The sequence below is a fragment of the Coturnix japonica genome, unplaced genomic scaffold (genome assembly GCF_054131305.1).
Source record: "Coturnix japonica strain WE unplaced genomic scaffold, WE-NBRP24 Scf041, whole genome shotgun sequence".
Classification (NCBI taxonomy): Eukaryota; Metazoa; Chordata; class Aves; order Galliformes; family Phasianidae; genus Coturnix; species Coturnix japonica.
The window spans coordinates 551504-839861 of record NW_028188944.1 but is presented as its reverse complement, the minus strand read 5'-3'; the positions used below and the strand labels follow the sequence as shown (position 1 = coordinate 839861).

Here is a 288358-nt window from a genome sequence, read left to right as displayed (position 1 = left end):
TCTGTGTGTGAGTCCCTCATCTGAATCCTTGGTTTTTATTCCACAGGGACTGCACTACTCATACACAGTCTCTCAGTGATGCCCAAGATGCCTTGGGTGATCCTAGTTTTGTGCTAGTGCTTGTAAACTGTGACGGAAAATCTATGAGATAGACACCTCCTTCTGGAGCATCAGCTGAGGGCCAGAAGGGAGGTATTCTTGGCCATCCTAAATACCACCTCAGCCACGTGCTTAGGGCACCCATTGTGTCTTTTGCACCTGACCCCATGGAGTATGTAGTGATATTCAGCTTATCAAAAGGATGAGCTCAGAACAGAAGAGGCAGATCTTCCTCTCTGCTCCATCTGTGGCATAGTCTGGATTTCAAGGCATTGCAAAGCTATGGCACATCTACGTTCTTGCACTGATGACACTTTAGCATGCTCTGGGCTCGCATTTCAATGGCATCTAATAAATCTAGGGTCATACCTGTTGACAGGAAGCTGGCAAATGTTGTCTCATTGTAAGGAAGAGCAAGAAAGATGACACGGGCAACTATGGACCTGTCAGTCTCACTACAGTGCTTGGTAAAATTATGGAGAAAATGATGGTGGGAGTTATGGAAAAACAACTGAAGGACAGGTCACAGACAACACAAGATACAGAGGGGAAGGTCCTATTTAATTTCAGGTCTTTTTATGACACCTTTATCCATTGAGCTGAACAAGGGAAGGCAGTTGATGTAATCCTTGAGGATTTCAGTAGAGCTTTTGATACTATTTCTCCAGCACCCTTCTGGACAGAAATTCCTGCATACAGCTAGACAGAAACAGAACGTGGTGTGTTGTAATACAAGAAGAATTTTACAGAGCAGCAGCCATGGATTGAGATAAGGAGTTCACAGAGCAGCAGCTGCGGAGCAGGATAAACAGCATGAGAACAAAGGACATCTCTAGGAAAAGAATGAATGGCTCGTGGCTTTGAAGGGGGGTTATAGGGTTGTTATTGCAGTAGCTTTCCTCCAATTAGCGTGTGTGATTTTTGGACACCCTTGTCTGTCTCCTATAAAAGTCTGGCTTTCGGGCAATAAATTGATGCAGCTATATGTAACTATATTGGTGTTTCTCTGTTTGACCCAGCACGCTGACATTTTGCCTTTCAGGTTCACCAGCAGTGGTGGGTGAGCAGTTGGCCAGTAGTTCTGTCCCAAAGGATTATAGTCAGTGGGTTCCATTGGGCTGGTAGATGGTCACTGTCAGAGCTCCCCAGGGTTCCATTTTAGGGCCACTTTCCTTTCATGTTTATGCAGATGACTTGCATGCAGGACTAGAAGATGTTCTGAGCAAGTTTGCTGATGAGACCAGATGAGGAGGTGTTGTTGCCTCCACTTAGGGTGGAGAGGACTTGCAGAGAGATGTGGACAAGTCAGAGAAGTGGGTACCAGTTGGTACTAAGCACCAAGTGCATAAAGTATAACAAGAACAAGTGCCTGATTGTGCACCTGGGTATGGGCAACCCTGGACATAAACACTGTCTGTATATTGGACACATGAGAGACGTCTGACTGAAAAGGATTGGGGGTCCTGCTCAACATAAAATTTTAAGTGAGTCAGCAGTGTGCCCAGCCAGCCAAGAAGGCCAACAGTCCCCTAAAGTGCATCAAGCAATTTATTGCCAGCTGGGTGGGAGAAAGGTTTGTCCCTCTTTGCTCTGCATTGCTACTGCCTCACCTGGAGCACTGGGTGCACTTCTGGGCAATGCAGAACATAAAGAACATCAAACTATGGGAGAGTGTGCACAGGAGGGCACTGGAACTGAGAGATCTGAAGTTCAGAGTTTCACTGGGATTGACTGCTTGTTCAGACTGGGCCCTTCTCACACCCCACATCCTGTGATGAGACACAGGGCACATGTGGGATATGAACTTTAACAGCATCCTTGCACCACATGCAAATGCTTTTCCCAGTGCTTCAGTGTTCCACCACCCATTGCTTTCAACATAGTTTTCAACACCCCATTGTATCTTTTAATTTTACCAGAAGCTGGTGCATGGTAGGGGATATGATAAATCCACTCAATGCCATGAACTTTGGCCCAAGTATTTATTAAGGGAATTTTTGAAATGTGTCCCATTATGAGACTCAGTTCTTTCTGAGGTGTCATGTCTCTATAGGACTTGTTTCTAACAACCCAATATTGTGTTTCTGGCAGTAGCATGGGGTACTGCGTATGTTTCAAGCCACCCAGTGGTTGCTTCCACCATGGTAAGCACAAAACGCTTATCATTATGAGATCCTGGCAAGGTGACATCATTCACCTGTCACTCCTCCCCATATTTATACTTTTGCCTTGGCCTTCCCCCCAGAGAGGCTTCATATTCTTGGCTTGTTTAATTATGGCACATGATTCACAGTCATGAATAACCAGTGCAATAGCATCCATAGTTAAGTCCACCCCTCAGTCTCTAGCCCAATTATATGTTATGTCCATTCCTTGATGGCCTGAGGTCTCATGGAACCATCAAGCTTGAAATAATTCACTCTTGTTCTGCCAGTCCAAGTCTATTTGAGCCACCTCAATTCTGGCAGCTCGACCTACCTGATGGTTGTTTTGTTGTTCTGCAATAGCCCGACTCTTGGGCAAGTGTGCATCCACGTGACACACCTTTACAATCATATCTTTTTTTTGAGCAGTTATGTTTTTCTACAGTTCAGCAGCCCAAATAGGTTTACACCTCCGTTGCCAGTTATTTTGTTCCCACTGCTGTAACAACCCCCATAAGGCATTTGCCACCATCCATGAGTCAGTATAAAGATAAAGCATTGGCCACCTCTCCCGTTCAGCCACATCTAAGGTCAGCTGGACAGCTTTTACCTCTGCAAACTGACTTGATTCTCCTTTACCTTCAGTGGCCTCTGCGACCTGTCGTGTGGGGCTCCAAACAGCAGCTTTCCATCTCCGATGCTTCCCTACAATATGAAATGATCCATCAGTGAAAAGAGCATATTTCTTTTCATTTTCTGGTAGTTCGATGTATGGTGGGGCCGCTTTAGCACATGACACCTCTTCTCCTGGTGATGTTCCAAACTTTTTATCTTCAGTCCAGTTCATGATCACTTCTAAAATTCCTGGACGATTGAGGTTCCCCATCCGCGCTTGTTGTCTAATCAGTGCAATCCACTTGCTCCAGGTGGCATCGGTAGCATGATGGGTGGAGAGAACCTCCCCTTTCAACATCCGGTTCATCATTGACAGTCGAGGTGCCAGAAAGAGCTGCATTTCAGTACCAGCTACTTCGGAAGCAGCCCGAGCCCCCTCATACGCGGCTAAGATCTCCTTCTCAGTTGGAGTGTAGCACTCTTCAGACCCCTTGTACGCTCAGCTCCAGAATCCCAGGGGTCGGCCTTGGGTCCCTCCTGAGGCTCTTTGCCACAAACTCCAAGTGGGACCTTTCTCTCCAGCAGCAGTATAGAGGATGTTCTTTACATCCTGTCCAGTCCGTACTGGCCCCAGGTCCATGGCACAGGCTATCTCCTGTTTAATCTGTTCAAAAGCCTGCTGCTGCTCTGGGCCCTATGCAAAATCATTCTTCTTCTGCATCACCTGATAAAGGGGGCTTACAATGAGGCTGTAGTTTGGAATGTGCATCCTCCAAAAGCCCACTGCACCCAGGAAAGATTGTGTCTCTTTCTTGCTAGTTGGTGGAGACATGGCAGTGATTTTGTCAATCACTGTTGGGATGTGATGACATCCATCCTGCCACTTTATACCTAAGAACTGAATTTCCTGGGCAGGCCCTTTTACTTTGCTTCACTTAATAGCAAAACTGGCTCATAGAAGAATTTGAATTATTTGCTCTCCAGCACAGCAGCACTCAGTGGGGGTGTGACCTCATTCAGGCCACGGTAGTCTACTGTCAGCCTCCATTCTCCACTGGCTTTACGCACTGGCCATATGGAGCTGTTAAAAGGTGAGTGAGTTTTACTGATCACTCCCTGATTCTCCAACTGGCGAATCAAATCATGAATGGGGAGCAAGGAATCCCTGTTGGTGCGATACTGCCGTCTGTGCACTGTCTTTGTAGCAATCGGTACCTGCTGCTCTTTTATTTTTACTCGTAGCAGCCTCACAACAGACGGGTCCTCTGACAGGCCAGGCAAAACAGACAGCTGCTTAATGTTGTCCATATCTACAGCAGCGATTCCAAAGGCCCAGTGATACCCCTTAGTATCCTTGAAATGCCCTCTTCTGAGGTATCCTCAATACCAAGTATGAACGGAAACCCTGGACCACTCACATAGGATGTTTTTTCCAGTCTTTACCAGTGAGGCTTATTTCAGCCTCCAACACAGTCAATTCTTGAGAGATATCCAGAAATATGGATTGATTCTGTCCCTTCATGACTGGAGGGCATTAGGGTGCACTGTGCACCAGTATCCACCAGTGCCTTATATTTCTGTGGTTCTGATGTGCTAGGCCATCAAATCCACACAGTCCAATAAACTCTATTATCCCTTCCACTCCCTTGAATGAGGGCAGGGCCCCTCTATTGGTTACCTGTGATAACTGGAGCAGCCGTACTGGTGGTTGGACTGTTTTGTAGTTCCCTCACCCGTGCTCATAGTACAGGAGTAGGCTGGTCATGCCACTTCCTCGTGTCTTCTCTGTGGTCACGTAGGTAACACCACAAGGAAACACACAGTGCAATTTACTGTTGTTCCTTGCTCAATCTGGAAAGCGCTTGTGTCTAATAGCTGAGAATTTTAATGATACACATGAAGGCTTTATGGTCGTTAATTTCTTTACGATCTCTCGCCTTCAACTGAAGCAGCAGCTAGGCCAATTACCAAGTGACACCAAGGAGATGAAGTGGCAAAATGGCGATTTATTGAAACAGACACATCCTTATATAACCTACGCCTTTTTGTCTACACCCACTGTATTACACTAAGATTCTTCCAGAATATGGGGAAGGGCCTGTCACATCACAACAAGCTACCGTCCCAGCTGTCCCAACAGCGAAGCAACCAGGTAACAAGAGATTCATTCTGGTGCCGTGTGAACTCCTTTCTTACGCCTTCGATTTCAGTCATCTTCAGGGATCGACAAACAGTAACAGAGATTTCCTCCTCATCACTCTCTTCTTCATGACACTTTTCCTTTTTCCTTTCTCGGTACTTATCCAGACCTGTCACCTGGATCTTCTGTTGCCTCCTCCTCCACTTCTTTTTTCCGTTCTAGACGTGAGGACACCCATTTCCATTTCTTGCCTTCCACAAGGGCAACTGATATTGTTACTGGTGCCTCCTGTGACTGATCAAAATTGACTTGGGGATTTCCCTTTTTGGCTAGAACCTCAGCTCGGAAATTCTCTCTTTTCGGAACAGTGTTATATAGAGCACGGTAAGCACAAGCCAAGCCCCAAATAAGTCATACCCCCTTAGATCTATCTAGGCTGCGCCATCCCTGACTCAAATACTGGCTTAGTTTCTCGGGATCCCACAGGTGTTCAAGAGTTAAATCCCATGACATTGCGGGCCCCCATGTGTTGGCGAACCTGAAGGCAAAAGTCAGCGTTCTAGGACAAACAACCACACACCAATATAGTTAAATATAGCTGTGTCCATCTATTGCCTGAAGAGCCGTACTTTTATAGCAAACAAACAAGGGTGTTCAAAAATCACACGTACTAATTGGAAGAAAGCTTCTGCAATAAGAACCCTAAAACCCCGCTTCAAAGCCACGAGCCTTTCACTCTTTTGCTAGAGGTGTCCTTGGTTCTCATGCTGTTTATCCTGCTCTGCAGCTGCGGCTCTGTAAAGTGCTTATCTTGATCCATGGCTGCTGCTCTGTAAAATTCTTCTTGTATTACAACAGAATGGCAGTTCCCTGGGGTCTCCAGCACACCCCCAGCCAGCTGGCAAATGCCACTGAGGACCTTTAGGAAAGACATGCCCTGGGTAGTGACAATGTTCACTGGACAACTGTGAGCCCCACAATGGGTCTCATACCTGTGTGCCATCTTCTGAACACCAGTAGCACGGTGTAGATGCAAGGCCCAGACAGGCAAAATCAAAACATGCTTCTGGAAGGGGATGCTTTCTGAAGAATCCTTACACTAATGAGAGGACCACAAACATTCACTCAGCGAACTCCAAATCTCTGTGCCTTTGCAGGCCTAGGGTCTTGTTTGGTTCACAGAGACACTGTGGGTTGATTCTCAGCTCTGTACTGTAGCAAATGCGGTACAGATTCTGCATGACGGATGGGCAAGGAAGAAGAGAAAAGGCTGCTGCCATCCATGAGAGGGCACTGAGCTCTGCCTGGGGATGGCAGAGGAGCCAGCTGAGAACTGATGGAAAGGGCTCAGAGAGGAGAGCGGCAGATTCTGTTCCTTGCTTCCTGATCAGGAGGAACAAGAAGAGGGGACAGGCAGGAATCTGAGTTACATCTGGGATGGAATTGTTTTCTTCAGACTGTCTGCTGTGGTGCAGTGTTTTGGTTCTAGGAGAAAACCATTGATAACACTCTGATGTTTACAGCTGCTGCTAAGCAGTGTTGTACAGAGCCAAGGCCATGGTCAGTGGAGGGCACATGGAGCTGGGAGGGAACAGAGTGAGGACAGCTGATTGATAGTGGCCAAAGGGACGTTCTCTATCAGCTGACAGCAAGCAGAAATTGTATCGAAAGGGGTGGGAGTTCATCTCAGTCTCTTCACTGCTCAGGGCCCAGCTGAGCATCAGTCTGGTGGTGCTGAGCAAGTGCTTGTGCATCAGTTGTTACATACGATTCTATATCAACGGATATATAGTGATTACTATTACTCCTCTCCTTTTATCTCTCTTAGTAAACTGCTTTGTTACAACCCAGAAGTTGTACTCTTTTTCCCAGTTCTCATCCCCATCCCACTGGGAATGGGGCAGTGCACAAAGCACTGTGAGCTGCTGAGCCACATGTTGGGTTCAACAACCACAGTCATTTTGGTGCCTGATGTGAGGCTCCAAGGGTTGTGGTAACAGCACATCTGTCCAGAGTGGACAGGGCTTTGTGGGAGTTGGAGATGTGCAGGCCATGGTGCTGATAGTTTCCCTATTTGTGAAGCTTGCTGAGTCTTCTCATGAAGCTGCATTTCACAGCTCCTTGCTTGCTGCTTGTTTTCCCTGCTGCATCATTTGTCAACTCTGGATGCTGGATTAGGGTATTTATTTTGCTATGCTGTTTGACCTTGGTTTGTACCACGATAAAATTGGCAAAGTGAAGTTTTGTGCACATTCAGCTCTTTGGACATCTTTGGGTTTTGGAAGTAATATTGTTGGTATGATTAGGAATTACACATTTTACACTGTCGTCTCTGGGAGACCAGGGGTATTCAAGGAGAGACTGGATATTGTGTTGAGGGACATGGTTAAGTGGGAGCTATTGGTAATAGGTGAACGGTTGGATTGGATGATCTTTCAGGCCTTTTCCAGCCTTGGTGATTCTATGATTCTAGGATTGAGGTTAAACAATTATTCAGGAATATCAGTGAGAGATCTGCCCCAAGGTGAGAAGGCTCTGCATGGCAGGGGGTGTGGGACAGTCTGGGCAGCTGCCTGGAGTGGTGGGCACCCCCAGGGCTTTGGAACTTCATCTCCGAGCAACTGCAGGATCCTGAGAAACTGGTAGAATATTGGAGACAGGTCTGCTGTGGCACTGGTAATCCTAAAAAGGCCCAAATGACTGCAGTGTGCCAGGGCCTGGCCCACACCTACTGAGCTGTGTTCAACACTATTCAGCATCTTCAAGGGGAAGAGAGCTGGATCTGCTGACATTGCTGCAGCCTCTGCAACTCCTGGCACAGTCCCTGCAATAGCTCCAAGTTTTTGCTACACATCCTGCAGTTGCTCCAAGCTCTGGACAGATCCCACTGTCACTCCACCCCTCATAAGGAGCTCTGCGGTCACTTATGCTACAGGTCCTGTAGCTGTTCCAAGTATTGAGATAAGAAAATTAAGCAAACCACTGAGTGCTGCTGTAGAGACGACGGGACTGCTGTGAGACACACAAGACCTTCATGCCTGTAGAAATGAGAGGACTCGAATCCTCTGTGCACTGTATCAGTGTAAAGAGAGGAGGAATGAAAAGAACTAGTTGTGCTTCTATCTGTGGCTGTACCTTCCCCAAATCCAGACAAAGTTGGATAAGAGAAGAGCTAAGGAAAAGCGTATTTTGAATGCTATTTATTTATCTCTTAACCTATTCGGGGAATCTGGTTCCATGTTTACATGAGCTCTTGGAGTGAGAAAATGGATAGTAGGTGTGAAAGAAGTGAAACAAATTTTTATTTATAAGTTCAATAACATTTTTTTGCACGTTGCTATATCTCACATAATCAATCAATCAAAGATGCATAAAAGATGAAGAACCATCACTGGGAATCATGCGATGAAGATGTGCACTTTATTGAAGCGGGAATAGTGAGTATTGCAACACCTTCCTGAGAGCGTGCTTGATCTCCCTGTTCCTCATGCTGTAGATAATAGGGTTCAGTGTTGGAGGAACCACTGAGTACAGAAGTGCCACTGTCAGATCCAGGAGTGGGGAGGGAATGGAGGGGGGCTTCAGGTAGGCAAAAGCACCAGTGCTGAGAAACAGGGAGACCACGGCCAGGTGAGGGAGGCACGTGGAGAAGGCTTTGCGCCGTCCCCGCTCAGAGGGCATCCTCAGCACAGCCACGAAGATCTGCACATAGGACACAACTATGAAAACATAGCAGCCTACGTCTAAACTGATAGTAAAAATGAGAAACACAACTTCCCTGAGATTTGATTCTGAGCAGGAGAGCTTGAGGATCTGGGGAATTTCACAGAAAAACTGGTTGACAACATTGCCTTGGCAGAGAGGCAGTGAAAACGTACTGGCAGTGTGCAGCAGGGAATTGAGAACCCCAGTGCCCCAGGCAGCTGCTGCCATGGTGGCACAAGCTCTGCTGTCCATCAAGGTCCCGTAGTGCAGGGGCTTGCAGATGGCAACATAGCGGTCATAGGACATGATGGTGAGAAGGGAATACTCTGCTGACATGAAGAAGGTAAAGAAAAAGAGCTGTGCAGCACATCCTGTGTAGGAGATGGCCCTGTTGTCCCAGAGGGCGTTGGGCATGGCTTTGGGGAGAGTGGTGGAGATGCTGCCCAGGTCGAGGAGGGCCAGGTTGAGGAGGAAGAAGTACATGGGGGTGTGCAGGCGGCGGTCGCAGGCTACGGCTGTGCTGATGAGGCCGTTGCCCAGGAGGGCAGCCAGGTAGATGCCCAGGAAGAGCCAGAAGTGCAGGAGCTGCAGCTGCCGCGTGTCTGCCAACGGCAGCAGGAGGAACTCACTGATGGAGCTGCTGTTGGGCATCTGCTGTTGTTGGGCTTGGAGTCCTGCTCAGAGTGCAGAAGATAATGACAAGTCCAGACCATTCTCAGAGGCACTACTCCTGCTATACTATGAAATGTTTTAATTCTCTTACAACAGTGTACATTTAGCACCATTACTTGCATTTAATTTCATGTAGATCAGCATTCCTTAAGCAGAAGCAGCATATGGAGCTCTAACCTTCCTTTTATTTTCTTATGCCTTCTCCCTGGATATTTTCATCTGTTTCATGTCTCATATCTTTACCCCAAGTGCTCTTAGAGCCCCCTACCCGAGCTTCTGTGGCATTCAGTTTCAGTTAGAAAATGCTGCCTGTTTGTAGGATAAGTGAATTATTCATGCCTACAGAAAATGATGATAATTCCATCCTTCGAGAAAGGGGAGACTGAAAGCACATCATGTGTGAGTGTTCACAAAACAAGCAATTGATTGATGAAAAATTCTCAGAACTCTTATTGCCCCTTTTAGATTTCTGACTCCAAACCTCTTTGCCTCAGAACAGGAAATGGAAACCCCCTGCCTTGGCTCTCCTCTTGCAAAGTGCCCTCAGAAACATTCAGTTGTGCAGTGGAGCTGTGATCCCCTGCCCCAGGCAGCAGCTGTGGCAGCACAAACCCTGCCGGGGGCTCCTTACCCCACACGTCTCCCCGCAGCGCCCTGGGCAGCTCCCCGGGCAGGCTGAGTGCTGAGCCTGGCAGGCGGCAGAGTCCCATACCCGGCACACAGCCCCTGGGGCACAGCAGGGACCCTGCTCTGCAGGACAGCCCTGGGCACCCGTCTCAGCTGGAGAAGAAAGCTTTTTCCACAGTAAAGAAACATGCAGTGCCTGCAGTCAGATCTCCTATGGGATGTCCCAGTTATAGTTACCCCTTAATTAAAAGCAGCTCATGGTCAGCTGTGAGACTTACCTTGTCATGGTCTGTGAGCAATGCTCCTGCAGTGAGTTCACAGCCCGCTCACACCACACACATCCTGCAAGCTCTCTCCAATTTCTCTCCTCTCCTTCTGGCACCTGCAGGCTGTGCTGTGCACGAGATCTGCTCCTGGGCACAGCTGTCTCTCTGCAGCTCTGCCCACTTTTATGAGCTCCCTGTGTCCCAGGAACCTGGACAAGCAAGCAGCAGATTATGTCATTTTTATCCTTCCCACTCATTTCCCCTGACATGTCCCTGGGTCCTCATGGCCAACAGCTCCTGAAAGACAACAGCATCATGACTGTGCTTTGAAATCCACTCAATTAACCACCACATGTCCAGTGGTCAGTGACTGATTGGAGACATATGGGGAGTGCTCCCAGAGATCGTTTGATGAAACAATAAGGGCAACCAGACAAGGAAGGCGAGGTTTGGACTTTCCCTGTGCAGGGCAGTGATCCAGCTGAGGCAGCGCAGGAGTCTCATCCCTTGACAGAAATCCTGGAGCTGAAATGGGATTCGGCTCCCCACAGAACCACAGGAGCTGGGATTTCTCTGGTTCAGTTCAGAAGTGCACAAGGAGTTGCCTGCATGTGAGCTCCTGCTCTGAGTCCTCGGTCCTTCAGCTGGGAGGCAGCAGCTCACACACAGACACTGGGTGATGCCCAAGGTGCCTGGGCTGCTCCTGATGTTTGCAAGTGCTTGTAAACCGTGTGGGAAATCCCTGAGATAGACACCTCCTTCCTGGGCATCAGCTGAGGGCCAGAGAGGGGATAGCACCGGCTGTCCGGTGAATTCACTCACAGCTACAAGAGCAGCACAGGGCCTTCAGGAAAGCCATGCCCATGGTGTGTCCGTGCTGCTACGTCACCTCCAAGACCCACGATCGGTCTAATGTTTGTGTGCCACCTTCTGCACACTGATTCTATAGATGAGCTATCCAGTCAGGCAATGTCCAGTGATGCTTTTCAATTAGGATATTTACTTCTGTGCTTTTGCACTAATGCAAACACCAACACACAAGAAGCTAGAAATCTTGGTAGAGCTGCAGGCCTGAGCTCCTGTTTGGACCATGGGGACACAGTTTAATGGTTTCCACAACTGCACTGTAGCACAAGGGGGATACCGAGTCTTTAGGATGGATGGGCGAGGAGACAAAGAAGGGCGACTGCCCTCTGTGAGAGTGCACTGAGCTCTGCCTGGGGATGGAAGAGCAGACAGGTCAGAGCTAATGGAAATGGCAAACAGAGGAGACCATCAGTGTCTTTTCCTGTCTTCCTGATCAGGGAGAGTAAATGGAAGGTGCCCTCTGCAGACAGATGGGAATCTGATGTTGTCTGTCCCTTGTCCCATTTGGTGGCCTTTGTCACTCCATTATCTGCGGCAGGGACAGCACAGCAGGGCATGTGGCATCCAGCAGATCCATGGAGAGCACAGATGGCAGCTTCTTGACCAAGCAGTGGAGGAACCAAAGAGGAGAGGTGCTCTGCTGGATCTCATACTCTCCGGCATGGAAGGACTTGTGGGAACTGTGAAGGTGAAAGGGGCATCAGGCCATGTGCAAGATGCAAATGTATCTCTTTTAATTTATTTATTTATTTTGAGGCTGTAAGCTTAATAGTTGATCATAAATGTCAATAAAACTGAAACAAATAATTGAAGACAAAGATGGAAATCAATGAAAATGTGTTAACCCTTCTCAACATGAAAAATTCTCATGAGTCTTGTTCCATTTTAAGTTGTAAATATGAATCTTTGAGGTGATTTGATGTCTTTTTTTTTCTTTTAGTGAAACTACAATGTTTTCCAGAACTGTGTTCGCTGGACACAAATGCCTTCAGGTTCAGAGACACAGACAGCGGTGCCAGTGCCAATGCCCTGTGACTGTAGCCTGGTGCCCAGCACTACTCTTCCCTGCTGCCTATTTGATGTGCCTCATCCTCCAAGTTTTTTCAGCTCTCCTAAAGAAATGGCCATGGTTAAGGGCATGTTTTCAGCAGGCCATTTGGGCACACACTACTCCCACTGCCCTCCAGATTTCTCCATCCCTTGCTCTTTGTTCAGTCAGATACCTCCCAATTATCTGTCTGATTTCTGACTTTCAGGGGGATTACTGGAATTTGTTCCATCTCCCCAAAGTCTGATGGAATGTGTTGTCAACTCCTTCACTGTGATTTGATCTATCCCTTCCTATCTATTCTTTTTCTTTTTCTTCTTATACTTTTTCTTTTTCTCAATCACTGTCTCTTTTTTATTAAGGCACGAAGTCTGAAAGATGTTCATTAATGTCAGTAAAAGTGAAAAACAGAGTTGGAGACAAAGATATAAATCAATGAGAATGTGTTAACCCATCTCAATGTGTGAAATACTCACAAGTCCTGATCAGTTTTAAGTTGATACCTCTCAACTACCTGGCTGATCTATCCCAGGAAGATTACTGGAATTTGCTCCATCTCTCAGAGTCTGATGGCCTCTGTTGTCAACTACTTCACTGTGATTCAATCTATCCTATCCTACCTCAGAATAAATCATTTCTTTTAAAAATATTCCATATGAAAGACAAACTTCAATAGATGCCGCTTGAACATGGCATGCAGTTGATCACTGTGTTTTACTGTTCATTCAATTGCATCACCTTTCTTTCCATTTGCTGGCCAGATAAAAAAGAGAAATCTTTCCTTTTCCATGTGTAGCTGGTTCTCTGAGGAAAGCCAGTGGGAGTTGGTGCAAAGCAGTTTTAACACTGAGCGGATGAATGCAGAGGAGAAGAGTGATGTGAAGAAAAGTGATGCAAGTCCCATAGGTCCATTGTGAGCAGAAATTGGGTGGGGAGGTTGAGAAGGACCTTTGTCAACACAGTAACAGTACAGAACTCATTGGGACATCCTGGATTGGTATCAGTTGCACAGTGCTGCTTTAATGTCTTCTTTAAACCCAACTATAAATAAATAGACAATAAATTTATACTGGATTCTTTAAGCTCTCTCCAGATATCCCTCCTTTTTGCTGAACAAGTTCTGATAACCTGAAGAAGATAACAAGATGGCATAAGGCACAGGAGATTCTTTAGGTTATAATGGGCCCCAGGGTGCATGTGATGCTGAGTTCATCAGCCTCTAGTGCAGAGAGAAGTTTGCACAAAGTGCTCAACAAGACAAAGTCGGAAGTAACAGTGAAGTTTCTTGGAGTATTAATGGGCCCACTGAGGGCCATTACCAAGTAAGCTTCCCAAGGGACTTGTTAGAGAAGATAACTGGAAGCCATGACTACAGGCAGGCAAAGGCACTGGCATGCTAAGAAACCTCTCCTTTGCCTTACGAAGCAGACAGGTCAAGCCCTGATTGCAAGACCAGTGGTAGAGAGATCCTGTCTCTCATGTTGGCTCCTGGCATTTCCTGGGGCAATGGGTTGGAGGTCCGTATGATGTTAAATGAAAGACATGGGGACAGAAGATCCCAGGCTCTACATGTGGTGCAAGGACGCTGTGAGGTTCATGTCCCATATGAGACCTATGTTTCATTGCAGGATGTGAGAAGGGATGTGAGAAGGGCCCAGTCTGAACAAGCAGTCAATCCCTGTGAAACTCTGAACTTCAGATCTCTCAGTTCCAGTGCCCTCGTTTGCACATTCTCCCAGAGTTTGAAGTCCTTTATGTTCTGCGGTGCACAATCAGGCACTTGTTCTTGTTATACGTTATGCACTTGGTGCTTAGTACCAACTGGTACCCACTTCTCTGACTTGTCCACATCTCTCTGCAAGTCCTCTCCACCCTCAGTGGAGGCAACAGCACCTCCTCATCTGGTCTCATCAGCAAACTTGCTCAGAACGTCTTCTAGTCCTGCATGCAAGTCATCTGCATAAACATGAAAGGAAAGTGGCCCCAAAATGGAACCCTGGGGACCCCGACAGTGACCATCTACCAGCCTGATGGAAAAAACTGACTATAATCCTTTGGGACTGACCTACTGGCCAACTGCTCACCCACCACATTGTGTTTCTGTCTAGCCATATGCAGAACATTCTGTCCAGAAGGTTGTTGTGAGAAACAGTATCAAAATCTCCACTGAAATCCTCAAGGATTACATCAACTGGCTTCCCTTGGTCAACTAAACGGATAACTGTGTCACAGAATGAGCTTAAATTAAACAGGACCTTCGCCTCACAAACTTGTGTTGGCTGCAACCAATGACAGAATTGTCCTTCAGCTGTTTTTCCATAACTCCCACCATCATTTTCTCCATAATTTTACCAGGCTCTGGACTGACAGGTCCATAATTGCCCATGTCATCTTTCTTGCTCTTCCTTACAATGAGACAACATTTGCCAGCTTCCTGTCAGCTGGCATGACCCTAGACTTCTTTAGATGCAATTGAAATGACAGCCCAGAGCATACTAAGGCGTCATCATTGAAAGAAAGTAGATGTGCCATAGCTTTGCAATGTCTTGAACTCCAGAGTATGCCACAAATGGAGCAGAGGGGAAGATTTGCCTCTTCTGTAGTGAACTCATTCATTTGGTAAGCAGAATAACACTACCTGATACATGAGGACTGTGTCTCTGCTCTGCTCTGCTCAGCTCACAGGGCAGAGGTTCAGGGTGTTGCTCTCATGTCAGTGCAGGTAAACTCACTTTAACCTTTTTCCTCTGTAAATGCTTCCTGTATTTCTATGCTCAGATACACTTCCACATTCCCTCAAGTACACTTCCATATATCATTAACAATTACACTTTCTTATACCATCAAAACTGTTTGTCAAACAGTACAGTTCTTCAGTTCACATAAACTCCCTTAATACAGTCTGTATTCTTCAGTTATAAACACTGTGCCACAGAACCAGCACTGATTGAACCACCTCCCTCACACACTTCCTCGCAAGCAGTACATAGTATTACATAAATGGGTTGACACTCATTGGTCGGGTGGAATGTACACCTCTCCTCAGGACAATCTTACTAATCTACAGAGTACAAACTCCCGTCTTCTTACATACAAGCAGAAAGTACATATGAGTGGACAGACAACACAGTCTTTCACTTTGTCCGTGTCTGGCCATTTCCCTCACAGGAGGAAGGAAACATGGATCGGGACTCGGCACTCACCCTGCAGCTGTTCTGTGTCTCACTCACACCACACTCACTCTGACATTTAGATCAAAAACCATGGTTTATTCATACTACACAATGCTGACAACGTTTTCTAGCTGGAATCTTAATAACACTCATACTCTGGTCGACCAGTTGCAAACGTTAATGTTTTTCCCAGAGTCGGCTTGACACACGGTACCAAACACTTAAAGCAGATGATAATATTGAACATACAACCTATAACCCCCGTGATTACAACTTGGAGAACCCAGGCTACCATTTGACAGGCTATCCACTATATCCCATACCCGTAGGAGACACCAACCTAGGTCCCTCCTATTGTCAACTACCTGGGAGAGAGTATTTGTTCTTGTTTCCATTCATATGACATACAGTTCCCTTTCATAGGAACTCACCCAAGGAGTCTTCCTACCCCAGCTGGCAACCAAAGCCATGAGCTCACCTCCCTGGGAGCAGCACGTATGGCTGTAAACTGTGTAGGATGTCTCCTCAAGACATATGGGCTCCACTTACCATACACATACCTGGTCCACCTATGGGTGGTCCTTGTCTGTCCCTGCAGTGATCAGGTGAGGAAGGGAGTCCTTCAGAGAAATCTCAGGGTGCGCCAAAAGTGTCTCCCTCTCAGCTGGTCCTGCAGCGAACAGAGCTGGTCCCACCTGGGCCGCCAAATTGACTACAGGAATTGAACTCTATAACCTCTATAACTGATACAGTCTCCCATGACATACTTATACCAAAGCTGAGGAAGTATGGGATAGGTGATTGGACAGTGAAGTGGGTCGAGAACTGGCTGACTGGCAGAGTGCAGAGGGTTGTCGTTGGCGGTGCAGTGTTTGGCTGCAGGGCTGTAACTAGCGGCGTCCCCCAGGGGTCTGTGCTGGGTCCGGTCTTGTTCAACATCTTCATCAACGACCTTGATGAGGGGATAGTGACCACCCTCAGCAAGTTTGCTGATGACACGAAGTTGGGAGGATTGGCTGACACGCCTGAAGGCTGTGCTGCCATTCAGCGAGACCTGGACAGGCTGGAGAGCTGGGCAGTAAGACACCGGATGAGGTTTAACAAAAGCAAGTGTAGAGTCTTGCACCTGGGTAGAAATAATTGCATGCACCAGTACAGGCTGGGGGAAGAGCTGCTGGAGAGGAGCTCTGCTGAGAGGGATCTGGGCGTCCTGGTGGACGACAGATTGACCATGAGCCAGCAGTGTGCCCTTGTAGCCAAAAAAGCCAATGGCATCCTGGGGTGCATTAAAAAGAGCGTGTCCAGCAGGTCGAAGGAGGTGATCCTCCCCCTCTACTCTGCCCTGGTGAGGCCTCATCTGGAATATTGTGTCCAGTTCTGGGCTCCCCAGTACAAAAAAGACAGGGATCTCTTGGAAAGAGTCCAGTGGAGGACCACAAAGATGGTGAAGGGCCTGGAGCATCTCCCCTATGAGGAGAGACTTAGGGAACTGGGTCTGTTTAGCCTTGAGAAAAGAAGGCTGAGAGGGGACCTGATCCAGGTCTATAAATATTTGAGGTGTGGGGGGCAAAGAGGTGAGGCCAGACTCTTTTCAGCAGTGTGTGGAGGAGGGACAATGGGAAACAGACAGAAACTGCACCATAGGAAATTCTGCACTAATGTGTGCAATAACTTCTTTATGGTGAGAGTGACAGAGCACTGGAACAGGCTGCCTAGGGTGGTTGTGGAATCTCCTTCTCTGGAGATATTCAAGACCTGCCTGGATGCTGAGCTGTGCAACGTGGTGTAGGGAACCTGCTTTGGCAGGGGGACTGGACTCAGTGGTCTCTGGAGGTCCCTTCCAACCCCTACAATTCTGTGATTCTGTGAATATCATGGAGTTGTTTGGATGGGGAAAGACTACCCCTTTGAATGACCTTTTGTCAGGGCATGTCCTGGGATTCCTAGGATCCTCAAAATGCAGCACTGCTTCTGTCACTGAAAAATGGGGCCCTGTGTGGGACGGAGGGAGGGTCCATGAGTCCCTGGCCCACCTGACTGAGTATTTCCATGGTCTTAGCAAAGACATACTTACAACTTGAGAATGACAGTTAGCTGTGTTCATGGTGGCATGGCCACTTTTAATGGCCTTGAACTGTCTGAACATAACTGAAGAGGCTCAGGCTGATGCAAATCAGCTATTGAATGATAGTGTTGAAAAATTGGAAAGACAGGTGGCAGTTTTGATGGGAAAAAACCTAATTCAATCATTCTCCTATGGAAGATCAGTAACAACTGTCTGGAGGACCATGGGGGCCCTGTACAAGGGAATCTGTATAAAATGGACTCTGTAAATGAAGGCACTAAAAGGTCAGATTTTGAGGTTCCATTTGGACTAGATCTATTTGAGATCTGACTGATTGTAACCCAAAAATGAAAAAAAAAAAATAAAAAAAATGCAGGATAGGCTGGTGGGAGTGCCCTGACCAGTGTCCACCCCCCAAACCCTGCTGCCCATAATACAGCAGCTGAACTGATGGATATAGTACAGTGGTTTAGACAGAAACCAAGAGAGCATGCCAGCATAGCTGCTCTGGTTATGGGACATGGAGGCAGAAAGTGCTATGGTGAATGGACTGGAAATTTCAAAACTGACATCCATTATTACTAACCCTGCCCTCAGGCAAAGACTTTATGCTCTTGTCTGGAGGGCTTATCGCAATAAAGATTGGCGGATTTGCTGCGTAGACCGGTCAGAACTCAGATCTGCGTTGTGCTTCCTGCGGCACCAAACGCCCAACAGTGGCAGTTCCGCTTATTGGCCAGCAGGTGGCAGCAGAGACCACGGAAAGAACGTCTGCGGGACAGACCCTGGGGATCCGTTCTTTTGATTATAGGGGAAGAACACAAAGATGGAAGAGGAGGGAAGGGGGAAAAAAAAAAAGAAAAAAAAAAAGAAAAAACCACAGCAAACAAATAAAAACTTCTCCAAACGTAGCAAACGTGAATGTCTGTCAATAAATTAATGAGTAATTAAATTGATATCCCTTTCCCGCCCCCCCCCCCCCCCCCCCCCCCAACTTCTGAGATGAAAAAAAAACACTTCTTTTAGAAGAAAACAGAGTAGTAACAACTTCTGTACCTACATTCACCACTCTGAGATCCTGTCTGGGTCTCCCAAGGCTTGTAAATAACCACTGGGTCGGTTCTGATGTCGCGTGATTTGTTGTCAGTTCTCTCATGGTTCTCCGGTCAGTTCTCCGGTGCCAGGATCTGCCACAGGGCATTCTGACCACGGGCATCATGTTTCTACGCTGCCGCCTGCATTTAACAGGCAATGGGACTGCCCAGCATGTGCAAGGCAGCACCTCTTTCACACCACCAGAATGTTTAAGGCTGTTGGGATTGTTGTTAGCGTCCCATTAACACTGAGGCTAGAGATACCCTTAGGATTGACATTACTATTAGCATTACTTTGATGGTGCCCTATCTGGGTCATTTCCAGGGGATGTCAGGAGTAAGGCACAGTGTCAGGAGAAAAAGAACAGACTCTGTTACTTTATAAACGTGATAATAGAGAGAGTTCATTGGAAAAAATACAACTCTTAAATAATGCAAAGCATGCTTCTGATTGGATGCAGGCATCATCTGGGCTCTGATTAATATTACTCTTAAGGTAAAGATTATTGTTACCATAATGATTTTTTTTTTGGATTATGATCAGGGTTAAGGTTCCTTTTGCTACAAACTTCTAGCATCATTTTTGTTGTTGCATTTGGAGTTAGGGACGATTTTAGAATCAGGGTAAGGGTTAGGATTAGAGTTACATTGCTGGTTAATGCTGTTATCTTTACAGCTCCTGTGAGGGTTGGGGTCTGGGTCAGGTGTTTAAAAATGAAATGAAAAAAGAATTAAAAAAATATATTGAAAGCTTCAGATTTCCTTAATCTTTGTGGGAATCATATAATGTGCAACTCAGATCTACCTCTTCGTGCAGTGACTGCCTGTAAATTTGCTGGAGCCTAATATAATATGGCCTTGTGCTTTCCACTAACTCACCTTCATTTCATTTTCATTACATTTGCTTGGTAGTCAGATTTTGGTGTGTGGATATTTTAAAACAATCTAACTGACATTAGCAAAAAATTAAAAATAAAATTAAAAAAAATGCACAACAGCATCGTATCAATTTTTATAGATAAGATAAAGAAGAGCAGTTTCCCTTAGTTTTCTGTGCCTCTTTACTTTCTTACCCTCTCCCCTTGTGTGAGAAACTCTCAAAGTCAAAGATTTCTAGTTAGGCAAAGATGGCAGCGATAGCAGCAGTGCTTATTCATTATTGCAATACTGCGCGCACATCCCCTATTGGCAAGGGAGAAACTGCACACCAGTCAGTGAAATCAATTCTGTTCTGTGCCCTAAACCCACTGCAGGTGATGCTCTCATGGCTCTCATTGGTTGAGCATCTCAGGCTCACACACTCCTCGAGACTGTGGCTAGGATTCATTTCCATAGAAGGTCAATTACCAACCTCTTGTTTTTAGGTCTGCCTTGTACTTTTCTGCGGACAGAGAAGGGCAATGTTTCCAAAAGTCAGTACATTCATTCTGTCCTGTGCTGGGCTCTACCCACCCTGTATTTATCTTGTGCTTGTCTCAATTCTCCCCATGTCAGAATGCCCCCAGTCTGAACTTAATTCTGTTCAGCAACTTTCTTGGTGCAAAAACTACTTATACAGCTGTTTTACAAGAGGGTTATACATTCAGTTAGGGCCTACACTATGTACTGAAAATACTGGAAACTTCCACTGCAAAAACACAATCTACCTCTCCCATCTGTGCAGCCTTGCAGACCCAGAGCATGCCAGGTTATTTCTGCTTTCATAGCATTTGCATGCTGTAGGGTGAGCACAAGGTTCTGCTGCTTGATTCTTCTGCAAGAGCTGCCTACCGGCAAATGGTTGCAGGGATGGAGGATGTGACAGAAAGCATTTGTCTCCACAAGAGCAGAGTTACATTCAGTGCAGAGTGTGAGAGTCAGGTTGGTGTGGAAAAGCACTGACACGCTGGGGATGATGCAGTGCTCACATGTCTAACACTCACAGACATTACTGTCAGAAGGATGGTGCTGTGTTGTGCTTCTACCTTTGGCAGCCCCTGGAGAAATGCTATGGCACACAGAACACCTTTGTATTGCACTGACTGCTGCCATGCAGCATGGATTTAACACACCAAATCCAGAGGAGCATGACTGCATCTAACTGCCCTGAGAAAAACTACTGTAGCTGAAGAGATGAGGAGGCAGCTGCTCATCTGCAGAACAAGCAGTACTGCCAGACATTGGGCCAGGTGAGCACCTCCTGTTGCAGCGTGATGATGACAGGGCTGGAGATGATCTGCAAAGCCAGCTTAAAAGTGGGAGACGTGAGTCAACATGGCAGGAGGACAGAGGTGTTAGGGAGCAGCCAAGGCATCAAAGAGTATCAAAAGGCTTTGAAAAGTATCACAAAGTGACAGCCAGGAAGACTGGGATATATCATGAGCAGCAACCTGGATGCTAGAGATTATTTGCTCCCATACAAAATGGTAGAGATCTTGCTGCAGACATCCCAAAGCCAGGCAAAATGGGAACCCAGAGCTCTGCCTGCACGAACCCCACAGCCATAGCATTGCAAGCTGAGCTGCCTTGCTGTTTGTTGCATTCATCCCAATCCCTGTGATTGAAGACTCAGAATGCAGTCGAGGCGATGACTGAGCATGAGAGTGACTTTATTCAATAAAAGACAGGAGGGCTTGAGAGGTCAAGGGTGAAGATGGGACTCCTCTTGTCAAGATGAGAGTGGCTCAGAGCTGGTGCTGCTGCCTGGTGCCTGGGACTGGCAGCCTGACTCTAAGTCCCCATCTAAGATGCTCAGCTTCACCTCACTGATGCTGACCTGCTCCTGCATGGTGGTGCTGCTGCTGGGACACTCGGGCTGTGCTTGGGATGGGCAGCACTGCAAAGGCGCTGGGTCACAATCCAGGCAGGTGACTGCTGTGTCTGGCAGGCTCAGGTCAGGAGCTTCAGCAGAGCCAGGAGATATGAGAGCATGAACGTGGATGAGCCCCTTGTGTCCATCACTGTTACCATGTGGAAGGCTGTCATCCGAATTGCAGCGATTCATGCTTAATAAGAACTCTCCATTGATGGAAAGACACTGCTTGGTTTGGATCTTTGGGGTTGACAAGGGCTCGAATCACCTAGGAAGGCATAGAAACACAAGGGTTAGTTTCAAACATTTGCAAGTTGAATCATGAAAGGTTGTTGATACTTGGTAATAGAGTGGCGGCAGGAAGAAGCAAGTAGGCTTGAAGCAGCATAGCCACTGTCTTGAAAGTGATCCTCATTCAGGTCCAGCTCGTGTGTTGTTTCACTGTAATCTGCTTCTTTGGGTCTACCTAGTGGGCAGCAACACTCGAGCTGTTACTGATATCATTGAAAAGAACTGGAGACAATTGTTCTATTCCTAAGAGCTTCAAGGTGCCTAGAAGCACAAATAGAAACCAGCAGTATTTCATCACTTCACCAAAAGGAAGGTCAAACACCTGAGCTGTGAAGAGCAGTTACAGAACCTATGCATAAGATCACACCAGACATACTTTGTTCTAACAACAGTTATGGCACATAGTCCATTTCCTTCAATATTCCCAAAATGAAATGATGTGGAGCATTACAGGGAAAGAAACACTGCACACAGACACTATGACCCTGATTAGACTCAAGCAGCAGACTTAAAACAAGTCAGAGTTTTTGATTCCAGGATATTTCAGGACCTATCGTGTGAAATTCAGTTACACAACAGTGCCTAGGTGCCTGCGTTTCAAGCAACTTTCAGATCACAGCCATGTAAAATAAAAACAAATTCAGTGCAGAAATAGCAAGCCTGTACCTTAATACTCATGAGATTATCCATTTTTTACTGCATTCTGACTAAGTTCTAAAACTTGCTCATCCCAGTTCACTTCAGCAAGTTCCACCAGTTCAAGCAATGCAGTTCTGAGATCCGGTGTATGTTAGGCAGATAGAATTGAACAGTGCAGAAATAATCTCTGACAGCTTTAAGAGCTCTGTTCTGCTTACAAACTCTCAGTCCAAAACTATTCACAGTTTTAAGGAAATGAACACCTGAAGCAGTTGGATCATCTGCCATTTGCCGCATTCTGCTTCTTGGCATCATGATTAGCACAAAGGGTTTTCTGCTGTCCTGCAGAGATGGACAAAGTCCTGCTTACAAATGGACCAGGTTTCAGTGTACAGCAGAGTTTGTACCAGACTAACAAGCCACGTCATTCAATTCATGTGCTCAGGTTGTTATGCACTCCGAAAGGAAACAGAACTAACTGTTGGATTCTGAAGGCAATCTGTGGGGTCCTACATTACCTCCTGATTCTGGAAGAGGAAATTCTAATAGCAAATGCAGAACTTTGATCTTTGTAGACATGAGAAGAGCTGGCATTTAGGAACATTCATTTCAGGGAAATCAAATGATGTGTCTATATTTTTACTACAGATAGTATAGGGAGCAGCCAGTTGAAGAACCAGATACAAAAAAATCCAGCCCATTGGCAGGAAAATACTTCTCCTTAAATTCTGTATGCTATCATGGTACAGAATTAGGCTACAGTGCCACATAGGCCAACCAAGCGTAGAACCAAATCCACAAAATACTGGTAGACAAAGCAGCAAAAACAGGGACAATATTCAGCAGACTGTGCTGTGGCCTTTCTACCCACAGCTCAGCATGTTCTGCCATCCGAAAAGCAAGGCCTCTTGTCAAGCTCAGCTATTTCCCTTCTCAGTGTATTCTAGCACCACTGATACCCACTGGTATCCTCCTGTAGAGTGCCATCATATTGTCATCATCCAAAGGAAAAACCCACACAGCAGAGCATACAGCAGTACACCCATGCTCCAAATATCCGCCTGAAAAACAAAAAGACAAGCTTACAAACCTGAAGCACCTCAAATGGCTTCCTGACAGACTGGATTGTCTGCCCTTGCCAAAGCCCACATATAGCCCATGAAAAGCTGGCTCTTTCCCTCAGGAAATAAAACCTTATCGTCCCAGAGAAAGCATATAACCCTCATTCAATTGCCCTTTCACTCAGCTTAGAGCACTACTAAAACCAGCATCTTCACCTTAGCTCATCACACTGCTGCAGTTCCTTTTACAAGGATTTCACTGGCAAAAATGAAATCAAAGCCGTCACAAGGGATTTAGCACAGTTACGTGTTACTGGCTACGAGAGCTGTCAGCACAGTCACCTGTCTGGCTTTGCTGCTGTTCGGTTCTCTTTATGTAGAGGCACAACAAGGTTCAGACACAGTGCAGTTCTCACTTTGACTGTAAAGAAAAAGGAGGCTTGAAAAGCAGCGTGTGGAAAACAAAGAAACAAGAATTAGAACAACAGTGGGGCCATGGCACTTGTAGGAATTGCTCCGCCTTTAACAGCGATTCAAGAAGTACGAGGGCATCCCAAACCAGACCAGTTTGGACAGATTAACAACTGCAAGTAGTGGGTTCCAAAATTCCAGACATGAAATCAAAGCTGGAAAAACTCTTCACATTTTCATCTCTCAATTTTTAGTTCATTGTGCATTACAACGGAAACAATTCTTCACATACATCTTGGAAGCCAAAGACAAGTCTGACAAAACAGACTGCACAGAAATGATGGATAATTAACAGAGCAAATTGCTCTTTCAAACACTTAGTAATAGAAAGAGATCTCTGAAGTTGCTGTTCTGTAGAGCCCCAAAGCAGTCGCTTGAGGCAGTTCAGGATTAGCCTGAGACAAACCAGCCAGCTGTGTGAACTGAGACCAATTGCACTTTTCTAGTCTGTGGCCACTGACAGCTTCTGAGAGCTACCAAGCGATGCAACCTAGCAGAATTCAGAAGGGAAACCAAGAGAGCCTACCTGAGCTCCACTGCCTTTAAATGCTCTGTGGAGAGGGAAGGGAAAGAGGGGAAAACAAACACCGCTCTACATCCCTCTGAGCCAATAGACACTTTGCCCTGGATTAGCTCTGGTGCTGCATAAGCTGGGCTTCCACAGCATGTGTTCAGGCGGTAATCAAGGCCTGCCTGGAATAACACAAAAAATAGAGAGAAACGTTTGCTTTAACAGAGTTTATGTCTTCTGGTAATAACACTTGAGAAGCCTCAGAGGCTTCTTCTCCTGTGCATATTTTCATTCATCTTAGAGTTTGCTTTCATTCAATGTGACCTCTCTAGGCAAATATTGTCTAAGACCATGAGCATCACATAAATGTGCAGATCTCAAGCTGCTCACTTATCTAGTACCCTTCGCATGATGCTTTATTTTCCTCAGCTGATCATCTAGATTGTGTCTGTTGATTGTGCAACTACAGCCTGTTGATCTCGATTACCTGTGAGAGGCTCTAACTTTGGCCAGGAAAAATCATTTGAGGATAAGTAATTATCTGGGACTCAGTAAGTCTTCCCATGCTTTCATAACAGCAGAGATACACACACACACAAACTCGTGGAACCCCACTGCTTTGCACAATCCTGTGCACACTCACGTGTGTCATGCACTGATTTCCCAGCCAGTCCTCATAGGGTCTCTTACTTAGGACGGGAGTGTAGGGGAGCAGCCAGAAGCTGTTTGCATTCCCTGCTGTCTGCTGGGCAGCTTTGCTGGAGATGCTTGGGTTGCTTTGTTTTTCCTTGGGAGGTGGGAAGGAGCTTTGGGTTGGAGGCACATCCCGTGCCAGAGCATCCCAATGGCACGTGTGGGGCACTGATCTGCAGCAGATGAAGGGGAGGAGGTCCCAGCACAGCTCTGCACCATGCTCTGCCACACTGGGCAGCTTGTTCCTGGCTCAGCAGCGTCATCAGACAAGAAGCAGGGAAGGAAATCAAGGATGGGGGGTACCATCAAACGCAGTTAGTGCATGCCTGTGCAAGACAAACAGACCCAGAGCTTGCAGGTTGTTCCTGCTTTTGTAGCATTTGTGTGCTGTAGCTGAGCAAAAGGTTCTGCTGCTTGAATCTTCTTCTGCAAGAGCCACCTACCGGTAAATGTCTGCGGGGATGTAGTCGGTGTGCACGTCTGAAGCCATTTGAGAACCTAGTCGTTCTTGCTGCAGGACCCCTGTCTTCTGTTAAAAGCTGAACGGTCCCCAGAGCACCTGTTTCCATCAGCTACCACCATCCAAAGCAGCCAGCCTTCTTACAGTCACCTGGCCCAAACATCCCTTTTGCTCTACACTTGATTCCTGCAAGAGATGGGAGCTCGGCACGCACACCATCCTTCCAACACCCCATCCCTGCAGCAAGGGATCACAGCGCTGGCACAGCTGAAACAAAAAGGGTGTGCGAGTTTCCTGTTAGCACTCAGTGTGAACCAATCTACCACTGAGCAACACCGTGAGTCCCCACTCACCTCAGCACAGGTCAACCTGTAACCCCAACCTTCCCCTATCCATGTGCACACGCACACCCATTCACCACCCTGCCTGCTTTGCACACCCCCATGCACACTCTGCATCGTGTGCCCTCCTTTGCATTCACAGACGTGTGCAAACCATCCCTGGGAACACCTACGTGCCTACACCTTCCACAAACACCCCTTTGTGTGCACCTGTGTGCAACCCAACTCCTCAGCACACGCACGCGTTTGTGCCACCCTGTCCATGCACTCACCACGTGCCCTCCAGCAACCAAGGATTGCAGAGATGCTCCAGACTGTGCCAGAGATGGAATCTCAGAGTGCTGGGACATTATTGATCACTAAGGAAAACACTTGGAAGCATATTCAATCTGCAGAAGCTGTAATTACTGGGCACAGTTAGCTTTCCTATGGCTCAGCTGGAGGAGGCGGGTGCTCTCATACATCTGAGACACTCGCACAATGTTGGGATCATTCTGATGGAAACTATGTCTTCAGATATCATGGTTAAAACCATCCAAGATGATCATGCAGAGCCTTAGCTCTTGAGCAGCACTTCCTCCCCACCCTTCACTACTACAAGCAGCTCCAACAAACTTCTCAGAAGAAATCCAGGCCAGCACAGACCTGGCAGACCAGAACCAAGTGCAGCTTGTGGGACGGCAGTGCCCACTCCTTGCTTCTACCCTGCTCCAGCAGGTTAAGGAGTCTGAGCCTCACTGGCCTTTGACAACTCAAGACTTTCAGCACCTCATGCCAACATTTCTCACTAAGATACACCTAAGGCATTGAATTCTCTTCTCACTACCTCCTCCCAGTCCTCCCCTAGGAACAGAAACAATTCAGATTCTACAGCAAACTACAGCATCTGCACTGCAAGAGCACACTGAACCACCTGCAACAATGAAACATGGTTTTGGAGAGTGGGTATGAAAACACACCTTTAGACAGCTGTCTCCCTGTAGCCAAAAGGAAACCAAGAAGGAAAAGTCCAGCCTGAAACATGCCCATGCTACTAGCCCAGGTTTTTCACAGTCAATGCAGAATCCATCCTGTTCTTGAGGTAACAAACGACCAGTGAGTCTCCCGTTGCTCCACCCCTTCTCCTTCAAAGCCTGAAAAAGAAAGAATAAACAAGCAGAAGAAACCCAGACGTACCTTTCCACACACAGAGCAGAAAGTGGAACAGCAGTTGTCTCCTTCCTGAGACATGGTGGGGAGCATCCCAGAGGAAGCCCAAGTTCTTTGCTTCTCTCCACAGGGACTTCAAGCACTCTTGGCAAGAGCTGCTTTGGTTCTTTCTTCAATTGCTTCCATCACCAGAATCTCCTTTGGAAAAGGAACCCGAATGAAAGAATCAGCAAATGAAAAAGAATGAGCAATAGCCACTTTACCAGCTTTCTTCTGACACTCAATTTAGACTCTTGACTCGGGCAAGGTCTTAAAATCAACTGGTTACAAGAACTGTCCCAAAATATATCCAGCTTCTGTACAGCTGCCATTCTTTCTGACAGCGAGTGTAATCACAGAATCATAGAATGGCCCGGGTTGGAAGGGACCTCAAGGATCATGAAGATCAATCACCTCCCTGTCCCTGCTGGCCATCCCCTCTTCTGATGGAGCCCAGGGGACCATTTGCTCTCTGAGCTGCAAGAGCACGCTGATGGCTCACGTTCTGTTTTTCATCCACCAGGACCCCCAGGTCCTTCTCTGCGGGGCTTCTCTTAAGGACTGCTCCTCCCAGTCTGTAGAAATGCCTGGGATTCCTCCAGCCCAAGTGCAAAACCTTGCACTTTGCTGTGTTCAACCTCATTAGATTCACGTAGGCCAACCTCTCGGTTGAGCTCCCTCTGAATGGCATCCCTTCCTTCCACTGCGTCAGCCGCACCACTCAGCAAACAGCAGAAGGTGCACTCCATTGCATCATTGGTGTCTCTGATAACCATGTAAAAAAGCACTGGTCCCAAGACAGACTCCTGGATGACACCACTTGTTATCGGCCTCCACCTGGACATAGAACCATGAATCACCACCCTCTGTCTGTGGCCTTTCAACCAATCCCTTATCCACCAGGTGGTCCACCTGTCAAATCCACATCCCTCCAGTTTAGAGATAAGGATGTGGTGGAGGGCAATGTCAAAGATCTTGCTCAAGTCCAAGTCAATGACATCTGTTACCTTCCTTTTGTCTACAAATGCCGTCACTCCATCATAGAAGGCCACCAGAGTGGTTAGGCATGGCCTTCCCCTGCTAAAGCCACGCTGCCTGTCTTGGATCACATGCTCATTTCTTATGTGATCAAGCATGTCTTTGAGGCAGATCTGTTCTTCACCATCTACATCAGTTACACATTTGAATCAAATAATTGGTGTTCCTGTCACCAAGAAAACCTCTTTGTCTTCTACTCCTGCTGCACTTCTGTGCTTTCATCAGAAGCAAAGGAAGAGACCACCTCCTAGATCCAAATTTTAAGAAACCAACACCCAATAGGTGTCATCTGAAGTAAAATAGCAGAGAAATTAAGATGACTCTTCTGCATCCAGCTTGGATCACTCCCTCACTCAGGCACACCACCATCAGATCAAGGAGATGCTGCCTTCAGCTTAGAGACTGTATGGGAAATCACAGCTTGAACCTCTGATTAATCAGCTGAGGCAAGTATTGGGTCAGCTGCGGGAGCACAGGTGAGAGTAATCTAGCTGTGCTCCCAGAAGGGGTGGACCTCGACTCAACCTCCTCTGAGACCTCATTTAAAGGCTGACCACCACTGAGACAGCATGTCTTAGTGATTGCTCCCTAGTTGAGGCTGCCTCAGCTTTCTAGTCAAGGTATCGATATTGGTGAGTTTCCCTTTGCTAATAACCTTAGGCTATTTACCACCATCTTGGTTAATATCTTTTTATTAACCACCCTTACAGAGACCATAAGGGTTTGGGCTTCCAAACTCTCAGCAAGCATTTGGATCAGCCAGCTTCCTGCCGAGGAGCCCCCTGCATCACTGCTGCCTATTCTGGTACCGGACCCGCAGATGCTTCAGAGCTCATTAGCATGGACTTCCTTCCTCCCCTCAGCAGCTGCTCCTGCACTCACCTTCATTCCTACGCAGATACCGGCCGCTTCCAGCACCAGCTGACCTGCAAGACACAGAAAGGAAAGGTGGGAGTCATGCAAACGCACAAGCCCAAGGCTGTGTCACCACCACACATGGCAGCCTCGGGAAGTCAGCTGAAACTACAGCCTTTGTCAGAATGGAAACAGGCACCGTCAATTAAGTGTGACCTCTGAACTCATTGCCACCATCAGAAATAGGCACTGAAATCGCTCACTTCACTGCAGCTGGTTAACTCCAAATTCTTTTGCTTTTGGGAAAATGCGGACACGGAATTGAAGGACACCAGAAAAACGACATCTACTTCATTGTAGGTGGTTAAGCTTGGAAGCAGGACTTGAGCAAGAAATGCTTCTCAGCTCCTTGAAAGGCACTAATCCTGACCTCTGCCACAGGTGGCTGAGTGACACAAAAGTTGAGCTGCCCATTCAGAAGCACATGGAGCAGGCCATGGAGCGGTTACATACCAACACATGAACAGGCACTTTCCCATTGGAAGGGAAATCCCTTCTCCCTGCCATGCCATGCCCACACCGCTCCTCAGGGCTGCACTGACAGCACAGACAGAATTGAAACATCTTTTGTCATCATTGTGGTTTTTCACAGACCCAGACAATGAGATACTGGGTTGCTGTGTGGGTTCCCAGGCGGCACTGCCATTTCCAAGCCATTGCTTCCTAGGGGCACAGAAAGGAAAACGCCTGAACAAAATTTCACCCAGAGATTGCTATTTTACCATTCTTCCATGCAAAACAGGAGGACAGTACAGCGGATTTGTGCAGCTGCATCAACACCCTGGGTGCTAAAGGAATGCAAAGACAGAAATATCAAAACTACAAGGAGGGAAGCTATGTTTAGTAATATCTTTTCTCATTTACAACAGGCAGTTGGCACTACTAAAGGAAAATCCCAGGCCTCAGGTTCTGACAGTGCGACAATCTGGCACGGACTCAGATGTGAGTGATCCAAATGGTTTATTCCAGGTTCTAATACCACTTCTGTGAATTCACACGTTTTCTCTCTTAACTTTCCCACAGCCTTCACATGTCCACAGAACATCCCACAAACTCTCCTTTACGGCGCACGTAGGCACTCATCCCACCAGAGCCATCAGTCATTCCTAGCCATGTGCTTCTCCTCCAGTCACGGACAGTATCACACGGCCATAATGCATCTTAAATGACTTAGTTTTTCTGTTCTTTCTGGAGGTGTCCTTGGTTCCTAGCCTTACCTTCTCATGCCGTTCATCTTCCTCTGCAGCTCCTGCTCTGAAGAGTCTTCTTATGTTCCCACATGACAGGAAGAAAATGAAGACACAACCCCTGCCACCAAGGTCAGCTCTGCAGCACACGTTACCTGAGGAGCACTTGGCTACTCATGCAAACTGCACAGTGCCAGGAAGATTGTTACATGTTGCACTTCTTCTTCTCCTGGCTCAGAAATTAAATTTTCTACCTAGAAAATGGAAAACAAACAAACAAGCAAACAAAAAACAACAACAACAAAAAACACCTCACCTGACATAAAGGAGACATGATTGTTACTATGGAATTCCGGAGGGCAAGGTATTTGCCCTCTCTATGAAGAAGCTGACTGCAAAGGACTAAGAACAGCCACGATCACGTTGAGAACTTGCGGGTAAAATTCGGGACTGAACCAATAATGGGCTTCTGGAGGTGAGGGTCTGCTCCAGGCCGCCTGGTCAAGGGAGCCTGTTGATGGGCCCTGCTTACTGCAGCTACCAGAAGCACCGCGCTCACTGACTCTCAACTTGATGGGGGATTCCAGTCAGGCTGGGAAATCAGCATGGCTGGCTGCAAGCTGTCTGAGAGACTGCTGGACTGCACTGGGAATAACTTTGTGGGCCAAGCATTAAGCACACCAAGCAGAAGGGAAGGTATTGGACAGACCGACCAGAGGTCAAGCGTTGCTGGACCTGCTGCTCACCAACGCTGAGGAGATCATCAAAGGCGTCAAGGTTGGAGGCTGCCTGGGCTCCAGCGATCATGCCCTGGTTGAGTTTGTGATCTCAAGCGATGTGGGCCTGGCAAAGAGCAGGACCAGGATGCTCAACTTTAGAAGAGCAGACTTCAAGCTACTCAATGGAATGCTGGCCAAGATCCCCTGGCGCGCTGCCCTCAAAGATAAGGACGTTGAGGAGAGCTGGCTACTGTTCAAGGATGCCCTCCTGGCAGCACAAGAGGTCTCCATTCCCCTGATTAAGAAAGTGGGCAGGAGAGGTAGAAAACCGGCATGGCTCAGCAAGGACCTGCTAAGAGAACTGAGGGTGAAGGAAGGGGTGTACAAGCTCTGGAAACAAGGCTGTGTCACCCGGGAAGAATACAGGGATGCCGTCCGAACTTGCAGATGTGGGATCAGGAAAGCCAAGGCTCAGGCAGAACTGAACTTGGCGAGGGATGTGAAAAACAACAAGAAAACCTTCTACAGGTACATTGGCCAGAAGAGACAGGCCAAAATGGGCGTGCCTACTCTGGTAAATTTAAAAGGAGAAATGGCTTCAACAGATGAAGAGAAAGCTGAGGTGCTGAATGAGTTCTTCACCTCGGTCTTCACTGGTGGCCAGGATTCTAGTCTTTTTCACGTCCCTAAGTCTTGCACCCCCATACCTCCATGTGGGGACCAAGGAGGTAAATCCCTCCCCACTGTAAGGGTAGAGCAAGTCCGAGAGTGCCTCCTTAGACTGAATGAGTATAAGTCTATGGGGCCAGATGGCGTGCATCCCAGGGTCCTGAAGGAGCTGGCTGAGGTGGTTGCTGAGCCGCTCTCCATCATATTTGAGAAGTCGTGGCTGTCAGGTGAGGTCCCGGATGATTGGAGGAAGGGTCACGTCACTCCCATTTACAAGAAGGGGAGCAGGGACGACCCGGGTAACTACAGGCCAGTGAGTCTCACCTCTGTGCCTGGGAAGATTATGGAACAGATCCTCCTGGACAACATGCTTGATCGCATAAAGAACAAGCATGTGATCCGAGACAGCCAGCATGGCTTCACCAGGGGAAGGTCATGCTTAACTAATCTTGTGGCCTTCTATGATGGAGTGACGGCGTTGGTGGATGAAGGGAAGGCGACCGATGTCATTTACCTGGACCTGAGCAAGGCCTTTGACATGGTCCCCCATCACATCCTCATCTCCAAATTGGAGGGAGGTGGATTTGATGGGTGGACAACTAGATGGATAAGCAATTGGTTGAAAGGCCGCAGACAGAGGGTGGTGGTCAATGGCTCTATGTCCAGGTGGAGGCCGGTAACGAGCGGCGTCCCTCAAGGGTCTGTCTTGGGACCGGTGCTCTTTAACATCTTTATTAATGACATCGATGAGGGAATGGAGTGCACCCTCAGCAAGTTTGCTGATGACACCAAGCTGAGTGGTGCAGTCGATACGGTGGACGGAACAGATGCCATTCAGAGGGACCTTGACAGGCTGGAAAGCTGGGCTCAGGTGAACCTAATGAGGTTCAACACGGCAAAGTGCAAGGTTTTGCACTTGGGCCGGAAGAACCCCAGGCACCTGTACAGGCTGGGAGGAGTTGTCCTTGAGAGCAGCTCGGCTGAAAAAGACCTAGGGGTCCTGATAGATGAGAAACTTAACATGAGCCAGCAGTGCGCTCTGGCAGCCCGGAAAGCAAATGGGATCCTGGGCTCCATCAGGAGAGGGGTGGTCAGCAGGGACAGGGAGGTGATCGTCCCTCTCTACTCTGCTCTTGTGAGGCCCCATCTGGAGTACTGTGTCCAGGTGTGGAGCCCTCAGTACAAAAAAGATATGGAAATTTTGGAAAGGGTCCAGAGGAGGGCCACAAAGATGATCAGGGGGCTGGAGCACCTCCCCTATGAGGACAGGCTGAGGGAGTTGGGTTTGTTCAGCCTGGAGAAGAGAAGGTTGCGAGGTGACCTCATTGCAGCCTTTCAATACCTGAAGGGAACTTACTCCCAGGAGGGGAGTAAACTCTTCGAAAGGGCTGATAATAGCAGGACTAGGGGAAATGGTTTTAAGTTGAAGGAGGGAAGATTTAGGTTGGATGTTAGGGGAAAGTTCTTTACTAGAAGGGTGGTTAGGTCCTGGAACAGGCTGCCCAGTGAGGTTGTGGATGCCCCGTCCTTGGAGGTGTTCAAGACCAGGTTGGACAGGGCCCTGGGCAACCTGATCTAGTAAATGTGTATGTTTGGTGGCCCTGCTAGGCAGGGGGGTTGGAACTACATGATCCTTGAGGTCCCTTCCAACCCGGGTAATTCTGTGATTCTGTGATTCTGTGATTCTGTGAAGGGAAGCATTACTGGACATGCTGCACAGCAGGGGTTAAGACTGGAGGTGGTCAGGGCTGTAGTGACCATGCCCTCCTAGAGTTCCTCATCTCAAGGAATGCGGGCCTGGCAAAAAGCAAAGTCAGGACCCTGAGCTTCAGGAGAGTCAGCTGCAGGCTGTTCAAAGAATTCTTGGACGAGAGACACTGGAAAACTGTTCTTAGGGGCAAAGGGTTCAAACATCCCTTTGTGTGCACCTGTGTGCAGCCCAACTCCTCAGCACAGCCCTGTGCAAGCACACATTTGTGCCACCGCATCCACGCACTATCTATGTGCTCACACACACTCACACAACCACATCCCTTAGTGCAGCCCTGTGCGCACACACACTCACACATGTGTAACCCCTTCCTTTCACTCCCAAAGTGCACGCACACACCGGTACCACAATGTCCTTGTGCAGCTCCAACACTCTGCACACCCCTGTGCACGTACATATATGTGCATGCTCGTCCTTGCACACATACCCACAGACCTACACACACCTGAGCAACACCACTGGTTTGTACACTCATGGACACAAATGTGTGTACAACACCATCCATGCACAAATACACACACACACACACACATGGATCCCCACTGCTTTGCACAATGCTGTGCACACTCACGTGTGTCATGCACTGATTTCCCATCCAGTCCTCGAGGGGTCACTTACTTAGGACAGGAGTGCAGGGGAGCAGCCAGAAGCTGTTTGCATTCCCTGCTGTCTGCTGGGCAGCTTTGCTGGAGATGCTTGAGTTGCTTTGCTTTTCCTTGGGAGGTGGGAAGGAGCTTTGAATTTGAGGCACATCCCGTGCCAGAGCATCCCGATGGCACAAGGGGGATCAGGGCCCCTCTATTGGTTACCTCGGTGGCTTGCAGCAACTGGAACTTTTTGCCTATTGAGAAAGCTAAAAAGTGTGAGTTCCTCCTGACCCATATCAACAAAAATCTCAACCATAAAAAAGAGACGTCTTCGTATTCAAGCAAATGACAACAGTAAGACCATGCATGTTGTTTTGTTGTATTTCCTCTGTAATCATGGGGAGGATATGAAGAAGTGGTATAATTCATCCACTTCTGCACTTCAGGCACAAGTTCCTTAGAATTGGAAGAGACCCTTAAAGGCCATCTAGCCCAGCTCCCCTGCAATAAAAAGGGACATTCACAGCTAGATCAGGTTGCTCACAGCCTGGTCATTAGTCATCCCAGAGGCAAAACACACACTGAATGATCTCTCCTTCAGTCATAAATCCTTGGAGACAACAGCATTGACACTGCATGTTACTGAAGCAGTAAAAGAAATTGCTCCTGTAACTCTCCTTGTGTTAAGTAAAATGATGATAAAAAGCAATGGAATGCTTTGGCAGGACACCAAAACCATCCTCCTTCCTTGATATCTGCTGCAATGGAACCTTCCACTGGAAGAAAGCCTCTGATGACTTGTCACCCCAGAGAGGTCAGCTTTAGAAGCAGGACTGCTGCACAATAGAATGAACTGGAGCTCCTTAGCATCTCTTACATCCAGGAGGGGTGTGATCAGACCCACCTATCACCTTCAGGTGCGCTTTCTGACACCTTGTCTGACTTCACTGTCACTGTGCCAGCATCCTCAGGCTTAACCTGCTTCATTGTCAGTGTGCAGCAATTGCCAACGTTCTTGATGTCATTGTAATTGTTGGTGTAAAGGAGGTTGCCATTCAGGAACCATTCCACGTCCTCGTCATTATGGGACAGCTCGCAGGAGAAGACAGCAGAGCTCTCTTCTTCAATTTCTACATCCTGCAGGTGCTTCGTTACTTCTACATTGCGGGCTGTGGGGAAACAAGGTGAACTGTTACCACTGTTACTATAAATCATACTGGGATGTGGTAGAATGGTTGGACTAGATGATCTTTGTGTAATCATCTATGTGAAGATAATACATGTATAAAGTTAGCAGGAGAGAATGGCAGAAGTCAACCTCAAGAAGAGAAATCTGAGGTGAAATAGGACATGGAAGAGGCCACCCTCCCTGCTCATACCTTCAGCTGTCAGCGTGGCCTCAGTCTCTGCAATTCCTGCCTTGCACTTGTACACACCAGCATCATCGGGCTTCAGCTTCAGAATTCTGAGCTCTACTGAATGCTTATCCCTCTTGATCTTGTTCTTCTCAGAGGGCTCGATGGGTGTGCGGCCCTTGAACCATTTCACAACCTTTGGAGAAGGCCTGAAGTCACAGGACAGGATGACAGAATGACGTTCCAAAGCTGTCTTGTCCTCCAACTTCCTGGTGATTTCTATATGGTAATCTGCAAAGCAGGGGTGGAAGAGAAGAAAGGATGAGGACAATTGGAGGAAGAGGAAAGTCTCTTGCGTGTATTCCATTCCAATTAATGTCAAGTTCACAATGGTTCTTTGAACGACTCTAAAGATAAAACAAACGATTGTCTATAGGGAATGCCATTGACTACATTTCTATGAAGTAATACTGTACAGTATCTACCAAATGCAAGGTCCAGCTCTTGTTCTGTGCTTATTAAATTGCTCCCAATTGTTGAGGCTTTTATTCAAATAAGAGTGAGTTGAAATTATAACAAGTACTTTAGGATGTGAATGGATAATCTTACGCTGGGGACAACAGCAGATAAAAAGCCTGCAAGTTTCTTTCAGATGAAATCAATGACAAACCGCACCAAATTTAGGTGCTACCAAACTTAACCTTGTCTAGTTCAGAAATACAATTAATTTCACCTGATTTGACTTCTTTGCTATAGCCAAGGACAAAACCTCAGCTCTGTAAATCTGAATAGTAAGCACATCACAGCTATTCAAACACATCTTTTACTGAGATGCAGCTGTCTCATTTAGTGTCCAACAACTTTGAACTGGAAATGGAGCAGACCAAAGCAGAATCTAAACATGGCTTCTACAAGGACTGATCAAATGCGGCCACCGTCAAATTCAAAGTATCTGATACAGAAGGATCACACTCACTGTCAGACAAAACCTCTTTGGAGAGGTGAACTGACTGCCCTGTTCACCCCCACTTTGGAAATAACCGCACTCATTTCCTACCTGCTCCCAGCAGTGTGGGATGGTGGGATAGCATCACACTTCCCACACTAAGCATCCCACCATGTCACTTGTTCCACCTAAACCTCAGTCCCAAAACAAAAGGGGAACTCGCTTCTGAACCCTCTTCACTTCATTTCAGATGTCTTATATGCTTGATCTCCAACCCACCCCCCACTCAGGAGAAAGACCCCCCGCTTACACCCTACCATCTTGTTGCATTCTGATGTTGTCATCAGCCTTCAGCTTGTTGTCCTCTTTGTACCACTGGGTCTGAACCTCATCGTGTGAAATCTCACAGACAAAAGATGCACTCCCATATTCATTCACTTCCACATCTTCCAGTGCTTTAACAATCTTGATATCTCCAGCTGTGAAACAGTAGAGATATATTTGTCAGGGTATTTCCAGAACTGAGTGCAGCATCTTTTCCTTACACATATTTGCATAGAAAATAAGTAGGATTATGTTTTATTCTAAACCATCATCCATTCCTGAGTCATTTCTCTCTTCAACACAGTCAATGCATTATTGCCCTTGAACTTAAAGACAGACCTACTAGCTACAATGGAGCTCCCTGCAAACAGTTTTCATGGAAACCAGAATCTCATTTATTCTAAAACCTTTCAAGCAAAATTAAGGGTAGAAAAACAATAGAACTGACTGAATCTTTAAGGTCATTTAGTTCCAGTCCCCCTGCTATAGGCAGGGACACCTCCCTCCACACCAACTCTTCTCCTCAGGGTCAAGGCTTCTCTCAAATCATTCTCCTCTAAGCCTGTGCCTGTGCTTGGGATTGCCCTGACCCAGGTGCAGGGCCTTGTACTTGGCCACACTCAAGTTCATGAGGCTGCCAAGGGCCCACCTCTCCAGCCTGTCCAGGTCCCTCTGAGTAGCATCCCTTCCCTCTAGCACATCAACAGCACCGCTCAGCTTGGTGTCATCTGCAAACTTGCTGAGGCTGCATTTGATTCCACTCTCCATGTTGCCTACAAAAATGTTAAATAACACTGGTCCCAACACCACCCTCCACCTGGACACTGAGCTATTGACTGCAGCTCTCTGAGTGTGACCATCCAGACAGTTCCCTATCCTGCAACTGGTCCATCCATCAAAATCATTTTTCTCCAGTTTGGTGACCAGGATGTCATGCAGGACGGGATCAAATGCTCTGCACAAGTCCAAGTAGATGATGTCAGTTGCTCTCCCATTATCCACTGATGCTGTTACTCCATCATGAAAGGCCACCAAGTTTGTCAGACATGGCTTGACCTTGATGAAGCCATATTGGTTACCACCAATTACCTCATCTTTATTTTCCAAACTATGCCAAGGAGAACTAGACAGAACTCTACAGTGTTGTGTCACTACAAACCTGTCTGAACCATTGGCTTCTCTGCATGCTCATCACTAGTCTCTCCTTAGCTTGTGTGCCTACAAACAATGTATGGGGAATGTCAGCCACAAATCTTACCTAGGGGACATCTTTGCTTCAAAATCCTTTGAACATCACACAATCCCTTTTAACTCTCCAGGTCTGCATTTAGTTATGTCAGAATCAGGCCATATTTCTGTGCTGCTATATCCCTTTCCTTCTGAAGGGCCTGGATACAACTTGGATTAACCTCAGGAGAAGAGTTCCTGCATAGAATCATAGATTTACCCAGGTTGGAAAAGACATTGAAGATCATCAAGTCCAACCGCAGCCTAACCAGTACCCTAACTCTAAAAACCCTACACTAAATCATATCCCTGAGTACCACATCCAAAAGGCTCTTAAACACAACCAGGGATGGTGATTCAACCACCTTTCTGGGGAGCCTATTCCAGTACCTAAAATCTCTAGTATCTAAATCTCTCTAAAAGAGCACAGGTATTAATCTGACCAGAAAGGTTCCTGTTTGTTCATAAAATGAGCCTTTTCCGCTCCATCTTGCATAGGCCACTGGGCACAGGGTAGCTGGGAGACCACAGAAAAAGTGGTCCTGTGAGCAATAGGGAAACTACTGCCTAATCCAACTCCTCCAATCTCTGCGCTCTGCCAGCATGTCTAAATAGGGTGGCAGATACACACAGGAGATAAATATTTCCACTTCCCTCAGCCAACACTGCTCTGAATTTCTATGGGACACACAGTTAGATGAAAAGGCATTTGACAAAGAAGGAAATGAAAGAGTTTAATCTGCTGTGTCATTCTCTCGGTAGCCAGAATAACTAACCCTCGCCAGTGTTAGTTCAAAGAATAGGCAGATTTTATCTCCTGACATGAGCAGTAATTCAAAGAAGCTGGTATATGATCCAGTATCCTGCATATTCACTGCAGGCAGGAAAAGACATTATGAGATAAGGGAGATCTACACATCACTTGTTATGAACACCTCATAAAGATAAAACCACACACAAGAGGAGAGTTTAGGAAGAGGACCACTCTTGGACTACTTTCCAAGAGGCATCAATTAGTAACTCTCTTCGCTCATTTTTCACACTACTCCACAGTGTCCTCCTGAGCCCCCTTACTCCTGTTGCCAACTGCTGATGCAGGGAATCCTGAGGAACCAAGGATTCATAGTTGTTCCATCAGTAGTCCTTGGTCAGCTCTCCCTCCCTGCCCCTTCTGTTTTGATCCCACTAACCAAATTTTAGTTAGTCTGAAAAGAGGATGGAAACCTCCGCAGCAATTAGTTTCTAAATATCTTGCAATGGGCAGCTTGTAGGAGCCCCATCTCAATGCCCACAGCACAGGAGGCAGGACTGCTTAGCCCATGCACTAGTGCATTTACCAGCACAGATGTAAGCCCAGATCTATGCACACCAAATACAGGCTCTCAGTTTGCACAAGGAGGCATCCATGGAGCTGAAGTATTAGGCAGATATTGTGGTGGGGCAGCAGTTATTGAGACGCCAGACAGAAAGGACACAGATAACATGGCAACTCAGCTTTACCATTATGACTGATGATGGAACATCTAATTTCACTGCTCAAAAGAGAACTTCCATATAACTGGAAAGAATGAAATTCACAGGGGAAACCACACACAGACACACACAAAAGCAATACAAAGGAGATGAAGGATGGTTCACATACTAGTGATTCACTCTGAGACGCAAGCAAATGAAAGAGTATCCCCAACCATTTGCCTCCTGAAATGCTAAGTATATAAACTCATTGCTGTGATAACTCTGCCAGACGTGAGTCATACACTGTAAAACCTTATGGGGTCAATCAGTTTAACTTCATAAATTCATTACACCAACAAAAACACACCATCGTGTCCAGGCTGGTTCATTTCAGCTCTTCAAAGCTGTTGGTAAAACTGCCTGAGAGCTGAAATGCTTACCAGCAAAAGCTAAAACCTGTAAATCAAATGTAATAGGCTGGCTTTGTCTACTGTATAGAAATGATGCCTGAAAAAAAGAAAATAAAAAAGAACGTAAACCAGAACAAATGGAATGGCTACATAAAACAGCCAGTACTGAAACAGCAACCCAACCTGGTTGCAGAATGAGAGAGAAAATGAGAGTTCACCAAAGTCATGGGACAGGACACATGTTCATGTTCATGCTAACACTGAACCCAAGTGGCCACATGAGGACAGCATCTAGTAGGAAATCAGAAAAAAGCATCCTTTCATACGTCCCTTGGGAAGGTGGCATCTACCAGGGCACAGCAGACCCGTGTGTTCAGTAACAAGTCTGATGCTTCAGAGCCCAATGATGAGCTACAAACTGGGGTTTAACCAATGCAACACATGGAGGGAAAAATCTGTCTTGAGCATAAAGAAGAAAGAGAAAGGTATCCAAAAGGACTAACCAAGAAATGCCCAAACTGCCCATGAAGCATTTCTTCCCGTGGTGCAAAATACCACAAGAGGATTTATTTGCTCTTTCAGTTAAACATAAAATGAACCTTTAGGGTAGCTGATGTCTTGTCTTAGGCTGCTCAGCATGTGGATGTTCCCTGATCTTCATATTCACACTTGTGAATAATGAGACTTCTCTTATTTCCCTGGGAAGTAATGCCCACTTTTTTACTTTGACAGAGCTCCTTCCCATCCTAGAAGGGAAAATATCAAGTCAGATCTCCATTAGTCCTTCCATCTCTGCACTGAGCAAAGGGAGCCTTCAGATCTATGCTTAATTCACCCACTCCCCTAGAATTAATGGAACTGTGCTTACTGGAACATATGCTGAAGCTTAAGCACAGTGCAGTGTTTTCAACATGAAGGAATTGTCTCGCTCCAATTTGTAGGAGGGAGGCAAGGTTCTTTAATATGTGTATACCCGGCGTGAGATTAAGAAGCAACGGTTCAAATGTTGGTCCAACCAGTTTATTAACGTCCTAGGCGTTTTTAGGGAGACGGGGAAGGGAAGGTAGGCGATAGGGAAAGTAGGAAATATAAGCAAGGAGTCTTTGCAGAGAGCAAAAGAGATAGTCACCACCGTGGGTCCAGCGAGGTACACAGTAGGTTCGTTGATCTCAGGAACTCGTCTGATCACCGCGGGGGACGGGAGACAGCCAGGGAGCTCCGCAGCAAGCCGGTCCCGGGGGTTCTTCCGACGAAATTTTCCCCTCAGGGAATTCTCCGTCAGAGGTGTCTTCGGGAGTTTGTCTCCAAAGTCCCCAGTTTAGTGAGGGCCTTTTATCCCCCGTTTGGCGGGAATTTTCCTCTTCAAAGTCTGAGAATTGCAGCTCAGCATTTTTTTTGGGGTGGAAATACCAAACTTCTGAACAAACAGGCAAACACTTCTTGAAAGGTGATTTACAAAAAGCTTTTGTGATATTCCTGGCCACGGATGAGCCAGCAAGGAAGGAAGAGGGGGTCTCTGTTGCCGGACACAAGCGTTATCGCCTTCTGCAGTGGTCCGCTCCTTCGAGCAGCACCCCCAAGAAAGACTGCTCTTCCTGTTTCTGTTTACCCTTGCAATTGTAAGCAGAAACACTATGGCACATTGACGCCCACCAACCGCCCTCCAGGATACTGATCAGTTGTCAGTCAGAGTCTTATCATCAGGAAGGCCTCATGAAGCAAGCTTTGAGACAAAAAAAAAAAGGAAACCAGTTCTGTCTTTCACAGGAATGGCTATAGAACATGCATAAATTCTGGCTGACCTATGACAGCTTAAAGCACTGCGGAGGACTGTTAACAAGCCTGTTTGGACATCACCTTGAATAAATGACGTTATCCCCAAGTAAGGGAAGGAACAGCTGAGCACCAGGGAGGTACACAAAGTGCCAGAGCAAATTCTCACACTGTCAGGTGCAAAGAAAACTGAGATTTCACCCCAAAAACCCAGTTCACAACAAGGCTACAAAATCCCGGCTGAGAATTTCTGTGTTAGACTTGAAGCTCAAGACTGTACTGTAGTTCAACCAACAATATTTTGTGCAGCATGACCTAAAAAGTTCACAATAAAACCAAAACAAACTTCAATTTCAACTTGATAAATGAACTCAGGACATAATAACAAAGAGTGCTGATCTGGGCAAATAAAAGAGCATAAAGAAAAGAGAGCAGTGAAAAAGCTATCAAGGAAAAGCTCAGACTCGCATCCCTTGGAAGTGAAATTAAAGGCTCTCATTCATTTCCAGAGAAGTCAGAAAGGAAAATACCATTACATGCCATACCTTGAACCACTTGACGTCCATGTTGGGCCTGGACAGCTCACACTCAAATGTGACCTTGTCCTTCTCAATGACGCTACTGTCTGCCAATGGTTTGCTGATTTTCACAGGCAATTCTGAGAAGGAGAAAGAAGAATGTGGATTTAGTTGGGAACTTAGTTTTGTTCATAACCAGGTCCATGGGTGCTGTTAAATGGATCCTTCCAGATGGAAAAAACATTTCAGGTGGCCTCCTAGATTTTACCCCTTTTTGGGTTGCACGCAAGACTGAAAAAAAAATTACTTCTGCAAAGTTCTTCTTGTCATAAGGAAACAAATATTTGGGGAATGGCAGAACCAGGTAAAATTTTCCTTCACGTCAAGAAAGTATAAATTTCACTCTCATGCTCTTGGTGTGGTTTCTGCTATGATTATTTGGACTAATTAAGCTTCTCCCTGATGAAAGCCTACAAGTATATCACAAGAAGGACCAACTTACCCGTGACCTTTTATTTGTCTTACTCAAGCATCTCCTCCTGACCAAAACTGACAATAAAAGATTCAGCCAGACTGCAGGTTTGAGCAGCTGAGTTGTTTCTAGGATCTCCTGCAATCTCAAGCTTGGAACACACACTTGTCTTTTGACTAAGTGTCTCTTATAGTGCAGTAAAACAACAGGTTTTCACACGGCGATTCCTCATTTACCTTGATCTGAAATCATTCTCAAACCATGTGGGATCAGTCCAGGGAGAAGGGGAGGAGAGGGGAAGGGAAAGGGGAAGTCCACAGTCCTCTAAAATCAGGCTTCTTAGCCTAAAGCTCAACAGCAAATAGCAGTCCACTTCCCCACATTGCTAGACTCCGAGCATTTAAAGAACATCAGCTGACCTCATTATGAGCTCTAACATAGCCAAAGGAATTCATATATTCAAATATTCTCTTGAGTGATGAGAAATATGGAGCATAACTTCAGACTTCTGCTGTTAAACTCTCACTTCTATCATAAACCAGAGTAAGAGTTCAATGCTGTTTTAGATGGAGGACTCATATTTTAAATAACTCATCTCATTAAGGCTTGGATTCCCTACTACAATTAGTTAAATTCCAGTTTGGATCATGCTTCACCTTGGATCACTTAAAGCTTCAGCCACTTATTGGAACTAACTCAATTTGTCTACAGAGAAGCTGTTTTCTATAGCAACAATAAGCTGTGATTGCAACTGGATGTCGGGAGAGCACAAATCCCGCAGTTATCCTGTACCAACATCCTCTCCTTCCATCAGAACAGCAAGTTTTTAAACCAGACTCATGCAAGCTTGCATGACACACCTTGTGTAAAACTGTTGGCAGCCATCAGGACAGCCAGTTGCTTCCTGTATAGACACTGTTCCATCAGTTTTGGTTTTTTGTCTCGCTAGAACAACAGCCAGTGTCTGAAAACTCCCACAACTGAAGCAACCACGCTGATATACCGCAGTCACTGGAGGTGCTCAAGAGCCACGGGTATGTGGCACTGGGGACGTGGTTAGTAAGTCCAGTGAGGGTGGGCTGGGTTGGACTCAGCTATCTCAGTGGTCTTTTCCAGCCTTGGGTGCAACTTGTAAGAGGGAATGAAGCAGCAAACTGCCCAGCACTGAGCTGCATTCTTCTGACACATGGTATCAGTGAACTGCTGTATTTCCCTACCTTCTCTGGAGCTATTGATCTAACCTAACTGAAAAAGTAAGCCTGAACCTAGATATAAATCAGGATCATAGTCACCCATGGTTGCTTATATATTCAGAAAGACACTCCAGAGGGTAATTCAGCGCATCTAGAAATTAAAGTAGAAGTTCCTTAGTCAAAAATATTCCACAGCCAGATTTTCACCTCGCTACCACTACATTAAAAAGGAGAATCCAACTTGTGGTGTGGGTCATTGATGTTGTTCCGGGGGGAATTGTGGCTGTTCCATGCCCACAGGGTAGAAGACAGCCAGTCTTGCTCTAAGCCACATAAAAAGCTGCTTAGTGCTCCCAAAGCGAATGCTCACCAGTTGTTTCCAACTTGAAGGTCATCTTCTGGCCAGCAGCCTCGCAGATGTATTCTCCAGCATCTTTCTTCTCCAGCTGCTCCACAACCAGACGCCGTGTTTTGCCCACAGATTCCATTCTGAACTTTCTGGAGGAGGCAAGCAGTCTTCCATCCTTGTACCATTTTACTTCTGTTGGATCCTGTGCTACTTCACAGCTGAGGAAGGCACTTGCTGCCAGGGCAGCACTCACCTCTTTCTGCACCTGCTCCTGGTTTATAAACACAGGTTTTGGCTCTGAGGGAAGAAAAGAAAAAGTATTGACTGAGGGACCGAAATGAGACCAACTTGCAGGTTTGTATGTACAGGTTGGAACAGGTTTAGGTTACCACTTGTGCCCAAACTAATAGCCTTCACTAGAGAATATCAGCTCTTCTGTTGAAACAAAGTGTCAAATCTAGGCAAGAAAGAACCTAGGAACTGAAGGAACCAAGAGGGTCCTTGAACACCAGTCCCATGGTTGCAAGTCACTATGCAAACATATTGAACCCAAAAGAACATCTGTCCTGCAGGCAACCAAAACCTGAGTTCCTTTTACTTAAGACCCACTGTGAAACATCAAAACACATAAACATGTGATAGTCAAACCACTGGCTGCCTTTTCATGACCCAGAACAGTACTCCTGGCTTCCTGAACAGACTCCTCATGGCCTCTACCATTGCCACAACTGTGACTGTCAAAGGCACAAAGGAAATATGCTCACCAACGCAGTCCTTTGTTCTTTGTGTGTGATTTGCAGATATCTATCTTACTTTGAGCTCTGGCAATAGTCAGCTCTACCAGGTCTCTTACTGTGAGTAGCAGACTCACCTATCCAGATGCAGCCTCCAACATAAAGGCATAGTAAAAAGGCAGTGTACTACTAGGAGAAGTTCCTGCTTCTCCTGCCACGAAAGGCTGCACGTAGAACATGCACTCCAGCCTCACTGCACATACTTATCTTAGTCAAATGTTTAGGTGAACAAGAATTACAGTTTGGGATCTCAGGCACAGGAGAGATTTGAATAATATCTTGAATATTGCTTCCACTGTACATATATTACTAATTATTGCTCTACAGACAGACTGAAACAGGTCTTTGTGTCATACTGAAACCAAATACTTTCTACAAACCCAGGCAATCAAGTCTAGGGAAAAAACCTCAGCACAGACTACAGTGATCCAGGTGCAGTATAATAGAAACTAGATTTTACTTTACTGTTCTCTGCTGTATTTCATACAACACCTGTCTTACCTGTGACATGAATCTTGAAGGTGAGTTTCTGGCCAGCAGCCTCGCAGCTGTACTCCCCTGCATCTTTCTTCTCCACCTGGCTCACCACCAGCCGACGCTGTTTGCCCTCTGACTCTACCTTGAACTTCTTGCTCGAGGTGATCAGTTTCCCCTCCTTTTATCACTTGACCTCTGTGATAAAATGTTTGCTCATTAAGACCGGGATGTGGTAGCATTGTGGTGGAGTGCTTGTTCATTAGGACCGGGATATAATGGTGGAATATGGAGGCCACAAAGGTTGCAGAACACTCTAATTTTATGGGTAGATTGTGTACTCTGCGTAGTTACAGGCAAAGCGCGCCCCGATGGATACAAAGTTCCACGGAAGGACCAACCAAGGAACGACACACCAAGTCGCACGATCACAACCGACCAATTAAAGGACAATACGCTCGGGATGGACAATACAAAAGAAGTTGCAAGGGACGGGACGGCGCGGCAGTTGGAGGAACAATAATCCCCCTGTCGCCCAGCACTGAATTGCCTTTTAGTTTTACCCGCTACAATTAATAAAAGTTTATAATTGGAACATTATTGGCTCATTGCTTATAAATTGATGACAACCTCCATCTTCTCCTGGGCCACCTCGCAGCTCAGCGTGGCATTTTCTGTTGTTGCAGCCTTCACCACCTTCTGTACCTTCTCCTTGTTTGTAAATACAAATTCTGGCTCTGAAAAGAGAGAGATACATTAGTTTGGCCTCTTGAAAGAAGAGCAGGTTTTGGGGAAGGAGTCAGAAAAATGAATCAGTTCTCCCAGTCTGATGCCCCAAGAGAATGATGTGGAGAGAAGTTGTGCAATTTATGGATGCCCCATCCCTGAAAACATTCAAGTCTAGGCTGGATGGGTGTTAGAGCAACCTAGTCTCAAAGAATGTGTTCCTTTCCAGGACAGAGATTGGAACTGGATGATCCTCCAGGTCCCTTCCAACAAAAGGCATTCTGTGATGCTTCTTGTATGACTCTCATGACTCTTTCGTCCCCTAGCTGCCATTTACTTATGTCTTCAAAACATCAACTTATACAAAACATTCCTGTAGTATTCTCTCCCATGCTAAATGAGCCCTTCCAAGACTAAAACATGTTACATAGAGCACACCCCCTAGTGCTTGACACAAAGCCCCTGTTCTGAAACTTCCTGAGACGCAGCTGCATTGCAGAGTTGTTCTAGTGGTACAGGCACGTGGGAATGGAGAAGTGCAATCAGAACTTTCTTGTCTATGGCCTCATTCCCACAGCAAAAGGAAATTCCTGAAGATTTTAAAAGATGGAGCTGCCTCACAACTGTATTTAGAATAATTTGTTCAATTTCCTCATCAGAAATTAACCACCCCAAAGTTCAGCTCCAAAAATTTTAAGCATAGCAGGGAAAACTTACAAACTAATGACCGTTTTCTAAAACATTCTAGAATGAAAGGCCAAAATGTGTTCTCTCTCACCTGTGACATGAATCTTGAAGGTGAGTTTCTGGCCAGCAGCCTCGCAGCTGTACTCCCCTGCATCTTTCTTCTCTACCTGGATCACCACCAGCCGACACTGTTTGCCCTCTGACTCCACCTTGAACTTCTTGCTCGAGGTGATCAGTTTCCCCTCCTTGTACCACTTCACCTCCATCTTCTCCTGGGCCACCTCGCAGCTCAGCGTGGCATTTTGAGTCAGTGCAGCCTTCACCTCCTTTTGTACCTTGTCCTTGTTTGTAAACACGTCTTCTTTCTCTGCAGGGACATCACAACAGTCACACCATTTTGCTGTAGTCTGCTGCAGAGCTTACTCCAGTTCCCCATTTTCATTATACTTGCCCTTCACAGGGACCATCATGATGCCTCATTAAGACAGGAAAATACTTTCCCCTCTATTTTGCCTTGGGAAATGAATAGGCATATCATTTCATATCATATCATAAATCTAAACATTTCGCAGTCTGATAGCAGATTTGGACATGAGATTTAGAACACCTGCATGCACTGCTGAACCTCCTCCCTTCTCTTTGTTTCTTCTGATGTCTCTCTACATTTCCAGTAAATCAGAAGGGAATGGCCCTCTAGAACAGGTTGCCCAAGGAGACTGTGGATGCTCCATCCCTGCAGGCATTCAAGGCCAGGCTGGATGTGGTTCTGGGCAGCCTGGGCTGCTGGTTGGCAACCCTGCACATAGGAAGAAGGGGGTTGGAACTGGATGAGCACTGTGGGCCTTTGCAACCCAGGCCATTTATGAGTCTGATTAGTGGCATTTTCCACCTCATTGTGTCATTCAAATTTTGTAACCAGATCTCATCGAACACCTCCCCTTTTCTCACTCCTTGCATGCCTGGTGTGCTCTTGCACTGTAACCCTGCAGACACCAGCTGACTACAAGAGCTGCACAAGTTACCCTCCTTGCCTATTGTTTGTTGCAGTAATTCATTCCTGGATGGAAAAGCACATGTAGAAAAGTGTTGCTATGACACTAGATGACAAAGAAAGTCCTATAGCCAAAATGTTTTGCACCAGAGAGGCTGTAAGTTGATCCTCCAAATGCAAGACACACAAAATGAAGTGTTCCTTTATCTCTGGGATTCCAAGCATTTTCTCACCTCTGACTTTCACTTGGAATGTTGCTTTGTCATCTTTTGTTTCACAGCTGTAGCTCCCTTGGTCTTTCAGGGTCACATTTTTGACCATGAGCTTGCGGTGCGTCCCCTGGGAGATGATGGTTGTCCTCTGGTCCTGCTTCACCTCTATTTGATCTTTCTTCTATACGACAGCTCCGCTTGCAGCTGACACCTCACACACCAGCTCCAGGTCTTCAGAAGGACTGACTGATATTTCTGGAGTCGTTTTGGACTTGCTGACAAAATTAATGGCTTCATCTGAAGAAAAAAAGAGAAAGTGGTTTACATCCTGACTCAGGCTTATTCAGCACAGCATTAAGATACAGTTAGAACTGATTGTAATGTCTCTGCTCATTACATCTGGGGGATCAAGTTTCACCTCTGGAGGTACTCACATACAAACGTGTGCTTGATTCTCCTGTGTAAGGAAAGAGTAAGTTCTATGCAGACAGTTCTTATTTCTTCTAATCAATTCTGTATTCTGCACATTTCTTCTGAAGCTAAAATGAAGGCAGCTAAGTAACCTGTTTGCAATACATGAACAAACCAATTCAACACCTTGTCTCTAAGCTAACAAGCAGCGTTTGATGAGCACATCAGTATTTCATGCCCTTCATTCCATCCAGACTGTATTGGCAATAACTATGCTGGTATTAACAAGGATAGCAATTACAAGCAAAATGGTAGAAATACAGAAGATATAAGGAAAAGGGAACTCACCAGAGCTGAGGCGATCCTCCCTGGTGAGCGATCTCCAAGAGATGCTGCCTCAGTGAGGGTCAGCCCTTAAATGAGGTCTCAGAGGAGGTGGAGTCGAACTGCACCCCTCCAGGGAGCACAGCTACATAACTTTCACCTGTGCTCCCACAGCTGACCCCACACTTGCCTCAGCTGATCAATCAGTGGTTCACATTGTGATCTCCCATACACTCCACCCCTTCACAACGTGAACCAATGATTAGGTGAGTTCCCCTTATTACAGAGACCCAATCACGACGCTGATACAATCTCCCGTCGCATTAGATGTTGATATTATTCAAATGATGATGATTGGATGGGTGTTTATGATCTTCCATGGGCCAGTGCTTGATAGATGTTACCGGAGACAAATCATCTTGAAGTGCAGGTCCGTCTGCGTTTCATCAGTCCAGAGTAATGGTCCTAGAGGCTTAGAATCAATCTTAAGGGGAGTAATATAGATGTTTCAAGGGTACTAGGAGGGGAAGATCCGCCCTCCAGGGCAAGATACAGGCCGTATTCTTATCTTGGGTCAATACTTCTGCTTGTACTGGATTATGTCCCGGCCTCCGATACCATACCCTCTGGCCAGATATCTGTCGCTGTATAACTATATCTGGCACCAGAGGAGGAGTCTTGATCTGCCATAGGGACATAATAGGTGTTCCTTTAGCAATAAAGGCCAGAGTATTGACCACGATGTCAGTAGGCCATGTACCTATCACCGAGGGGGTGACTGAACCTCCCACCTCCAATAATCTCCCCCAAGGTGCAAGTAGGCCACACCATTTGGGTCCTACCTGCACCTTCCAAGGCCAATTTATCTTATGGATTCCCGGTTCTAAATTCTCAGGGGCAGGGAGCAGAAGATTATTTTCAGTACCAACCTGCGGTTTTACCTTATTATCGGTGCCTGTAATTTGGATCCTAAGAGGGGAGGCCCATATAGTTTGTAACATTTTCAGGGCACTGGGTCTGCCATCCCGAGGTCTTTCATTCAGGTCCCGCACGGTTTCATATAATCTTTTTGTCCACCCCTGCAGGGACTGAGAGTCTGTTTTCAGGGCAGCCTTAAGGATACCATTATAACGTTCAATAAGGCCTGCCCCTGTTGGGTTATATGGCAGGTGGAATCGCCATTCAATGTTGTTTTCTTCTGCCCAGCGCTGTATCATCGCTCCAGTGAAGTGAGTCCCTTGGTCACTCTCGATAACTTGAGGTGTCCCGTATGCAGACATCAGTTTAGTAAGTGCCTTAATTGTGTATGCTTGATTTGCCTTTGGTACAGGATAGGCTTGCAGCAGTCCACTTACAGTGTCAACGCAGGTCAGGGCATATCTCGCCCCCTCAGACCGAGGGAGGGGCCCAATGTAGTCGACCTGCCATCTCTGAAGAGGACTATATCCTCTAGCAATGTGGGATGTTGTTTCAGGCAACGGTCTCGGTCTCATCTTTGAGCAAGCATCGCAATCCTGACATGCTTGAACGATATCAGATAGTTGTACAGGCAGCCCCCATGCTTTAGCAGCTGCCCACATTATCTTCTGTCCAGCATGCCGTAGCTTCTGATGTAACCAACGGGCAATATTTTCAGATTGTGAATTCTCAATCCATCGGATTCGGGCCAGTGTGTCAGCTTCATCATTTCCTGGTGACTGCAAGGGTTGATGACCAGAGACATGGTAGACACATACTGTCCTGTGTTTGACCGTATTCCAAATGTCTACCCACATGTCTTTACCCCAAATCGGTCGGGCGCGGATAGTCCATTCCTGGGTAGCCCATTGCGTAATCCACAGAGTGAGCCCCCGGTACACAGCCCAACTATCTGTACAGATGTTCAGGACGCCGTCACCAGGTTCTTTAGTTATAACCATCCACACGGCTCGCAATTCTGCCCATTGGCTGCTTTGACCATCCCCCTCATCAAACCAGATGGTCTCAGTAGAGGGATGGTATGCTATTGCTCGCCACTTGCTCGGGTTGCCTCTGCTGGACCCATCCGTATACCAGGCATCTTCAGGAATAGGATATCTTCCTTCCTGAACGGGACTCTTCTCTGGTGGAGCAACCATCGGTTCTTTTGATGTATCACTGTGATACGTCACTGGGCCTAGGATCTTCTGTAGTTCTTCTTTAAGTGGAGATGAAGACAGACTGCTTCTCTGGCTTAGATAGGCGACCCATCGTGCCACCGTTTGTGCTTGGGCCACCCCCGTCTTAGGAAGGTGAGTCAAATCTCTCACCCACCCCTGGATTGGTAATGAAGTCTTAACTATGACCTCTGCTGTTTGCGTTATCGGCTCTACTGCTTGTAATGCCGAATAGGCAGCCAATAACTGTTTCTCAATCATGCTATATCGTTCTTCTGCTCCGTGCCAAACCTGAGACCAGAATCCAATGCGGGTTCGAACAGAACTCTGGCGTTGCCACAGGCCCCAGCCAAAACCATCTTGAGTAACATGAACATCTAGTTCAGCTGGGAGGGTCGGATCAAATATACCCAACGCCTGAGCTTGTTTAACTGCCAGTTTTGCCTGTTGGAAAGCATCCTGTTCTATCTTTCCCCAATTCCATGATTGACCCTTCTTTGTAAGCTTGTATAATGGCCTTAATAGCTGAGCTAAATGAGGTATAAAGGAGCGCCAATACCCCAATATACCCAAACATTCTTGCAATTGTTTTGATGTTGTAGGGACTGGAAACGCTTGGACTTTATCTACTACCGCACTGGGTAGTACTTTGGTTTTCCCGGACCAAATTACTCCCAGGAATTTTACAGATAGCCCCGGACCTTGCACCTTCTGTGGGTTTATAGCCCACCCTCTTTTCTGCAGGTAAGCTATCAACAAATCTGCTGCTTGTCTCACCGCCTCTAACGAATCGGATGTTAACAGGAGGTCATCAATATAATGATATAAATTGACATTATTTGGCTTTTCCCACTTAGCCAGATCACGTGCCACTAAATTATGACAAAAAGTGGGCGAATGTACGTACCCTTGGGGTAGGACCTGGAAAGTCCATTGCCTCCCTTCCCATGTAAATGCAAACTGATCTTGCGATTCTTCACTGATTGGAATACTGAAGAATGCATTCGCCAAATCCAAGACACAGTGATATGTTTTGATTTCCCTGCTTAGTGTGTCCATTAGGGAGGCAATATTGGGTACAGCCGCATGAACAGGTGGCGTGACCTTATTTAATTCCCTATAGTCTACTGTCATCCTCCATGTTCCATCCAGTTTTCGCACTGGCCATATTGGGGAGTTATATGGGCTATGTGCAGGCCTTATAATACCCACTCTTTCTAATTCCTGCACCGTCTTTGTTATTTCATCCTGCCCACCCGGGAGTCTGTACTGTTTCACATTAGTAATCCGGCGTGGCTTCGGCAAACAAATAGGCTCATGTTTTGCATGGCCTCTCAATATTGTCTGGATTGCCCGGATACTAATGCATCTCTGCCGCAATCGGAACTCTCCCACTGTTGTATGGAGAGCCAGACCCCACAGGATATCAATTCCTAATATATACTCTGGAATTGGGGCAATGGATACCTTGTACTCCCGTGGTGGAAGACGCCCGACCCCCAGTTTTACCCAGGTTTGGGTGACCGGAATGGTTTGTCCCCCAAAACCTCCAATCATCACTCTATTACCTTTAAATTTAGTTGGGTCTCCATATATTATAGATGTCTCTGCCCCGGTATCAACTAGGGCCATAACCTTCTGTATATTCTTTCGGGACCAGTATATCGTCAGTTCCACATAGGGCCTCCGGTCCCGTCTAGAGGCCCTAGGAGGACTGACATCCCTCGTCAAGCCATGAACTGAGCCAGATTCAAGTCTTTTACCTCCGATACCTCCGGTGTCATAACCCGAGGCACCTGAGGTGGCTTCTTTTTCCTATTTGGAACTATAAAATCTTCTAAATTCCATGTTGTTGTTGGTCGCCGCTCTATAAATCTTATCCCTGGCCTTTTGGGTTTATTCTGAAATTTTTGTTCATCCTTCAGTTGCTTCCACAACTGAAGGAGAACCTGATTGGGCTGCCCATCAATTTTTGAAAACTGAACGCCTGCCCGGAGCAGATCATTAAACATTTGTTTCCGGGATACCCTAACAGGTCCTGCCCGAGAAGTTCGCGGGGCCGATCTTCTGGCTCGCACTATTGGAAAAGCCTCGGCATCCTCAATCACCCTGATATTGCGCTTAGCTCGTAAACGCTCAGTTTCTCCGAGGTCTGCTACCAATTGGGCGGCTTGTTGGACTACTGCCTCTGCGGATACTACTGGATTAAGTATGGAAACCAAGGTTCCATACATATGAGAGGGTGCTTACTGTAAAATTAGGTCCCTCATTCCCGCAGAAAATTTAACCATATCAGGGCTATCGAATGTGTCTTCGTAGATAGCCTCTCTCATACCTAATTCGCGTATATAATTTTGAAGGTCTTCCATAGAAGACCACATCCCTGTGTTTACTGGCATGTCAGTTTTATTTGTCCACACCATGCGGCAAGCAGCCATTATCCATTCTACAATTGAATGGTTTTCTTCAGGGAACTGAGTCCCAGCATACAGTCTCTGCCGAAGGGCAGGATGTACTGTTATTGTGGCCAACTTAGATACTTCGGGGCCACTAACCAGTACACTATCTGCCCCTGAATCCCATAACCGTAATAACCAAGCCGGAACACTTTCCCTTGGCCTTTGCCTAAATCGTTGCACTAGGTCCATGAGTTCAGTAGGCGTATATGGACGGGCTGTTACATGTAAAACAGATTTGGCAGGGGGCCATTGATCAGGAGGCACTCCTGCTGGTCGATCTTGAATTTTCTTTGTTTTTTGAGTTATTACTGGACGGACTTCTAGCGAGTCCGTCTCAGATGGTTTTTCTAGATCAGATTTAGTGATCTTATTTTGATTCATTTCTTCAGGATCTTGATCGTCATTAAATGAAATGTATCTAATTTGAGGGTTGGAGGAAGAAAATGACAGTTTTTTTCCTGTCAATAGATTGATCTCACCCTCCAATTTTTCAATACGGGCCTTTAACAATTCATTTTCATGTGCAATGTTGTTTGATTTTATCTCTGCCCGATTTAAAGCATTTAATAATGGCCAGGCTGCCATAGATGCAGCCATTCGCTTTTCTTTTGTAATTAAGATATCTTTTTGTAGTCCTAGAAAGTAATCAGTTAGACAATAGGCGTCCATGTTATTTGGTACTCTTAAAGGGCCCCATTGTTCAATAATTGTTGCTAATTGGTAATATGGGGACGCCTCAAAACCTGGAATTTGTCCAGGAAGGCATGTCCCTAAGGGGGTGGTCTTCTCCCCCTTGTACCAATTAAAGATTTTCCACACAAAGGACATTTTTTTTTTTCCTTATATTTCTAGATGCCAAGTCAGTGGCTCCTGCCTGGCTTGCCAAATGTATTGGCAATAACTATGCTGGTATTAACAAGGATAGCAATTACAAGCAAAATGGTAGAAATACAGAAGATATAAGGAAAAGGGAACTCACCAGAGCTGAGGTGATCCTCCCTGGTGAGCAATCTCCAAGAGATGCTGCCTCAGTGAGGGTCAGCCCTTAAATGAGGTCTCAGAGGAGGTGGAGTCGAACTCCACCCCTCCAGGGAGCACAGCTACATAACTTTCACCTGTGCTCCCACAGCTGACCCCACACTTGCCTCAGCTGATCAATCAGTGGTTCACATTGTGATCTCCCATACACAGACAGAACCTGCCTGAGGAGCAAGCTGATGGCTGTCAGCTACAGGCAGACCTAGCTTTGTACTGCATTTCTTAGAGCAACAACTGTTGCTTTCAGTCACTGAATATACCAAGGCCAATTACTATGCCAGGAACATTTATGGCATCAGTGAACAAAAAATGCGTTAAAAATTGTAATAGACAGGAGCCATTTATTCTTTTATAACTAGGTGACCAAAGAACAACAGTCCTTCTAGAGTCAAGCTGTTAAGAACTAATAGCATCAATCAATATCACATAGATAGATTACTTCCCTGCCCTAAGACCATCTTGCGACCATTTGGTGCTCCTAATTAAGCCCTCTTGATGGCATTTTGTCTGAGCCATGCGACATTTTGTGATAGGAGTTACTGCTAGTGTTCCCTTAACCCTACACCAAAGTAGGAGGTATCCATTCTCAGGGAATCATGCAGGCTTCCTCTGTATTTGATGCTCAGAGACAGCCCCAGAACTTTTTAAATCTTAGCTTAGCTCTCATCCAATAATGTTCATCAAACAGTGCAACTTGTCCTTTGGGGATGCCTTTGTTCTGCATCAACCAGTTCCAACGGAGTCTTCTTGGCTTGTTTTAGATCAGTTTTTCAACAGATAAAGCCAGGGTCTTTGAATTACAAAGTGAAATTGCAGAATGCATGATTCTCAACCAAACAGAACAGCAGGTGGGATGCAGGGTGAATACCTGAACCAACACCACCTGCAAGCAATCCTTCAATATCTTAGGAATCTCTAGCCACCCCAAATCCAGTGTTGTGCTTGATCTATCATCTCTGCTGAGTTTTTAGCTAAGCTGATGGTGAGCATCACGGTGGTGATGGGTGAGCAGTCGGACTAGAGGGTCTTAATCAACCGTAAGGATCCTGTGATCAGAGGAACGTGAATGTGCTGTTAAAGGTCACAAGCGCTGCACTGCAGCATGAGCATACACAGCGAAAGGCTTTCAGTAGAGCTTCAGTTCATAAATGAGGACTGGGTTATGGAAAATAGGCTCAAGATATAAAACAGAAAACAGATCTTAACGCCAGGTTCTGTGAATGCAACCAGCTGAATTTCACAGATATTGAATTTCAATGACAATTTCTTGTGTTATTTTACCCTCCAGCTCCACCCTGAACAGGAACATGTCAGTGACAAGCATTACTCCTCCAGGCTTGACCTAACAGTGCTTTACTTGCACTATGAGCTAATGGCTGTGCTTACAGCACCTCAGGGAGACACCTCAGAGATCACAATGTCCTTCGGGTACAGCAGGAGACACTCAACTCTCCAAATGTGGAGTTTAATTTGTCCAAAGAGGAGACAGGATTCCCATGCTAATAACTTAGGACCATTTCAGTCATAGGTTTAAAGATGATGTAAGTGCTGAGGCAATACATGAACTAGATGAATGAAGCCCAGATGTCAGGGCTCAAGTCGTGACTCCAGCCCCAGCTGGAGCTAAGGCTGTCTTGAATTCATCACAACACAGTTACATTATTTGCTCATACTGTGGATTTGCATAGGGACAACAGGAAGGTCAGAATTGCTTCAATAGAGCTATGCAATCTTTGTCCTAAATACTGGAAACCCACAGCGTTGGACAAATAAAATGAATTAAGTCTGAAGTGCTTTACATGCATTGTGATCCTATGTTTGCCTCACAAACTTACCTGAGACTTTCCAATCAAAAATCAGAGTGTCATCTCCAATTGTGTAGATGTATGTTCCCTCGTCTTCTTTCGTTACAGCTGAAGCCACAAGCTTATGCAGTTTCCCTTTATCTTCCATTGTGAATTTCTTACTGGTCTTGATTTCTTTGCCATTTTTGTACCACTTCACCATGACATTGGCTTCAGAGGTCTCAGAAACAAATTCAGCTTGTTTTCCAGCAACGGCCCTGATTACTCCTCCACTTGTCTCTTTGATTACGAAGTTTGCCAGTGCTGAAACAAAATATGAAGACACAAAATACATACGATGGTAAAGAACTGCAGGGACATTGGTGACCATGAGGCATTCATTTATCATAAGATCAAACGTGCACGTTTAGTCCTAGTTCTAATTGCTAGATTCTAATTCAGAAGCTGGCAAATTGGCAGCTTTTATAAACCACGTGCCAGATTACCTTATCTCCACAAGTTGAAGGACGTACACTGGACAGGGGACAGAGCCAAAGGAAGAAGCCCAAGGCTTCAAGAAAATGTCTAAAATAGGAAAACTGAGGAAAGAATTGGAACAAGCAAACTAGAAGGAAATCAATGGAGGGGGTATCTATTACTGCACTGTAACCCCCTGGCAAACAAATCGAGCCTAAAAGATAGAGATATCACTTAGGACTGAAAAGAAAAAAGAAAAAAAAGAATTCCTTTATGGAAATTAATTGGAGTGCAAAAGTTAGATGATAAAACATGCCCTTATTAACACACAGTGGAATAATTGACTTCAAAGATTCAAAATCTCACCACTGTCTTAGCCAAAAGTTCAAGCCTAAGTCCACGGTCCTATTTTACTGAGGGTAATTGAGCTTGTTTTCCAACTTCTTGTTAACATATCATTTCAAAACAGCGCACACAACTGAGTTGGGTCTGTTGAGACAGCGCAGTCAGAGCTGCTAAAATCAAAGTCTGGATTATGCATGCATTTGTTCTGCAGTTCCAAGAACACGCATGTATAATACAAATTCAACAACGTTCTACAGAATGCCTGTATTTAGGAGCTCGAGAGCCAGCTGATGGACACTGGGATGACTGAGATCCTGTCAATACATTTAACTCCATCCTATCATACAGTCAAATTTCATTCATTTTTTCAGGAACTGTCTCTTATCATTGTAGTCCCGTCACCACTGCTGGATGTGAGCCCAACCACACAAAAGCAGCTGCTGGTTTTCACTGCAGATACTGCAGTAAGGAGAAACAGCCTCCAGACTGGACCAGCTGAGCGTGGCCCTACCAGGATTTGCTCCAAAGGTCTTATTACCAGTAGTGCTTCCCGATGAAATACATGGGGGTCCTCCTTTGATTCCAACCCCAACCCACCCCACCATGCCCCCTGATAACATCCATCAGGGCCACATCTCGACAGCTCCTGAACACCTCCAGGGATCCCACCACCTACCTGGGCAGCCTGTGCCAGTTAATTCTATGGGCAGACCTGCCAGTATGAAATATTATGCTAACATGACAAAGAGAGAGAAGAAAAGCAAAATTAAGACTAGCTGACAAGCCTTGGCAGGAAGTTCTGCTCTCCATCAATTTAGTCCCTGTGACTCTTCACAGGTGTTTTCTACATTTGGGATCACTGCTACAAAAAGAGATGTTGACATCATCTCTTGTGGCCACCCTGACTGAAGAGCAGGAAGGCTGGGATGCTCTTTTTCCTGTCTTTCCCTTGATTTCCTCTATATCTTAGGGACGAATCACAGGACAGAACACAGAAATCAAATGGCTCTACAAAGCAGATTGGCCAGTTCAAGTCAAAACAGCCACTGAAAACACCCCAGATGCTGTCTGACAACAGCTGGACTGTCGGGGAGTCAGGTGAATGCAGTCTGCTGGCCCTGGGCAGGAAGAGGACAGCTTTCACTGAAAGCTGATAGAGCATTTTATCCCCCTCACAGATGCACTGATAACTTGCAGCATCATCCATTGAGTCGTTGTGAATTTTCAGGGTGTGTTTCTTCCCCACAATTTGCAGTTCATAATTTTCACTGGCCTTGAGCTCCTTCCCATCCTTCATCCACTCCACAGTAGCGCCTGTGTCTGAAAGCTCAGCCTGCAGTTTGGCTTCCTCACGCAGCCAAGCGCAGATCTTTTCTACATCTTTGCTCTTCTTGGTAAATCTCACTGCAGCACCTGTCAGGAGCAAAGGCCTCGTTATTTCAATTTATATCAGGCTAACGTGGTCAATGTTTGCTGCAACATCTCTGAAAAAGTATCACCTTCTGTTCCTGCACTCATCATTGTGTCAGTGCTGAGCAATTCACGATATTTCATTTGGTCTTCTTGCTGGATTTACTAAGTAAAAATCAACCAAACATCTCCTTCTACTGATTAATAATGCTCTAAACATGCTTCTGCAGAGGTTTCCACCCAATGACAAACAGGTCCTCCCATCATGAATGTTTATTTGTTCTACTTTGTCATGCAAAGCTGATTGATAGAGATATTATTGGAATGATTGCTCCCCTACTTCTAAACTATTCCAGTGCAATCAGAAAGGCTGTCTGAACCTGCAGCTGAAAGTACTGCTCTATGGTCATGCAGTGGTAAACCTGGTGACTGAATGCACTGGCCAATAGCTGTGAACTGCAGACATTCATCAGCTGGCATGCTTGCACGTTGTTGTAAGGTCAATAGTAAACATGGCATCCCCTCCAGGTACAGCTTCACCAGTTGTTAGGGGGGATTTCACAGCCAGGACTGGGTCTGAGGAAGAACATGTATGTCTTAATGCTCTTTAGATGCAAGTCTGGTATCTCATTTAGAGATGGAAGATTAAATCATAGGGACATTTCTACTTCTCCCTTTGCATGAGTGCTAGAAGAAGCACTTCTGTGCTTAAGATCTGTTACAGAAAGTTCTGCCTCTTGCACATGTGAGATATCAAAAGATAAGGATATTCATGTCTCTGTCACAGAAACAACTCGTATCACTTTAGTGGTAGCTGGAGGTTGATAGGAGATAGGAGAACTAGGAATAAAGGAAAGCCTTTGGTGTGTTAATGCACTGCTATCCTTAAAGTCAAAGGAAGCATCTTTAGGGAACCAACACAGCTGCTCAGCACACACTGACCCATTTCCATTGGGGTTTTTGTGCTTACCAAGGTGCACGCTCCCTGGGAATTCCAGAGACGGGCTCTGTCCATGCGCATTGACTGCAGACACTCGGAACTGATCATCAGCCTCTTCAGACAGATTGCTCACCGTGAACTCTGGGACGGGGACATGAGACTCGTGGCACCTCACCCAGGTGAAGCCAGTTAGTTTCTTGCATTCCACAATGTAGCCATCGACTGGAATGGGGCGGTGCATCTTCAGAGGGGACCATGCCAGCTTCACTGAGGTTTCTGTTTTATTTTTCACCACGGGGTCAGTTGGGGGCTGGGTGGGAGGTTTTCTGGGAGCTGAACAGAAATAAATTTCAGAAATATTAGCATAAGGTCATGTAGGCTGGAAAAGACCTTCAAAAGACCTTCAAAATCAGCAGACTCAACTTTCAGCATGACCTACTGAGTCCCACCATTAACTACTGTGGTACCTGAGGACATACATGACAAGCTTATTCCTGCAGGTATTTACATAGTGAATATATTCACCCTCTGGTTGCTTTGGAACATTTTAGAGGTTAAAATCCCATCAGACTTTTTCACTGTGTGCAGCCACTGATACAGGCAGGAGGCTGGGAATTACCTGATGGGCTCTAGTTACAGACTACTGACACAGTAAAGGATTGATTTCATTTAATTTTGGCCATCAGAAAGTTTGGTGTCTGGTTTCAGTCACCCATCTGGACTCCAATTATAATCATATGGAGAACAGCACATTCAGGAGAACTCATCTCAATAAACCTGAATGAAATCACAGAATCATAGGATCATGGGAGGGCTTGGGTTGGAAGAAACCTTCAAGATCATTAAGTGCTAGATGCCAAAGGTCCCACTAACACAGTATTAAGCCAAAAGCTAGATGCTGGAATCAGATCTCCTGACCTTACCATCAGAAACTGAGATGTCATATTTTGCTCAGAGGTGCCTGCTTGTAGGAGGGACAGCTTCCGAGCTTTTTCTGCTCCAGGAACCAGCTCGAGCTTCAGAATTTAAACAGCAGTCAGAAATTAAACTGAGCTTTGTCACCTCCATCAAATAGAAGGAGTGGTTGGGTGGTACAGCTTTCCAAATCGCTTAGAAACTGTCACAACAATCAGATGCCTACCTTTTCTTTTTTAACTTGTTAATACATAGAGCTTAATAGCATCAGAATGCCCCAAGCACTTCAGACAACAGGACAGCTGTAAACCCTTCTTTAAGGATTCCTTTGTTTAACCACTGAGTAACTGTAATTCAGTGGTGCTGGTAGGAGAAGGGAAGTCCTAATCTTCCCAGATGGTGAACAGAGTTGATGTTCACATGCAGACTGGTGCTGCAGCAGAGCCAGAAACCACTCATTTGGGAAACACAGCACCAAGAAAATAATGGGAATAGCTTCATAAAATCAGGAGCTTCACTCAAATTTCATGTCAGATCTATAATTCTTCCTATTTTCAGGAAGAAATGATTTCCCTTTTTCTTGTAGTTTTATTTTCTTTTCCTTTCCAGCAAGCAGCTTTGTAGCTTACAAATTGTTTTCTAATCACCTCCTGGTGTGGACAAATCACACAGGTCTGACTCCATGTTTTACATAGTTAGCATATTATATTTGTTCCACTATGGAACTGTACAGTCATAGAATGGCCTGGGTTGAAAAGGATCCCAAAAATCATCCAGTTCCAACCCCCTGCTATGTGCAGGGACGCCATCCACCAGACCAGGCTGCCCAGAGCCACATCCAGCCTGGCCTTGAATGCCTGCAGGGATGGGGCATCCACAGCCTCCTTGGGCAACCTGTTCCAGTGCGTCACCACCCTCTGAGCGAAAAACATCTTCCTAAGATCCAACCTGATCCACAACCCCTACACACCCTCAGAGCCCCCTAGAGCCCCTAGTCCTCCTATTGCCCACCACAGCCCCATATGCCCACTAGAGTCCCCCTCAACTCTCTTTACAGGCCCTGCACAGCTCTATATAACAGTCTTATAGAACTACCTCTAGTAGAAGCAATCTCCACACAGAGATCCTTTCCCAGCACACTGCGCCACGGGGGGAGCAAAACGGGGGGGGGGCACATACACACACAGCGCCGGGGGGGCCCGTAACCGACCCCCACCCATCCTTTAAAGGGGTGGGGGGTCCGTTTTAATGGGGGGGGGGCGAGATCACCTTCACCCCCCACCCCCCCATCCCCACCCCATCCTTTAAAAGGGGGGTGTCCATTTTGGTGTTGGGGGGCACAGCGTAAGTCAGCGGCTTTGAGGGAGGGTGTTGGGGCTGTTTGGCCTTTGGGGGGGTTATTGTGTGCCCCACCCCCACCACCCCCACACACAATGGGGTGTTAATGTGGGGGGGGGGGGCTTAGATTAGTTGCGTTCCCTATAGCACTGCCCCCCCCCGTCATTAACCCCCCCGCTTTATCCTTACGGCTGAGCCCCCCCCCGACAGCGCCCCATTCATCTTGATGGGGGGGGGGGTTTGTCACACGACCCCGGCGCGGCTTACGGCACATCGTCGACCCCACCCCACCCCCCATAACCCCACCCGGGGGGGGAGGGGGCGATGTGGTGAGTGGGGGGGGGGTTCCGGAGGTGGGGGTGAGCAAAGCGCAATATGGGGGGGGGGGTCCTATAACTGGAGGGCAGCGGCTGCACAAAGAGCCCGCGGGGGTCGGAGAGCAGCACTTTGGCTGGGGGGGGTCCACGGGGTCCGGGGGTAATGCTGCCCCACCCCCTCCCCCACCCCCCACTGCCGACCCCCCCCCCGCGTTGCCCCCCCGCCCCAACGTCAGCTCCTGCGGCAGCTCCTCGTCGCTCTCCTCCTCCTCTTCCTTGTCTGGGGGGTCAATATGTGGGGGGGGGGGGTCCCATCGGGCAGCGGCAGCTCCGCCGGCTCCGATTGGCTGAGCCGCAGTGCGCGGGAGCAGCTGTTGTGTGCCGGTCGGTGGAGGGGAGGCTCTTCATGGAGCTGCCCCGCAGCCAACAACAGCCTGAATGAGATCCTGGAGTCCCAGACGCTGGAGGATGAGCTGGGAAAGAGCAGAGGCTCCCCACAGAAGGGCAAATCACGTCTGATAACGTGAGTGTGGAGCACAGCCAGCCCCTTCCTCACATGTGTGGGGCTTCCATGTTCCTCTGTGCCCATTGCAATGTGCCACCCCAATCCTGCTGCCCAGCCAGGAGTGGATGGGATGAGCAGGTTGGGATGCACAGAGCAGTGCTCAGACATTGCTGGGACATTTGTGCACTGCTGTTGAGCTTCCCTTTGTGCAGCAGGGGAGAGGATGGAGGTTTACAGGTGGATGGTTGTTATTTCTATGGCATTGCACAGGTGGTAGAACCATGTCCATTCCCAAACTTATTCCAGGGCATGCGGGAATTTGTGCAGTTGTAGTTCCTGAATTGTGCTATTTAAAACCCTCCTGTAAATGGGGATGTTTTGTAATGCCTGCTGGGGCTGCAGGCAGCATTGCCTTCCTCCTTAGGGGGCAGGTTTAATCACAAGCCTCCCTATTTCCTATCACAAACGTCCTACAAACCATGTCTGGGCATTGCTGTCTCGGCCTGGATCTCAGCTCCTGAGACTGTCAGATGTGAAGCAGCAGCAGCTGGGACAGGGCTGGCTCTGTGTGCCCTCTCTGGGTCTGTGGGCACAGAGTGGGGCAGAGGGATGACTGTGAGAGGGAGGAATTGCCCAGCCACAAGAAAGAGGAAATCAGCTGAAAAGGGGAGATTTGAGAAGCACTGAGGCTGTGGCTGCTTTGACAGTAAGAAGAAACCAAGCTGTCACTGTGCAGATGGGAACTCCAGTAGGAGAGCTGTGGTGGCTTTACAGATGGCAGACAGCAGCTGGAGTGTAGAGCCAAGGGTAGGGGGGGGATCTTCCTCTTAGCAATGCCATGCAAAGAATGATGCAGACTCCTGCAGGGTCGGCTTTGCTGTGTGACCCTGGGTGGAAGCAGCTGGAAGGTCTCAGCCCTTCTGCATTATCCCAGGAGCTGGGGCAGTGCTCGGTCTCATCCCACCTCTGCTAATAGCAAATGCAGAATCCCTTATCTGAGTGCCCTTTTCTCTCATGTAGAGTCACCAACCCTGGGAAGTTCACAAAAAGTTTGGGTGTTGTGTTGAGGGATGTGATTTAACTGGGAAGTATTGGTGATGGTTGGACTGGATGATCATAAGATCATCCAGATCATAAGATCTGAGATCATAAGATCATAAGATCATCCAGGTCTTTTCCAACCTTGAAAATTCTATGGAGTTGTAGCAGATTGTGGGGGTGTAGGTGTGGTATATATATGTACACAGATGGGAATATCCGTATGGAAAAGATAGATCCATGTGTGTTCTGGGCTGCACTGAAAAAGGGGTGGCCAGCAGGAGAGGGAGGTGATTGTCCACTCCTGCTCAGCTCTTGTGAGGCCATATTTGCAGCACTGTGTCCAGGCCTGGGAAGGATGTGGAGCTGTTGGGGGGGGTCCAGAGGAGGGCCACTGTGATGATCAGAGGGCTGGAGCAGCTCTCCTATGAGGAAAGGTGGAGGGATCTGGGCTTGTTTAGCCTGGAGAATGGAAGGCTGTGGGGAGACCTCATTGTGGCCTTTGAGTACTTGAAGGGAGCATATAAACAGGAGGGGGAATGGCTGTTTATGAGGGTGGATAATGATAGGACAAGGGGGAATGGTTTAAAACTGAGACTGGGGAGGTATAGGTTGGATCTTAGGTAGATGTTTTTTGCTCAGAGGGTGGTGACACACTGGAACAGGTTGCCCAAGGAGGCTGTGGATGCCCCATTCAAGGCCTGCAGGCATTCAAGGCCAGGTTGGATGGGCTCTGTCCATGAGCATTGACTGCAGACACTTGGAACTGATCATCACCCTCTGCAGACAGATTTACAGCCCCTGCACAGCTCTATATAACAGTCTTATAGAACTACCTCTAGTAGAAGCAATCTCCACACAGAGATCTTTTCCCAGCGCCCCTTTGTGACATCATAATGCCCCTTTGTGACATCATAACACCCTTTGTGACATCATAATGCACCTTTCTGATGCCATAATGCCCCTTTCTGACGTCATAATGACCCATTGTGATGTCTTAATGCCCCTTTGTGACGTCATAATGCCCTTTGTGATGTCATAATGCCATTTGAGACGTCATAAGGCTCCTTTGTTTTCATAATGCCTCTTTGTGACGTGATAATGCCTCTTTGTGACGTCATAATGCCCTTTGTGACATCTTAATTCCCCTTTGTGATGTCTTAATGCTCTTTTGTGATGTCACAATACCCCTTTGTGATGTCATAACACCCCTTTGTGACATCATAATGCCCCTTTCAGACGTCATAATGACCCTTTTTGACGTCATAATTCCCCTTTGTGATGTCATAATGCTTCTTTGTGGTGTCATAACGCCCTTTGTGACATCATAATGCCCTTTGAGACGTCATAATGCTCCTTTGTGATGTCATAATGCTCCTTTGTGATTCATAATGCCCTTTGTGATGTCATAATGCCCTTTCTGACGTCATAATGCCCCTTTGTGGTGTCATAATGCTTCTTTGTGAGGTATCTGTGGTGCCATTGATAATGAAGTGTGATGAACTGGAAGGCTTTCAGTAGAATTGCAGCCCTAACATAAACAATGACTTGAACTCTGGAATTCTGTGTAAAATCATTAGCTAGCTTGTGGTCCGGGTCTTCAAACCAAAGGCTGTGAGGTGCTGCTCTTGTTGACGCAGGCTGTGAAAGATGACTTGAGCTCTAAGAGTAATTTCCCTTCTGCTCTTTATATGAACATCAAATCCACAATTAGAATATTAAGAAGATAATATAAAATTTTGTGCTGCTGGACTGAGGACTTCCATTAGCTGTTAGCCATAGTTTGGAACTTGCAAAGCAATCATATTGGAGCCTTGCTGGGCAACCTGCTCCAGTGTCTCACCACACCCACAGTAAAGCATTTCTTCCTAATATCCAATCCTAATCTACCTTCTTCCCATGTAAAGCCATTTCCCCTCATTCTGTTGCTACCTGCCCTTATGAAAAGTCCCTCCCCAGCCTTCCCTGTAGGCCCTCTTCAGATACTGGAAGGCCACTCTAAGGTCTCCTTGGAGTCTTCTCCAGGCTGAAGAGCCCCATCTCTCTCAGCCTGTGCACATAGTAGAGGTGCTTTCAGCCCTCTCTGATCACCTTCATGGCCCTCCTCTGGACCTGCCTGAACATCTCCAAGTCCTTCTTGTGTTGAGGGCTCCAGAACTGCGTGCAGTGCTCCAGATGGGGTTTCAATGAGAGGAGTGTGGAGGGGCAGCACCACCTCCCTCGACCTGCTGGTCATGCTTCTGTGCTTTAAGCTTATGCTTTAAGGTCCTATATGCTTTAAGGTTTAGATAGTGCAGTCGCCTCACCTCTTCAGGTTTGTCTGTGAAGGTCCCTTCCAAGTGAACCGTGCTGATCCAGACAGTTCGGATTGCTCATTAAAGTGTTTTAGTAAGTTGGGCTGGTCCTACGAAGCAGTATGACTGCAGTAAGCAGTGTACATGGTGCGCTGTGAGTACTGCACACATTCCTCTTGGCAGCTTGTGGAACAGAAACTGTGCATTGTTTGGATTGTGTAAGTATTCCTGTTGGTCTCTTGTGATGCTTACCTTCTTAGAGCACCTTTCCTTGTTTGGCTCTACATATTTTGGTACCTTACTTGTTCTGTTTGGCTTAGCAGGGAAGGTCTTCTTCTGAAGCATCCTCAGTCTTGGTCTGGGCAGCATACTTAGAAATGACATGGACGTTACATGAGTGGGTGGTCAAAGGGGGGAAGAACTCACCTTTCTGATCTGTTTCCTTTTAGAACACAGTCCTGGAGAGTATTTGCTTTCCTTGTTTCCTGGAGACTTGGATTCTTAGATGGTTTTGACTGCAGCTATTTCTGATGTTAATTCCTTTTTCTGTACTTTAGTAGCCAAGTGCAAGTGGAGTGCTTTGGGAATTGTCTGAAGTTGCCAGGTTGCGTGTGATCACATATGTAACGTGGAGTTATGTGTGGTGCCAGTGATAATTAAGTGTGATGAACTTGAAGGCTTTCAGTACAATTTCAGCCCTAATGTAAACAGTGACTTGAACTCTGGAATTCTGTGTAAAATCATTAGCTAGCTTGTGGTCCAGGTCTTGAAACCAAAGGCTATGAGGTGCTGCTCTTGTTGACGCAGGCTGTGAAAGATGACTTGAGCTCTAAGAGTAATTTCCCTTCTGCTCTTTATATGAACGTCATATCAACAATTAGAATATTAAGAACATAATATAAAAGTTGTTGCTGCTGGCCTGTGGACTTCCATTAGCTGTTAGCCATAGTTTGGAACTTGCAAACCAATCTTATTTAGACTTTAGTGGTGAAATCTTCTGATGAAATCTTCCTTCTAATTCTGCAAAAGAATCTCGGTGGAACATTTCTGTCTGAAAAGGCTCTGGCATATGAAGATGTGCCAGACTGCAGCCATGTGCCAGATGCGTTTGGATCCATGGAATTTTCTGATGTAGCTTCAGTGTTTGAAGAATCTCCACTCGATCTAAATACTCAGAAAACAAAGCAGGTGTGTGAAGATGTACAGCTAGTTTCTTACAGAAAAAATACAGCTCTTAATCTAGAAATCTGCTTCTCATTGTATCTAGTGCTTACTCCATATTTAAGTATCTAGTGGACCTTGACCAAAGGAAGATAAAGATAGAGCAAAGAAGTATGTTAAGCATAAATTTTGTTGCCTTCTACCTGTAGGCCATGGTTGGTTTGACGTGATCCCTAACTCCAGTGTTTGGTTTGCACAGAAACAGCAAGCAAGGGAACAAGTAAAGGAGTCAGTGAGGATTTTAAAACACAATGGGAAGCGATAAGGCACAGTTAATAAGATTCTGGAGTTAGTCTGGAGGTAGGCAGAGGTTGAAAGGTACCGAAAGAAATTCAATCTTACTGTGTTGGACAACAAAATCCACTGTGATATTATTCAAATTTTTAACTAAACCAAGTGATAATTCATATTTATGTTTAGATAAGCTGGTGAAGGTTAATCCTCAATGGAGAATTGAGATGAACAAATAAAAAAATGGTGTTTGACAGTCTATAAGAAACGAACTTATTCTAGGAGAGAATCAGAGTTTTCAACTGTTTTGTTCAATAGCCAAATAATGTATGATATTTTTATAAGCATTGTGTCTGACCTTCTCAGCTGTTAGAATTTCTTTGACAGTAACTTCTCCGGCTGTGATCAGAAAACCTTTTGTTCCGTCTCTGGCACCATTCGAGGCATGATACTCAACTGGGTGATATGGAATTCACACTGTCAACTCCAGTGACAAGAAAAGTGGCATCTAAGAAGCGTGCAAACACAGAGAATGTTGATGCAGAGTCAGTGTTAAGAAATGAGCTGCCCTTTGCATTTCCTGCTCCAAAGGCCTTCTTTTCGAAGAGCCAGACAGAGAAGCAAGTAGAAGGCATATCTTTTTAGGCGCCTACTTCCAAAGGTATGTTGTATCTAACAAATGGAAACCTAGAACATGTGTAGCTTAGGAATTTTTTACTTTTAATATGAATGCAGTACTTGTAGGTCCTAAAATTCTGAAAGGTTTCAGTGTGGGGTTTATTTGGTCACAGCACATACAGCTGCCATCCTGTACATCTGACAGTGCACTGCAAGCGGTTTAACCATATATCAGGGCATGGTACACGTCTGTTAATGATAGAAGTTCTCACAGTTTCACAAGGAGCATGCCTTGAGATGCATTCAGATAATGAGATAAGTGCTGTGTTCCTAAAACTAGCATGTGTCTCCACTCTCCATCGAGATTTAGTAGATAATTTCTTTAACAATTATGATGAGAGTTTTGTTTTGTTTTTATTTTTTTCTGGGCTATTATTTTGAGTGAAAGAAAAGGGTATGCTTTTATTTAAGCGAGCTTTTGATTGCATCATGCTTCTAAATTAAATGTAACCTACTGAATTCCTCATGATAGCATACGAGTACTTGCGTGTAACTGTTCTCCCTAATAGAGGGAGAAGAGACTCAGTGAACCTGAACAGTGTTACCCAGGGTTGTGAGAACAGCTAAATGATTGTTGAGAACTGGTCAACTCGTGAGCCTGAGACCTGGGATCCTCCATCCTAGGGTGGAACTTTACTGGAGCACGTGGGTGCCACAGCAACAAAAGGACTGTGTACAATAGACTGAGAGTTTGCTGAGTTTCTTGGTTTACAGAAAGCACAACTAACTCAGCAGCAAGTGACGTATTTGGGATAGGAGATGACAGCTGGACTTTGAACCTTAAGGACTGCCAAGAAAGAAGCCATCTGCTCAACCCCTGAGCTGCAAACTGCCAAGGAACTCCATACGTTGCCAGGAATGACAGGAGGGTGCCGACCATGGATACACAGCTACGGACTGATGGTAAACTTGAAACAGCTTGAAGTGAGTAAGGGATATCCAGGGTGCACTGGTGCTCAATATTCAAGAAGCCCATCAATCTACACTGGGCCAAAGGATACCAGTTTTAATATCTCATGCAGTGTTTACTGTATTGGAGGCAAAAGGGGGACATTGGCTTTCACCCCACAGAATCACAGAATCACAGAATTACCCGGGTTGGAAGGGACCTCAAGGATCATGTAGTTCCAACCCCCCTGCCTAGCAGGGCCACCAAACATACGCCTTTACTAGATCAGGTTGCCCAGGGCCCCGTCCAACCTGGTCTTGAACACCTCCAAGGACGGGGCATCCACAACCTCACTGGGCAGCCTGTTCCAGGACCTAACCACCCTTCTAGTAAAGAACTTTCCCCTAACATCCAACCTAAATCTTCCCTCCTTCAACTTAAAACCATTTCCCCTAGTCCTGCTATTATCAGCCCTTTCGAAGAGTTTACTCCCCTCCTGGGAGTAAGTTCCCTTCAGGTACTGAAAGGCTGCAATGAGGTCACCCCGCAACCTTCTCTTCTCCAGGCTGAACAAACCCAACTCCCTCAGCCTGTCCTCATAGGGGAGGTGCTCCAGCCCCCTGATCATCTTCCTGTCCCTCCTCTGGACCCTTTCCAAAATCTCCATATCTTTTTTGTACTGAGGGCTCCACACCTGGACACAGTACTCCAGATGGGGCCTCACAAGAGCAGAGTAGAGAGGGACGATCACCTCCCTATCCCTGCTGACCACCCCTCTCCTGATGGAGCCCAGGATCCCATTTGCTTTCCGGGCTGCCAGAGCGCACTGCTGGCTCATGTTAAGTTTCTCATCTATCAGGACCCCTAGGTCTTTTTCAGCCGAGCTGCTCTCAAGGACAACTCCTCCCAGCCTGTACAGGTGCCTGGGGTTCTTCCGGCCCAAGTGCAAAACCTTGCACTTTGCTGTGTTGAACCTCATTAGGTTCACCCGAGCCCAGCTTTCCAGCCTGTCAAGGTCCCTCTGAATGGCATCTGTTCACCCCAAAGATTCCCGAAATACCAGGCCATCCTGGTAGAGCAGGGTGATATAGAAATAATTGTAACTACTATTGCCAACCCAGTATCTTTCCTTAGCGGAACTCCCCTGGTGGAGAACCAGGATGACATCACTGCTTTGAAACAACTGATGCTGCACATTACATCCAGTCGGTCGGAGCTGAAGGACAAACCCTTAGAAGATGCAGAAGACGCCTGGTTTACCAGCAGCTGCAGTTTTGTGAGACAAGGAGGCTGTAAGGCAGGACATGCAGTAACTGCTACTGAGCAGGGAATGGAAGCACAACCATCAGCCGTGGGGACTACCCCTCAGAAGGCTGAAATAACTGCCTTGACGAGAGCCTTAATGATATGGACAGATGCTAACTATGTGTTTGGGGTGTCACACGCTCATAGTACCATCTGAAAAGAGCAAGGATTGCTCACACACAAGGAAAAGAGCATGATGTAAATGTACCTATGTTGTAGGGCACAGTTCTCTATCCAGGCCCAAGTCTGTGTGGGTGTCTCCTCTATCCACAAAGCTGCTCACACTGCAGGAGGCACAGGCTGAGAGGAGAGGCCAGAGCAGCTCTCCCACTGTGACACGGAGCAGCAGGATACAAGTAAAGGAAGGCCCCGCAGCGGTACTGGGAAGGTTCCACACAGTCATCAATTTTTCATCTGAAAGGTAAAGAGGAATTCCCTTTTCTGCCCCTATCATCATTGGTCGGGTGAGTAGCAATGATGCCCGGTGTGCTTCCATCAATGGAGCAGAATAGGCGGAAGGCTGGGGTGCAGGCTGACCTCTGCTGAGGTGAGTGGGGGCTCAGGGTGTTGCTCAGTGGTAGATTTGTTCACACTGAGTTCTAACAGGAAACTTGCTCAACATCGAAGGCCTTGCAAAAGTCTGGCTGAGTGATGTCAGTTGCTTTTCCTTTCCCTACTGATGCTGTCACTCCACTGTAGAAGGCCACCAAAGCGACCAGGCTGCATGTCTCCGTTTCCGCTGTTTCTCCATTTCCTTCTTGTTGCTCCCTGTAACCAGCAGGTTCAGCCATGCTGCTTTCCTGCCTCCTCTGCTGTGTTTCGTGTGGTCGGGATGGAGCTCAGAGCTCCAGCTCTGAGAAAGGTTTTCTGAGAAAGTTACCATCTCTTTTCCATTCCTTTACCCCTAAAAACAGTTTTCCAGTGTCTCTCATGCAAGAATTCTTTGAACAGCCTGCAGCTGACTCTCCTGAAGCTCAGGGTCCTGACTTTGCTTTTTGCCAGGCACACATTCCTTGAGATGAGGAACTCTAGGAGGGCATGGTCACTACAGCCCTGACCACCTCCAGTCTTAACCCCTGCTGTTCAGCATGTCCAGTAATGCTTCCCTTCTGCTTGGTGTGCTTAATGCTTGGCCCACAAAGTTATTGTCAGTGCACTCCAGCAGGCTCTCAGACAGTTTGCAGCAACTGGGATTGGTGCTGGGTGGTTGCTGGGAGGTGTCTCAGCAGAAAAGCTGGGCTGGGGTGGGCGTGCTGTGTCAGTCCTCATCGCAGCTGGCAGAGAGAGTTAGAGGAGGGTGATGGGTGCTGCCTGCTCTCAATGCTGCTGCACTGAATTTGGGGCACAGCAGCACACTGGTGAGTGAGCTGGGAGGGAGACGGACTGCTGCTGTGCATGGCTAGGCCAGAGCTGGAGGATTGTCAAACACGTGAGTCATGCTGGTGCAGCCATTGCAGCTGCAGCAGGAGTAGAAGACAAAGAGGTTTTGTAGAGGACAGAGGGTGGTGATTCATGGTTTGATGTCCAGGTGGAGGCCGATAACAAGTGGTGTCATCCAGGAGTCTGTCTTGGGACCAGTGCTTCTTTACATGGTTATCAGAGACACCAATGATGCAATGGAGTGCACCTTCTGCTGTTTGCTGAGTGGTGCGGCTGACGCAGTGGAAGGAAGGGATGCCATTCAGAGGGAGCTCAACCGAGAGGTTGGCCTAGGTGAATTTAATGAGGTTCAACACAGCAAAGTGCAAGGTTTTGCACTTGGGCTGGAGGAATCCCAGGCATTTCTACAGACTGGGAGGAGCAGTCCTTAAGAGAAGCCCCGCAGAGAAGGACCTGGGGGTCCTGGTGGATGAAAAACAGAACGTGAGCCATCAGCGTGCTCTTGCAGCTCAGAGAGCAAATGGTCCCCTGGGCTCCATCAGAAGAGGGGATGGCCAGCAGGGACAGGGAGGTGATTGATCTTCATGATCCTTGAGGTCCCTTCCAACCCGGGCCATTCTATGATTCTGTGATTACACTCGCTGTCAGAAATAACGGCAGCTGTACAGATGTTGGATATATTTTGGGACAGTTCTTGTAACCAGCTGATTTTAAGACCTTGCCCGAGTCAAGAGTCTAAATTGAGTGTCAGAAGAAAGCTGGTAAAGTGGCTATTGCTCATTCTTTTTCATTTGCTGATTCTTTCATTCGGGTTCCTTTTCCAAAGGAGATTCTGGTGATGGAAGCAATTGAAGAAAGAACCAAAGCAGCTCTTGCCAAGAGTGCTTGAAGTCCCTGTGGAGAGAAGCAAAGAACTTGGGCTTCCTCTGGGATGCGCCCCACCATGTCTCAGGAAGGAGACAACTGCTGTTCCACTTTCTGCTTTGTGTGTGGAAAGGTACGTCTGGGTTTTCTTCTACTTGTTTTTCTTTCTTTTTCTGGCTTTGAAGGAGAAGGGGTGGAGCAAGGGGAGACCCACTGGTCATTTGTTAACTCAAGAGCAGGATGGATTCTGCATTGACTGTGAAAAACCTGGGCTAGTAGCATGGGCATATTTCAGGCTGGACTCTTCTTTTGCTGCTTGGTTTCCTTTTGGCTACAGGGAGACAGCTGTCTAAAGGTGTGTTTTCAAACCCACTCTCCAAAACCATGTTTCATTGTTGCAGGTGGTTCAGGGTGCTCTTGCAGGGTAGATGTGTTTGCTGTAGAATCTGAATGGTTTCTGTTCCTAGGGGAGGACTGGGAGGAGGTAGTGAGAAGAGAATTCAATGCCTGAGGTGTATCTTAGTGAGAAATGTTGGCATGAGGTGCTGAAAGTCTTGAGTTGTCAAAGGCCAGTGAGGCTCAGACTCCTTAACCTGCTGGAGCAGGGTGGAAGCAAGGAGTGGGCACTGCCGTCCCACAAACTGCACTTGGTTCTGGTCTGCCAGGTCTGTGCTGGCCTGGATTTCTTCTGAGAAGTTTGTTGGAGCTGCTTGGAGTAGTGAAGGGTGGGGAAGAAGTGCTGCTCCAGAGCTATGAGACGTGCAGCTCCTTCTGAAGTGCTCCTGAGAAGGACGGAGCGCATTTGCTGCAGCTTTCTCTGCAGATGTGCTCCTCACCTTGAAATCCTCGTGGTTTGTCCTCAGCTCCTGACCACGGCCTGTTCTCTGTTTTGCAGGCTGATAACATGCAGAAGCCGCAGCTGGTGCGTGCTATGTCATCTTTAAACGTACCAGCATTTGCGGCAGCCCATGTTATTAAGAGCCACGTCGCCCAGGGGCCAGATGAGCTCTCTCTGGAGGTAAGCAGTTCCAGGCGTTCCGTGTTGTCGTGCATAGAAGAGGCCAGTCCTTTCTGCTTTGTTTTCCTACCAGATTTGCTGAATCTGGGATTGATGTTTCAATCTCTTTCAGGTCGGAGATCTGGTGAGCATTGTTGATATGAGGACATATCAACAGGCTGAGCCCCTGGTGGAGAGGCAAGCGTGGCTTTGAGGTAGGCACACGTTTTTGACTAGAGAGCACAACTTCAGTAGAGTTGGGAATCTCAGCTTGGAGCTGCTCTGCCTGCACAGGATGGCTGCTGGATGCAAACAGTTGCCCTGTGTCACTGTCAGTGGACCTTCCCTTTGGCTCTGGGCTCGGGCTAATGCTCACCTGTCTTTTTGTTCTAATTACAGGTTGGGCTTTTCCCTGGTGAGTGCATGGAACTCATCAGCGGAAAAGTTCCCGATTCCCTCCTCAATTCATTGCCAAAGCCAGGTGCGTAATTTACATTTGACAATGCGAGTTAGTCAAATAGGGTCAGAACGTTACTTTCAGGGGGTTTGTTTATGCCCAAGTTCAGCAAGCTTAGAAAGAGAACTACAGTAATCTCCTTGGGCACCTCCAGGGATGGGGAAAATCCATTCTTGCGTGTCCTTGTTGGGAATGTTCTTCCCGTTGTTACATGCTCTGTCGAATGCATTGCGCTCAGCTTCGTCCAACCGAGCCAGGCCTGAAATGAACTGGTTTCTTTGTTTTGTTGCGCAGAGCCAAAGAAATGGGGCAAGCTCATCAACGGCCTTTGTTCCCTGGTGAAGGTCAGCCCTGGGAGAGCAAAGCAGCCTGAGCCTCCGACATTCTCCGGATCCATGTCCTTGCTTGACATCGTTGAGAGGTATTTAGCCTTCAGGACTTGAGGGCTGAGCTGTAGGAATGGAAGCATCCTCTGCTGTTTGAAACAGAGGGTGTTTCTAAGCTGTGTTTCAGCAGAAAGCAGGCAGTGCCCAGAACAGGCAACTTTTGGCCAGGGCTCGGTGCAGCTCTTCCATCACCCTGCACCACGTCTGACAGCATGCTCTGTTTTCTCTGCAGAATGAGTTCTCCCAGGAAGAGGGCAGAGTCAGCAGCTGGCAGTTGGTGTTCCTGCTTCTGCCTGGGCAAACCATCCCCTGTGGCCAAACACTAACTGCAGAGCAGTGCCAGGGAGCCCTCTGAAGCAGAAGTCTTGGTCCTGGCAGGTAAGGGTGCAAGTCCAGCTTACAAAACACTGCTTGTCAGCAACACAGCTAGAATTCATGCTTTCAGTGGGCTTGTACCTCCTTCTGGCATTCAAGCCCGTGCCTGACATCTTCAGTTGATCCCTGTCTTTCCCAAATGAGTCTCTTGTCAACACAAGAGCTGGACCTGCACGTGGATCACTTTCAAGACAGTGACACTGTTGCTAGAAGCCTATTTGCTTCTGCCCACCACCACTACATAGCCAAATGTCAAGAATCTCCATGGTTCATCTTGCGAACGTTCGACACTAACTGCTGTACATCTGCTCCTTCCTAGGTGACCCGAGCCCTTGTATATCCCCAAGACGCAGGGCATGTTACGATGACGCATCTTCCATCAATGAAGAGTTGTTACTAAGCACAGAATGCTGCAGTTCAGATGAAAGCCTTCCGTATAACATCAGCTATCAAGAGAAGAAGGTCATCATCGTTGAAGCCTTCATTCATCCCATCCCTACTGAAGCTGCTGACCTGAGCCCACCAGACACCTCAGGCACCAGCCTGGACTCAATGTCTCTGCAGTGCAGCCCAGCCCAAGCACAGCCTGAGTGCCCCGACAGCAGCACCACCATGCAGGCTCAGGTCAGCATCACCGAGGAGAAGCTGAGCATCTCGCAGGGGGGCACAGAATCAGGACACGAGTCCCAGGCTCCGGGCAACAGCACGGTCTCTGAGCAGCTCTCATGATTACAAGAGAGGATGAGTCCCATCTTTCCTCCAGACCTCACACCCCCTCCTTTCTCCTATTGAATAAAGGCACGCTCGTGCTCAATCAATGCCTTGACTGAATTCCAAGTTTTCATTCGCAGAGATTGGGATGAGTGCAAGAAACTGCAAGGCAGCTCAGCTTACAACACTCTGGCTGTGGGGTTTGTGCGGCCGAGCTCTGGGTGTGTTCCCATTTTGCCTGACTTTGGGATGCCTGCAGCGAGAGCTCTGCTGCCATCGTGTATGGCAGCAAATAGTCTCTAGCATCCTGGATGCTGCTCATGAAAACCCCAAGCTTCCTGGCTGTGGCTGTGATGCTTTTCAGGGCCTTTTGATGCTCTTTGATGCCGTGGCTGCTCCCTAACACCTCTGTCCTCCCGCCGTGTCCATTCCTGGCTCCCACCTGTGAGCTGTCCCTGCAGATCATCTCTAGCCCTGCCATCATCGCGCTGCAGCAGGAGGAGCTCGCCCTGACCAACATCAGGCAGTGCTGCCAGCCTCTCTCACTCTCTAGACCAAGTGTAACTACGCTGTCATGGAGACAAATGCTTTCTGTCACATCCTCCATCCCTGCAGACATTTACCGGTAGGTGGCTCTTGCAGAAGAAGATTCAAGCAGCAGAACCTTTTGCTCAGCTACAGCACACAAATGCTACAAAAGCAGGAATAACCCGCAAGCTCTGGGTCTGTTTGTCTTGCACAGGCATGCACTAACTGCGTTTGATGGTACCCCCCATCCTTGATTTCCTTCCCTGCTTCTTGTCTGATGACGCTGCTGAGCCAGGAACAAGCTGCCCAGTGTGGCAGAGCATGGTGCAGGGCTGTGCTGGGACCTCCTCCCCTTCATCTGCTGCAGATCAGTGCCACACACGTGCCATCGAGATGCTCTGGCACGGGATGTGCCTCCAACCCAAAGCTCCTTCCCACCTCCCAAGGAAAAGCAAAGCAACCCAAGCATCTCCAGCAAAGCTGCCCAGCAGACAGCAGGGAATGCAAACAGCTTCTGGCTGCTCCCCTGCACTCCTGTCCTAAGTAATAGACCCCATGAGGACTGGCTGGGAAATCAGTGCATGACACATGTGAGTGTGCACAGGATTGTGCAAAGCAGTGGGGTTCCATGAGTTTGTGTGTGTGTGTATCTCGGCTGTTATGAAAGCATGGGAAGACTGCCTTACTGAGTCCCAGATAATTACTTATCCTCAAATGATTTTTCCTGGCCAAATTTAAAGCCTCTTACAGGTAATCGAGACCAACAGGCTGTTGTTGCACAATCAACAGGCACAAACTAGATGAATAGCTGAGGAAAATAAAGCATCATGCCAAGGGTACTAGATAAGTGAGCAGCTTGAGATCTGCACATTTATGTGATACTCATGGTCTTAGACAATATTTGCTTAGTGAGGTCACATAGAATGAAAGTAAAATAGAAGAAGTGCAATTGGTCTCAGTTCACACAGCTGGCTGGTTTGTCTCAGGCTAATCCTGAACTGCCTCAAGCGACTGCTTTGGTGCTCTACAGAACAGCAACTTCAGAGATCTCTTTCTATTACTAAGTTTTTGAAAGAGCAATTTGCTCTGTTAATTATCCATCATTTTTGTGCAGTCTGTTTTGTGAGACTTGTCTTTAGCTTCCAAGTTGTATGTGAAGAATTGTTTCCGTTGTAATGCACAATGTACTAAAAATTGAGAGATGAAAATGTGAAGAGTTTTTCCAGCTTTGATTTCATGTCTGGAATTTTGGAACCCACTACTTGCAGTTGTTAATCTGTCCAAACTGGTCTGGTTTGGAATGCCCTCATCCTTCTTGAATCGCTGTTAAAGGCGGAGCAATTCCTACAAGTGCCATGGCCCCACTGTTGTTCTAATTCTTGTTTCTTTGTTTTCCACACGCTGCTTTTCAAGCCTCCTTTTTCTTTACAGTCAAAGTGAGAACTGCACTGTGAGGTGTCTGAACCTTGTTGTGCCTGTACATAAATAGAACAGCAGCAAAGCCAGACAGGTGACTGTGCTGACAGCTCTCGTAGCCAGTAACACGTAACTGTGCTAAATCCCTTGTGACGGCTTTGATTTCATTTTTGCCAGTGAAATCCTTGTAAAAGGAAGTGCAGCAGTGTGATGAGCTAAGGTGAAGATGCTGGTTTTAGTAGTGCTCTAAGCTGAGTGAAAGGGCAATTGAATGAGGGTTATATGCTTTCTCTGGGACGATAAGGCTCTTTTTCCTGAGGGAAAGAGCCAGCTTTTCATGGGCTATATGTGGGCTTTGGCAAGGGCAGACAATCCAGTCTGTCAGGAAGCCATTTGAGGTGCTTCAGGTTTGTAAGCTTGTCTTTTTGTTTTTCAGGCGGATATTTGGAGCATGGGTGTACTGCAGTATGCTCTGCTGTGTGGGTTTTCCCTTTGGATGATGACAATATGATGGCACTCTACAGGAGGATACCAGTGGGTATCAGTGGTGCTAGAATACACTGAGAAGGGAAATAGCTGAGCTTGACAAGAGGCCTTGCTTTTCGGATGGCAGAACATGCTGAGCTGTGAGTAGAAAGGCCTGTCTGCTGAATATTGTCCCTGTTTTTGCTGCTTTGTCTACCAGTATTTAGTGGAATTGGTTCTACGCTTGGTTGGCCTATGTGGCACTGTAGCCTAATTCTGTACCATGATAGCATACAGAATTTAAGGAGAAGTATTTTCTTGCCAATGGTCTGGATTTTTTGTATCTGGTTCTTCAACTGGCTGCTCCCTATACTATCTGTAGTAAAAATACAGACACATCATTTGATTTCCCTGAAATGAATGTTCCTAAATGCCAGCTCTTCTCATGTCTACAAAGATCAAAGTTCTGCATTTGCTATTAGAATTTCCTCTTCCAGAATCAGGAGGTAATGTAGGACCCCACAGATTGCCTTCAGAATCCAGCAGTTAGTTCTGTTTCCTTTCGGAGAGCATAACAACCTGAGCAAATGAATTGAATAACGTGGCTTATTAGTCTGGTACAAACTCTGCTGTACACTGAAACTTGGTCCATTTGTAAGCAGGACTTTTTCCATCTCTGCAGGACAGCAGAAAACCCTTTGTGCTAATCATGATGCCAAGAAGCAGAATGCGGCAGATGATCCAACTGCTTCAGGTGTTCATTTCCTTAAAACTGAGAATAGTTTTGGACTGAGAGTTTGTAAGCAGAACGGAGCTCTTAAAGCTGTCAGAGACTATTTCTGCACTGTTCAATTCTATCTGCACAACATACACAGGATCTCAGAACTGCGTTGCTTGAATTGGTGGAACTTGTTGAAGTGAACTGGGATGAGCAAGTTTTAGAACTTAGTCAGAATGCAGTAAAAAATGGATAATCTCATGAGTATTAAGGTACAGGCTTGCTATTTCTGCACTGAATTTGTTTTTATTTTACATGGCTGTGATCTGAAAGTTGCTTGAAACGCAGGCACCTAGGCACTGTTGTGTAACTGAATTTCACACGATAGGTCCTGAAATATCCTGGAATCAAAAACTCTGACTTGTTTTAAGTCTGCTGCTTGAGTCTAATCAGGGTCATAGTGTCTGTGTGCAGTGTTTCTTTCCCTGTAATGCTCCACATCATTTCATTTTGGGAATATTGAAGGAAATGGACTATGTGCCATAACTGTTGTTAGAACAAAGTATGTCTGGTGTGATCTTATGCATAGGTTCTGTAACTGCTCTTCACAGCTCAGGTGTTTGACCTTCCTTTTGGTGAAGTGATGAAATACTGCTGGTTTCTATTTGTGCTTCTAGGCACCTTGAAGCTCTTAGGAATAGAACAATTGTCTCCAGTTCTTTTCAATGATATCAGTAACAGCTCGAGTGTTGCTGCCCACTAGGTAGACCCAAAGAAGCAGATTACAGTGAAACAACACACGAGCTGGACCTGAATGAGGATCACTTTCAAGACAGTGGCTATGCTGCTTCAAGCCTACTTGCTTCTTCCTGCCGCCACTCTATTACCAAGTATCAACAACCTTTCATGATTCAACTTGCAAATGTTTGAAACTAACCCTTGTATTTCTATGCCTTCCTAGGTGATTCGAGCCCTTGTCAACCCCAAAGATCCAAACCAAGCAGTGTCTTTCCATCAATGGAGAGTTCTTATTAAGCATGAATCGCTGCAATTCGGATGACAGCCTTCCACATGGTAACAGTGATGGACACAAGGGGCTCATCCACGTTCATGCTCTCATATCTCCTGGCTCTGCTGAAGCTCCTGACCTGAGCCTGCCAGACACAGCAGTCACCTGCCTGGATTGTGACCCAGCGCCTTTGCAGTGCTGCCCATCCCAAGCACAGCCCGAGTGTCCCAGCAGCAGCACCACCATGCAGGAGCAGGGCAGCATCAGTGAGGTGAAGCTGAGCATCTTAGATGGGGACTTAGAGTCAGGCTGCCAGTCCCAGGCACCAGGCAGCAGCACCAGCTCTGAGCCACTCTCATCTTGACAAGAGGAGTCCCATCTTCACCCTTGACCTCTCAAGCCCTCCTGTCTTTTATTGAATAAAGTCACTCTCATGCTCAGTCATCGCCTCGACTGCATTCTGAGTCTTCAATCACAGGGATTGGGATGAATGCAACAAACAGCAAGGCAGCTCAGCTTGCAATGCTATGGCTGTGGGGTTCGTGCAGGCAGAGCTCTGGGTTCCCATTTTGCCTGGCTTTGGGATGTCTGCAGCAAGATCTCTACCATTTTGTATGGGAGCAAATAATCTCTAGCATCCAGGTTGCTGCTCATGATATATCCCAGTCTTCCTGGCTGTCACTTTGTGATACTTTTCAAAGCCTTTTGATACTCTTTGATGCCTTGGCTGCTCCCTAACACCTCTGTCCTCCTGCCATGTTGACTCACGTCTCCCACTTTTAAGCTGGCTTTGCAGATCATCTCCAGCCCTGTCATCATCACGCTGCAGCAGGAGGTGCTCACCTGGCCCAATGTCTGGCAGTACTGCTTGTTCTGCAGATGAGCAGCTGCCTCCTCATCTCTTCAGCTACAGTAGTTTTTCTCAGGGCAGTTAGATGCAGTCATGCTCCTCTGGATTTGGTGTGTTAATTCCATGCTGCATGGCAGCAGTCAGTGCAATACAAAGGTGTTCTGTGTGCCATAGCATTTCTCCAGGGGCTGCCAAAGGTAGAAGCACAACACAGCACCATCCTTCTGACAGTAATGTCTGTGAGTGTTAGACATGTGAGCACTGCATCATCCCCAGCGTGTCAGTGCTTTTCCACACCAACCTGACTCTCACACTCTGCACTGAATGTAACTCTGCTCTTGTGGAGACAAATTCTTTCTGTCACATCCTCCATCCCTGCAACCATTTGCCGGTAGGCAGCTCTTGCAGAAGAATCAAGCAGCAGAACCTTGTGCTCACCCTACAGCATGCAAATGCTATGAAAGCAGAAATAACCTGGCATGCTCTGGGTCTGCAAGGCTGCACAGATGGGAGAGGTAGATTGTGTTTTTGCAGTGGAAGTTTCCAGTATTTTCAGTACATAGTGTAGGCCCTAACTGAATGTATAACCCTCTTGTAAAACAGCTGTATAAGTAGTTTTTCCACCAAGAAAGTTGCTGAACAGAATTAAGTTCAGACTGGGGGCATTCTGACATGGGGAGAATTGAGACAAGCACAAGATAAATACAGGGTGGGTAGAGCCCAGCACAGGACAGAATGAATGTACTGACTTTTGGAAACATTGCCCTTCTCTGTCCGCAGAAAAGTACAAGGCAGACCTAAAAACAAGAGGTTGGTAATTGACCTTCTATGGAAATGAATCCTAGCCACAGTCTCGAGGAGTCTGTGAGCCTGAGATGCTCAACCAATGAGAGCCATGAGAGCATCACCTGCAGTGGGTTTAGGGCACAGAACAGAACTGATTTCACTGACTGGTGTGCAGTTTCTCCCTTGCCAATAGGGGATGTGCGCGCAGTATTGCAATAATGAATAAGCACTGCTGCTATCGCTGCCATCTTTGCCTAACTAGAAATCTTTGACTTTGAGAGTTTCTCACACAAGGGGAGAGGGTAAGAAAGTAAAGAGGCACAGAAAACTAAGGGAAACTGCTCTTCTTTATCTTATCTATAAAAATTGATACGATGCTGTTGTGCATTTTTTTTAATTTTATTTTTAATTTTTTGCTAATGTCAGTTAGATTGTTTTAAAATATCCACACACCAAAATCTGACTACCAAGCAAATGTAATGAAAATGAAATGAAGGTGAGTTAGTGGAAAGCACAAGGCCATATTATATTAGGCTCCAGCAAATTTACAGGCAGTCACTGCACGAAGAGGTAGATCTGAGTTGCACATTATATGATTCCCACAAAGATTAAGGAAATCTGAAGCTTTCAATATATTTTTTTAATTCTTTTTTCATTTCATTTTTAAACACCTGACCCAGACCCCAACCCTCACAGGAGCTGTAAAGATAACAGCATTAACCAGCAATGTAACTCTAATCCTAACCCTTACCCTGATTCTAAAATTGTCCCTAACTCCAAATGCAACAACAAAAATGATGCTAGAAGTTTGTAGCAAAAGGAACCTTAACCCTGATCATAATCCAAAAAAAAAAATCATTATGGTAACAATAATCTTTACCTTAAGAGTAATATTAATCAGAGCCCAGATGATGCCTGCATCCAATCAGAAGCATGCTTTGCATTATTTAAGAGTTGTATTTTTTCCAATGAACTCTCTCTATTATCACGTTTATAAAGTAACAGAGTCTGTTCTTTTTCTCCTGACACTGTGCCTTACTCCTGACATCCCCTGGAAATGACCCAGATAGGGCACCATCAAAGTAATGCTAATAGTAATGTCAATCCTAAGGGTATCTCTAGCCTCAGTGTTAATGGGACGCTAACAACAATCCCAACAGCCTTAAACATTCTGGTGGTGTGAAAGAGGTGCTGCCTTGCACATGCTGGGCAGTCCCATTGCCTGTTAAATGCAGGCGGCAGCGTAGAAACATGATGCCCGTGGTCAGAATGCCCTGTGGCAGATCCTGGCACCGGAGAACTGACCGGAGAACCATGAGAGAACTGACAACAAATCACGCGACATCAGAACCGACCCAGTGGTTATTTACAAGCCTTGGGAGACCCAGACAGGATCTCAGAGTGGTGAATGTAGGTACAGAAGTTGTTACTACTCTGTTTTCTTCTAAAAGAAGTGTTTTTTTTTCATCTCAGAAGTTGGGGGGGGGGGGGGGGGGGGGGGGGGGAAAGGGATATCAATTTAATTACTCATTAATTTATTGACAGACATTCACATTTGCTACGTTTGGAGAAGTTTTTATTTGTTTGCTGTGGTTTGATTTTTTTTTTTTCTTTTTTTTTTCCCCCTTCCCTCCTCTTCCATCTTTGTGTTCTTCCCCTATAATCAAAAGAACGGATCCCCAGGTTCTGTCCCGCAGACGTTCTTTCCGTGGTCTCTGCTGCCACCTGCTGGCCAATAAGCGGAACTGCCACTGTTGGGCGTTTGGTGCCGCAGGAAGCACAACGCAGATCTGAGTTCTGACCGGTCTACGCAGCAAATCCGCCAATCTTTATTGCGATAAGCCCTCCAGACAGGAGCATAAAGTCTTTGCCTGAGGGCAGGGTTAGTAATAATGGATGTCAGTTTTGAAATTTCCAGTCCATTCACCATAGCACTTTCTGCCTCCATGTCCCATAACCAGAGCAGCTATGCTGGCATGCTCTCTTGGTTTCTGTCTAAACCACTGTACTATATCCATCAGTTCAGCTGCTGTATTATGGGCAGCAGGGTTTGGGGGGTGGACACTGGTCAGGGCACTCCCACCAGCCTATCCTGCATTTTTTTTTTTTTTTTTTTTCATTTTTGGGTTACAATAAGTCAGATCTCAAATAGATCTAGTCCAAATGGAACCTCAAAATCTGACCTTTTAGTGCCTTCATTTACAGAGTCCATTTTATACAGATTCCCTTGTACAGGGCCCCCATGGTCCTCCAGACAGTTGTTACTGATCTTCCATAGGAGAATGATTTAATTAGGTTTTTTCCCATCAAAACTGCCACCTGTCTTTCCAATTTTTCAACACTATCATTCAATAGCTGATTTGCATCAGCCTGAGCCTCTTCAGTTATGTTCAGACAGTTCAAGGCCATTAAAAGTGGCCATGCCACCATGAACACAGCTAACTGTCATTCTCAAGTTGTAAGTATGTCTTTGCTAAGACCATGGAAATACTCAGTCAGGTGAGCCAGGGACTCATGGACCCTCCCTCCGTCCCACACAGGGCCCCATTTTTCAGTGACAGAAGCAGTGCTGCATTTTGAGGATCCTAGGAATCCCAGGACATGCCCTGACAAAAGGTCATTCAAAGGGGTAGTCTTTCCCCATCCAAACAACTCCATGATATTCACAGAATCACAGAATTGTAGGGGTTGGAAGGGACCTCCAGAGACCACTGAGTCCAGTCCCCCTGCCAAAGCAGGTTCCCTACACCACAAATGAGGTACGAAGAGGTAGATCTGAGTTGCACATTATATGATTCCCACAAAGATTAAGGAAATCTGAAGCTTTCAATATATTTTTTTAATTCTTTTTTCATTTCATTTTTTAAACACCTGACCCAGACCCCAACCCTCACAGGAGCTGTAAAGATAACAGCATTAACCTGCAATGTAACTCTAATCCTAACCCTTACCCTGATTCTACAGGGGACTGTCTGAAACGGACATCAATTCAATTACTCATTTATTTATTGACAGACATTCAAGTTTGCTACGTTTGGAGAAGTTTTTATTTGTTTGCTGTGGTTTGGTTTTTTCTTTTTTTCTTTTTTTTTTCCCCCTTCCCTCCTCTTCCATCTTTGTGTTCTTCCCCTATAATCAAAAGAGAACGGATCCCCAGGGTCTGTCCCGCAGACGTTCTTTCCGTGGTTTCTGCTGCCACCTGCTGGCCAATACACGGAACTGCCACTGTTGGGCGTTTGGTGCCACAGGAAGCACAACGCAGATCTGAGTTCTGACCGGTCTACGCAGCAAATCCGCCAATCTTTATTGTGATAAGCCCTCCACATGGCATTGCGCATGCACTCGAACACGCAACAGGCATAGATTTCTCTTAACTCCTTGAGGAGCAGGCAAGCAGAACAACTGAGCGCACCACTGCTTGTGATTGGGCCACCCCCATCATAGAGATGTGTGTTAGATCTTTTACCCACCCCTGGACTGGCCTTGTTGTTTAACGATAACCTCTGAAATCTGAGCTACTGGTTCTACCACCTGTAGTGTAGAATAGGTAGCCAATAAATGCTTTTCAACTGTGATGTATCTTTATTCTGCTCCATGCCAAACCTGTGGCCAAAACCTCATAGGGGTTCACAAAGAACTCCGGCTCTGCCAGAGCCCCCATCCAGACCCTTCTTGAGTTACATTCACATCTAGTTTGGCTGAAAAGGTTGGACTATAAATACTCAGTGCTTGGGCCTGTTTAACAGATATTTTTTCCTGATTATGCTGTCCATCGATCTTTTTAAACTGAACTCCTGCTCTAATCTGGTCTTTAAACATTTGTTGTCTCAAGACCCTAATGGGTCCAGACTGGATTACCTTAGGGGCTGGACGCCTAAGTCATGGCAGCAGATGGTTCTCTGCCTTTCTCAGACCTTTCCACCACCATTCAGAGCCTGCATCTGGCCGTAGGCACTCTTGTCTCCCCATCAATTGGGCAGCCTGTTGTATTACAGCACCTGAGGGCCACTGGGGGGTTCAGTATGGATAACATAGACCCATACTGATGTAAAGGTGATGGCTGTAGGATGAGATCCCTCGTTCCTGATGAAAAATTTATTGACTGGGCTCTCAAAATCATCTTCATAGATTGCCTCTTTCATGCCTAATTCTCTAATATAATTTTGTTAGTCCTCCATAGAGGACCACAGGCTGATATTTAATGGTATGTCATTCTTATTTGGCCATGTTATATGACACACAGCCATAAATCATTCACTGATCAAATGGCTATCCTCATTATGTTGGACAGAGCATACAGTCTTTGCCTGAGGGCAGGGTGAGTAGTAATGGATGTCAGTTTTGAAATTTCCAGTCCATTCACCACAGCGCTTTCTGCCTCCATGTCCCATAACCAGAGCAGCTATGCTGGCATGCTCTCTTGGTTTCTGTCTAAACCACTGTACTATATCAATCAGTTCAGCTGCTGTATTATGGGCAGCAGGGTTTGGGGGGTTGGATACTGGTCAGGGCACTCCCACCAGCCTATCCTGCATTTTTTTTTTTTTTTTTTTTTTCATTTTTGGGTTACAATCAGTCAGATCTCAAATAGATCTAGTCCAAATGGAACCTCAAAATCTGACCTTTTAGTGCCTTCATTTACAGAGTCCATTTTATACAGATTCCCTTGTACAGGGTCCCCATGGTCTTCCAGAGAGATGTTCCTGATCTTCCATAGGAGAATGATTGAATTAGGTTTTTTCCCCATCAAAACTGCCACCTGTCTTTCCAGTTTTTCAACACTATCATTCAATAGCTGATTTGCATCAGCCTGAGCCTCTTCAGTTATGTTCAGACAGTTCAAGGCCATTAAAAGTGGCCATGCCACCATGAACACAGCTAACTGTCATTCTCAAGTTGTAAGTATGTCTTTGCTAAGACCATGGAAATACTCAGTCAGGTGGGCCAGGGACTCATGGACCCTCCCTCCGTCCCACACAGGGCCCCATTTTTCAGTGACAGAAGCAGTGCTGCATTTTGAGGATCCTAGGAATCCCAGGACATGCCCTGACAAAAGGTCATTCAAAGGGGTAGTCTTTCCCCATCCAAACAACTCCATGATATTCACAGAATCACAGAATTGTAGGGGTTGGAAGGGACCTCCAGAGACCACTGAGTCCAGTCCCCCTGCCAAAGCAGGTTCCCTACACCACGTTGCACAGCTCAGCATCCAGGCAGGTCTTGAATATCTCCAGAGAAGGAGATTCCACAACCACCCTAGGCAGCCTGTTCCAGTGCTCTGTCACTCTCACCGTAAAGAAGTTATTGCACACATTAGTGCAGAACTTCCTATGGTGCAGTTTCTGTCTGTTTCCCCTTGTCCCGTCTCCACACACTGCTGAAAAGAGTCTGGCCTCAACACTTTGCCCCCCACACCTCAAATATTTATAGAACCTGGATCCTGTCCCCTCTCAGCCTTCTTTTCTCAAGGCTAAACAGACCCAGTTCCCTCAGTCTCTCCTCATTGGGGAGATGCTCCAGGCCCTTCACCATCTTAGTGGCCCTCTGCTGGACTCTTTCTAAGAGATCCCTGTCTTTTTTTTACTGGGGAGCCCAGAACTGGACACAATATTCCAGATGAGGCCTCACCAGGGCAGAGTAGAGGGGGAGGATCACCTCCTTCGACCTGCTGGACACGCTCTTTTTAATGCACCCCAGGATGCCATTGGCTTTTTTGGCTACAAGGGCACACTGCTGGCTCATGGTTAATCTGTCGTCCACCAGGATGCCCAGGTCCCTCTCAGCAGAGCTCCTCCCCAGCAGCTCTTCCCCCAGCCTGTACCGGTGCATGCAATTATTTCTCCCAAGGTGCAAGACTCTACACTTGCTTTTGTTAAACCTCATCCGGTTTCTTACTGCCCAGCTCTCCAGCCTGTCCAGGTCTCGCTGAATGGCAGCACAGCCTTCAGGTGTGTCAGCCAATCCTCCCAACTTCGTGTCATCAGCAAACTTGCTGAGGGTGGTCATTGATGAAGATGTTGAACAAGACCGGACTGAGCACAGACCCCTGGGGGATGCCGCTCGTTACAGGCCCTCAGCCAGACACTGCACCGCCAATGACAACACTCTGCACTCTGCCAGTCAGCCAATTCTCGACCCACTTCACTGTCCAATCACCTATTCCATACTTCCTCAGCTTTGTTATAAGTATGTCATGGGAGACTGTATCAGTTATAGAGGTTATAGAGTTCAATTCCTGTAGTCAATTTGGCGGCCCAGGTGGGACCAGCTCTGTTCGCTGCAGGACCAGCTGAGAGGGAGACACTTTTGGCGCACCCTGAGATTTCTCTGAAGGACTCCCTTCCTCACCTGATCACTGCAGGGACAGACAAGGACCACCCATAGGTGGACCAGGTATGTGTATGGTAAGTGGAGCCCATATGTCTTGAGGAGACATCCTACACAGTTTACAGCCATACGTGCTGCTCCCAGGGAGGTGAGCTCATGGCTTTGGTTGCCAGCTGGGGTAGGAAGACTCCTTGGGTGAGTTCCTATGAAAGGGAACTGTATGTCATATGAATGGAAACAAGAACAAGTACTCTCTCCCAGGTGGGTGACAATAGGAGGGACCTAGGTTGGTCTCTCCTACGGGTATGGGATATAGTGGATAGCCTGTCAAATGGTAGCCTGGGTTCTCCAAGTTGTAATCACGGGGGTTATAGGTTGTATGTTCAATATTATCATCTGCTTTAAGTGTTTGGTACCGTGTGTCAAGCCGACTCTGGGAAAAACATTAACGTTTGCAACTGGTCGACCAGAGTATGAGTGTTATTAAGATTCCAGCTAGAAAACGTTGTCAGCATTGTGTAGTATGAATAAACCATGGTTTTTGATCTAAATGTCAGAGTGAGTGTGGTGTGAGTGAGACACAGAACAGCTGCAGGGTGAGTGCCGAGTCCCGATCCATGTTTCCTTCCTCCTGTGAGGGAAATGGCCAGACACGGACAAAGTGAAAGACTGTGTTGTGTGTCCACTCATAAGTACTTTCTGCTTGTATGTAAGAAGACAGGAGTTTGTACTCTGTAGATTAGTAAGATTGTCCTGAGGAGCGGTGTACATTCCACCCGACCAATGAGTGTCAACCCATTTATGTAATACTATGTACTGCTTGCGAGGAAGTGTGTGAGGGAGGTGGTTCAATCAGTGCTGGTTCTGTGGCACAGTGTTTATAACTGAAGAATACAGACTATATTAAGGGAGTTTACGTGAACTGAAGAACTGTACGTTTTGACAAACTGTTTTGATGGTATAAGAAAGTGTAATTGTTAATGATATATGGAAGTGTACTTGAGGGAATGTGGAAGTGTATCTGAGCATAGAAATAGAGGAAGCATTTACAGAGGAAAAAGGATTAAAGTGAGTTTACCTGCATTGACATGAGAGCAACACCCTGCCAGACCGCTGCCCTGTGAGCTGAGCAGAGCAGAGCAGAGACACAGTCCCCATGTATCAGGTAGTGTTATTCTGCTTACCAAAAGAATGAGTTCACTACAGAAGAGGCAAATCTTCCCCTCTGCTCCATCTGTGGCATACTCTGGAGTTCAAGGCATTGCAAAGCTATGGCACATCTACTTTCTTTCAATGATGAAAACTTAGTGTGCTCTGGGCTCTCATTTCAATTGCATCTAAAGAAGTCTTGGGTCATGCCAGCTGACAGGAAGCTGGCAAATGTTGTCTCATTGTAAGGAAGAGCAAGAAAGATGACATGGGCAATTATGGACCTGTCAGTCCAGAGCCTGGTAAAATTATGGAGAAAATGATGGTGGGAGTTATGGAAAAACAGCTGAAGGACAATTCTGTCATTGGTCGCAGCCAACACAAGTTTGTGAGGCAAAGGTCCTGTTTAATTTAAGCTCATTTTGTGACACAGTTATCCGTTTAGTTGACCAAGGGAAGCCAGTTGATGTAATCCTTGAGGATTTCAGTGGAGATTTTGATACTGTTTCTCACAACAACCTTCTGGACAGAATGTTCTGCATATGGCTAGACAGAAACACAATGTGGTGGGTGAGCAGTTGGCCAGTAGGTCAGTCCCAAAGGATTATAGTCAGTTTTTTCCATCAGGCTGGTAGATGGTCACTGTCGGGGTCCCCAGGGTTCCATTTTGGGGCCACTTTCCTTTCATGTTTATGCAGATGACTTGCATGCAGGACTAGAAGACGTTCTGAGCAAGTTTGCTGATGAGACCAGATGAGGAGGTGCTGTTGCCTCCACTGAGGGTGGAGAGGACTTGCAGAGAGATGTGGACAAGTCAGAGAAGTGGGTACCAGTTGGTACTAAGCACCAAGTGCATAAAGTATAACAAGAACAAGTGCCTGATTGTGCACCTGGGTAGGGGCAATGCTGGACATACACACTGACTGGATATGGGACACTGGAGAGGATTCTGACTGGAAAGGGTTGGGGTGCTGGTCAGCATCACACTGAATGTGAGTCAGCAGTGTGCCAAGGCAGCCAGGAAAGACAACAGTCCCCTGGAGTGCATGAAGCAACTTATTGCCAGCTGGGTGAGGGAAAGGGTTGTCCCTCTGCTCTGCATTGCTACTGCCTCACTATGTTCTGGGCACCACAGAACATAAAGGACTTCAAACTCTGGGAGAATGTGCAAAGGAGGGCACTGAAACCGAGAGATCTGAAGTTCAGAGTTTCACAGGGATTGGCTGCTTGTTCAGACTGGGCCCTTCTCACATCCCTGCTCACATCCTGCAATGAAACATAGGTCTCATATGGGACATGAACCTCACAGCGTCCTTGCACCACATGTAGAGCCTGGGATCTTCTGTCCCCATGTCTTTCATTTAACATCATACAAAATTCCAACACATTGCCCCAGGAAATGCCCAGAGCCAACATGACATACAGGACCTCTCTACCACTGGTCTTGCAATCAGGGCTTGACCTGTCTGCTTTGTAAGGCAAAGGAGAGGTTTCTTAGCATGCCAGTGCCTTTGCCTGCCTGTAGTCATGGCTTCCAGTTATCTTCTCTAACAAGTCCCTTGGGAAGCTTACTTTGGTAATGTTCCTCAGCGGGCCCATTAATACTCCAAGAAACTTCACTGTTACTTCTGACTTTGTCTTGTTGAGCACTTTGTGCAAACTTCTCTCTGCACTAGAGGCTGATGAACTCAGCATCAAATGCACCCTGGGACCATTATAACCTAAAGAATCTCCTGTGCCTTATGCCATCTTGTTATCTTCTTCAGGTTATAAGAACTTGTTCAGCAAAAAGGAGGGATATCTGGAGAGAGCTTAAAGAATCCAGTATAAATTTATTGTCTATTTATTTATAGTTGGGTTTAAAGAAGACATTAAAGCAGCACTGTGCAACTGATACCAATCCAGGATGTCCCAATGAGTTCTGTACTGTTACTGTGTTGACAAAGGTCCTTCTCAACCTCCCCACCCAATTTCTGCTCACAATGGACCTATGGGACTTGCATCACTTTTCTTCACATCACTCTTCTCCTCTGCATTCATCCGCTCAGTGTTAAAACTGCTTTGCACCAACTCCCACTGGCTTTCCTCAGAGAACCAGCTACACATGGAAAAGGAAAGATTTCTCTTTTTTATCTGGCCAGCAAATGGAAAGAAAGGTGATGCAATTGAATGAACAGTAAAACACAGTGATCAACTGCATGCCATGTTCAAGCTGCATCTATTGAAGTTTGTCTTTCATATGGAATACTTTTAAAAGAAATGATTTATTCTGAGGTAGGATAGGATAGATTGAATCACAGTGAAGTAGTTGACAACAGAGGCCATCAGACTCTGGTAGATAGAGCAAATTCCAGTAATCTCCCTGGGATAGATCAGCCAGGTAGTTGAGAGGTATCAACTTAAAATTGATCAGGACTTGTGAGTATTTCACACATTGAGACGGGTTAACACATTCTCACTGATTCTCAGACTTTGGGGAGATGGAACAAATTCCAGTAATCCCCCTGAAAGTCAGAAATCAGACAGATAATTGGGAGGTATCTGACTGAACAAAGAGCAAGGGATGGAGAAATCTGGAGGGCAGTGGGAGTAGTTTGTGCCCAAATGGCCTGCTGAAAACATTCCCTTAACCATGGCCATTTCTTTAGGAGAGCTGAAAAAACTTGGAGGATGAGACACATCAAATAGGCAGCAGGGAAGAGTAGTGCTGGGCACCGGGCTATAGTCACAGGGCATTGGCACTGGCACCACTGTCTGTGTCTCTGAATCTGAAGACATTTGTGTCCAGCGAACACAGTTCTGGAAAACATTGTAGTTTCAGTAAAAGAAAAAAAAAGACATCCAATCACCTCAAAGATTCATATTTACAACTTAAAATGGAACAAGACTCATGAGAATTTTTCATGTTGAGAAGGGTTAACACAATTTCAATGATTTCCATCTTTGTCTTCAATTATTTGTTTCAGTTTTATTGACATTTATGATCAACTATTAAGCTTACAGCCTCAAAATAAATAAAAAGAGATACATTTGCATCTTGCACGTGGCCTGATGCCCCTTTCACCTTCGCAGTTCCCACAAGTCCTTCCATGCCGGAGAGTATGAGATCCAGCAGAGCACCTCTCCTCTTTGGTTCCTCCACTGCTTGGTCAAGAAGCTGCCATCTGTGCTCTCCAGGGATCTGCTGGATGCCACATGCCCTGCTGTGCTGTCCCTGCTGCAGATAATGGAGTGACAAAGGCCACCAAATGGGACAAGGGACAGACAACATCAGATTCCCATCTGTCTGCAGAGGGCACCTTCCATTTACTCTCCCTGATCAGGAAGACAGGAAAAGACACTGATGGTCTCCTCTGTTTGCCATTTCCATTAGCTCTGACCTGTCTGCTCTTCCATCCCCAGGCAGAGCTCAGTGCACTCTCACAGAGGGCATTCACCCTTCTTTATCTCCTCGCCCATCCATCCTAAAGACTCGGTATCCCCCTTGTGCTACAGTGCAGTTGTGGAAGCCATTAAACTGTGTCCCCATGGTCCAAACAGGAGCTCAGGCCTGGAGCTCTATCAGGATTTCTAGCTTCTTGTGTGTTGGTGTTTGCATTAGTGCAAAACCACAGAAGTAAACATCCTAATTGGAAAGCATCACTGGACATAGCCTGACTGGATAGCTAATCTATGGTATCAGTGTGCAGAAGGTGGCACACAAACATTAGACTGATCATGGGCCTTGGAGTTGACACAGCAACATGGTCACACCATGGGCATGGCTTTCCTGAAGGCCCTGTGCTGCTCTTGCAGCTGTGAGTGAATTCACCAGACAGCGAGTGCTATCCCCTCTCTGGCCCTCGGCTGATGCCCAGGAAGGAGCTGTCTATCTCAGGGATTTCCCACATGGTTTACAAGCACTGGCACACATCAGGAGCAGCCCAGGCACCTTGGGCATCACCCAGTGTCTGTGTGTGAGCAGCTGCCTCCCAGCTGAAGGTCCAAGGACTCAGAGCAGGAGCTCACATGCAGGCAACTCCTTGTGCTCTTCTGAACTGAACCAGAGGAATCCCAGCTCCTGTGGGTGTGTAGGGAGCTGAATCCCATTTCAGCTCCAGGATTTCTGTCAAGGGATGAGACTCCTGCACTGCCTCAGCTGGATCACTGCCCTGCACAGGGAAAGTCCAAACCTTGCCTTCCTTGTCTGGTTGCCCTTATTGTTTCATCAAACGATCTCTGGGAGCACTCCCCATATGTCTCCAATCAGTCACTGACCACTGGACATGTGGTGGTTAATTGAGCGAATTTCAAAGCACAGTCATGATGCTGTTGTCTTTCAGGAGCTGTTGGCCATGAGGACCCAGGGACATGTCAGGGGAGACAAGTCGGAAAGATAAAAATGACATAATCTGCTGCTTGCCTGTCCAGGCTCCTGGGACACAGGGAGCTCATAAAAGTGTGCAGGGCTGCAGAGAGACAGCTGTGCCCAGGAGCAGCTCTTGTGCACAGCACAGCCTGCAGGTGACAGAAGGAGAGGAGAGAAACTGAAGAGAGCTTGCAGGATGTGTGTGGTGTGAGCGGGCTGTGAGCTCACTGCAGGAGCATTGCTCACAGACCATGACAGGGTAAGTCTCACTGCAGACCATGAGCTGCTTTTCATAGAGGGTCAACTTAATTTGGGACATCCCATAGGAGATCTGGATGCAGGCACTGCATGTTTCTTTACTGTGGAAAAAGCCTTCTGCTCCAGCTGAGGGCTTCCATACTGCAGTATGAAATCACAGCCCTGAGGGCTGCATGTCCCAGCACGGCGGCAGGCTGTGCAGCCGGGGCTGCAGGCGGGTGCCCAGGGCTGTCCTGCAGAGCAGGGTCCCTGCTGTGCCCCAGGGGCTGTGTGCCGGGTATGGGACTCTGCCGCCTGCCAGGCTCAGCACTCAGCCTGCCCGGGGAGCTGCTCAGGGTGCTGCAGGGAGACGGGTGGGGGGAAGGAGCCCCCCGGCAGGGCTTGTGCTGCCACAGCTGCTGCCTGGGGCAGGGGATCACAACTCCACTGCACAACGGAATGTTTCTGAGGGCACTTTGCAAGAGGAGAGCCAAGGCAGGGGGTTTCCATTTCCTGTTCTGAGGCAAAGAGGTTTGGAGTCAGAAATCTAAAAGGGGCAATAAGAGTTCTGAGAATTTTTCATCAATCAATTGCTTGTTTTGTGAACACTCACACATGATGTGCTTTCAGTCTCCCCTTTCTCGAAGGATGGAATTATCTTCATTTTCTGTAGGCATGAATAATTCACTTATCCTACAAACAGGCAGCATTTTCTAACTGAAACTGAATGCCACAGAAGCTCGGGTAGGGGGCTCTAAGAGCACTTGGGGTAAAGATATGAGACATGAAACAGATGAAAATATCCAGGGAGAAGGCATAAGAAAATAAAAGGAAGGTTAGAGCTCCATATGCTGCTTCTGCTTAAGGAATGCTGAAATACATGAAATTAAATGCAAGTAATGGTGCTAAATGTACACTGTTGTAAGAGAATTAAAACATTTCATAGTATAGCAGGAGGAGTGCGTCTGAGAATGGTCTGGACTTGTCATTATCTTCTGCACTCTGAGCAGGACTCCAAGCCCAACAACAGCAGATGTCCAACAGCAGCTCCATCAGTGAGTTCCTCCTGCTGCCGTTGGCAGACACGCGGCAGCTGCAGCTCCTGCACTTCTGGCTCTTGCTGGGCATCTACCTGGCTGCCCTCCTGGGCAACGGCCTCATCAGCACAGCCGTAGCCTGCGACCGCCGCCTGCACACCCCCATGTACTTCTTCCTCCTCAACCTGGCCCTCCTCGACCTGGGCTGCATCTCCACCACTCTCCCCAAAGCCATGGCCAACGCCCTCTGGGACACCAGGGCCATCTCCTACACAGGATGTGCTGCACAGCTCTTTTTCTTTTCCTTCTTCCTCTCAGCAGAGTATTCCCTTCTCACCATCATGTCCTATGACCGCTACGTTGCCATCTGCAAGCCCCTGCACTACGGGACCTTGATGGACAGCAGAGCTTGTGCCACCATGGCAGCAGCTGCCTGGGGCACTAGGGTTCTCTATTCCCTGCTGCACACTGCCAGTACGTTTTCACTGCCTCTCTGCCAAGGCAATGTTGTCAACCAGTTTTTCTGTGAAATCCCACAGATCCTCAAGCTCTCCTGCTCTGGCTCCTACCTCATGGAATTTGTATTTCTCTTTTTTGGTGTCAGTTTAGGCTTTGGTTGCTTTGTTTTCATAGTTGTGTCCTATGTGCACATCTTCATGGCTGTGCTGAGGATGCCCTCTGAGCAGGGACGGCACAAAGCCTTCTCCATGTGCCTCCCTCACCTGGCTGTGGTCTCCCTGTTTCTCAGCACTGGTGCTTTTGCCTACCTGAAGCCCCCCTCCATTTCCTCCCCACTCCTGGATCTGACAGTGGCACTTCTGTATGCAGTGGTTCCTCCAACACTAAACCCTATTATCTACAGCATGAGGAACAGGGAGATCAAGCACGCTTTCAGGAAGGTGTTGCAATAAGCACTATTCCAGCTACAATAAAATGCACAACTTCCTCAATAGGATTCCCAGTGGTGGTTCTTTATGTTTTATGCATCTTTGTCTGTTTGATTATGTGAGATATAGGAATGTGCAAAAAAAAAATGTTATTGAACTTATAAATAAAAATGTATTTAAATTCTTTCCTACCTAATTTCCATTTTCTCACTCCAAGAACTCATGTAAACATGGAACCAGATTCCCTGAATATGTTATAAGATACCTAAAAAGCTTTCAAAATAGACTTACTTAGATTTTCTTTCTTCCTACTTTGCCTGGATTTGGGGAGGTACAGCCACAGACAGCAGCTCAACGTGCTCTTTTCATTCATGTGCTCTTACCAGTGCTGCAGTGCTCTTGAGTCCTCTCATTTGTGCAGTCCTGAAGGTCTTGTGTGTCTCACAACAGTCCTGTTGCCTCTGCAGCAGCAATCCAGGGCTGCAGTCAGTAGCCGGCAATATGAACAGGTCTGTCAGAGCTGGTCTCCTTGCTGGCACTGCCATAACAAGAGGGCCCCTTTAGAGCAGGACCAGAGAACTGGAGGGAGGCCTCTTCCAAAGCTGGTGTAAGGAATATACCTCAGGAGCTGCTCCCTGAGAAAACCTTGAGATCTTCAGGTGCTCTTCACTGTGTGACCAGATCAGATTGAATAGTCCCAAGGAGATCCGTAAGCATCTCAAGGCAGTGCTGTGGTTTAAGGTTTATGGGTTGAGACAAAGAGAAAAAGAAAAGGATAATAATTATGACAAATGTATTTATACATATATAATATATTTAGTGTATTTTCACACATATACAACATATGCAGTTGCAAACATATATGAACTAATCCCTATGCGCATCTGTCTGCAAGTCCAGGATTAGTTGCAGGGGTTTTAACAGCCACAGGGTTCACTGTAGGAGCTGAAGTGGCTGTTGGGCTGTTGCAGGAGTTGAAGTGACCTCAGAGTTCATTGCCAGAGCTGGAACCACCACAGGACCTGTGACTATGTTGGAGCAGCCACTGGGCTCATTGGAGGGGTTGGAGCCACCGCAGGGCTGTACTTCCTCCCTTGGGAGGAATTTGTACCATTTTCTTATTACCATACTTGGAACAGCTACAGGACCCGTAGCAGGAGTAACTGCAGAGCTCATTATGAGGGGTGGAGTGACAGAGGGATCTGCCCAGAGCTTGGAGCAACTGCAGGACGTGTAGCAAAACCTTGGAGCTGCTGCATGGTCTGTGCCAGGAGTTGCAGAGGCTGCAGCACTGTCAGCAGATCCAGCTCTCTGGATCTGGCACACTGCAGTCATTTGTGCCTCTTGGGGGTTACCAGTGCCACAGCAGACCTGCCCCCAATATTCTACCAGTTTATCAGGATCCTGCAGTTGCTCGGAGATGAAGTTCCAAAGCCCTGGGGGTGCCCACCACTCCAGGCAGCTGCCCAGACCGTCCCACACCCTCTGCCATGCAGAGCCTTCTCACCTTGGGGCAGATCTCTCAGTGATATTCCTGAATAATTGTTTAACCTCAATCATAGATTCATAGAATCACCAAGGTTGGAAAAGGCCTAAAAGATCATCCAGTCCAACCGTTCACCTATTACCTATAGCTCCCACTAAACCATGTCCCTCAACACAATATCCAGTACACCCCCGGACTCACAGAGGCGACAATGTAAATTGTGTAATTCCTAATCATATGGACAATATTACTTCCAAAACCCAAAGATGACCGCAGAGCTGAATGTGCACAAAACTTCACTTTGTCAGCTGCCAATTTTATCGTGGTACAAACTGAGGTCAAACAGCATAGCAAAATAAATACCCTAATGCAGCATCCAAGCACCAAGTAAGGAGCTGTGCAGTGAAGCTTCATGAGAAGACTCAACAAGCTCCACACATAGGGAGCACATCCACACATATCAGCACCATGGCCTGCACTTCTCCAGCTCCCACAAAGCCCTGTCCGCTCTGGACAGATGTGCTGCTATCTCAACCCTTGGAGCCTCACATCAGGCACCAAAATGACAGTGGTTGTTGAACCCAACATGTGGCTCAGCAGCTCACAGTGCTTTGTGCACTGCCCAATTCCCAGTGGGATGGGGATGAGAACTGGGAAAAAGAGTACAACTTCTGGGATGTAACAAAGCAGTTTACTAAGAGAGATAAAAGAAGTGGAGTAATAGTTATCACTATATATCCGTTGATATGGAATTGTATGTAACAACTGATGCACAAGCACTTGCTCAGCACCACCAGACTGATGCTCAGCTGGACCCTGGGCAGTGAAGAGACTGAGATGAACTCCCACCCCTTTCAATACAATTTCTGCTTGCTGTCAGCTGATAGAGAACGTCCCTTTGGCCACTATCAGTCAGCTGTCCTCACTCTGTTCCCTCCCAGCTCCATGTGCCCTCCACTGACCATGGCCTTGGCTCTGTACAACACTGCTTAGCAGCAGCTGTAAACATCAGAGTGTTATCAATGGTTTTCTCCTAGAACCAAAACACTGCACCACAGCAGACAGTCTGAAGAAAACAATTCCATTCCAGATGTAACTCAGATTCCTGCCTGTCCCCTCTTCTTGTTCTTCCTGATCAGGAAGCAAGGAACAGAATCTGCCGCTCTCCTCTCTGAGCCCTTTCCATCAGTTCTCAGCTGGCTCCTCTGCCATCCCCAGGCAGAGCTCAGTGCCCTCTCATGGATGGCAGCAGCCTTTTCTCTTCTTCCTTGCCCATCCGTCATGCAGAATCTGTACCCCATTTGCTACAGTACAGAGCTGAGAATCAACCCACCATGTCTCTGTGAACCAAACAAGACCCTAGGCCTGCAAAGGCACAGAGATTTGGAGTTCGCTGAGTGAATGTTTGTGGTCCTCTCATTAGTGTAACGACTCTTCAGAAAGGATCCCCTTCCAGAAGCATGTTTTGATTTTGCCTGGCTGGGCCTTGCATCTACACCGTGCTACTGGTGTTCAGAAGATGGCACACAGGTACGAGACCCATTGTGGGGCTCACAGTTGTCCAGTGAACATTGTCACTACCCAGGGCATGTCTTTCCTAAAGGTCCTCAGTGGCATTTGCCAGCTGGCTGGGGGTGTGCTGGAGACCCCAGGGAACTGCCATTCTGTTGTAATACAAGAAGAATTTTACAGAGCAGCAGCCATGGATCAAGATAAGCACTTTACAGAGCAGCAGCTGCAGAGCAGGATAAACAGCATGAGAACCAAGGACACCTCTAGCAAAAGAGTGAAAGGCTCGTGGCTTTGAAGCGGGGTTTTAGGGTTCTTATTGCAGAAGCTTTCTTCCAATTAGTACGTGTGATTTTTTAACACCCTTGTTTGTTTGCTATAAAAGTACGGCTCTTCAGGCAATAGATGGACATAGCTATATTTAACTATATTGGTGTGTGGTTGTTTGTCCTAGAACGCTGACTTTTGCCTTCAGGTTCGCCAACACATGGGGGCCCGCAATGTCATGGGATTTAACTCTTGAACACCTGTGGGATCCCGAGAAACTAAGCCAGTATTTGAGTCAGGGATGGCGCAGCCTAGATAGATCTAAGGGGGTATGACTTATTTGGGGCTTGGCTTGTGCTTACCGTGCTCTATATAACACTGTTCCGAAAAGAGAGAATTTCCGAGCTGAGGTTCTAGCCAAAAAGGGAAATCCCCAAGTCAATTTTGATCAGTCACAGGAGGCACCAGTAACAATATCAGTTGCCCTTGTGGAAGGCAAGAAATGGAAATGGGTGTCCTCACGTCTAGAACGGAAAAAAGAAGTGGAGGAGGAGGCAACAGAAGATCCAGGTGACAGGTCTGGATAAGTACCGAGAAAGGAAAAAGGAAAAGTGTCATGAAGAAGAGAGTGATGAGGAGGAAATCTCTGTTACTGTTTGTCGATCCCTGAAGATGACTGAAATCGAAGGCGTAAGAAAGGAGTTCACACGGCACCAGAATGAATCTCTTGTTACCTGGTTGCTTCGCTGTTGGGACAGCTGGGACGGTAGCTTGTTGTGATGTGACAGGCCCTTCCCCATATTCTGGAAGAATCTTAGTGTAATACAGTGGGTGTAGACAAAAAGGCGTAGGTTATATAAGGATGTGTCTGTTTCAATAAATCGCCATTTTGCCACTTCATCTCCTTGGTGTCACTTGGTAATTGGCCTAGCTGCTGCTTCAGTTGAAGGCGAGAGATCGTAAAGAAATTAACGACCATAAAGCCTTCATGTGTATCATTAAAATTCTCAGCTATTAGACACAAGCGCTTTCCAGATTGAGCAAGGAACAACAGTAAATTGCACTGTGTGTTTCCTTGTGGTGTTACCTACGTGACCACAGAGAAGACACGAGGAAGTGGCATGACCAGCCTACTCCTGTACTATGAGCACGGGTGAGGGAACTACAAAACAGTCCAACCACCAGTACGGCTGCTCCAGTTATCACAGGTAACCAATAGAGGGGCCCTGCCCTCATTCAAGGGAGTGGAAGGGATAATAGAGTTTATTGGACTGTGTGGATTTGATGGCCTAGCACATCAGAACCACAGAAATATAAGGCACTGGTGGATAATGGTGCACAGTGCACCCTAATGCCCTCCAGTCATGAAGGGACAGAATCAATCCATATTTCTGGATATCTCTCAAGAATTGACTGTGTTGGAGGCTGAAATAAGCCTCACTGGTAAAGACTGGAAAAAACATCCTATGTGAGTGGTCCAGGGTTTCCGTTCATACTTGGTATTGAGGATACCTCAGAAGAGGGCATTTCAAGGATACTAAGGGGTATCACTGGGCCTTTGGAATCACTGCTGTAGATATGGACAACATTAAGCAGCTGTCTGTTTTGCCTGGCCTGTCAGAGGACCCGTCTGTTGCGAGGCTGCTACGAGTAAAAATAAAAGAGCAGCAGGTACCGATTGCTACAAAGACAGTGCACAGACGGCAGTATCGCACCAACAGGGATTCCTTGCTCCCCATTCATGATTTGATTCGCCAGTTGGAGAATCAGGGAGTGATCAGTAAAACTCACTCACCTTTTAACAGCTCCATATGGCCAGTGCGTAAAGCCAGTGGAGAATGGAGGCTGACAGTAGACTACCGTGGCCTGAATGAGGTCACACCCCCACTGAGTGCTGCTGTGCTGGAGAGCAAATAATTCAAATTCTTCTATGAGCCAGTTTTGCTATTAAGTGAAGCAAAGTAAAAGGGCCTGCCCAGGAAATTCAGTTCTTAGGTATAAAGTGGCAGGATGGATGTCATCACATCCCAACAGTGATTGACAAAATCACTGCCATGTCTCCACCAACTAGCAAGAAAGAGACACAATCTTTCCTGGGTGCAGTGGGCTTTTGGAGGATGCACATTCCAAACTACAGCCTCATTGTAAGCCCCCTTTATCAGGTGATGCAGAAGAAGAATGATTTTGCATAGGGCCCAGAGCAGCAGCAGGCTTTTGAACAGATTAAACAGGAGATAGCCTGTGCCATGGACCTGGGGCCAGTACGGACTGGACAGGATGTAAAGAACATCCTCTATACTGCTGCTGGAGAGAAAGGTCCCACTTGGAGTTTGTGGCAAAGAGCCTCAGGAGGGACCCAAGGCCGACCCCTGGGATTCTGGAGCTGAGCGTACAAGGGGTCTGAAGAGTGCTACACTCCAACTGAGAAGGAGATCTTAGCCGCGCATGAGGGGGCTCGGGCTGCTTCCGAAGTAGCTGGTACTGAAATGCAGCTCTTTCTGGCACCTCGACTGTCAATGATGAACCGGATGTTGAAAGGGGAGGTTCTCTCCACCCATCATGCTACCGATGCCACCTGGAGCAAGTGGATTGCACTGATTAGACAACAAGCGCGGATGGGGAACCTCAATCGTCCAGGAATTTTAGAAGTGATCATGAACTGGACTGAAGATAAAAAGTTTGGAACATCACCAGGAGAAGAGGTGTCATGTGCTAAAGCGGCCCCACCATACATCGAACTACCAGAAAATGAAAAGAAATATGCTCTTTTCACTGATGGATCATTTCATATTGTAGGGAAGCATCGGAGATGGAAAGCTGCTGTTTGGAGCCCCACACGACAGGTCGCAGAGGCCACTGAAGGTAAAGGAGAATCAAGTCAGTTTGCAGAGGTAAAAGCTGTCCAGCTGACCTTAGATGTGGCTGAACGGGAGAGGTGGCCAATGCTTTATCTTTATACTGACTCATGGATGGTGGCAAATGCCTTATGGGGGTTGTTACAGCAGTGGGAACAAAATAACTGGCAACGGAGGTGTAAACCTATTTGGGCTGCTGAACTGTAGAAAAACATAACTGCTCAAAAAAAAGATATGATTGTAAAGGTGTGTCACGTGGATGCACACTTGCCCAAGAGTCGGGCTATTGCAGAACAACAAAACAACCATCAGGTAGGTCGAGCTGCCAGAATTGAGGTGGCTCAAATAGACTTGGACTGGCAGAATAAGAGTGAATTATTTCAAGCTTGATGGTTCCATGAGACCTCAGGCCATCAAGGAATGGACATAACATATAATTGGGCTAGAGACTGAGGGGTGGACTTAACTATGGATGCTATTGCACTGGTTATTCATGACTGTGAATCATGTGCCATAATTAAACAAGCCAAGAATATGAAGCCTCTCTGGGGGGAAGGCCAAGGCAAAAGTATAAATATGGGGAGGAGTGACAGGTGAATGATGTCACCTTGCCAGGATCTCATAATGATAAGCGTTTTGTGCTTACCATGGTGGAAGCAACCACTGGGTGGCTTGAAACATACGCAGTACCCCATGCTACTGCCAGAAACACAATATTGGGTTGTTAGAAACAAGTCCTATAGAGACATGACACCTCAGAAAGAACTGAGTCTCATAATGGGACACATTTCAAAAATTCCCTTAATAAATACTTGGGCCAAAGTTCATGGCATTGAGTGGATTTATCATATCCCCTACCATGCACCAGCTTCTGGTAAAATTAAAAGATACAATGGGGTGTTGAAAACTATGTTGAAAGCAATGGGTGGTGGAACACTGAAGCACTGGGAAAAGCATTTGCATGTGGTGCAAGGATGCTGTTAAAGTTCATATCCCACATGTGCCCTGTGTCTCATCACAGGATGTGGGGTGTGAGAAGGGCCCAGTCTGAACAAGCAGTCAATCCCAGTGAAACTCTGAACTTCAGATCTCTCAGTTCCAGTGCCCTCCTGTGCACACTCTCCCATAGTTTGATGTTCTTTATGTTCTGCATTGCCCAGAAGTGCACCCAGTGCTCCAGGTGAGGCAGTAGCAATGCAGAGCAAAGAGGGACAAACCTTTCTCCCACCCAGCTGGCAATAAATTGCTTGATGCACTTTAGGGGACTGTTGGCCTTCTTGGCTGGCTGGGCACACTGCTGACTCACTTAAAATTTTATGTTGAGCAGGACCCCCAATCCTTTTCAGTCAGACATCTCTCATGTGTCCAATATACAGACAGTGTTTATGTCCAGGGTTGCCCATACCCAGGTGCACAATCAGGCACTTGTTCTTGTTATACTTTATGCACTTGGTGCTTAGTACCAACTGGTACCCACTTCTCTGACTTGTCCACATCTCTCTGCAAGTCCTCTCCACCCTAAGTGGAGGCAACAACACCTCCTCATCTGGTCTCATCAGCAAACTTGCTCAGAACATCTTCTAGTCCTGCATGCAAGTCATCTGCATAAACATGAAAGGAAAGTGGCCCTAAAATGGAACCCTGGGGAGCTCTGACAGTGACCATCTACCAGCCCAATGGAACCCACTGACTATAATCCTTTGGGACAGAACTACTGGCCAACTGCTCACCCACCACTGCTGGTGAACCTGAAAGGCAAAATGTCAGCGTGCTGGGTCAAACAGAGAAACACCAATATAGTTACATATAGCTGCATCAATTTATTGCCCGAAAGCCAGACTTTTATAGGAGACAGACAAGGGTGTCCAAAAATCACACACGCTAATTGGAGGAAAGCTACTGCAATAACAACCCTGTAACCCCCCTTCAAAGCCACGAGCCATTCATTCTTTTCCTAGAGATGTCCTTTGTTCTCATGCTGTTTATCCTGCTCCGCAGCTGCTGCTCTGTGAACTCCTTATCTCAATCCATGGCTGCTGCTCTGTAAAATTCTTCTTGTATTACAACACACCACGTTCTGTTTCTGTCTAGCTGTATGCAGGAATTTCTGTCCAGAAGGGTGCTGGAGAAATAGTATCAAAAGCTCTACTGAAATCCTCAAGGATTACATCAACTGCCTTCCCTTGTTCAGCTCAATGGATAAAGGTGTCATAAAAAGACCTGAAATTAAATAGGACCTTCCCCTCTGTATCTTGTGTTGTCTGTGACCTGTCCTTCAGTTGTTTTTCCATAACTCCCACCATCATTTTCTCCATAATTTTACCAAGCACTGTAGTGAGACTGACAGGTCCATAGTTGCCCGTGTCATCTTTCTTGCTCTTCCTTACAATGAGACAACATTTGCCAGCTTCCTGTCAACAGGTATGACCCTAGATTTATTAGATGCCATTGAAATGCGAGCCCAGAGCATGCTAAAGTGTCATCAGTGCAAGAACGTAGATGTGCCATAGCTTTGCAATGCCTTGAAATCCAGACTATGCCACAGATGGAGCAGAGAGGAAGATCTGCCTCTTCTGTTCTGAGCTCATCCTTTTGATAAGCTGAATATCACTACATACTCCATGGGGTCAGGTGCAAAAGACACAATGGGTGCCCTAAGCACGTGGCTGAGGTGGTATTTAGGATGGCCAAGAATACCTCCCTTCTGGCCCTCAGCTGATGCTCCAGAAGGAGGTGTCTATCTCATAGATTTTCCGTCACAGTTTACAAGCACTAGCACAAAACTAGGATCACCCAAGGCATCTTGGGCATCACTGAGAGACTGTGTATGAGTAGTGCAGTCCCTGTGGAATAAAAACCAAGGATTCAGATGAGGGACTCACACACAGACATCTCACTGTGCACATCTGAACTCAGCTAGGTGAACTTGTAGCTCCTGTGGTTCTTTGAAAAACTGATCCCAATTCAGCCCCAGGGTTTCCATCTGAGGATGAGATGCCTAACGCTAGAATAAGGATGGGATGGTCTGTTGATAACAGGACAAATGGAAACGGATTTAAATTAAAAAGGGGAGACATAGGTTAGATGTGAGGAACCTATATTTTTACACAGCAACACTGGAAAAAGTTGCCCTCAGAGGCTGTGCATGCCCAATGGATGGGATCCTGGGTTTACTCTGGGTTTACCCTCACGTCAGTCCATGTTTCTACTCATACTTTTGTCTAGGTGAACTCTCACTTTACTCAAGGTTTTACTCACAGTTTACCATCAGGGAGTGTGATCGGGAGATGGGCTGGTGGAGTGACTTGCTGGCATCCCCGAGGGAAGGCTGCCAGGCAGATACCCCCAGAAAAGTGGTTGACTCCCTGCCCTGTCACAGTCAGACAGACCTGACTGATGAGAAGGGTTGGAAGAGAGTCCCAACTCAACATCACAGGAGCCCCCCCATGCCTGCCTAGCCCTCGACCCCTGATCCATCTAAGCAACAGGTTTGACACTCTGAAATCTGAAGGAGATAAGAATGGGGAGGCAATGGAGGATCTGCCTAGGAGGAAACCTAATGCAAGGCAGTCACTACCAAGCCTTGTGACTTCCTCTGCCATGAAAGAAAGAAGGGTGGCCGTGGTGGGTGACTCCCTTCTCAGAGGAATAGAGGGCCCCATTTGCAGACTGGACCCCAGTTGTCAGTAAGTCTGCTGCCTTCTTGGTTTCAGGTCAGGGACATAATGAGGAAACTCCCAATGCTGGTTAGGTCCACTGATTATTTTCCACTACTCATAGTTTAGGTGGGCAGTGATGAAATTTCTTAGATAAGACTACAAACTATAAAAAGAGATTTCAGGAATTTAGGCCATTTAGTTCACAAAGTGGGAGATCAAGTGATTTTTTGTTCTATACCTTCAGTGGCAGTGAGGGACACAGAGCAGGCTTGGAAAGCAAAGCAATGAACAATTGTCTCAGAGGTTGGTACTGAGCCAGAAACTTTGAGTTCTTTGATCACAGGACAGTTTACTTGGCCCATGGTCTGTTATCCATGAATGGAACCCAACTGTCTCAAAGGGGGAAGTGAATCCTAGCATAGACGGTAGCGGGGCTTATCGAAAGAGCTTTAAACTAGCTACGATGGGGGAGTGGACAAAACAGGGCTTACCAGAGATAAGCCTAGGGAAATGCTGTTTGAGCTGGGAGAGAGGCAGATGCCTCAGCTGAAGTGCGTCTACACCAACGCACGCAGCTTGGTCAACAAGCAAGAGGAGCTGGAAGCAACTGTGCATCTGACAAACCATGACCTAGTTGCTATTACCGACCCATGGTGGGACCACTGCCATGACTGGAGTGCTGTGATGGATGGTTACAAGCTCTTCAGAAGGGATAGAGGAGGAAGGAAGGGTGGTGGTGTGGCCCTTTATATTAAAGAGAGTTTTGATGTTGAAGAGCTTGGGCTTCAGAATGAAGTGCATGTTTGTAAGGATCGGGGGAAAGGCCTGTAAGTGTGACATCTTGCTAAAGGTTTCTTATAGACCGCCTAATTGATGGGTGAGGCATTCTATGAGCAGCTTACTGAAGTCGCAAGATTGCCAGCACTCATTTTCTTGGGAGACTACAACTTCTCTGATATATGCTGGGAATATAATAAATAGCAGAGGAATCAGTCCAAGAGGTTTATAGATTGCATGCAAGACAGCTTCCTTACACAGCTGGTATGAAGTCCTACCAGGGGTGGTTCCTTGCTAGACCTGCTCTTCACTAACAGTGAAGGACTGGTAGGAGTTGAGAAGGTTGAGGACTGTCTTGGGCAGAGTGGCCATGAAATGGTAGAATTCTCTATTCTTGGAGATGTCAGAAGGGTGACTAGCAAAACTACTATCCTGAACTTCTAGAGGGCGGACTTTGACCTGTTCAGGACACTTGTAGCACAGGTCCCTTGGGAGTCGCTCCTTATGGGTAAAGGGGTCCAGGAAGCCTGGACACTCCTCAAGATGGAAATCTTAAAGGCACGAGATCAGGCTGTCCCTGAATGCCATAAGGTGAGCCATAGGGGAAGAAGACCAGTGCAGATGAACTGGGAAAAACTATTGAGACTCAGGAAGAAAAAGAGAATCTCCGTCCTCTGGAAGAAGGGGCTGGGTACTTGGGGAGATTACAAGGAAGTTGCTAAGGCATGCAGGGAGGAAGTTAGGAAGGCACATTAATTCCCTGTCCCTTAATCCATGCCCAGAGCTTCTCAGCCATGTCACTGCCAACTGTAAGCTCCATGCAGAGTTCAAGTGGGACACAGAGGGCACAGCCTTCTGCTGGGTGGATGCAAGTGTTGGTGGAACCAGATGGGACAAAGCCCTCCCACCATGCCCTCCTGGGAAAATGGCCACCCCAAGAATGGCAGTCTGCCTCCTCCATGACCCCATCTGAAATGCTCCTGCACTGATTGATTATAGGGCTTTAAACCAGGTCCAAATGGGGAAGGGTGGGGAATTGGATGTGACAGAGAAGGGCTGAGGGATATTGTTGCTGTTGGAGATTGAATGGAAAGCCTCTGAGTTGTTCTATAGGATTGTGTGAGGATTCCTCAGAGAAAGTCTTGTTGCCAATACCCCGTCCTAAATCTTACTGTGTACCCTCTGGGGGTAACCCCAACCTACTGCTGCCCTAAAGTGCCTGTAGACCAGTGCGGGTAGCATGGGAAATAAACGGGACAAATCAAGAGAAAACCACAGAGCTTTTCCTTTCATGCAGGCTGCTGATTCTGAGCAAGGCCCTGAACATCAGTACCACAGTGTAGATGCAAGACCCAGACAGGCTAAATCAAAGCATGCTTCTGGAAGGGGATGCTTTCTGAAGAATCCTTACACTAATGAGAGGACCACAAACATTCACTCAGCGAACTCCAAATCTCTGTGCCTTTGCAGGCCTAGGGTCTTGTTTGGTTCACAGAGACACGGTGGGTTGATTCTCAGCTCTGTACTGTAGCAAATGGGGTACAGATTCTGCATGACGGATGGGCAAGGAAGAAGAGAAAAGGCTGCTGCCATCCATGAGAGGGCACTGAGCTCTGCCTGGGGATGGCAGAGGAGCCAGCTGAGAACTGATGGAAAGGGCTCAGAGAGGAGAGCGGCAGATTCTGTTCCTTGCTTCCTGATCAGGAGGAACAAGAAGAGGGGACAGGCAGGAATCTGAGTTACAGCTGGGATGGAATTGTTTTCTTCAGACTGTCTGCTGTGGTGCAGTGTTTTGGTTCTAGGAGAAAACCATTGATAACACTCTGATGTTTACAGCTGCTGCTAAGCAGTGTTGTACAGAGCCAAGGCCATGGTCAGTGGAGGGCACATGGAGCTGGGAGGGAACAGAGTGAGGACAGCTGACTGATAGTGGCCAAAGGGACGTTCTCTATCAGCTGACAGCAAGCAGAAATTGTATTGAAAGGGGTGGGAGTTCATCTCAGTCTCTTCACTGCTCAGGGCCCAGCTGAGCATCAGTCTGGTGGTGCTGAGCAAGTGCTTGTGCATCAGTTGTTACATACGATTCTATATCAACGGATATATAGTGATTACTATTACTCCTCTCCTTTTATCTCTCTTAGTAAACTGCTTTGTTACAACCCAGAAGTTGTACTCTTTTTCCCAGTTCTCATCCCCATCCCACTGGGAATGGGGCAGTGCACAAAGCACTGTGAGCTGCTGAGCCACATGTTGGGTTCAACAACCACAGTCATTTTGGTGCCTGATGTGAGGCTCCAAGGGTTGTGGTAACAGCACATCTGTCCAGAGTGGACAGGGCTTTGTGGGAGTTGGAGATGTGCAGGCCATGGTGCTGATAGTTTCCCTATTTGTGAAGCTTGCTGAGTCTTCTCATGAAGCTGCATTTCACAGCTCCTTGCTTGCTGCTTGTTTTCCCTGCTGCATCATTTGTCAACTCTGGATGCTGGATTAGGGTATTTATTTTGCTATGCTGTTTGACCTTGGTTTGTACCACGATAAAATTGGCAAAGTGAAGTTTTGTGCACATTCAGCTCTTTGGACATCTTTGGGTTTTGGAAGTAATATTGTTGGTATGATTAGGAATTACACATTTTACACTGTCGTCTCTGGGAGACCAGGGGTATTCAAGGAGAGACTGGATATTGTGTTGAGGGACATGGTTAAGTGGGAGCTATTGGTAATAGGTGAACGGTTGGATTGGGTGATCTTTCAGGCCTTTTCCAGCCTTGGTGATTCTATGATTCTAGGATTGAGGTTAAACAATTATTCAGGAATATCAGTGAGAGATCTGCCCCAAGGTGAGAAGGCTCTGCATGGCAGGGGGTGTGGGACAGTCTGGGCAGCTGCCTGGAGTGGTGGGCACCCCCAGGGCTTTGGAACTTCATCTCCGAGCAACTGCAGGATCCTGAGAAACTGGTAGAATATTGGAGACAGGTCTGCTGTGGCACTGGTAATCCTAAAAAGGCCCAAATGACTGCAGTGTGCCAGGGCCTGGCCCACACCTACTGAGCTGTGTTCAACACTATTCAGCATCTTCAAGGGGAAGAGAGCTGGATCTGCTGACATTGCTGCAGCCTCTGCAACTCCTGGCACAGTCCCTGCAATAGCTCCAAGTTTTTGCTACACATCCTGCAGTTGCTCCAAGCTCTGGACAGATCCCACTGTCACTCCACCCCTCATAAGGAGCTCCGCGGTCACTTATGCTACAGGTCCTGTAGCTGTTCCAAGTATTGAGATAAGAAAATTAAGCAAACCACTGAGTGCTGCTGTAGAGACGACGGGACTGCTGTGAGACACACAAGACCTTCAGGCCTGTAGAAATGAGAGGACTCGAATCCTCTGTGCACTGTATCAGTGTAAAGAGAGGAGGAATGAAAAGAACTAGTTGTGCTTCTATCTGTGGCTGTACCTTCCCCAAATCCAGACAAAGTTGGATAAGAGAAGAGCTAAGGAAAAGCGTATTTTGAATGCTATTTATTTATCTCTTAACCTATTCGGGGAATCTGGTTCCATGTTTACATGAGCTCTTGGAGTGAGAAAATGGATAGTAGGTGTGAAAGAAGTGAAACAAATTTTTATTTATAAGTTCAATAACATTTTTTTGCACGTTGCTATATCTCACATAATCAATCAATCAAAGATGCATAAAAGATGAAGAACCATCACTGGGAATCATGCGATGAAGATGTGCACTTTATTGAAGCGGGAATAGTGAGTATTGCAACACCTTCCTGAGAGCGTGCTTGATCTCCCTGTTCCTCATGCTGTAGATAATAGGGTTCAGTGTTGGAGGAACCACTGAGTACAGAAGTGCCACTGTCAGATCCAGGAGTGGGGAGGGAATGGAGGGGGGCTTCAGGTAGGCAAAAGCACCAGTGCTGAGAAACAGGGAGACCACGGCCAGGTGAGGGAGGCACGTGGAGAAGGCTTTGCGCCGTCCCCGCTCAGAGGGCATCCTCAGCACAGCCACGAAGATCTGCACATAGGACACAACTATGAAAACATAGCAGCCTACGTCTAAACTGATAGTAAAAATGAGAAACACAACTTCCCTGAGATTTGATTCTGAGCAGGAGAGCTTGAGGATCTGGGGAATTTCACAGAAAAACTGGTTGACAACATTGCCTTGGCAGAGAGGCAGTGAAAACGTACTGGCAGTGTGCAGCAGGGAATTGAGAACCCCAGTGCCCCAGGCAGCTGCTGCCATGGTGGCACAAGCTCTGCTGTCCATCAAGGTCCCGTAGTGCAGGGGCTTGCAGATGGCAACATAGCGGTCATAGGACATGATGGTGAGAAGGGAATACTCTGCTGACATGAAGAAGGTAAAGAAAAAGAGCTGTGCAGCACATCCTGTGTAGGAGATGGCCCTGTTGTCCCAGAGGGCGTTGGCCATGGCTTTGGGGAGAGTGGTGGAGATGCTGCCCAGGTCGAGGAGGGCCAGGTTGAGGAGGAAGAAGTACATGGGGGTGTGCAGGCGGCGGTCGCAGGCTACGGCTGTGCTGATGAGGCCGTTGCCCAGGAGGGCAGCCAGGTAGATGCCCAGCAAGAGCCAGAAGTGCAGGAGCTGCAGCTGCCGCGTGTCTGCCAACGGCAGCAGGAGGAACTCACTGATGGAGCTGCTGTTGGGCATCTGCTGTTGTTGGGCTTGGAGTCCTGCTCAGAGTGCAGAAGATAATGACAAGTCCAGACCATTCTCAGAGGCACTACTCCTGCTATACTATGAAATGTTTTAATTCTCTTACAACAGTGTACATTTAGCACCATTACTTGCATTTAATTTCATGTATTTCAGCATTCCTTAAGCAGAAGCAGCATATGGAGCTCTAACCTTCCTTTTATTTTCTTATGCCTTCTCCCTGGATATTTTCATCTGTTTCATGTCTCATATCTTTACCCCAAGTGCTCTTAGAGCCCCCTACCCGAGCTTCTGTGGCATTCAGTTTCAGTTAGAAAATGCTGCCTGTTTGTAGGATAAGTGAATTATTCATGCCTACAGAAAATGATGATAATTCCATCCTTCGAGAAAGGGGAGACTGAAAGCACATCATGTGTGAGTGTTCACAAAACAAGCAATTGATTGATGAAAAATTCTCAGAACTCTTATTGCCCCTTTTAGATTTCTGACTCCAAACCTCTTTGCCTCAGAACAGGAAATGGAAACCCCCTGCCTTGGCTCTCCTCTTGCAAAGTGCCCTCAGAAACATTCAGTTGTGCAGTGGAGCTGTGATCCCCTGCCCCAGGCAGCAGCTGTGGCAGCACAAACCCTGCCGGGGGCTCCTTACCCCACACGTCTCCCCGCAGCGCCCTGGGCAGCTCCCCGGGCAGGCTGAGTGCTGAGCCTGGCAGGCGGCAGAGTCCCATACCCGGCACACAGCCCCTGGGGCACAGCAGGGACCCTGCTCTGCAGGACAGCCCTGGGCACCCGTCTCAGCTGGAGCAGAAAGCTTTTTCCACAGTAAAGAAACATGCAGTGCCTGCAGTCAGATCTCCTATGGGATGTCCCAGTTATAGTTACCCCTTAATTAAAAGCAGCTCATGGTCAGCTGTGAGACTTACCTTGTCATGGTCTGTGAGCAATGCTCCTGCAGTGAGTTCACAGCCCGCTCACACCACACACATCCTGCAAGCTCTCTCCAATTTCTCTCCTCTCCTTCTGTCACCTGCAGGCTGTGCTGTGCACGAGATCTGCTCCTGGGCACAGCTGTCTCTCTGCAGCTCTGCCCACTTTTATGAGCTCCCTGTGTCCCAGGAACCTGGAAAAGCAAGCAGCAGATTATGTCATTTTTATCCTTCCCACTCATTTCCCCTGACATGTCCCTGGGTCCTCATGGCCAACAGCTCCTGAAAGACAACAGCATCATGACTGTGCTTTGAAATCCACTCAATTAACCACCACATGTCCAGTGGTCAGTGACTGATTGGAGACATATGGGGAGTGCTCCCAGAGATCGTTTGATGAAACAATAAGGGCAACCAGACAAGGAAGGCGAGGTTTGGACTTTCCCTGTGCAGGGCAGTGATCCAGCTGAGGCAGCGCAGGAGTCTCATCCCTTGACAGAAATCCTGGAGCTGAAATGGGATTCGGCTCCCCACAGAACCACAGGAGCTGGGATTTCTCTGGTTCAGTTCAGAAGTGCACAAGGAGTTGCCTGCATGTGAGCTCCTGCTCTGAGTCCTCGGTCCTTCAGCTGGGAGGCAGCAGCTCACACACAGACACTGGGTGATGCCCAAGGTGCCTGGGCTGCTCCTGATGTTTGCAAGTGCTTGTAAACCGTGTGGGAAATCCCTGTGATAGACACCTCCTTCCTGGGCATCAGCTGAGGGCCGGAGAGGGGATAGCACCGGCTGTCCGGTGAATTCACTCACAGCTACAAGAGCAGCACAGGGCCTTCAGGAAAGCCATGCCCATGGTGTGTCCGTGCTGCTACGTCACCTCCAAGACCCACGATCGGTCTAATGTTTGTGTGCCACCTTCTGCACACTGATTCTATAGATGAGCTATCCAGTCAGGCAATGTCCAGTGATGCTTTTCAATTAGGATATTTACTTCTGTGCTTTTGCACTAATGCAAACACCAACACACAAGAAGCTAGAAATCTTGGTAGAGCTGCAGGCCTGAGCTCCTGTTTGGACCATGGGGACACAGTTTAATGGTTTCCACAACTGCACTGTAGCACAAGGGGGATACCGAGTCTTTAGGATGGATGGGCGAGGAGACAAAGGGCGACTGCCCTCTGTGAGAGTGCACTGAGCTCTGCCTGGGGATGGAAGAGCAGACAGGTCAGAGCTAATGGAAATGGCAAACAGAGGAGACCATCAGTGTCTTTTCCTGTCTTCCTGATCAGGGAGAGTAAATGGAAGGTGCCCTCTGCAGACAGATGGGAATCTGATGTTGTCTGTCCCTTGTCCCATTTGGTGGCCTTTGTCACTCCATTATCTGCGGCAGGGACAGCACAGCAGGGCATGTGGCATCCAGCAGATCCATGGAGAGCACAGATGGCAGCTTCTTGACCAAGCAGTGGAGGAACCAAAGAGAAGAGGTGCTCTGCTGGATCTCATACTCTCCGGCATGGAAGGACTTGTGGGAACTGTGAAGGTGAAAGGGGCATCAGGCCATGTGCAAGATGCAAATGTATCTCTTTTAATTTATTTATTTATTTTGAGGCTGTAAGCTTAATAGTTGATCATAAATGTCAATAAAACTGAAACAAATAATTGAAGACAAAGATGGAAATCAATGAAAATGTGTTAACCCTTCTCAACATGAAAAATTCTCATGAGTCTTGTTCCATTTTAAGTTGTAAATATGAATCTTTGAGGTGATTTGATGTCTTTTTTTTTCTTTTAGTGAAACTACAATGTTTTCCAGAACTGTGTTCGCTGGACACAAATGCCTTCAGGTTCAGAGACACAGACAGCGGTGCCAGTGCCAATGCCTTGTGACTGTAGCCTGGTGCCCAGCACTACTCTTCCCTGCTGCCTATTTGATGTGCCTCATCCTCCAAGTTTTTTCAGCTCTCCTAAAGAAATGGCCATGGTTAAGGGCATGTTTTCAGCAGGCCATTTGGGCACACACTACTCCCACTGCCCTCCAGATTTCTCCATCCCTTGCTCTTTGTTCAGTCAGATACCTCCCAATTATCTGTCTGATTTCTGACTTTCAGGGGGATTACTGGAATTTGTTCCATCTCCCCAAAGTCTGATGGAATGTGTTGTCAACTCCTTCACTGTGATTTGATCTATCCCTTCCTATCTATTCTTTTTCTTTTTCTTCTTATACTTTTTCTTTTTCTCAATCACTGTCTCTTTTTTATTAAGGCACGAAGTCTGAAAGATGTTCATTAATGTCAGTAAAAGTGAAAAACAGAGTTGGAGACAAAGATATAAATCAATGAGAATGTGTTAACCCATCTCAATGTGTGAAATATTCACAAGTCCTGATCAGTTTTAAGTTGATACCTCTCAACTACCTGGCTGATCTATCCCAGGAAGATTACTGGAATTTGCTCCATCTCTCAGAGTCTGATGGCCTCTGTTGTCAACTACTTCACTGTGATTCAATCTATCCTATCCTACCTCAGAATAAATCATTTCTTTTAAAAATATTCCATATGAAAGACAAACTTCAATAGATGCCGCTTGAACATGGCATGCAGTTGATCACTGTGTTTTACTGTTCATTCAATTGCATCACCTTTCTTTCCATTTGCTGGCCAGATAAAAAAGAGAAATCTTTCCTTTTCCATGTGTAGCTGGTTCTCTGAGGAAAGCCAGTGGGAGTTGGTGCAAAGCAGTTTTAACACTGAGCGGATGAATGCAGAGGAGAAGAGTGATGTGAAGAAAAGTGATGCAAGTCCCATAGGTCCATTGTGAGCAGAAATTGGGTGGGGAGGTTGAGAAGGACCTTTGTCAACACAGTAACAGTACAGAACTCATTGGGACATCCTGGATTGGTATCAGTTGCACAGTGCTGCTTTAATGTCTTCTTTAAACCCAACTATAAATAAATAGACAATAAATTTATACTGGATTCTTTAAGCTCTCTCCAGATATCCCTCCTTTTTGCTGAACAAGTTCTTATAACCTGAAGAAGATAACAAGATGGCATAAGGCACAGGAGATTCTTTAGGTTATAATGGGCCCCAGGGTGCATTTGATGCTGAGTTCATCAGCCTCTAGTGCAGAGAGAAGTTTGCACAAAGTGCTCAACAAGACAAAGTCGGAAGTAACAGTGAAGTTTCTTGGAGTATTAATGGGCCCACTGAGGGCCATTACCAAGTAAGCTTCCCAAGGGACTTGTTAGAGAAGATAACTGGAAGCCATGACTACAGGCAGGCAAAGGCACTGGCATGCTAAGAAACCTCTCCTTTGCCTTACGAAGCAGACAGGTCAAGCCCTGATTGCAAGACCAGTGGTAGAGAGATCCTGTCTCTCATGTTGGCTCCTGGCATTTCCTGGGGCAATGGGTTGGAGGTCCGTATGATGTTAAATGAAAGACATGGGGACAGAAGATCCCAGGCTCTACATGTGGTGCAAGGAAGCTGTGAGGTTCATGTCCCATATGAGACCTATGTTTCATTGCAGGATGTGAGAAGGGATGTGAGAAGGGCCCAGTCTGAACAAGCAGTCAATCCCTGTGAAACTCTGAACTTCAGATCTCTCAGTTCCAGTGCCCTCGTTTGCACATTCTCCCAGAGTTTGAAGTCCTTTATGTTCTGCGGTGCACAATCAGGCACTTGTTCTTGTTATACGTTATGCACTTGGTGCTTAGTACCAACTGGTACCCACTTCTCTGACTTGTCCACATCTCTCTGCAATTCCTCTCCACCCTCAGTGGAGGCAACAGCACCTCCTCATCTGGTCTCATCAGCAAACTTGCTCAGAACGTCTTCTAGTCCTGCATGCAAGTCATCTGCATAAACATGAAAGGAAAGTGGCCCCAAAATGGAACCCTGGGGACCCCGACAGTGACCATCTACCAGCCTGATGGAAAAAACTGACTATAATCCTTTGGGTCTGACCTACTGGCCAACTGCTCACCCACCACATTGTGTTTCTGTCTAGCCATATGCAGAACATTCTGTCCAGAAGGTTGTTGTGAGAAACAGTATCAAAATCTCCACTGAAATCCTCAAGGATTACATCAACTGGCTTCCCTTGGTCAACTAAACGGATAACTGTGTCACAGAATGAGCTTAAATTAAACAGGACCTTCGCCTCACAAACTTGTGTTGGCTGCAACCAATGACAGAATTGTCCTTCAGCTGTTTTTCCATAACTCCCACCATCATTTTCTCCATAATTTTACCAGGCTCTGGACTGACAGGTCCATAATTGCCCATGTCATCTTTCTTGCTCTTCCTTACAATGAGACAACATTTGCCAGCTTCCTGTCAGCTGGCATGACCCTAGACTTCTTTAGATGCAATTGAAATGACAGCCCAGAGCATACTAAGGCATCATCATTGAAAGAAAGTAGATGTGCCATAGCTTTGCAATGTCTTGAACTCCAGAGTATGCCACAAATGGAGCAGAGGGGAAGATTTGCCTCTTCTGTAGTGAACTCATTCATTTGGTAAGCAGAATAACACTACCTGATACATGAGGACTGTGTCTCTGCTCTGCTCTGCTCAGCTCACAGGGCAGAGGTTCAGGGTGTTGCTCTCATGTCAGTGCAGGTAAACTCACTTTAACCTTTTTCCTCTGTAAATGCTTCCTGTATTTCTATGCTCAGATACACTTCCACATTCCCTCAAGTACACTTCCATATATCATTAACAATTACACTTTCTTATACCATCAAAACAGTTTGTCAAAACGTACAGTTCTTCAGTTCACATAAACTCCCTTAATACAGTCTGTATTCTTCAGTTATAAACACTGTGCCACAGAACCAGCACTGATTGAACCACCTCCCTCACACACTTCCTCGCAAGCAGTACATAGTATTACATAAATGGGTTGACACTCATTGGTCGGGTGGAATGTACACCTCTCCTCAGGACAATCTTACTAATCTACAGAGTACAAACTCCTGTCTTCTTACATACAAGCAGAAAGTACTTATGAGTGGACACACAACACAGTCTTTCACTTTGTCCGTGTCTGGCCATTTCCCTCACAGGAGGAAGGAAACATGGATCGGGACTCGGCACTCACCCTGCAGCTGTTCTGTGTCTCACTCACACCACACTCACTCTGACATTTAGATCAAAAACCATGGTTTATTCATACTACACAATGCTGACAACGTTTTCTAGCTGGAATCTTAATAACACTCATACTCTGGTCGACCAGTTGCAAACGTTAATGTTTTTCCCAGAGTCGGCTTGACACACGGTACCAAACACTTAAAGCAGATGATAATATTGAACATACAACCTATAACCCCCGTGATTACAACTTGGAGAACCCAGGCTACCATTTGACAGGCTATCCACTATATCCCATACCCGTAGGAGAGACCAACCTAGGTCCCTCCTATTGTCACCCACCTGGGAGAGAGTACTTGTTCTTGTTTCCATTCATATGACATACAGTTCCCTTTCATAGGAACTCACCCAAGGAGTCTTCCTACCCCAGCTGGCAACCAAAGCCATGAGCTCACCTCCCTGGGAGCAGCACGTATGGCTGTAAACTGTGTAGGATGTCTCCTCAAGACATATGGGCTCCACTTACCATACACATACCTGGTCCACCTATGGGTGGTCCTTGTCTGTCCCTGCAGTGATCAGGTGAGGAAGGGAGTCCTTCAGAGAAATCTCAGGGTGCGCCAAAAGGGTCTCCCTCTCAGCTGGTCCTGCAGCGAACAGAGCTGGTCCCACCTGGGCCGCCAAATTGACTACAGGAATTGAACTCTATAACCTCTATAACTGATACAGTCTCCCATGACATACTTATACCAAAGCTGAGGAAGTATGGGATAGGTGATTGGACAGTGAAGTGGGTCGAGAACTGGCTGACTGGCAGAGTGCAGAGGGTTGTCGTTGGCGGTGCAGTGTCTGGCTGCAGGGCTGTAACTAGCGGCGTCCCCCAGGGGTCTGTGCTGGGTCCGGTCTTGTTCAACATCTTCATCAACGACCTTGATGAGGGGATAGTGACCACCCTCAGCAAGTTTGCTGATGACACGAAGTTGGGAGGATTGGCTGACACGCCTGAAGGCTGTGCTGCCATTCAGCGAGACCTGGACAGGCTGGAGAGCTGGGCAGTAAGACACCGGATGAGGTTTAACAAAAGCAAGTGTAGAGTCTTGCACCTGGGTAGAAATAATTGCATGCACCAGTACAGGCTGGGGGAAGAGCTGCTGGAGAGGAGCTCTGCTGAGAGGGATCTGGGCGTCCTGGTGGACGACAGATTGACCATGAGCCAGCAGTGTGCCCTTGTAGCCAAAAAAGCCAATGGCATCCTGGGGTGCATTAAAAAGAGCGTGTCCAGCAGGTCGAAGGAGGTGATCCTCCCCCTCTACTCTGCCCTGGTGAGGCCTCATCTGGAATATTGTGTCCAGTTCTGGGCTCCCCAGTACAAAAAAGACAGGGATCTCTTGGAAAGAGTCCAGTGGAGGACCACAAAGATGGTGAAGGGCCTGGAGCATCTCCCCTATGAGGAGAGACTTAGGGAACTGGGTCTGTTTAGCCTTGAGAAAAGAAGGCTGAGAGGGGACCTGATCCAGGTCTATAAATATTTGATGTTGGGGGCAAAGTGTTGAGGCCAGACTCTTTTCAGCAGTGTATGGAGGAGGGACAATGGGAAACAGACAGAAACTGCACCATAGGAAATTCTGCACTAATGTGTGCAATAACTTCTTTATGGTGAGAGTGACAGAGCACTGGAACAGGCTGCCTAGGGTGGTTGTGGAATCTCCTTCTCTGGAGATATTCAAGACCTGCCTGGATGCTGAGCTGTGCAACGTGGTGTAGGGAACCTGCTTTGGCAGGGGGACTGGACTCAGTGGTCTCTGGAGGTCCCTTCCAACCCCTACAATTCTGTGATTCTGTGAATATCATGGAGTTGTTTGGATGGGGAAAGACTACCCCTTTGAATGACCTTTTGTCAGGGCATGTCCTGGGATTCCTAGGATCCTCAAAATGCAGCACTGCTTCTGTCACTGAAAAATGGGGCCCTGTGTGGGACGGAGGGAGGGTCCATGAGTCCCTGGCCCACCTGACTGAGTATTTCCATGGTCTTAGCAAAGACATACTTACAACTTGAGAATGACAGTTAGCTGTGTTCATGGTGGCATGGCCACTTTTAATGGCCTTGAACTGTCTGAACATAACTGAAGAGGCTCAGGCTGATGCAAATCAGCTATTGAATGATAGTGTTGAAAAATTGGAAAGACAGGTGGCAGTTTTGATGGGAAAAAACCTAATTCAATCATTCTCCTATGGAAGATCAGTAACAACTGTCTGGAAGACCATGGGGGCCCTGTACAAGGGAATCTGTATAAAATGGACTCTGTAAATGAAGGCACTAAAAGGTCAGATTTTGAGGTTCCATTTGGACTAGATCTATTTGAGATCTGACTGATTGTAACCCAAAAATGAAAAAAAAAAAAAAAAAAAAATGCAGGATAGGCTGGTGGGAGTGCCCTGACCAGTGTCCACCCCCCAAACTCTGCTGCCCATAATACAGCAGCTGAACTGATGGATATAGTACAGTGGTTTAGACAGAAACCAAGAGAGCATGCCAGCATAGCTGCTCTGGTTATGGGACATGGAGGCAGAAAGTGCTATGGTGAATGGACTGGAAATTTCAAAACTGACATCCATTACTACTAACCCTGCTTTCAGGCAAAGACTTTATGCTCTTGTCTGGAGGGCTTATCGCAATAAAGATTGGCGGATTTGCTGCGTAGACCGGTCAGAACTCAGATCTGCGTTGTGCTTCCTGCGGCACCAAACGCCCAACAGTGGCAGTTCCGCTTATTGGCCAGCAGGTGGCAGCAGAGACCACGGAAAGAACGTCTGCGGGACAGACCCTGGGGATCCGTTCTTTTGATTATAGGAGAAGAACACAAAGATGGAAGAGGAGGGAAGGGGGAAAAAAAAAAGAAAAAAAAAAAAATCAAACCACAGCAAACAAATAAAAACTTCTCCAAACGTAGCAAACGTGAATGTCTGTCAATAAATTAATGAGTAATTAAATTGATATCCCTTTCCCGCCCCCCCCCCCCCCACCCCCCCCAACTTCTGAGATGAAAAAATAACACTTCTTTTAGAAGAAAACAGAGTAGTAACAACTTCTGTACCTACATTCACCACTCTGAGATCCTGTCTGGGTCTCCCAAGGCTTGTAAATAACCACTGGGTCGGTTCTGATGTCGCGTGATTTGTTGTCAGTTCTCTCATGGTTCTCCGGTCAGTTCTCCGGTGCCAGGATCTGCCACAGGGCATTCTGACCACGGGCATCATGTTTCTACGCTGCCGCCTGCATTTAACAGGCAATGGGACTGCCCAGCATGTGCAAGGCAGCACCTCTTTCACACCACCAGAATGTTTAAGGCTGTTGGGATTGTTGTTAGCGTCCCATTAACACTGAGGCTAGAGATACCCTTAGGATTGACATTACTATTAGCATTACTTTGATGGTGCCCTATCTGGGTCATTTCCAGGGGATGTCAGGAGTAAGGCACAGTGTCAGGAGAAAAAGAACAGACTCTGTTACTTTATAAACGTGATAATAGAGAGAGTTCATTGGAAAAAATACAACTCTTAAATAATGCAAAGCATGCTTCTGATTGGATGCAGGCATCATCTGGGCTCTGATTAATATTACTCTTAAGGTAAAGATTATTGTTACCATAATGATTTTTTTTTTGGATTATGATCAGGGTTAAGGTTCCTTTTGCTACAAACTTCTAGCATCATTTTTGTTGTTGCATTTGGAGTTAGGGACGATTTTAGAATCAGGGTAAGGGTTAGGATTAGAGTTACATTGCTGGTTAATGCTGTTATCTTTACAGCTCCTGTGAGGGTTGGGGTCTGGGTCAGGTGTTTAAAAATGAAATGAAAAAAGAATTAAAAAAATATATTGAAAGCTTCAGATTTCCTTAATCTTTGTGGGAATCATATAATGTGCAACTCAGATCTACCTCTTCGTGCAGTGACTGCCTGTAAATTTGCTGGAGCCTAATATAATATGGCCTTGTGCTTTCCACTAACTCACCTTCATTTCATTTTCATTACATTTGCTTGGTAGTCAGATTTTGGTGTGTGGATATTTTAAAACAATCTAACTGACATTAGCAAAAAATTAAAAATAAAATTAAAAAAAATGCACAACAGCATCGTATCAATTTTTATAGACAAGACAAAGAAGAGCAGTTTCCCTTAGTTTTCTGTGCCTCTTTACTTTCTTACCCTCTCCCCTTGTGTGAGAAACTCTCAAAGTCAAAGATTTCTAGTTAGGCAAAGATGGCAGCGATAGCAGCAGTGCTTATTCATTATTGCAATACTGCGCGCACATCCCCTATTGGCAAGGGAGAAACTGCACACCAGTCAGTGAAATCAGTTCTGTTCTGTGCCCTAAACCCACTGCAGGTGATGCTCTCATGGCTCTCATTGGTTGAGCATCTCAGGCTCACAGACTCCTCGAGACTGTGGCTAGGATTCATTTCCATAGAAGGTCAATTACCAACCTCTTGTTTTTAGGTCTGCCTTGTACTTTTCTGCGGACAGAGAAGGGCAATGTTTCCAAAAGTCAGTACATTCATTCTGTCCTGTGCTGGGCTCTACCCACCCTGTATTTATCTTGTGCTTGTCTCAATTCTCCCCATGTCAGAATGCCCCCAGTCTGAACTTAATTCTGTTCAGCAACTTTCTTGGTGGAAAAACTACTTATACAGCTGTTTTACAAGAGGGTTATACATTCAGTTAGGGCCTACACTATGTACTGAAAATACTGGAAACTTCCACTGCAAAAACACAATCTACCTCTCCCATCTGTGCAGCCTTGCAGACCCAGAGCATGCCAGGTTATTTCTGCTTTCATAGCATTTGCATGCTGTAGGGTGAGCACAAGGTTCTGCTGCTTGATTCTTCTGCAAGAGCTGCCTACCGGCAAATGGTTGCAGGGATGGAGGATGTGACAGAAAGCATTTGTCTCCACAAGAGCAGAGTTACATTCAGTGCAGAGTGTGAGAGTCAGGTTGGTGTGGAAAAGCACTGACACGCTGGGGATGATGCAGTGCTCACATGTCTAACACTCACAGACATTACTGTCAGAAGGATGGTGCTGTGTTGTGCTTCTACCTTTGGCAGCCCCTGGAGAAATGCTATGGCACACAGAACACCTTTGTATTGCACTGACTGCTGCCATGCAGCATGGAATTAACACACCAAATCCAGAGGAGCATGACTGCATCTAACTGCCCTGAGAAAAACTACTGTAGCTGAAGAGATGAGGAGGCAGCTGCTCATCTGCAGAACAAGCAGTACTGCCAGACATTGGGCCAGGTGAGCACCTCCTGCTGCAGCGTGATGATGACAGGGCTGGAGATGATCTGCAAAGCCAGCTTAAAAGTGGGAGACGTGAGTCAACATGGCAGGAGGACAGAGGTGTTAGGGAGCAGCCAAGGCATCAAAGAGTATCAAAAGGCTTTGAAAAGTATCACAAAGTGACAGCCAGGAAGACTGGGATATATCATGAGCAGCAACCTGGATGCTAGAGATTATTTGCTCCCATACAAAATGGTAGAGATCTTGCTGCAGACATCCCAAAGCCAGGCAAAATGGGAACCCAGAGCTCTGCCTGCACGAACCCCACAGCCATAGCATTGCAAGCTGAGCTGCCTTGCTGTTTGTTGCATTCATCCCAATCCCTGTGATTGAAGACTCAGAATGCAGTCGAGGCGATGACTGAGCATGAGAGTGACTTTATTCAATAAAAGACAGGAGGGCTTGAGAGGTCAAGGGTGAAGATGGGACTCCTCTTGTCAAGATGAGAGTGGCTCAGAGCTGGTGCTGCTGCCTGGTGCCTGGGACTGGCAGCCTGACTCTAAGTCCCCATCTAAGATGCTCAGCTTCACCTCACTGATGCTGCCCTGCTCCTGCATGGTGGTGCTGCTGCTGGGACACTCGGGCTGTGCTTGGGATGGGCAGCACTGCAAAGGCGCTGGGTCACAATCCAGGCAGGTGACTGCTGTGTCTGGCAGGCTCAGGTCAGGAGCTTCAGCAGAGCCAGGAGATATGAGAGCATGAACGTGGATGAGCCCCTTGTGTCCATCACTGTTACCATGTGGAAGGCTGTCATCCGAATTGCAGCGATTCATGCTTAATAAGAACTCTCCATTGATGGAAAGACACTGCTTGGTTTGGATCTTTGGGGTTGACAAGGGCTCGAATCACCTAGGAAGGCATAGAAACACAAGGGTTAGTTTCAAACATTTGCAAGTTGAATCATGAAAGGTTGTTGATACTTGGTAATAGAGTGGCGGCAGGAAGAAGCAAGTAGGCTTGAAGCAGCATAGCCACTGTCTTGAAAGTGATCCTCATTCAGGTCCAGCTCGTGTGTTGTTTCACTGTAATCTGCTTCTTTGGGTCTACCTAGTGGGCAGCAACACTCGAGCTGTTACTGATATCATTGAAAAGAACTGGAGACAATTGTTCTATTCCTAAGAGCTTCAAGGTGCCTAGAAGCACAAATAGAAACCAGCAGTATTTCATCACTTCACCAAAAGGAAGGTCAAACACCTGAGCTGTGAAGAGCAGTTACAGAACCTATGCATAAGATCACACCAGACATACTTTGTTCTAACAACAGTTATGGCACATAGTCCATTTCCTTCAATATTCCCAAAATGAAATGATGTGGAGCATTACAGGGAAAGAAACACTGCACACAGACACTATGACCCTGATTAGACTCAAGCAGCAGACTTAAAACAAGTCAGAGTTTTTGATTCCAGGATATTTCAGGACCTATCGTGTGAAATTCAGTTACACAACAGTGCCTAGGTGCCTGCGTTTCAAGCAACTTTCAGATCACAGCCATGTAAAATAAAAACAAATTCAGTGCAGAAATAGCAAGCCTGTACCTTAATACTCATGAGATTATCCATTTTTTACTGCATTCTGACTAAGTTCTAAAACTTGCTCATCCCAGTTCACTTCAACAAGTTCCACCAGTTCAAGCAATGCAGTTCTGAGATCCTGTGTATGTTGTGCAGATAGAATTGAACAGTGCAGAAATAATCTCTGACAGCTTTAAGAGCTCTGTTCTGCTTACAAACTCTCAGTCCAAAACTATTCACAGTTTTAAGGAAATGAACACCTGAAGCAGTTGGATCATCTGCCATTTGCCGCATTCTGCTTCTTGGCATCATGATTAGCACAAAGGGTTTTCTGCTGTCCTGCAGAGATGGACAAAGTCCTGCTTACAAATGGACCAGGTTTCAGTGTACAGCAGAGTTTGTACCAGACTAACAAGCCACGTCATTCAATTCATGTGCTCAGGTTGTTATGCACTCCGAAAGGAAACAGAACTAACTGTTGGATTCTGAAGGCAATCTGTGGGGTCCTACATTACCTCCTGATTCTGGAAGAGGAAATTCTAATAGCAAATGCAGAACTTTGATCTTTGTAGACATGAGAAGAGCTGGCATTTAGGAACATTCATTTCAGGGAAATCAAATGATGTGTCTATATTTTTACTACAGATAGTATAGGGAGCAGCCAGTTGAAGAACCAGATACAAAAAAATCCAGCCCATTGGCAGGAAAATACTTCTCCTTAAATTCTGTATGCTATCATGGTACAGAATTAGGCTACAGTGCCACATAGGCCAACCAAGCGTAGAACCAAATCCACAAAATACTGGTAGACAAAGCAGCAAAAACAGGGACAATATTCAGCAGACTGTGCTGTGGCCTTTCTACCCACAGCTCAGCATGTTCTGCCATCCGAAAAGCAAGGCCTCTTGTCAAGCTCAGCTATTTCCCTTCTCAGTGTATTCTAGCACCACTGATACCCACTGGTATCCTCCTGTAGAGTGCCATCATATTGTCATCATCCAAAGGAAAAACCCACACAGCAGAGCATACAGCAGTACACCCATGCTCCAAATATCCGCCTGAAAAACAAAAAGACAAGCTTACAAACCTGAAGCACCTCAAATGGCTTCCTGACAGACTGGATTGTCTGCCCTTGCCAAAGCCCACATATAGCCCATGAAAAGCTGGCTCTTTCCCTCAGGAAATAAAACCTTATCGTCCCAGAGAAAGCATATAACCCTCATTCAATTGCCCTTTCACTCAGCTTAGAGCACTACTAAAACCAGCATCTTCACCTTAGCTCATCACACTGCTGCAGTTCCTTTTACAAGGATTTCACTGGCAAAAATGAAATCAAAGCCGTCACAAGGGATTTAGCACAGTTACGTGTTACTGGCTACGAGAGCTGTCAGCACAGTCACCTGTCTGGCTTTGCTGCTGTTCGGTTCTCTTTATGTAGAGGCACAACAAGGTTCAGACACAGTGCAGTTCTCACTTTGACTGTAAAGAAAAAAGAGGCTTGAAAAGCAGCGTGTGGAAAACAAAGAAACAAGAATTAGAACAACAGTGGGGCCATGGCACTTGTAGGAATTGCTCCGCCTTTAACAGCGATTCAAGAAGTACGAGGGCATTCCAAACCAGACCAGTTTGGACAGATTAACAACTGCAAGTAGTGGGTTCCAAAATTCCAGACATGAAATCAAAGCTGGAAAAACTCTTCACATTTTCATCTCTCAATTTTTAGTTCATTGTGCATTACAACGGAAACAATTCTTCACATACAACTTGGAAGCTAAAGACAAGTCTGACAAAACAGACTGCACAGAAATGATGGATAATTAACAGAGCAAATTGCTCTTTCAAACACTTAGTAATAGAAAGAGATCTCTGAAGTTGCTGTTCTGTAGAGCCCCAAAGCAGTCGCTTGAGGCAGTTCAGGATTAGCCTGAGACAAACCAGCCAGCTGTGTGAACTGAGACCAATTGCACTTTTCTAGTCTGTGGCCACTGACAGCTTCTGAGAGCTACCAAGCGATGCAACCTAGCAGAATTCAGAAGGGAAACCAAGAGAGCCTACCTGAGCTCCACTGCCTTTAAATGCTCTGTGGAGAGGGAAGGGAAAGAGGGGAAAACAAACACCGCTCTACATCCCTCTGAGCCAATAGACACTTTGCCCTGGATTAGCTCTGGTGCTGCATAAGCTGGGCTTCCACAGCATGTGTTCAGGCGGTAATCAAGGCCTGCCTGGAATAACACAAAAAATAGAGAGAAACGTTTGCTTTAACAGAGTTTATGTCTTCTGGTCATAACACTTGAGAAGCCTCAGAGGCTTCTTCTCCTGTGCATATTTTCATTCATCTTAGAGTTTGCTTTCATTCAATGTGACCTCTCTAGGCAAATATTGTCTAAGACCATGAGCATCACATAAATGTGCAGATCTCAAGCTGCTCACTTATCTAGTACCCTTCGCATGATGCTTTATTTTCCTCAGCTGATCATCTAGATTGTGTCTGTTGATTGTGCAACAACAGCCTGTTGATCTCGATTACCTGTGAGAGGCTCTAACTTTGGCCAGGAAAAATCATTTGAGGATAAGTAATTATCTGGGACTCAGTAAGTCTTCCCATGCTTTCATAACAGCAGAGATACACACACACACAAACTCGTGGAACCCCACTGCTTTGCACAATCCTGTGCACACTCACGTGTGTCATGCACTGATTTCCCAGCCAGTCCTCATAGGGTCTCTTACTTAGGACGGGAGTGTAGGGGAGCAGCCAGAAGCTGTTTGCATTCCCTGCTGTCTGCTGGGCAGCTTTGCTGGAGATGCTTGGGTTGCTTTGTTTTTCCTTGGGAGGTGGGAAGGAGCTTTGGGTTGGAGGCACATCCCGTGCCAGAGCATCCCAATGGCACGTGTGGGGCACTGATCTGCAGCAGATGAAGGGGAGGAGGTCCCAGCACAGCTCTGCACCATGCTCTGCCACACTGGGCAGCTTGTTCCTGGCTCAGCAGCGTCATCAGACAAGAAGCAGGGAAGGAAATCAAGGATGGGGGGTACCATCAAACGCAGTTAGTGCATGCCTGTGCAAGACAAACAGACCCAGAGCTTGCAGGTTGTTCCTGCTTTTGTAGCATTTGTGTGCTGTAGCTGAGCAAAAGGTTCTGCTGCTTGAATCTTCTTCTGCAAGAGCCACCTACCGGTAAATGTCTGCGGGGATGTAGTCGGTGTGCACGTCTGAAGCCATTTGAGAACCTAGTCGTTCTTGCTGCAGGACCCCTGTCTTCTGTTAAAAGCTGAACGGTCCCCAGAGCACCTGTTTCCATCAGCTACCACCATCCAAAGCAGCCAGCCTTCTTACAGTCACCTGGCCCAAACATCCCTTTTGCTCTACACTTGATTCCTGCAAGAGATGGGAGCTCGGCACGCACACCATCCTTCCAACACCCCATCCCTGCAGCAAGGGATCACAGCGCTGGCACAGCTGAAACAAAAAGGGTGTGCGAGTTTCCTGTTAGCACTCAGTGTGAACCAATCTACCACTGAGCAACACCGTGAGTCCCCACTCACCTCAGCACAGGTCAACCTGTAACCCCAACCTTCCCCTATCCATGTGCACACGCACACCCATTCACCACCCTGCCTGCTTTGCACACCCCCATGCACACTCTGCATCGTGTGCCCTCCTTTGCATTCACAGACGTGTGCAAACCATCCCTGGGAACACCTACGTGCCTACACCTTCCACAAACACCCCTTTGTGTGCACCTGTGTGCAACCCAACTCCTCAGCACACGCACGCGTTTGTGCCACCCTGTCCATGCACTCACCACGTGCCCTCCAGCAACCAAGGATTGCAGAGATGCTCCAGACTGTGCCAGAGATGGAATCTCAGAGTGCTGGGACATTATTGATCACTAAGGAAAACACTTGGAAGCATATTCAATCTGCAGAAGCTGTAATTACTGGGCACAGTTAGCTTTCCTATGGCTCAGCTGGAGGAGGCGGGTGCTCTCATACATCTGAGACACTCGCACAATGTTGGGATCATTCTGATGGAAACTATGTCTTCAGATATCATGGTTAAAACCATCCAAGATGATCATGCAGAGCCTTAGCTCTTGAGCAGCACTTCCTCCCCACCCTTCACTACTCCAAGCAGCTCCAACAAACTTCTCAGAAGAAATCCAGGCCAGCACAGACCTGGCAGACCAGAACCAAGTGCAGCTTGTGGGACGGCAGTGCCCACTCCTTGCTTCCACCCTGCTCCAGCAGGTTAAGGAGTCTGAGCCTCACTGGCCTTTGACAACTCAAGACTTTCAGCACCTCATGCCAACATTTCTCACTAAGATACACCTAAGGCATTGAATTCTCTTCTCACTACCTCCTCCCAGTCCTCCCCTAGGAACAGAAACAATTCAGATTCTACAGCAAACTACAGCATCTGCACTGCAAGAGCACACTGAACCACCTGCAACAATGAAACATGGTTTTGGAGAGTGGGTATGAAAACACACCTTTAGACAGCTGTCTCCCTGTAGCCAAAAGGAAACCAAGCAGCAAAAGAAGAGTCCAGCCTGAAATATGCCCATGCTACTAGCCCAGGTTTTTCACAGTCAATGCAGAATCCATCCTGCTCTTGAGTTAACAAATGACCAGTGGGTCTCCCCTTGCTCCACCCCTTCTCCTTCAAAGCCAGAAAAAGAAAGAAAAACAAGTAGAAGAAAACCCAGACGTACCTTTCCACACACAAAGCAGAAAGTGGAACAGCAGTTGTCTCCTTCCTGAGACATGGTGGGGCGCATCCCAGAGGAAGCCCAAGTTCTTTGCTTCTCTCCACAGGGACTTCAAGCACTCTTGGCAAGAGCTGCTTTGGTTCTTTCTTCAATTGCTTCCATCACCAGAATCTCCTTTGGAAAAGGAACCCGAATGAAAGAATCAGCAAATGAAAAAGAATGAGCAATAGCCACTTTACCAGCTTTCTTCTGACACTCAATTTAGACTCTTGACTCGGGCAAGGTCTTAAAATCAACTGGTTACAAGAACTGTCCCAAAATATATCCAGCTTCTGTACAGCTGCCATTCTTTCTGACAGCGAGTGTAATCACAGAATCATAGAATGGCCCGGGTTGGAAGGGACCTCAAGGATCATGAAGATCAATCACCTCCCTGTCCCTGCTGGCCATCCCCTCTTCTGATGGAGCCCAGGGGACCATTTGCTCTCTGAGCTGCAAGAGCACGCTGATGGCTCACGTTCTGTTTTTCATCCACCAGGACCCCCAGGTCCTTCTCTGCGGGGCTTCTCTTAAGGACTGCTCCTCCCAGTCTGTAGAAATGCCTGGGATTCCTCCAGCCCAAGTGCAAAACCTTGCACTTTGCTGTGTTCAACCTCATTAGATTCACGTAGGCCAACCTCTCGGTTGAGCTCCCTCTGAATGGCATCCCTTCCTTCCACTGCGTCAGCCGCACCACTCAGCAAACAGCAGAAGGTGCACTCCATTGCATCATTGGTGTCTCTGATAACCATGTAAAAAAGCACTGGTCCCAAGACAGACTCCTGGATGACACCACTTGTTATCGGCCTCCACCTGGACATAGAACCATGAATCACCACCCTCTGTCTGTGGCCTTTCAACCAATCCCTTATCCACCAGGTGGTCCACCTGTCAAATCCACATCCCTCCAGTTTAGAGATAAGGATGTGGTGGAGGGCAATGTCAAAGATCTTGCTCAAGTCCAGGTCAATGACATCTGTTACCTTCCTTTTGTCCACAAATGCCGTCACTCCATCATAGAAGGCCACCAGACTGGTTAGGCATGGCCTTCCCCTGCTAAAGCCACGCTGCCTGTCTTGGATCACATGCTCATTTCTTATGTGATCAAGCATGTCTTTGAGGCAGATCTGTTCTTCACCATCTACATCAGTTACACATTTGAATCAAATAATTGGTGCTCCTGTCACCAAGAAAACCTCTTTGTCTTCTACTCCTGCTGCACTTCTGTGCTTTCATCAGAAGCAAAGGAAGAGACCACCTCCTAGATCCAAATTTTAAGAAACCAACACCCAATAGGTGTCATCTGAAGTAAAATAGCAGAGAAATTAAGATGACTCTTCTGCATCCAGCTTGGATCACTCCCTCACTCAGGCACACCACCATCAGATCAAGGAGATGCTGCCTTCAGCTTAGAGACTGTATGGGAAATCACAGCTTGAACCTCTGATTAATCAGCTGAGGCAAGTATTGGGTCAGCTGCGGGAGCACACGTGAGAGTAATCTAGCTGTGCTCCCAGAAGGGGTGGACCTCGACTCAACCTCCTCTGAGACCTCATTTAAAGGCTGACCACCACTGAGACAGCATGTCTTAGTGATTGCTCCCTAGTTGAGGCTGCCTCAGCTTTCTAGTCAAGGTATCGATATTGGTGAGTTTCCCTTTGCTAATAACCTTAGGCTATTTACCACCATCTTGGTTAATATCTTTTTATTAACCACCCTTACAGAGACCATAAGGGTTTGGGCTTCCAAACTCTCAGCAAGCATTTGGATCAGCCAGCTTCCTGCCGAGGAGCCCCCTGCATCACTGCTGCCTATTCTGGTACCGGACCCGCAGATGCTTCAGAGCTCATTAGCATGGACTTCCTTCCTCCCCTCAGCAGCTGCTCCTGCACTCACCTTCATTCCTACTCAGATACCGGCCGCTTCCAGCACCAGCTGACCTGCAAGACACAGAAAGGAAAGGTGGGAGTCATGCAAACGCACAAGCCCAAGGCTGTGTCACCACCACACATGGCAGCCTCGGGAAGTCAGCTGAAACTACAGCCTTTGTCAGAATGGAAACAGGCACCGTCAATTAAGTGTGACCTCTGAACTCATTGCCACCATCAGAAATAGGCACTGAAATCGCTCACTTCACTGCAGCTGGTTAACTCCAAATTCTTTTGCTTTTGGGAAAATGCGGACACGGAATTGAAGGACACCAGAAAAACGACATCTACTTCATTGTAGGTGGTTAAGCTTGGAAGCAGGACTTGAGCAAGAAATGCTTCTCAGCTCCTTGAAAGGCACTAATCCTGACCTCTGCCACAGGTGGCTGAGTGACACAAAAGTTGAGCTGCCCATTCAGAAGCACATGGAGCAGGCCATGGAGCGGTTACATACCAACACATGAACAGGCACTTTCCCATTGGAAGGGAAATCCCTTCTCCCTGCCATGCCATGCCCACACCGCTCCTCAAGGCTGCACTGACAGCACAGACAGAATTGAAACATCTTTTGTCATCATTGTGGTTTTTCACAGACCCAGACAATGAGATACTGGGTTGCTGTGTGGGTTCCCAGGCGGCACTGCCATTTCCAAGCCATTGCTTCCTAGGGGCACAGAAAGGAAAACGCCTGAACAAAATTTCACCCAGAGATTGCTATTTTACCATTCTTCCATGCAAAACAGGAGGACAGTACAGCGGATTTGTGCAGCTGCATCAACACCCTGGGTGCTAAAGGAATGCAAAGACAGAAATATCAAAACTACAAGGAGGGAAGCTATGTTTAGTAATATCTTTTCTCATTTACAACAGGCAGTTGGCACTACTAAAGGAAAATCCCAGGCCTCAGGTTCTGACAGTGCGACAATCTGGCACGGACTCAGATGTGAGTGATCCAAATGGTTTATTCCAGGTTCTAATACCACTTCTGTGAATTCACACGTTTTCTCTCTTAACTTTCCCACAGCCTTCACATGTCCACAGAACATCCCACAAACTCTCCTTTACGGCGCACGTAGGCACTCATCCCACCAGAGCCATCAGTCATTCCTAGCCATGTGCTTCTCCTCCAGTCACGGACAGTATCACACGGCCATAATGCATCTTAAATGACTTAGTTTTTCTGTTCTTTCTGGAGGTGTCCTTGGTTCCTAGCCTTACCTTCTCATGCCGTTCATCTTCCTCTGCAGCTCCTGCTCTGAAGAGTCTTCTTATGTTCCCACATGACAGGAAGAAAATGAAGACACAACCCCTGCCACCAAGGTCAGCTCTGCAGCACACGTTACCTGAGGAGCACTTGGCTACTCATGCAAACTGCACAGTGCCAGGAAGATTGTTACATGTTGCACTTCTTCTTCTCCTGGCTCAGAAATTAAATTTTCTACCTAGAAAATGGAAAACAAACAAACAAGCAAACAAAAAACAACAACAACAAAAAACACCTCACCTGACATAAAGGAGACATGATTGTTACTATGGAATTCCGGAGGGCAAGGTATTTGCCCTCTCTATGAAGAAGCTGACTGCAAAGGACTAAGAACAGCCACGATCACGTTGAGAACTTGCGGGTAAAATTCGGGACTGAACCAATAATGGGCTTCTGGAGGTGAGGGTCTGCTCCAGGCCGCCTGGTCAAGTGTCATGGTTTTGTAATTTTGTAATTTTGCTATCAGTATTCCACATCATAACATCATGTCAAGTATGGATACTTCTGTTGAATGTGCAGTCCACAGAAGAAGACTACATATCCCAGAGAACAACAGGAGTAACAATAAGTCACGGGACCAGGACTCTATATAATCTCGTTCCCAGGCTGGAGTGCCCTCCTTCTTCTCTCGAACTTCTCGGAGAGTGGGAAGCGTTCCAGCCGTGTCGCCTAGAGTTCACAGTAGGCCTCTCGGTTTTCGGAGACTCTCTCTCTCTGTTTCGTTCGATTTTGTTAGCCTTAATTATATTATATTGTGTTATCTTGTATTTCGATATCATATTTAGTAAAATAAGTTTTTCCTCCTTAGATTGTCGCTGTTTTATCCCACTCCCCTTTTCCCCCTCCTTTCCGGGCCCCGGGGGGGGGGCGTGGGGTGGCTTCCCCTGTCACGGGCATAGGTAAATCTAAGTAACCCGTGACAGATTTTTTGGTGGAGAATGCGGGCATAGAGCTTTTTAGCTTTTAGAACAACTCTCTCTTTGCTCTTAAAGAGCTTCGTTACGGGAGTGTTCGGAGTGTTATCTTTCCGTAGCTGCTCACGGAGAACGTGACCTGGAAATACCAGACAAATTGTCAACATTAAGGGCTGCTGCACATTCTCAGCATTGCTATCTAACTTTTGTGTAGAAAACAAAGGGATTTCTTTCTCCCTTAGAGCAAAGCTAGCTAGCTCTGACTTTTACAGAGCCTGCCAGCTATGAATCCACTCTTCATCCCAGTTGCTCTGTTTAAGGGATTGAAAGCAATTATGATCTTCTTAAAGTATTGGTCAACTATTAACACCATAATTTGGTGTTGTGGAATTGTGCAGATATATAGCCTAATAAGGTGGATACTGATGGAGACACCTGCCTGGTACTTTTACGAGATGTGGTATGGTCAGAATTTTGGCATCTACACCTCAGATGCAATTGTGAATCTTACAAACACTTGCATCCCAGATGGAACAGGCAATTTTACAAATACTTGCATCCCAGATGGAACAGGCAATTTTACAAACACCACCATGTTTAATTCATTGTACAGGCTAAAAAAACCCTTTTTATTTAGGTTGTACTCTCAGATTTCCACACGCTTTTCAATAACTGAGATAGGGTTCATACTTGCATTCATGTTATCACTATCAATGCATGCATATATGTTCCTATGCATTCGTTCTATGCGGAAGTCTCCTCCAGAACCAGAGAATGATGACTGGCAGGGAATATGGAAAGGTTTAGGAAAAGTCTTAGAAGCATGGGGACCCGCAGTGTCATGGGATTTCACTCTTGAACACCTAAGGGACCCTAAGAAATTAAGTGAGTATTTGGGTCAGAGATCTAAGGAGGTAAACCTTATGTGGGGTTTGGCTTATGCATACCGTGCTTTGTATCATACTATTCTGGAGAGAGAGAGTTTCCGATCTGAGATTCAAGCCCAAGTTAATTCTGATCAGTCACAGGAGGCATCAGTAGCAATATCAGTTGCCCCTGTGGAAGGCAAGAAATGGAAACGGGTGTCCACGCGTCTAGAACGAAAAGAAGGAGAAGCACAGGGGGGGGCAGCAGAAGACCCAGGTGCCGGGCATGGAGCAGTACCGAAAAAAGCAAAGGCAAAAACCAAGAGGCATGAAGAAGAGACTGATGATGAGGAGGAAATCACCTATTGTCGACCTCTGAAGCTGACTGAAATCCAAGGCTCAAGAAAGGAGTTTACACGGCGTCAAGATGAAGGTATCCTTGCTTGGTTGCTTCGCTGCTGGGACAACGGGGCCAACAGCTTGTCTCTAGATGGTAATGAAGCTCGCCAACTAGGAAGCATTGCCCAAGATGCAGGTATCGACAGAGGGATTAGCAGATGTTCGGATGGAGCTGCTACTCTCTGGTTGCGGCTGTTAGAAGCCGTGAGAGAAAGGTACCCCTATAAGGATGCTTTGAAGCCTAAATTTGATAGTTGGAATACCGTCCAAAAAGGTATTCAGCGCCTGAGGGAATTGGCCATGGCGAAAATGTTGTACAGCCCTGATCCAAGCGAACTTGACCCTGAGAGAGTGAGGGCCGATCCTGACATGTGGCAGAAAATCACAAGTACAGCACCAGAGAGAATTGCACAGTCATTGGTATCAGGATCTAAAGGATTCGTGGACAGATGGCCCCGAGTTGTTGAGCTGATTATAATGCTTCAAACCATCGATCAGCAGCTCCCCCAACTGCATGCCGCAGTTTCTGCCATCTCACGGCTAGAAAACCGAGTAGATGAAATGTGCAAGAAATTGTTTCCATCAACTAATTGTAATGATCCCGTAATAGTATCAGAAACAACTGATGAAGGTCAATCCTCGTACGGGCCACCAGGTCTAATGAAGGATCTGATCAAACTAGTCCAGTCCTACTCCCCACCTGCATCATCAAAAGTCTCAGCTGTTAAACGCACACGCTTCCCAGCTCGAGCAAAGAACAACAGTACGATTGCACCGCGTGTTTCCATGTGGCGCTACCTACGTGACCGTGGAGAAGACATGAGGAAGTGGCATGATCAGCCCACGTCTGCACTACGAGCACGGGTGAAAGAACTACTAGACATACCAACCACCAGTGGAGTTGCTCCAGTCATCACAGGTAACCAATAGAGGGGCCCTGCCCTCAGTCAGGGGAGGGAAAGGGATAATAGAGTTTATTGGACTGTGTGGATTCGATGGCCTGGCACATCAGAACCACAGGAATATAAGGCGCTGGTGGATACCGGTGCACAGTGCACCCTAATGCCCTCCAGTCATGAAGGGACAGAATCAATCCATATTTCTGGAGTGACTGGGGGCTCTCAAGAATTGACTGTGCTGGAGGCTGAAATAAGCCTCACTGGCAAAGACTGGCAAAAACATCCTATTGTGACTGGCCCAGGGGCTCCATGTATACTGGGTATTGATTACCTCAGAAGGGGGCATTTCAAGGATCCTAAGGGGTATCGATGGGCCTTTGGGATAGCTGCTGTAGACATGGACAACATTAAGCAGCTGTCTGTTTTGCCTGGCCTGTCAGAGGACCTGTCTGTTGTGGGGCTGCTACGAGTAAAAGAGCAGCAGGTACCGATTGCTACAAAGACAGTGCACAGACGGCAGTATCGCACCAACAGGGATTCCTTGCTCCCCATTCATGATTTGATTCGCCAGTTGGAGAATCAGGGAGTGATCAGTAAAACTCACTCACCTTTTAACAGCCCCATATGGCCAGTGCGTAAAGCCAGTGGAGAATGGAGGCTGACAGTAGACTACCGTGGCCTGAATGAGGTCACACCCCCATTGAGCGCTGCTGTGCCGGACATGTTGGAACTCCAGTACGAGCTGGAGTCAAAAGCAGCCAAATGGTATGCCACCATTGACATTGCCAATGCCTTCTTTTCTATTCCTTTGGCCGCAGAATGCAAGCCACAGTTTGCCTTCACCTGGAGGGGCATTCAGTATACTTGGAACCGTTTGCCCCAGGGGTGGAAACACAGCCCAACCATTTGCCATGGGTTAGTTCAAACTGTACTGGAACAGGGTGGTGCTCCTGAACACCTGCAGTACATTGATGACATTGTTGTGTGGGGTGATACAGCAGAAGAAGTTTTCACAAAAGGAGAGCAGATAATCCGGATTCTTCTACAAGCTGGCTTTGCTATTAAGCGAAGCAAAGTAAAAGGACCTGCCCAGGAAATTCAGTTCTTAGGTATAAAGTGGCAGGATGGACGTCGTCACATCCCAGCAGATGTGATCGACAAAATCACTGCCATGTCTCCACCAACTAGCAAGAAAGAGACACAATCTTTCCTGGGTGCAGTGGGCTTTTGGAGGATGCACATTCCAAACTACAGCCTCATTGTAAGCCCCCTTTATCAGGTAACGCGGAAGAAGAATGATTTTGCATGGGGCCCTGAGCAGCAGCAGGCTTTTGAACAGATTAAACAAGAGATAGCCCGTGCTGTAGCCCTGGGGCCAGTACGGACTGGACAGGATGTAAAGAACATCCTCTATACTGCTGCTGGAGAGAAAGGCCCCACTTGGAGTTTGTGGCAAAGAGCCTCAGGAGAGACCCGAGGCCGACTCCTGGGATTCTGGAGTCGATCATATAAGGGGTCTGAAGAGTGCTACACTCCAACTGAGAAGGAGATCTTAGCCGCGTATGAGGGGGTTCGGGCTGCTTCCGAAGTAGTCGGGACTGAAACACAGCTCCTTTTGGCACCTCGACTGCCAGTGCTGAACTGGATGTTCAAAGGACAGGTTCCCTCCACCCATCATGCTACCGATGTCACCTGGAGCAAGTGGATTACGCTGATTACACAGCGAGCGCGAATGGGAAACCTCAATCGTCCAGGAATCCTAGAGGTAATCATGGACTGGCCTGAAGATAAAAAGTTTGGAACATCACCAGCAGAAGAGGTATCACGTGCTAAAGAGGCCCCACCATACAACGAATTACCAGAAAATGAAAAGAAATATGCCCTATTCACTGACGGATCATGTCGCATTGTAGGGAAGCATCGCAAATGGAAAGCTGCTGTGTGGAGCCCCACACGACAGGTTGCAGAGGCCACTGAAGGTAAGGGAGAATCAAGTCAGTTTGCAGAGGTAAAAGCTGTCCAGCTGGCCTTAGATGTTGCTGAACGGGAGAGGTGGCCAATGCTGTATCTTTATACTGACTCATGGATGGTGGCAAATGCCTTATGGGGGTGGTTACAGCGGTGGGAACAAAATAACTGGCAACGGAGGGGAAAATCTGTTTGGGCCGCTGAACTATGGAAGGACATTGCTTCCCGAACAAAGAATATGGTTGTAAAGGTGCGTCATGTGGATGCACATGTGCCCAAAAGTCGGGCTACTGAAGAACAACAAAACAACCATCAGGTAGATAAAGCTGCCAAAATTGAGGTGGCTCAAATTGACTTGGACTGGCAGAATAAGGGTGAATTATTTCTAGCTCGATGGGCTCATGAGACCTCAGGCCATCAAGGAAGAGACGCAACATATAAGTGGGCCAGAGACCGAGGGGTGGACTTAACCATGGACGCTATTGCGCAGATTATTCATGATTGTGAAACATGTGCCATAATTAAACAAGCCAGAAGGATGAAACCTCTCTGGGAGGAAGGGCGATGGCAAAAGTATAAATATGGGGAGGCGTGGCAGGTTGATTATATCACCTTGCCACGATCTCGCAGTGGTAAGTGTTATGTACTCACTATGGTAGAGGCAACCACTGGGTGGCTTGAAACATACGCAGTACCCCATGCAACTGCTCGAAACACCATATTAGGTCTTGAGAAACAAGTCTTGTGGCGACATGGCACCCCAGAAAGAATTGAATCTGATAATGGGACACATTTCAAAAATTCTCTTATAAATACTTGGGCCAAAGATCATGGCATTGAGTGGATTTATCATATTCCCTACCATGCACCAGCTTCTGGTAAAATTGAACGATATAATGGGTTGTTGAAAACTATGTTGAAAGCAATGGGTGGTGGAACATTTAAGCACTGGGAGAAGAATCTGGCAGAAGCCACTTGGTTGGTCAATACTAGAGGATCTGTCAATCGTGATGGTCCTAGTCAATCTAGCCCCCTACACACTGTAGAAGGAGATAAGGTCCCTGTTATACATGTAAAGAACATGTTGGGAAAAGCTGTTTGGGTCCTTCCAGCTTCTGGAAAGGGCAAACCTATCCGTGGAACTGTCTTTGCCCAGGGACCTGGGTGCACTTGGTGGGTAATGCAGAAGGATGGGGATGTTCAATGTGTGCCACAAGGGAATTTGATGCTGGGGGAGTGCAGTCAATAATTTTATGTATCTATATATATATATATATGTTTGCATGTGTAGTGTATTTTAGTTATTATAGTTGTACATTTAGTTATGTTACATGCAATTCTACTATTTAGCTATCACAATTTTACATACGTGTATATATATGTATATATATGTATATATTAACCATGATGTAATAATGTAGAATAAGGGGTGGAATGTCATGGTTTTGTAATTTTGTAATTTTGCTATCAGTATTCCACATCATAACATCATGTCAAGTATGGATACTTCTGTTGAATGTGCAGTCCACAGAAGAAGACTACATATCCCAGAGAACAACAGGAGTAACAATAAGTCACGGGACCAGGACTCTATATAATCTCGTTCCCAGGCTGGAGTGCCCTCCTTCTTCTCTCGAACTTCTCGGAGAGTGGGAAGCGTTCCAGCCGTGTCGCCTAGAGTTCACAGTAGGCCTCTCGGTTTTCGGAGACTCTCTCTCTCTGTTTCGTTCGATTTTGTTAGCCTTAATTATATTATATTGTGTTATCTTGTATTTCGATATCATATTTAGTAAAATAAGTTTTTCCTCCTTAGATTGTCGCTGTTTTATCCCACTCCCCTTTTCCCCCTCCTTTCCGGGCCCCGGGGGGGGGGCGTGGGGTGGCTTCCCCTGTCACGGGCATAGGTAAATCTAAGTAACCCGTGACATCAAGGGAGCCTGTTGATGGGCCCTGCTTACTGCAGCTACCAGAAGCACCGCGCTCACTGACTCTCAACTTGATGGGGGATTCCAGTCAGGCTGGGAAATCAGCATGGCTGGCTGCAAGCTGTCTGAGAGACTGCTGGACTGCACTGGGAATAACTTTGTGGGCCAAGCATTAAGCACACCAAGCAGAAGGGAAGGTATTGGACAGACCGACCAGAGGTCAAGCGTTGCTGGACCTGCTGCTCACCAACGCTGAGGAGATCATCAAAGGCGTCAAGGTTGGAGGCTGCCTGGGCTCCAGCGATCATGCCCTGGTTGAGTTTGTGATCTCAAGCGATGTGGGCCTGGCAAAGAGCAGGACCAGGATGCTCAACTTTAGAAGAGCAGACTTCAAGCTACTCAATGGAATGCTGGCCAAGATCCCCTGGCGCGCTGCCCTCAAAGATAAGGACGTTGAGGAGAGCTGGCTACTGTTCAAGGATGCCCTCCTGGCAGCACAAGAGGTCTCCATTCCCCTGATTAAGAAAGTGGGCAGGAGAGGTAGAAAACCGGCATGGCTCAGCAAGGACCTGCTAAGAGAACTGAGGGTGAAGGAAGGGGTGTACAAGCTCTGGAAACAAGGCTGTGTCACCCGGGAAGAATACAGGGATGCCGTCCGAACTTGCAGATGTGGGATCAGGAAAGCCAAGGCTCAGGCAGAACTGAACTTGGCGAGGGATGTGAAAAACAACAAGAAAACCTTCTGTCACGGAGTTCTCTCTAGAGCTCACTCCGGGACAGGGGCACAAAACCCGGGGCAGCAGGAACAAAAGCCCCCCCCCCCTTTTCTCTCACGGCACGGTACGGCAATGCGGCGCGGCCCGGCGCGGCCCGGCCACGTGCGTTTAGGGAGACGGGGAAGGGAAGGGAGATTGCAATTAGGTCTAACAAAAAATGAGGGAGAAAAAAGGTGATCTGAGAACGAATGGCAGTTTAATAACCTAATAACACTAAACAACAACAAGAGAGTTTCAACAAAGAGAATACCAAGTCCCAAATCTCACCGATGGAGCTGTGGAAGGCAGGAAGGTCTGACCACGTTGTCTCCTCGCAGGGAGCCGGTCCAGCAACGCCGTCCCCTTCCTCACTTCCCTTCCGGTGCCCCTCCCCACATGCTCATTAAGGCAGTTCACAGAAAAAAAAAAACTTGTCCCCTTTACTCCCATTATTAGCATGGTGTTCTGATGTGGAATACCAACACCAACCAAATTGCAAAACCATAACATTCCACCCCTTATTACACATCATCACATCATGCCTAACTTTTATCAACATATAAACAGAACAGTAGTTAACATGCATTACATATGTACATACAGATATATATATATATACACACATGGAATCACAGGCTGCACTCCCCCAGCATCAAATTTCCCTGTGGCACACACTGAACATCCCCATCCTTCTGCATCACCCACCAGGTACACCCAGGTCCCTGTGCAAAGACAGTTCCACGGAGGGGCCTCCCCTTTCCAGAGGCTGGAAGGACCTAAACCGCTTTTCCCAGCATATTCTTTACATGCACCACAGGAACCTTGTCTCCCTCCACGGTACGCAGGGAGTTGGACTGTGTAGGGCCGTCTCGGTTGGCTGATCCTCGGGTGTTTACCAGCCAGGTGGCTTCTGCTAGATGTTTCTCCCAGTTCTTAAATGTTCCACCACCCATCGCTTTCAGCGTGGTTTTCAGCAAACCATTGTGGTGCTCGATCTTACCAGCGGCTGGTGCGTGATAGGGGATGTAATAGATCCACTCTATGGCGACGCCCATCTTGCCATTTCACCCCTAGAAACTCGATTTCTTGGGCAGGGCCCTTCACTTTGTCTCGCTTAATAGCGAAACCAGCAGACAGGAGGATTTGGATTATCCGTTCTCCTTTTTTAAAAACCTCCGTCGCTGTATCACCCCACACAACGATATCATCTATATACTGCAGGTGCTCTGGAGCACCGCCCTGTTCCAGCGTGGCTTGGATCAGCCCATGGCAGATGGTCGGGCTGTGTTTCCACCCCTGGGGCAAACGATTCCAAGTGTACTGAACACCCCTCCAAGTAAAAGCGAACTGTGGCCTACACTCTGTGGCCAAAGGGACAGAGAAAAATGCATTGGCAATATCAATGGTGGCATACCATTTTGCCTCTTTCGATTCCAGTTCATACTGGAGTTCCAACATGTCTGGCACTGCAGCACTCAATGGGGGTGTGACCTCATTAAGGCCACGATAGTCCACTGTCAGCCTCCATTCTCCACTGGCTTTGCGCACTGGCCATATGGGGCTATTGAAGGGTGAATGGGTCTTACTAATTACTCCCTGACTTTCTAGTTGTTGAATGAGCTTATGGATAGGGAGCAAGGAATCCCTATTAGTACGGTACTGTCGTCTGTGTACTGTTCTCGTGGCAATTGGTACCCGTTGTTCTTCCACCCGCAGTAACCCCACAGCAGACGGGTCCTCTGATAGGCCAGGCAAATCAGACAGCTGCTTAATACTGTCTGTTTCTATAGCAGCTATTCCAAAAGCCCATCTGTATCCTTTGGGGTCCTTGAAATGTCCCCTTCTTAGGTAATCTATTCCAAGTATGCAAGGAGCCCCCTGGCCAGTCACTATACGATGTTTCTGCCAGTCTCTACCAGTGAGGCTTATCTCGGCCTCCAATACAGACAGTTCCTGCGAACCCCCAGTCACCCCATGTATATGTATCCGTTCTGTCCCTTCGAAACCTGAGGGTATCAGAGTGCACTGTGCACCGGTATCCACCAGTGCTTTATATTTTTGTGGTTCTGATGTGCCAGGCCACCGAATCCACACAGTCCAATACACTCTATTATCCCTCTCCCCCCCCTGGCTGAGGGCAGGGCCCCTCTATTGGTTGTCTGAGGCGGTAGAGGCAACCTCAGTAGTGGCTGACCTCTTTTGTAATTTTCTTACCCGTGCTCGCAGTACAAAGTTGGGTTCGTCATGCCACTTCTTCATATCCTCTCCATGGTCACGCAGGTAGTTCCACATGGCACCACGTGACATAGGCTCACTGCGGTCCTTCACTCGGGCAGGTGTGCGTTTGCGTCTGACAGCTGAGACTGCCACAGGTTCACTGTGGTTCCTTGCCGCAGACCAGCTCTTCTGCATGTTGTCCTGTCTTTTCTCCATTTGGTCCATTCTATCCACCATTTTACAGATGGCTGCGATGGTGGTACGGTGTGGCAGTAGTGAGTATTCGATATTTTGCAGTGAAAGGATGAGCTCAAAAATTTCAGGTCTCCTATCCAGCTCATCATACCTGTTAGAGTTCGTTAATAGTACACTGGAATACTTCACTGGTGCTGACCGTATGAGTTTCTTGCATATTTCCGGAGTACCGCTCACCTTTTCTGGGTCATGGTGATCCTCTGGGTCCCCAGGGACAAACGTGGGATCGAACAGCATTTCTGCCACAGCCATTTCTCTCAGGTACTGGATACCTTCCTCAGCTGTACTCCATTTTTCCAGTACAGGCTCCAAATCACTTTTGAGAAGACCGGTTGCCTTTACAGCTGATAGAATCCTCTCCCAGAGATTGGCGACTCCATCGAGACATCTGCTGATCCCTCTATCAATAGATGAGTCTCGAGCAATGTTTCCTAATTGACGAGCCTCATCGCAGCTTAGGGACATGCAGGAGGCCCCATTGTCCCAACACCGGAGCAGCCAAGTGACAAGGCGTTCACCTGGGAGTCGGGCAAACTCCTTTCTCGCACTTTGGATTTCAGTAATTTTCAGAGGTTTACGAGTAGAGGAAGCAGTGACTTTTCCCTCATCATCACTATCTTCTCCGCGTCTGTTAGTCTTCTGGGTTGCCTTTCTCGGTGGTTTTGGGGAGGGTCCCTCACCAGGATCTTCCTCTACTTCCTCCATCCGTTCCAGACGTGAGGGCACACGTTCCCATCTCTGGCCTTCCACTGGGGCGACTGACACTGATGCTGGTGCTTCCTGTGGTCGGCTGGGATTAACTTGTTGCCTTCCCCTTAGGGTTTGGATCTCATTCTCGAGACTCTCTATCTTTTTCATAAGCCATTCGATCTGAGATCCCCCTGATCTCCCACACTCACTCAGGGGTTCTATTAATTTCCCAAGGTCCCTCTGGTGTTCAGGGGTGAGATTACCTGATACTGGGGGTCCCGATGCTTCTGGCCCTTTTCCTGAGTCTCTCTGCACTATTCTTTGCAAGTCTCTCTGCAATTTATAGTAAACTACTACAATTAGAGAGACTAACAACACAGTATTCCAATTGACACCCCAGTCATACTTAAGGAATTCAGAGCATTCGTGAGCCAGTTCAAGCGCAGTGCCTGTGATGTTCGTTAGTCTGGAAAGGAGCCAGGCAGATATCTCTATCCCTGCCAGTCATCGGCTTAATAAATCTACCCCTACCCCCAACATCAATAAGTCCTTAAGCCAGGACCACAGGAACCTAGGGACTATCAGTCCTACATACAGGGCTGCTGAAAAAAACCACCTAATTACTGCCCAAAACATTGCCCTGAGCTCTGCCCGCATTCTCCACCAAAAATGTCACGGAGTTCTCTCTAGAGCTCACTCCGGGACAGGGGCACAAAACCCGGGGCAGCAGGAACAAAAGCCCCCCCCCCCCTTTTCTCTCACGGCACGGTACGGCAATGCGGCGCGGCCTGGCGCGGCCCGGCCACGTGCGTTTAGGGAGACGGGGAAGGGAAGGGAGATTGCAATTAGGTCTAACAAAAAATGAGGGAGAAAAAAGGTGATCTGAGAACGAATGGCAGTTTAATAACCTAATAACACTAAACAACAACAAGAGAGTTTCAACAAAGAGAATACCAAGTCCCAAATCTCACCGATGGAGCTGTGGAAGGCAGGAAGGTCTGACCACGTTGTCTCCTCGCAGGGAGCCGGTCCAGCAACGCCGTCCCCTTCCTCACTTCCCTTCCGGTGCCCCTCCCCACATGCTCATTAAGGCAGTTCACAGAAAAAAAAAACTTGTCCCCTTTACTCCCATTATTAGCATGGTGTTCTGATGTGGAATACCAACACCAACCAAATTGCAAAACCATAACACCTTCTACAGGTACATTGGCCAGAAGAGACAGGCCAAAATGGGCGTGCCTACTCTGGTAAATTTAAAAGGAGAAATGGCTTCAACAGATGAAGAGAAAGCTGAGGTGCTGAATGAGTTCTTCACCTCAGTCTTCACTGGTGGCCAGGATTCTAGTCTTTTTCACGTCCCTAAGTCTTGCACCCCCATACCTCCATGTGGGGACCAAGGAGGTAAATCCCTCCCCACTGTAAGGGTAGAGCAAGTCCGAGAGTGCCTCCTTAGACTGAATGAGTATAAGTCTATGGGGCCAGATGGCGTGCATCCCAGGGTCCTGAAGGAGCTGGCTGAGGTGGTTGCTGAGCCGCTCTCCATCATATTTGAGAAGTCGTGGCTGTCAGGTGAGGTCCCGGATGATTGGAGGAAGGGTCACGTCACTCCCATTTACAAGAAGGGGAGCAGGGACGACCCGGGTAACTACAGGCCGGTGAGTCTCACCTCTGTGCCTGGGAAGATTATGGAACAGATCCTCCTGGACAACATGCTTGATCGCATAAAGAACAAGCATGTGATCCGAGACAGCCAGCATGGCTTCACCAGGGGAAGGTCATGCTTAACTAATCTTGTGGCCTTCTATGATGGAGTGACGGCGTTGGTGGATGAAGGGAAGGCGACCGATGTCATTTACCTGGACCTGAGCAAGGCCTTTGACATGGTCCCCCATCACATCCTCATCTCCAAATTGGAGGGAGGTGGATTTGATGGGTGGACAACTAGATGGATAAGCAATTGGTTGAAAGGCCGCAGACAGAGGGTGATGGTCAATGGCTCTATGTCCAGGTGGAGGCCGGTAACGAGCGGCGTCCCTCAAGGGTCTGTCTTGGGACCGGTGCTCTTTAACATCTTTATTAATGACATCGATGAGGGAATGGAGTGCACCCTCAGCAAGTTTGCTGATGACACCAAGCTGAGTGGTGCAGTCAATACGGTGGAGGGAACAGATGCCATTCAGAGGGACCTTGACAGGCTGGAAAGCTGGGCTCGGGTGAACCTAATGAGGTTCAACACGGCAAAGTGCAAGGTTTTGCACTTGGGCCGGAAGAACCCCAGGCACCTGTACAGGCTGGGAGGAGTTGTCCTTGAGAGCAGCTCGGCTGAAAAAGACCTAGGGGTCCTGATAGATGAGAAACTTAACATGAGCCAGCAGTGCGCTCTGGCAGCCCGGAAAGCAAATGGGATCCTGGGCTCCATCAGGAGAGGGGTGGTCAGCAGGGATAGGGAGGTGATCGTCCCTCTCTACTCTGCTCTTGTGAGGCCCCATCTGGAGTACTGTGTCCAGGTGTGGAGCCCTCAGTACAAAAAAGATATGGAGATTTTGGAAAGGGTCCAGAGGAGGGCCACAAAGATGATCAGGGGGCTGGAGCACCTCCCCTATGAGGACAGGCTGAGGGAGTTGGGTTTGTTCAGCCTGGAGAAGAGAAGGTTGCGAGGTGACCTCATTGCAGCCTTTCAATACCTGAAGGGAACTTACTCCCAGGAGGGGAGTAAACTCTTCGAAAGGGCTGATAATAGCAGGACTAGGGGAAATGGTTTTAAGTTGAAGGAGGGAAGATTTAGGTTGGATGTTAGGGGAAAGTTCTTTACTAGAAGGGTGGTTAGGTCCTGGAACAGGCTGCCCAGTGAGGTTGTGGATGCCCCGTCCTTGGAGGTGTTCAAGACCAGGTTGGACAGGGCCCTGGGCAACCTGATCTAGTAAATGTGTATGTTTGGTGGCCCTGCTAGGCAGGGGGGTTGGAACTACATGATCCTTGAGGTCCCTTCCAACCCGGGTAATTCTGTGATTCTGTGAAGGGAAGCATTACTGGACATGCTGCACAGCAGGGGTTAAGACTGGAGGTGGTCAGGGCTGTAGTGACCATGCCCTCCTAGAGTTCCTCATCTCAAGGAATGCGGGCCTGGCAAAAAGCAAAGTCAGGACCCTGAGCTTCAGGAGAGTCAGCTGCAGGCTGTTCAAAGAATTCTTGGACGAGAGACACTGGAAAACTGTTCTTAGGGGCAAAGGGTTCAAACATCCCTTTGTGTGCACCTGTGTGCAGCCCAACTCCTCAGCACAGCCCTGTGCAAGCACACATTTGTGCCACCGCATCCACGCACTATCTATGTGCTCACACACACTCACACAACCACATCCCTTAGTGCAGCCCTGTGCGCACACACACTCACACATGTGTAACCCCTTCCTTTCACTCCCAAAGTGCACGCACACACCGGTACCACAATGTCCTTGTGCAGCTCCAACACTCTGCACACCCCTGTGCACGTACATATATGTGCATGCTCGTCCTTGCACACATACCCACAGACCTACACACACCTGAGCAACACCACTGGTTTGTACACTCATGGACACAAATGTGTGTACAACACCATCCATACACAAATACACACACACACACGGATCCCCACTGCTTTGCACAATGCTGTGCACACTCACGTGTGTCATGCACTGATTTCCCATCCAGTCCTCGAGGGGTCACTTACTTAGGACAGGAGTGCAGGGGAGCAGCCAGAAGCTGTTTGCATTCCCTGCTGTCTGCTGGGCAGCTTTGCTGGAGATGCTTGAGTTGCTTTGCTTTTCCTTGGGAGGTGGGAAGGAGCTTTGAATTTGAGGCACATCCCGTGCCAGAGCATCCCGATGGCACAAGGGGGATCAGGGCCCCTCTATTGGTTACCTCGGTGGCTTGCAGCAACTGGAACTTTTTGCCTATTGAGAAAGCTAAAAAGTGTGAGTTCCTCCTGACCCATATCAACAAAAATCTCAACCATAAAAAAGAGACGTCTTCGTATTCAAGCAAATGACAACAGTAAGACCATGCATGTTGTTTTGTTGTATTTCCTCTGTAATCATGGGGAGGATATGAAGAAGTGGTATAATTCATCCACTTCTGCACTTCAGGCACAAGTTCCTTAGAATTGGAAGAGACCCTTAAAGGCCATCTAGCCCAGCTCCCCTGCAATAAAAAGGGACATTCACAGCTAGATCAGGTTGCTCACAGCCTGGTCATTAGTCATCCCAGAGGCAAAACACACACTGAATGATCTCTCCTTCAGTCATAAATCCTTGGAGACAACAGCATTGACACTGCATGTTACTGAAGCAGTAAAAGAAATTGCTCCTGTAACTCTCCTTGTGTTAAGTAAAATGATGATAAAAAGCAATGGAATGCTTTGGCAGGACACCAAAACCATCCTCCTTCCTTGATATCTGCTGCAATGGAACCTTCCACTGGAAGAAAGCCTCTGATGACTTGTCACCCCAGAGAGGTCAGCTTTAGAAGCAGGACTGCTGCACAATAGAATGAACTGGAGCTCCTTAGCATCTCTTACATCCAGGAGGGGTGTGATCAGACCCACCTATCACCTTCAGGTGCGCTTTCTGACACCTTGTCTGACTTCACTGTCACTGTGCCAGCATCCTCAGGCTTAACCTGCTTCATTGTCAGTGTGCAGCAATTGCCAACGTTCTTGATGTCATTGTAATTGTTGGTGTAAAGGAGGTTGCCATTCAGGAACCATTCCATGTCCTCGTCATTATGGGACAGCTCGCAGGAGAAGACAGCAGAGCTCTCTTCTTCAATTTCTACATCCTGCAGGTGCTTCGTTACTTCTACATTGCGGGCTGTGGGGAAACAAGGTGAACTGTTACCACTGTTACTATAAATCATACTGGGATGTGGTAGAATGGTTGGACTAGATGATCTTTGTGTAATCATCTATGTGAAGATAATACATGTATAAAGTTAGCAGGAGAGAATGGCAGAAGTCAACCTCAAGAAGAGAAATCTGAGGTGAAATAGGACATGGAAGAGGCCACCCTCCCTCATACCTTCAGCTGTCAGCGTGGCCTCAGTCTCTGCAATTCCTGCCTTGCACTTGTACACACCAGCATCATCGGGCTTCAGCTTCAGAATTCTGAGCTCTACTGAATGCTTATCCCTCTTGATCTTGTACTTCTCAGAGGGCTCGATGGGTGTGTGGCCCTTGAACCATTTCACAACCTTTGGAGAAGGCCTGAAGTCACAGGACAGGATGACAGAATGACGTTCCAAAGCTGTCTTGTCCTCCAACTTCCTGGTGATTTCTATATGGTAATCTGCAAAGCAGGGGTGGAAGAGAAGAAAGGATGAGGACAATTGGAAGAAGAGGAAAGTCCCTTGCGTGTATTCCATTCCATTTAATTTCATGTTCACATTGGTTCTTTGAACGACTCTAAAGATAAAACAAACGATTGTCTATAGGGAATGCCATTGACTACATTTCTATGAAGTAATACTGTACAGTATCTACCAAATGCAAGGTCCAGCTCTTGTTTTGTGCTTATTAAAATGCTCCCAGTTGAGGCTTTTATTCAAATAAGAGTGAGTTGAAATTATAACAAGTACTTTAGGATGTGAATGGATAATCTTACGCTGGGGACAACAGCAGATAAAAAGCCTGCAAGTTTCTTTAGATGAAATCAATGACAAACCGCACCAAATTTAGGTGCTACCAAACTTAAACTTGTCTAGTTCAGAAATACAATTAATTTCACCTGATTTGACTTCTTTGCTATAGCCAAGGACAAAACCTCAGCTCTGTAAATCTGAATAGTAAGCACATCACAGCTATTCAAACACATCTTTTACTGAGATGCAGCTGTCTCATTTAGTGTCCAACGACTTTGAACTGGAAATGGAGCAGACCAAAGCAGAATCTAAACATGGCTTCTACAAGGACTGATCAAATGCGGCCACCGTCAAATTCAAAGTATCTGATACAGAAGGATCACACTCACAGTCAGACAAAACCTCTTTGGAGAGGTGAACTGACTGCCCTGTTCACCCCCACTTTGGAAATAACCGCACTCATTTCCTACCTGCTCCCAGCAGTGTGGGATGGTGGGATAGCATCACACTTCCCACACTAAGCATCCCACCATGTCACTTGTTCCACCTAAACCTCAGTCCCAAAACAAAAGGAGAACTCGCTTCTGAACCCTCTTCACTTCATTTCAGATGTCTTATATGCTTGATCTCCAACCCACCCCCCACTCAGGAGAAAGACCCCCCGCTTACACCCTACCATCTTGTTGCATTCTGATGTTGTCATCAGCCTTCAGCTTGTTGTCCTCTTTGTACCACTGGGTCTGAACCTCATCGTGTGAAATCTCACAGACAAAAGATGCACTCCCATATTCATTCACTTCCACATCTTCCAGTGCTTTAACAATCTTGATATCTCCAGCTGTGAAACAGTAGAGATATATTTGTCAGGGTATTTCCAGAACTGAGTGCAGCATCTTTTCCTTACACATATTTGCATAGAAAATAAGTAGGATTATGTTTTATTCTAAACCATCATCCATTCCTGAGTCATTTCTCTCTTCAACACAGTCAATGCATTATTGCCCTTGAACTTAAAGACAGACTTACTAGCTACAATGGAGCTCCCTGCAAACAGTTTTCATGGAAACCAGAATCTCATTTATTCTAAAACCTTTCAAGCAAAATTAAGGGTAGAAAAACAATAGAACTGACTGAATCTTTAAGGTCATTTAGTTCCAGTCCCCCTGCTATAGGCAGGGACACCTCCCTCCAGACCATCTCTTCTCCTCAGGGTCAAGGCTTCTCTCAAATCATTCTCCTCTAAGCCTGTGCCTGTGCTTGGGATTGCCCTGACCCAGGTGCAGGGCCTTGTACTTGGCCTCACTCAAGTTCATGAGGCTGCCAAGGGCCCACCTCTCCAGCCTGTCCAGGTCCCTCTGGGTAGCATCCCTTCCCTCTAGCACATCAACAGCACCGCTCAGCTTGGTGTCATCTGCAAACTTGCTGAGGGTTCATTTGATTCCACTCTCCATGTTGCCTACAAAAATGTTAAATAACACTGGTCCCAACACCACCCTCCACCTGGACACTCACCTACTCACTGCAACTCTCTGAGTGTGACCATCCAGACAGTTCCCTATCCTGCAACTGGTCCATCCATCAAAACCATTTTTCTCCAGTTTGGTGACCAGGATGTCATGCAGGACGGGATCAAATGCTCTGCACAAGTCCCAGTAGATGATGTCAGTTGCTCTCCCATTATCCACTGATGCTGTTACTCCATCATGAAAGGCCACAAAGTTTGTCAGGCATGGCTTGACTTTGAGGAAGCCATATTGGTTACCACCAATTACCTCATCTTTATTTTCCAAACTATGCCAAGGAGAAATAGACAGAACTCTACAATTTCGTGTCACTACAAACCTATCTGAACCATTGGCTTCTCTGCATGCTCATCACTAGTCTCTCCTTAGCTTGTGTGCCCACAAACAATGTATGGGGAATGTCAGCCACAAATCTTACCTAGGGGACATCTTTGCTTCAAAATCCCTTGAACATCACACAATCCCTTTTAACTCTCCAGGTCTGCATTTATTTATGTCAGAATCAGGCCATATTTCTGTGCTGCTATATCCCTTTCCTTCTGAAGGGCCTGGATACAACTTGGATTAACCTCAGGAGAAGAGTTCCTGCATAGAATCATAGATTTACCCAGGTTGGAAAAGACATTGAAGATCATCAAGTCCAATCGCAGCCTAACCAGTACCCTAACTCTAAAAACCCTACACTAAATCATATCCCTGAGTACCACATCCAAAAGGCTCTTAAACACAACCAGGGATGGCGATTCAAACACCTTTCTGGGGAGCCTATTCCAGTACCTAAAATCTCTAGTACCTAAATCTCTCTAAAAGAGCACAGGTATTAATCTGACCAGAAAGGTTCCTGTTTGTTCATAAAATGAGCCTTTTCTGCTCCATCTTGCATAGGCCACTGGGCACAGGGTAGCTGGGAAACCACAGAAAAATTGGTTCTGTGAGCAATAGGGAAACTACTGCCTAATCCAACTCCTCCAATCTCTGCGCTCTGCCAGCATGTCTAAATAGGGTGGCAGATACACACAGGAGATAAATATTTCCACTTCCCTCAGCCAACACTGCTCTGAATTTCTATGGGACACACAGTTAGATGAAAAGGCATTTGACAAAGAAGGAAATGAAAGAGTTTAATCTGCTGTGTCATTCCCTCGGTAGCCAGAATAACTAACCCTCGCCAGTGTTAGTTCAAAGAATAGGCAGATTTTATCTCCTGACATGAGCAGTAATTCAAAGAAGCTGGTATATGATCCAGTATCCTGCATATTCACTGCAGGCAGGAAAAGACATTATGAGATAAGGGAGATCTACACATCACTTGTTATGAACACCTCATAAAGATAAAACCACACACAAGAGGAGAGTTTAGGAAGAGGACCACTCTTGGACTACTTTCCAAGAGGCATCAATTAGTAACTCTCTTCGCTCATTTTTCACACTACTCCACAGTGTCCTCCTGAGCCCCCTTACTCCTGTTGCCAACTGCTGATGCAGGGAATCCTGAGGAACCAAGGATTCATAGTTGTTCCATCAGTAGTCCTTGGTCAGCTCTCCCTCCCTGCCCCTTCTGTTTTGATCCCACTAACCAAATTTTAGTTAGTCTGAAAAGAGAATGGAAACCTCTGCAGCAATTAGTTTCTAAATATCTTGCAATGGGCAGCTTGTAGGAGCCCCATCTCAATGCCCACAGCACAGGAGGCAGGACTGCTTAGCCCATGCACTAGTGCATTTACCAGCACAGATGTAAGCCCAGATCTATGCACACCAAATACAGGCTCTCAGTTTGCACAAGGAGGCATCCATGGAGCTGAAGTATTAGGCAGATATTGTGGTGGGGCAGCAGTTATTGAGACGCCAGACAGAAAGGACACAGATAACGTGGCAACTCAGCTTTACCATTATGACTGATGATGGAACATCTAATTTCACTGCTCAAAAGAGAACTTCCATATAACTGGAAAGAATGAAATTCACAGGGGAAACCACATACAGACACACACAAAAGCAATACAAAGGAGATGAAGGATGGTTCACATACTAGTGATTCACTCTGAGACGCAAGCAAATGAAAGAGTATCCCCAACCATTTGCCTCCTGAAATGCTAAGTATATAAACTCATTGCTGTGATAACTCTGCCAGACGTGAGTCATACACTGTAAAACCTTATGGGGTCAATCAGTTTAACTTCATAAATTCATTACACCAACAAAAACAGACCATCGTGTCCAGGCAGGTTCATTTCAGCTCTTCAAAGCTGTTGGTAAAACTGCCTGAGAGCTGAAATGCTTACCAGCAAAAGCTAAAAACTGTAAATCAAATGTAATAGGCTGGCTTTGTCTACTGTATAGAAATGATGCCTGAAAAAAAGAAAATAAAAAAGAACGTAAACCAGAACAAATGGAATGGCTACATAAAACAGCCAGTACTGAAACAGCAACCCAACCTGGTTGCAGAATGAGAGAGAAAATGAGAGTTCACCAAAGTCATGGGACAGAACACATGTTCATGTTCATGCTAACACTGAACCCAAGTGGCCACATGAGGACAGCATCTAGTAGGAAATCAGAAAAAAGCATCCTTTCATACGTCCCTTGGGAAGGTGGCATCTACCAGGGCACAGCAGACCCGTGTGTTCAGTAACAAGTCTGATGCTTCAGAGCCCAATGATGAGCTACAAACTGGGGTTTAACCAATGCAACACATGGAGGGAAAATCTGTCTTGAGCATAAAGAAGAAAGAGAAAGGTATCCAAAAGGACTAACCAAGAAATGCCCAAACTGCCCATGAAGCATTTCTTCCCGTGGTGCAAAATACCACAAGAGGATTTATTTGCTCTTTCAGTTAAACATAAAATGAACCTTTAGGGTAGCTGATGTCTTGTCTTAGGCTGCTCAGCATGTGGATGTTCCCTGATCTTCATATTCACACTTGTGAATAATGAGACTTCTCTTATTTCCCTGGGAAGTAATGCCCACTTTTTTACTTTGACAGAGCTCCTTCCCATCCTAGAAGGGAAAATATCAAGTCAGATCTCCATTAGTCCTTCCATCTCTGCACTGAGCAAAGGGAGCCTTCAGATCTATGCTTAATTCACCCACTCCCCTAGAATTAATGGAACTGTGCTTACTGGAACATATGCTGAAGCTTAAGCACAGTGCAGTGTTTTCAACATGAAGGAATGGCTATAGAACATGCATAAATTCTGGCTGACCTATGACAGCTTAAAGCACTGCGGAGGACTGTTAACAAGCCTGTTTGGACATCACCTTGAATAAATGACGTTATCCCCAAGTAAGGGAAGGAACAGCTGAGCACCAGGGAGGTACACAAAGTGCCAGAGCAAATTCTCACACTGTCAGGTGCAAAGAAAACTGAGATTTCACCCCAAAAACCCAGTTCACAACAAGGCTACAAAATCCCGGCTGAGAATTTCTGTGTTAGACTTGAAGCTCAAGACTGTACTGTAGTTCAACCAACAATATTTTGTGCAGCATGACCTAAAAAGTTCACAATAAAACCAAAACAAACTTCAATTTCAACTTGATAAATGAACTCAGGACATAATAACAAAGAGTGCTGATCTGGGCAAATAAAAGAGCATAAAGAAAAGAGAGCAGTGAAAAAGCTATCAAGGAAAAGCTCAGACTCGCATCCCTTGGAAGTGAAATTAAAGGCTCTCATTCATTTCCAGAGAAGTCAGAAAGGAAAATACCATTACATGCCATACCTTGAACCACTTGACGTCCATGTTGGGCCTGGACAGCTCACACTCAAATGTGACCTTGTCCTTCTCAATGACGCTACTGTCTGCCAATGGTTTGCTGATTTTCACAGGCAATTCTGAGAAGGAGAAAGAAGAATGTGGATTTAGTTGGGAACTTAGTTTTGTTCATAACCAGGTCCATGGGTGCTGTTAAATGGATTCTTCCAGATGGAAAAAACATTTCAGGTGGCCTCCTAGATTTTACCCCTTTTTGTGTTGCATGCAAGACTGAAAAATATAATTACTTCTGCAAAGTTCTTCTTGTCATAAGGAAACAAATATTTGGGGAATGGCAGAACCAGGTAAAATTTTCCTTCACGTCAAGAAAGTATAAATTTCACTCTCATGCTCTTGGTGTGGTTTCTGCTATGATTATTTGGACTAATTAAGCTTCTCCCTGATGAAAGCCTAGAAGTATATCACAAGAAGGACCAACTTACCCGTGACCTTTTATTTGTCTTACTCAAGCATCTCCTCCTGACCAAAACAGACAATAAAAGATTCAGCCAGACTACAGGTTTGAGCAGCTGAGTTGTTTCTAGGATCTCCTGCAATCTCAAGCTTGGAACACACACTTGTCTTTTGACTAAGTGTCTCTTATAGTGCAGTAAAACAACAGGTTTTCACACGGCGATTCCTCATTTACCTTGATCTGAAATCATTCTCAAACCATGTGGGATCAGTCCAGGGAGAAGGGGAGGAGAGGGGAAGGGAAAGGGGAAGTCCACAGTCCTCTAAAATCAGGCTTCTTAGCCTAAAGCTCAACAGCAAATAGCAGTCCACTTCCCCACACTGCTAGACTCCGAGCATTTAAAGAACATCAGCTGACCTCATTATGAGCTCTAACATAGCCAAAGGAATTCATATATTCAAATATTCTCTTGAGTGATGAGAAATATGGAGCATAACTTCAGACTTCTGCTGTTAAACTCTCACTTCTATCATAAACCAGAGTAAGAGTTCAATGCTGTTTTAGATGGAGGACTCATATTTTAAATAACTCATCTCATTAAGGCTTGGATTCCCTACTACAATTAGTTAAATTCCAGTTTGGATCATGCTTCACCTTGGATCACTTAGGGCTTCAGCCACTTATTGGAACTAACTCAATTTGTCTACAGAAAAGCTGTTTTCTATAGCAACAATAAGCTGTGATTGCAACTGGATGTCGGGAGAGCACAAATCCCGCAGTTATCCTGTACCAACATCCTCTCCTTCCATCAGAACAGCAAGGTTTTAAACCAGACTCATGCAAGCTTGCATGACACACCTTGTGTAAAACTGTTGGCAGCCATCAGGACAGCCAGTTGCTTCCTGTATAGACACTGTTCCATCAGTTTTGGTTTTTTGTCTCGCTAGAAAAACAGCCAGTGTCTGAAAACTCCCACAACTGAAGCAACCACGCTGATATACCGCAGTCACTGGAGGTGCTCAAGAGCCACGGGTATGTGGCACTGGGGACGTGGTTAGTAAGTCCAGTGAGGGTGGGCTGGGTTGGACTCAGCTATCTCAGTGGTCTTTTCCAGCCTTGGGTGCAACTTGTAAGAGGGAATGAAGCAGCAAACTGCCCAGCACTGAGCTGCATTCTTCTGACACAGTGAACTGCTGTATTTCCCTACCTTCTCTGGAGCTATTGATCTAACCTAACTGAAAAAGTAAGCCTGAACCTAGATATAAATCAGGATCATAGTCACCCATGGTTGCTTATATATTCAGAAAGACACTCCAGAGGGTAATTCAGCGCATCTAGAAATTAAAGTAGAAGTTCCTTAGTCAAAAATATTCCACAGCCAGATTTTCACCTCGCTACCACTACATTAAAAAGGAGAATCCAACTTGTGGTGTGGGTCATTGATGTTGTTCCAGGGGGAATTGTGGCTGTTCCATGCCCACAGGGTAGAAGACAGCCAGTCTTCCTCTAAGCCACATAAAAAGCTGCTTAGTGCTCCCAAAGCGAATGCTCACCAGTTGTTTCCAACTTGAAGGTCATCTTCTGGCCAGCAGCCTCGCAGATGTATTCTCCAGCATCTTTCTTCTCCAGCTGCTCCACAACCAGACGCCGTGTTTTGCCCACAGATTCCATTCTGAACTTTCTGGAGGAGGCAAGCAGTCTTCCATCCTTGTACCATTTTACTTCTGTTGGATCCTGTGCTACTTCACAGCTGAGGGAGGCACTTGCTGCCAGGGCAGCACTCACCTCTTTCTGCACCTGCTCCTGGTTTATAAACACAGGTTTTGGCTCTGAGGGAAGAAAAGAAAAAGTATTGACTGAGGGACCGAAATGAGACCAACTTGCAGGTTTGTATGTACAGGTTGGAACAGGTTTAGGTTACCACTTGTGCCCAAACTAATAGCCTTCACTAGAGAATATCAGCTCTTCTGTTGAAACAAAGTGTCAAATCTAGGCAAGAAAGAACCTAGGAACTGAAGGAACCAAGAGGGTCCTTGAACAGCAGTCCCATGGTTGCAAGTCACTATGCAAACATATTGAACCCAAAAGAACATCTGTCCTGCAGGCAACCAAAACCTGAGTTCCTTTTACTTAAGACCCACTGTGAAACATCAAAACACATAAACATGTGATAGTCAAACCACTGGCTGCCTTTTCATGACCCAGAACAGTACTCCTGGCTTCCTGAACAGACTCCTCATGGCCTCTACCATTGCCACAACTGTGACTGTCAAAGGCACAAAGGAAATATGCTCACCAACGCAGTCCTTTGTTCTTTGTGTGTGATTTGCAGATATCTATCTTACTTTGAGCTCTGGCAATAGTCAGCTCTACCAGGTCTCTTACTGTGAGTAGCAGACTCACCTATCCAGATGCAGCCTCCAACATAAAGGCATAGTAAAAAGGCAGTGTACTACTAGGAGAAGTTCCTGCTTCTCCTGCCATGAAAGGCTGCACGTAGAACATGCACTCCAGCCTCACTGCACATACTTATCTTAGTCAAATGTTTAGGTGAACAAGAATTACAGTTTGGGATCTCAGGCACAGGAGAGATTTGAATAATATCTTGAATATTGCTTCCACTGTACATATATTACTAATTATTGCTCTACAGACAGACTGAAACAGGTCTTTGTGTCATACTGAAACCAAATACTTTCTACAAACCCAGGCAATCAAGTCTAGGGAAAAAACCTCAGCACAGACTACAGTGATCCAGGTGCAGTATAATAGAAACTAGATTTTACTTTACTGTTCTCTGCTGTATTTCATACAACACCTGTCTTACCTGTGACATGAATCTTGAAGGTGAGTTTCTGGCCAGCAGCCTCGCAGCTGTACTCCCCTGCATCTTTCTTCTCCACCTGGCTCACCACCAGCCGACGCTGTTTGCCCTCTGACTCTACCTTGAACTTCTTGCTCGAGGTGATCAGTTTCCCCTCCTTTTATCACTTGACCTCTGTGATAAAATGTTTGCTCATTAAGACCGGGATGTGGTAGCATTGTGGTGGAGTGCTTGTTCATTAGGACCGGGATATGATGGTGGAATATGGAGGCCACAAGGGTTGCAGAACACTCTAATTTTATGGGTAGATTGTGTACTCTGCATAGTTACAGGCAAAGCGCGCCCCGATGGATACAAAGTTCCACGGAAGGACCAACCAAGGAACGACACACCAAGTCGCACGATCACAGCCGACCAATTAAAGGACAATACGCTCGGGATGGACAATACAAAAGAAGTTGCAAGGGACGGGACGGCGCGGCAGTTGGAGGAACAATAATCCCCCTGTCGCCCAGCACTGAATTGCCTTTTTGTTTTACCCGCTACAATTAATAAAAGTTTATAATTGGAACATTATTGGCTCATTGCTTATAAATTGATGACAACCTCCATCTTCTCCTGGGCCACCTCGCAGCTCAGCGTGGCATTTTCTGTTTTTGCAGCCTTCACCACCTTCTGTACCTTCTCCTTGTTTGTAAATACAAATTCTGGCTCTGAAAAGAGAGAGATACATTAGTTTGGCCTCTTGAAAGAAGAGCAGGTTTTGGGGAAGGAGTCAGAAAAATGAATCAGTTCTCCCAGTCTGATGCCCCAAGAGAATGATGTGGAGAGAAGTTGTGCAATTTATGGATGCCCCATCCCTGAAAACGTTCAAGTCTAGGCTGGATGGGTGTTAGAGCAACCTAGTCTCAAAGAATGTGTTCCTTTCCAGGACAGAGATTGGAACTGGATGATCCTCCAGGTCCCTTCCAACAAAAGGCATTCTGTGATGCTTCTTGTATGACTCTCATGACTCTTTCGTCCCCTAGCTGCCATTTACTTATGTCTTCAAAACATCAACTTATACAAAACATTCCTGTAGTATTCTCTCCCATGCTAAATGAGCCTTTCCAAGACAAAAACATGTTACATAGAGCACACCCCCTAGTGCTTGACACAAAGCCCCTGTTCTGAAACTTCCTGAGACGCAGCTGCATTGCAGATTTGTTCTAGTGGTACAGGCACGTGGGAATGGAGAAGTGCAATCAGAACTTTCTTGTCTATGGCCTCATTCCCACAGCAAAAGGAAATTCCTGAAGATTTTAAAAGATGGAGCTGCCTCACTGTCACGGTTTGAACTAAAAATCCACCTGCGTCCGTGACAGGGGGCCGTAGGCCCCGGAGGGGCCCTAGGCCGAAAGGAAAAAATTAATTAGGAAAAGAAAACAGCGGCAACGATCTAAGGAGGCACACTTATTTACTAAATACTATATCGAAATACAGGATAACACAATATAATACAATATAATTGAAATTGAGCTAACGAATCAAGCAAAATAGGAGAGAGAATGAGTCCCGTAACCGAGAGGCCTACTGTGAATCTAGGCGAACGGCTGAAGGCTCCCACACACTCCCCTGAACGCCAGAACTCGAAAGACGTCAGTCTGTTCTGCGACAGAGTTAATATAGAGTCCAGGTCCCGTGACCTATCGTGTTGTTCCCTGGGAGATGTAGTCTTCTTCTGATAAGTTGCAGATTCAGTAAAATTATTCATGCTTTATATGATGTTATGATGTGGAATACTGATAGCAAAAATTACAAAATTATTAAACCATGACATTCCACCCCTTATTCTACATCATTACATTATATTTATACATACATACACACTCATATGTATAATTGTGAATAATCAGCAACCTTATTTTTTCTCAACAATCTATATTTATTCCATACAAATCCCTAAGTTGAGAACAAAACTCTATAACCTAATTTACTATTTATTAATTTTGAGAAAATGGCAAAACTGCCAGAAAAAGGAAAACATGTCAGCGGTAGAGGGGAAAGGCAGCGCTGGTAGGGCGTCCCCCACATCAAGGTGCACTCATCCTTTCCCAGCCACCACAGCAGATTTCCTTCTGACTTATACTTCTTTCCATGTGTGCTCTACACATGCATGGCCAGTGCAGGATATAGAGTCCAGATGGAAAACTTGCTTACAGAATGCCTAATTAAGGTATATAGAGAAAAGTGTTTCCTTAACATTGATCCACTCTATCTTAAGTCCTATACCTAATTGAACTATTCTGTAACCAATTGAAATATTTTCTGAGACTCTACCTATATATCTACAGGAAAATCATTGGCTGCACTCCCCCAACATCAAATTCCCTTGTGGTACACATTGAACATTCCCATTTTTGTCCATCACCCACCATGTGCACCCAGGTCCCTGGGCAAAGACAGTACCCCGGAGAGGTTTGCCCTTTCCAGACGCTGGAAGGACCCAAACTGTTTTTCCCAACACACTCTTTATGTGTACTACAGGAACCTTATCTCCCTCCACGGTACGTAGGGAGCTGGATTGGTTAGGACCATTACGATTACTAGATCCTCGAGTGTTGACCAACCAGGTGGCTTCTGCTAAATGGTTCTCCCAATTTTTATACGTTCCGCCACCCATTGCTTTCAACATAGTTTTCAATAACCCATTGAATCGTTCAATCTTACCAGAAGCTGGTGCATGATAGGGAATATGGTAAATCCACTCAATGCCATGATTTTTGGCCCAAGTGGTTACAAGGGAATTTTTTAAAATGGGTCCCATTATCTGATTCAATTCTTTCCGGAGTGCCATGCCGCCACAGGATTTGCTTTTCCAACCCTAATATGGTGTTTCGGGCGGTAGCATGGGGTACTGCGTATGTTTCGAGCCACCCAGTGGTTGCCTCCACCATGGTGAGTACATAACGCTTACCATTGCGAGATCGTGGCAAGGTGATATAATCAACCTGCCATGCCTCTCCATATTTATACTTTTGCCATCGCCCTTCCCCCCAAATAGGTTTCATCCTCTTGGCTTGTTTAATTATGGCGCATGTTTCACAATCATGAATAACTTGAGCAATAGCGTCCATAGTTAAGTCCACCCCTCGGTCTCTGGCCCACTTATATGTTGCATCCCTTCCTTGATGACCTGAAGTCTCATGGGCCCACCGAGCTAGGAATAATTCACCCTTGTTCTGCCAGTCCAAGTCTATTTGAGCCACCTCAATTTTGGCAGCTCGATCAACCTGATGGTTATTTTTATGTTCTTCAGTAGCCTTACTTTTAGGCACATGAGCATCTACATGGCGCACCTTTACAACAATGTTCCTTATTCGGGCAGCAATGTCTTTCCACAGTTCAGCAGCCCAAACAGGTTTACCCTTTCGTTGCCAATTATCATTTTCCCACTGTTGCAACCACCCCCATAAGGCATTTGCCACCATCCATGAATCAGTATAAAGATGAAGCATTGGCCACCTCTCCCGTTCAGCCACATCTAAAGCCAGCTGAACAGCCTTTACCTCTGCGAATTGACTTGATTCTCCTTTACCTTCGGTGGCTTCTGCAACTTGTCGTGTGGGGCTCCATACAGCAGCTTTCCATCTGCGATGCTTCCCTACAATACGACATGATCCGTCTGTGAATAGGGCAAATTTCTTTTCGTTTTCTGGTAGCTCATTGTATGGTGGTGCCTCTTTAGCACGTGATACCTCTTCTGTAGGTGGTTTTTCAATTTTTTTACTCTCAGGCCAGTCCATGATCACTTCTAGAATTCCAGGACGGCTGAGTTTTCCCATTCGAGCTCGTTGAGTAATTAATGAAATCCACTTACTCCAAGTGGCATCAGTAGCATGATGGGTGGAGGGAACCTGTCCTTTAAACATCCAGTTTATTACTGGCAAGCGAGGTGCTAGAAGAAGCTGAACCTCTGTCCCAACTACTTCAGAAGCAGCCCGAACCCCCTCATACACGGCTAAGATCTCCTTCTCAGTCGGAGTGTAGCGCTCCTCAGACCCTTTATATGCTCGACTCCAAAATCCTAGGGGTCGGCCTCGGGTCTCTCCTGAGGCTCTTTGCCACAAACTCCAGGTGGGACCTTTCTCTCCAGCAGCAGTGTAGAGGATGTTCTTCACATCCTGTCCCGTCCGTACTGGCCCCAAGGCCACGGCACGGGCTATTTCTTGTTTTATCTGCTCAAAAGCCTGCTGCTGCTCAGGACCCCATGAGAAATTATTCTTCTTCCGTGTTACCTGATAGAGAGGGCTCACTATGTGGCTGTAGTTTGGGACATGCATTCTCCAAAAGCCCACTACTCCCAGAAAAGATTGGGTCTCTGTTTTATTTGTGGGCGGAGACATAGCAGTGATTTTGTCAATCACATCTGCTGGGATGTGACGACGTCCATCTTGCCATTTTATGCCTAAGAACTGGATTTCCTGGGCAGGCCCCTTCACCTTGCTGCGCTTAATGGCAAAACCAGCTTTCAAAAGAATTTGGATTATCTGTTTCCCTTTCTTGGAAACCTCTGCTGCTGTATGGCCCCACACTACAATGTCATCAATATACTGCAAGTGTTCAGGAGCATTACCCTGTTCCAAAACAGCTTGGATCAATCCATGGCAAATTGTTGGGCTGTGCTTCCACCCCTGGGGTAAACGGTTCCAGGTATACTGAATACCTCTCCAGGTAAAAGCAAACTGTGGCCTACATTTTGCAGCCAATGGGATGGAAAAGAAGGCATTAGCAATATCAATGGTGGCATACCACCTAGCTTCTTTTGACTCCAATTCATACTGGAGTTCTAGCATGTCTGGTACAGCAGCACTTAATGGAGGTGTGACTTCATTCAGGCCACGGTAATCTACCGTCAGCCTCCATTCCCCACTGGTTTTACGCACTGGCCATATGGGGCTGTTAAAAGGCAAGTGCGTTTTGCTAATCACTCCCTGATTTTCTAATTGGCGAATTAGCTTTTGAATGGGGAGCAATGAGTCCCTATTGGTGCGGTACTGCCGTCTGTGAACCACTTTGGTGGCAATTGGTACCTCTTGGTCTTTTACCTGGAGCAACCCCACAGCAGAAGGATCATCTGACAGACCAGGTAAAGTTGACAGCTGCTTAACACCATTTGTGTTTACAGCAGCTATCCCAAAGGCCCATCGATACCCCTTGGGATCCTTGAAATATCCCATCCTAAGGTAATCGATTCCCAGTATACATGGAGCCTCTGGACCAGTCACAATAGGGTGCATTCGCCAGTTTTTACCAGTGAGGCTTATTTCGGCCTCCAACATAGTCAATTCTTGGGAACCCCCAGTCACTCCATGGATATAAATTGGTTGTGTCCCTTGGTGACTTGAGGGCATTAGGGTGCATTGTGCACCAGTGTCCACCAAGGCTTTATATTTCTGTGGTTGAGATGTGCCAGGCCACTTAATCCACACAGTCCAGTATACTCTGTTGTCCCTTTCCCCCCCCTGGCTGGGGGCAGGGCCCCTCTATTGTTTACCTCGTTGACTTGCAGCAACTGGAACTCTCCCCCGTTTGGAAGAGTTCACCTTGGTGGTTGTTTTGGATTGTAATTCTTTCACTCGTGCCTGAAGTGCAGAAGTGGATGAGTTATACCACTTCTTTATATCCTCCCCATGATTACTCAAGAAATACAACAAAGCAAAACGTATGGTCTTATCATTGTCGTTTGCTTGAATACGAGGACGTCTCTTTTTTATGGTTGAGATTTTCGATGATACAGGTCGAGAGGAACTCATGTTGTTTAGCTCTCTCAATAGGTGATCGTGGAAATCCTGGTTTCCATCATCTGGTACCACCGTGGATTCATCTACATCAGGCACATTAGCCAATTTGTCAATAATATCACTTTGTGTTTCCTCCACTTTGTCTAACCTTTCCACTATTTTTTTTCCCATTTGGACAATGGCTGAAGTATAAAGCTTAACTTCTGTAGCGCTTATAAATAATTCAAGCTCCTGAAGTCTGCTAATTAGCTCATTTACAAGGGGCTTTCTTTCCCCTTTGCCATATACCAATGCAAGTGCACTGGCATGCTTTTCTGGAGCTGCCTTTGTAAAGTCACGCCACATTTGTCGTGGAACGTGGACTGCTTCAGGATCATGTAATTGGTTTGGATTGTTACGATTGAACTGGGGGCTGTAGAGCATTTCCACCAGAGCCCTTTCTCTCAAAAATTGGATACCTTTCTCCATATCAGTCCATTTCTTTTTCTCAGGCTCCAAGTCCCGTTTAAAGGGGAATCTATCTCTTACCGCTATCAACATCCGCTTCCAGAGGGTGTAGGACTGATTTTGGCATGTGCCTATACCTCTGTCCACACGTGAGTCCCTGGAAATGCTACCCAGTTGGCGAGCTTCACTGCCATCGAGCCACGCACTGTTGGCACCATTGTCCCAGCAGCGAAGTAACCAAGTGACCATATTTTCTTTTGGCTGACGTGTGAAATCCTTTCTCAGATCTCGAATTTCACTCAGTTTAAAAGATCGATCAATAATGGTCGTAATACTTTGCTCACCTTTTGCTCTATCAGGAGTCCCAGGTGTTAATGTTGGCAGCTGTGTTGATGAGGCTGCCCCATCTATAAGTTTGGACTCGAGAAATTCTCGTAAAGAAAATTTAGCTTTTGGCTCCTCGTCTGACTCTGACCCTGACTCTGACGCTTGTGTTATTTCCTCCAGGCGACCTTCCTCCTTCTTCCTCTCTCCTAACTTTCTCTCTCCTAACTTTCTCTGCTCCTCTGACTTCTTCTCCTCCTCTAACATCTTCTTATACTGCTCTAACAACCTCTGCTCCGCCGACTTCCTCTGGTCTTCTGACTCCTCCTGCTCTCCTGAGTCCCCCTGACCTCCTGAGTCCCCCTGCTCTCCTGAGTCCCCCTGCTCTCCTGAGTCCTGCTCTCCTAACTCCCTCCGCTCTTCTAACTCCCTCTGCATTTTCTCTATCTGAGTTGAAACTCGTTTTGTTTTTCGCCCTCTTACAGGGGCAACCAGCATTGTATCTGGTGCCCCCGGTGGTTGGTTAAGTTGGAGTACATACGGTTCAGACTTGAGGGTGTCGCATTCTGCCCGGAGGACGTTATAACTAGACTGGAGGGCGTCGTGCTCAGACTGGAGAGCGTCGTAGTCAGACAGGAGCTCGTCGTACACAGACCGGAGGGTGCTGCGACTGGCTTTGAGGGCGTTGTAGTCGGCCTTGAGGTCAGTGTACAACGAGTCAATAGAGTCATGTTTGACCTGGAGATCGACGCACTTACACAGGAGGGCGCTGTGCTCGGACTGGAGAGTGTCGTGCTCGGACCGGAGGGCATCGCGCTCAGTCTGGAGAGTGTCATGCTCGGACCGGAGGGCATCGCGCTCAGTCTGGAGAGTGTTGAGCTTGGTCTGGAGGGCATTGTGCTCGGTCTGAAGAGTGTTATGCTCGGACTGAAGAGTGTTGTGCTCGGTCCGAAGGGCATTGTGCTCAGTCTGAAGAGCGTTATGCTCGGACCGGAGGGCATTATGCTCGGACTGAAGAGTGTTGTGCTCGGTCTGGAGGGCATTGTGCTCAGTCTGAAGAGCGTTATGCTCGGACTGGAGGGCATTATGCACAGACTGAAGAGTGTTGTGCTCGGACTGGAGGGTGTCGCAGTTGGATTGGAAGGCATCATGCTCAGTCTGGAGAGTGTCATGCTCGGACCGGAGGGCATCGCGCTCAGTCTGGAGAGTGTCATGCTCGGACCGGAGGGCGCCGTGCTCGGACTGGAGAGCGTCGTGCTCGGACCGGAGGGCGCCGTGCTCGGACTGGAGAGCGTCGTGCTCGGACCGGAGGGCGCTGTACTCGGACTGGAGAGTGTTGAGTTGGGATTGCAGGGAGCTTTTCTCATCCCAAAGTTTTGCTGCGTCAGCTCTAAGACTCTCTCTCTCGTACCAGATTGAGTCTCGTTGGTACAGAAGATCTTTTCTCTCAGCTTCAAAAACTTTTTCTCTCTCTACCTTCTCATCCCAAAGTTTTGCTGCGTCAGCTCTAAGACTCTCTCTCTCGTACCAGATTGAGTCTCGTTGGTACAGGAGATCTTTTCTCTCAGCTTCAAAAGCTTTTTCTCTCTCTACCTTCTCAGTCCAAAGTTTTTCTGCCTCAGCTCTAAGACTCTCCTTCTCGGCCCTGAGACTCTCTCTCTCAGCTTCTAAAACTTCCCTCTCAGGAATGGTATTGACTAAGGCCCGATAAGCATTAGCTAGGCCCAAAATCATTTGTGCCTCCTGAGATCTGCCTGAGCCACAACATTCCTGCCTCAAATATGCAATCAAACTCTCAGGATTCTTCAAGTGTTCAGGAGTGAAGCTCCATAACACTGAAGATGTCTGTCCTTTGAGAATCTCTTCAAAACCTCTCCACACTCCCTGCCACTCAGTATTCTCTGGTTCTAGGGAAGACTTCCTCCGGATGTTATAAATCCAGATACTGAGTGAGATTATTACAATAATCAACAGTAAGATCAGGGAGATTAAGAGTGTGACCCACTGATCATTCAAAAACTGCATAAAGGATTCATAGAAAGAAAGAGGAGCACGCTTAAAAATCACCATTTCTGTATAATTAGTTGCATTAGTTGCTCCCTCTGGAGCTGTATACAGATACGAAGTGAGCATTGCTAACCATGCTTTCAATTCATTATACAATTGTATAGCTCCATAAGAAAAAGTGGCTAGCTTAAACATGGCCCAATATGTTCGGAGCGTCTCAAAAAAGGAACCAATGGCACACAGTCCCTGGTAAAACAAATTTAGTAGAGAAAACATCTTTTTTCCTCCAATAGAGAGAAAAAAGTAAAAGAAAACAAAGCTCAGCAGTGTTTATAAAATATACCGGAGTATTGGCAGTCCGCCTGGACTTTCAAGGTCAAGCTCGCAGGTGCAGAACCGCAAACACGAGATAGCTCCTTAACAGGGAAAAAAACTCGTAGCTCTGTTAAAAGCTAAAAGAGCAACAGAAGAAAACACAGAAAAACAGCAACTCAATTTGCCCGCATCCTCCACCAAAATCTGTCACGGTTTGAACTAAAAATCCACCTGCGTCCGTGACAGGGGGCCGTAGGCCCCGGAGGGGCCCTAGGCCGAAAGGAAAAAATTAATTAGGAAAAGAAAACAGCGGCAACGATCTAAGGAGGCACACTTATTTACTAAATACTATATCGAAATACAGGATAACACAATATAATACAATATAATTGAAATTGAGCTAACGAATCAAGCAAAATAGGAGAGAGAATGAGTCCCGTAACCGAGAGGCCTACTGTGAATCTAGGCGAACGGCTGAAGGCTCCCACACACTCCCCTGAACGCCAGAACTCGAAAGACGTCAGTCTGTTCTGCGACAGAGTTAATATAGAGTCCAGGTCCCGTGACCTATCGTGTTGTTCCCTGGGAGATGTAGTCTTCTTCTGATAAGTTGCAGATTCAGTAAAATTATTCATGCTTTATATGATGTTATGATGTGGAATACTGATAGCAAAAATTACAAAATTATTAAACCATGACACTCACAACTGTATTTAGAATAATTTGTTCAATTTCCTCATCAGAAATTAACCACCCCAAAGTTCAGCTCCAAAAATTTTAAGCATAGCAGGGAAAACTTACAAACTAATGACCGTTTTCTAAAACATTCTAGAATGAAAGGCCAAAATGTGTTCTCTCTCACCTGTGACATGAATCTTGAAGGTGAGTTTCTGGCCAGCAGCCTCGCAGCTGTACTCCCCTGCATCTTTCTTCTCTACCTGGATCACCACCAGCCGACACTGTTTGCCCTCTGACTCCACCTTGAACTTCTTGCTCGAGGTGATCAGTTTCCCCTCCTTGTACCACTTCACCTCCGTCTTCTCCTGGGCCACCTCGCAGCTCAGCGTGGCATTTTGAGTCAGTGCAGCCTTCACCTCCTTTTGTACCTTGTCCTTGTTTGTAAACACGTCTTCTTTCTCTGCAGGGACATCACAACAGTCACACCATTTTGCTGTAGTCTGCTGCAGAGCTTACTCCAGTTCCCCATTTTCATTATACTTGCCCTTCACAGGGACCATCATGATGCCTCATTAAGACAGGAAAATACTTTCCCCTCTATTTTGCCTTGGGAAATGAATAGGCATATCATTTCATATCATATCATAAATCTAAACATTTCGCAGTCTGATAGCAGATTTGGACATGAGATTTAGAACACCTGCATGCACTGCTGAACCTCCTCCCTTCTCTTTGTTTCTTCTGATGTCTCTCTACATTTCCAGTAAATCAGAAGGGAATGGCCCTCTAGAACAGGTTGCCCAAGGAGACTGTGGATGCTCCATCCCTGCAGGCATTCAAGGCCAGGCTGGATGTGGTTCTGGGCAGCCTGGGCTGCTGGTTGGCAACCCTGCACATAGGAAGAAGGGGGTTGGAACTGGATGAGCACTGTGGGCCTTTGCAACCCAGGCCATTTATGAGTCTGATTAGTGGCATTTTCCACCTCATTGTGTCATTCAAATTTTGTAACCAGATCTCATCAAACACCTCCCCTTTTCTCACTCCGTGCATGCCTGGTGTGCTCTTGCACTGTAACCCCGCAGACACCAGCTGACAACAAGAGCTGCACAAGTAACCCTCCTTGCCTATTGTTTGTTGCAGTAATTCATTCCTGGATGGAAAAGCACATGCAGAAAAGTGTTGCTATGACACTAGATGACAAAGAAAGTCCTATAACCAAAATGTTTTGCACCAGAGAGGCTGTAAGTTGATCCTCCAAATGCAAGACACACAAAATGAAGTGTTCCTTTATCTCTGGGATTCCAAGCATTTTCTCACCTCTGACTTTCACTTGGAATGTTGCTTTGTCATCTTTTGTTTCACAGCTGTAGCTCCCTTGGTCTTTCAGGGTCACATTTTTGACCATGAGCTTGCGGTGCGTCCCCTGGGAGATGATAGTTGTCCTCTGGTCCTGCTTCACCTCTATTTGATCTTTCTTCTATACGACAGATCCGCTTGCAGCTGACACCTCACACACCAGCTCCAGGTCTTCAGAAGGACTGACTGATATTTCTGGAGTCGTTTTGGACTTGCTGACAAAATTAATGGCTTCATCTGAAGAAAAAAAGAGAAAGTGGTTTACATCCTGACTCAGGCTTATTCAGCACAGCATTAAGATACAGTTAGAACTGATTGTAATGTCTCTGCTCATTACATCTGGGGGATCAAGTTTCACCTCTGGAGGTACTCACATACAAACATGTGCTTGATTCTCCTGTGTAAGGAAAGAGTAAGTTCTATGCAGACAGTTCTTATTTCTTTTAATCAATTCTGTATTCTGCACATGTTCTTCTGAAGCTAAAATGAAGGCAGCTAAGTAACCTGTTTGCAATACATGAACAAACCAATTCAACACCTTGTCTCTAAGCTAACAAGCAGCGTTTGATGAGCACATCAGTATTTCATGCCCTTCATTCCATCCAGACTGTATTGGCAATAACTATGCTGGTATTAACAAGGATAGCAATTACAAGCAAAATGGTAGAAATACAGAAGATATAAGGAAAAGGGAACTCACCAGAGCTGAGGCGATCCTCCCTGGTGAGCGATCTCCAAGAGATGCTGCCTCAGTGAGGGTCAGCCCTTAAATGAGGTCTCAGAGGAGGTGGAGTCGAACTGCACCCCTCCAGGGAGCACAGCTACATAACTTTCACCTGTGCTCCCACAGCTGACCCCACACTTGCCTCAGCTGATCAATCAGTGGTTCACATTGTGATCTCCCATACACTCCACCCCTTCACAACGTGAACCAATGATTAGGTGAGTTCCCCTTATTACAGAGACCCAATCACGACGCTGATACAATCTCCCGTCGCATTAGATGTTGATATTATTCAAATGATGATGATTGGATGGGTGTTTATGATCTTCCATGGGCCAGTGCTTGATAGATGTTACCGGAGACAAATCATCTTGAAGTGCAGGTCCGTCTGCGTTTCATCAGTCCAGAGTAATGGTCCTAGAGGCTTAGAATCAATCTTAAGGAGAGTAATATAGATGTTTCAAGGGTACTAGGAGGGGAAGATCCGCCCTCCAGGGCAAGATACAGGCCGTATTCTTATCTTGGGTCAATACTTCTGCTTGTACTGGATTATGTCCCGGCCTCCGATACCATACCCTCTGGCCAGATATCTGTGGCTGTATAACTATATCTGGCACCAGAGGAGGAGTCTTGATCTGCCATAGGGACATAATAGGTGTTCCTTTAGCAATAAAGGCCGGAGTATTGACCACGATGTCAGTAGGCCATGTACCTATCACCGAGGGGGTGACTGAACCTCCCACCTCCAATAATCTCCCCCAAGGTGCAAGTAGGCCACACCATTTGGGTCCTACCTGCACCTTCCAAGGCCAATTTATCTTATGGATTCCCGGTTCTAAATTCTCAGGGGCAGGGAGCAGAAGATTATTTTCAGTACCAACCTGCGGTTTTACCTTATTATCGGTGCCTGTAATTTGGATCCTAAGAGGGGAGGCCCATATAGTTTGTAACATTTTCAGGGCACTGGGTCTGCCATCCCGAGGTCTTTCATTCAGGTCCCGCACGGTTTCATATAATCTTTTTGTCCACCCCTGCAGGGACTGAGAGTCTGTTTTCAGGGCAGCCTTAAGGATACCATTATAACGTTCAATAAGGCCTGCCCCTGTTGGGTTATATGGCAGGTGGAATCGCCATTCAATGTTGTTTTCTTCTGCCCAGCGCTGTATCATCGCTCCAGTGAAGTGAGTCCCTTGGTCACTCTCGATAACTTGAGGTGTCCCGTATGCAGACATCAGTTTAGTAAGTGCCTTAATTGTGTATGCTTGATTTGCCTTTGGTACAGGATAGGCTTGCAGCAGTCCACTTACAGTGTCAACGCAGGTCAGGGCATATCTCGCCCCCTCAGACCGAGGGAGGGGCCCAATGTAGTCGACCTGCCATCTCTGAAGAGGACTATATCCTCTAGCAATGTGGGATGTTGTTTCAGGCAACGGTCTCGGTCTCATCTTTGAGCAAGCATCGCAATCCTGACATGCTTGAACGATATCAGATAGTTGTACAGGCAGCCCCCATGCTTTAGCAGCTGCCCACATTATCTTCTGTCCAGCATGCCGTAGCTTCTGATGTAACCAACGGGCAATATTTTCAGATTGTGAATTCTCAATCCATCGGATTCGGGCCAGTGTGTCAGCTTCATCATTTCCTGGTGACTGCAAGGGTTGATGACCAGAGACATGGTAGACACATACTGTCCTGTGTTTGACCGTATTCCAAATGTCTACCCACATGTCTTTACCCCAAATCGGTCGGGCGTGGATAGTCCATTCCTGGGTAGCCCATTGCGTAATCCACAGAGTGAGCCCCCGGTACACAGCCCAACTATCTGTACAGATGTTCAGGACGCCGTCACCAGGTTCTTTAGTTATAACCATCCACACGGCTCGCAATTCTGCCCATTGGCTGCTTTGACCATCCCCCTCATCAAACCAGATGGTCTCAGTAGAGGGATGGTATGCTATTGCTCGCCACTTGCTCGGGTTGCCTCTGCTGGACCCATCCGTATACCAGGCATCTTCAGGAATAGGATATCTTCCTTCCTGAACGGGACTCTTCTCTGGTGGAGCAACCATCGGTTCTTTTGATGTATCACTGTGATACGTCACTGGGCCTAGGATCTTCTGTAGTTCTTCTTTAAGTGGAGATGAAGACAGACTGCTTCTCTGGCTTAGATAGGCGACCCATCGTGCCACCGTTTGTGCTTGGGCCACCCCCGTCTTAGGAAGGTGAGTCAAATCTCTCACCCACCCCTGGATTGGTAATGAAGTCTTAACTATGACCTCTGCTGTTTGCGTTATCGGCTCTACTGCTTGTAATGCCGAATAGGCAGCCAATAACTGTTTCTCAATCATGCTATATCGTTCTTCTGCTCCGTGCCAAACCTGAGACCAGAATCCAATGGGGGTTCGAACAGAACTCTGGCGTTGCCACAGGCCCCAGCCAAAACCATCTTGAGTAACATGAACATCTAGTTCAGCTGGGAGGGTCGGATCAAATATACCCAACGCCTGAGCTTGTTTAACTGCCAGTTTTGCCTGTTGGAAAGCATCCTGTTCTATCTTTCCCCAATTCCATGATTGACCCTTCTTTGTAAGCTTGTATAATGGCCTTAATAGCTGAGCTAAATGAGGTATAAAGGAGCGCCAATACCCCAATATACCCAAACATTCTTGCAATTGTTTTGATGTTGTAGGGACTGGAAACGCTTGGACTTTATCTACTACCGCACTGGGTAGTACTTTGGTTTTCCCGGACCAAATTACTCCCAGGAATTTTACAGATAGCCCCGGACCTTGCACCTTCTGTGGGTTTATAGCCCACCCTCTTTTCTGCAGGTAAGCTATCAACAAATCTGCTGCTTGTCTCACCGCCTCTAACAAATCGGATGTTAACAGGAGGTCATCAATATAATGATATAAATTGACATTATTTGGCTTTTCCCACTTAGCCAGATCACGTGCCACTAAATTATGACAAAAAGTGGGCGAATGTACGTACCCTTGGGGTAGGACCTGGAAAGTCCATTGCCTCCCTTCCCATGTAAATGCAAACTGATCTTGCGATTCTTCACTGATTGGAATACTGAAGAATGCATTCGCCAAATCCAAGACACAGTGATATGTTTTGATTTCCCTGCTTAGTGTGTCCATTAGGGAGGCAATATTGGGTACAGCCGCATGAACAGGTGGCGTGACCTTATTTAATTCCCTATAGTCTACTGTCATCCTCCATGTTCCATCCGGTTTTCGCACTGGCCATATTGGGGAGTTATATGGGCTATGTGCAGGCCTTATAATACCCACTCTTTCTAATTCCTGCACCGTCTTTGTTATTTCATCCGGCCCACCCAGGAGTCTGTACTGTTTCACATTAGTAATCCGGCGTGGCTTCGGCAAACAAATAGGCTCATGTTTTGCATGGCCTCTCAATATTGTCTGGATTGCCCGGATACTAATGCATCTCTGCCGCAATCGGAACTCTCCCACTGTTGTATGGAGAGCCAGACCCCACAGGATATCAATTCCTAATATATACTCTGGAATTGGGGCAATGGATACCTTGTACTCCCGTGGTGGAAGACGCCCGACCCCCAGTTTTACCCAGGTTTGGGTGACCGGAATGGTTTGTCCCCCAAAACCTCCAATCATCACTCTATTACCTTTAAATTTAGTTGGGTCTCCATATATTATAGATGTCTCTGCCCCGGTATCAACTAGGGCCATAACCTTCTGTATATTCTTTCGGGACCAGTATATCGTCAGTTCCACATAGGGCCTCCGGTCCCGTCTAGAGGCCCTAGGAGGACTGACATCCCTCGTCAAGCCATGAACTGAGCCAGATTCAAGTCTTTTACCTCCGATACCTCCGGTGTCATAACCCGAGGCACCTGAGGTGGCTTCTTTTTCCTATTTGGAACTATAAAATCTTCTAAATTCCATGTTGTTGTTGGTCGCCGCTCTATAAATCTTATCCCTGGCCTTTTGGGTTTATTCTGAAATTTTTGTTCATCCTTCAGTTGCTTCCACAACTGAAGGAGAACCTGATTGGGCTGCCCATCAATTTTTGAAAACTGAACGCCTGCCCGGAGCAGATCATTAAACATTTGTTTCCGGGATACCCTAACAGGTCCTGCCCGAGAAGTTCGCGGGGCCGATCTTCTGGCTCGCACTATTGGAAAAGCCTCGGCATCCTCAATCACCCTGATATTGCGCTTAGCTCGTAAACGCTCAGTTTCTCCGAGGTCTGCTACCAATTGGGCGGCTTGTTGGACTACTGCCTCTGCGGATACTACTGGATTAAGTATGGAAACCAAGGTTCCATACATATGAGAGGGTGCTTACTGTAAAATTAGGTCCCTCATTCCCGCAGAAAATTTAACCATATCAGGGCTATCGAATGTGTCTTCGTAGATAGCCTCTCTCATACCTAATTCGCGTATATAATTTTGAAGGTCTTCCATAGAAGACCACATCCCTGTGTTTACTGGCATGTCAGTTTTATTTGTCCACACCATGCGGCAAGCAGCCATTATCCATTCTACAATTGAATGGTTTTCTTCAGGGAACTGAGTCCCAGCATACAGTCTCTGCCGAAGGGCAGGATGTACTGTTATTGTGGCCAACTTAGATACTTCGGGGCCACTAACCAGTACAATATCTGCCCCTGAATCCCATAACCGTAATAACCAAGCCGGAACACTTTCCCTTGGCCTTTGCCTAAATCGTTGCACTAGGTCCATGAGTTCAGTAGGCGTATATGGACGGGCTGTTACATGTAAAACAGATTTGGCAGGGGGCCATTGATCAGGAGGCACTCCTGCTGGTCGATCTTGAATTTTCTTTGTTTTTTGAGTTATTACTGGACGGACTTCTAGCGAGTCCGTCTCAGATGGTTTTTCTAGATCAGATTTAGTGATCTTATTTTGATTCATTTCTTCAGGATCTTGATCGTCATTAAATGAAATGTATCTAATTTGAGGGTTGGAGGAAGAAAATGACAGTTTTTTTCCTGTCAATAGATTGATCTCACCCTCCAATTTTTCAATACGGGCCTTTAACAATTCATTTTCATGTGCAATGTTGTTTGATTTTATCTCTGCCCGATTTAAAGCATTTAATAATGGCCAGGCTGCCATAGATGCAGCCATTCGCTTTTCTTTTGTAATTAAGATATCTTTTTGTAGTCCTAGAAAGTAATCAGTTAGACAATAGGCATCCATGTTATTTGGTACTCTTAAAGGGCCCCATTGTTCAATAATTGTTGCTAATTGGTAATATGGGGACGCCTCAAAACCTGGAATTTGTCCAGGAAGGCATGTCCCTAAGGGGGTGGTCTTCTCCCCCTTGTACCAATTAAAGATTTTCCACACAAAGGACATTTTTTTTTTTCCTTATATTTCTAGATGCCAAGTCAGTGGCTCCTGCCTGGCTTGCCAAATGTATTGGCAATAACTATGCTGGTATTAACAAGGATAGCAATTACAAGCAAAATGGTAGAAATACAGAAGATATAAGGAAAAGGGAACTCACCAGAGCTGAGGCGATCCTCCCTGGTGAGCAATCTCCAAGAGATGCTGCCTCAGTGAGGGTCAGCCCTTAAATGAGGTCTCAGAGGAGGTGGAGTCGAACTCCACCCCTCCAGGGAGCACAGCTACATAACTTTCACCTGTGCTCCCACAGCTGACCCCACACTTGCCTCAGCTGATCAATCAGTGGTTCACATTGTGATCTCCCATACACAGACAGAACCTGCCTGAGGAGCAAGCTGATGGCTGTCAGCTACAGGCAGACCTAGCTTTGTACTGCATTTCTTAGAGCAACAACTGTTGCTTTCAGTCACTGAATATACCAAGGCCAATTACTATGCCAGGAACATTTATGGCATCAGTGAACAAAAAATGCGTTAAAAATTGTAATAGACAGGAGCCATTTATTCTTTTATAACTAGGTGACCAAAGAACAACAGTCCTTCTAGAGTCAAGCTGTTAAGAACTAATAGCATCAATCAATATCACATAGATAGATTACTTCCCTGCCCTAAGACCATCTTGCGACCATTTGGTGCTCCTAATTAAGCCCTCTTGATGGCATTTTGTCTGAGCCATGCGACATTTTGTGATAGGAGTTACTGCTAGTGTTCCCTTAACCCTACACCAAAGTAGGAGGTATCCATTCTCAGGGAATCATGCAGGCTTCCTCTGTATTTGATGCTCAGAGACAGCCCCAGAACTTTTTAAATCTTAGCTTAGCTCTCATCCAATAATGTTCATCAAACAGTGCAACTTGTCCTTTGGGGATGCCTTTGTTCTGCATCAACCAGTTCCAACGGAGTCTTCTTGGCTTGTTTTAGATCAGTTTTTCAACAGATAAAGCCAGGGTCTTTGAATTACAAAGTGAAATTGCAGAATGCATGATTCTCAACCAAACAGAACAGCAGGTGGGATGCAGGGTGAATACCTGAACCAACACCACCTGCAAGCAATCCTTCAATATCTTAGGAATCTCTAGCCACCCCAAATCCAGTGTTGTGCTTGATCTATCATCTCTGCTGAGTTTTTAGCTAAGCTGATGGTGAGCATCACGGTGGTGATGGGTGAGCAGTCGGACTAGAGGGTCTTAATCAACCGTAAGGATCCTGTGATCAGAGGAACGTGAATGTGCTGTTAAAGGTCACAAGCGCTGCACTGCAGCATGAGCATACACAGCGAAAGGCTTTCAGTAGAGCTTCAGTTCATAAATGAGGACTGGGTTATGGAAAATAGGCTCAAGATATAAAACAGAAAACAGATCTTAACGCCAGGTTCTGTGAATGCAACCAGCTGAATTTCACAGATATTGAATTTCAATGACAATTTCTTGTGTTATTTTACCCTCCAGCTCCACCCTGAACAGGAACATGTCAGTGACAAGCATTACTCCTCCAGGCTTGACCTAACAGTGCTTTACTTGCACTATGAGCTAATGGCTGTGCTTACAGCACCTCAGGGAGACACCTCAGAGATCACAATGTCCTTCGGGTACAGCAGGAGACACTCAACTCTCCAAATGTGGAGTTTAATTTGTCCAAAGAGGAGACAGGATTCCCATGCTAATAACTTAGGACCATTTCAGTCATAGGTTTAAAGATGATGTAAGTGCTGAGGCAATACATGAACTAGATGAATGAAGCCCAGATGTCAGGGCTCAAGTCGTGACTCCAGCCCCAGCTGGAGCTAAGGCTGTCTTGAATTCATCACAACACAGTTACATTATTTGCTCATACTGTGGATTTGCATAGGGACAACAGGAAGGTCAGAATTGCTTCAATAGAGCTATGCAATCTTTGTCCTAAATACTGAAAACCCACAGCGTTGGACAAATAAAATGAATTAAGTCTGAAGTGCTTTACATGCATTGTGATCCTATGTTTGCCTCACAAACTTACCTGAGACTTTCCAATCAAAAATCAGAGTGTCATCTCCAATTGTGTAGATGTATGTTCCCTCGTCTTCTTTCGTTACAGCTGAAGCCACAAGCTTATGCAGTTTCCCTTTATCTTCCATTGTGAATTTCTTACTGGTCTTGATTTCTTTGCCATTTTTGTACCACTTCACCATGACATTGGCTTCAGAGGTCTCAGAAACAAATTCAGCTTGTTTTCCAGCAACGGCCCTGATTACTCCTCCACTTGTCTCTTTGATTACGAAGTTTGCCAGTGCTGAAACAAAATATGAAGACACAAAATACATACGATGGTAAAGAACTGCAGGGACATTGGTGACCCTGAGGCATTCATTTATCATAAGATCAAACGTGCACGTTTAGTCCTAGTTCTAATTGCTAGATTCTAATTCAGAAGCTGGCAAATTGGCAGCTTTTATAAACCACGTGCCAGATTACCTTATCTCCACAAGTTGAAGGACGTACACTGGACAGGGGACAGAGCCAAAGGAAGAAGCCCAAGGCTTCAAGAAAATGTCTAAAATAGGAAAACTGAGGAAAGAATTGGAACAAGCAAACTAGAAGGAAATCAATGGAGGGGGTATCTATTACTGCACTGTAACCCCCTGGCAAACAAATCGAGCCTAAAAGATAGAGATATCACTTAGGACTGAAAAGAAAAAAGAAAAAAAAGAATTCCTTTATGGAAATTAATTGGAGTGCAAAAGTTAGATGATAAAACATGCCCTTATTAACACACAGTGGAATAATTGACTTCAAAGATTCAAAATCTCACCACTGTCTTAGCCAAAAGTTCAAGCCTAAGTCCACGGTCCTATTTTACTGAGGGTAATTGAGCTTGTTTTCCAACTTCTTGTTAACATATCATTTCAAAACAGCGCACACAACTGAGTTGGGTCTGTTGAGACAGCGCAGTCAGAGCTGCTAAAATCAAAGTCTGGATTATGCATGCATTTGTTCTGCAGTTCCAAGAACACGCATGTATAATACAAATTCAACAACGTTCTACAGAATGCCTGTATTTAGGAGCTCGAGAGCCAGCTGATGGACACTGGGATGACTGAGATCCTGTCAATACATTTAACTCCATCCTATCATACAGTCAAATTTCATTCATTTTTTCAGGAACTGTCTCTTATCATTGTAGTCCCGTCACCACTGCTGGATGTGAGCCCAACCACACAAAAGCAGCTGCTGGTTTTCACTGCAGATACTGCAGTAAGGAGAAACAGCCTCCAGACTGGACCAGCTGAGCGTGGCCCTACCAGGATTTGCTCCAAAGGTCTTATTACCAGTAGTGCTTCCCGATGAAATACATGGGGGTCCTCCTTTGATTCCAACCCCAACCCACCCCACCATGCCCCCTGATAACATCCATCAGGGCCACATCTCGACAGCTCCTGAACACCTCCAGGGATCCCACCACCTACCTGGGCAGCCTGTGCCAGTTAATTCTGTGGGCAGACCTGCCAGTATGAAATATTATGCTAACATGACAAAGAGAGAGAAGAAAAGCAAAATTAAGACTAGCTGACAAGCCTTGGCAGGAAGTTCTGCTCTCCATCAATTTAGTCCCTGTGACTCTTCACAGGTGTTTTCTACATTTGGGATCACTGCTACAAAAAGAGATGTTGACATCATCTCTTGTGGCCACCCTGACAGAAGAGCAGGAAGGCTGGGATGCTCTTTTTCCTGTCTTTCCCTTGATTTCCTCTATATCTTAGGGACGAATCACAGGACAGAACACAGAAATCAAATGGCTCTACAAAGCAGATTGGCCAGTTCAAGTCAAAACAGCCACTGAAAACACCCCAGATGCTGTCTGACAACAGCTGGACTGTCGGGGAGTCAGGTGAATGCAGTCTGCTGGCCCTGGGCAGGAAGAGGACAGCCCAGACTGTCACATACCTTTCACTGAAAGCTGATAGAGCATTTTATCCCCCTCACAGATGCACTGATAACTTGCAGCATCATCCATTGAGTCGTTGTGAATTTTCAGGGTGTGTTTCTTCCCCACAATTTGCAGTTCATAATTTTCACTGGCCTTGAGCTCCTTCCCATCCTTCATCCACTCCACAGTAGCGCCTGTGTCTGAAAGCTCAGCCTGCAGTTTGGCTTCCTCACGCAGCCAAGCGCAGATCTTTTCTACATCTTTGCTCTTCTTGGTAAATCTCACTGCAGCACCTGTCAGGAGCAAAGGCCTCGTTATTTCAATTTATATCAGGCTAACGTGGTCAATGTTTGCTGCAACATCTCTGAAAAAGTATCACCTTCTGTTCCTGCACTCATCATTGTGTCAGTGCTGAGCAATTCACGATATTTCATTTGGTCTTCTTGCTGGATTTACTAAGTAAAAATCAACCAAACATCTCCTTCTACTGATTAATAATGCTCTAAACATGCTTCTGCAGAGGTTTCCACCCAATGACAAACAGGTCCTCCCATCATGAATGTTTATTTGTTCTACTTTGTCATGCAAAGCTGATTGATAGAGATATTATTGGAATGATTGCTCCCCTACTTCTAAACTATTCCAGTGCAATCAGAAAGGCTGTCTGAACCTGCAGCTGAAAGTACTGCTCTATGGTCATGCAGTGGTAAACCTGGTGACTGAATGCACTGGCCAATAGCTGTGAACTGCAGACATTCATCAGCTGGCATGCTTGCACGTTGTTGTAACGACTGCCCTATAGATCTGACCAACATCAGCCCCACATCAGCTCCTGCCCCATAGATCTGACCCTCATCAGCCCCATAGCATCTCCCGCTCCATAGATCTTAACCGTATCAGCCCCACAGCAGCTCCTGCCCCATAGATCTGACCCACATCTGCACCACAGCAGCTCTTGCCCCATAGAACTGACCCACATCTGCCCCACAGCAGCTCCTGACCCATAGATCTGACCCACATCAACCCCACAGAAGCTCCTGCCCCATAGATCTGAACCACATCTGCCCCACAGCAGATTTTACCCCACAGATCTGACCCACATCAGCCCCCAGGAGATCCTGCCCCATAGATCTGACACACATCTGCCCCACACCATCTCTTGCCCCATAGATCTAACTCACATGTGCCCCACAGCAGCTCCTGCCCATAGATCTGACCCACAGCAGCTCCTGCCCTATAGATCTGATTCAAATCTGCCCCACAGCAGCTCCTGCTCCATAGATCTGACCCACATGTGCCCCAGAGCAGCACTGCCCCATTGATTTGACCCACATCAGCCCCACAGGAGATCCTGCCCCATAGATCTGACCCAACTCTGCCCCACAGCAGCTCTTGCCTCATAGATCTGACCCACGTCAGCCCCACAGCAGCTCCTGCCTTATAGATATGACCCCCATCAGCCCCACAGCAGCTTCTACCCCATAGATCTTACCCACATGTGCTCCACTGCAGCTCCAGTCCCGTAGATTTGACCCACAGCAGCCCATGCCCCATAGATCTGACCCTCATCAGCCACACAGCAGCTCCTGCCCCATAGATCTGACCCACATCTGCCCCACACCATCTCCTGCCCCATAGATCTAACTCACATGTGCCCCACAGCAGCTCCTGCTCCATAGATCTGACCGACAGCAGCTCCTGCCCTCTAGATCTGATTCAAATCTGCCCCACAGCAGCTCCTGCTCCATAGATCTGACCCACATGTGCCCCAGAGCAGCTCTGCCCCATTGATTTGACCCACATCAGCCCCACAGGAGATCCTGCCCCATAGATCTGACCCACATCAGCCCCACTGCAGCTCCTGCCCTATAGATCTGACCAACATCAGCCCCACATCAGCTCCTGCCCCATAGATCTGACCCTCATCAGCCCCATAGCATCTCCCGCTCCGTAGATCTTAACCGTATCAGCCCCACAGCAGCTTCTACCCCATAGATCTGACCCACATCAGCCCCACAGGAGATCCTGCCCCATAGATCTGACCCACATCAGCCCCACTGCAGCTCCTGCCCTATGGATCTGACCAACATCAGCCCCACATCAGATCCTGCCCCATAGATCTGACCCTCATCAGCCCCATAGCATCTCCCGCTCCATAGATCTTAACCGTATCAGCCCCACAGCAGCTCTTGCCCCATAGAACTGACCCACATCTTCCCCACAGCAGCTCCTGACCCATAGATCTGACCCACATCAACCCCACAGAAGCTCCTGCCCCATAGATCTGAACCACATCTGCCCCACAGCAGATTTTACCCCACAGATCTGACCCACATCAGCCCCCAGGAGATCCTGCCCCATAGATCTGACCCACATCTGCCCCACACCATCTCCTGCCCCATAGATCTAACTCACATGTGCCCCACAGCAGCTCCTGCCCATAGATCTGACCCACAGCAGCTCCTGCCCTATAGATCTGATTCAAATCTGCCCCACAGCAGCTCCTGCTCCATAGATCTGACCCACATGTGCCCCAGAGCAGCTCTGCCCCATTGATTTGACCCACATCAGCCCCACAGGTGATCCTGCCCCATAGATCTGACCCACATCAGCCCCACTGCAGCTCCTGCCCTATAGATCTGACCAACATCAGCCCCACATCAGCTCCTGCCCCATACATCTGACCCAAATCTACCCCACACCATCTCCTGCCCCATAGATCTAACTCACATGTGCCCCACAGCAGCTCCTGCTCCATAGATCTGACCCACAGCAGCTCCTGCCCTATAGATCTGATTCAAATCTGCCCCACAGCAGCTCCTGCTCCATAGATCTGACCCACATGTGCCCCAGAGCAGCTCTGCCCCATTGATTTGACCCACATCAGCCCCACAGCATCTCCTGCCCCATAGAACTGACCCACAGCAGCCACAGCAGCTCCTGACCTATAGATCTGACCCACATCTGACCCACAGCAGCTCCTGCCCCATAGATCTGACCCACATCTGCCCCACAGCAGCCCCTGCTCCATAGATCTGACCCACATCAGTCCAACAGCAGATTTTGCACCATAGATATGTCCCTCATCTGCCCCAAAGCAACTCCTGCCCCGCTTGATCTGACCTACATCATCCCCTCTGCAGCTCCTGCCATATAGATCTGACCCACATATGCCCCACAGCAGCTCCTGCCCCATAGATCTGACCCACATCAGCCACACAGCAGCTCCTGACTCATAAATCTGACCCACAGCAGCCCCACAGCAGCTCCTGCCCCATAGATCTGACCCAAATCTGACCCACAGCAGCTCCTGCCCCATAGATCTGACCCACATTTTCCCCAAAGCAGCACCTAACCCATAGATCTGACCCACATGTGCCCCACAGCTGCTCCTGCCCCATAGATCTGAACCACAGCAGTTCCTAACCCATAGATCAGACCCAAATCTTCCCTACATCAGCTCCTGCCCATAGATCTGACCCAAATCAGCCGCACAGCAGCTCCTACCCCATAGATCTCACCCACATGTGCCCCACAGCTGCTCCACGGCACGGTTTCCCCGGCTCGGTGCGGCTCGCGAGCTTTGCGGCGCCGGCTATGCGTTTTTGCCTGCGGAGACGCCACGGGAGCGACATTTGGCTGATTCCGAGGAACGTCCGAGCCGAGCGGTGCCCGCCGGGAGCGGTTGGACCGTGCCGGCGCACTTGAGCGGGGTCCGTTCGAGCTCTGGGGCACATGTGGGTCAGATCTATGGAGCAGGAGCTGCTGTGGGGCAGATTTGAATCAGATCTATAGGGCAGGAGCTGCTGTGGGTCAGATCTATGGGCAGGAGCTGCTGTGGGGCTGATGAGGGTCAGATCTATGGGGCATGGGCTGCTGTGGGTCAAATCTACGGGACTGGAGCTGCACTAGAGCACATGTGGGTCAGATCTATGGGGTAGAAGCTGCTGTGGGGCAGATTTGAATCAGATCTATAGGGCAGGAGCTGCTGTGGGTCAGATCTATGGGCAAGAGCTGCTGTGGGGCTGATGAGGGTCAGATCTATGGGGCATGGGCTGCTGTGGGTCAAATCTACGGGACTGGAGCTGCACTAGAGCACATGTGGGTCAGATCTATGGGGTAGAAGCTGCTGTGGGGCTGATGGGGGTCATATCTATAAGGCAGGAGCTGCTGTGGGGCTGACGTGGGTCAGATCTATGAGGCAAGAGCTGCTGTGGGGCAGAGTTGGGTCAGATCTATGGGGCAGGATCTCCTGTGGGGCTGATGTGGGTCAAATCAATGGGGCAGTGCTGCTCTGGGGCACATGTGGGTCAGATCTATGGAGCAGGAGCTGCTGTGGGGCAGATTTGAATCAGATCTATAGGGCAGGAGCTGCTGTGGGTCAGATCTATGGGCAGGAGCTGCTGTGGGGCACATGTGGGTCAGATCTATGGAGCAGGAGCTGCTGTGGGGCAGATTTGAATCAGATCTATAGGGCAGGAGCTGCTGTGGGTCAGATCTATGGGCAGGAGCTGCTGTGGGGCACATGTGAGTTAGATCTATGGGGCAAGAGATGGTGTGGGGCAGATGTGCGTCAGATCTATGGGGCAGGATCTCCTGGGGGCTGATGTGGGTCAGATCTGTGGGGTAAAATCTGCTGTGGGGCAGATGTGGTTCAGATCTATGGGGCAGGAGCTTCTGTGGGGTTGATGTGGGTCAGATCTATGGGTCAGGAGCTGCTGTGGGGCAGATGTGGGTCAGTTCTATGGGGCAAGAGCTGCTGTGGTGCAGATGTGGGTCAGATCTATGGGGCAGGAGCTGCTGTGGGGCTGATACGGTTAAGATCTATGGAGCGGGAGATGCTATGGGGCTGATGAGGGTCAGATCTATGGGGCAGGAGCTGATGTGGGGCTGATGTTGGTCAGATCTATAGGGCAGTCGTTACAACAACGTGCAAGCATGCCAGCTGATGAATGTCTGCAGTTCACAGCTATTGGCCAGTGCATTCAGTCACCAGGTTTACCACTGCATGACCATAGAGCAGTACTTTCAGCTGCAGGTTCAGACAGCCTTTCTGATTGCACTGGAATAGTTTAGAAGTAGGGGAGCAATCATTCCAATAATATCTCTATCAATCAGCTTTGCATGACAAAGTAGAACAAATAAACATTCATGATGGGAGGACCTGTTTGTCATTGGGTGGAAACCTCTGCAGAAGCATGTTTAGAGCATTATTAATCAGTAGAAGGAGATGTTTGGTTGATTTTTACTTAGTAAATCCAGCAAGAAGACCAAATGAAATATCGTGAATTGCTCAGCACTGACACAATGATGAGTGCAGGAACAGAAGGTGATACTTTTTCAGAGATGTTGCAGCAAACATTGACCACGTTAGCCTGATATAAATTGAAATAACGAGGCCTTTGCTCCTGACAGGTGCTGCAGTGAGATTTACCAAGAAGAGCAAAGATGTAGAAAAGATCTGCGCTTGGCTGCGTGAGGAAGCCAAACTGCAGGCTGAGCTTTCAGACACAGGCGCTACTGTGGAGTGGATGAAGGATGGGAAGGAGCTCAAGGCCAGTGAAAATTATGAACTGCAAATTGTGGGGAAGAAACACACCCTGAAAATTCACAACGACTCAATGGATGATGCTGCAAGTTATCAGTGCATCTGTGAGGGGGATAAAATGCTCTATCAGCTTTCAGTGAAAGGTATGTGACAGTCTGGGCTGTCCTCTTCCTGCCCAGGGCCAGCAGACTGCATTCACCTGACTCCCCGACAGTCCAGCTGTTGTCAGACAGCATCTGGGGTGTTTTCAGTGGCTGTTTTGACTTGAACTGGCCAATCTGCTTTGTAGAGCCATTTGATTTCTGTGTTCTGTCCTGTGATTCGTCCCTAAGATATAGAGGAAATCAAGGGAAAGACAGGAAAAAGAGCATCCCAGCCTTCCTGCTCTTCTGTCAGGGTGGCCACAAGAGATGATGTCAACATCTCTTTTTGTAGCAGTGATCCCAAATGTAGAAAACACCTGTGAAGAGTCACAGGGACTAAATTGATGGAGAGCAGAACTTCCTGCCAAGGCTTGTCAGCTAGTCTTAATTTTGCTTTTCTTCTCTCTCTTTGTCATGTTAGCATAATATTTCATACTGGCAGGTCTGCCCATAGAATTAACTGGCACAGGCTGCCCAGGTAGGTGGTGGGATCCCTGGAGGTGTTCAGGAGCTGTCGAGATGTGGCCCTGATGGATGTTATCAGGGGGCATGGTGGGGTGGGTTGGGGTTGGAATCAAAGGAGGACCCCCATGTATTTCATCGGGAAGCACTACTGGTAATAAGACCTTTGGAGCAAATCCTGGTAGGGCCACGCTCAGCTGGTCCAGTCTGGAGGCTGTTTCTCCTTACTGCAGTATCTGCAGTGAAAACCAGCAGCTGCTTTTGTGTGGTTGGGCTCACATCCAGCAGTGGTGACGGGACTACAATGATAAGAGACAGTTCCTGAAAAAATGAATGAAATTTGACTGTATGATAGGATGGAGTTAAATGTATTGACAGGATCTCAGTCATCCCAGTGTCCATCAGCTGGCTCTCGAGCTCCTAAATACAGGCATTCTGTAGAACGTTGTTGAATTTGTATTATACATGCGTGTTCTTGGAACTGCAGAACAAATGCATGCATAATCCAGACTTTGATTTTAGCAGCTCTGACTGCGCTGTCTCAACAGACCCAACTCAGTTGTGTGCGCTGTTTTGAAATGATATGTTAACAAGAAGTTGGAAAACAAGCTCAATTACCCTCAGTAAAATAGGACCGTGGACTTAGGCTTGAACTTTTGGCTAAGACAGTGGTGAGATTTTGAATCTTTGAAGTCAATTATTCCACTGTGTGTTAATAAGGGCATGTTTTATCATCTAACTTTTGCACTCCAATTAATTTCCATAAAGGAATTCTTTTTTTTCTTTTTTCTTTTCAGTCCTAAGTGATATCTCTATCTTTTAGGCTCGATTTGTTTGCCAGGGGGTTACAGTGCAGTAATAGATACCCCCTCCATTGATTTCCTTCTAGTTTGCTTGTTCCAATTCTTTCCTCAGTTTTCCTATTTTAGACATTTTCTTGAAGCCTTGGGCTTCTTCCTTTGGCTCTGTCCCCTGTCCAGTGTACGTCCTTCAACTTGTGGAGATAAGGTAATCTGGCACGTGGTTTATAAAAGCTGCCAATTTGCCAGCTTCTGAATTAGAATCTAGCAATTAGAACTAGGACTAAACGTGCACGTTTGATCTTATGATAAATGAATGCCTCAGGGTCACCAATGTCCCTGCAGTTCTTTACCATCGTATGTATTTTGTGTCTTCATATTTTGTTTCAGCACTGGCAAACTTCGTAATCAAAGAGACAAGTGGAGGAGTAATCAGGGCCGTTGCTGGAAAACAAGCTGAATTTGTTTCTGAGACCTCTGAAGCCAATGTCATGGTGAAGTGGTACAAAAATGGCAAAGAAATCAAGACCAGTAAGAAATTCACAATGGAAGATAAAGGGAAACTGCATAAGCTTGTGGCTTCAGCTGTAACGAAAGAAGACGAGGGAACATACATCTACACAATTGGAGATGACACTCTGATTTTTGATTGGAAAGTCTCAGGTAAGTTTGTGAGGCAAACATAGGATCACAATGCATGTAAAGCACTTCAGACTTAATTCATTTTATTTGTCCAACGCTGTGGGTTTTCAGTATTTAGGACAAAGATTGCATAGCTCTATTGAAGCAATTCTGACCTTCCTGTTGTCCCTATGCAAATCCACAGTATGAGCAAATAATGTAACTGTGTTGTGATGAATTCAAGACAGCCTTAGCTCCAGCTGGGGCTGGAGTCACGACTTGAGCCCTGACATCTGGGCTTCATTCATCTAGTTCATGTATTGCCTCAGCACTTACATCATCTTTAAACCTATGACTGAAATGGTCCTAAGTTATTAGCATGGGAATCCTGTCTCCTCTTTGGACAAATTAAACTCCACATTTGGAGAGTTGAGTGTCTCCTGCTGTACCCGAAGGACATTGTGATCTCTGAGGTGTCTCCCTGAGGTGCTGTAAGCACAGCCATTAGCTCATAGTGCAAGTAAAGCACTGTTAGGTCAAGCCTGGAGGAGTAATGCTTGTCACTGACATGTTCCTGTTCAGGGTGGAGCTGGAGGGTAAAATAACACAAGAAATTGTCATTGAAATTCAATATCTGTGAAATTCAGCTGGTTGCATTCACAGAACCTGGCGTTAAGATCTGTTTTCTGTTTTATATCTTGAGCCTATTTTCCATAACCCAGTCCTCATTTATGAACTGAAGCTCTACTGAAAGCCTTTCGCTGTGTATGCTCATGCTGCAGTGCAGCGCTTGTGACCTTTAACAGCACATTCACGTTCCTCTGATCACAGGATCCTTACGGTTGATTAAGACCCTCTAGTCCGACTGCTCACCCATCACCACCGTGATGCTCACCATCAGCTTAGCTAAAAACTCAGCAGAGATGATAGATCAAGCACAACACTGGATTTGGGGTGGCTAGAGATTCCTAAGATATTGAAGGATTGCTTGCAGGTGGTGTTGGTTCAGGTATTCACCCTGCATCCCACCTGCTGTTCTGTTTGGTTGAGAATCATGCATTCTGCAATTTCACTTTGTAATTCAAAGACCCTGGCTTTATCTGTTGAAAAACTGATCTAAAACAAGCCAAGAAGACTCCGTTGGAACTGGTTGATGCAGAACAAAGGCATCCCCAAAGGACAAGTTGCACTGTTTGATGAACATTATTGGATGAGAGCTAAGCTAAGATTTAAAAAGTTCTGGGGCTGTCTCTGAGCATCAAATACAGAGGAAGCCTGCATGATTCCCTGAGAATGGATACCTCCTACTTTGGTGTAGGGTTAAGGGAACACTAGCAGTAACTCCTATCACAAAATGTCGCATGGCTCAGACAAAATGCCATCAAGAGGGCTTAATTAGGAGCACCAAATGGTCGCAAGATGGTCTTAGGGCAGGGAAGTAATCTATCTATGTGATATTGATTGATGCTATTAGTTCTTAACAGCTTGACTCTAGAAGGACTGTTGTTCTTTGGTCACCTAGTTATAAAAGAATAAATGGCTCCTGTCTATTACAATTTTTAACGCATTTTTTGTTCACTGATGCCATAAATGTTCCTGGCATAGTAATTGGCCTTGGTATATTCAGTGACTGAAAGCAACAGTTGTTGCTCTAAGAAATGCAGTACAAAGCTAGGTCTGCCTGTAGCTGACAGCCATCAGCTTGCTCCTCAGGCAGGTTCTGTCTGTGTATGGGAGATCACAATGTGAACCACTGATTGATCAGCTGAGGCAAGTGTGGGGTCAGCTGTGGGAGCACAGGTGAAAGTTATGTAGCTGTGCTCCCTGGAGGGGTGGAGTTCGACTCCACCTCCTCTGAGACCTCATTTAAGGGCTGACCCTCACTGAGGCAGCATCTCTTGGAGATTGCTCACCAGGGAGGATCGCCTCAGCTCTGGTGAGTTCCCTTTTCCTTATATCTTCTGTATTTCTACCATTTTGCTTGTAATTGCTATCCTTGTTAATACCAGCATAGTTATTGCCAATACATTTGGCAAGCCAGGCAGGAGCCACTGACTTGGCATCTAGAAATATAAGGAAAAAAAAAAATGTCCTTTGTGTGGAAAATCTTTAATTGGTACAAGGGGGAGAAGACCACCCCCTTAGGGACATGCCTTCCTGGACAAATTCCAGGTTTTGAGGCGTCCCCATATTACCAATTAGCAACAATTATTGAACAATGGGGCCCTTTAAGAGTACCAAATAACATGGATGCCTATTGTCTAACTGATTACTTTCTAGGACTACAAAAAGATATCTTAATTACAAAAGAAAAGCGAATGGCTGCATCTATGGCAGCCTGGCCATTATTAAATGCTTTAAATCGGGCAGAGATAAAATCAAACAACATTGCACATGAAAATGAATTGTTAAAGGCCCGTATTGAAAAATTGGAGGGTGAGATCAATCTATTGACAGGAAAAAAACTGTCATTTTCTTCCTCCAACCCTCAAATTAGATACATTTCATTTAATGACGATCAAGATCCTGAAGAAATGAATCAAAATAAGATCACTAAATCTGATCTAGAAAAACCATCTGAGACGGACTCGCTAGAAGTCCGTCCAGTAATAACTCAAAAAACAAAGAAAATTCAAGATCGACCAGCAGGAGTGCCTCCTGATCAATGGCCCCCTGCCAAATCTGTTTTACATGTAACAGCCCGTCCATATACGCCTACTGAACTCATGGACCTAGTGCAACGATTTAGGCAAAGGCCAAGGGAAAGTGTTCCGGCTTGGTTATTACGGTTATGGGATTCAGGGGCAGATATTGTACTGGTTAGTGGCCCCGAAGTATCTAAGTTGGCCACAATAACAGTACATCCTGCCCTTCGGCAGAGACTGTATGCTGGGACTCAGTTCCCTGAAGAAAACCATTCAATTGTAGAATGGATAATGGCTGCTTGCCGCATGGTGTGGACAAATAAAACTGACATGCCAGTAAACACAGGGATGTGGTCTTCTATGGAAGACCTTCAAAATTATATACGCGAATTAGGTATGAGAGAGGCTATCTACGAAGACACATTCGATAGCCCTGATATGGTTAAATTTTCTGCGGGAATGAGGGACCTAATTTTACAGTAAGCACCCTCTCATATGTATGGAACCTTGGTTTCCATACTTAATCCAGTAGTATCCGCAGAGGCAGTAGTCCAACAAGCCGCCCAATTGGTAGCAGACCTCGGAGAAACTGAGCGTTTACGAGCTAAGCGCAATATCAGGGTGATTGAGGATGCCGAGGCTTTTCCAATAGTGCGAGCCAGAAGATCGGCCCCGCGAACTTCTCGGGCAGGACCTGTTAGGGTATCCCGGAAACAAATGTTTAATGATCTGCTCCGGACAGGCGTTCAGTTTTCAAAAATTGATGGGCAGCCCAATCAGGTTCTCCTTCAGTTGTGGAAGCAACTGAAGGATGAACAAAAATTTCAGAATAAACCCAAAAGGCCAGGGATAAGATTTATAGAGCGGCGACCAACAACAACATGGAATTTAGAAGATTTTATAGTTCCAAATAGGAAAAAGAAGCCACCTCAGGTGCCTCGGGTTATGACACCGGAGGTATCGGAGGTAAAAGACTTGAATCTGGCTCAGTTCATGGCTTGACGAGGGATGTCAGTCCTCCTAGGGCCTCTAGACGGGACCGGAGGCCCTATGTGGAACTGACGATATACTGGTCCCGAAAGAATATACAGAAGGTTATGGCCCTAGTTGATACCGGGGCAGAGACATCTATAATATATGGAGACCCAACTAAATTTAAAGGTAATAGAGTGATGATTGGAGGTTTTGGGGGACAAACCATTCCGGTCACCCAAACCTGGGTAAAACTGGGGGTCGGGCGTCTTCCACCACGGGAGTACAAGGTATCCATTGCCCCAATTCCAGAGTATATATTAGGAATTGATATCCTGTGGGGTCTGGCTCTCCATACAACAGTGGGAGAGTTCCGATTGCGGCAGAGATGCATTAGTATCCGGGCAATCCAGACAATATTGAGAGGCCATGCAAAACATGAGCCTATTTGTTTGCCGAAGCCACGCCGGATTACTAATGTGAAACAGTACAGACTCCCGGGTGGGCAGGATGAAATAACAAAGACGGTGCAGGAATTAGAAAGAGTGGGTATTATAAGGCCTGCACATAGCCCATATAACTCCCCAATATGGCCAGTGCGAAAACTGGATGGAACATGGAGGATGACAGTAGACTATAGGGAATTAAATAAGGTCACGCCACCTGTTCATGCGGCTGTACCCAATATTGCCTCCCTAATGGACACACTAAGCAGGGAAATCAAAACATATCACTGTGTCTTGGATTTGGCGAATGCATTCTTCAGTATTCCAATCAGTGAAGAATCGCAAGATCAGTTTGCATTTACATGGGAAGGGAGGCAATGGACTTTCCAGGTCCTACCCCAAGGGTACGTACATTCGCCCACTTTTTGTCATAATTTAGTGGCACGTGATCTGGCTAAGTGGGAAAAGCCAAATAATGTCAATTTATATCATTATATTGATGACCTCCTGTTAACATCCGATTTGTTAGAGGCGGTGAGACAAGCAGCAGATTTGTTGATAGCTTACCTGCAGAAAAGAGGGTGGGCTATAAACCCACAGAAGGTGCAAGGTCCGGGGCTATCTGTAAAATTCCTGGGAGTAATTTGGTCCGGGAAAACCAAAGTACTACCCAGTGCGGTAGTAGATAAAGTCCAAGCGTTTCCAGTCCCTACAACATCAAAACAATTGCAAGAATGTTTGGGTATATTGGGGTATTGGCGCTCCTTTATACCTCATTTAGCTCAGCTATTAAGGCCATTATACAAGCTTACAAAGAAGGGTCAATCATGGAATTGGGGAAAGATAGAACAGGATGCTTTCCAACAGGCAAAACTGGCAGTTAAACAAGCTCAGGCGTTGGGTATATTTGATCCGACCCTCCCAGCTGAACTAGATGTTCATGTTACTCAAGATGGTTTTGGCTGGGGCCTGTGGCAACGCCAGAGTTCTGTTCGAACCCGCATTGGATTCTGGTCTCAGGTTTGGCACGGAGCAGAAGAACGATATAGCATGATTGAGAAACAGTTATTGGCTGCCTATTCGGCATTACAAGCAGTAGAGCCGATAACGCAAACAGCAGAGGTCATAGTTAAGACTTCATTACCAATCCAGGGGTGGGTGAGAGATTTGACTCACCTTCCTAAGACGGGGGTGGCCCAAGCACAAACGGTGGCACGATGGGTCGCCTATCTAAGCCAGAGAAGCAGTCTGTCTTCATCTCCACTTAAAGAAGAACTACAGAAGATCCTAGGCCCAGTGACGTATCACAGTGATACATCAAAAGAACCGATGGTTGCTCCACCAGAGAAGAGTCCCGTTCAGGAAGGAAGATATCCTATTCCTGAAGATGCCTGGTATACGGATGGGTCCAGCAGAGGCAACCCGAGCAAGTGGCGAGCAATAGCATACCATCCCTCTACTGAGACCATCTGGTTTGATGAGGGGGATGGTCAAAGCAGCCAATGGGCAGAATTGCGAGCCGTGTGGATGGTTATAACTAAAGAACCTGGTGACGGCGTCCTGAACATCTGTACAGATAGTTGGGCTGTGTACCGGGGGCTCACTCTGTGGATTACGCAATGGGCTACCCAGGAATGGACTATCCACGCCCGACCGATTTGGGGTAAAGACATGTGGGTAGACATTTGGAATACGGTCAAACACAGGACAGTATGTGTCTACCATGTCTCTGGTCATCAACCCTTGCAGTCACCAGGAAATGATGAAGCTGACACACTGGCCCGAATCCGATGGATTGAGAATTCACAATCTGAAAATATTGCCCGTTGGTTACATCAGAAGCTACGGCATGCTGGACAGAAGATAATGTGGGCAGCTGCTAAAGCATGGGGGCTGCCTGTACAACTATCTGATATCGTTCAAGCATGTCAGGATTGCGATGCTTGCTCAAAGATGAGACCGAGACCGTTGCCTGAAACAACATCCCACATTGCTAGAGGATATAGTCCTCTTCAGAGATGGCAGGTCGACTACATTGGGCCCCTCCCTCGGTCTGAGGGGGCGAGATATGCCCTGACCTGCGTTGACACTGTAAGTGGACTGCTGCAAGCCTATCCTGTACCAAAGGCAAATCAAGCATACACAATTAAGGCACTTACTAAACTGATGTCTGCATACGGGACACCTCAAGTTATCGAGAGTGACCAAGGGACTCACTTCACTGGAGCGATGATACAGCGCTGGGCAGAAGAAAACAACATTGAATGGCGATTCCACCTGCCATATAACCCAACAGGGGCAGGCCTTATTGAACGTTATAATGGTATCCTTAAGGCTGCCCTGAAAACAGACTCTCAGTCCCTGCAGGGGTGGACAAAAAGATTATATGAAACCGTGCGGGACCTGAATGAAAGACCTCGGGATGGCAGACCCAGTGCCCTGAAAATGTTACAAACTATATGGGCCTCCCCTCTTAGGATCCAAATTACAGGCACCGATAATAAGGTAAAACCGCAGGTTGGTACTGAAAATAATCTTCTGCTCCCTGCCCCTGAGAATTTAGAACCGGGAATCCATAAGATAAATTGGCCTTGGAAGGTGCAGGTAGGACCCAAATGGTGTGGCCTACTTGCACCTTGGGGGAGATTATTGGAGGTGGGAGGTTCAGTCACCCCCTCGGTGATAGGTACATGGCCTACTGACATCGTGGTCAATACTCCGGCCTTTATTGCTAAAGGAACACCTATTATGTCCCTATGGCAGATCAAGACTCCTCCTCTGGTGCCAGATATAGTTATACAGCCACAGATATCTGGCCAGAGGGTATGGTATCGGAGGCCGGGACATAATCCAGTACAAGCAGAAGTATTGACCCAAGATAAGAATACGGCCTGTATCTTGCCCTGGAGGGCGGATCTTCCCCTCCTAGTACCCTTGAAACATCTATATTACTCTCCTTAAGATTGATTCTAAGCCTCTAGGACCATTACTCTGGACTGATGAAACGCAGACGGACCTGCACTTCAAGATGATTTGTCTCCGGTAACATCTATCAAGCACTGGCCCATGGAAGATCATAAACACCCATCCAATCATCATCATTTGAATAATATCAACATCTAATGCGACGGGAGATTGTATCAGCATCGTGATTGGGTCTCTGTAATAAGGGGAACTCACCTAATCATTGGTTCACGTTGTGAAGGGGTGGAGTGTATGGGAGATCACAATGTGAACCACTGATTGATCAGCTGAGGCAAGTGTGGGGTCAGCTGTGGGAGCACAGGTGAAAGTTATGTAGCTGTGCTCCCTGGAGGGGTGCAGTTCGACTCCACCTCCTCTGAGACCTCATTTAAGGGCTGACCCTCACTGAGGCAGCATCTCTTGGAGATCGCTCACCAGGGAGGATCGCCTCAGCTCTGGTGAGTTCCCTTTTCCTTATATCTTCTGTATTTCTACCATTTTGCTTGTAATTGCTATCCTTGTTAATACCAGCATAGTTATTGCCAATACAGTCTGGATGGAATGAAGGGCATGAAATACTGATGTGCTCATCAAACGCTGCTTGTTAGCTTAGAGACAAGGTGTTGAATTGGTTTGTTCATGTATTGCAAACAGGTTACTTAGCTGCCTTCATTTTAGCTTCAGAAGAAATGTGCAGAATACAGAATTGATTAGAAGAAATAAGAACTGTCTGCATAGAACTTACTCTTTCCTTACACAGGAGAATCAAGCACACGTTTGTATGTGAGTACCTCCAGAGGTGAAACTTGATCCCCCAGATGTAATGAGCAGAGACATTACAATCAGTTCTAACTGTATCTTAATGCTGTGCTGAATAAGCCTGAGTCAGGATGTAAACCACTTTCTCTTTTTTTCTTCAGATGAAGCCATTAATTTTGTCAGCAAGTCCAAAACGACTCCAGAAATATCAGTCAGTCCTTCTGAAGACCTGGAGCTGGTGTGTGAGGTGTCAGCTGCAAGCGGAGCTGTCGTATAGAAGAAAGATCAAATAGAGGTGAAGCAGGACCAGAGGACAACCATCATCTCCCAGGGGACGCACCGCAAGCTCATGGTCAAAAATGTGACCCTGAAAGACCAAGGGAGCTACAGCTGTGAAACAAAAGATGACAAAGCAACATTCCAAGTGAAAGTCAGAGGTGAGAAAATGCTTGGAATCCCAGAGATAAAGGAACACTTCATTTTGTGTGTCTTGCATTTGGAGGATCAACTTACAGCCTCTCTGGTGCAAAACATTTTGGCTATAGGACTTTCTTTGTCATCTAGTGTCATAGCAACACTTTTCTACATGTGCTTTTCCATCCAGGAATGAATTACTGCAACAAACAATAGGCAAGGAGGGTAACTTGTGCAGCTCTTGTAGTCAGCTGGTGTCTGCAGGGTTACAGTGCAAGAGCACACCAGGCATGCAAGGAGTGAGAAAAGGGGAGGTGTTCGATGAGATCTGGTTACAAAATTTGAATGACACAATGAGGTGGAAAATGCCACTAATCAGACTCATAAATGGCCTGGGTTGCAAAGGCCCACAGTGCTCATCCAGTTCCAACCCCCTTCTTCCTATGTGCAGGGTTGCCAACCAGCAGCCCAGGCTGCCCAGAACCACATCCAGCCTGGCCTTGAATGCCTGCAGGGATGGAGCATCCACAGTCTCCTTGGGCAACCTGTTCTAGAGGGCCATTCCCTTCTGATTTACTGGAAATGTAGAGAGACATCAGAAGAAACAAAGAGAAGGGAGGAGGTTCAGCAGTGCATGCAGGTGTTCTAAATCTCATGTCCAAATCTGCTATCAGACTGCGAAATGTTTAGATTTATGATATGATATGAAATGATATGCCTATTCATTTCCCAAGGCAAAATAGAGGGGAAAGTATTTTCCTGTCTTAATGAGGCATCATGATGGTCCCTGTGAAGGGCAAGTATAATGAAAATGGGGAACTGGAGTAAGCTCTGCAGCAGACTACAGCAAAATGGTGTGACTGTTGTGATGTCCCTGCAGAGAAAGAAGACGTGTTTACAAACAAGGACAAGGTACAAAAGGAGGTGAAGGCTGCACTGACTCAAAATGCCACGCTGAGCTGCGAGGTGGCCCAGGAGAAGATGGAGGTGAAGTGGTACAAGGAGGGGAAACTGATCACCTCGAGCAAGAAGTTCAAGGTGGAGTCAGAGGGCAAACAGTGTCGGCTGGTGGTGATCCAGGTAGAGAAGAAAGATGCAGGGGAGTACAGCTGCGAGGCTGCTGGCCAGAAACTCACCTTCAAGATTCATGTCACAGGTGAGAGAGAACACATTTTGGCCTTTCATTCTAGAATGTTTTAGAAAACGGTCATTAGTTTGTAAGTTTTCCCTGCTATGCTTAAAATTTTTGGAGCTGAACTTTGGGGTGGTTAATTTCTGATGAGGAAATTGAACAAATTATTCTAAATACAGTTGTGAGGCAGCTCCATCTTTTAAAATCTTCAGGAATTTCCTTTTGCTGTGGGAATGAGGCCATAGACAAGAAAGTTCTGATTGCACTTCTCCATTCCCACGTGCCTGTACCACTAGAACAACTCTGCAATGCAGCTGCGTCTCAGGAAGTTTCAGAACAGGGGCTTTGTGTCAAGCACTAGGGGGTGTGCTCTATGTAACATGTTTTTGTCTTGGAAGGGCTCATTTAGCATGGGAGAGAATACTACAGGAATGTTTTGTATAAGTTGATGTTTTGAAGACATAAGTAAATGGCAGCTAGGGGACGAAAGAGTCATGAGAGTCATACAAGAAGCATCACAGAATGCCTTTTGTTGGAAGGGACCTGGAGGATCATCCAGTTCCAATCTCTGTCCTGGAAAGGAACACATTCTTTGAGACTAGGTTGCTCTAACACCCATCCAGCCTAGACTTGAATATTTTCAGGGATGGGGCATCCATAAATTGCACAACTTCTCTCCACATCATTCTCTTGGGGCATCAGACTGGGAGAACTGATTCATTTTTCTGACTCCTTCCCCAAAACCTGCTCTTCTTTCAAGAGGCCAAACTAATGTATCTCTCTCTTTTCAGAGCCAGAATTTGTATTTACAAACAAGGAGAAGGTACAGAAGGTGGTGAAGGCTGCAACAACAGAAAAATGCCACGCTGAGCTGCGAGGTGGCCCAGGAGAAGATGGAGGTTGTCATCAATTTATAAGCAATGAGCCAATAATGTTCCAATTATAAACTTTTATTAATTGTAGCGGGTAAAACTAAAAGGCAATTCAGTGCTGGGCGACAGGGGGATTATTGTTCCTCCAACTGCCGCGCCGTCCCGTCCCTTGCAACTTCTTTTGTATTGTCCATCCCGAGCGTATTGTCCTTTAATTGGTCGGTTGTGATCGTGCGACTTGGTGTGTCGTTCCTTGGTTGGTCCTTCCGTGGAACTTTGTATCCATCGGGGCGTGCTTTGCCTGTAACTACGCAGAGTACACAATCTACCCATAAAATTAGAGTGTTCTGCAACCTTTGTGGCCTCCATATTCCACCATTATATCCCGGTCCTAATGAACAAGCACTCCACCACAATGCTACCACATCCCGGTCTTAATGAGCAAACATTTTATCACAGAGGTCAAGTGATAAAAGGAGGGGAAACTGATCACCTCGAGCAAGAAGTTCAAGGTAGAGTCAGAGGGCAAACAGCGTCGGCTGGTGGTGAGCCAGGTGGAGAAGAAAGATGCAGGGGAGTACAGCTGCGAGGCTGCTGGCCAGAAACTCACCTTCAAGATTCATGTCACAGGTAAGACAGGTGTTGTATGAAATACAGCAGAGAACAGTAAAGTAAAATCTAGTTTCTATTATACTGCACCTGGATCACTGTAGTCTGTGCTGAGGTTTTTTCCCTAGACTTGATTGCCTGGGTTTGTAGAAAGTATTTGGTTTCAGTATGACACAAAGACCTGTTTCAGTCTGTCTGTAGAGCAATAATTAGTAATATATGTACAGTGGAAGCAATATTCAAGATATTATTCAAATCTCTCCTGTGCCTGAGATCCCAAACTGTAATTCTTGTTCACCTAAACATTTGACTAAGATAAGTATGTGCAGTGAGGCTGGAGTGCATGTTCTACGTGCAGCCTTTCATGGCAGGAGAAGCAGGAACTTCTCCTAGTAGTACACTGCCTTTTTACTATGCCTTTATGTTGGAGGCTGCATCTGGATAGGTGAGTCTGCTACTCACAGTAAGAGACCTGGTAGAGCTGACTATTGCCAGAGCTCAAAGTAAGATAGATATCTGCAAATCACACACAAAGAACAAAGGACTGCGTTGGTGAGCATATTTCCTTTGTGCCTTTGACAGTCACAGTTGTGGCAATGGTAGAGGCCATGAGGAGTCTGTTCAGGAAGCCAGGAGTACTGTTCTGGGTCATGAAAAGGCAGCCAGTGGTTTGACTATCACATGTTTATGTGTTTTGATGTTTCACAGTGGGTCTTAAGTAAAAGGAACTCAGGTTTTGGTTGCCTGCAGGACAGATGTTCTTTTGGGTTCAATATGTTTGCATAGTGACTTGCAACCATGGGACTGCTGTTCAAGGACCCTCTTGGTTCCTTCAGTTCCTAGGTTCTTTCTTGCCTAGATTTGACACTTTGTTTCAACAGAAGAGCTGATATTCTCTAGTGAAGGCTATTAGTTTGGGCACAAGTGGTAACCTAAACCTGTTCCAACCTGTACATACAAACCTGCAAGTTGGTCTCATTTCGGTCCCTCAGTCAATACTTTTTCTTTTCTTCCCTCAGAGCCAAAACCTGTGTTTATAAACCAGGAGCAGGTGCAGAAAGAGGTGAGTGCTGCCCTGGCAGCAAGTGCCTCCCTCAGCTGTGAAGTAGCACAGGATCCAACAGAAGTAAAATGGTACAAGGATGGAAGACTGCTTGCCTCCTCCAGAAAGTTCAGAATGGAATCTGTGGGCAAAACACGGCGTCTGGTTGTGGAGCAGCTGGAGAAGAAAGATGCTGGAGAATACATCTGCGAGGCTGCTGGCCAGAAGATGACCTTCAAGTTGGAAACAACTGGTGAGCATTCGCTTTGGGAGCACTAAGCAGCTTTTTATGTGGCTTAGAGGAAGACTGGCTGTCTTCTACCCTGTGGGCATGGAACAGCCACAATTCCCCCCGGAACAACATCAATGACCCACACCACAAGTTGGATTCTCCTTTTTAATGTAGTGGTAGCGAGGTGAAAATCTGGCTGTGGAATATTTTTGACTAAGGAACTTCTACTTTAATTTCTAGATGCGCTGAATTACCCTCTGGAGTGTCTTTCTGAATATATAAGCAACCACGGGTGACTATGATCCTGATTTATATCTAGGTTCAGGCTTACTTTTTCAGTTAGGTTAGATCAATAGCTCCAGAGAAGATAGGGAAATACAGCAGTTCACTGATACCATGTGTCAGAAGAATGCAGCTCAGTGCTGGGCAGTTTGCTGCTTCATTCCCTCTTACAAGTTGCACCCAAGGCTGGAAAAGACCACTGAGATAGCTGAGTCCAACCCAGCCCACCCTCACTGGACTTACTAACCACGTCCCCAGTGCCACATACCCGTGGCTCTTGAGCACCTCCAGTGACTGTGGTATATCAGCGTGGTTGCTTCAGTTGTGGGAGTTTTCAGACACTGGCTGTTGTTCTAGCGAGACAAAAAACCAAAACTGATGGAACAGTGTCTATACAGGAAGCAACTGGCTGTCCTGATGGCTGCCAACAGTTTTACACAAGGTGTGTCATGCAAGCTTGCATGAGTCTGGTTTAAAAACTTGCTGTTCTGATGGAAGGAGAGGATGTTGGTACAGGATAACTGCGGGATTTGTGCTCTCCCGACATCCAGTTGCAATCACAGCTTATTGTTGCTATAGAAAACAGCTTCTCTGTAGACAAATTGAGTTAGTTCCAATAAGTGGCTGAAGCCCTAAGTGATCCAAGGTGAAGCATGATCCAAACTGGAATTTAACTAATTGTAGTAGGGAATCCAAGCCTTAATGAGATGAGTTATTTAAAATATGAGTCCTCCATCTAAAACAGCATTGAACTCTTACTCTGGTTTATGATAGAAGTGAGAGTTTAACAGCAGAAGTCTGAAGTTATGCTCCATATTTCTCATCACTCAAGAGAATATTTGAATATATGAATTCCTTTGGCTATGTTAGAGCTCATAATGAGGTCAGCTGATGTTCTTTAAATGCTCGGAGTCTAGCAATGTGGGGAAGTGGACTGCTATTTGCTGTTGAGCTTTAGGCTAAGAAGCCTGATTTTAGAGGACTGTGGACTTCCCCTTTCCCTTCCCCTCTCCTCCCCTTCTCCCTGGACTGATCCCACATGGTTTGAGAATGATTTCAGATCAAGGTAAATGAGGAATCGCCGTGTGAAAACCTGTTGTTTTACTGCACTATAAGAGACACTTAGTCAAAAGACAAGTGTGTGTTCCAAGCTTGAGATTGCAGGAGATCCTAGAAACAACTCAGCTGCTCAAACCTGCAGTCTGGCTGAATCTTTTATTGTCAGTTTTGGTCAGGAGGAGATGCTTGAGTAAGACAAATAAAAGGTCACGGGTAAGTTGGTCCTTCTTGTGATATACTTGTAGGCTTTCATCAGGGAGAAGCTTAATTAGTCCAAATAATCATAGCAGAAACCACACCAAGAGCATGAGAGTGAAATTTATACTTTCTTGACGTGAAGGAAAATTTTACCTGGTTCTGCCATTCCCCAAATATTTGTTTCCTTATGACAAGAAGAACTTTGCAGAAGTAATTTTTTTTTTCAGTCTTGCGTGCAACACAAAAAGGGGTAAAATCTAGGAGGCCACCTGAAATGTTTTTTCCATCTGGAAGGATCCATTTAACAGCACCCATGGACCTGGTTATGAACAAAACTAAGTTCCCAACTAAATCCACATTCTTCTTTCTCCTTCTCAGAATTGCCTGTGAAAATCAGCAAACCATTGGCAGACAGTAGCGTCATTGAGAAGGACAAGGTCACATTTGAGTGTGAGCTGTCCAGGCCCAACATGGACGTCAAGTGGTTCAAGGTATGGCATGTAATGGTATTTTCCTTTCTGACTTCTCTGGAAATGAATGAGAGCCTTTAATTTCACTTCCAAGGGATGCGAGTCTGAGCTTTTCCTTGATAGCTTTTTCACTGCTCTCTTTTCTTTATGCTCTTTTATTTGCCCAGATCAGCACTCTTTGTTATTATGTCCTGAGTTCATTTATCAAGTTGAAATTGAAGTTTGTTTTGGTTTTATTGTGAACTTTTTAGGTCATGCTGCACAAAATATTGTTGGTTGAACTACAGTACAGTCTTGAGCTTCAAGTCTAACACAGAAATTCTCAGCCGGGATTTTGTAGCCTTGTTGTGAACTGGGTTTTTGGGGTGAAATCTCAGTTTTCTTTGCACCTGACAGTGTGAGAATTTGCTCTGGCACTTTGTGTACCTCCCTGGTGCTCAGCTGTTCCTTCCCTTACTTGGGGATAACGTAATTTATTCAAGGTGATGTCCAAACAGGCTTGTTAACAGTCCTCCGCAGTGCTTTAAGCTGTCATAGGTCAGCCAGAATTTATGCATGTTCTATAGCCATTCCTTCATGTTGAAAACACTGCACTGTGCTTAAGCTTCAGCATATGTTCCAGTAAGCACAGTTCCATTAATTCTAGGGGAGTGGGTGAATTAAGCATAGATCTGAAGGCTCCCTTTGCTCAGTGCAGAGATGGAAGGACTAATGGAGATCTGACTTGATATTTTCCCTTCTAGGATGGGAAGGAGCTCTGTCAAAGTAAAAAAGTGGGCATTACTTCCCAGGGAAATAAGAGAAGTCTCATTATTCACAAGTGTGAATATGAAGATCAGGGAACATCCACATGCTGAGCAGCCTAAGACAAGACATCAGCTACCCTAAAGGTTCATTTTATGTTTAACTGAAAGAGCAAATAAATCCTCTTGTGGTATTTTGCACCACGGGAAGAAATGCTTCATGGGCAGTTTGGGCATTTCTTGGTTAGTCCTTTTGGATACCTTTCTCTTTCTTCTTTATGCTCAAGACAGATTTTCCCTCCATGTGTTGCATTGGTTAAACCCCAGTTTGTAGCTCATCATTGGGCTCTGAAGCATCAGACTTGTTACTGAACACACGGGTCTGCTGTGCCCTGGTAGATGCCGCCTTCCCAAGGGACGTATGAAAGGATGCTTTTTTCTGATTTCCTACTAGATGCTGTCCTCATGTGGCCACTTGGGTTCAGTGTTAGCATGAACATGAACATGTGTCCTGTCCCATGACTTTGGTGAACTCTCATTTTCTCTCTCATTCTGCAACCAGGTTGGGTTGCTGTTTCAGTACTGGCTGTTTTATGTAGCCATTCCATTTGTTCTGGTTTACGTTCTTTTTTATTTTCTTTTTTTCAGGCATCATTTCTATACAGTAGACAAAGCCAGCCTATTACATTTGATTTACAGTTTTTAGCTTTTGCTGGTAAGCATTTCAGCTCTCAGGCAGTTTTACCAACAGCTTTGAAGAGCTGAAATGAACCAGCCTGGACACGATGGTCTGTTTTTGTTGGTGTAATGAATTTATGAAGTTAAACTGATTGACCCCATAAGGTTTTACAGTGTATGACTCACGTCTGGCAGAGTTATCACAACAATGAGTTTATATACTTAGCATTTCAGGAGGCAAATGGTTGGGGATACTCTTTCATTTGCTTGCGTCTCAGAGTGAATCACTAGTATGTGAACCATCCTTCATCTCCTTTGTATTGCTTTTGTGTGTGTCTGTGTGTGGTTTCCCCTGTGAATTTCATTCTTTCCAGTTATATGTAAGTTCTCTTTTGAGCAGTGAAATTAGATGTTCCATCATCAGTCATAATGGTAAAGCTGAGTTGCCACGTTATCTGTGTCCTTTCTGTCTGGCGTCTCAATAACTGCTGCCCCACCACAATATCTGCCTAATACTTCAGCTCCATGGATGCCTCCTTGTGCAAACTGAGAGCCTGTATTTGGTGTGCATAGATCTGGGCTTACATCTGTGCTGGTAAATGCACTAGTGCATGGGCTAAGCAGTCCTGCCTCCTGTGCTGTGGGCATTGAGATGGGGCTCCTACAAGCTGCCCATTGCAAGATATTTAGAAACTAATTGCTGCGGAGGTTTCCATCCTCTTTTCAGACTAACTAAAATTTGGTTAGTGGGATCAAAACAGAAGGGGCAGGGAGGGAGAGCTGACCAAGGACTACTGATGGAACAACTATGAATCCTTGGTTCCTCAGGATTCCCTGCATCAGCAGTTGGCAACAGGAGTAAGGGGGCTCAGGAGGACACTGTGGAGTAGTGTGAAAAATGAGCGAAGAGAGTTACTAATTGATGCCTCTTGGAAAGTAGTCCAAGAGTGGTCCTCTTCCTAAACTCTCCTCTTGTGTGTGGTTTTATCTTTATGAGGTGTTCATAACAAGTGATGTGTAGATCTCCCTTATCTCATAATGTCTTTTCCTGCCTGCAGTGAATATGCAGGATACTGGATCATATACCAGCTTCTTTGAATTACTGCTCATGTCAGGAGATAAAATCTGCCTATTCTTTGAACTAACACTGGCAAGGGTTAGTTATTCTGGCTACCGAGAGAATGACACAGCAGATTAAACTCTTTCATTTCCTTCTTTGTCAAATGCCTTTTCATCTAACTGTGTGTCCCATAGAAATTCAGAGCAGTGTTGGCTGAGGGAAGTGGAAATATTTATCTCCTGTGTGTATCTGCCACCCTATTTAGACATGCTGGCAGAGCGCAGAGATTGGAGGAGTTGGATTAGGCAGTAGTTTCCCTATTGCTCACAGAACCACTTTTTCTGTGGTCTCCCAGCTACCCTGTGCCCAGTGGCCTATGCAAGATGGAGCGGAAAAGGCTCATTTTATGAACAAACAGGAACCTTTCTGGTCAGATTAATACCTGTGCTCTTTTAGAGAGATTTAGATACTAGAGATTTTAGGTACTGGAATAGGCTCCCCAGAAAGGTGGTTGAATCACCATCCCTGGTTGTGTTTAAGAGCCTTTTGGATGTGGTACTCAGGGATATGATTTAGTGTAGGGTTTTTAGAGTTAGGGTACTGGTTAGGCTGCGGTTGGACTTGATGATCTTCAATGTCTTTTCCAACCTGGGTAAATCTATGATTCTATGCAGGAACTCTTCTCCTGAGGTTAATCCAAGTTGTATCCAGGCCCTTCAGAAGGAAAGGGATATAGCAGCACAGAAATATGGCCTGATTCTGACATAACTAAATGCAGACCTGGAGAGTTAAAAGGGATTGTGTGATGTTCAAAGGATTTTGAAGCAAAGATGTCCCCTAGGTAAGATTTGTGGCTGACATTCCCCATACATTGTTTGTAGGCACACAAGCTAAGGAGAGACTAGTGATGAGCATGCAGAGAAGCCAATGGTTCAGACAGGTTTGTAGTGACACAACACTGTAGAGTTCTGTCTAGTTCTCCTTGGCATAGTTTGGAAAATAAAGATGAGGTAATTGGTGGTAACCAATATGGCTTCATCAAGGTCAAGCCATGTCTGACAAACTTGGTGGCCTTTCATGATGGAGTAACAGCATCAGTGGATAATGGGAGAGCAACTGACATCATCTACTTGGACTTGTGCAGAGCATTTGATCCCGTCCTGCATGACATCCTGGTCACCAAACTGGAGAAAAATGATTTTGATGGATGGATAGGTTGCAGGATAGGGAACTGTCTGGATGGTCACACTCAGAGAGCTGCAGTCAATAGCTCAGTGTCCAGGTGGAGGGTGGTGTTGGGACCAGTGTTATTTAACATTTTTGTAGGCAACATGGAGAGTGGAATCAAATGCAGCCTCAGCAAGTTTGCAGATGACACCAAGCTGAGCGGTGCTGTTGATGTACTAGAGGGAAGGGATGCTACTCAGAGGGACCTGGACAGGCTGGAGAGGTGGGCCCTTGGCAGCCTCATGAACTTGAGTGTGGCCAAGTACAAGGCCCTGCACCTGGGTCAGGGCAATCCCAAGCACAGGCACAGGCTTAGAGGAGAATGATTTGAGAGAAGCCTTGACCCTGAGGAGAAGAGTTGGTGTGGAGGGAGGTGTCCCTGCCTATAGCAGGGGGACTGGAACTAAATGACCTTAAAGATTCAGTCAGTTCTATTGTTTTTCTACCCTTAATTTTGCTTGAAAGGTTTTAGAATAAATGAGATTCTGGTTTCCATGAAAACTGTTTGCAGGGAGCTCCATTGTAGCTAGTAGGTCTGTCTTTAAGTTCAAGGGCAATAATGCATTGACTGTGTTGAAGAGAGAAATGACTCAGGAATGGATGATGGTTTAGAATAAAACATAATCCTACTTATTTTCTATGCAAATATGTGTAAGGAAAAGATGCTGCACTCAGTTCTGGAAATACCCTGACAAATATATCTCTACTGTTTCACAGCTGGAGATATCAAGATTGTTAAAGCACTGGAAGATGTGGAAGTGAATGAATATGGGAGTGCATCTTTTGTCTGTGAGATTTCACACGATGAGGTTCAGACCCAGTGGTACAAAGAGGACAACAAGCTGAAGGCTGATGACAACATCAGAATGCAACAAGATGGTAGGGTGTAAGCGGGGGGTCTTTCTCCTGAGTGGGGGGTGGGTTGGAGATCAAGCATATAAGACATCTGAAATGAAGTGAAGAGGGTTCAGAAGCGAGTTCCCCTTTTGTTTTGGGACTGAGGTTTAGGTGGAACAAGTGACATGGTGGGATGCTTAGTGTGGGAAGTGTGATGCTATCCCACCATCCCACACTGCTGGGAGCAGGTAGGAAATGAGTGCAGTTATTTCCAAAGTGGGGGTGAACAGGGCAGTCAGTTCACCTCTCCAAAGAGGTTTTGTCTGACTGTGAGTGTGATCCTTCTGTATCAGATACTTTGAATTTGACGGTGGCCGCATTTGATCAGTCCTTGTAGAAGCCATGTTTAGATTCTGCTTTGGTCTGCTCCATTTCCAGTTCAAAGTTGTTGGACACTAAATGAGACAGCTGCATCTCAGTAAAAGATGTGTTTGAATAGCTGTGATGTGCTTACTATTCAGATTTACAGAGCTGAGGTTTTGTCCTTGGCTATAGCAAAGAAGTCAAATCAGGTGAAATTAATTGTATTTCTGAACTAGACAAGGTTAAGTTTGGTAGCACCTAAATTTGGTGCGGTTTGTCATTGATTTCATCTGAAAGAAACTTGCAGGCTTTTTATCTGCTGTTGTCCCCAGCGTAAGATTATCCATTCACATCCTAAAGTACTTGTTATAATTTCAACTCACTCTTATTTGAATAAAAGCCTCAACAATTGGGAGCAATTTAATAAGCACAGAACAAGAGCTGGACCTTGCATTTGGTAGATACTGTACAGTATTACTTCATAGAAATGTAGTCAATGGCATTCCCTATAGACAATCGTTTGTTTTATCTTTAGAGTCGTTCAAAGAACCATTGTGAACTTGACATTAATTGGAATGGAATACACGCAAGAGACTTTCCTCTTCCTCCAATTGTCCTCATCCTTTCTTCTCTTCCACCCCTGCTTTGCAGATTACCATATAGAAATCACCAGGAAGTTGGAGGACAAGACAGCTTTGGAACGTCATTCTGTCATCCTGTCCTGTGACTTCAGGCCTTCTCCAAAGGTTGTGAAATGGTTCAAGGGCCGCACACCCATCGAGCCCTCTGAGAAGAACAAGATCAAGAGGGATAAGCATTCAGTAGAGCTCAGAATTCTGAAGCTGAAGCCCGATGATGCTGGTGTGTACAAGTGCAAGGCAGGAATTGCAGAGACTGAGGCCACGCTGACAGCTGAAGGTATGAGCAGGGAGGGTGGCCTCTTCCATGTCCTATTTCACCTCAGATTTCTCTTCTTGAGGTTGACTTCTGCCGTTCTCTCCTGCTAACTTTATACATGTATTATCTTCACATAGATGATTACACAAAGATCATCTAGTCCAACCATTCTACCACATCCCAGTATGATTTATAGTAACAGTGGTAACAGTTCACCTTGTTTCCCCACAGCCCGCAATGTAGAAGTAACGAAGCACCTGCAGGATGTAGAAATTGAAGAAGAGAGCTCTGCTGTCTTCTCCTGCGAGCTGTCCCATAATGACGAGGACGTGGAATGGTTCCTGAATGGCAACCTCCTTTACACCAACAATTACAATGACATTAAGAACGTTGGCAATTGCTGCACACTGACAATGAAGCAGGTTAAGCCTGAGGATGCTGGCACAGTGACAGTGAAGTCAGACAAGGTGTCAGAAAGTGCACCTGAAGGTGATAGGTGGGTCTGATCACACCCCTCCTGGATGTAAGAGATGCTAAGGAGCTCCAGTTCATTCTATTGTGCAGCAGTCCTGCTTCTAAAGCTGACCTCTCTGGGGTGACAAGTCATCAGAGGCTTTCTTCCAGTGGAAGGTTCCATTGCAGCAGATATCAAGGAAGGAGGATGGTTTTGGTGTCCTGCCAAAGCATTCCATTGCTTTTTATCATCATTTTACTTAACACAAGGAGAGTTACAGGAGCAATTTCTTTTACTACTTCAGTAACATGCAGTGTCAATGCTGTTGTCTCCAAGGATTTATGACTGAAGGAGAGATCATTCAGTGTGTGTTTTGCCTCTGGGATGACTAATCCCTGATCCCCCTTGTGCCATCGGGATGCTCTGGCACGGGATGTGCCTCAAATTCAAAGCTCCTTCCCACCTCCCAAGGAAAAGCAAAGCAACTCAAGCATCTCCAGCAAAGCTGCCCAGCAGACAGCAGGGAATGCAAACAGCTTCTGGCTGCTCCCCTGCACTCCTGTCCTAAGTAAGTGACCCCTCGAGGACTGGATGGGAAATCAGTGCATGACACACGTGAGTGTGCACAGCATTGTGCAAAGCAGTGGGGATCCGTGTGTGTGTGTGTGTATTTGTGCATGGATGGTGTTGTACACACATTTGTGTCCATGAGTGTACAAACCAGTGGTGTTGCTCAGGTGTGTGTAGGTCTGTGGGTATGTGTGCAAGGACGAGCATGCACATATATGCACGTGCACAGGGGTGTGCAGAGTGTTGGAGCTGCACAAGGACATTGTGGTACCGGTGTGTGCGTGCACTTTGGGAGTGAAAGGAAGGGGTTACACATGTGTGAGTGTGTGTGCGCACAGGGCTGCACTAAGGGATGTGGTTGTGTGAGTGTGTGTGAGCACATAGATAGTGCGTGGATGCGGTGGCACAAATGTGTGCTTGCACAGGGCTGTGCTGAGGAGTTGGGCTGCACACAGGTGCACACAAAGGGATGTTTGAACCCTTTGCCCCTAAGAACAGTTTTCCAGTGTCTCTCGTCCAAGAATTCTTTGAACAGCCTGCAGCTGACTCTCCTGAAGCTCAGGGTCCTGACTTTGCTTTTTGCCAGGCCCGCATTCCTTGAGATGAGGAACTCCAGGAGGGCATGGTCACTACAGCCCTGACCACCTCCAGTCTTAACCCCTGCTGTGCAGCATGTCCAGTAATGCTTCCCTTCACAGAATCACAGAATCACAGAATCACAGAATTACCCGGGTTGGAAGGGACCTCAAGGATCATGTAGTTCCAACCCCCCTGCCTAGCAGGGCCACCAAACATACACATTTACTAGATCAGGTTGCCCAGGGCCCTGTCCAACCTGGTCTTGAACACCTCCAAGGACGGGGCATCCACAACCTCACTGGGCAGCCTGTTCCAGGACCTAACCACCCTTCTAGTAAAGAACTTTCCCCTAACATCCAACCTAAATCTTCCCTCCTTCAACTTAAAACCATTTCCCCTAGTCCTGCAATTATCAGCCCTTTCGAAGAGTTTACTCCCCTCCTGGGAGTAAGTTCCCTTCAGGTATTGAAAGGCTGCAATGAGGTCACCTCGCAACCTTCTCTTCTCCAGGCTGAACAAACCCAACTCCCTCAGCCTGTCCTCATAGGGGAGGTGTTCCAGCCCCCTGATCATCTTTGTGGCCCTCCTCTGGACCCTTTCCAAAATTTCCATATCTTTTTTGTACTGAGGGCTCCACACCTGGACACAGTACTCCAGATGGGGCCTCACAAGAGCAGAGTAGAGAGGGACGATCACCTCCCTATCCCTGCTGACCACCCCTCTCCTGATGGAGCCCAGGATCCCATTTGCTTTCCGGGCTGCCAGAGCGCAGTGCTGGCTCATGTTAAGTTTCTCATCTATCAGGACCCCTAGGTCTTTTTCAGCCAAGCTGCTCTCAAGGACAACTCCTCCCAGCCTGTACAGGTGCCTGGGGTTCTTCCGGCCCAAGTGCAAAACCTTGCATATTGCCGTGTTGAACCTCATTAGGTTCACCCGAGCCCAGCTTTCCAGCCTGTCAAGGTCCCTCTGAATGGCATCTGTTCCCTCCACCGTATTGACTGCACCACTCAGCTTGGTGTCATCAGCAAACTTGCTGAGGGTGCACTCCATTCCCTCATTGATCTCATTAATAAAGATGTTAAAGAGCACCGGTCCCAAGACAGACCCTTGAGGGACGCCGCTCGTTACTGGCCTCCACCTGGACATAGAGCCATTGACCACCACCCTCTGTCTGCGGCCTTTCAACCAATTGCTTATCCATCTAGTTGTCCACCCATCAAATCCACCTCCCTCCAATTTGGAGATGAGGATGTGATGGGGGACCATGTCAACGGCCTTGCTCAGGTCCAGGTAAATGACATCGGTCGCCTTCCCTTCATCCACCAACGCCGTCACTCCATCATAGAAGGCCACAAGATTAGTTAAGCATGACCTTCCCCTGGTGAAGCCATGCTGGCTGTCTCGGATCACATGCTTGTTCTTTATGCGATCAAGCATGTTGTCCAGGAGGATCTGTTCCATAATCTTCCCAGGCACAGAGGTGAGACTCACCGGCCTGTAGTTACCCGGGTCGTCCCTGCTCCCCTTCTTGTAAATGGGAGTGACGTGACCCTTCCTCCAATCATCCGGGACCTCACCTGACAGCCACGACTTCTCAAATATGATGGAGAGCGGCTCAGCAACCACCTCAGCCAGCTCCTTCAGGACCCTGGGATGCACGCCATCTGGCCCCATAGACTTATACTCATTCAGTCTAAGGAGGCACTCTCGGACTTGCTCTACCCTTACAGTGGGGAGGGATTTACCTCCTTGGTCCCCACATGGAGGTATGGGGGTGCAAGACTTAGGGACGTGAAAAAGACTAGAATCCTGGCCACCAGTGAAGACCGAGGTGAAGAACTCATTCAGCACCTCAGCTTTCTCTTCATCTGTTGAAGCCATTTCTCCTTTTAAATTTACCAGAGTAGGCACGCCCATTTTGGCCTGTCTCTTCTGGCCAATGTACCTGTAGAAGGTTTTCTTGTTGTTTTTCACATCCCTCGCCAAGTTCAGTTCTGCCTGAGCCTTGGCTTTCCTGATCCCACATCTGCAAGTTCGGACGGCATCCCTGTATTCTTCCCGGGTGACACAGCCTTGTTTCCAGAGCTTGTACACCCCTTTCTTCACCCTCAGTTCTCTTAGCAGGTCCTTGCTGAGCCATGCCGGTTTTCTACCTCTCCTGCCCACTTTCTTAATCAGGGGAATGGAGACCTCTTGTGCTGCCAGGAGGGCATCCTTGAACAGTAGCCAGCTCTCCTCAACGTCCTTATCTTTGAGGGCAGCGCGCCAGGGGATCTTGGCCAGCATTCCATTGAGTAGCTTGAAGTCTGCTCTTCTAAAGTTGAGCATCCTGGTCCTGCTCTTTGCCAGGCCCACATCGCTTGAGATCACAAACTCAACCAGGGCATGATCGCTGGAGCCCAGGCAGCCTCCAACCTTGACGCCTTTGATGATCTCCTCAGCGTTGGTGAGCAGCAGGTCCAGCAACGCTTGACCTCTGGTCGGTCTGTCCAATACCTTCCCTTCTGCTTGGTGTGCTTAATGCTTGGCCCACAAAGTTATTCCCAGTGCAGTCCAGCAGTCTCTCAGACAGCTTGCAGCCAGCCATGCTGATTTCCCAGCCTGACTGGAATCCCCCATCAAGTTGAGAGTCAGTGAGCGCGGTGCTTCTGGTAGCTGCAGTAAGCAGGGCCCATCAACAGGCTCCCTTGACCAGGCGGCCTGGAGCAGACCCTCACCTCCAGAAGCCCATTATTGGTTCAGTCCCGAATTTTACCCGCAAGTTCTCAACGTGATCGTGGCTGTTCTTAGTCCTTTGCAGTCAGCTTCTTCATAGAGAGGGCAAATACCTTGCCCTCCGGAATTCCATAGTAACAATCATGTCTCCTTTATGTCAGGTGAGGTGTTTTTTGTTGTTGTTGTTTTTTGTTTGCTTGTTTGTTTGTTTTCCATTTTCTAGGTAGAAAATTTAATTTCTGAGCCAGGAGAAGAAGAAGTGCAACATGTAACAATCTTCCTGGCACTGTGCAGTTTGCATGAGTAGCCAAGTGCTCCTCAGGTAACGTGTGCTGCAGAGCTGACCTTGGTGGCAGGGGTTGTGTCTTCATTTTCTTCCTGTCATGTGGGAACATAAGAAGACTCTTCAGAGCAGGAGCTGCAGAGGAAGATGAACGGCATGAGAAGGTAAGGCTAGGAACCAAGGACACCTCCAGAAAGAACAGAAAAACTAAGTCATTTAAGATGCATTATGGCCGTGTGATACTGTCCGTGACTGGAGGAGAAGCACATGGCTAGGAATGACTGATGGCTCTGGTGGGATGAGTGCCTACGTGCGCCGTAAAGGAGAGTTTGTGGGATGTTCTGTGGACATGTGAAGGCTGTGGGAAAGTTAAGAGAGAAAACGTGTGAATTCACAGAAGTGGTATTAGAACCTGGAATAAACCATTTGGATCACTCACATCTGAGTCCGTGCCAGATTGTCGCACTGTCAGAACCTGAGGCCTGGGATTTTCCTTTAGTAGTGCCAACTGCCTGTTGTAAATGAGAAAAGATATTACTAAACATAGCTTCCCTCCTTGTAGTTTTGATATTTCTGTCTTTGCATTCCTTTAGCACCCAGGGTGTTGATGCAGCTGCACAAATCCGCTGTACTGTCCTCCTGTTTTGCATGGAAGAATGGTAAAATAGCAATCTCTGGGTGAAATTTTGTTCAGGCGTTTTCCTTTCTGTGCCCCTAGGAAGCAATGGCTTGGAAATGGCAGTGCCGCCTGGGAACCCACACAGCAACCCAGTATCTCATTGTCTGGGTCTGTGAAAAACCACAATGATGACAAAAGATGTTTCAATTCTGTCTGTGCTGTCAGTGCAGCCCTGAGGAGCGGTGTGGGCATGGCATGGCAGGGAGAAGGGATTTCCCTTCCAATGGGAAAGTGCCTGTTCATGTGTTGGTATGTAACCGCTCCATGGCCTGCTCCATGTGCTTCTGAATGGGCAGCTCAACTTTTGTGTCACTCAGCCACCTGTGGCAGAGGTCAGGATTAGTGCCTTTCAAGGAGCTGAGAAGCATTTCTTGCTCAAGTCCTGCTTCCAAGCTTAACCACCTACAATGAAGTAGATGTCGTTTTTCTGGTGTCCTTCAATTCCGTGTCCGCATTTTCCCAAAAGCAAAAGAATTTGGAGTTAACCAGCTGCAGTGAAGTGAGCGATTTCAGTGCCTATTTCTGATGGTGGCAATGAGTTCAGAGGTCACACTTAATTGACGGTGCCTGTTTCCATTCTGACAAAGGCTGTAGTTTCAGCTGACTTCCCGAGGCTGCCATGTGTGGTGGTGACACAGCCTTGGGCTTGTGCGTTTGCATGACTCCCACCTTTCCTTTCTGTGTCTTGCAGGTCAGCTGGTGCTGGAAGCGGCCGGTATCTGAGTAGGAATGAAGGTGAGTGCAGGAGCAGCTGCTGAGGGGAGGAAGGAAGTCCATGCTAATGAGCTCTGAAGCATCTGCGGGTCCGGTACCAGAATAGGCAGCAGTGATGCAGGGGGCTCCTCGGCAGGAAGCTGGCTGATCCAAATGCTTGCTGAGAGTTTGGAAGCCCAAACCCTTATGGTCTCTGTAAGGGTGGTTAATAAAAAGATATTAACCAAGATGGTGGTAAATAGCCTAAGGTTATTAGCAAAGGGAAACTCACCAATATCGATACCTTGACTAGAAAGCTGAGGCAGCCTCAACTAGGGAGCAATCTCTAAGACATGCTGTCTCAGTGGTGGTCAGCCTTTAAATGAGGTCTCAGAGGAGGTTGAGTCGAGGTCCACCCCTTCTGGGAGCACAGCTAGATTACTCTCACGTGTGCTCCCGCAGCTGACCCAATACTTGCCTCAGCTGATTAATCAGAGGTTCAAGCTGTGATTTCCCATACAGTCTCTAAGCTGAAGGCAGCATCTCCTTGATCTGATGGTGGTGTGCCTGAGTGAGGGAGTGATCCAAGCTGGATGCAGAAGAGTCATCTTAATTTCTCTGCTATTTTACTTCAGATGACACCTATTGGGTGTTGGTTTCTTAAAATTTGGATCTAGGAGGTGGTCTCTTCCTTTGCTTCTGATGAAAGCACAGAAGTGCAGCAGGAGTAGAAGACAAAGAGGTTTTCTTGGTGACAGGAACACCAATTATTTGATTCAAATGTGTAACTGATGTAGATGGTGAAGAACAGATCTGCCTCAAAGACATGCTTGATCACATAAGAAATGAGCATGTGATCCAAGACAGGCAGCGTGGCTTTAGCAGGGGAAGGCCATGCCTAACCACTCTGGTGGCCTTCTATGATGGAGTGACGGCATTTGTGGACAAAAGGAAGGTAACAGATGTCATTGACCTGGACTTGAGCAAGATCTTTGACATTGCCCTCCACCACATCCTTATCTCTAAACTGGAGGGATGTGGATTTGACAGGTGGACCACCTGGTGGATAAGGGATTGGTTGAAAGGCCACAGACAGAGGGTGGTGATTCATGGTTCTATGTCCAGGTGGAGGCCGATAACAAGTGGTGTCATCCAGGAGTCTGTCTTGGGACCAGTGCTTTTTTATATGGTTATCAGAGACACCAATGATGCAATGGAGTGCACCTTCTGCTGTTTGCTGAGTGGTGCGGCTGACGCAGTGGAAGGAAGGGATGCCATTCAGAGGGAGCTCAACCGAGAGGTTGGCCTACGTGAATCTAATGAGGTTGAACACAGCAAAGTGCAAGGTTTTGCACTTGGGCTGGAGGAATCCCAGGCATTTCTACAGACTGGGAGGAGCAGTCCTTAAGAGAAGCCCCGCAGAGAAGGACCTGGGGGTCCTGGTGGATGAAAAACAGAACGTGAGCCATCAGCGTGCTCTTGCAGCTCAGAGAGCAAATGGTCCCCTGGGCTCCATCAGAAGAGGGGATGGCCAGCAGGGACAGGGAGGTGATTGATCTTCATGATCCTTGAGGTCCCTTCCAACCCGGGCCATTCTATGATTCTGTGATTACACTCGCTGTCAGAAAGAATGGCAGCTGTACAGAAGCTGGATATATTTTGGGACAGTTCTTGTAACCAGTTGATTTTAAGACCTTGCCCGAGTCAAGAGTCTAAATTGAGTGTCAGAAGAAAGCTGGTAAAGTGGCTATTGCTCATTCTTTTTCATTTGCTGATTCTTTCATTCGGGTTCCTTTTCCAAAGGAGATTCTGGTGATGGAAGCAATTGAAGAAAGAACCAAAGCAGCTCTTGCCAAGAGTGCTTGAAGTCCCTGTGGAGAGAAGCAAAGAACTTGGGCTTCCTCTGGGATGCTCCCCACCATGTCTCAGGAAGGAGACAACTGCTGTTCCACTTTCTGCTCTGTGTGTGGAAAGGTACGTCTGGGTTTCTTCTGCTTGTTTATTCTTTCTTTTTCAGGCTTTGAAGGAGAAGGGGTGCAGCAACGGGAGACTCACTGGTCGTTTGTTACCTCAAGAACAGGGTGGATTCTGCATTGACTGTGAAAAACCTGGGCTAGTAGCATGGGCATGTTTCAGGCTGGACTTTTCCTTCTTGGTTTCCTTTTGGCTACAGGGAGACAGCTGTCTAAAGGTGTGTTTTCATACCCACTCTCCAAAACCATGTTTCATTGTTGCAGGTGGTTCAGTGTGCTCTTGCAGTGCAGATGCTGTAGTTTGCTGTAGAATCTGAATTGTTTCTGTTCCTAGGGGAGGACTGGGAGGAGGTAGTGAGAAGAGAATTCAATGCCTTAGGTGTATCTTAGTGAGAAATGTTGGCATGAGGTGCTGAAAGTCTTGAGTTGTCAAAGGCCAGTGAGGCTCAGACTCCTTAACCTGCTGGAGCAGGGTGGAAGCAAGGAGTGGGCACTGCCGTCCCACAAGCTGCACTTGGTTCTGGTCTGCCAGGTCTGTGCTGGCCTGGATTTCTTCTGAGAAGTTTGTTGGAGCTGCTTGGAGTAGTGAAGGGTGGGGAGGAAGTGCTGCTCAAGAGCTAAGGCTCTGCATGATCATCTTGGATGGTTTTAACCATGATATCTGAAGACATAGTTTCCATCAGAATGATCCCAACATTGTGCGAGTGTCTCAGATGTATGAGAGCACCCGCCTCCTCCAGCTGAGCCATAGGAAAGCTAACTGTGCCCAGTAATTACAGCTTCTGCAGATTGAATATGCTTCCAAGTGTTTTCCTTAGTGATCAATAATGTCCCAGCACTCTGAGATTCCATCTCTGGCACAGTCTGGAGCATCTCTGCAATCCTTGGTTGCTGGAGGGCACGTGGTGAGTGCATGGACAGGGTGGCACAAACGCGTGCGTGTGCTGAGGAGTTGGGTTGCACACAGGTGCACACAAAGGGGTGTTTGTGGAAGGTGTAGGCACGTAGGTGTTCCCAGGGATGGTTTGCACACGTCTGTGAATGCAAAGGAGGGCACACGATGCAGAGTGTGCATGGGGGTGTGCAAAGCAGGCAGGGTGGTGAATGGGTGTGCGTGTGCACATGGATAGGGGAAGGTTGGGGTTACAGGTTGACCTGTGCTGAGGTGAGTGGGGACTCACGGTGTTGCTCAGTGGTAGATTGGTTCACACTGAGTGCTAACAGGAAACTCGCACACCCTTTTTGTTTCAGCTGTGCCAGCGCTGTGATCCCTTGCTGCAGGGATGGGGTGTTGGAAGGATGGTGTGCGTGCCGAGCTCCCATCTCTTGCAGGAATCAAGTGTAGAGCAAAAGGGATGTTTGGGCCAGGTGACTGTAAGAAGGCTGGCTGCTTTGGATGGTGGTAGCTGATGGAAACAGGTGCTCTGGGGACCGTTCAGCTTTTAACAGAAGACAGGGGTCCTGCAGCAAGAACGACTAGGTTCTCAAATGGCTTCAGACGTGCACACCGACTACATCCCCGCAGACATTTACCGGTAGGTGGCTCTTGCAGAAGAAGATTCAAGCAGCAGAACCTTTTGCTCAGCTACAGCACACAAATGCTACAAAAGCAGGAACAACCTGCAAGCTCTGGGTCTGTTTGTCTTGCACAGGCATGCACTAACTGCGTTTGATGGTACCCCCCATCCTTGATTTCCTTCCCTGCTTCTTGTCTGATGACGCTGCTGAGCCAGGAACAAGCTGCCCAGTGTGGCAGAGCATGGTGCAGAGCTGTGCTGGGACCTCCTCCCCTTCATCTGCTGCAGATCAGTGCCCCACACGTGCCATTGGGATGCTCTGGCACGGGATGTGCCTCCAACCCAAAGCTCCTTCCCACCTCCCAAGGAAAAACAAAGCAACCCAAGCATCTCCAGCAAAGCTGCCCAGCAGACAGCAGGGAATGCAAACAGCTTCTGGCTGCTCCCCTACACTCCCGTCCTAAGTAAGAGACCCTATGAGGACTGGCTGGGAAATCAGTGCATGACACACGTGAGTGTGCACAGGATTGTGCAAAGCAGTGGGGTTCCACGAGTTTGTGTGTGTGTGTATCTCTGCTGTTATGAAAGCATGGGAAGACTTACTGAGTCCCAGATAATTACTTATCCTCAAATGATTTTTCCTGGCCAAAGTTAGAGCCTCTCACAGGTAATCGAGATCAACAGGCTGTTGTTGCACAATCAACAGACACAATCTAGATGATCAGCTGAGGAAAATAAAGCATCATGCGAAGGGTACTAGATAAGTGAGCAGCTTGAGATCTGCACATTTATGTGATGCTCATGGTCTTAGACAATATTTGCCTAGAGAGGTCACATTGAATGAAAGCAAACTCTAAGATGAATGAAAATATGCACAGGAGAAGAAGCCTCTGAGGCTTCTCAAGTGTTATGACCAGAAGACATAAGCTCTGTTAAAGCAAACGTTTCTCTCTATTTTTTGTGTTATTCCAGGCAGGCCTTGATTACCGCCTGAACACATGCTGTGGAAGCCCAGCTTATGCAGCACCAGAGCTAATCCAGGGCAAAGTGTCTATTGGCTCAGAGGGATGTAGAGCGGTGTTTGTTTTCCCCTCTTTCCCTTCCCTCTCCACAGAGCATTTAAAGGCAGTGGAGCTCAGGTAGGCTCTCTTGGTTTCCCTTCTGAATTCTGCTAGGTTGCATCGCTTGGTAGCTCTCAGAAGCTGTCAGTGGCCACAGACTAGAAAAGTGCAATTGGTCTCAGTTCACACAGCTGGCTGGTTTGTCTCAGGCTAATCCTGAACTGCCTCAAGCGACTGCTTTGGGGCTCTACAGAACAGCAACTTCAGAGATCTCTTTCTATTACTAAGTGTTTGAAAGAGCAATTTGCTCTGTTAATTATCCATCATTTCTGTGCAGTCTGTTTTGTCAGACTTGTCTTTAGCTTCCAAGTTGTATGTGAAGAATTGTTTCCGTTGTAATGCACAATGAACTAAAAATTGAGAGATGAAAATGTGAAGAGTTTTTCCAGCTTTGATTTCATGTCTGGAATTTTGGAACCCACTACTTGCAGTTGTTAATCTGTCCAAACTGGTCTGGTTTGGGATGCCCTCGTACTTCTTGAATCGCTGTTAAAGGCGGAGCAATTCCTACAAGTGCCATGGCCCCACTGTTGTTCTAATTCTTGTTTCTTTGTTTTCCACACGCTGCTTTTCAAGCCTCCTTTTTCTTTACAGTCAAAGTGAGAACTGCACTGTGAGGTGTCTGAACCTTGTTGTGCCTGTACATAAATAGAACAGCAGCAAAGCCAGACAGGTGACTGTGCTGACAGCTCTCGTAGCCAGTAACACGTAACTGTGCTAAATCCCTTGTGACGGCTTTGATTTCATTTTTGCCAGTGAAATCCTTGTAAAAGGAACTGCAGCAGTGTGATGAGCTAAGGTGAAGATGCTGGTTTTAGTAGTGCTCTAAGCTGAGTGAAAGGGCAATTGAATGAGGGTTATATGCTTTCTCTGGGACGATAAGGTTTTATTTCCTGAGGGAAAGAGCCAGCTTTTCATGGGCTATATGTGGGCTTTGGCAAGGGCAGACAATCCAGTCTGTCAGGAAGCCATTTGAGGTGCTTCAGGTTTGTAAGCTTGTCTTTTTGTTTTTCAGGCGGATATTTGGAGCATGGGTGTACTGCTGTATGCTCTGCTGTGTGGGTTTTTCCTTTGGATGATGACAATATGATGGCACTCTACAGGAGGATACCAGTGGGTATCAGTGGTGCTAGAATACACTGAGAAGGGAAATAGCTGAGCTTGACAAGAGGCCTTGCTTTTCGGATGGCAGAACATGCTGAGCTGTGGGTAGAAAGGCCACAGCACAGTCTGCTGAATATTGTCCCTGTTTTTGCTGCTTTGTCTTCCAGTATTTTGTGGATTTGGTTCTACGCTTGGTTGGCCTATGTGGCACTGTAGCCTAATTCTGTACCATGATAGCATACAGAATTTAAGGAGAAGTATTTTCCTGCCAATGGGCTGGATTTTTTTGTATCTGGTTCTTCAACTGGCTGCTCCCTATACTATCTGTAGTAAAAATATAGACACATCATTTGATTTCCCTGAAATGAATGTTCCTAAATGCCAGCTCTTCTCATGTCTACAAAGATCAAAGTTCTGCATTTGCTATTAGAATTTCCTCTTCCAGAATCAGGAGGTAATGTAGGACCCCACAGATTGCCTTCAGAATCCAACAGTTAGTTCTGTTTCCTTTCGGAGTGCATAACAACCTGAGCACATGAATTGAATGACGTGGCTTGTTAGTCTGGTACAAACTCTGCTGTACACTGAAACCTGGTCCATTTGTAAGCAGGACTTTGTCCATCTCTGCAGGACAGCAGAAAACCCTTTGTGCTAATCATGATGCCAAGAAGCAGAATGCGGCAAATGGCAGATGATCCAACTGCTTCAGGTGTTCATTTCCTTAAAACTGTGAATAGTTTTGGACTGAGAGTTTGTAAGCAGAACAGAGCTCTTAAAGCTGTCAGAGATTATTTCTGCACTGTTCAATTCTATCTGCCTAACATACACCGGATCTCAGAACTGCATTGCTTGAACTGGTGGAACTTGCTGAAGTGAACTGGGATGAGCAAGTTTTAGAACTTAGTCAGAATGCAGTAAAAAATGGATAATCTCATGAGTATTAAGGTACAGGCTTGCTATTTCTGCACTGAATTTGTTTTTATTTTACATGGCTGTGATCTGAAAGTTGCTTGAAACGCAGGCACCTAGGCACTGTTGTGTAACTGAATTTCACACGATAGGTCCTGAAATATCCTGGAATCAAAAACTCTGACTTGTTTTAAGTCTGCTGCTTGAGTCTAATCAGGGTCATAGTGTCTGTGTGCAGTGTTTCTTTCCCTGTAATGCTCCACATCATTTCATTTTGGGAATATTGAAGGAAATGGACTATGTGCCATAACTGTTGTTAGAACAAAGTATGTCTGGTGTGATCTTATGCATAGGTTCTGTAACTGCTCTTCACAGCTCAGGTGTTTGACCTTCCTTTTGGTGAAGTGATGAAATACTGCTGGTTTCTATTTGTGCTTCTAGGCACCTTGAAGCTCTTAGGAATAGAACAATTGTCTCCAGTTCTTTTCAATGATATCAGTAACAGCTCGAGTGTTGCTGCCCACTAGGTAGACCCAAAGAAGCAGATTACAGTGAAACAACACACGAGCTGGACCTGAATGAGGATCACTTTCAAGACAGTGGCTATGCTGCTTCAAGCCTACTTGCTTCTTCCTGCCGCCACTCTATTACCAAGTATAAACAACCTTTCATGATTCAACTTGCAAATGTTTGAAACTAACCCTTGTGTTTCTATGCCTTCCTAGGTGATTCGAGCCCTTGTCAACCCCAAAGATCCAAACCAAGCAGTGTCTTTCCATCAATGGAGAGTTCTTATTAAGCATGAATCGCTGCAATTCGGATGACAGCCTTCCACATGGTAACAGTGATGGACACAAGGGGCTCATCCACGTTCATGCTCTCATATCTCCTGGCTCTGCTGAAGCTCCTGACCTGAGCCTGCCAGACACAGCAGTCACCTGCCTGGATTGTGACCCAGCGCCTTTGCAGTGCTGCCCATCCCAAGCACAGCCCGAGTGTCCCAGCAGCAGCACCACCATGCAGGAGCAGGTCAGCATCAGTGAGGTGAAGCTGAGCATCTTAGATGGGGACTTAGAGTCAGGCTGCCAGTCCCAGGCACCAGGCAGCAGCACCAGCTCTGAGCCACTCTCATCTTGACAAGAGGAGTCCCATCTTCACCCTTGACCTCTCAAGCCCTCCTGTCTTTTATTGAATAAAGTCACTCTCATGCTCAGTCATCGCCTCGACTGCATTCTGAGTCTTCAATCACAGGGATTGGGATGAATGCAACAAACAGCAAGGCAGCTCAGCTTGCAATGCTATGGCTGTGGGGTTCGTGCAGGCAGAGCTCTGGGTTCCCATTTTGCCTGGCTTTGGGATGTCTGCAGCAAGATCTCTACCATTTTGTATGGGAGCAAATAATCTCTAGCATCCAGGTTGCTGCTCATGATATATCCCAGTCTTCCTGGCTGTCACTTTGTGATACTTTTCAAAGCCTTTTGATACTCTTTGATGCCTTGGCTGCTCCCTAACACCTCTGTCCTCCTGCCATGTTGACTCACGTCTCCCACTTTTAAGCTGGCTTTGCAGATCATCTCCAGCCCTGTCATCATCACGCTGCAGCAGGAGGTGCTCACCTGGCCCAATGTCTGGCAGTACTGCTTGTTCTGCAGATGAGCAGCTGCCTCCTCATCTCTTCAGCTACAGTAGTTTTTCTCAGGGCAGTTAGATGCAGTCATGCTCCTCTGGATTTGGTGTGTTAAATCCATGCTGCATGGCAGCAGTCAGTGCAATACAAAGGTGTTCTGTGTGCCATAGCATTTCTCCAGGGGCTGCCAAAGGTAGAAGCACAACACAGCACCATCCTTCTGACAGTAATGTCTGTGAGTGTTAGACATGTGAGCACTGCATCATCCCCAGCGTGTCAGTGCTTTTCCACACCAACCTGACTCTCACACTCTGCACTGAATGTAACTCTGCTCTTGTGGAGACAAATGCTTTCTGTCACATCCTCCATCCCTGCAACCATTTGCCGGTAGGCAGCTCTTGCAGAAGAATCAAGCAGCAGAACCTTGTGCTCACCCTACAGCATGCAAATGCTATGAAAGCAGAAATAACCTGGCATGCTCTGGGTCTGCAAGGCTGCACAGATGGGAGAGGTAGATTGTGTTTTTGCAGTGGAAGTTTCCAGTATTTTCAATACATAGTGTAGGCCCTAACTGAATGTATAACCCTCTTGTAAAACAGCTGTATAAGTAGTTTTTGCACCAAGAAAGTTGCTGAACAGAATTAAGTTCAGACTGGGGGCATTCTGACATGGGGAGAATTGAGACAAGCACAAGATAAATACAGGGTGGGTAGAGCCCAGCACAGGACAGAATGAATGTACTGACTTTTGGAAACATTGCCCTTCTCTGTCCGCAGAAAAGTACAAGGCAGACCTAAAAACAAGAGGTTGGTAATTGACCTTCTATGGAAATGAATCCTAGCCACAGTCTCGAGGAGTGTGTGAGCCTGAGATGCTCAACCAATGAGAGCCATGAGAGCATCACCTGCAGTGGGTTTAGGGCACAGAACAGAACTGATTTCACTGACTGGTGTGCAGTTTCTCCCTTGCCAATAGGGGATGTGCGCGCAGTATTGCAATAATGAATAAGCACTGCTGCTATCGCTGCCATCTTTGCCTAACTAGAAATCTTTGACTTTGAGAGTTTCTCACACAAGGGGAGAGGGTAAGAAAGTAAAGAGGCACAGAAAACTAAGGGAAACTGCTCTTCTTTATCTTATCTATAAAAATTGATACGATGCTGTTGTGCATTTTTTTTAATTTTATTTTTAATTTTTTGCTAATGTCAGTTAGATTGTTTTAAAATATCCACACACCAAAATCTGACTACCAAGCAAATGTAATGAAAATGAAATGAAGGTGAGTTAGTGGAAAGCACAAGGCCATATTATATTAGGCTCCAGCAAATTTACAGGCAGTCACTGCACGAAGAGGTAGATCTGAGTTGCACATTATATGATTCCCACAAAGATTAAGGAAATCTGAAGCTTTCAATATATTTTTTTAATTCTTTTTTCATTTCATTTTTAAACACCTGACCCAGACCCCAACCCTCACAGGAGCTGTAAATATAACAGCATTAACCAGCAATGTAACTCTAATCCTAACCCTTACCCTGATTCTAAAATCGTCCCTAACTCCAAATGCAACAACAAAAATGATGCTAGAAGTTTGTAGCAAAAGGAACCTTAACCCTGATCATAATCCAAAAAAAAAATCATTATGGTAACAATAATCTTTACCTTAAGAGTAATATTAATCAGAGCCCAGATGATGCCTGCATCCAATCAGAAGCATGCTTTGCATTATTTAAGAGTTGTATTTTTTCCAATGAACTCTCTCTATTATCACGTTTATAAAGTAACAGAGTCTGTTCTTTTTCTCCTGACACTGTGCCTTACTCCTGACATCCCCTGGAAATGACCCAGATAGGGCACCATCAAAGTAATGCTAATAGTAATGTCAATCCTAAGGGTATCTCTAGCCTCAGTGTTAATGGGACGCTAACAACAATCCCAACAGCCTTAAACATTCTGGTGGTGTGAAAGAGGTGCTGCCTTGCACATGCTGGGCAGTCCCATTGCCTGTTAAATGCAGGCGGCAGCGTAGAAACATGATGCCCGTGGTCAGAATGCCCTGTGGCAGATCCTGGCACCGGAGAACTGACCGGAGAACCATGAGAGAACTGACAACAAATCACGCGACATCAGAACCGACCCAGTGGTTATTTACAAGCCTTGGGAGACCCAGACAGGATCTCAGAGTGGTGAATGTAGGTACAGAAGTTGTTACTACTCTGTTTTCTTCTAAAAGAAGTGTTTTTTTTTCATCTCAGAAGTTGGGGGGGGGGCGGGAAAGGGATATCAATTTAATTACTCATTAATTTATTGACAGACATTCACGTTTGCTACGTTTGGAGAAGTTTTTATTTGTTTGCTGTGGTTTGATTTTTTTTTTTCTTTTTTTTTTTCCCCCTTCCCTCCTCTTCCATCTTTGTGTTCTTCCCCTATAATCAAAAGAACGGATCCCCAGGGTCTGTCCCGCAGACGTTCTTTCCGTGGTCTCTGCTGCCACCTGCTGGCCAATAAGCGGAACTGCCACTGTTGGGCGTTTGGTGCCGCAGGAAGCACAACGCAGATCTGAGTTCTGACCGGTCTACGCAGCAAATCCGCCAGTCTTTATTGCGATAAGCCCTCCAGACAAGAGCATAAAGTCTTTGCCTGAGGGCAGGGTTAGTAATAATGGATGTCAGTTTTGAAATTTCCAGTCCATTCACCATAGCACTTTCTGCCTCCATGTCCCATAACCAGAGCAGCTATGCTGGCATGCTCTCTTGGTTTCTGTCTAAACCACTGTACTATATCCATCAGTTCAGCTGCTGTATTATGGGCAGCAGGGTTTGGGGGGTGGACACTGGTCAGGGCACTCCCACCAGCCTATCCTGCATTTTTTTTTTTTTTTTTTTTTCATTTTTGGGTTACAATCAGTCAGATCTCAAATAGATCTAGTCCAAATGGAACCTCAAAATCTGACCTTTTAGTGCCTTCATTTACAGAGTCCATTTTATACAGATTCCCTTGTACAGGGCCCCCATGGTCTTCCAGACAGTTGTTACTGATCTTCCATAGGAGAATGATTGAATTAGGTTTTTTCCCATCAAAACTGCCACCTGTCTTTCCAATTTTTCAACACTATCATTCAATAGCTGATTTGCATCAGCCTGAGCCTCTTCAGTTATGTTCAGACAGTTCAAGGCCATTAAAAGTGGCCATGCCACCATGAACACAGCTAACTGTCATTCTCAAGTTGTAAGTATGTCTTTGCTAAGACCATGGAAATACTCAGTCAGGTGGGCCAGGGACTCATGGACCCTCCCTCCGTCCCACACAGGGCCCCATTTTTCAGTGACAGAAGCAGTGCTGCATTTTGAGGATCCTAGGAATCCCAGGACATGCCCTGACAAAAGGTCCTTCAAAGGGGTAGTCTTTCCCCATCCACACAACTCCATGATATTCACAGAATCACAGAATTGTAGGGGTTGGAAGGGACCTCCAGAGACCACTGAGTCCAGTCCCCCTGCCAAAGCAGGTTCCCTACACCACGTTGCACAGCTCAGCATCCAGGCAGGTCTTGAATATCTCCAGAGAAGGAGATTCCACAACCACCCTAGGCAGCCTGTTCCAGTGCTCTGTCACTCTCACCATAAAGAAGTTATTGCACACATTAGTGCAGAATTTCCTATGGTGCAGTTTCTGTCTGTTTCCCATTGTCCCTCCTCCACACACTGCTGAAAAGAGTCTGGCCTCAACACTTTGCCCCCCACACCTCAAATATTTATAGACCTGGATCAGGTCCCCTCTCAGCCTTCTTTTCTCAAGGCTAAACAGACCCAGTTCCCTAAGTCTCTCCTCATAGGGGAGATGCTCCAGGCCCTTCACCATCTTTGTGGTCCTCCACTGGACTCTTTCCAAGAGATCCCTGTCTTTTTTGTACTGGGGAGCCCAGAACTGGACACAATATTCCAGATGAGGCCTCACCAGGGCAGAGTAGAGGGGGAGGATCACCTCCTTCGACCTGCTGGACACGCTCTTTTTAATGCACCCCAGGATGCCATTGGCTTTTTTGGCTACAAGGGCACACTGCTGGCTCATGGTCAATCTGTCGTCCACCAGGACGCCCAGATCCCTCTCAGCAGAGCTCCTCTCCAGCAGCTCTTCCCCCAGCCTGTACTGGTGCATGCAATTATTTCTACCCAGGTGCAAGACTCTACACTTGCTTTTGTTAAACCTCATCCGGTTTCTTACTGCCCAGCTCTCCAGCCTGTCCAGGTCTCGCTGAATGGCAGCACAGCCTTCAGGCGTGTCAGCCAATCCTCCCAACTTCGTGTCATCAGCAAACTTGCTGAGGGTGGTCACTATCCCCTCATCAAGGTCGTTGATGAAGATGTTGAACAAGACCGGACCCAGCACAGACCCCTGGGGGATGCCGCTAGTTACAGCCCTGCAGCCAGACACTGCACCGCCAACGACAACCCTCTGCACTCTGCCAGTCAGCCAGTTCTCGACCCACTTCACTGTCCAATCACCTATCCCATACTTCCTCAGCTTTGGTATAAGTATGTCCTGGGAGACTGTATCAGTTATAGAGGTTATAGAGTTCAATTCCTGTAGTCAATTTGGCGGCCCAGGTGGGACCAGCTCTGTTCGCTGCAGGACCAGCTGAGAGGGAGACACTTTTGGCGCACCCTGAGATTTCTCTGAAGGACTCCCTTCCTCACCTGATCACTGCAGGGACAGACAAGGACCACCCATAGGTGGACCAGGTATGTGTATGGTAAGTGGAGCCCATATGTCTTGAGGAGACATCCTACACAGTTTACAGCCATACGTGCTGCTCCCAGGGAGGTGAGCTCATGGCTTTGGTTGCCAGCTGGGTAGGAAGACTCCTTGGGTGAGTTCCTATGAAAGGGAACTGTATGTCATATGAATGGAAACAAGAACAAATACTCTCTCCCAGGTAGTTGACAATAGGAGGGACCTAGGTTGGTCTCTCCTACGGGTATGGGATATAGTGGATAGCCTGTCAAATGGTAGCCTGGGTTCTCCAAGTTGTAATCACGGGGGTTATAGGTTGTATGTTCAATATTATCATCTGCTTTAAGTGTTTGGTACCGTGTGTCAAGCCGACTCTGGGAAAAACATTAACGTTTGCAACTGGTCGACCAGAGTATGAGTGTTATTAAGATTCCAGCTAGAAAACATTGTCAGCATTGTGTAGTATGAATAAACCATGGTTTTTGATCTAAATGTCAGAGTGAGTGTGGTGTGAGTGAGACACAGAACAGCTGCAGGGTGAGTGCCGAGTCCCGATCCATGTTTCCTTCCTCCTGTGAGGGAAATGGCCAGACACGGACAAAGTGAAAGACTGTGTTGTCTGTCCACTCATATGTACTTTCTGCTTGTATGTAAGAAGACGGGAGTTTGTACTCTGTAGATTAGTAAGATTGTCCTGAGGAGAGGTGTACATTCCACCCGACCAATGAGTGTCAACCCATTTATGTAATACTATGTACTGCTTGCGAGGAAGTGTGTGAGGGAGGTGGTTCAATCAGTGCTGGTTCTGTGGCACAGTGTTTATAACTGAAGAATACAGACTGTATTAAGGGAGTTTATGTGAACTGAAGAACTGTACTGTTTGACAAACAGTTTTGATGGTATAAGAAAGTGTAATTGTTAATGATATATGGAAGTGTACTTGAGGGAATGTGGAAGTGTATCTGAGCATACAAACAGAGGAAGCATTTACAGAAGAAAAAAGGTTAAAGTGAGTTTACCTGCACTGACATGAGAGCAACACCCTGAACCTCTGCCCTGTGAGCTGAGCAGAGCAGAGCAGAGACACAGTCCTCATGTATCAGGTAGTGTTATTCTGCTTACCAAATGAATGAGTTCACTACAGAAGAGGCAAATCTTCCCCTCTGCTCCATTTGTGGCATACTCTGGAGTTCAAGACATTGCAAAGCTATGGCACATCTACTTTCTTTCAATGATGACGCCTTAGTATGCTCTGGGCTGTCATTTCAATTGCATCTAAAGAAGTCTAGGGTCATGCCAGCTGACAGGAAGCTGGCAAATGTTGTCTCATTGTAAGGAAGAGCAAGAAAGATGACATGGGCAATTAGGGACCTGTCAGTCCAGAGCCTGGTAAAATTATGGAGAAAATGATGGTGGGAGTTATGGAAAAACAGCTGAAGGACAATTCTGTCATTGGTTGCAGCCAACACAAGTTTGTGAGGCGAAGGTCCTGTTTAATTTAAGCTCATTCTGTGACACAGTTATCCGTTTAGTTGACCAAGGGAAGCCAGTTGATGTAATCCTTGAGGATTTCAGTGGAGATTTTGATACTGTTTCTCACAACAACCTTCTGGACAGAATGTTCTGCATATGGCTAGACAGAAACACAATGTGGTGGGTGAGCAGTTGGCCAGTAGGTCAGTCCCAAAGGATTATAGTCAGTTTTTTCCATCAGGCTGGTAGATGGTCACTGTCGGGGTCCCCAGGGTTCCATTTTGGGGCCACTTTCCTTTCATGTTTATGCAGATGACTTGCATGCAGGACTAGAAGACGTTCTGAGCAAGTTTGCTGATGAGACCAGATGAGGAGGTGCTGTTGCCTCCACTGAGGGTGGAGAGGACTTGCAGAGAGATGTGGACAAGTCAGAGAAGTGGGTACCAGTTGGTACTAAGCACCAAGTGCATAACGTATAACAAGAACAAGTGCCTGATTGTGCACCGCAGAACATAAAGGACTTCAAACTCTGGGAGAATGTGCAAACGAGGGCACTGGAACTGAGAGATCTGAAGTTCAGAGTTTCACAGGGATTGACTGCTTGTTCAGACTGGGCCCTTCTCACATCCCTTCTCACATCCTGCAATGAAACATAGGTCTCATATGGGACATGAACCTCACAGCGTCCTTGCACCACATGTAGAGCCTGGGATCTTCTGTCCCCATGTCTTTCATTTAACATCATACGGACCTCCAACCCATTGCCCCAGGAAATGCCAGGAGCCAACATGAGAGACAGGATCTCTCTACCACTGGTCTTGCAATCAGGGCTTGACCTGTCTGCTTCGTAAGGCAAAGGAGAGGTTTCTTAGCATGCCAGTGCCTTTGCCTGCCTGTAGTCATGGCTTCCAGTTATCTTCTCTAACAAGTCCCTTGGGAAGCTTACTTGGTAATGGCCCTCAGTGGGCCCATTAATACTCCAAGAAACTTCACTGTTACTTCCGACTTTGTCTTGTTGAGCACTTTGTGCAAACTTCTCTCTGCACTAGAGGCTGATGAACTCAGCATCAAATGCACCCTGGGGCCCATTATAACCTAAAGAATCTCCTGTGCCTTATGCCATCTTGTTATCTTCTTCAGGTTATCAGAACTTGTTCAGCAAAAAGGAGGGATATCTGGAGAGAGCTTAAAGAATCCAGTATAAATTTATTGTCTATTTATTTATAGTTGGGTTTAAAGAAGACATTAAAGCAGCACTGTGCAACTGATACCAATCCAGGATGTCCCAATGAGTTCTGTACTGTTACTGTGTTGACAAAGGTCCTTCTCAACCTCCCCACCCAATTTCTGCTCACAATGGACCTATGGGACTTGCATCACTTTTCTTCACATCACTCTTCTCCTCTGCATTCATCCGCTCAGTGTTAAAACTGCTTTGCACCAACTCCCACTGGCTTTCCTCAGAGAACCAGCTACACATGGAAAAGGAAAGATTTCTCTTTTTTATCTGGCCAGCAAATGGAAATTTGATGCAATTGAATGAACAGTAAAACACAGTGATCAACTGCATGCCATGTTCAAGCGGCATCTATTGAAGTTTGTCTTTCATATGGAATATTTTTAAAAGAAATGATTTATTCTGAGGTAGGATAGGATAGATTGAATCACAGTGAAGTAGTTGACAACAGAGGCCATCAGACTCTGAGAGATGGAGCAAATTCCAGTAATCTTCCTGGGATAGATCAGCCAGGTAGTTGAGAGGTATCAACTTAAAACTGATCAGGACTTGTGAGTATTTCACACATTGAGATGGGTTAACACATTCTCATTGATTTATATCTTTGTCTCCAACTCTGTTTTTCACTTTTACTGACATTAATGAACATCTTTCAGACTTCGTGCCTTAATAAAAAAGAGACAGTGATTGAGAAAAAGAAAAAGTATAAGAAGAAAAAGAAAAAGAATAGATAGGAAGGGATAGATCAAATCACAGTGAAGGAGTTGACAACACATTCCATCAGACTTTGGGGAGATGGAACAAATTCCAGTAATCCCCCTGAAAGTCAGAAATCAGACAGATAATTGGGAGGTATCTGACTGAACAAAGAGCAAGGGATGGAGAAATCTGGAGGGCAGTGGGAGTAGTGTGTGCCCAAATGGCCTGCTGAAAACATGCCCTTAACCATGGCCATTTCTTTAGGAGAGCTGAAAAAACTTGGAGGATGAGGCACATCAAATAGGCAGCAGGGAAGAGTAGTGCTGGGCACCAGGCTACAGTCACAGGGCATTGGCACTGGCACCGCTGTCTGTGTCTCTGAACCTGAAGGCATTTGTGTCCAGCGAACACAGTTCTGGAAAACATTGTAGTTTCACTAAAAGAAAAAAAAAGACATCAAATCACCTCAAAGATTCATATTTACAACTTAAAATGGAACAAGACTCATGAGAATTTTTCATGTTGAGAAGGGTTAACACATTTTCATTGATTTCCATCTTTGTCTTCAATTATTTGTTTCAGTTTTATTGACATTTATGATCAACTATTAAGCTTACAGCCTCAAAATAAATAAATAAATTAAAAGAGATACATTTGCATCTTGCACATGGCCTGATGCCCCTTTCACCTTCACAGTTCCCACAAGTCCTTCCATGCCGGAGAGTATGAGATCCAGCAGAGCACCTCTCCTCTTTGGTTCCTCCACTGCTTGGTCAAGAAGCTGCCATCTGTGCTCTCCATGGATCTGCTGGATGCCACATGCCCTGCTGTGCTGTCCCTGCCGCAGATAATGGAGTGACAAAGGCCACCAAATGGGACAAGGGACAGACAACATCAGATTCCCATCTGTCTGCAGAGGGCACCTTCCATTTACTCTCCCTGATCAGGAAGACAGGAAAAGACACTGATGGTCTCCTCTGTTTGCCATTTCCATTAGCTCTGACCTGTCTGCTCTTCCATCCCCAGGCAGAGCTCAGTGCACTCTCACAGAGGGCAGTCGCCCTTCTTTGTCTCCTCGCCCATCCATCCTAAAGACTCGGTATCCCCCTTGTGCTACAGTGCAGTTGTGGAAACCATTAAACTGTGTCCCCATGGTCCAAACAGGAGCTCAGGCCTGCAGCTCTACCAAGATTTCTAGCTTCTTGTGTGTTGGTGTTTGCATTAGTGCAAAAGCACAGAAGTAAATATCCTAATTGAAAAGCATCACTGGACATTGCCTGACTGGATAGCTCATCTATAGAATCAGTGTGCAGAAGGTGGCACACAAACATTAGACCGATCGTGGGTCTTGGAGGTGACGTAGCAGCACGGACACACCATGGGCATGGCTTTCCTGAAGGCCCTGTGCTGCTCTTGTAGCTGTGAGTGAATTCACCGGACAGCCGGTGCTATCCCCTCTCTGGCCCTCAGCTGATGCCCAGGAAGGAGGTGTCTATCTCAGGGATTTCCCACACGGTTTACAAGCACTTGCAAACATCAGGAGCAGCCCAGGCACCTTGGGCATCACCCAGTGTCTGTGTGTGAGCTGCTGCCTCCCAGCTGAAGGACCGAGGACTCAGAGCAGGAGCTCACATGCAGGCAACTCCTTGTGCACTTCTGAACTGAACCAGAGAAATCCCAGCTCCTGTGGTTCTGTGGGGAGCCGAATCCCATTTCAGCTCCAGGATTTCTGTCAAGGGATGAGACTCCTGCGCTGCCTCAGCTGGATCACTGCCCTGCACAGGGAAAGTCCAAACCTCGCCTTCCTTGTCTGGTTGCCCTTATTGTTTCATCAAACGATCTCTGGGAGCACTCCCCATATGTCTCCAATCAGTCACTGACCACTGGACATGTGGTGGTTAATTGAGTGGATTTCAAAGCACAGTCATGATGCTGTTGTCTTTCAGGAGCTGTTGGCCATGAGGACCCAGGGACATGTCAGGGGAAATGAGTGGGAAGGATAAAAATGACATAATCTGCTGCTTGCTTGTCCAGGTTCCTGGGACACAGGGAGCTCATAAAAGTGGGCAGAGCTGCAGAGAGACAGCTGTGCCCAGGAGCAGATCTCGTGCACAGCACAGCCTGCAGGTGCCAGAAGGAGAGGAGAGAAATTGGAGAGAGCTTGCAGGATGTGTGTGGTGTGAGCGGGCTGTGAACTCACTGCAGGAGCATTGCTCACAGACCATGACAAGGTAAGTCTCACAGCTGACCATGAGCTGCTTTTAATTAAGGGGTAACTATAACTGGGACATCCCATAGGAGATCTGACTGCAGGCACTGCATGTTTCTTTACTGTGGAAAAAGCTTTCTGCTCCAGCTGAGACGGGTGCCCAGGGCTGTCCTGCAGAGCAGGGTCCCTGCTGTGCCCCAGGGGCTGTGTGCCGGGTATGGGACTCTGCCGCCTGCCAGGCTCAGCACTCAGCCTGCCCGGGGAGCTGCCCAGGGCGCTGCGGGGAGACGTGTGGGGTAAGGAGCCCCCGGCAGGGTTTGTGCTGCCACAGCTGCTGCCTGGGGCAGGGGATCACAGCTCCACTGCACAACTGAATGTTTCTGAGGGCACTTTGCAAGAGGAGAGCCAAGGCAGGGGGTTTCCATTTCCTGTTCTGAGGCAAAGAGGTTTGGAGTCAGAAATCTAAAAGGGGCAATAAGAGTTCTGAGAATTTTTCATCAATCAATTGCTTGTTTTGTGAACACTCACACATGATGTGCTTTCAGTCTCCCCTTTCTCGAAGGATGGAATTATCATCATTTTCTGTAGGCATGAATAATTCACTTATCCTACAAACAGGCAGCATTTTCTAACTGAAACTGAATGCCACAGAAGCTCGGGTAGGGGGCTCTAAGAGCACTTGGGGTAAAGATATGAGACATGAAACAGATGAAAATATCCAGGGAGAAGGCATAAGAAAATAAAAGGAAGGTTAGAGCTCCATATGCTGCTTCTGCTTAAGGAATGCTGAAATACATGAAATTAAATGCAAGTAATGGTGCTAAATGTACACTGTTGTAAGAGAATTAAAACATTTCATAGTATAGCAGGAGTAGTGCCTCTGAGAATGGTCTGGACTTGTCATTATCTTCTGCACTCTGAGCAGGACTCCAAGCCCAACAACAGCAGATGCCCAACAGCAGCTCCATCAGTGAGTTCCTCCTGCTGCCGTTGGCAGACACGCGGCAGCTGCAGCTCCTGCACTTCTGGCTCTTCCTGGGCATCTACCTGGCTGCCCTCCTGGGCAACGGCCTCATCAGCACAGCCGTAGCCTGCGACCGCCGCCTGCACACCCCCATGTACTTCTTCCTCCTCAACCTGGCCCTCCTCGACCTGGGCAGCATCTCCACCACTCTCCCCAAAGCCATGCCCAACGCCCTCTGGGACAACAGGGCCATCTCCTACACAGGATGTGCTGCACAGCTCTTTTTCTTTACCTTCTTCATGTCAGCAGAGTATTCCCTTCTCACCATCATGTCCTATGACCGCTATGTTGCCATCTGCAAGCCCCTGCACTACGGGACCTTGATGGACAGCAGAGCTTGTGCCACCATGGCAGCAGCTGCCTGGGGCACTGGGGTTCTCAATTCCCTGCTGCACACTGCCAGTACGTTTTCACTGCCTCTCTGCCAAGGCAATGTTGTCAACCAGTTTTTCTGTGAAATTCCCCAGATCCTCAAGCTCTCCTGCTCAGAATCAAATCTCAGGGAAGTTGTGTTTCTCATTTTTACTATCAGTTTAGACGTAGGCTGCTATGTTTTCATAGTTGTGTCCTATGTGCAGATCTTCGTGGCTGTGCTGAGGATGCCCTCTGAGCGGGGATGGCGCAAAGCCTTCTCCACGTGCCTCCCTCACCTGGCCGTGGTCTCCCTGTTTCTCAGCACTGGTGCTTTTGCCTACCTGAAGCCCCCCTCCATTCCCTCCCCACTCCTGGATCTGACAGTGGCACTTCTGTACTCAGTGGTTCCTCCAACACTGAACCCTATTATCTACAGCATGAGGAACAGGGAGATCAAGCACGCTCTCAGGAAGGTGTTGCAATACTCACTATTCCCGCTTCAATAAAGTGCACATCTTCATCGCATGATTCCCAGTGATGGTTCTTCATCTTTTATGCATCTTTGATTGATTGATTATGTGAGATATAGCAACGTGCAAAAAAATGTTATTGAACTTATAAATAAAAATTTGTTTCACTTCTTTCACACCTACTATCCATTTTCTCACTCCAAGAGCTCATGTAAACATGGAACCAGATTCCCCGAATAGGTTAAGAGATAAATAAATAGCATTCAAAATACGCTTTTCCTTAGCTCTTCTCTTATCCAACTTTGTCTGGATTTGGGGAAGGTACAGCCACAGATAGAAGCACAACTAGTTCTTTTCATTCCTCCTCTCTTTACACTGATACAGTGCACAGAGGATTCGAGTCCTCTCATTTCTACAGGCCTGAAGGTCTTGTGTGTCTCACAGCAGTCCCGTCGTCTCTACAGCAGCACTCAGTGGTTTGCTTAATTTTCTTATCTCAATACTTGGAACAGCTACAGGACCTGTAGCATAAGTGACCGCAGAGCTCCTTATGAGGGGTGGAGTGACAGTGGGATCTGTCCAGAGCTTGGAGCAACTGCAGGATGTGTAGCAAAAACTTGGAGCTATTGCAGGGACTGTGCCAGGAGTTGCAGAGGCTGCAGCAATGTCAGCAGATCCAGCTCTCTTCCCCTTGAAGATGCTGAATAGTGTTGAACACAGCTCAGTAGGTGTGGGCCAGGCCCTGGCACACTGCAGTCATTTGGGCCTTTTTAGGATTACCAGTGCCACAGCAGACCTGTCTCCAATATTCTACCAGTTTCTCAGGATCCTGCAGTTGCTCGGAGATGAAGTTCCAAAGCCCTGGGGGTGCCCACCACTCCAGGCAGCTGCCCAGACTGTCCCACACCCCCTGCCATGCAGAGCCTTCTCACCTTGGGGCAGATCTCTCACTGATATTCCTGAATAATTGTTTAACCTCAATCCTAGAATCATAGAATCACCAAGGCTGGAAAAGGCCTGAAAGATCATCCAATCCAACCGTTCACCTATTACCAATAGCTCCCACTTAACCATGTCCCTCAACACAATATCCAGTCTCTCCTTGAATACCCCTGGTCTCCCAGAGACGACAGTGTAAAATGTGTAATTCCTAATCATACCAACAATATTACTTCCAAAACCCAAAGATGTCCAAAGAGCTGAATGTGCACAAAACTTCACTTTGCCAATTTTATCGTGGTACAAACCAAGGTCAAACAGCATAGCAAAATAAATACCCTAATCCAGCATCCAGAGTTGACAAATGATGCAGCAGGGAAAACAAGCAGCAAGCAAGGAGCTGTGAAATGCAGCTTCATGAGAAGACTCAGCAAGCTTCACAAATAGGGAAACTATCAGCACCATGGCCTGCACATCTCCAACTCCCACAAAGCCCTGTCCACTCTGGACAGATGTGCTGTTACCACAACCCTTGGAGCCTCACATCAGGCACCAAAATGACTGTGGTTGTTGAACCCAACATGTGGCTCAGCAGCTCACAGTGCTTTGTGCACTGCCCCATTCCCAGTGGGATGGGGATGAGAACTGGGAAAAAGAGTACAACTTCTGGGTTTTAACAAAGCAGTTTACTAAGAGAGATAAAAGGAGAGGAGTAATAGTAATCACTATATATCCGTTGATATAGAATCGTATGTAACAACTGATGCACAAGCACTTGCTCAGCACCACCAGACTGATGCTCAGCTGGGCCCTGAGCAGTGAAGAGACTGAGATGAACTCCCACCCCTTTCAATACAATTTCTGCTTGCTGTCAGCTGATAGAGAACGTCCCTTTGGCCACTATCAGTCAGCTGTCCTCACTCTGTTCCCTCCCAGCTCCATGTGCCCTCCACTGACCATGGCCTTGGCTCTGTACAACACTGCTTAGCAGCAGCTGTAAACATCAGAGTGTTATCAATGGTTTTCTCCTAGAACCAAAACACTGCACCACAGCAGACAGTCTGAAGAAAACAATTCCATCCCAGCTGTAACTCAGATTCCTGCCTGTCCCCTCTTCTTGTTCTTCCTGATCAGGAAGCAAGGAACAGAATCTGCCGCTCTCCTCTCTGAGCCCTTTCCATCAGTTCTCAGCTGGCTCCTCTGCCATCCCCAGGCAGAGCTCAGTGCCCTCTCATGGATGGCAGCAGCCTTTTCTCTTCTTCCTTGCCCATCCGTCATGCAGAATCTGTACCCCATTTGCTACAGTACAGAGCTGAGAATCAACCCACCGTGTCTCTGTGAACCAAACAAGACCCTAGGCCTGCAAAGGCACAGAGATTTGGAGTTCGCTGAGTGAATGTTTGTGGTCCTCTCATTAGTGTAAGGATTCTTCAGAAAGCATCCCCTTCCAGAAGCATGCTTTGATTTAGCCTGTCTGGGTCTTGCATCTACACTGTGGTACTGATGTTCAGGGCCTTGCTCAGAATCAGCAGCCTGCATGAAAGGAAAAGCTCTGTGGTTTTCTCTTGATTTGTCCCGTTTATTTCCCATGCTACCCGCACTGGTCTACAGGCACTTTAGGGCAGCAGTAGGTTGGGGTTACCCCCAGAGGGTACACAGTAAGATTTAGGACGGGGTATTGGCAACAAGACTTTCTCTGAGGAATCCTCACACAATCCTATAGAACAACTCAGAGGCTTTCCATTCAATCTCCAACAGCAACAATATCCCTCAGCCCTTCTCTGTCACATCCAATTCCCCACCCTTCCCCATTTGGACCTGGTTTAAAGCCCTATAATCAATCAGTGCAGGAGCATTTCAGATGGGGTCATGGAGGAGGCAGACTGCCATTCTTGGGGTGGCCATTTTCCCAGGAGGGCATGGTGGGAGGGCTTTGTCCCATCTGGTTCCACCAACACTTGCATCCACCCAGCAGAAGGCTGTGCCCTCTGTGTCCCACTTGAACTCTGCATGGAGCTTACAGTTGGCAGTGACATGGCTGAGAAGCTCTGGGCATGGATTAAGGGACAGGGAATTAATGTGCCTTCCTAACTTCCTCCCTGCATGCCTTAGCAACTTCCTTGTAATCTCCCCAAGTACCCAGCCCCTTCTTCCAGAGGACGGAGATTCTCTTTTTCTTCCTGAGTCTCAATAGTTTTTCCCAGTTCATCTGCACTGGTCTTCTTCCCCTATGGCTCACCTTATGGCATTCAGGGACAGCCTGATCTCGTGCCTTTAAGATTTCCATCTTGAGGAGTGTCCAGGCTTCCTGGACCCCTTTACCCATAAGGAGCGACTCCCAAGGGACCTGTGCTACAAGTGTCCTGAACAGGTCAAAGTCCGCCCTCTAGAAGTTCAGGATAGTAGTTTTGCTAGTCACCCTTCTGACATCTCCAAGAATAGAGAATTCTACCATTTCATGGCCACTCTGCCCAAGACAGTCCTCAACCTTCTCAACTCCTACCAGTCCTTCACTGTTAGTGAAGAGCAGGTCTAGCAAGGAACCACCCCTGGTAGGACTTCATACCAGCTGTGTAAGGAAGCTGTCTTGCATGCAATCTATAAACCTCTTGGACTGATTCCTCTGCTATTTATTATATTCCCAGCATATATCAGAGAAGTTGTAGTCTCCCAAGAAAATGAGTGCTGGCAATCTTGCGACTTCAGTAAGCTGCTCATAGAATGCCTCACCCATCAATTAGGCGGTCTATAAGAAACCTTTAGCAAGATGTCACACTTACAGGCCTTTCCCCCGATCCTTACAAACATGCACTTCATTCTGAAGCCCAAGCTCTTCAACATCAAAACTCTCTTTAATATAAAGGGCCACACCACCACCCTTCCTTCCTCCTCTATCCCTTCTGAAGAGCTTGTAACCATCCATCACAGCACTCCAGTCATGGCAGTGGTCCCACCATGGGTCGGTAATAGCAACTAGGTCATGGTTTGTCAGATGCACAGTTGCTTCCAGCTCCTCTTGCTTGTTGACCAAGCTGCGTGCGTTGGTGTAGACGCACTTCAGCTGAGGCATCTGCCTCTCTCCCAGCTCAAACAGCATTTCCCTAGGCTTATCTCTGGTAAGCCCTGTTTTGTCCACTCCCCCATCGTAGCTAGTTTAAAGCTCTTTCGATAAGCCCCGCTACCGTCTATGCTAGGATTCACTTCCCCCTTTGAGACAGTTGGGTTCCATTCATGGATAACAGACCATGGGCCAAGTAAACTGTCCTGTGATCAAAGAACTCAAAGTTTCTGGCTCAGTACCAACCTCTGAGACAATTGTTCATTGCTTTGCTTTCCAAGCCTGCTCTGTGTCCCTCACTGCCACTGAAGGTATAGAACAAAAAATCACTTGATCTCCCACTTTGTGAACTAAATGGCCTAAATTCCTGAAATCTCTTTTTATAGTTTGTAGTCTTATCTAAGAAATTTCATCACTGCCCACCTAAACTATGAGTAGTGGAAAATAATCAGTGGACCTAACCAGCATTGGGAGTTTCCTCATTATGTCCCTGACCTGAAACCAAGAAGGCAGCAGACTTACTGACAACTGGGGTCCAGTCTGCAAATGGGGCCCTCTATTCCTCTGAGAAGGGAGTCACCCACCACGGCCACCCTTCTTTCTTTCATGGCAGAGGAAGTCACAAGGCTTGGTAGTGACTGCCTTGCATTAGGTTTCCTCCTAGGCAGATCCTCCATTGCCTCCCCATTCTTATCTCCTTCAGATTTCAGAGTGTCAAACCTGTTGCTTAGATGGATCAGGGGTCGAGGGCTAGGCAGGTATGGGGGGGCTCCTGTGATGTTGAGTTGGGACTCTCTTCCAACCCTTCTCATCAGTCAGGTCTGTCTGACTGTGACAGGGCAGGGAGTCAACCACTTTTCTGGGGGTATCTGCCTGGCAGCCTTCCCTCGGGGATGCCAGCAAGTCACTCCACCAGCCCATCTCCCGATCACACTCCCTGATGGTAAACTGTGAGTAAAACCTTGAGTAAAGTGAGAGTTCACCTAGACAAAAGTATGAGTAGAAACATGGACTGACGTGAGGGTAAACCCAGAGTAAACCCAGGATCCCATCCATTGGGCATGCACAGCCTCTGAGGGCAACTTTTTCCAGTGTTGCTGTGTAAAAATATAGGTTCCTCACATCTAACCTATGTCTCCCCTTTTTAATTTAAATCCGTTTCCATTTGTCCTGTTATCAACAGACCATCCCATCCTTATTCTAGCGTTAGGCATCTCATCCTCAGATGGAAACCCTGGGGCTGAATTGGGATCAGTTTTTCAAAGAACCACAGGAGCTACAAGTTCACCTAGCTGAGTTCAGATGTGCACAGTGAGATGTCTGTGTGTGAGTCCCTCATCTGAATCCTTGGTTTTTATTCCACAGGGACTGCACTACTCATACACAGTCTCTCAGTGATGCCCAAGATGCCTTGGGTGATCCTAGTTTTGTGCTAGTGCTTGTAAACTGTGACGGAAAATCTATGAGATAGACACCTCCTTCTGGAGCATCAGCTGAGGGCCAGAAGGGAGGTATTCTTGGCCATCCTAAATACCACCTCAGCCACGTGCTTAGGGCACCCATTGTGTCTTTTGCACCTGACCCCATGGAGTATGTAGTTGTCACGGGTTACTTAGATTTACCTATGCCCGTGACAGGGGAAGCCACCCCACGCCCCCCCCCCCGGGGCCCGGAAAGGAGGGGGAAAAGGGGAGTGGGATAAAACAGCGACAATCTAAGGAGGAAAAACTTATTTTACTAAATATGATATCGAAATACAAGATAACACAATATAATATAATAAAGGCTAACAAAATCGAACGAAACAGAGAGAGAGAGTCTCCGAAAACCGAGAGGCCTACTGTGAACTCTAGGCGACACGGCTGGAACGCTTCCCACTCTCCGAGAAGTTCGAGAGAAGAAGGAGGGGACTCCAGCCTGGGAACGAGATTATATAGAGTCCTGGTCCCGTGACTTATTGTTACTCCTGTTGTTCTCTGGGATATGTAGTCTTCTTCTGTGGACTGCACATTCAACAGAAGTATCCATACTTGACATGATGTTATGATGTGGAATACTGATAGCAAAATTACAAAATTACAAAACCATGACATTCCACCCCTTATTCTACATTATTACATCATGGTTAATATATACATATATATACATATATATACACGTATGTAAAATTGTGATAGCTAAATAGTAGAATTGCATGTAACATAACTAAATGTACAACTATAATAACTAAAATACACTACACATGCAAACATATATATATATATATAGATACATAAAATTATTGACTGCACTCCCCCAGCATCAAATTCCCTTGTGGCACACATTGAACATCCCCATCCTTCTGCATTACCCACCAAGTGCACCCAGGTCCCTGGGCAAAGACAGTTCCACGGATAGGTTTGCCCTTTCCAGAAGCTGGAAGGACCCAAACAGCTTTTCCCAACATGTTCTTTACATGTATAACAGGGACCTTATCTCCTTCTACAGTGTGTAGGGGGCTAGATTGACTAGGACCATCACGATTGACAGATCCTCTAGTATTGACCAACCAAGTGGCTTCTGCCAGATTCTTCTCCCAGTGCTTAAATGTTCCACCACCCATTGCTTTCAACATAGTTTTCAACAACCCATTATATCGTTCAATTTTACCAGAAGCTGGTGCATGGTAGGGAATATGATAAATCCACTCAATGCCATGATCTTTGGCCCAAGTATTTATAAGAGAATTTTTGAAATGTGTCCCATTATCAGATTCAATTCTTTCTGGGGTGCCATGTCGCCACAAGACTTGTTTCTCAAGACCTAATATGGTGTTTCGAGCAGTTGCATGGGGTACTGCGTATGTTTCAAGCCACCCAGTGGTTGCCTCTACCATAGTGAGTACATAACACTTACCACTGCGAGATCGTGGCAAGGTGATATAATCAACCTGCCACGCCTCCCCATATTTATACTTTTGCCATCGCCCTTCCTCCCAGAGAGGTTTCATCCTTCTGGCTTGTTTAATTATGGCACATGTTTCACAATCATGAATAATCTGCGCAATAGCGTCCATGGTTAAGTCCACCCCTAGGTCTCTGGCCCACTTATATGTTGCGTCTCTTCCTTGATGGCCTGAGGTCTCATGAGCCCATCGAGCTAGAAATAATTCACCCTTATTCTGCCAGTCCAAGTCAATTTGAGCCACCTCAATTTTGGCAGCTTTATCTACCTGATGGTTGTTTTGTTGTTCTTCAGTAGCCCGACTTTTGGGCACATGTGCATCCACATGACGCACCTTTACAACCATATTCTTTGTTCGGGAAGCAATGTCCTTCCATAGTTCAGCGGCCCAAACAGATTTTCCCCTCCGTTGCCAGTTATTTTGTTCCCACCGCTGTAACCACCCCCATAAGGCATTTGCCACCATCCATGAGTCAGTATAAAGATACAGCATTGGCCACCTCTCCCGTTCAGCAACATCTAAGGCCAGCTGGACAGCTTTTACCTCTGCAAACTGACTTGATTCTCCCTTACCTTCAGTGGCCTCTGCAACCTGTCGTGTGGGGCTCCACACAGCAGCTTTCCATTTGCGATGCTTCCCTACAATGCGACATGATCCATCAGTGAATAGGGCATATTTCTTTTCATTTTCTGGTAATTCGTTGTATGGTGGGGCCTCTTTAGCACGTGATACCTCTTCTGCTGGTGATGTTCCAAACTTTTTATCTTCAGGCCAGTCCATGATTACCTCTAGGATTCCTGGACGATTGAGGTTTCCCATTCGCGCTCGCTGTGTAATCAGCGTAATCCACTTGCTCCAGGTGACATCGGTAGCATGATGAGTGGAGGGAACCTGTCCTTTGAACATCCAGTTCAGCACTGGCAGTCGAGGTGCCAAAAGGAGCTGTGTTTCAGTCCCGACTACTTCGGAAGCAGCCCGAACCCCCTCATACGCGGCTAAGATCTCCTTCTCAGTTGGAGTGTAGCACTCTTCAGACCCCTTATATGATCGACTCCAGAATCCCAGGGGTCGGCCTCGGGTCTCTCCTGAGGCTCTTTGCCACAAACTCCAAGTGGGGCCTTTCTCTCCAGCAGCAGTATAGAGGATGTTCTTTACATCCTGTCCAGTCCGTACTGGCCCCAGGGCTACAGCACGGGCTATCTCTTGTTTAATCTGTTCAAAAGCCTGCTGCTGCTCAGGGCCCCATGCAAAATCATTCTTCTTCCGCGTTACCTGATAAAGGGGGCTTACAATGAGGCTGTAGTTTGGAATGTGCATCCTCCAAAAGCCCACTGCACCCAGGAAAGATTGTGTCTCTTTCTTGCTAGTTGGTGGAGACATGGCAGTGATTTTGTCGATCACATCTGCTGGGATGTGACGACGTCCATCCTGCCACTTTATACCTAAGAACTGAATTTCCTGGGCAGGTCCTTTTACTTTGCTTCGCTTAATAGCAAAGCCAGCTTGTAGAAGAATCCGGATTATCTGCTCTCCTTTTGTGAAAACTTCTTCTGCTGTATCACCCCACACAACAATGTCATCAATGTACTGCAGGTGTTCAGGAGCACCACCCTGTTCCAGTACAGTTTGAACCAACCCATGGCAAATGGTTGGGCTGTGTTTCCACCCCTGGGGCAAACGGTTCCAAGTATACTGAATGCCCCTCCAGGTGAAGGCAAACTGTGGCTTGCATTCTGCGGCCAAAGGAATAGAAAAGAAGGCATTGGCAATGTCAATGGTGGCATACCATTTGGCTGCTTTTGACTCCAGCTCGTACTGGAGTTCCAACATGTCCGGCACAGCAGCGCTCAATGGGGGTGTGACCTCATTCAGGCCACGGTAGTCTACTGTCAGCCTCCATTCTCCACTGGCTTTACGCACTGGCCATATGGGGCTGTTAAAAGGTGAGTGAGTTTTACTGATCACTCCCTGATTCTCCAACTGGCGAATCAAATCATGAATGGGGAGCAAGGAATCCCTGTTGGTGCGATACTGCCGTCTGTGCACTGTCTTTGTAGCAATCGGTACCTGCTGCTCTTTTACTCGTAGCAGCCCCACAACAGACGGGTCCTCTGACAGGCCAGGCAAAACAGACAGCTGCTTAATGTTGTCCATGTCTACAGCAGCTATCCCAAAGGCCCATCGATACCCCTTAGGATCCTTGAAATGCCCCCTTCTGAGGTAATCAATACCCAGTATACATGGAGCCCCTGGGCCAGTCACAATAGGATGTTTTTGCCAGTCTTTGCCAGTGAGGCTTATTTCAGCCTCCAGCACAGTCAATTCTTGAGAGCCCCCAGTCACTCCAGAAATATGGATTGATTCTGTCCCTTCATGACTGGAGGGCATTAGGGTGCACTGTGCACCGGTATCCACCAGCGCCTTATATTCCTGTGGTTCTGATGTGCCAGGCCATCGAATCCACACAGTCCAATAAACTCTATTATCCCTTTCCCTCCCCTGACTGAGGGCAGGGCCCCTCTATTGGTTACCTGTGATGACTGGAGCAACTCCACTGGTGGTTGGTATGTCTAGTAGTTCTTTCACCCGTGCTCGTAGTGCAGACGTGGGCTGATCATGCCACTTCCTCATGTCTTCTCCACGGTCACGTAGGTAGCGCCACATGGAAACACGCGGTGCAATCGTACTGTTGTTCTTTGCTCGAGCTGGGAAGCGTGTGCGTTTAACAGCTGAGACTTTTGATGATGCAGGTGGGGAGTAGGACTGGACTAGTTTGATCAGATCCTTCATTAGACCTGGTGGCCCGTACGAGGATTGACCTTCATCAGTTGTTTCTGATACTATTACGGGATCATTACAATTAGTTGATGGAAACAATTTCTTGCACATTTCATCTACTCGGTTTTCTAGCCGTGAGATGGCAGAAACTGCGGCATGCAGTTGGGGGAGCTGCTGATCGATGGTTTGAAGCATTATAATCAGCTCAACAACTCGGGGCCATCTGTCCACGAATCCTTTAGATCCTGATACCAATGACTGTGCAATTCTCTCTGGTGCTGTACTTGTGATTTTCTGCCACATGTCAGGATCGGCCCTCACTCTCTCAGGGTCAAGTTCGCTTGGATCAGGGCTGTACAACATTTTCGCCATGGCCAATTCCCTCAGGCGCTGAATACCTTTTTGGACGGTATTCCAACTATCAAATTTAGGCTTCAAAGCATCCTTATAGGGGTACCTTTCTCTCACGGCTTCTAACAGCCGCAACCAGAGAGTAGCAGCTCCATCCGAACATCTGCTAATCCCTCTGTCGATACCTGCATCTTGGGCAATGCTTCCTAGTTGGCGAGCTTCATTACCATCTAGAGACAAGCTGTTGGCCCCGTTGTCCCAGCAGCGAAGCAACCAAGCAAGGATACCTTCATCTTGACGCCGTGTAAACTCCTTTCTTGAGCCTTGGATTTCAGTCAGCTTCAGAGGTCGACAATAGGTGATTTCCTCCTCATCATCAGTCTCTTCTTCATGCCTCTTGGTTTTTGCCTTTGCTTTTTTCGGTACTGCTCCATGCCCGGCACCTGGGTCTTCTGCTGCCCCCCCCTGTGCTTCTCCTTCTTTTCGTTCTAGACGCGTGGACACCCGTTTCCATTTCTTGCCTTCCACAGGGGCAACTGATATTGCTACTGATGCCTCCTGTGACTGATCAGAATTAACTTGGGCTTGAATCTCAGATCGGAAACTCTCTCTCTCCAGAATAGTATGATACAAAGCACGGTATGCATAAGCCAAACCCCACATAAGGTTTACCTCCTTAGATCTCTGACCCAAATACTCACTTAATTTCTTAGGGTCCCTTAGGTGTTCAAGAGTGAAATCCCATGACACTGCGGGTCCCCATGCTTCTAAGACTTTTCCTAAACCTTTCCATATTCCCTGCCAGTCATCATTCTCTGGTTCTGGAGGAGACTTCCGCATAGAACGAATGCATAGGAACATATATGCATGCATTGATAGTGATAACATGAATGCAAGTATGAACCCTATCTCAGTTATTGAAAAGCGTGTGGAAATCTGAGAGTACAACCTAAATAAAAAGGGTTTTTTTAGCCTGTACAATGAATTAAACATGGTGGTGTTTGTAAAATTGCCTGTTCCATCTGGGATGCAAGTATTTGTAAAATTGCCTGTTCCATCTGGGATGCAAGTGTTAGTAAGATTCACAATTGCATCTGAGGTGTAGATGCCAAAATTCTGACCATACCACATCTCGTAAAAGTACCAGGCAGGTGTCTCCATCAGTATCCACCTTATTAGGCTATATATCTGCACAATTCCACAACACCAAATTATGGTGTTAATAGTTGACCAATACTTTAAGAAGATCATAATTGCTTTCAATCCCTTAAACAGAGCAACTGGGATGAAGAGTGGATTCATAGCTGGCAGGCTCTGTAAAAGTCAGAGCTAGCTAGCTTTGCTCTAAGGGAGAAAGAAATCCCTTTGTTTTCTACACAAAAGTTAGATAGCAATGCTGAGAATGTGTAGCAGCCCTTAATGTTGACAATTTGTCTGGTATTTCAAGGTCACGTTCTCCGTGAGCAGCTACGGAAAGATAACACTCCGAACACTCCCGTAACGAAGCTCTTTAAGAGCAAAGAGAGAGTTGTTCTAAAAAGCTCTATGTTCTAAAAAGCTCTATGCCCGCATTCTCCACCAAAAAATCTGTCACGGGTTACTTAGATTTACCTATGCCCGTGACAGGGGAAGCCACCCCACGCCCCCCCCCCGGGGCCCGGAAAGGAGGGGGAAAAGGGGAGTGGGATAAAACAGCGACAATCTAAGGAGGAAAAACTTATTTTACTAAATATGATATCGAAATACAAGATAACACAATATAATATAATAAAGGCTAACAAAATCGAACGAAACAGAGAGAGAGAGTCTCCGAAAACCGAGAGGCCTACTGTGAACTCTAGGCGACACGGCTGGAACGCTTCCCACTCTCCGAGAAGTTCGAGAGAAGAAGGAGGGGACTCCAGCCTGGGAACGAGATTATATAGAGTCCTGGTCCCGTGACTTATTGTTACTCCTGTTGTTCTCTGGGATATGTAGTCTTCTTCTGTGGACTGCACATTCAACAGAAGTATCCATACTTGACATGATGTTATGATGTGGAATACTGATAGCAAAATTACAAAATTACAAAACCATGACAGTAGTGATATTCAGCTTATCAAAAGGATGAGCTCAGAACAGAAGAGGCAGATCTTCCTCTCTGCTCCATCTGTGGCATAGTCTGGATTTCAAGGCATTGCAAAGCTATGGCACATCTACGTTCTTGCACTGATGACACTTTAGCATGCTCTGGGCTCGCATTTCAATGGCATCTAATAAATCTAGGGTCATACCTGTTGACAGGAAGCTGGCAAATGTTGTCTCATTGTAAGGAAGAGCAAGAAAGATGACACGGGCAACTATGGACCTGTCAGTCTCACTACAGTGCTTGGTAAAATTATGGAGAAAATGATGGTGGGAGTTATGGAAAAACAACTGAAGGACAGGTCACAGACAACACAAGATACAGAGGGGAAGGTCCTATTTAATTTCAGGTCTTTTTATGACACCTTTATCCATTGAGCTGAACAAGGGAAGGCAGTTGATGTAATCCTTGAGGATTTCAGTAGAGCTTTTGATACTATTTCTCCAGCACCCTTCTGGACAGAAATTCCTGCATACAGCTAGACAGAAACAGAACGTGGTGTGTTGTAATACAAGAAGAATTTTACAGAGCAGCAGCCATGGATTGAGATAAGGAGTTCACAGAGCAGCAGCTGCGGAGCAGGATAAACAGCATGAGAACAAAGGACATCTCTAGGAAAAGAATGAATGGCTCGTGGCTTTGAAGGGGGGTTATAGGGTTGTTATTGCAGTAGCTTTCCTCCAATTAGCGTGTGTGATTTTTGGACACCCTTGTCTGTCTCCTATAAAAGTCTGGCTTTCGGGCAATAAATTGATGCAGCTATATGTAACTATATTGGTGTTTCTCTGTTTGACCCAGCACGCTGACATTTTGCCTTTCAGGTTCACCAGCAGTGGTGGGTGAGCAGTTGGCCAGTAGTTCTGTCCCAAAGGATTATAGTCAGTGGGTTCCATTGGGCTGGTAGATGGTCACTGTCAGAGCTCCCCAGGGTTCCATTTTAGGGCCACTTTCCTTTCATGTTTATGCAGATGACTTGCATGCAGGACTAGAAGATGTTCTGAGCAAGTTTGCTGATGAGACCAGATGAGGAGGTGTTGTTGCCTCCACTTAGGGTGGAGAGGACTTGCAGAGAGATGTGGACAAGTCAGAGAAGTGGGTACCAGTTGGTACTAAGCACCAAGTGCATAAAGTATAACAAGAACAAGTGCCTGATTGTGCACCTGGGTATGGGCAACCCTGGACATAAACACTGTCTGTATATTGGACACATGAGAGATGTCTGACTGAAAAGGATTGGGGGTCCTGCTCAACATAAAATTTTAAGTGAGTCAGCAGTGTGCCCAGCCAGCCAAGAAGGCCAACAGTCCCCTAAAGTGCATCAAGCAATTTATTGCCAGCTGGGTGGGAGAAAGGTTTGTCCCTCTTTGCTCTGCATTGCTACTGCCTCACCTGGAGCACTGGGTGCACTTCTGGGCAATGCAGAACATAAAGAACATCAAACTATGGGAGAGTGTGCACAGGAGGGCACTGGAACTGAGAGATCTGAAGTTCAGAGTTTCACTGGGATTGACTGCTTGTTCAGACTGGGCCCTTCTCACACCCCACATCCTGTGATGAGACACAGGGCACATGTGGGATATGAACTTTAACAGCATCCTTGCACCACATGCAAATGCTTTTCCCAGTGCTTCAGTGTTCCACCACCCATTGCTTTCAACATAGTTTTCAACACCCCATTGTATCTTTTAATTTTACCAGAAGCTGGTGCATGGTAGGGGATATGATAAATCCACTCAATGCCATGAACTTTGGCCCAAGTATTTATTAAGGGAATTTTTGAAATGTGTCCCATTATGAGACTCAGTTCTTTCTGAGGTGTCATGTCTCTATAGGACTTGTTTCTAACAACCCAATATTGTGTTTCTGGCAGTAGCATGGGGTACTGCGTATGTTTCAAGCCACCCAGTGGTTGCTTCCACCATGGTAAGCACAAAACGCTTATCATTATGAGATCCTGGCAAGGTGACATCATTCACCTGTCACTCCTCCCCATATTTATACTTTTGCCTTGGCCTTCCCCCCAGAGAGGCTTCATATTCTTGGCTTGTTTAATTATGGCACATGATTCACAGTCATGAATAACCAGTGCAATAGCATCCATAGTTAAGTCCACCCCTCAGTCTCTAGCCCAATTATATGTTATGTCCATTCCTTGATGGCCTGAGGTCTCATGGAACCATCAAGCTTGAAATAATTCACTCTTGTTCTGCCAGTCCAAGTCTATTTGAGCCACCTCAATTCTGGCAGCTCGACCTACCTGATGGTTGTTTTGTTGTTCTGCAATAGCCCGACTCTTGGGCAAGTGTGCATCCACGTGACACACCTTTACAATCATATCTTTTTTTTGAGCAGTTATGTTTTTCTACAGTTCAGCAGCCCAAATAGGTTTACACCTCCGTTGCCAGTTATTTTGTTCCCACTGCTGTAACAACCCCCATAAGGCATTTGCCACCATCCATGAGTCAGTATAAAGATAAAGCATTGGCCACCTCTCCCGTTCAGCCACATCTAAGGTCAGCTGGACAGCTTTTACCTCTGCAAACTGACTTGATTCTCCTTTACCTTCAGTGGCCTCTGCGACCTGTCGTGTGGGGCTCCAAACAGCAGCTTTCCATCTCCGATGCTTCCCTACAATATGAAATGATCCATCAGTGAAAAGAGCATATTTCTTTTCATTTTCTGGTAGTTCGATGTATGGTGGGGCCGCTTTAGCACATGACACCTCTTCTCCTGGTGATGTTCCAAACTTTTTATCTTCAGTCCAGTTCATGATCACTTCTAAAATTCCTGGACGATTGAGGTTCCCCATCCGCGCTTGTTGTCTAATCAGTGCAATCCACTTGCTCCAGGTGGCATCGGTAGCATGATGGGTGGAGAGAACCTCCCCTTTCAACATCCGGTTCATCATTGACAGTCGAGGTGCCAGAAAGAGCTGCATTTCAGTACCAGCTACTTTGGAAGCAGCCCGAGCCCCCTCATACGCGGCTAAGATCTCCTTCTCAGTTGGAGTGTAGCACTCTTCAGACCCCTTGTACGCTCAGCTCCAGAATCCCAGGGGTCGGCCTTGGGTCCCTCCTGAGGCTCTTTGCCACAAACTCCAAGTGGGACCTTTCTCTCCAGCAGCAGTATAGAGGATGTTCTTTACATCCTGTCCAGTCCGTACTGGCCCCAGGTCCATGGCACAGGCTATCTCCTGTTTAATCTGTTCAAAAGCCTGCTGCTGCTCTGGGCCCTATGCAAAATCATTCTTCTTCTGCATCACCTGATAAAGGGGGCTTACAATGAGGCTGTAGTTTGGAATGTGCATCCTCCAAAAGCCCACTGCACCCAGGAAAGATTGTGTCTCTTTCTTGCTAGTTGGTGGAGACATGGCAGTGATTTTGTCAATCACTGTTGGGATGTGATGACATCCATCCTGCCACTTTATACCTAAGAACTGAATTTCCTGGGCAGGCCCTTTTACTTTGCTTCACTTAATAGCAAAACTGGCTCATAGAAGAATTTGAATTATTTGCTCTCCAGCACAGCAGCACTCAGTGGGGGTGTGACCTCATTCAGGCCACGGTAGTCTACTGTCAGCCTCCATTCTCCACTGGCTTTACGCACTGGCCATATGGAGCTGTTAAAAGGTGAGTGAGTTTTACTGATCACTCCCTGATTCTCCAACTGGCGAATCAAATCATGAATGGGGAGCAAGGAATCCCTGTTGGTGCGATACTGCCGTCTGTGCACTGTCTTTGTAGCAATCGGTACCTGCTGCTCTTTTATTTTTACTCGTAGCAGCCTCGCAACAGACGGGTCCTCTGACAGGCCAGGCAAAACAGACAGCTGCTTAATGTTGTCCATATCTACAGCAGCGATTCCAAAGGCCCAGTGATACCCCTTAGTATCCTTGAAATGCCCTCTTCTGAGGTATCCTCAATACCAAGTATGAACGGAAACCCTGGACCACTCACATAGGATGTTTTTTCCAGTCTTTACCAGTGAGGCTTATTTCAGCCTCCAACACAGTCAATTCTTGAGAGATATCCAGAAATATGGATTGATTCTGTCCCTTCATGACTGGAGGGCATTAGGGTGCACTGTGCACCATTATCCACCAGTGCCTTATATTTCTGTGGTTCTGATGTGCTAGGCCATCAAATCCACACAGTCCAATAAACTCTATTATCCCTTCCACTCCCTTGAATGAGGGCAGGGCCCCTCTATTGGTTACCTGTGATAACTGGAGCAGCCGTACTGGTGGTTGGACTGTTTTGTAGTTCCCTCACCCGTGCTCATAGTACAGGAGTAGGCTGGTCATGCCACTTCCTCGTGTCTTCTCTGTGGTCACGTAGGTAACACCACAAGGAAACACACAGTGCAATTTACTGTTGTTCCTTGCTCAATCTGGAAAGCGCTTGTGTCTAATAGCTGAGAATTTTAATGATACACATGAAGGCTTTATGGTCGTTAATTTCTTTACGATCTCTCGCCTTCAACTGAAGCAGCAGCTAGGCCAATTACCAAGTGACACCAAGGAGATGAAGTGGCAAAATGGCGATTTATTGAAACAGACACATCCTTATATAACCTACGCCTTTTTGTCTACACCCACTGTATTACACTAAGATTCTTCCAGAATATGGGGAAGGGCCTGTCACATCACAACAAGCTACCGTCCCAGCTGTCCCAACAGCGAAGCAACCAGGTAACAAGAGATTCATTCTGGTGCCGTGTGAACTCCTTTCTTACGCCTTCGATTTCAGTCATCTTCAGGGATCGACAAACAGTAACAGAGATTTCCTCCTCATCACTCTCTTCTTCATGACACTTTTCCTTTTTCCTTTCTCGGTACTTATCCAGACCTGTCACCTGGATCTTCTGTTGCCTCCTCCTCCACTTCTTTTTTCCGTTCTAGACGTGAGGACACCCATTTCCATTTCTTGCCTTCCACAAGGGCAACTGATATTGTTACTGGTGCCTCCTGTGACTGATCAAAATTGACTTGGGGATTTCCCTTTTTGGCTAGAACCTCAGCTCGGAAATTCTCTCTTTTCGGAACAGTGTTATATAGAGCACGGTAAGCACAAGCCAAGCCCCAAATAAGTCATACCCCCTTAGATCTATTTAGGCTGCGCCATCCCTGACTCAAATACTGGCTTAGTTTCTCGGGATCCCACAGGTGTTCAAGAGTTAAATCCCATGACATTGCGGGCCCCCATGTGTTGGCGAACCTGAAGGCAAAAGTCAGCGTTCTAGGACAAACAACCACACACCAATATAGTTAAATATAGCTGTGTCCATCTATTGCCTGAAGAGCCGTACTTTTATAGCAAACAAACAAGGGTGTTCAAAAATCACACGTACTAATTGGAAGAAAGCTTCTGCAATAAGAACCCTAAAACCCCGCTTCAAAGCCACGAGCCTTTCACTCTTTTGCTAGAGGTGTCCTTGGTTCTCATGCTGTTTATCCTGCTCTGCAGCTGCGGCTCTGTAAAGTGCTTATCTTGATCCATGGCTGCTGCTCTGTAAAATTCTTCTTGTATTACAACAGAATGGCAGTTCCCTGGGGTCTCCAGCACACCCCCAGCCAGCTGGCAAATGCCACTGAGGACCTTTAGGAAAGACATGCCCTGGGTAGTGACAATGTTCACTGGACAACTGTGAGCCCCACAATGGGTCTCGTACCTGTGTGCCATCTTCTGAACACCAGTAGCACGGTGTAGATGCAAGGCCCAGACAGGCAAAATCAAAACATGCTTCTGGAAGGGGATGCTTTCTGAAGAATCCTTACACTAATGAGAGGACCACAAACATTCACTCAGCGAACTCCAAATCTCTGTGCCTTTGCAGGCCTAGGGTCTTGTTTGGTTCACAGAGACACTGTGGGTTGATTCTCAGCTCTGTACTGTAGCAAATGCGGTACAGATTCTGCATGACGGATGGGCAAGGAAGAAGAGAAAAGGCTGCTGCCATCCATGAGAGGGCACTGAGCTCTGCCTGGGGATGGCAGAGGAGCCAGCTGAGAACTGATGGAAAGGGCTCAGAGAGGAGAGCGGCAGATTCTGTTCCTTGCTTCCTGATCAGGAGGAACAAGAAGAGGGGACAGGCAGGAATCTGAGTTACAGCTGGGATGGAATTGTTTTCTTCAGACTGTCTGCTGTGGTGCAGTGTTTTGGTTCTAGGAGAAAACCATTGATAACACTCTGATGTTTACAGCTGCTGCTAAGCAGTGTTGTACAGAGCCAAGGCCATGGTCAGTGGAGGGCACATGGAGCTGGGAGAGAACAGAGTGAGGACAGCTGACTGATAGTGGCCAAAGGGACGTTCTCTATCAGCTGACAGCAAGCAGAAATTGTATCGAAAGGGGTGGGAGTTCATCTCAGTCTCTTCACTGCTCAGGGCCCAGCTGAGCATCAGTCTGGTGGTGCTGAGCAAGTGCTTGTGCATCAGTTGTTACATACGATTCTATATCAACGGATATATAGTGATTACTATTACTCCTCTCCTTTTATCTCTCTTAGTAAACTGCTTTGTTACAACCCAGAAGTTGTACTCTTTTTCCCAGTTCTCATCCCCATCCCACTGGGAATGGGGCAGTGCACAAAGCACTGTGAGCTGCTGAGCCACATGTTGGGTTCAACAACCACAGTCATTTTGGTGCCTGATGTGAGGCTCCAAGGGTTGTGGTAACAGCACATCTGTCCAGAGTGGACAGGGCTTTGTGGGAGTTGGAGATGTGCAGGCCATGGTGCTGATAGTTTCCCTATTTGTGAAGCTTGCTGAGTCTTCTCATGAAGCTGCATTTCACAGCTCCTTGCTTGCTGCTTGTTTTCCCTGCTGCATCATTTGTCAACTCTGGATGCTGGATTAGGGTATTTATTTTGCTATGCTGTTTGACCTTGGTTTGTACCACGATAAAATTGGCAAAGTGAAGTTTTGTGCACATTCAGCTCTTTGGACATCTTTGGGTTTTGGAAGTAATATTGTTGGTATGATTAGGAATTACACATTTTACACTGTCGTCTCTGGGAGACCAGGGGTATTCAAGGAGAGACTGGATATTGTGTTGAGGGACATGGTTAAGTGGGAGCTATTGGTAATAGGTGAACGGTTGGATTGGATGATCTTTCAGGCCTTTTCCAGCCTTGGTGATTCTATGATTCTAGGATTGAGGTTAAACAATTATTCAGGAATATCAGTGAGAGATCTGCCCCAAGGTGAGAAGGCTCTGCATGGCAGGGGGTGTGGGACAGTCTGGGCAGCTGCCTGGAGTGGTGGGCACCCCCAGGGCTTTGGAACTTCATCTCCGAGCAACTGCAGGATCCTGAGAAACTGGTAGAATATTGGAGACAGGTCTGCTGTGGCACTGGTAATCCTAAAAAGGCCCAAATGACTGCAGTGTGCCAGGGCCTGGCCCACACCTACTGAGCTGTGTTCAACACTATTCAGCATCTTCAAGGGGAAGAGAGCTGGATCTGCTGACATTGCTGCAGCCTCTGCAACTCCTGGCACAGTCCCTGCAATAGCTCCAAGTTTTTGCTACACATCCTGCAGTTGCTCCAAGCTCTGGACAGATCCCACTGTCACTCCACCCCTCATAAGGAGCTCTGCGGTCACTTATGCTACAGGTCCTGTAGCTGTTCCAAGTATTGAGATAAGAAAATTAAGCAAACCACTGAGTGCTGCTGTAGAGACGACGGGACTGCTGTGAGACACACAAGACCTTCAGGCCTGTAGAAATGAGAGGACTCGAATCCTCTGTGCACTGTATCAGTGTAAAGAGAGGAGGAATGAAAAGAACTAGTTGTGCTTCTATCTGTGGCTGTACCTTCCCCAAATCCAGACAAAGTTGGATAAGAGAAGAGCTAAGGAAAAGCGTATTTTGAATGCTATTTATTTATCTCTTAACCTATTCGGGGAATCTGGTTCCATGTTTACATGAGCTCTTGGAGTGAGAAAATGGATAGTAGCTGTGAAAGAAGTGAAACAAATTTTTATTTATAAGTTCAATAACATTTTTTTGCACGTTGCTATATCTCACATAATCAATCAATCAAAGATGCATAAAAGATGAAGAACCATCACTGGGAATCATGCGATGAAGATGTGCACTTTATTGAAGCGGGAATAGTGAGTATTGCAACACCTTCCTGAGAGCGTGCTTGATCTCCCTGTTCCTCATGCTGTAGATAATAGGGTTCAGTGTTGGAGGAACCACTGAGTACAGAAGTGCCACTGTCAGATCCAGGAGTGGGGAGGGAATGGAGGGGGGCTTCAGGTAGGCAAAAGCACCAGTGCTGAGAAACAGGGAGACCACGGCCAGGTGAGGGAGGCACGTGGAGAAGGCTTTGCGCCGTCCCCGCTCAGAGGGCATCCTCAGCACAGCCACGAAGATCTGCACATAGGACACAACTATGAAAACATAGCAGCCTACGTCTAAACTGATAGTAAAAATGAGAAACACAACTTCCCTGAGATTTGATTCTGAGCAGGAGAGCTTGAGGATCTGGGGAATTTCACAGAAAAACTGGTTGACAACATTGCCTTGGCAGAGAGGCAGTGAAAACGTACTGGCAGTGTGCAGCAGGGAATTGAGAACCCCAGTGCCCCAGGCAGCTGCTGCCATGGTGGCACAAGCTCTGCTGTCCATCAAGGTCCCGTAGTGCAGGGGCTTGCAGATGGCAACATAGCGGTCATAGGACATGATGGTGAGAAGGGAATACTCTGCTGACATGAAGAAGGTAAAGAAAAAGAGCTGTGCAGCACATCCTGTGTAGGAGATGGCCCTGTTGTCCCAGAGGGCGTTGGGCATGGCTTTGGGGAGAGTGGTGGAGATGCTGCCCAGGTCGAGGAGGGCCAGGTTGAGGAGGAAGAAGTACATGGGGGTGTGCAGGCGGCGGTCGCAGGCTACGGCTGTGCTGATGAGGCCGTTGCCCAGGAGGGCAGCCAGGTAGATGCCCAGGAAGAGCCAGAAGTGCAGGAGCTGCAGCTGCCGCGTGTCTGCCAACGGCAGCAGGAGGAACTCACTGATGGAGCTGCTGTTGGGCATCTGCTGTTGTTGGGCTTGGAGTCCTGCTCAGAGTGCAGAAGATAATGACAAGTCCAGACCATTCTCAGAGGCACTACTCCTGCTATACTATGAAATGTTTTAATTCTCTTACAACAGTGTACATTTAGCACCATTACTTGCATTTAATTTCATGTATTTCAGCATTCCTTAAGCAGAAGCAGCATATGGAGCTCTAACCTTCCTTTTATTTTCTTATGCCTTCTCCCTGGATATTTTCATCTGTTTCATGTCTCATATCTTTACCCCAAGTGCTCTTAGAGCCCCCTACCCGAGCTTCTGTGGCATTCAGTTTCAGTTAGAAAATGCTGCCTGTTTGTAGGATAAGTGAATTATTCATGCCTACAGAAAATGATGATAATTCCATCCTTCGAGAAAGGGGAGACTGAAAGCACATCATGTGTGAGTGTTCACAAAACAAGCAATTGATTGATGAAAAATTCTCAGAACTCTTATTGCCCCTTTTAGATTTCTGACTCCAAACCTCTTTGCCTCAGAACAGGAAATGGAAACCCCCTGCCTTGGCTCTCCTCTTGCAAAGTGCCCTCAGAAACATTCAGTTGTGCAGTGGAGCTGTGATCCCCTGCCCCAGGCAGCAGCTGTGGCAGCACAAACCCTGCCGGGGGCTCCTTACCCCACACGTCTCCCCGCAGCGCCCTGGGCAGCTCCCCGGGCAGGCTGAGTGCTGAGCCTGGCAGGCGGCAGAGTCCCATACCCGGCACACAGCCCCTGGGGCACAGCAGGGACCCTGCTCTGCAGGACAGCCCTGGGCACCCGTCTCAGCTGGAGCAGAAAGCTTTTTCCACAGTAAAGAAACATGCAGTGCCTGCAGTCAGATCTCCTATGGGATGTCCCAGTTATAGTTACCCCTTAATTAAAAGCAGCTCATGGTCAGCTGTGAGACTTACCTTGTCATGGTCTGTGAGCAATGCTCCTGCAGTGAGTTCACAGCCCGCTCACACCACACACATCCTGCAAGCTCTCTCCAATTTCTCTCCTCTCCTTCTGGCACCTGCAGGCTGTGCTGTGCACGAGATCTGCTCCTGGGCACAGCTGTCTCTCTGCAGCTCTGCCCACTTTTATGAGCTCCCTGTGTCCCAGGAACCTGGACAAGCAAGCAGCAGATTATGTCATTTTTATCCTTCCCACTCATTTCCCCTGACATGTCCCTGGGTCCTCATGGCCAACAGCTCCTGAAAGACAACAGCATCATGACTGTGCTTTGAAATCCACTCAATTAACCACCACATGTCCAGTGGTCAGTGACTGATTGGAGACATATGGGGAGTGCTCCCAGAGATCGTTTGATGAAACAATAAGGGCAACCAGACAAGGAAGGCGAGGTTTGGACTTTCCCTGTGCAGGGCAGTGATCCAGCTGAGGCAGCGCAGGAGTCTCATCCCTTGACAGAAATCCTGGAGCTGAAATGGGATTCGGCTCCCCACAGAACCACAGGAGCTGGGATTTCTCTGGTTCAGTTCAGAAGTGCACAAGGAGTTGCCTGCATGTGAGCTCCTGCTCTGAGTCCTCGGTCCTTCAGCTGGGAGGCAGCAGCTCACACACAGACACTGGGTGATGCCCAAGGTGCCTGGGCTGCTCCTGATGTTTGCAAGTGCTTGTAAACCGTGTGGGAAATCCCTGAGATAGACACCTCCTTCCTGGGCATCAGCTGAGGGCCAGAGAGGGGATAGCACCGGCTGTCCGGTGAATTCACTCACAGCTACAAGAGCAGCACAGGGCCTTCAGGAAAGCCATGCCCATGGTGTGTCCGTGCTGCTACGTCACCTCCAAGACCCACGATCGGTCTAATGTTTGTGTGCCACCTTCTGCACACTGATTCTATAGATGAGCTATCCAGTCAGGCAATGTCCAGTGATGCTTTTCAATTAGGATATTTACTTCTGTGCTTTTGCACTAATGCAAACACCAACACACAAGAAGCTAGAAATCTTGGTAGAGCTGCAGGCCTGAGCTCCTGTTTGGACCATGGGGACACAGTTTAATGGTTTCCACAACTGCACTGTAGCACAAGGGGGATACCGAGTCTTTAGGATGGATGGGCGAGGAGACAAAGAAGGGCGACTGCCCTCTGTGAGAGTGCACTGAGCTCTGCCTGGGGATGGAAGAGCAGACAGGTCAGAGCTAATGGAAATGGCAAACAGAGGAGACCATCAGTGTCTTTTCCTGTCTTCCTGATCAGGGAGAGTAAATGGAAGGTGCCCTCTGCAGACAGATGGGAATCTGATGTTGTCTGTCCCTTGTCCCATTTGGTGGCCTTTGTCACTCCATTATCTGCGGCAGGGACAGCACAGCAGGGCATGTGGCATCCAGCAGATCCATGGAGAGCACAGATGGCAGCTTCTTGACCAAGCAGTGGAGGAACCAAAGAGGAGAGGTGCTCTGCTGGATCTCATACTCTCCGGCATGGAAGGACTTGTGGGAACTGTGAAGGTGAAAGGGGCATCAGGCCATGTGCAAGATGCAAATGTATCTCTTTTAATTTATTTATTTATTTTGAGGCTGTAAGCTTAATAGTTGATCATAAATGTCAATAAAACTGAAACAAATAATTGAAGACAAAGATGGAAATCAATGAAAATGTGTTAACCCTTCTCAACATGAAAAATTCTCATGAGTCTTGTTCCATTTTAAGTTGTAAATATGAATCTTTGAGGTGATTTGATGTCTTTTTTTTTCTTTTAGTGAAACTACAATGTTTTCCAGAACTGTGTTCGCTGGACACAAATGCCTTCAGGTTCAGAGACACAGACAGCGGTGCCAGTGCCAATGCCCTGTGACTGTAGCCTGGTGCCCAGCACTACTCTTCCCTGCTGCCTATTTGATGTGCCTCATCCTCCAAGTTTTTTCAGCTCTCCTAAAGAAATGGCCATGGTTAAGGGCATGTTTTCAGCAGGCCATTTGGGCACACACTACTCCCACTGCCCTCCAGATTTCTCCATCCCTTGCTCTTTGTTCAGTCAGATACCTCCCAATTATCTGTCTGATTTCTGACTTTCAGGGGGATTACTGGAATTTGTTCCATCTCCCCAAAGTCTGATGGAATGTGTTGTCAACTCCTTCACTGTGATTTGATCTATCCCTTCCTATCTATTCTTTTTCTTTTTCTTCTTATACTTTTTCTTTTTCTCAATCACTGTCTCTTTTTTATTAAGGCACGAAGTCTGAAAGATGTTCATTAATGTCAGTAAAAGTGAAAAACAGAGTTGGAGACAAAGATATAAATCAATGAGAATGTGTTAACCCATCTCAATGTGTGAAATACTCACAAGTCCTGATCAGTTTTAAGTTGATACCTCTCAACTACCTGGCTGATCTATCCCAGGAAGATTACTGGAATTTGCTCCATCTCTCAGAGTCTGATGGCCTCTGTTGTCAACTACTTCACTGTGATTCAATCTATCCTATCCTACCTCAGAATAAATCATTTCTTTTAAAAATATTCCATATGAAAGACAAACTTCAATAGATGCCGCTTGAACATGGCATGCAGTTGATCACTGTGTTTTACTGTTCATTCAATTGCATCACCTTTCTTTCCATTTGCTGGCCAGATAAAAAAGAGAAATCTTTCCTTTTCCATGTGTAGCTGGTTCTCTGAGGAAAGCCAGTGGGAGTTGGTGCAAAGCAGTTTTAACACTGAGCGGATGAATGCAGAGGAGAAGAGTGATGTGAAGAAAAGTGATGCAAGTCCCATAGGTCCATTGTGAGCAGAAATTGGGTGGGGAGGTTGAGAAGGACCTTTGTCAACACAGTAACAGTACAGAACTCATTGGGACATCCTGGATTGGTATCAGTTGCACAGTGCTGCTTTAATGTCTTCTTTAAACCCAACTATAAATAAATAGACAATAAATTTATACTGGATTCTTTAAGCTCTCTCCAGATATCCCTCCTTTTTGCTGAACAAGTTCTGATAACCTGAAGAAGATAACAAGATGGCATAAGGCACAGGAGATTCTTTAGGTTATAATGGGCCCCAGGGTGCATTTGATGCTGAGTTCATCAGCCTCTAGTGCAGAGAGAAGTTTGCACAAAGTGCTCAACAAGACAAAGTCGGAAGTAACAGTGAAGTTTCTTGGAGTATTAATGGGCCCACTGAGGGCCATTACCAAGTAAGCTTCCCAAGGGACTTGTTAGAGAAGATAACTGGAAGCCATGACTACAGGCAGGCAAAGGCACTGGCATGCTAAGAAACCTCTCCTTTGCCTTACGAAGCAGACAGGTCAAGCCCTGATTGCAAGACCAGTGGTAGAGAGATCCTGTCTCTCATGTTGGCTCCTGGCATTTCCTGGGGCAATGGGTTGGAGGTCCGTATGATGTTAAATGAAAGACATGGGGACAGAAGATCCCAGGCTCTACATGTGGTGCAAGGACGCTGTGAGGTTCATGTCCCATATGAGACCTATGTTTCATTGCAGGATGTGAGAAGGGATGTGAGAAGGGCCCAGTCTGAACAAGCAGTCAATCCCTGTGAAACTCTGAACTTCAGATCTCTCAGTTCCAGTGCCCTCGTTTGCACATTCTCCCAGAGTTTGAAGTCCTTTATGTTCTGCGGTGCACAATCAGGCACTTGTTCTTGTTATACGTTATGCACTTGGTGCTTAGTACCAACTGGTACCCACTTCTCTGACTTGTCCACATCTCTCTGCAAGTCCTCTCCACCCTCAGTGGAGGCAACAGCACCTCCTCATCTGGTCTCATCAGCAAACTTGCTCAGAACGTCTTCTAGTCCTGCATGCAAGTCATCTGCATAAACATGAAAGGAAAGTGGCCCCAAAATGGAACCCTGGGGACCCCGACAGTGACCATCTACCAGCCTGATGGAAAAAACTGACTATAATCCTTTGGGACTGACCTACTGGCCAACTGCTCACCCACCACATTGTGTTTCTGTCTAGCCATATGCAGAACATTCTGTCCAGAAGGTTGTTGTGAGAAACAGTATCAAAATCTCCACTGAAATCCTCAAGGATTACATCAACTGGCTTCCCTTGGTCAACTAAACGGATAACTGTGTCACAGAATGAGCTTAAATTAAACAGGACCTTCGCCTCACAAACTTGTGTTGGCTGCAACCAATGACAGAATTGTCCTTCAGCTGTTTTTCCATAACTCCCACCATCATTTTCTCCATAATTTTACCAGGCTCTGGACTGACAGGTCCATAATTGCCCATGTCATCTTTCTTGCTCTTCCTTACAATGAGACAACATTTGCCAGCTTCCTGTCAGCTGGCATGACCCTAGACTTCTTTAGATGCAATTGAAATGACAGCCCAGAGCATACTAAGGCGTCATCATTGAAAGAAAGTAGATGTGCCATAGCTTTGCAATGTCTTGAACTCCAGAGTATGCCACAAATGGAGCAGAGGGGAAGATTTGCCTCTTCTGTAGTGAACTCATTCATTTGGTAAGCAGAATAACACTACCTGATACATGAGGACTGTGTCTCTGCTCTGCTCAGCTCACAGGGCAGAGGTTCAGGGTGTTGCTCTCATGTCAGTGCAGGTAAACTCACTTTAACCTTTTTCCTCTGTAAATGCTTCCTGTATTTCTATGCTCAGATACACTTCCACATTCCCTCAAGTACACTTCCATATATCATTAACAATTACACTTTCTTATACCATCAAAACTGTTTGTCAAACAGTACAGTTCTTCAGTTCACATAAACTCCCTTAATACAGTCTGTATTCTTCAGTTATAAACACTGTGCCACAGAACCAGCACTGATTGAACCACCTCCCTCACACACTTCCTCGCAAGCAGTACATAGTATTACATAAATGGGTTGACACTCATTGGTCGGGTGGAATGTACACCTCTCCTCAGGACAATCTTACTAATCTACAGAGTACAAACTCCCGTCTTCTTACATACAAGCAGAAAGTACATATGAGTGGACAGACAACACAGTCTTTCACTTTGTCCGTGTCTGGCCATTTCCCTCACAGGAGGAAGGAAACATGGATCGGGACTCGGCACTCACCCTGCAGCTGTTCTGTGTCTCACTCACACCACACTCACTCTGACATTTAGATCAAAAACCATGGTTTATTCATACTACACAATGCTGACAACGTTTTCTAGCTGGAATCTTAATAACACTCATACTCTGGTCGACCAGTTGCAAACGTTAATGTTTTTCCCAGAGTCGGCTTGACACACGGTACCAAACACTTAAAGCAGATGATAATATTGAACATACAACCTATAACCCCCGTGATTACAACTTGGAGAACCCAGGCTACCATTTGACAGGCTATCCACTATATCCCATACCCGTAGGAGACACCAACCTAGGTCCCTCCTATTGTCAACTACCTGGGAGAGAGTATTTGTTCTTGTTTCCATTCATATGACATACAGTTCCCTTTCATAGGAACTCACCCAAGGAGTCTTCCTACCCCAGCTGGCAACCAAAGCCATGAGCTCACCTCCCTGGGAGCAGCACGTATGGCTGTAAACTGTGTAGGATGTCTCCTCAAGACATATGGGCTCCACTTACCATACACATACCTGGTCCACCTATGGGTGGTCCTTGTCTGTCCCTGCAGTGATCAGGTGAGGAAGGGAGTCCTTCAGAGAAATCTCAGGGTGCGCCAAAAGTGTCTCCCTCTCAGCTGGTCCTGCAGCGAACAGAGCTGGTCCCACCTGGGCCGCCAAATTGACTACAGGAATTGAACTCTATAACCTCTATAACTGATACAGTCTCCCATGACATACTTATACCAAAGCTGAGGAAGTATGGGATAGGTGATTGGACAGTGAAGTGGGTCGAGAACTGGCTGACTGGCAGAGTGCAGAGGGTTGTCGTTGGCGGTGCAGTGTTTGGCTGCAGGGCTGTAACTAGCGGCGTCCCCCAGGGGTCTGTGCTGGGTCCGGTCTTGTTCAACATCTTCATCAACGACCTTGATGAGGGGATAGTGACCACCCTCAGCAAGTTTGCTGATGACACGAAGTTGGGAGGATTGGCTGACACGCCTGAAGGCTGTGCTGCCATTCAGCGAGACCTGGACAGGCTGGAGAGCTGGGCAGTAAGACACCGGATGAGGTTTAACAAAAGCAAGTGTAGAGTCTTGCACCTGGGTAGAAATAATTGCATGCACCAGTACAGGCTGGGGGAAGAGCTGCTGGAGAGGAGCTCTGCTGAGAGGGATCTGGGCGTCCTGGTGGACGACAGATTGACCATGAGCCAGCAGTGTGCCCTTGTAGCCAAAAAAGCCAATGGCATCCTGGGGTGCATTAAAAAGAGCGTGTCCAGCAGGTCGAAGGAGGTGATCCTCCCCCTCTACTCTGCCCTGGTGAGGCCTCATCTGGAATATTGTGTCCAGTTCTGGGCTCCCCAGTACAAAAAAGACAGGGATCTCTTGGAAAGAGTCCAGTGGAGGACCACAAAGATGGTGAAGGGCCTGGAGCATCTCCCCTATGAGGAGAGACTTAGGGAACTGGGTCTGTTTAGCCTTGAGAAAAGAAGGCTGAGAGGGGACCTGATCCAGGTCTATAAATATTTGAGGTGTGGGGGGCAAAGAGGTGAGGCCAGACTCTTTTCAGCAGTGTGTGGAGGAGGGACAATGGGAAACAGACAGAAACTGCACCATAGGAAATTCTGCACTAATGTGTGCAATAACTTCTTTACGGTGAGAGTGACAGAGCACTGGAACAGGCTGCCTAGGGTGGTTGTGGAATCTCCTTCTCTGGAGATATTCAAGACCTGCCTGGATGCTGAGCTGTGCAGCGTGGTGTAGGGAACCTGCTTTGGCAGGGGGACTGGACTCAGTGGTCTCTGGAGGTCCCTTCCAACCCCTACAATTCTGTGATTCTGTGAATATCATGGAGTTGTTTGGATGGGGAAAGACTACCCCTTTGAATGACCTTTTGTCAGGGCATGTCCTGGGATTCCTAGGATCCTCAAAATGCAGCACTGCTTCTGTCACTGAAAAATGGGGCCCTGTGTGGGACGGAGGGAGGGTCCATGAGTCCCTGGCCCACCTGACTGAGTATTTCCATGGTCTTAGCAAAGACATACTTACAACTTGAGAATGACAGTTAGCTGTGTTCATGGTGGCATGGCCACTTTTAATGGCCTTGAACTGTCTGAACATAACTGAAGAGGCTCAGGCTGATGCAAATCAGCTATTGAATGATAGTGTTGAAAAATTGGAAAGACAGGTGGCAGTTTTGATGGGAAAAAACCTAATTCAATCATTCTCCTATGGAAGATCAGTAACAACTGTCTGGAGGACCATGGGGGCCCTGTACAAGGGAATCTGTATAAAATGGACTCTGTAAATGAAGGCACTAAAAGGTCAGATTTTGAGGTTCCATTTGGACTAGATCTATTTGAGATCTGACTGATTGTAACCCAAAAATGAAAAAAAAAAAATAAAAAAAATGCAGGATAGGCTGGTGGGAGTGCCCTGACCAGTGTCCACCCCCCAAACCCTGCTGCCCATAATACAGCAGCTGAACTGATGGATATAGTACAGTGGTTTAGACAGAAACCAAGAGAGCATGCCAGCATAGCTGCTCTGGTTATGGGACATGGAGGCAGAAAGTGCTATGGTGAATGGACTGGAAATTTCAAAACTGACATCCATTATTACTAACCCTGCCCTCAGGCAAAGACTTTATGCTCTTGTCTGGAGGGCTTATCGCAATAAAGATTGGCGGATTTGCTGCGTAGACCGGTCAGAACTCAGATCTGCGTTGTGCTTCCTGCGGCACCAAACGCCCAACAGTGGCAGTTCCGCTTATTGGCCAGCAGGTGGCAGCAGAGACCACGGAAAGAACGTCTGCGGGACAGACCCTGGGGATCCGTTCTTTTGATTATAGGGGAAGAACACAAAGATGGAAGAGGAGGGAAGGGGGAAAAAAAAAAAGAAAAAAAAAAAGAAAAAACCACAGCAAACAAATAAAAACTTCTCCAAACGTAGCAAACGTGAATGTCTGTCAATAAATTAATGAGTAATTAAATTGATATCCCTTTCCCGCCCCCCCCCCCCCCCCCCCCCCCCAACTTCTGAGATGAAAAAAAAACACTTCTTTTAGAAGAAAACAGAGTAGTAACAACTTCTGTACCTACATTCACCACTCTGAGATCCTGTCTGGGTCTCCCAAGGCTTGTAAATAACCACTGGGTCGGTTCTGATGTCGCGTGATTTGTTGTCAGTTCTCTCATGGTTCTCCGGTCAGTTCTCCGGTGCCAGGATCTGCCACAGGGCATTCTGACCACGGGCATCATGTTTCTACGCTGCCGCCTGCATCTAACAGGCAATGGGACTGCCCAGCATGTGCAAGGCAGCACCTCTTTCACACCACCAGAATGTTTAAGGCTGTTGGGATTGTTGTTAGCGTCCCATTAACACTGAGGCTAGAGATACCCTTAGGATTGACATTACTATTAGCATTACTTTGATGGTGCCCTATCTGGGTCATTTCCAGGGGATGTCAGGAGTAAGGCACAGTGTCAGGAGAAAAAGAACAGACTCTGTTACTTTATAAACGTGATAATAGAGAGAGTTCATTGGAAAAAATACAACTCTTAAATAATGCAAAGCATGCTTCTGATTGGATGCAGGCATCATCTGGGCTCTGATTAATATTACTCTTAAGGTAAAGATTATTGTTACCATAATGATTTTTTTTTTGGATTATGATCAGGGTTAAGGTTCCTTTTGCTACAAACTTCTAGCATCATTTTTGTTGTTGCATTTGGAGTTAGGGACGATTTTAGAATCAGGGTAAGGGTTAGGATTAGAGTTACATTGCTGGTTAATGCTGTTATCTTTACAGCTCCTGTGAGGGTTGGGGTCTGGGTCAGGTGTTTAAAAATGAAATGAAAAAAGAATTAAAAAAATATATTGAAAGCTTCAGATTTCCTTAATCTTTGTGGGAATCATATAATGTGCAACTCAGATCTACCTCTTCGTGCAGTGACTGCCTGTAAATTTGCTGGAGCCTAATATAATATGGCCTTGTGCTTTCCACTAACTCACCTTCATTTCATTTTCATTACATTTGCTTGGTAGTCAGATTTTGGTGTGTGGATATTTTAAAACAATCTAACTGACATTAGCAAAAAATTAAAAATAAAATTAAAAAAAATGCACAACAGCATCGTATCAATTTTTATAGATAAGATAAAGAAGAGCAGTTTCCCTTAGTTTTCTGTGCCTCTTTACTTTCTTACCCTCTCCCCTTGTGTGAGAAACTCTCAAAGTCAAAGATTTCTAGTTAGGCAAAGATGGCAGCGATAGCAGCAGTGCTTATTCATTATTGCAATACTGCGCGCACATCCCCTATTGGCAAGGGAGAAACTGCACACCAGTCAGTGAAATCAATTCTGTTCTGTGCCCTAAACCCACTGCAGGTGATGCTCTCATGGCTCTCATTGGTTGAGCATCTCAGGCTCACACACTCCTCGAGACTGTGGCTAGGATTCATTTCCATAGAAGGTCAATTACCAACCTCTTGTTTTTAGGTCTGCCTTGTACTTTTCTGCGGACAGAGAAGGGCAATGTTTCCAAAAGTCAGTACATTCATTCTGTCCTGTGCTGGGCTCTACCCACCCTGTATTTATCTTGTGCTTGTCTCAATTCTCCCCATGTCAGAATGCCCCCAGTCTGAACTTAATTCTGTTCAGCAACTTTCTTGGTGCAAAAACTACTTATACAGCTGTTTTACAAGAGGGTTATACATTCAGTTAGGGCCTACACTATGTACTGAAAATACTGGAAACTTCCACTGCAAAAACACAATCTACCTCTCCCATCTGTGCAGCCTTGCAGACCCAGAGCATGCCAGGTTATTTCTGCTTTCATAGCATTTGCATGCTGTAGGGTGAGCACAAGGTTCTGCTGCTTGATTCTTCTGCAAGAGCTGCCTACCGGCAAATGGTTGCAGGGATGGAGGATGTGACAGAAAGCATTTGTCTCCACAAGAGCAGAGTTACATTCAGTGCAGAGTGTGAGAGTCAGGTTGGTGTGGAAAAGCACTGACACGCTGGGGATGATGCAGTGCTCACATGTCTAACACTCACAGACATTACTGTCAGAAGGATGGTGCTGTGTTGTGCTTCTACCTTTGGCAGCCCCTGGAGAAATGCTATGGCACACAGAACACCTTTGTATTGCACTGACTGCTGCCATGCAGCATGGATTTAACACACCAAATCCAGAGGAGCATGACTGCATCTAACTGCCCTGAGAAAAACTACTGTAGCTGAAGAGATGAGGAGGCAGCTGCTCATCTGCAGAACAAGCAGTACTGCCAGACATTGGGCCAGGTGAGCACCTCCTGTTGCAGCGTGATGATGACAGGGCTGGAGATGATCTGCAAAGCCAGCTTAAAAGTGGGAGACGTGAGTCAACATGGCAGGAGGACAGAGGTGTTAGGGAGCAGCCAAGGCATCAAAGAGTATCAAAAGGCTTTGAAAAGTATCACAAAGTGACAGCCAGGAAGACTGGGATATATCATGAGCAGCAACCTGGATGCTAGAGATTATTTGCTCCCATACAAAATGGTAGAGATCTTGCTGCAGACATCCCAAAGCCAGGCAAAATGGGAACCCAGAGCTCTGCCTGCACGAACCCCACAGCCATAGCATTGCAAGCTGAGCTGCCTTGCTGTTTGTTGCATTCATCCCAATCCCTGTGATTGAAGACTCAGAATGCAGTCGAGGCGATGACTGAGCATGAGAGTGACTTTATTCAATAAAAGACAGGAGGGCTTGAGAGGTCAAGGGTGAAGATGGGACTCCTCTTGTCAAGATGAGAGTGGCTCAGAGCTGGTGCTGCTGCCTGGTGCCTGGGACTGGCAGCCTGACTCTAAGTCCCCATCTAAGATGCTCAGCTTCACCTCACTGATGCTGCCCTGCTCCTGCATGGTGGTGCTGCTGCTGGGACACTCGGGCTGTGCTTGGGATGGGCAGCACTGCAAAGGCGCTGGGTCACAATCCAGGCAGGTGACTGCTGTGTCTGGCAGGCTCAGGTCAGGAGCTTCAGCAGAGCCAGGAGATATGAGAGCATGAACGTGGATGAGCCCCTTGTGTCCATCACTGTTACCATGTGGAAGGCTGTCATCCGAATTGCAGCGATTCATGCTTAATAAGAACTCTCCATTGATGGAAAGACACTGCTTGGTTTGGATCTTTGGGGTTGACAAGGGCTCGAATCACCTAGGAAGGCATAGAAACACAAGGGTTAGTTTCAAACATTTGCAAGTTGAATCATGAAAGGTTGTTGATACTTGGTAATAGAGTGGCGGCAGGAAGAAGCAAGTAGGCTTGAAGCAGCATAGCCACTGTCTTGAAAGTGATCCTCATTCAGGTCCAGCTCGTGTGTTGTTTCACTGTAATCTGCTTCTTTGGGTCTACCTAGTGGGCAGCAACACTCGAGCTGTTACTGATATCATTGAAAAGAACTGGAGACAATTGTTCTATTCCTAAGAGCTTCAAGGTGCCTAGAAGCACAAATAGAAACCAGCAGTATTTCATCACTTCACCAAAAGGAAGGTCAAACACCTGAGCTGTGAAGAGCAGTTACAGAACCTATGCATAAGATCACACCAGACATACTTTGTTCTAACAACAGTTATGGCACATAGTCCATTTCCTTCAATATTCCCAAAATGAAATGATGTGGAGCATTACAGGGAAAGAAACACTGCACACAGACACTATGACCCTGATTAGACTCAAGCAGCAGACTTAAAACAAGTCAGAGTTTTTGATTCCAGGATATTTCAGGACCTATCGTGTGAAATTCAGTTACACAACAGTGCCTAGGTGCCTGCGTTTCAAGCAACTTTCAGATCACAGCCATGTAAAATAAAAACAAATTCAGTGCAGAAATAGCAAGCCTGTACCTTAATACTCATGAGATTATCCATTTTTTACTGCATTCTGACTAAGTTCTAAAACTTGCTCATCCCAGTTCACTTCAGCAAGTTCCACCAGTTCAAGCAATGCAGTTCTGAGATCCGGTGTATGTTAGGCAGATAGAATTGAACAGTGCAGAAATAATCTCTGACAGCTTTAAGAGCTCTGTTCTGCTTACAAACTCTCAGTCCAAAACTATTCACAGTTTTAAGGAAATGAACACCTGAAGCAGTTGGATCATCTGCCATTTGCCGCATTCTGCTTCTTGGCATCATGATTAGCACAAAGGGTTTTCTGCTGTCCTGCAGAGATGGACAAAGTCCTGCTTACAAATGGACCAGGTTTCAGTGTACAGCAGAGTTTGTACCAGACTAACAAGCCACGTCATTCAATTCATGTGCTCAGGTTGTTATGCACTCCGAAAGGAAACAGAACTAACTGTTGGATTCTGAAGGCAATCTGTGGGGTCCTACATTACCTCCTGATTCTGGAAGAGGAAATTCTAATAGCAAATGCAGAACTTTGATCTTTGTAGACATGAGAAGAGCTGGCATTTAGGAACATTCATTTCAGGGAAATCAAATGATGTGTCTATATTTTTACTACAGATAGTATAGGGAGCAGCCAGTTGAAGAACCAGATACAAAAAAATCCAGCCCATTGGCAGGAAAATACTTCTCCTTAAATTCTGTATGCTATCATGGTACAGAATTAGGCTACAGTGCCACATAGGCCAACCAAGCGTAGAACCAAATCCACAAAATACTGGTAGACAAAGCAGCAAAAACAGGGACAATATTCAGCAGACTGTGCTGTGGCCTTTCTACCCACAGCTCAGCATGTTCTGCCATCCGAAAAGCAAGGCCTCTTGTCAAGCTCAGCTATTTCCCTTCTCAGTGTATTCTAGCACCACTGATACCCACTGGTATCCTCCTGTAGAGTGCCATCATATTGTCATCATCCAAAGGAAAAACCCACACAGCAGAGCATACAGCACTACACCCATGCTCCAAATATCCGCCTGAAAAACAAAAAGACAAGCTTACAAACCTGAAGCACCTCAAATGGCTTCCTGACAGACTGGATTGTCTGCCCTTGCCAAAGCCCACATATAGCCCATGAAAAGCTGGCTCTTTCCCTCAGGAAATAAAACCTTATCGTCCCAGAGAAAGCATATAACCCTCATTCAATTGCCCTTTCACTCAGCTTAGAGCACTACTAAAACCAGCATCTTCACCTTAGCTCATCACACTGCTGCAGTTCCTTTTACAAGGATTTCACTGGCAAAAATGAAATCAAAGCCGTCACAAGGGATTTAGCACAGTTACGTGTTACTGGCTACGAGAGCTGTCAGCACAGTCACCTGTCTGGCTTTGCTGCTGTTCGGTTCTCTTTATGTAGAGGCACAACAAGGTTCAGACACAGTGCAGTTCTCACTTTGACTGTAAAGAAAAAGGAGGCTTGAAAAGCAGCGTGTGGAAAACAAAGAAACAAGAATTAGAACAACAGTGGGGCCATGGCACTTGTAGGAATTGCTCCGCCTTTAACAGCGATTCAAGAAGGATGAGGGCATTCCAAACCAGACCAGTTTGGACAGATTAACAACTGCAAGTAGTGGGTTCCAAAATTCCAGACATGAAATCAAAGCTGGAAAAACTCTTCACATTTTCATCTCTCAATTTTTAGTTCATTGTGCATTACAACGGAAACAATTCTTCACATACAACTTGGAAGCCAAAGACAAGTCTGACAAAACAGACTGCACAGAAATGATGGATAATTAACAGAGCAAATTGCTCTTTCAAACACTTAGTAATAGAAAGAGATCTCTGAAGTTGCTGTTCTGTAGAGCCCCAAAGCAGTCGCTTGAGGCAGTTCAGGATTAGCCTGAGACAAACCAGCCAGCTGTGTGAACTGAGACCAATTGCACTTTTCTAGTCTGTGGCCACTGACAGCTTCTGAGAGCTACCAAGCGATGCAACCTAGCAGAATTCAGAAGGGAAACCAAGAGAGCCTACCTGAGCTCCACTGCCTTTAAATGCTCTGTGGAGAGGGAAGGGAAAGAGGGGAAAACAAACACCGCTCTACATCCCTCTGAGCCAATAGACACTTTGCCCTGGATTAGCTCTGGTGCTGCATAAGCTGGGCTTCCACAGCATGTGTTCAGGCGGTAATCAAGGCCTGCCTGGAATAACACAAAAAATAGAGAGAAACGTTTGCTTTAACAGAGTTTATGTCTTCTGGTAATAACACTTGAGAAGCCTCAGAGGCTTCTTCTCCTGTGCATATTTTCATTCATCTTAGAGTTTGCTTTCATTCAATGTGACCTCTCTAGGCAAATATTGTCTAAGACCATGAGCATCACATAAATGTGCAGATCTCAAGCTGCTCACTTATCTAGTACCCTTCGCATGATGCTTTATTTTCCTCAGCTGATCATCTAGATTGTGTCTGTTGATTGTGCAACTACAGCCTGTTGATCTCGATTACCTGTGAGAGGCTCTAACTTTGGCCAGGAAAAATCATTTGAGGATAAGTAATTATCTGGGACTCAGTAAGTCTTCCCATGCTTTCATAACAGCAGAGATACACACACACACAAACTCGTGGAACCCCACTGCTTTGCACAATCCTGTGCACACTCACGTGTGTCATGCACTGATTTCCCAGCCAGTCCTCATAGGGTCTCTTACTTAGGACGGGAGTGTAGGGGAGCAGCCAGAAGCTGTTTGCATTCCCTGCTGTCTGCTGGGCAGCTTTGCTGGAGATGCTTGGGTTGCTTTGTTTTTCCTTGGGAGGTGGGAAGGAGCTTTGGGTTGGAGGCACATCCCGTGCCAGAGCATCCCAATGGCACGTGTGGGGCACTGATCTGCAGCAGATGAAGGGGAGGAGGTCCCAGCACAGCTCTGCACCATGCTCTGCCACACTGGGCAGCTTGTTCCTGGCTCAGCAGCGTCATCAGACAAGAAGCAGGGAAGGAAATCAAGGATGGGGGGTACCATCAAACGCAGTTAGTGCATGCCTGTGCAAGACAAACAGACCCAGAGCTTGCAGGTTGTTCCTGCTTTTGTAGCATTTGTGTGCTGTAGCTGAGCAAAAGGTTCTGCTGCTTGAATCTTCTTCTGCAAGAGCCACCTACCGGTAAATGTCTGCGGGGATGTAGTCGGTGTGCACGTCTGAAGCCATTTGAGAACCTAGTCGTTCTTGCTGCAGGACCCCTGTCTTCTGTTAAAAGCTGAACGGTCCCCAGAGCACCTGTTTCCATCAGCTACCACCATCCAAAGCAGCCAGCCTTCTTACAGTCACCTGGCCCAAACATCCCTTTTGCTCTACACTTGATTCCTGCAAGAGATGGGAGCTCGGCACGCACACCATCCTTCCAACACCCCATCCCTGCAGCAAGGGATCACAGCGCTGGCACAGCTGAAACAAAAAGGGTGTGCGAGTTTCCTGTTAGCACTCAGTGTGAACCAATCTACCACTGAGCAACACCGTGAGTCCCCACTCACCTCAGCACAGGTCAACCTGTAACCCCAACCTTCCCCTATCCATGTGCACACGCACACCCATTCACCACCCTGCCTGCTTTGCACACCCCCATGCACACTCTGCATCGTGTGCCCTCCTTTGCATTCACAGACGTGTGCAAACCATCCCTGGGAACACCTACGTGCCTACACCTTCCACAAACACCCCTTTGTGTGCACCTGTGTGCAACCCAACTCCTCAGCACACGCACGCGTTTGTGCCACCCTGTCCATGCACTCACCACGTGCCCTCCAGCAACCAAGGATTGCAGAGATGCTCCAGACTGTGCCAGAGATGGAATCTCAGAGTGCTGGGACATTATTGATCACTAAGGAAAACACTTGGAAGCATATTCAATCTGCAGAAGCTGTAATTACTGGGCACAGTTAGCTTTCCTATGGCTCAGCTGGAGGAGGCGGGTGCTCTCATACATCTGAGACACTCGCACAATGTTGGGATCATTCTGATGGAAACTATGTCTTCAGATATCATGGTTAAAACCATCCAAGATGATCATGCAGAGCCTTAGCTCTTGAGCAGCACTTCCTCCCCACCCTTCACTACTACAAGCAGCTCCAACAAACTTCTCAGAAGAAATCCAGGCCAGCACAGACCTGGCAGACCAGAACCAAGTGCAGCTTGTGGGACGGCAGTGCCCACTCCTTGCTTCTACCCTGCTCCAGCAGGTTAAGGAGTCTGAGCCTCACTGGCCTTTGACAACTCAAGACTTTCAGCACCTCATGCCAACATTTCTCACTAAGATACACCTCAGGCATTGAATTCTCTTCTCACTACCTCCTCCCAGTCCTCCCCTAGGAACAGAAACCATTCAGATTCTACAGCAAACTACAGCATCTGCACTGCAAGAGCACACTGAACCACCTGCAACAATGAAACATGGTTTTGGAGAGTGGGTATGAAAACACACCTTTAGACAGCTGTCTCCCTGTAGCCAAAAGGAAACCAAGAAGGAAAAGTCCAGCCTGAAACATGCCCATGCTACTAGCCCAGGTTTTTCACAGTCAATGCAGAATCCATCCTGTTCTTGAGGTAACAAACGACCAGTGAGTCTCCCGTTGCTCCACCCCTTCTCCTTCAAAGCCTGAAAAAGAAAGAATAAACAAGCAGAAGAAACCCAGACGTACCTTTCCACACACAGAGCAGAAAGTGGAACAGCAGTTGTCTCCTTCCTGAGACATGGTGGGGAGCATCCCAGAGGAAGCCCAAGTTCTTTGCTTCTCTCCACAGGGACTTCAAGCACTCTTGGCAAGAGCTGCTTTGGTTCTTTCTTCAATTGCTTCCATCACCAGAATCTCCTTTGGAAAAGGAACCCGAATGAAAGAATCAGCAAATGAAAAAGAATGAGCAATAGCCACTTTACCAGCTTTCTTCTGACACTCAATTTAGACTCTTGACTCGGGCAAGGTCTTAAAATCAACTGGTTACAAGAACTGTCCCAAAATATATCCAGCTTCTGTACAGCTGCCATTCTTTCTGACAGCGAGTGTAATCACAGAATCATAGAATGGCCCGGGTTGGAAGGGACCTCAAGGATCATGAAGATCAATCACCTCCCTGTCCCTGCTGGCCATCCCCTCTTCTGATGGAGCCCAGGGGACCATTTGCTCTCTGAGCTGCAAGAGCACGCTGATGGCTCACGTTCTGTTTTTCATCCACCAGGACCCCCAGGTCCTTCTCTGCGGGGCTTCTCTTAAGGACTGCTCCTCCCAGTCTGTAGAAATGCCTGGGATTCCTCCAGCCCAAGTGCAAAACCTTGCACTTTGCTGTGTTCAACCTCATTAGATTCACGTAGGCCAACCTCTCGGTTGAGCTCCCTCTGAATGGCATCCCTTCCTTCCACTGCGTCAGCCGCACCACTCAGCAAACAGCAGAAGGTGCACTCCATTGCATCATTGGTGTCTCTGATAACCATGTAAAAAAGCACTGGTCCCAAGACAGACTCCTGGATGACACCACTTGTTATCGGCCTCCACCTGGACATAGAACCATGAATCACCACCCTCTGTCTGTGGCCTTTCAACCAATCCCTTATCCACCAGGTGGTCCACCTGTCAAATCCACATCCCTCCAGTTTAGAGATAAGGATGTGGTGGAGGGCAATGTCAAAGATCTTGCTCAAGTCCAGGTCAATGACATCTGTTACCTTCCTTTTGTCTACAAATGCCGTCACTCCATCATAGAAGGCCACCAGAGTGGTTAGGCATGGCCTTCCCCTGCTAAAGCCACGCTGCCTGTCTTGGATCACATGCTCATTTCTTATGTGATCAAGCATGTCTTTGAGGCAGATCTGTTCTTCACCATCTACATCAGTTACACATTTGAATCAAATAATTGGTGTTCCTGTCACCAAGAAAACCTCTTTGTCTTCTACTCCTGCTGCACTTCTGTGCTTTCATCAGAAGCAAAGGAAGAGACCACCTCCTAGATCCAAATTTTAAGAAACCAACACCCAATAGGTGTCATCTGAAGTAAAATAGCAGAGAAATTAAGATGACTCTTCTGCATCCAGCTTGGATCACTCCCTCACTCAGGCACACCACCATCAGATCAAGGAGATGCTGCCTTCAGCTTAGAGACTGTATGGGAAATCACAGCTTGAACCTCTGATTAATCAGCTGAGGCAAGTATTGGGTCAGCTGCGGGAGCACACGTGAGAGTAATCTAGCTGTGCTCCCAGAAGGGGTGGACCTCGACTCAACCTCCTCTGAGACCTCATTTAAAGGCTGACCACCACTGAGACAGCATGTCTTAGTGATTGCTCCCTAGTTGAGGCTGCCTCAGCTTTCTAGTCAAGGTATCGATATTGGTGAGTTTCCCTTTGCTAATAACCTTAGGCTATTTACCACCATCTTGGTTAATATCTTTTTATTAACCACCCTTACAGAGACCATAAGGGTTTGGGCTTCCAAACTCTCAGCAAGCATTTGGATCAGCCAGCTTCCTGCCGAGGAGCCCCCTGCATCACTGCTGCCTATTCTGGTACCGGACCCGCAGATGCTTCAGAGCTCATTAGCATGGACTTCCTTCCTCCCCTCAGCAGCTGCTCCTGCACTCACCTTCATTCCTACTCAGATACCGGCCGCTTCCAGCACCAGCTGACCTGCAAGACACAGAAAGGAAAGGTGGGAGTCATGCAAACGCACAAGCCCAAGGCTGTGTCACCACCACACATGGCAGCCTCGGGAAGTCAGCTGAAACTACAGCCTTTGTCAGAATGGAAACAGGCACCGTCAATTAAGTGTGACCTCTGAACTCATTGCCACCATCAGAAATAGGCACTGAAATCGCTCACTTCACTGCAGCTGGTTAACTCCAAATTCTTTTGCTTTTGGGAAAATGCGGACACGGAATTGAAGGACACCAGAAAAACGACATCTACTTCATTGTAGGTGGTTAAGCTTGGAAGCAGGACTTGAGCAAGAAATGCTTCTCAGCTCCTTGAAAGGCACTAATCCTGACCTCTGCCACAGGTGGCTGAGTGACACAAAAGTTGAGCTGCCCATTCAGAAGCACATGGAGCAGGCCATGGAGCGGTTACATACCAACACATGAACAGGCACTTTCCCATTGGAAGGGAAATCCCTTCTCCCTGCCATGCCATGCCCACACCGCTCCTCAGGGCTGCACTGACAGCACAGACAGAATTGAAACATCTTTTGTCATCATTGTGGTTTTTCACAGACCCAGACAATGAGATACTGGGTTGCTGTGTGGGTTCCCAGGCGGCACTGCCATTTCCAAGCCATTGCTTCCTAGGGGCACAGAAAGGAAAACGCCTGAACAAAATTTCACCCAGAGATTGCTATTTTACCATTCTTCCATGCAAAACAGGAGGACAGTACAGCGGATTTGTGCAGCTGCATCAACACCCTGGGTGCTAAAGGAATGCAAAGACAGAAATATCAAAACTACAAGGAGGGAAGCTATGTTTAGTAATATCTTTTCTCATTTACAACAGGCAGTTGGCACTACTAAAGGAAAATCCCAGGCCTCAGGTTCTGACAGTGCGACAATCTGGCACGGACTCAGATGTGAGTGATCCAAATGGTTTATTCCAGGTTCTAATACCACTTCTGTGAATTCACACGTTTTCTCTCTTAACTTTCCCACAGCCTTCACATGTCCACAGAACATCCCACAAACTCTCCTTTACGGCGCACGTAGGCACTCATCCCACCAGAGCCATCAGTCATTCCTAGCCATGTGCTTCTCCTCCAGTCACGGACAGTATCACACGGCCATAATGCATCTTAAATGACTTAGTTTTTCTGTTCTTTCTGGAGGTGTCCTTGGTTCCTAGCCTTACCTTCTCATGCCGTTCATCTTCCTCTGCAGCTCCTGCTCTGAAGAGTCTTCTTATGTTCCCACATGACAGGAAGAAAATGAAGACACAACCCCTGCCACCAAGGTCAGCTCTGCAGCACACGTTACCTGAGGAGCACTTGGCTACTCATGCAAACTGCACAGTGCCAGGAAGATTGTTACATGTTGCACTTCTTCTTCTCCTGGCTCAGAAATTAAATTTTCTACCTAGAAAATGGAAAACAAACAAACAAGCAAACAAAAAACAACAACAACAAAAAACACCTCACCTGACATAAAGGAGACATGATTGTTACTATGGAATTCCGGAGGGCAAGGTATTTGCCCTCTCTATGAAGAAGCTGACTGCAAAGGACTAAGAACAGCCACGATCACGTTGAGAACTTGCGGGTAAAATTCGGGACTGAACCAATAATGGGCTTCTGGAGGTGAGGGTCTGCTCCAGGCCGCCTGGTCAAGGGAGCCTGTTGATGGGCCCTGCTTACTGCAGCTACCAGAAGCACCGCGCTCACTGACTCTCAACTTGATGGGGGATTCCAGTCAGGCTGGGAAATCAGCATGGCTGGCTGCAAGCTGTCTGAGAGACTGCTGGACTGCACTGGGAATAACTTTGTGGGCCAAGCATTAAGCACACCAAGCAGAAGGGAAGGTATTGGACAGACCGACCAGAGGTCAAGCGTTGCTGGACCTGCTGCTCACCAACGCTGAGGAGATCATCAAAGGCGTCAAGGTTGGAGGCTGCCTGGGCTCCAGCGATCATGCCCTGGTTGAGTTTGTGATCTCAAGCGATGTGGGCCTGGCAAAGAGCAGGACCAGGATGCTCAACTTTAGAAGAGCAGACTTCAAGCTACTCAATGGAATGCTGGCCAAGATCCCCTGGCGCGCTGCCCTCAAAGATAAGGACGTTGAGGAGAGCTGGCTACTGTTCAAGGATGCCCTCCTGGCAGCACAAGAGGTCTCCATTCCCCTGATTAAGAAAGTGGGCAGGAGAGGTAGAAAACCGGCATGGCTCAGCAAGGACCTGCTAAGAGAACTGAGGGTGAAGGAAGGGGTGTACAAGCTCTGGAAACAAGGCTGTGTCACCCGGGAAGAATACAGGGATGCCGTCCGAACTTGCAGATGTGGGATCAGGAAAGCCAAGGCTCAGGCAGAACTGAACTTGGCGAGGGATGTGAAAAACAACAAGAAAACCTTCTGTCACGGAGTTCTCTCTAGAGCTCACTCCGGGACAGGGGCACAAAACCCGGGGCAGCAGGAACAAAAGCCCCCCCCCCCTTTTCTCTCACGGCACGGTACGGCAATGCGGCGCGGCCCGGCGCGGCCCGGCCACGTGCGTTTAGGGAGACGGGGAAGGGAAGGGAGATTGCAATTAGGTCTAACAAAAAATGAGGGAGAAAAAAGGTGATCTGAGAACGAATGGCAGTTTAATAACCTAATAACACTAAACAACAACAAGAGAGTTTCAACAAAGAGAATACCAAGTCCCAAATCTCACCGATGGAGCTGTGGAAGGCAGGAAGGTCTGACCACGTTGTCTCCTCGCAGGGAGCCGGTCCAGCAACGCCGTCCCCTTCCTCACTTCCCTTCCGGTGCCCCTCCCCACATGCTCATTAAGGCAGTTCACAGAAAAAAAAAAACTTGTCCCCTTTACTCCCATTATTAGCATGGTGTTCTGATGTGGAATACCAACACCAACCAAATTGCAAAACCATAACATTCCACCCCTTATTACACATCATCACATCATGCCTAACTTTTATCAACATATAAACAGAACAGTAGTTAACATGCATTACATATGTACATACAGATATATATATATATACACACATGGAATCACAGGCTGCACTCCCCCAGCATCAAATTTCCCTGTGGCACACACTGAACATCCCCATCCTTCTGCATCACCCACCAGGTACACCCAGGTCCCTGTGCAAAGACAGTTCCACGGAGGGGCCTCCCCTTTCCAGAGGCTGGAAGGACCTAAACCGCTTTTCCCAGCATATTCTTTACATGCACCACAGGAACCTTGTCTCCCTCCACGGTACGCAGGGAGTTGGACTGTGTAGGGCCGTCTCGGTTGGCTGATCCTCGGGTGTTTACCAGCCAGGTGGCTTCTGCTAGATGTTTCTCCCAGTTCTTAAATGTTCCACCACCCATCGCTTTCAGCGTGGTTTTCAGCAAACCATTGTGGTGCTCGATCTTACCAGCGGCTGGTGCGTGATAGGGGATGTAATAGATCCACTCTATGGCGACGCCCATCTTGCCATTTCACCCCTAGAAACTCGATTTCTTGGGCAGGGCCCTTCACTTTGTCTCGCTTAATAGCGAAACCAGCAGACAGGAGGATTTGGATTATCCGTTCTCCTTTTTTAAAAACCTCCGTCGCTGTATCACCCCACACAACGATATCATCTATATACTGCAGGTGCTCTGGAGCACCGCCCTGTTCCAGCGTGGCTTGGATCAGCCCATGGCAGATGGTCGGGCTGTGTTTCCACCCCTGGGGCAAACGATTCCAAGTGTACTGAACACCCCTCCAAGTAAAAGCGAACTGTGGCCTACACTCTGTGGCCAAAGGGACAGAGAAAAATGCATTGGCAATATCAATGGTGGCATACCATTTTGCCTCTTTCGATTCCAGTTCATACTGGAGTTCCAACATGTCTGGCACTGCAGCACTCAATGGGGGTGTGACCTCATTAAGGCCACGATAGTCCACTGTCAGCCTCCATTCTCCACTGGCTTTGCGCACTGGCCATATGGGGCTATTGAAGGGTGAATGGGTCTTACTAATTACTCCCTGACTTTCTAGTTGTTGAATGAGCTTATGGATAGGGAGCAAGGAATCCCTATTAGTACGGTACTGTCGTCTGTGTACTGTTCTCGTGGCAATTGGTACCCGTTGTTCTTCCACCCGCAGTAACCCCACAGCAGACGGGTCCTCTGATAGGCCAGGCAAATCAGACAGCTGCTTAATACTGTCTGTTTCTATAGCAGCTATTCCAAAAGCCCATCTGTATCCTTTGGGGTCCTTGAAATGTCCCCTTCTTAGGTAATCTATTCCAAGTATGCAAGGAGCCCCCTGGCCAGTCACTATACGATGTTTCTGCCAGTCTCTACCAGTGAGGCTTATCTCGGCCTCCAATACAGACAGTTCCTGCGAACCCCCAGTCACCCCATGTATATGTATCCGTTCTGTCCCTTCGAAACCTGAGGGTATCAGAGTGCACTGTGCACCGGTATCCACCAGTGCTTTATATTTTTGTGGTTCTGATGTGCCAGGCCACCGAATCCACACAGTCCAATACACTCTATTATCCCTCTCCCCCCCCTGGCTGAGGGCAGGGCCCCTCTATTGGTTGTCTGAGGCGGTAGAGGCAACCTCAGTAGTGGCTGACCTCTTTTGTAATTTTCTTACCCGTGCTCGCAGTACAAAGTTGGGTTCGTCATGCCACTTCTTCATATCCTCTCCATGGTCACGCAGGTAGTTCCACATGGCACCACGTGACATAGGCTCACTGCGGTCCTTCACTCGGGCAGGTGTGCGTTTGCGTCTGACAGCTGAGACTGCCACAGGTTCACTGTGGTTCCTTGCCGCAGACCAGCTCTTCTGCATGTTGTCCTGTCTTTTCTCCATTTGGTCCATTCTATCCACCATTTTACAGATGGCTGCGATGGTGGTACGGTGTGGCAGTAGTGAGTATTCGATATTTTGCAGTGAAAGGATGAGCTCAAAAATTTCAGGTCTCCTATCCAGCTCATCATACCTGTTAGAGTTCGTTAATAGTACACTGGAATACTTCACTGGTGCTGACCGTATGAGTTTCTTGCATATTTCCGGAGTACCGCTCACCTTTTCTGGGTCATGGTGATCCTCTGGGTCCCCAGGGACAAACGTGGGATCGAACAGCATTTCTGCCACAGCCATTTCTCTCAGGTACTGGATACCTTCCTCAGCTGTACTCCATTTTTCCAGTACAGGCTCCAAATCACTTTTGAGAAGACCGGTTGCCTTTACAGCTGATAGAATCCTCTCCCAGAGATTGGCGACTCCATCGAGACATCTGCTGATCCCTCTATCAATAGATGAGTCTCGAGCAATGTTTCCTAATTGACGAGCCTCATCGCAGCTTAGGGACATGCAGGAGGCCCCATTGTCCCAACACCGGAGCAGCCAAGTGACAAGGCGTTCACCTGGGAGTCGGGCAAACTCCTTTCTCGCACTTTGGATTTCAGTAATTTTCAGAGGTTTACGAGTAGAGGAAGCAGTGACTTTTCCCTCATCATCACTATCTTCTCCGCGTCTGTTAGTCTTCTGAGTTGCCTTTCTCGGTGGTTTTGGGGAAGGTCCCTCACCAGGATCTTCCTCTACTTCCTCCATCCGTTCCAGACGTGAGGGCACACGTTCCCATCTCTGGCCTTCCACTGGGGCGACTGACACTGATGCTGGTGCTTCCTGTGGTCGGCTGGGATTAACTTGTTGCCTTCCCCTTAGGGTTTGGATCTCATTCTCGAGACTCTCTATCTTTTTCATAAGCCATTCGATCTGAGATCCCCCTGATCTCCCACACTCACTCAGGGGTTCTATTAATTTCCCAAGGTCCCTCTGGTGTTCAGGGGTGAGATTACCTGATACTGGGGGTCCCGATGCTTCTGGCCCTTTTCCTGAGTCTCTCTGCACTATTCTTTGCAAGTCTCTCTGCAATTTATAGTAAACTACTACAATTAGAGAGACTAACAACACAGTATTCCAATTGACACCCCAGTCATACTTAAGGAATTCAGAGCATTCGTGAGCCAGTTCAAGCGCAGTGCCTGTGATGTTCGTTAGTCTGGAAAGGAGCCAGGCAGATATCTCTATCCCTGCCAGTCATCGGCTTAATAAATCTACCCCTACCCCCAACATCAATAAGTCCTTAAGCCAGGACCACAGGAACCTAGGGACTATCAGTCCTACATACAGGGCTGCTGAAAAAAACCACCTAATTACTGCCCAAAACATTGCCCTGAGCTCTGCCCGCATTCTCCACCAAAAATGTCACGGAGTTCTCTCTAGAGCTCACTCCGGGACAGGGGCACAAAACCCGGGGCAGCAGGAACAAAAGCCCCCCCCCCCCTTTTCTCTCACGGCACGGTACGGCAATGCGGCGCGGCCCGGCGCGGCCCGGCCACGTGCGTTTAGGGAGACGGGGAAGGGAAGGGAGATTGCAATTAGGTCTAACAAAAAATGAGGGAGAAAAAAGGTGATCTGAGAACGAATGGCAGTTTAATAACCTAATAACACTAAACAACAACAAGAGAGTTTCAACAAAGAGAATACCAAGTCCCAAATCTCACCGATGGAGCTGTGGAAGGCAGGAAGGTCTGACCACGTTGTCTCCTCGCAGGGAGCCGGTCCAGCAACGCCGTCCCCTTCCTCACTTCCCTTCCGGTGCCCCTCCCCACATGCTCATTAAGGCAGTTCACAGAAAAAAAAAACTTGTCCCCTTTACTCCCATTATTAGCATGGTGTTCTGATGTGGAATACCAACACCAACCAAATTGCAAAACCATAACACCTTCTACAGGTACATTGGCCAGAAGAGACAGGCCAAAATGGGCGTGCCTACTCTGGTAAATTTAAAAGGAGAAATGGCTTCAACAGATGAAGAGAAAGCTGAGGTGCTGAATGAGTTCTTCACCTCAGTCTTCACTGGTGGCCAGGATTCTAGTCTTTTTCACGTCCCTAAGTCTTGCACCCCCATACCTCCATGTGGGGACCAAGGAGGTAAATCCCTCCCCACTGTAAGGGTAGAGCAAGTCCGAGAGTGCCTCCTTAGACTGAATGAGTATAAGTCTATGGGGCCAGATGGCGTGCATCCCAGGGTCCTGAAGGAGCTGGCTGAGGTGGTTGCTGAGCCGCTCTCCATCATATTTGAGAAGTCGTGGCTGTCAGGTGAGGTCCCGGATGATTGGAGGAAGGGTCACGTCACTCCCATTTACAAGAAGGGGAGCAGGGACGACCCGGGTAACTACAGGCCGGTGAGTCTCACCTCTGTGCCTGGGAAGATTATGGAACAGATCCTCCTGGACAACATGCTTGATCGCATAAAGAACAAGCATGTGATCCGAGACAGCCAGCATGGCTTCACCAGGGGAAGGTCATGCTTAACTAATCTTGTGGCCTTCTATGATGGAGTGACGGCGTTGGTGGATGAAGGGAAGGCGACCGATGTCATTTACCTGGACCTGAGCAAGGCCTTTGACATGGTCCCCCATCACATCCTCATCTCCAAATTGGAGGGAGGTGGATTTGATGGGTGGACAACTAGATGGATAAGCAATTGGTTGAAAGGCCGCAGACAGAGGGTGATGGTCAATGGCTCTATGTCCAGGTGGAGGCCGGTAACGAGCGGCGTCCCTCAAGGGTCTGTCTTGGGACCGGTGCTCTTTAACATCTTTATTAATGACATCGATGAGGGAATGGAGTGCACCCTCAGCAAGTTTGCTGATGACACCAAGCTGAGTGGTGCAGTCAATACGGTGGAGGGAACAGATGCCATTCAGAGGGACCTTGACAGGCTGGAAAGCTGGGCTCGGGTGAACCTAATGAGGTTCAACACGGCAAAGTGCAAGGTTTTGCACTTGGGCCGGAAGAACCCCAGGCACCTGTACAGGCTGGGAGGAGTTGTCCTTGAGAGCAGCTCGGCTGAAAAAGACCTAGGGGTCCTGATAGATGAGAAACTTAACATGAGCCAGCAGTACGCTCTGGCAGCCCGGAAAGCAAATGGGATCCTGGGCTCCATCAGGAGAGGGGTGGTCAGCAGGGATAGGGAGGTGATCGTCCCTCTCTACTCTGCTCTTGTGAGGCCCCATCTGGAGTACTGTGTCCAGGTGTGGAGCCCTCAGTACAAAAAAGATATGGAAATTTTGGAAAGGGTCCAGAGGAGGGCCACAAAGATGATCAGGGGGCTGGAGCACCTCCCCTATGAGGAGAGGCTGAGGGAGTTGGGTTTGTTCAGCCTGGAGAAGAGAAGGTTGCGAGGTGACCTCATTGCAGCCTTTCAATACCTGAAGGGAACTTACTCCCAGGAGGGGAGTAAACTCTTCGAAAGGGCTGATAATAGCAGGACTAGGGGAAATGGTTTTAAGTTGAAGGAGGGAAGATTTAGGTTGGATGTTAGGGGAAAGTTCTTTACTAGAAGGGTGGTTAGGTCCTGGAACAGGCTGCCCAGTGAGGTTGTGGATGCCCCGTCCTTGGAGGTGTTCAAGACCAGGTTGGACAGGGCCCTGGGCAACCTGATCTAGTAAATGTGTATGTTTGGTGGCCCTGCTAGGCAGGGGGGTTGGAACTACATGATCCTTGAGGTCCCTTCCAACCCGGGTAATTCTGTGATTCTGTGATTCTGTGATTCTGTGAAGGGAAGCATTACTGGACATGCTGCACAGCAGGGGTTAAGACTGGAGGTGGTCAGGGCTGTAGTGACCATGCCCTCCTAGAGTTCCTCATCTCAAGGAATGCGGGCCTGGCAAAAAGCAAAGTCAGGACCCTGAGCTTCAGGAGAGTCAGCTGCAGGCTGTTCAAAGAATTCTTGGACGAGAGACACTGGAAAACTGTTCTTAGGGGCAAAGGGTTCAAACATCCCTTTGTGTGCACCTGTGTGCAGCCCAACTCCTCAGCACAGCCCTGTGCAAGCACACATTTGTGCCACCGCATCCACGCACTATCTATGTGCTCACACACACTCACACAACCACATCCCTTAGTGCAGCCCTGTGCGCACACACACTCACACATGTGTAACCCCTTCCTTTCACTCCCAAAGTGCACGCACACACCGGTACCACAATGTCCTTGTGCAGCTCCAACACTCTGCACACCCCTGTGCACGTACATATATGTGCATGCTCGTCCTTGCACACATACCCACAGACCTACACACACCTGAGCAACACCACTGGTTTGTACACTCATGGACACAAATGTGTGTACAACACCATCCATGCACAAATACACACACACACACACACATGGATCCCCACTGCTTTGCACAATGCTGTGCACACTCACGTGTGTCATGCACTGATTTCCCATCCAGTCCTCGAGGGGTCACTTACTTAGGACAGGAGTGCAGGGGAGCAGCCAGAAGCTGTTTGCATTCCCTGCTGTCTGCTGGGCAGCTTTGCTGGAGATGCTTGAGTTGCTTTGCTTTTCCTTGGGAGGTGGGAAGGAGCTTTCAATTTGAGGCACATCCCGTGCCAGAGCATCCCGATGGCACAAGGGGGATCAGGGCCCCTCTATTGGTTACCTCGGTGGCTTGCAGCAACTGGAACTTTTTGCCTATTGAGAAAGCTAAAAAGTGTGAGTTCCTCCTGACCCATATCAACAAAAATCTCAACCATAAAAAAGAGACGTCTTCGTATTCAAGCAAATGACAACAGTAAGACCATGCATGTTGTTTTGTTGTATTTCCTCTGTAATCATGGGGAGGATATGAAGAAGTGGTATAATTCATCCACTTCTGCACTTCAGGCACAAGTTCCTTAGAATTGGAAGAGACCCTTAAAGGCCATCTAGCCCAGCTCCCCTGCAATAAAAAGGGACATTCACAGCTAGATCAGGTTGCTCACAGCCTGGTCATTAGTCATCCCAGAGGCAAAACACACACTGAATGATCTCTCCTTCAGTCATAAATCCTTGGAGACAACAGCATTGACACTGCATGTTACTGAAGCAGTAAAAGAAATTGCTCCTGTAACTCTCCTTGTGTTAAGTAAAATGATGATAAAAAGCAATGGAATGCTTTGGCAGGACACCAAAACCATCCTCCTTCCTTGATATCTGCTGCAATGGAACCTTCCACTGGAAGAAAGCCTCTGATGACTTGTCACCCCAGAGAGGTCAGCTTTAGAAGCAGGACTGCTGCACAATAGAATGAACTGGAGCTCCTTAGCATCTCTTACATCCAGGAGGGGTGTTCAGACCCACCTATCACCTTCAGGTGCGCTTTCTGACACCTTGTCTGACTTCACTGTCACTGTGCCAGCATCCTCAGGCTTAACCTGCTTCATTGTCAGTGTGCAGCAATTGCCAACGTTCTTGATGTCATTGTAATTGTTGGTGTAAAGGAGGTTGCCATTCAGGAACCATTCCACGTCCTCGTCATTATGGGACAGCTCGCAGGAGAAGACAGCAGAGCTCTCTTCTTCAATTTCTACATCCTGCAGGTGCTTCGTTACTTCTACATTGCGGGCTGTGGGGAAACAAGGTGAACTGTTACCACTGTTACTATAAATCATACTGGGATGTGGTAGAATGGTTGGACTAGATGATCTTTGTGTAATCATCTATGTGAAGATAATACATGTATAAAGTTAGCAGGAGAGAACGGCAGAAGTCAACCTCAAGAAGAGAAATCTGAGGTGAAATAGGACATGGAAGAGGCCACCCTCCCTGCTCATACCTTCAGCTGTCAGCGTGGCCTCAGTCTCTGCAATTCCTGCCTTGCACTTGTACACACCAGCATCATCGGGCTTCAGCTTCAGAATTCTGAGCTCTACTGAATGCTTATCCCTCTTGATCTTGTACTTCTCAGAGGGCTCGATGGGTGTGCGGCCCTTGAACCATTTCACAACCTTTGGAGAAGGCCTGAAGTCACAGGACAGGATGACAGAATGACGTTCCAAAGCTGTCTTGTCCTCCAACTTCCTGGTGATTTCTATATGGTAATCTGCAAAGCAGGGGTGGAAGAGAAGAAAGGATGAGGACAATTGGAAGAAGAGGAAAGTCTCTTGCGTGTATTCCATTCCAATTAATGTCAAGTTCACAATGGTTCTTTGAACGACTCTAAAGATAAAACAAACGATTGTCTATAGGGAATGCCATTGACTACATTTCTATGAAGTAATACTGTACAGTATCTACCAAATGCAAGGTCCAGCTCTTGTTCTGTGCTTATTAAATTGCTCCCAATTGTTGAGGCTTTTATTCAAATAAGAGTGAGTTGAAAATATAACAAGTACTTTAGGATGTGAATGGATAATCTTACGCTGGGGACAACAGCAGATAAAAAGCCTGCAAGTTTCTTTCAGATGAAATCAATGACAAACCGCACCAAATTTAGGTGCTACCAAACTTAAACTTGTCTAGTTCAGAAATACAATTAATTTCACCTGATTTGACTTCTTTGCTATAGCCAAGGACAAAACCTCAGCTCTGTAAATCTGAATAGTAAGCACATCACAGCTATTCAAACACATCTTTTACTGAGATGCAGCTGTCTCATTTAGTGTCCAACAACTTTGAACTGGAAATGGAGCAGACCAAAGCAGAATCTAAACATGGCTTCTACAAGGACTGATCAAATGCGGCCACCGTCAAATTCAAAGTATCTGATACAGAAGGATCACACTCACTGTCAGACAAAACCTCTTTGGAGAGGTGAACTGACTGCCCTGTTCACCCCCACTTTGGAAATAACTGCACTCATTTCCTACCTGCTCCCAGCAGTGTGGGATGGTGGGATAGCATCACACTTCCCACACTAAGCATCCCACCATGTCACTTGTTCCACCTAAACCTCAGTCCCAAAACAAAAGGGGAACTCGCTTCTGAACCCTCTTCACTTCATTTCAGATGTCTTATATGCTTGATCTCCAACCCACCCCCCACTCAGGAGAAAGACCCCCCGCTTACACCCTACCATCTTGTTGCATTCTGATGTTGTCATCAGCCTTCAGCTTGTTGTCCTCTTTGTACCACTGGGTCTGAACCTCATCGTGTGAAATCTCACAGACAAAAGATGCACTCCCATATTCATTCACTTCCACATCTTCCAGTGCTTTAACAATCTTGATATCTCCAGCTGTGAAACAGTAGAGATATATTTGTCAGGGTATTTCCAGAACTGAGTGCAGCATCTTTTCCTTACACATATTTGCATAGAAAATAAGTAGGATTATGTTTTATTCTAAACCATCATCCATTCCTGAGTCATTTCTCTCTTCAACACAGTCAATGCATTATTGCCCTTGAACTTAAAGACAGACCTACTAGCTACAATGGAGCTCCCTGCAAACAGTTTTCATGGAAACCAGAATCTCATTTATTCTAAAACCTTTCAAGCAAAATTAAGGGTAGAAAAACAATAGAACTGACTGAATCTTTAAGGTCATTTAGTTCCAGTCCCCCTGCTATAGGCAGGGACACCTCCCTCCACACCAACTCTTCTCCTCAGGGTCAAGGCTTCTCTCAAATCATTCTCCTCTAAGCCTGTGCCTGTGCTTGGGATTGCCCTGACCCAGGTGCAGGGCCTTGTACTTGGCCACACTCAAGTTCATGAGGCTGCCAAGGGCCCACCTCTCCAGCCTGTCCAGGTCCCTCTGAGTAGCATCCCTTCCCTCTAGCACATCAACAGCACCGCTCAGCTTGGTGTCATCTGCAAACTTGCTGAGGCTGCATTTGATTCCACTCTCCATGTTGCCTACAAAAATGTTAAATAACACTGGTCCCAACACCACCCTCCACCTGGACACTGAGCTATTGACTGCAGCTCTCTGAGTGTGACCATCCAGACAGTTCCCTATCCTGCAACTGGTCCATCCATCAAAATCATTTTTCTCCAGTTTGGTGACCAGGATGTCATGCAGGACGGGATCAAATGCTCTGCACAAGTCCAAGTAGATGATGTCAGTTGCTCTCCCATTATCCACTGATGCTGTTACTCCATCATGAAAGGCCACCAAGTTTGTCAGACATGGCTTGACCTTGATGAAGCCATATTGGTTACCACCAATTACCTCATCTTTATTTTCCAAACTATGCCAAGGAGAACTAGACAGAACTCTACAGTGTTGTGTCACTACAAACCTGTCTGAACCATTGGCTTCTCTGCATGCTCATCACTAGTCTCTCCTTAGCTTGTGTGCCTACAAACAATGTATGGGGAATGTCAGCCACAAATCTTACCTAGGGGACATCTTTGCTTCAAAATCCTTTGAACATCACACAATCCCTTTTAACTCTCCAGGTCTGCATTTAGTTATGTCAGAATCAGGCCATATTTCTGTGCTGCTATATCCCTTTCCTTCTGAAGGGCCTGGATACAACTTGGATTAACCTCAGGAGAAGAGTTCCTGCATAGAATCATAGATTTACCCAGGTTGGAAAAGACATTGAAGATCATCAAGTCCAACCGCAGCCTAACCAGTACCCTAACTCTAAAAACCCTACACTAAATCATATCCCTGAGTACCACATCCAAAAGGCTCTTAAACACAACCAGGGATGGTGATTCAACCACCTTTCTGGGGAGCCTATTCCAGTACCTAAAATCTCTAGTATCTAAATCTCTCTAAAAGAGCACAGGTATTAATCTGACCAGAAAGGTTCCTGTTTGTTCATAAAATGAGCCTTTTCCGCTCCATCTTGCATAGGCCACTGGGCACAGGGTAGCTGGGAGACCACAGAAAAAGTGGTCCTGTGAGCAATAGGGAAACTACTGCCTAATCCAACTCCTCCAATCTCTGCGCTCTGCCAGCATGTCTAAATAGGGTGGCAGATACACACAGGAGATAAATATTTCCACTTCCCTCAGCCAACACTGCTCTGAATTTCTATGGGACACACAGTTAGATGAAAAGGCATTTGACAAAGAAGGAAATGAAAGAGTTTAATCTGCTGTGTCATTCTCTCGGTAGCCAGAATAACTAACCCTCGCCAGTGTTAGTTCAAAGAATAGGCAGATTTTATCTCCTGACATGAGCAGTAATTCAAAGAAGCTGGTATATGATCCAGTATCCTGCATATTCACTGCAGGCAGGAAAAGACATTATGAGATAAGGGAGATCTACACATCACTTGTTATGAACACCTCATAAAGATAAAACCACACACAAGAGGAGAGTTTAGGAAGAGGACCACTCTTGGACTACTTTCCAAGAGGCATCAATTAGTAACTCTCTTCGCTCATTTTTCACACTACTCCACAGTGTCCTCCTGAGCCCCCTTACTCCTGTTGCCAACTGCTGATGCAGGGAATCCTGAGGAACCAAGGATTCATAGTTGTTCCATCAGTAGTCCTTGGTCAGCTCTCCCTCCCTGCCCCTTCTGTTTTGATCCCACTAACCAAATTTTAGTTAGTCTGAAAAGAGGATGGAAACCTCCGCAGCAATTAGTTTCTAAATATCTTGCAATGGGCAGCTTGTAGGAGCCCCATCTCAATGCCCACAGCACAGGAGGCAGGACTGCTTAGCCCATGCACTAGTGCATTTACCAGCACAGATGTAAGCCCAGATCTATGCACACCAAATACAGGCTCTCAGTTTGCACAAGGAGGCATCCATGGAGCTGAAGTATTAGGCAGATATTGTGGTGGGGCAGCAGTTATTGAGACGCCAGACAGAAAGGACACAGATAACATGGCAACTCAGCTTTACCATTATGACTGATGATGGAACATCTAATTTCACTGCTCAAAAGAGAACTTACATATAACTGGAAAGAATGAAATTCACAGGGGAAACCACACACAGACACACACAAAAGCAATACAAAGGAGATGAAGGATGGTTCACATACTAGTGATTCACTCTGAGACGCAAGCAAATGAAAGAGTATCCCCAACCATTTGCCTCCTGAAATGCTAAGTATATAAACTCATTGCTGTGATAACTCTGCCAGACGTGAGTCATACACTGTAAAACCTTATGGGGTCAATCAGTTTAACTTCATAAATTCATTACACCAACAAAAACAGACCATCGTGTCCAGGCTGGTTCATTTCAGCTCTTCAAAGCTGTTGGTAAAACTGCCTGAGAGCTGAAATGCTTACCAGCAAAAGCTAAAACCTGTAAATCAAATGTAATAGGCTGGCTTTGTCTACTGTATAGAAATGATGCCTGAAAAAAAGAAAATAAAAAAGAACGTAAACCAGAACAAATGGAATGGCTACATAAAACAGCCAGTACTGAAACAGCAACCCAACCTGGTTGCAGAATGAGAGAGAAAATGAGAGTTCACCAAAGTCATGGGACAGGACACATGTTCATGTTCATGCTAACACTGAACCCAAGTGGCCACATGAGGACAGCATCTAGTAGGAAATCAGAAAAAAGCATCCTTTCATACGTCCCTTGGGAAGGTGGCATCTACCAGGGCACAGCAGACCCGTGTGTTCAGTAACAAGTCTGATGCTTCAGAGCCCAATGATGAGCTACAAACTGGGGTTTAACCAATGCAACACATGGAGGGAAAATCTGTCTTGAGCATAAAGAAGAAAGAGAAAGGTATCCAAAAGGACTAACCAAGAAATGCCCAAACTGCCCATGAAGCATTTCTTCCCGTGGTGCAAAATACCACAAGAGGATTTATTTGCTCTTTCAGTTAAACATAAAATGAACCTTTAGGGTAGCTGATGTCTTGTCTTAGGCTGCTCAGCATGTGGATGTTCCCTGATCTTCATATTCACACTTGTGAATAATGAGACTTCTCTTATTTCCCTGGGAAGTAATGCCCACTTTTTTACTTTGACAGAGCTCCTTCCCATCCTAGAAGGGAAAATATCAAGTCAGATCTCCATTAGTCCTTCCATCTCTGCACTGAGCAAAGGGAGCCTTCAGATCTATGCTTAATTCACCCACTCCCCTAGAATTAATGGAACTGTGCTTACTGGAACATATGCTGAAGCTTAAGCACAGTGCAGTGTTTTCAACATGAAGGAATTGTCTCGCTCCAATTTGTAGGAGGGAGGCAAGGTTCTTTAATATGTGTATACCCGGCGTGAGATTAAGAAGCAACGGTTCAAATGTTGGTCCAACCAGTTTATTAACGTCCTAGGCGTTTTTAGGGAGACGGGGAAGGGAAGGTAGGCGATAGGGAAAGTAGGAAATATAAGCAAGGAGTCTTTGCAGAGAGCAAAAGAGATAGTCACCACCGTGGGTCCAGCGAGGTACACAGTAGGTTCGTTGATCTCAGGAACTCGTCTGATCACCGCGGGGGACGGGAGACAGCCAGGGAGCTCCGCAGCAAGCCGGTCCCGGGGGTTCTTCCGACGAAATTTTCCCCTCAGGGAATTCTCCGTCAGAGGTGTCTTCGGGAGTTTGTCTCCAAAGTCCCCAGTTTAGTGAGGGCCTTTTATCCCCCGTTTGGCGGGAATTTTCCTCTTCAAAGTCTGAGAATTGCAGCTCAGCATTTTTTTTGGGGTGGAAATACCAAACTTCTGAACAAACAGGCAAACACTTCTTGAAAGGTGATTTACAAAAAGCTTTTGTGATATTCCTGGCCACGGATGAGCCAGCAAGGAAGGAAGAGGGGGTCTCTGTTGCCGGACACAAGCGTTATCGCCTTCTGCAGTGGTCCGCTCCTTCGAGCAGCACCCCCGAGAAAGACTGCTCTTCCTGTTTCTGTTTACCCTTGCAATTGTAAGCAGAAACACTATGGCACATTGACGCCCACCATCCGCCCTCCAGGATACTGATCAGTTGTCAGTCAGAGTCTTATCATCAGGAAGGCCTCATGAAGCAAGCTTTGAGACAAAAAAAAAAAGGAAACCAGTTCTGTCTTTCACAGGAATGGCTATAGAACATGCATAAATTCTGGCTGACCTATGACAGCTTAAAGCACTGCGGAGGACTGTTAACAAGCCTGTTTGGACATCACCTTGAATAAATGACGTTATCCCCAAGTAAGGGAAGGAACAGCTGAGC

The 288358-nt window shown here is 46.8% G+C and overlaps 1 protein-coding gene across 1 annotated transcript; it reads right to left on the bottom strand.

Moving 5' to 3' along the window:
- Positions 1-170757: 170757 nt before the first annotated feature.
- On the bottom strand, positions 170758-288097 carry LOC146752753 (myosin-binding protein C, fast-type-like). Its single transcript, XM_085531271.1, has 4 exons — positions 288064-288097; positions 176772-177047; positions 174847-175119; positions 170758-170783 (listed from the first exon to the last, which is right to left on the bottom strand). Exons 1-4 carry the CDS (start codon positions 288095-288097, stop codon positions 170758-170760), a joined length of 609 nt encoding a protein of 202 aa, XP_085387397.1.
- Between the last annotated feature and the right edge of the window lie 261 nt (positions 288098-288358).

Bases quoted from the DNA above. Each gene is read 5' to 3' on its own strand.
- LOC146752753 (XM_085531271.1), bottom strand. From the start codon at position 288,097: ATGTGCCATAGTGTTTCTGCTTACAATTGCAAGG. The intron at 177,048-288,063 runs GTAAACAGAAAC...TGCTCCTGACAG, and splicing joins TTCTGCTTACAATTGCAAGG to GTGCTGCAGTGAGATTTACC. The intron at 175,120-176,771 runs GTATGTGACAGT...ATTTTGTTTCAG, and splicing joins CTATCAGCTTTCAGTGAAAG to CACTGGCAAACTTCGTAATC.